The following is a 288,358-nucleotide window of genomic DNA, read 5'->3' on the forward strand; positions in this document are numbered from 1 at the left end:
TCAGCAGAAGGACGTGGTTACCTGGGGAGCTGGCCACACGTGGTACGTGGTCTCCTGGAGGCGTCTGGTCTCCCAGGACAAAGCCACTGCCCACTGCTGTTCCTCCATCACGTCCACACACGTGTGTTAACTTCTGATGAACTCACCGAAGACTGTGACATGAGTATGATGGTCAACAGCCCTTGTTTGACTCGGCTCACCCACTTAGTGGCTGAATAATCTTATACAAGTCACTTAACGGGTCTCAACCTATTTCTTCTCTAAAATGGGGATCATCTTAACTAGTTATTAGTTATTAATGTTCAGTGAGAATTTATAAAGCCCTCACTATATGCCGAGTGTTGAATTTTTTAAAGATTTTGCACATATAAAGAAGCCGATTCCCATGCTGACCAAGGGTGTAACCTCATTTTCACTACTAGGAAGGTGTCTTTTCCTCATTGCATAAGCAACATTTACTTGTCAGCCAACTGAAAACCATCATCAGCAACTTATTTTCCCATAGAGTTGTGAGATTCTGTTTAAAAGGTGTGATTTCTTTTTTCCTCCTCTACTTAAAAGAAGAGCCTCATATACTATTAGAGCTGGGAAGAACCTGGAGAGTCATCAGGCCAGCTTCCTGCCCACCTGGCTGGGTGGCCCATCCCATCTTTGGATAGCTCAGCTAGTAGACACTCCTTTCTTGAACCCAAACCCAAGTCCTTGTGGTCTGTATCCTAGTCCTGCCCTGCAGACCATCTTAGGAAAGAACCTGCCTTCTCTCCCTTATAGCAATCCTTTTTGTATATGTGAACATCTCTCCCCTGCCTTTGTCAGAAATCACCTTTTACCCAGGCTCAGATACAAAGTAGTAATAACTACCTCCATCTAACTTTTTCCCAAAGGAAATAGTGCCTTTATCTTTGCCTGCTTGTGCGCCTGCTCAGTCGTGTCCGACTCTCTGCGACCCCGTGGACTGTAGCCCTCCAGGCTCCTCCGTCCACGGGATTCTCCAGGCAAGAATACTGGAGCGGGTTGCCATTTCCTTCTCCAGGGGATCTTCCCGACCCAGGGATGGAACCTGCATCTCTTGCTTCTCCTGCATTGGCAGGAGGATTCTTTACCACTGAGCCACCTGGGAAGCCTTCACTAAGATAATTGCAATTTATCTGCTCACTTAAATCTTTACATATTTTACTGGCTAATATTAAAGGGTCCAAAGTGATGGAGATAAAGGATGAAAACAGCTGTCATTAGTTCTCCCTCTAAAAACGCATCACTTCAACAACGAGTTCTTGTCTTAGGCAGCGTTTGCCAACTTCACTGCCCATAAGATGGGGGTGGTGGCTGCAGAGGGGTTTGTTCAGGGTGCCGTCCCCAGAGCTGCTGAGTCGCATTGCGGGCCGGGGCCCAGGAATCCGCATTCTAACGAGCACCACCGGTGCTCCCACCGCCGCACTGCCAAACCTTCCCCAGGAGAGTCCGCTGGCTGCACTGCAGTGAGCCAGGCCGCCCCGCCCACCCCCGGGAAGCCCTCCAGCCGTGAGCGGTAGGCCGGCTCGGGCACCACAGCGATGGGCTCGGCCTGGACGGGGGCGCCTTGCTCCCTGCACAACCCCTTCATGTGCTGAGACCCCAGAGGCTGGAGGAGGAGGTGGCGGGGCCGTAACTGACCCCCAGGAGGGCTTCCTCTGCCCCTGGGGCTCCTCTCAGCATTTCCACCATTGACTCCGGCTGCTCGGGGCCCCAGCCCCATCGGAGGAGGCTCCGACGTCAGTGGTTAGAGCGGAGGGGTGCGGATCCACGGAGGCGGTTTCCGGGGTCACCCAGCTAATAAGAGATGGGGTGGGGCGCTGACACAGGCAGCCTGACTCCAGGAGCCCCCACTGCCGGGCCACGGCCCTGGCTCTCTCTCCCTGACCTGGGGGCTTGAGACCAGCCCGCCAGAGCCCCGACGTCCCGCAGGTCAGCCCCCTGCTCTCCGAGCCACCCCCTCCTTCGGGATGTCCTGTCTCAGCGGTGCTGTCCCCTCCGCAGGAAACTCCTTCGGATGGTCCCCGTCCATGTCACCTCCTAAGGGTCCCGAAACCCAGCCATCCTCTGACCCCTGGACCCTTGTCCCAAGCGGGTGGGCTCCCTGAGGTCAGTGAGCAGGGGACAAATGCGGCGCCCACATGGTGGCCAAGCCTGTGATGCCACCACTGGCCCACCCCATGCCCCCGCCACGAGCTGCTGCCAGGATCCCCAGGAGGAGACGGCCTGACCCCCCACGGCCTGCCGGACACAGACCCAAAGCTCTCCTGTCGACTGCCATGACCCTCGAACCTGAGCCTGCACTTGCCCTGCTCCCACCTGGCCCCCCTGCCCCCCAGGCCTTGCCCGCCCGCCCCGCTGGTCCAGCACCCAGCCTGGGAGCAGCCTTCAATTTTGACATCATTGGGAGCTAAGAGTTGAGAAATTCTGCAAAGAAATTCCCTAAACCCCCCATCTTCACCCAGATCACTAATTGCTGATGTCCTGCCAGGCGGACACGCGTGATCCACACACAGCCTCCCCTGACCGCTCAGACCTCACGCCCTGAGAGCGGCAGTGTTCATCTGGGGGAGCACGCGCTCTAGGCGACCGAGTCGTGGTCGCCACCTGGCCAAGCACCTCCCCTGCAGGCTTGTCTTCCTGCTTGAGGGGCAAGTCCAGGTTTGCCGGGTCCATCCACTCCTCGTGGGGCCATAATCGCCTTGGATCTGGACGCTTCCTGGGCCTTTGGGGGACACTGGATCTGGATGCTTCCTGGGCCTTTCGGGGACACTGGATCTGGATGCTTCCTGGGCCTTTCGGGGACATGGATCTGGATGCTTCCTGGGCCTTTCGGGGACATGGATCTGGATGCTTCCTGGGCCTTTGGGGGACACTGGATCTGGATGCTTCCTGGACCTTTGGGGGACACTGGATCTGGATGCTTCCTGGGCCTTTCGGGGACATGGATCTGGATGCTTCCTGGGCCTTGGGGGGACACTGGCACTTCAAGGGAGTGCAGGCTGGAGGCTCTGCCTGTCCCAGCGGGGGCTCATCCTGGGGACTCAGGTCTGGAGCCACACAGGCCCTGGGCCCCGTCCGGCCCAGAGGTCCCGCGGCGTCCTGACGTGGACACGGCCTGCGTGGGAGCGGTGGGGTGGTAGGGAGTGTTGGTCTCCTCCTCAAAGGAAGCTTTCTTGGGACTCCCGCCCCCGGGCACCCAGGGCCAGGTCAGGGGGCAGTCCCCATCAAGTCCTGGGCACAGACGCAATGGGACCCCGGTTGTCTGTCCACCGCAGGCTCCGGGCCGGGCCTCCAGCAGAGCAGGGGCTTGATCAGTATTTGCTGAGTGAGTGAAAGAATGAGTGAGACTGTTCCGGAGCTGATTCCGCCCCAAAGCAAACCCTCCGCATGGCCCAGGCGCGCCCGGGCGGCTTCCGCTTTACGCACGGAGCATGGCCACGCTTGCAGGGTTCTTGTTATGCCCGATTCTCACCGAGAGCTCGGAAGCCTCAGTCCCAGCAAAGGTTCCTTCCGGAATCCACAGAGTAGACTAATTCTAGAAGCCGAACCCGGATTCAGGATTTTTCCACTTGACTCCTTGTGGGGGGCGGGGTGGGAGGGAAGGGGTTTCTCCGGGTCTTTGGTCGTGAGACCTGGACCCCAAAGAGGAGCCCTCGGGGGCGTCCCCCGGCGGGGCGGGCCGCCCGCGCTGACCGTCTGGCTCTGTCGTTGCAGACGCAGGCGGAGGGAGACGCACTGAGGCCCCGAGGCCGCCGCACGGCGCTGCAGGAAGACCCGCTCCCGGAGGCCCGGCCCGGCCACGCCGGTTCGCTCCGAGACGGGACCCTCGCCGGGCTCCGCGGAGCAGCCCCGCGGCGCTGGCAGTCGGCCGGCTCGGAGGTCCCTGGACTGCCGCTGTGAGGAGTCTGGGTGGCCGCTCCTCTCCGCCCCGTAGGACGGGCCTCGGTGAGGACTCGGGAGCGCGGGGACCCCCGCCAGGTGCCCCGTCCGCCTGCGCGTCCCCGTCACGAGGACTGTGCCCGGGAGTGGGGGCCGCAGACCCCCCAGCCGCGCCTGGCGGCCCTTCAGGGGGCTCAGCGCAGGGAGGGCTTGGGGCCGCCCCGGGGTGCCTGTGGGAGCGGGGCTTCCCCCGGCGAGGCTGCCGCGTGTGGGCCTCACCACGCGTTCTGATTATGCCGAGGTGACTGACCTGAACCGCGCTGAATCGAATTGGGTGGAAATAAATTGAATTGAAAGGCTACCAACGTGTCTACCTGTTTCACTGAGGGCCAAGCCTGGGGGTCAGGACCGCCCTTGTCTCCGCCCCAGCCGGGCAGAAACCGCGCTGCTGCGGCAGGAGAGGAGCAGGGTCACCCCGGACGGGAGGGGACAGGGGACACCCTGGACGGGAGGGGACACCACGGACGGGAGGGGCTGGAGGAGACAGGGGGCACCCCGGACGGGAGGGGACACCACGGATGGGAGGGGACACCACGGACGGGAGGGGGCACCACGGACGGGAGGGGACACCATGGACGGGAGGGGGCACCACGGACGGGAGGGGACGGAGCGGGAGCAGCACAGACCGCAATGAAGCAGGTCTGGCCAGCGGAGGACGCAGACACATGCAGACACGTTCGTGTGGACAAGAGCATCTCAGGCGTGGCCTGTGAACCCCACATGCAGAATCACCTGGAAGGTCCCCCAGGCCGACAGCAGTCTCAGGGAGCCGGCCCAGGAATCTGCATTTTCAAACAACGTCTACAAGTGGATTCGAAGTTTGAGACTCACTGCGGGGAAGGGGTGGTGGGACCGTGGGGTGTCAGTAATTCCCCAGCTGACGGGGGCCTCCCCCTGGGGCTGCTACCTGGGCCCCAGGGATGCCGGGCGTTCGCCCTGCTGACCTTGCCCCGGGACCCTGGGTGTTCGCCCTGCTGACAGGCTTCCAGCGCCTGATGGCAGTGGGATGGTTGCGACACTTGGAGCACTCAGGTCTGACCAGGCACGCCTTCCTTCTCTCTACACCCATCCTGGATTCCAGGGCTAGAAGTGGGATGCCTCACACAATCAAGAAATGCCCAGCACGCCGGGGTCTGGAGGCGGGCACCTGAGCCACACTGCCCATGGGTCCCGGCGGAGCGGCTGGAGGCCTGAGGTCGAGGCGTCGGCAAGCTGGTTCCTCCTGAGGCCACCCTCCTCCCCGGAGGCGTCTTTTCCCGGCGTCCTCATGCGGTCTGTGCACACACATTCCCGGTGTCTGGGGCCAGATTTCCTCTTCTTGTAAAAGACCAGTCAGATTGGATCAGGGCCGCCCTGTGCTGTGTGGAATCACTCGGTCATGTCCAACTCTTTTCGACCCCATGGGCTGTAGCCTACCAGGCTCCACTGTCCTTGGAATTCTCCAGGCCAGAATACTGGAGTGGGTTGCCATGCCTTCCTCCAGGCGATCTTCTCTACCCAGGGATTGAACCCAGGTCTCCCTCATTGCAGGCGGTTTCTTTATCATCTGAGCCCCTGGAATACTGAGTGGCTAAATTCCCGACCCAGGAACGGAACCAGGGTCTCCTGAATTGCAGGCAGATTCTTTACCAGCTGAGCTATCAGGGAAGTCCCAGGCTCCTTTTAACTTAATCACCCTGTTAAAGACCCTGCCTCCATACATAGCCACACCTGAGGTGCTGGGGGTACTGATGAGGGCATAATTGAACATATAAATGGGGGGGCTCCCGCAGTTCAGCCCACAACAGGCGGTGTTTCCTTTGCTGTAATCTTGAGCACGCATGTGGAGAAGCACTTTGATCATCTAAGTGCTGTCTCTCAAGTTTAAGCTGCCCTTCTGTCCCTTTCCTCCAGTTCATTTTATCTTTAGATAAACATGTAACACGTGCAGCCTCCAAACTGTGGACATTTTTAGGACTCTCAGCAGCTTCTTGCTGAGCCTCTATCTCTCGTATCAACACAAAATTGAACTGCGGCCCAGAACTTCCCAGCGACAGTGTGTGACCCAGCAGCTTTGCAGTGTGACCCAGCAACCCTGGGACACGTTAGTGACCCAGGCCCGTCATCAGCCAACACTCCTCACACATGCGCCGAGCATCCAAATTTCCCGCCTCCCACGGTCGGTACCTTGTAGACTGTGGAGGAGCCCAGGTCCCTCCCGGCTCCGGTAAGGACCACTGCTGGGGTTGCTGCCAAGAGGGACGGACGTGGAGCTACATCTCCAAATGCGACGCCACCTCCCTGACCCAGGGTCCCCACTGCCTTCCAGAAAACAACAGATTCTGGGGACTCCCCTGGTGGTCCAGTGGCTGAGACGCCGCACTCCCAACGCGGGGGACCCGGGTTCAGTCTCTGGTCGGGGAGATGGATCCCACATGCTGCGTCCAAGACACAGTGCAGCCAAATGAGTACTTTTTTCTTTTTTTTAAAAGAGGCTTCCCTGGCGGCACAGTAGTTAAGAATCTGCCTGCCAATGCAGGGGACCTGAGTTGAGTCCCTGGTCCGGGAAGATCCCACATGCCTCAGGGCAGGTAAGTCCGTGGTCCACAACTACTGTAGCCCGTGGGCTCTAGAGCCGCCGCTCCACCGCAACGCGAAGCCCGCACATCCCCACCCAGAGGGTATTCCCCGAGCACCGCATCTAGAGAAAGTCCACCCGCGGCAGCGCAAACCCAACACAGCCAAAATAAATAAAGAAACCACACTACTACGGAGTTCTAAACCTACTTTAAAAAATATTCTGAAATGAATAGATGGTGATTTTGCACAGTAGGTAAAAGCACTTGGCTCGGTCATGTCAGGGAGACTATAATCAGAAATAAAACAGGCTTTTCTATCTCAGCTCCTTGTGATGACGGCTAACATTGTCCCAGGCCCAGGCGCCTCTGAAAGGGCCTCCCTGTCCCCACACATCCCTGGAACAGAAGCTGAAGGTCTTCCTCGGTCAAGGCCTCAGTTCTCCGGGAGATGCGGGGACTATTGTTTGAAGCAGCTTCTATGTATGTGAAACTCCACACCCACCTGCTGTCCTGGGAGACGGGTATTTTATATGCACTTTGGAGATTAAAGACGCCAAGTCCAGAGGCGCGGAATCTCAGGCGACGGTAAGGATGGGAGTTGAACCCCAGGCTGCCCGGCCCCGCGTCACCCGCAGGGTACCAGTGGCTGGGCGGGCCCAGCCTTCCGCACGGCGGGGAACTCCAGAGAGCGCTCACACCTTCAGCACACGCACAGCCCCACCCCAGAGACCGTAACTGCCTGGGGCCCTCACCGGCTTCCCTGGTGGCTCAGCTGGCAAAGAATCCGCCTGCAATGTGGGAGACCTGGGTTCAATCCCTAGGTTGGGAAGATCCTCTGGAGAAGGGAAAGGCTCCCCACTCCAGTATTCTGGCCTGGAGAATGCCACGGACTGTATAGTCCATGGGGTCACAAAGAGTCGGACACGACTGAGCGACTTCCACTTAGAATAAGTCTGGAAGCACTCTCTCCCTTCCCTTTTGCCACAGCCTGCCCTCACCCCGAGCGCGTTCACCGACGCTGCGCGCGTCCACCTGGCCTGGGCAGAAACCCCAGCACCAGCGCCGACCAGCTGGAGGGACGAGGCCCAGAGCTGTGTCCCGGCCACCGCCCGGACCACACAGCCCGCAGGGTCACCCCCGGGGGCTTGGCCTCCGCCTGTGAAAACACACGCTGAGCGGCTGCAACCTGTGGACACTGGGCTAGGTTCTGGAGGGGACACAGCACTGAGTGGCCGCCCCACCGTGTCCTCCAGCCCAGGAGACAGCTCAGCTAAAAAAAAAAAAAAAAGCGGGGCAGGGGAGGCCAAATATATTCCACTAAATGATCAGAAGGTGGTTCAGCTGATGCTGGGAAAGATGAGGGCAGGAGGAGAAGGGGGCGACAGAGGATGAGATGGTTGGATGGCATCACCAACTCAATGGACAGGAGTCTGAGCAAGCTCCAGGAGATGGTGAAGGACAGGGAAGCCTGGTGTGCCGCAGTCCACGGGGTCGCAGAGAGTCAGACATGACTTAGGGACTGAACAACAACAATGCCAGAGAACCCGCCTGCCAATGCAGGACACTCGAGTTCCATCCCTGGGTCAGGAAGATCCCCTGGAGGAGGACATGGCAACCCCCTCCACGATTCTTGCCTGGAGAATCCCACGGACAGAGGAGCCTGGCGGGCTACAGTCCATGCGGTCACAGAGAGTCAGACACGACTGAGCAGGCGCACACGTGATAAGAGCCGAGCAAGAGCCCAGCTGGGGGTGTTGGGCAGGGAGGGCCTGGGGCAGCCCCTGGGCTGTGTGTGCCCGAGGGACCATGGACATGGGGGAGGAGGAGACAGGTGTTGGCCACTGAGAGCCGGCTGACCGTGAGCCCCGCCTGAAACACACACGGGGTAGAGAGGGTTTCTGGCCGCTACCGGCCGCTGTGCAAACAGAGGGCATGTGGGTTCTCTGCTTGGAACCCTCCTCTCTTTTCTATCTCGGTCCCCACCCCCGGCCTCAACGATCTCATTCACCCCCAGAGCTTCCCTCCCCCAGGACTCAAACGCAGCCACAGGGCTCACGGTCTCCTGAGCTGCAGACACCCCACCGGACACCCGCAAACTTCCCTCCTCCTGGGGACAGCCGCTCTGTCCCGCCCCGTCCCGCCCCGTCCTCCTCTGAGTGACCTTCCCAGTCACTTCTGGGTCCCCGGAGAAGGAGCAGCTGGGGGGTGAGCCGGGGAGCAGAGCCAGAGAAGGTGACTCTGAAGCCGTGCTGGGGCCTGGATGCTGAGCCGCCTGCTGCGGGAGCTGGCCCACGCCGGGTTCTGTCCCTTGCCATCACGGGCTCCTCGAGCAAGAGGACCCACGGCCTCTGGGCCCAGCGGCCAGCTCCTGGCGGCTTCCCCCCGGTGAGAGATCCCCCACCACCCCTCACCCTGCGCCTTTCTGCACCCGGAACCCCTCCCCATCCCCTCACCTGGGCCGGGACAACTTCACTACTTCAGCCCTTTCCTCCTGGGGCCTCCGGCTCCGCTCCACCCTGCACTCTGCCGCGGGATGTTTCCAGAACCAGCTCTGCTCCAACAACCGCCTTCTTTGACCCCACCTGCCGCCAGGGCCGCATTCCGGACCCTCAATGCTAATCCCGGCCAACGTGCTCCTCTTGCGGCCCCTCCGAGGGCCATTGGCCACAGCCTTCTCCCCTCACCTCCCGGGTGCCCGCCGGTGCCTCCTGGGCCCGCCCCCTCCAGGTGATGCTCGCTCAGGCTCCCAGCCTCTTTGAGATAATTGTGGAATCCTTGTGAAACTCGCCTCCAAGAAGCCAGTCTCCACGCTTTTCTTGCTCCCCCAGTTAAACAAAAACTTACACACACACACTGCCACTGGGGTGACTAGGTGGAGCACTGGATATTGGGGGGAGGTGTGCTGCTGGATGCGTGGACGTCTGTCCAGCCCTCAGCCATCAGAGAGGGAGCCCTTGTGTAAACTGCGGTCTGGGTGACAGGCACGCGCAGGGTCCCTCCCGTGGTGGAGGCGTGAGGATGGGGGCGGGTGGAGGATAAAATCACAGCGCCTTCCTCTCACCCCCAGAGCTTTAGCTCCCCCAGGACTCAAATGCAGCTGCAGTGCTCACTGTCCCCTGAGCTGCAGGCATCCCCACCAGGATGCCTGCAAACTCCCCTCCTCCTGGTGATAGCCCCCCGGCCCCGAGTCCTCCTCTGAGCGACTTTTTGAGTCACTTCTGGGTCCCCCGGAGAAGGAGCAGCATGGGGCTAGGGCCTGAGCCCTGGCCTGCTGCAGCTCGGTGTCAATAAAAGTGAGGAGGTGCTTCCCCCTTTCGTGTTCACCCCTCACTCCGCCCACCTGGCCCCCAACCCACTGCCCGCCTCTCCTCTGCGGCTGGCGGGTCCCCTGACCCTTTGCTCAGGGTCACAACGTGAGCACCTTTCAGCCCCACCTTCCTCAGCAGGATCCAAACCCTGGAGAATCAGTGCTTAACTTGGGTTGGGGAGTGGGGGGAGCTGGGGTGGGGGGACTGGGCCTCGGTGTTGATGAGCGGGAAGACAGCTGGGAATGATCTGGAAGGTTCTGGAAGGATGCAGGCCAGGCAGGCCAGTGTTCTGCTGGCTGGTATAGTCCCGAGGCCCATGGGACCCAGGGGACGGTGCACAGGCCATGGGGCACAGGCTGTCCAGGGTAGAGCCAGCTGTCACCGTGACCTGGGCTGGCCAGGGCCATGGAGGACACGGCAGACCCAGCCTCCCTGGTCCTAACCGAAGAAGCCAGCCCCCGGCTGCTGTGACTGTGGAGAACCCGGGAGAAATATGCTGGGGCTTGAGGTTGGAAGAAAAGTTGTGGCCAACCTAGACAGTTTATTAAAAAGCAGAGACATTACTTTGCAACAAAAGTCCATCTAATCAAAGCTATAGTTTTTCCAGTAGTCATGTATGGATGTGAGAGTTGGACTATAAAGAAAGCTGAGCACCGAAGAATTGATGCTTTTGAACTGTGGTGTTGGAGAAGACTCTTGAGAGTCCCTTGAATTGCAAGGAGTTCCAACCAGTCCATCCTGAAGGACATAAGTCCTGGGTGTTCATTGGAAGGACTGATGCTGAAGCTGAAACTCCAATACTTTGGCCACCTGATGCGAAGAGCTGACTCATTGGAAAAGCCCCTGATGCTGGGAGGGATTGGGGGCAGGAGGAGAAGGGGACGACAGAGGATGTGATGGTTGGATGGCATCACCGACTCGATGGACATGAGTCTGAGCAAGCTCTGGGAGTTGGTGATGGACAGGGAAGCCTGGCAGTCCATGGGGTCGCAAAGAGTCGGACATGACTGGGTGACTGAACTGAACTGAATTGAAGTTAGGGGGCAACTGCCCAAGACACTTGGTCAGTCTGGTGACCACAGCATTTAGCGGCATCTAGAATGATGAACACTCTCCAGAAGATTTTCACTTTACCTTGCCCAGATCCATCAGAAAAACCACTATTTGTGGCAGCTTTAGCCTTAAGAAATGCATTTCTTAAACAGTGAGACTTGAAAGTTGAAATGACGGCTTGATCCACGGGCTCCACCATGGTTGTTACGAGGCATGAAAACAACACAAACAAGACAAGGACGGCAAGTCGGGAGGAGGCACCTGCCCCCTGACCTCGGGGCCCAGGTTGGGTTGCAGCTTCTTGGAGCTTCTCTTCCTGAGTGTGGCCTGGCCCCAGGGTCCCGTGGGGTCTCTGTGCTGATACAGGTGGGTGAGTAGCCCCACTGAAGAGGTCAGGCAGGGTGCTTGAAGGAAGGTCCTGGGGCGTTTCCTAGATCTGAGATTTGCTGCAGCCTGGACAATTGGCCTTGAGGTTCCTGAGGCTGGTGGTGCAGGGAAGCTGGTGGGCAGGAGTCTGGGATAGTCTAATCTCTGTGACCCCGTGGACTATACAGTCCATGGGACTCTCCAGGTCAGAATACTGGAGTGGGTAGCCATTCCCTTCTCCAGGGCATCTTCCCAATCCAGGGATCGAACCCGGGTCTCCTGCATTGCAGGTGAATTCTTTATCAGCTGAGCCACAAGAAAAGCCCAAGAATACTGGAGTGGGTAGCCTATCCCTTCTCCAGGGGATCTTTCTGACCCAGGAATCAAACCGGGGTCTCCCGTGTTGTGGGCGGATTCTTTACCAGCCAAGCTATCAGGGAAGCCCAATCTCTGGGACAGTGATTTTCAGACTTTCCTGGGCTTCAGAATCCTCTGGGAATTTTCCCTCCTGAGATCCTTTGTTGCTTTTTGGTGGGCAATTTCATCCTAACAAGGCTTCCCATTAGCTGGCCAACCTGGGCAGTTCATTTCACCCTCATCTCTGCTCCAAGGTGACAAGGATTTTTTTTCCTTCCCAGTTCACTGGTGAAGACAAGAGACAAAATTCATGGGAAAACAAGCTGCAACGTGCAAAGCGTTGTATAAACACGTCTGAGGGTGAGGGAGGAAGGGACATTGGGCTTGACTGAAACAGCAATATTCAATCAATAAAAACAATTCTGAGAAGCAAGATGACTGTTTTAATTCCCCCCACCCCCTTTGTATTTACGGGCTTCCCTGGTGGCTCAGATGGTAAAGCTTCTGCCTGCAATGCAGGAGACCCAGGTTTGACCCCTGGGTCAGGAAGATTCCCCTGGAGAAGGAAATGGCAACCCACTCCAGTACTCTTGCCTGGAAAATTCCATGGATGGAGGATCCTGGTGGGCTATATAGTCCATGGGGTTACAAAGAGTTGGACACGACTGAGCGACTTCACTTCACCCCTCGAATTTTCCTGCAGCTTCCAGAATCTCCAAACTGAGCAGGCATCACTTCTGTCTCACAGAGCTGTGGTCCTGGCATGAAGGGCTGCAGACCCACTGCAGCCTGGTGGGCCTGGCTCCCTGCGCTGACAGCCGGTGGCGGGCATGGCGGAGGCCGAAGTGAAGCGGGGCAGGCGGGCACTCCTCCTGTCCTCGGCCTGTGGCTTCCTGCCAAGCGAACTGGGCAAGGAGCGCCCGCTGGTTTCTTATTTAGGACACTGCCTTGGCAGCCAAGAATCGGAGGGGCCGGTTTTACTGTTGTTAGAGAGTAACCTTCAATTTCAAGTTTAAAATTAACCCAGTCCTCCGGCTGCTCCTGGCCGCTCCAGGACCTGGGGGTGGGAAGGGCCCCGGGAGGCCTGACACCTGGGGCGGGGTGGCAGGTGGCATGCCCCAGGGTCCTGCTCACTCCTCGGTCCCTGCAAGGGGCCTTCGGGATCTGCGAGTTGGCAGCAGGAATCTCGGGTGGCTGCGTTCAGGCTGCAGTGGGCACGGGGTGGGGTGTGGGGAGGAGCCCCCTGAGGGGCCGGGGTCCGCCCAGTGCTCCGTCCCTAGGATGGGGGCTGGGCTCATGTGGCCCAGCCGTTCAGCTGGTCCCTGAGCTCCGGAGGGGCCGCAGGGCCCACCCCCTCTGGGCGCCCACCTGCACCCCAAGTAGAGAGAACCTGGCTCTGCCTTGAAGGAGGTTGTGACAGGAGGCTGGGCCGGGGGCCCCCCTGAGCTGTGTGTGTGTGGGGGTGGTCTGAGGGAAGCCGGGGAGCTCACGGGGCCCCCTCGTGGTCTCACCAAAGCTCCAAGGCCACCGCGGGCCGGCCTTGAGCTGGCGGCTCTGGACCACGGAGCAGGGGAGGCCCGCACTCCGGGACCGCTGTCTGCAGGGAGCGGCTGGCTGGGGTTGAGCGCCTGTGCTTCCCCGTCCCTGGGCGGTAGGACGTGGGGGCCTGGTTTGGAGGAGCTAGGGAAGGCCCGTACTCCCTCTCTGAGGCCGCCGCGGAGGGCAGAGACCCGTGGTTCACGGCCTCTGATGGGGAGACGCGCTGCAGGGAGGGGGCGTCCTCAGAGGTAATAAGACCTGAGCGCCTCCCCAGCCTGCGTGTCTGCCAGCAGGTCCTAGGCTGAGAACCCCGTGCATTACCCCATGGGGTCTGCATGGCTATCCCAGGAGGTGGGCAGCGTGGTCACCCCCTCCTCAGCGGGGAGGGAGCAGGCAGGAGGCAGCCTCCCGGCCAGACCCAGCTCTCAGCCCTTCCTGCATCCCCCTGCACCCCAGCACAGGGGCGGGCTGCTGCTGCGTCTTCAGGCAGGGGGACCCCCAGACCAGGCGTGCTGCCTTCCGCCTGCCCCCGCATGAGTTCCAGACGAACACCCCCGCGTCTGAGCTCCTGCCTCTCAAGGGCTCCGTTGCTCCGTTGTGTCCGGCTCCTTGCGACCCTGTGAACTGAAGCCCGCCAGGCTCCTCTGTCCATGGGATTCTGCAGCAAGAGTACTGGAGTGGGTTGCCATCTCCTCCTCCAGGGGATCTTCCCCGCCCAGGGATCGAACCTTTGTCTCCCCGGTCTCCTGCATCGGCAGGAAGACTCTTCACCACCAACACCCCTGGGCTGCCCTGGTGGCTCAGACGGTAAAGAATCTACCTGCAGTACAGGAGACCCAGGTTTGACCCCTGGGTAGGGAAGATCCCCTGGAGGAGGAAATGGCAACCCACTCTAGTGTTCTTGCCTAGAAAACCCCATGGAGAGAGGAGCCTGGGTGGCCTACAGTCCATGGGGTCGCAAAGAGTCGGACTTGGTGACGAAATCACCCACCATTCTGCCTATGAGACCCTCAGTAACAGGGTGTTGAGTAAATTGTCTTTCAAACACGTGATGTTCTTTCTGCTTACACAGGAACCCAGAGCAGCCAAAGTCCCAGAGACAGAAGGTAGGTGGTGGGGGCTGGGGCTGCGGGAGGGTGCAGGGATTTGTGTCTCATGGGGACCGAGGTTCAGTCTGGAGGAAGACTTCCGCGGAGGATGGTGGTGATGGCTGCACCACCTGAATGCATTTAATGCCACAGACTTAAGCTCTCGGGAAAAGGCCAAGATGGCAAACTTTATGTAGTTATTCTACCACACCCAAAACAACACATGGTGTGTGAGAAACAGCAGCAAGAGGGAAGCAGCCCTTAATGCTGTTTCTGGGGATGGGAAGACAGTGAAACAGGCCACTTCGGACCTGTGCTGCTTGGACCTACATTTAAAGGCACGGAGGGGCTGACGGGTTTCCTGGTAGGTCAGGAACATGGACCTTGGAGTCAGGCGAGGCAAGGTCAAGCCCAGCCCACCATTTACAGGCCTTGGCTCCAGCGATAAGGTCAGGGGCGGGAGGAGTGGGGTGGTGATCGGCAGACAGTGAGGGACGTGTTTGAGTCCCTGACCCCTGTCCGGGGACACGATCAGAAGTCAAGGCCGGGGCCACCAGGGTTAGTGTCCACTTGGCCCATCAAAGCCGGTTCTGTCCAGGAAGAGTGGCCAGGCTGCATCGGGAGCCGGACACCCTGAGGCCTCCCCCGCGCCGGGACAGTCCTGTGTGGATGTGGCGCCCGGGGCTCCGGCTCCCTGTGCTGCCCTGGGTCCTCACTCACGTCTCAGGGGAGGACGGGGCAGGCAGGACGGACACCTAAGGAGGATGAAGGCTGGGGGTCAGGGTGGTGGGGGGTGGGGGTCACAGTGGGGAGGACGCTGCTGGCCCTCGGGACCCACCCCAGACAGACTCACGTGGCCCTGGCACCAGCCACTTCCTGGGAACAGGGCAGGAAGGACCAAGGACTCGTTTCCTTTCTCTTCTCTTGGCAAGGTACCCTCTACCGTGCATAAGAAAAAAAAGAAACAAAAAAAGCTTACTTTAAAAAAACAAGTGAAGCCTCCTCTTGTGTGAGTTCATTAGGGCTGACCTCTGAACTCTGACCTCTTGCCGGTCTGGGTTCTGACTTGCCCTCCCCTCCTGTTGGCTCCGCTTGAGAACACAGCCTAGACGGGCCCCTTGTCAACACCCGCCCCCCGCCAGCTCCAGGCCGCCTCCTGGGGTCTCCATGCAGCTCCCCGCCCGCCCTCGTCCTGGACCCCCTCCCCAGTGCACTCAGGGCCCCCCCAGCTAGGACCCGGCCTCTCCCTGTCCACTCCTGCCACAGCGGCTTCTGCGGGGCCAGGCTGCTCCCAGCACCTTTCCCGCGGGGGCGTCCCCAGGCCCGGCCCTCGGGGTGACTTCCTTGGGGCTGGCAGCCCACCGCCTCAAGGCTACTCTGCCCTTGGACTTGGCCTGCCTCTGCATCTTCCCCGTCTCTTCCATTTCCTGCGTCTCACCGTGAAAACCCACCTTCCGCAGGGAGAGGCCTGTCTTGCCTGGCTCCTCGTTCTGCCCCCTCGAGGCCCAGGGCAGCGCCGGGCACACGGCGGAGCCTGCACCTGGCTAACCAGACCCTGGAGAAAAACAAGCAGAAACCGCCCCCGAAGCTCCATGCGGTTCAAGGCCTCGGCCTTGTCTTGACGGGTGCAGAAGCAAAACTGATCTTTACACCTGAACGTCTCTTGCTTCCCCAGCTCTCAGAGGGAAGGTGGACCGGAGGATGGGCTCTCTAATGTGAGGAGGCCGAAGGGGAAGTGGGGCTCGCTGAAGACGGCCTTTGCTTCTCTGGGGCCCCCTGAGCCTGACCGGGCTTCTCTGCAGGGACAGCGAGAAACCCGAACCCACGTGTTTACACGTCACCCGGAATGCAGAGGCTCACGACAGAGATTGCCCTGAGAGCCCAAGTACACAGTCTGCCGGGAACGCCCGCTGTGCAGGGCCCGAGGGCTCCCGCCTGCAGGACGAGTCTTCCCCTCCTGCCTGGGGTCAGCAGGACGCTCAGCCCGTGGCGGAGGTGGGCGCCTGGAGGAGGGGCCCGCAGCTCGCTTCCTGGAGGGAGGGGGTCAGCTCACAACCCCGAGCAGGGGAGGGGACGGGGCAGATGAACTTCATCTCCCCTTCCTAAGGAATGGGCTTGCTCTTCTGAGAGGTCCCATCTCTCGCCTCTGGTAAGCTTCCTTCAGCACCGCCCGGGTCTGTGCCCGACACACAGACACAGACACGCAGAGACACACACACACACAGACACAGACACAGACACGCAGACACACACACAGACACAGACACACACACACACGGACACACACACACACACAGACACACACACACACAGACACATACACAGACACACAGACACAGACACACACACGCAGACACACACAGATACACACACACAGACACACAGACACACACAGACACACAGACACACACACACACACAGACACATACACACACACAGACACAGACACACACGCAGACACACACACACACACACAGACACACACACACAAGACACGCACAGACACACGCACAGACACACACAGACACACAGATACAGACAGCCACACACACACACACACACAGACACACACAGCCACACACACACACAGACACACACACACACACACACACACACACACACGGGCATTTCCTGGAGTCTGCACCCCGTCTTGGGCATCCCATTCCAGAGGGGATGAGCCTGCGCCCTTCACACGACCACGTACGGTCCTGGTTCCCTGGCAGGAACGACCCCATCCGCCAAGAAGCGGGGTGGCTGTCAGCGTGGCTCAGTGACCCCCACGACTGGACAGGTTGGAGGGCTTGCTTCCTGTGAGCTGCGTGTTGTATTACAACTCAGGACCCCTCACTGGATCTCCCCACAGTCAGTCTCCTGAGGCTGGTGTGTGTAATATGGGAGGTGCAGCAGCGGGGGTGGGGGGGTCCCCGACAGCGGGACCTGGAGGCCTGAAGGACCCGAGCACTCAGCGCTCAGAACTGTGACACGGTCACCTTGCTGGAAACATCGACAGCCAGCTGCCCCGAGCCCCGCTTCCGTCCAAGCTGCTTTGAGACCCACTCTGGGCTTACAGGGTCTGGGCCTTGGCCCTTCAGCAGCTTTGTGACGGCAGATCCTGCAAGCGCGGCTTCTGACCTGCCCGTCCCCTGAGCCCTGGGGCCACCGTGCTGTCCAGGCCCCTGCCCTGTCCACAGCTGCAGGTCTGAGTCCTGGGAGCTCTCCGCCCAGGGGACAGCTCAACCCCACACAGCCCGACTGGAGGGGGAGGACCAGCACATGCGTCCAGGGGGCGCGGCCCAGAGACACAGCCCCTGGCTTCAGCTGTTGTGAGTCCCGAGCTGCCAGTGCCAACCACTCAGGGCCCCGAAGAGACCCCCTGGGTGGGCGAGCAGGGACGCGGGCCCGAGGCTGAGAGCTGCTGCCTGGGTGAGGGCTCTTGTGGGAACTCCAGGTGCCCAGCGGGCAGCAAGCAGGCCTGAGGTTCCCCCACTCCCCGCCCAGACGCCCAAGCCCACCCCCCACAGGCAGCAGCGTGGGTGGGGGACGAGCCGACAGGACCACAGCAAATCAGAGGACGGCCACGGGACCGGCAACCTGCCGTTTTTAAAATATAACATTTATTGCTTTTAGATGGTTTGATACAGAACAGCGTTTCTTCTCATTTTGAATTTGGAAGTACTATACAACTGGATACAAAGAGGAACGAGAAGTACCAAAACCGAACTTGTGATTCTCTGTTCATGTGGCATAAACCAGTTTTGTACGTAACATGTAGCAGCAGTTTTTTAAGTTCCCTTTAGAAAAATATGAATTCTACACATTTATTATTGTTTCCTGTTTAATGCATGGGCTGAAATCACCAGGATCAACTTCCTTCTGGAGGAAAGAGAGGAACAGAGCGTGGAAAGAACGGTGAAACTTTCTGAAACAAACAGGCATCCGACTGCCACACAGCTTCCCCGGGGGGCTGGGGGGTGGGGTGGGAAACAGCCTCGGGTTTTTGTTTTCACAGCCGGGAGTTTCATGTAGTGATTGAATCTCAGCATCGTGTTCATAAATCAAAGAGAAAAAACAAAAGAGAGAAACTTGCACCTCAAAAAACTTTTCAGAAGATCCATATATATATATTTCTTTTTTTTTTTTGTAAAAGCCCTGAGAGAAGGAGAAAAAGAATCAAACAAAATGTATAGGAACAAATTAGCTGGACATGCAAACTAAGCTATGATTCACCCAGAGTTTAAACAAATCACAAATTTCACAGTTTAATATTGGGGGAGGGGACAGAACAACAAACAAATGATACATCTTTCAACCTCACTAATAAAATGTGGCAAGACCTTATCGACTACGAGGGTACAGATGAAGGCTAAATAAAGCTTTAAATCAATAGTGATTATTGCGAGCGGCAGCCTTGGCCGCGGTGCCGGGCTGGTTCCGGCTACATCTCACCCCAGCGCAGAGTTAACTCGTGGCTTCTCCCCACAACGTTCCGAGTTTTAGTGTGGAGAGCTGCAAAGGAAAACAAAACACCCAAATAATAATAATAACAACGAAAATAACAACAATCGTCATAAAAAATTAAGGGATGAATGAACTGGTTTTAGGCAAGCACACCACACTTGGTGTGAAGTTGATATGGGGTCAGGGTGGGGGGTGGGGGTCATTGGTTCTGATTCGTCTTCACCTGAAGTAAATAAAACCTCATTTTGAAACTGGTTCACACATCCCTAATACAGTTAAAAATCTTAATATACCTCAACCTTTCTCCTTTCACATGCAAAGATACCGCTTTTTCATCATGTCAAGAACACGCAGCCTCCTTTGAAGTCTGGGCAGTTGGATTTTGGCCACCAGGAGTGGGTGAGGACGTGGAGGCGGGGGGTGGGGGTTCCCTGTGGTGGGCACAGGTCTGAGGACAGAGGAGCCCTGGGTCCCAGGGGGCCTGAGGCACTGAGGCTGGGGGGCCCCGGGGGGTCCTGGCTAGAGGACAGGCCGCTGAGCACAGCCCAGCTACAGTAGGGTCAGTTTCCAGTCACTGCTGGCAGCTACAGTGAGGGGGTCTATTGCCTGAATACGATGCTCACGGAAAGAAAATCCACCTCTGCGCGCCCAGGGGCTCGGGCACCTCAGAAACTAGAGACGTGTTTATCTTCAAGCACCAACCCCAGATTACAGGAAGGTAAACATACACCGATTCTTCCTCTTCCATCTCGCATGTGCAGTTTTGTTACCAGTAGTAGAATTCCCTCGCTCTGCAAAGGATGGGGGGCGCAGGCGGGCGAGGCCTGGGCTGGGTTTGGCAGGAAGACCTGGCAAGCGACAGGTCCTGCCGCCCGGCTTCCCTGGAGGCCCCGGTGCCCACCGCACCTCCTCTCCTCTCCCCTCCCCGCTGCCCCCCGGCACCCCCTGCGGTGGGTGGAGGACTGTGGGGCCCCTGCTGGGTGCTGCAGTCACAGAAGAGAGGCGTGTCTAAGTACAGTAGAAGAGCTGCCGCCCCAGGGGGCCTGGCAGAGGCTGCGGGCGGATGCTCACACGGGGGGCCCGGGCGGGGGCAGCCCAGGTCTCCCAGGACAAATATTGCCCATTTGTTTCTGCTGACTGCAGAGACCAGCAAACTGATGAACTACAAATAATAATAATAATAATAATATTATTAATACATATACCGAAAAGGGTGGGGAGGGGGGAGGAATCAGATATATGACATCTATGCATGTTTTCCGCTGGTTCAGTTGCCAGGGGGACTCTCCTGTCTGGAAACTGTAGCAGTAATGGCATGTCTAACGCTGAGAGAGCGGGAACGTGTACCAGGTCGAAGCTAGAATCTTTCCTGGTTTTGGCTTGAACCAAATTGGAAACCTTCATCAACCACGTCCTGCAGTACACCGAGGACCAAATTACAGCTCCACCATGTAGCAAACAGAAAAAAAAAGTCTATTTGAGAAATGAGCATCTTATCCACATTTCCTCTGGGAATTTACATGAAATTCACATCACTTTCTTCCAGTTATTGGCCATAGGTATCCAAGGGCATGTTTGTTTGTTTGTTTTTCTTCTGTTTCCAGCTCACAGAACAAATGTGACTATCACAGATTCGCAAAAACAAGCTCACACACACCAAGACAGAAGGTAATGCTAATGCTTAAATGAAAAGGTCCTCTCCAAATAATTCATTAAAATATTTGCTTTGTTTTTCAGAAAGTCATTTTGGAAACACAACACCCAGGATGACACCAGGGGCTGTAAGTAGTTAAGGCACTCGAATCGCTGGTGCGGCCCTTCCCCCGCGGTCTGTAAGGCGATGGCACCCGGGGGGCAGCCACCCCCTCTCTCTCCAGCCCCCCAACAGCCGAGGGGCACTGAGGGCACCTCAGGAAGCGGATTCAGGGCGCTTTGCTCTGCTGGCTCTCGTCTGCGTGCTGGGGGGCGGACTGGGTCGTCATTCCAGGCCCAGGAGCGAGGCGCTGTCGGCAGTGGGCAGGAGGGGGTGGGCGGGCCTGCGGCCTGGCAGCTCTAGCAGGTCCTGCAGGAGGCCTGAGGGGCTCTCCCGGCCGGGGTCGCCCTGGGGCGCCGGCTCCCGGGGGCTGCCGGAGGCTGCGGCCCTGGGCGTGCTCCTGCCGGCCGCGGGCTGGCTGGCCCCCGCCGTCCGCGCTGCTGCCCGCTCCTCCCGGCGGCCAGCGTCCTTGGCGGCCAGGCTCTCCCTCCGGCTCCGTGTGAGCGCCACGTGGGCGCTGGCGTGCAGACCCGCGTCTGCCTCGCCCTCCGACGCAGGGTGGGCGCCGCTGTGGGCGGACTCGCTCTCGCTGTCCTCCTCAGCGCGCTCTTCCCGGTCGCTGTCCTTGCCGTGGTGCTTGGCGTGCCGGGCTTTCTGGTGGACCCGCTGGTGGCGCACCAGGCTGTGCTTCAAGGTGAAGGTCCGCTCGCAGGTCTGGCACTTGTAGGGCCTCTCTCCTGCGGAACCGAGAGGGATTCAGGGCTGTGAGGCTGGCTGCCAGCGCACACTGCCAGCTCCGCCCAAGCGCAGCAAAGACCCAAGGGGTGGCATGGTGGGCCGGTCGAGCCCCCCACCCGCTCACAGGAGCCTCCTCTGTCCCAATCACAGCACAGGATGGGGAGCAGGGCCGCACAGAGCGTCTCCTCAGCCGTGGTCCAGACTGCTTTCTCACCCCCGATCTGGGACACAGGCTCCAGACAGGGCCCCGAGGAAGGGCGGCGCGGTGGGCCCCAGGGCTGGCCCCACGCGGAGTCAGAGCTGCAGACGCCCTGCTCCTGGACGCGGAGCAGTTGAGGGAACCACTTGCCCGGAGCCCACGAACACCTCTGCTGGGAGCCCAGTGCAGGGCCACGGGGAGAGGAGGAAAGTGGAGACCAAGACACTGGGGTGTCTTCCTGCTCAGTGGGGCGAGGTGTCCTGAGCACGTCCAGCCCTCCTTTCTATGCAAGGAGTCGCCCCTGCAGGGGGGTTTGCGGCCTCAAGCCCAAAGGTGGTGGCTTCCAGGAGGAGCGAGACTGTGCCAGGGCAGTAAGCAGGTGCCCATCCCGTTCAGCCCCATCAACCTGGCAGCTGCATGGCCAGCCCAGCACCTGCTGGCTGATGGGCACCCCCCGGTGCCTCCCTGCAGATACTTGGGCAACTAGAGCTGGCTGACCGGCACACCCAGGAGTGCCCCACACAAGCCTGGGCAACGAGCCCCGCCCAACGCCTGCCTCACTGCAGCTTCCTGGGCCACCCTGCAGCGGTTCCTGACACCCGTATTCTTCTGGAAGCTTCTAGAAGACAAGGACAGCCACCACCCCCTTTCTAGAGACAGGGTGACTGAGGTGCAGAAGGCAAGAGCAGAAAGCTCTGGAAAACACCACTGCGGCAGCCCGTGGGTGCTAAGAGGACGAGCCTTCTGCGCGCCCTGTGTGCCCGGGGCCGCAGCCGCCAGCTCTGTCCCTGCTCCCCGCACCCCCTCCCCCCGAGCCTGCCCCGTGCCCTCACCTGTGTGCGACCTCATGTGCCGGGTCAGGTCCTGCAGGGACCAGAACCTCTTGCTACACACGCTGCACACCTTCTTCCTCTTATCCGCCTTGCTGGCTGCACTCCTGGGCACGTCTATCTTTGGCTTCTTGTCATCGTCACTCTTCTCCAGGGGTCTCTTCTCGGCGGGGCCCTCCCCGTCCCCGTCCCCGTCCGAGGGGCCCTCAGCCGCCTCGCTCTGCTTCTCCGCCAGGGCGTCGAGCGTGGCCTCCGCCTCGGCAGGGGGCTCGGGGGCGGGGGGCTCAGGAACAGCTGGGGGCGGCCCCTCTTGCTCCCGTGGGGGCGCGCTCTCGTCGCTGGGCTCCTCGCGGTCGTGGGCCTTGCGGTGGCGGCTGAGGGTCCCGAGGAACTTGAAGCTCTTGCCGCACACGTGGCAGGCGTGCTTGTGGTCCTGAGCGCCTGCCTCACCCTCGGCCAGCTTGAAGCCCATCAGCGTGTTGGCGAGGTTGAGGTCCAGGCTCTTGTTGCTGACCGTGTCCTCCTCGGGGCCGTCGGCGGCCTCGGCCGGCTCCTCCTCCACGCACTCCTCCTCCCCTTCCTCCTCCTCCGCGGGTTGCGTGTCCTCCTCCTCTGGCTGCACGTCCTCCTCTGCCGCCACCTGCTCCGCCTCCTCCTGCGTGCCCCCCGGGGGGTCCTCTCGGGCTGGGGCTGCGGCCAGGCTGGGCTCCGACGCGCCGTCCGGGATTGGCGCGGGCGGCTCCCGGGCGGTGAGGTCCAGCACTTCGCTGCCTGCCACCGAGGCCTCTGCGTCCGACTGGCTGTCTGCGAAGCAAGCAAGGGGCAGGCTGAGACCTGGGTCCACAAACACACCCCTTCCGAGGGCTTGCCCGTGACCCACCCCTCGGGGCCTGTCTCCCAAACCCGAGCAAGGGTTTCTCTCACCCGAATCCTCGTCACCCCTTACATCCCCCAGGTGTATCTGAGGTTATTTTTAAAACGGAGCCTCCACGGGGTGCACACACAGGCTGGGGTACCAGGCTGCCTGTGCCCACGACCCCTGCCCTCCCCTCCACCCACTGGAACACATAGGGATGCTCCGGGTCCCCAGGGGCGGGCGAGCGGCTCAGGGCAGTCAGACAGAAAGGACCGCGAGAGGACAGCGGGCGCATTCCAGAGACTCGCAGCGCGAGCGAGGTTGAGGAAGCCGAGCGGGAGGAGTTATTTTCCAGAGCAGAGAGCCGTATACACATGCAGCATACAAAGGACCACCCCCCACCATGGGATCTGGGGAGGGGCTCACGGGACGTGGCCCAGAGCAAGTGCTCGGTGCCTGTGGCCCGCACGCTCCCGCCTGCCGGCTGGTCTCCAGGAGAGCTCGCGGGCAACAGGAGACACATGCACACCTGTCTGCACACCTGCGGGCCCCCTGGCTGCTGTCGGGACCCGGGTAGGGAGCGGAGACGTTTCCTGTCTCTCGACTGGTTCCTACCTGTCCACTCTCCACAGCAAAACCAGATGTGGACAGTCCGCTGGTTTCTATCGGCCTTCTTAAGGGCTGGCCCCCTGGGAACACTGTCGACACCCAAGAGATGACGGTATTGATCAAAAGCACCATCTCCTCGCCATTCTGGTCGAACAAGGTCTTAGCCCCTTTTCCATCATGAGCTCTGACGGTGAAGCTAAAGCTTGCCGAGCCCAACTTTTAACTGCAGATGCAATGGCTGGGGTGCCGCTGCGGCAGCAGGCTGACGGAACCCACTCTTCTGTGGCACTACACGGCTCGCGCCGCCCTCACAAGGCCCGTTCTCGAGCCCGGGTTCACACACCAAACCTGGCCCCCACCGCCGTGCGCAGACCGGCACCACGCCGGCCCAAGGCACAGGCTCTGTGATCTCCCATCCGGGCAGCCCTAGGCCTGCCGCGAAGCAGAGGCATCAGCCCCACCAAGGCCCGCTACACACGGCTCTCCCGCTTCCTTCTCTCCGTTGGTTTCACTCTGACTACGTTTTTGGCAGCCACTGTGCAAATATCTCAGAAGCTTTCAGAAGGAAGCAAGTAATTGTGGGGTGAGTATAAAATTTCTGAGAATAAATGGCTTTTGGCAATTACCCAAAAGATTAAAGACTCCCGAGATACATATATATATATATATATATATATACACACACACAGATACACACATATATATATATATACACATACCTCCACACCAACATCTAGGCCATTTTCCAAGGAAAAATCAGATGCTCATTTTCTTTAATTGCTCAGAGAGCACCTTTTAAATGGATTTTGGTGTAAACTTCAAAATAAAAAAGTACAGAATGCTTGGTTTCCTATTTATTTATTGGTTCAGTGAGTAGTTACACTAAAACCAAAGGGGGGGGGAAGGCCAAGGGGTGTATGTGTGTGTCTGGTTACTTATATCTGTCCCAGTACATTCTAGGCTGTTCCCCTAATCACTGTTTTTCTTTTTCACCAAAAGAACATGGGTTTTTTAAGATTTGACTGCAGTAGAATATATTTAAGATGATAAACTAAGTGAATTCTGAAACCAAACCCAAGTCAGCATACTCAGATCAGCGTTCGGACCGCGGGGCCTTCCTCAAGGGGGGAGATGGAGCTCTCTGAAGGCAGCGGAGGCCAGCTGGCTTCCTCTGGGGAGCTTGGCCGCCTTCTGCCCGACGTCCACCAGGGGGCGTTTTCAGTAGGGCAGCCGGGCCCTTCCAGTTGCAAGCCACTCCAGGAGTTTTCTTGGCAATCCTCCGGCACAATGGACTTAACCTCTTGGGTCTTGTGGCTGCGCAATGTACAAGGTCAGGCCCTACGCTGACCTTGCCCTCCCCAAATGCAGGCGGCTGAGCTGGTGACTTTTGTAAGCCATGCAGCTTTAAACATTTTCTGTTCCTGTCAGCCAGGCCCTTGTTTGACACAAATCTAAGAAAACTGCTAGAGGAAGCAGACAGACTCTGAAGGCACTCGTAGATAAGAACTCCAAAGCTCCTCCCGTGTGAGAGTGGAGACCTCCGCGTCAGGCCAAGTACACGTCTACTGCTTCTGAGGAATCTCATGCTCTCCAACTGAGTTGACAACCTAAGACCTAAATATCCATCTGCCTGGGCAGGGGCGCGTGTGGCGGGGAGGAAGGGGCCTGGCCCATGCGGGCACAGGGGGGCGCTTCAGGGCAGCAAAGGGGGCGACAGTTTCAAAACGTCCATGCTGGGGAGCTCCCTGGATTTGATTGCAGTGGGCCCTGGTTCAATCCCTGGTCAGGAAAGTTAAGATTCCAAAGGCCACACAGCACGGCCAAAAAACCCAAAAAACTTCACGCTCACATTGATTTCAAAAATCACCCACAGGTGCCCACAAACAGGGAGGCTGCGACAAGCATCACCCGAGGAAGACCCAGGAGCATCCTCCGTGGGGACAAAGTGCCCCTCAGTCTCAGCCTGGCTCTGAATGATCAACACGTCCCTTTCAGCTAACATTGCCCCATCCCAGCACTGTCCGCGTTCCTTTGGGGAAAATCTAGGGCACACTGCTGTGAGAGACCTTCTGTGCTTGAGAAAGTCAGACCTACGTTGCAAAACATGTTCTGGGATTTTCAGAAAATGCAACCTAGGCATATAAACCTAGAAATCCCTCAAGAACGGCCTGGGTCGTTTCCTGCCTTTGTGTTTTCATGGTTTTTCTCCAAAGCCTGACTTTTAACTTCATGGGAAGGAGCCTGAGAGAAACCTGCACCCTCCATCGCCCTCACCTGGTTTGAAAAGCTCTCGAAAGCAGCAAACTCCCGCTCCCCGACCCTCCTCCTCTCCGTCTTATCTCTCAGCCCTCTTTCTCACCGCGGACCGTGACCACAATTACACCAAACCTCTGTTTTCTCTACGCTGGTTTCTCGTTACGACTCTCACTGAATTTTCTTTTTCCAGAAGCTTTGTCCCTTAAAGGGAACCGGCACACTCTCCTGGCAGGGTGGGGGTGAGGAGGCCGCTGTGAGACTCGGAAAAACCAAACCCAGGACTGCAGTTTGTAAAACAAGTACCCCCACCGGGAAGACATGGAGCTGCCCCCAGGCCACACAAGCTTCGCGTCTGCAGGAGCCCTGGTTTGGGTGCTTCCTGGTCAAACAGCTCAAGATGCTGAACCCAAAGTGTGCATCGTGGCTGTTACACTTTAAGATTCATCTGCCAGTGTGGGGGCCAAGGGCACCCCGCAGCCCCCTGGGGACCTTGATGGGCTGTGAGAGTGGGGCCAGGCAGAACCTGACGTGGCAGCTGAAACTCAAGACACTGGGAGGGCCGTCCCAGCGAAGCTGCGCCTTGCCAGCCCAGCGGCCAGCTTCGCGGGGTGAACGGCAGGTCACCCAGCACCATGGGCCCTAGGGCAACAGTCACAGCAAGACTCCATGGGCGCCCGGACCCCTCTCCAACTCGAAGATCCCCGCCACTCACGTGGGCCTGGAAGCTGGAAGGGGTGTACCCTCCACCAGGAGAGGGTCTGACCACGGCCAAGGGCGTGGCCAGGGCTGCTCCGGGCGGTCTCACTGGCTGGGGGGGGGGTGTGTGGCCCTAGAGGAGGTTCCGTATCGACTCCCCCACTTCTCTGCGCCCCTCCCTGTCTCTGACAACAGGGAGGAGGCGGCCAGGGGCAGGGGCTAGAGCCGGCCCTCCAGTCCATGCTCACTCACAGAAGAGGGGGACCCGCGCCCCAGTCAGTCTGCAGAAGCATGGGACACAGTGAAACACTAGGAAACACTAGGAAAACACACTTGGGGCGGGAATCTCCTCGGCTTCAAAAAATGGGGAAAAGTCAAGCTTTCGCGATCTGTCAAACTGAACCCACACCTGCAACCACTTACTCAGCACCAGCCAAGCAGCCCCGCGTCTGAGTCACCCACAGGCAGCCGGTGCTTGGTTTTGTTTTGGGGGCGACGGACACAAACCCCCGGCGGCTGGAGATAATGGAAGGTACTGAACAGAGAACATGAGTAAATACAGAAGCTGGAAGGGAAAAGGTGGCGGGAGACGCACGGGCAGCCGTTAATTGCTCTGGAGGGCTGGAGGAAGGAAGCGCGTATCAGCACACGAGAATAATACCCGGATTCGGAGCAAGCGGAGATGGGATTAAAGAAAGGACATGCACAGTGCTTTCTCAAACAAGACCAAGGTTTTTACTGGGAAGAGAGTTATTGAAAAGAAAACACCACGCCTGGCCGGCCCCTCCCCATGGGGGGCGGGGCATCGCGGATTCCTGCAGGACCTTCCCAGCGGGCCCATCCCCGCCCGGTAGGACGCGGCCCCGCTGGGGTTTCCGAAACCACCACCAGCCCAACGCTTTCACATCCCTCTCAGACGTGTTCTACAAAGAGCGGGACTGTGTACCCTCCCGCACCGCCCAGCTCTAGGGGGCAAAGGGCACGAACCGGCGTCTGGGGGGAGGGCAGGGAAGGTCAGACCTTCCCCAGCAGCTGGGACACGCGGGCTCCTGAAGAGAAAGGGAGGCCGGGCGGCTAAGGGCGCCCCTCTCCACCGCCTGGAGGCACTACCTGTGCTATCACGGGCTCCATCACTCTCTTTTGACTGGGGGATAAGCCCGTTTCTTCTCAGGGAACAGGCAGTAACTCCGTGTTTGCGCAACTGGTGTCGTTCACAGTTAGATTTGGTGGAAAAGAAGGCACCGCATTTTTGACAAGGGAAGGGTTTCTGACCTGAATCAGGGGAAAAAAAATACATATTTACCTGGCTTTCTACTGCAGCGAAAAAGGAAAGTCTGCTTCCGCTTCCTTCTCCGGGGATCACTGGCATTGGTTCCCACCCCCCACCCCTTTCAAGAAAATAAAACACATTAAGAAGTATACAGGGAGAACATCAATAACGCAAATGATCATCTTCCCTCATCCTGAGTGGGTAAGTTATTTGTCTTTAAAATACTGAAAGTTAACAATGAAAGCAAGACACATATCTTTAAGTCTCACAATTAAAAAAAAAAAAATCTTACATGATAACAAGAACAGAGGTGAGAGGAGGGGCGTGTGCAGGACGCCACTTGTGCCCACCACCACGAGGATGTCCGTGTGGCATCCCCAGCCTGGCAGCACCGCAGATGGGGGGAACCCAGCGGGATGGAGGGCCATCTTGAACCCCGGGGGGGTCTCCGGGGGTCTGACCTGCCCACCTGGACAGGAAGAGCTGAGTCCTTGAATTCCCAGGGTGCCTCCCGTCCCACCTCTGCTCAAGGCTCCTGTGGCTCTAGCCAGCGAGACGGGGGAGGTTCTGCCCCCTCGCTTTACACTTGTGCCAGTGGGAGATGAGGGGCCAGCAGGGCCGAGTCTCCCCAGAGACCACGTGCTCCACCCAGCACCCCGAGTGTGAAGAAGCTGGGTCACTGAGCGCCCCCCAACCTGCCTGTCCCAGCTGCTATCTGCTGTGACCAGCACCCCCTCCTTCCATTAGGAGTCCTTCTGCAGGCTCCATAGCACCTAATCCTGCGCCTGCAAGGATGGACGCGCGGCAGAGACAGGGCAGAGCATGAATACAAAGAGAAGGAAAGAGGAGGGGGGCCGGGGAAGGGAGGGGGTGGGCTTCAGGGCGCGGGGCTGTGCTACTGTCTACTGCCTCACTGGCATCCTCTGCTTTCCCCAGCTGCCATGTTCCAAGGTCTCAGCTTCTGAGGTCACTGGGAAAAGGCTTTGTGTAGCAACAAACAGTACTCACTGCTGTCTCATGACTCCAGGGCTGCCCTGGTCGGACACACACACACACACACACACACACACCCCGGTCAGACAGACAGACAGATACACACACACACACGCAAGACACAGCAAGCAGGCAGTCAGTCAGCACTGCTCCTTTGACCCGCTGATGGGGGCTGGCCTTCCATTTAGATTCCGAGGCGCATCACCAGGCCCCAGGGGAATGGACAACATGGGCCTGGCGCCCGGGATTCTCAGGACAGGAAGGATTCACACCACCCGAATCCACACACCCCAAGTTTGAGCATCAGCTGTAACCAAAGAAAGGGACGTCCACTGCCTTCTGAGAGATGGTTCCAGACAGCTGATAGAGATTTTTAAACACAGATGTCTAGAACCATCAGAGACAGTGCAGTTAGAAGGACGGGTAAGTGGAATCAGAAACCAGTCGTGTGCGGGGCATCCCTGGGGGTCTGGCGGTAAAGGATCCGCCTGCCAGTGCAGGAGACCGGGGTTCGATCCCCAGTCCGGGAAGGTCCCACACACTGCTGAGCAATGAGGCCCGAGGGCCACAACCATTGGGCCTGTGCTCTGGATTCCAGGGGCCACGCCTACTAGGCCCACACGCCTCGATCCTGCGCTCTGCAAGGAGAGAAGCCAGCACAGTAAGAAGCCAGTGCATGGCGACCAGAGAGCAGCCCCACTCGCTGCGACTGGAGAAAAGCTCGTGCAGAGCAACGAAGACCCAGCACAGCTGAAAACCAAAAAAAAAAGTTACTCTAGGGAGCTCCACATGGGCCCCAGAGGGTGAACAGGAGAACCCATGCTTCACATACCTCGCAGGTGTTTTCTGCTAAATTTATAAAAATGCCCATGTTTAAAAAAAAAAAAAAAAAGTCATGCTTTTTGTGTGAGGACAAGTTGTAAAGCATTTTAACGTTTTCTGTGTGTGTGTGTATACCCTTCAAATTATTTCTTTTCACTAAATGTCGAACCTAATGTTTAATAATTATTCAGGCTCTGTTGTAAGGAAGAAGAAAATATTTTCCCTTTAACATTTCATTCTCCAGAGGCAACAATCACAGTCTGCCTGAGTCAGGCCAGTGTGAAAACAAGAGAACCAGGCCCGAGAAGAAAACAAGTCAGAAGCTGTGAACTGTGATCTGGTTCTTGATTTCAAACAGAGCGGCTGGCTTCTTGCTTCTCCCTACTATATGAGGTACTCTACAACCTCCACACTGGTAAATGCTTCACTTTTAGAGTCGGTTTCAAGAGCCAGGCGGATGTCTCATGATGAGGAAATTCATGCTAAGGTTAAGTTTAGAAACCAACTCAATGACCTGGAAGTATCATATCCAATTAGGAAGATTCCCAAAGTGACAACCAACAGGAGTCTTTAAAAGTCCCCCTTTCACTGCATAAATCACACATTTTAAATAGCAGAGTGCCCTCCAGACTGCATGGACAGAGGAAAACAAGAACCCTTCTAGTATTCTATTGTCACAGTCTTCAGAAAAGCCTTGCTGCCTGGTGATCCGTATGGAAGGTATCTGATGATTTTACCCATTTGGTAACAGTCACAGGAGACTGCATTAGCAGGGGTGTTTCTAAATGCACCTGTAACTACCTTCACAGGTACCTTTGCACCAAAGACCTATGACATCCTTCAACCCACACCCGTGGTGTCGGAACAGTCAAGAAATGAAGAGAGAAATTTTACAAGAGGCCCATGGCGCTGTCTGGCAGGCAGAGCAGGAGGGAATGAAGGGTGAATGCCCAGAGTAAGTGTGATGACCTGGCTTCGCCCCCTCAGCCAGCTCACCATTGCTATCCTGACCCCCGGGTCTCTTTCTTTTAGGATCGGGCAGAAATGACGCAGGGCTGGCCAGGAAGACGCTCTCAGAGCTGCCGCCTAAGAAAGTGAAAAGCAGTCAAATCCCAGCGAGGTTGGGAGCACTCTTTGCAGAGGTGTGCATCCCACTGGGAGCGCTCTCCACACTGAGGTGTGTCATCCCACTGGGAGCGCTCTCCACACAGAGGTGTGCATCCTACTGGGAGCGCTCTCCACACAGAGGTGTGCATCCCACTGGGAGCACTCTCCACACTGAGGCATGTCATCCTACTGGGAGCACTCTCCACACTGAGGTGTGTCATCCCACTGGGAGCACTTTCCACACAGAGGTATGCATCCTACTGGGAGCGCTCTCCACACTGAGGTGTGTCATCCCACTGGGAGCGCTCTCCACACTGAGGCATGTCATCCTACTGGGAGCGCTCTCCACACAGAGGTGTGCATCCTACTGGGAGCACTCTCCACACTGAGGCGTGTCATCCCACTGGGAGCGCTCTTCACACTGAGGCGTGTCATCCCACTGGGAGCGCTCTCCACACAGAGGCGTGCATCCCACTGGGAGCACTCTCCACACAGAGGTGTGCATCCTACTGGGAGCACTCTCCACACTGAGGCGTGTCATCCCACTGGGAGCGCTCTTCACACTGAGGCGTGTCATCCCACTGGGAGCGCTCTCCACACAGAGGCGTGCATCCCACTGGGAGCACTCTCCACAAAGAGGTGTGCATCCTACTGGGAGCACTCTCCACACTGAGGCGTGTCATCCCACTGGGAGTGCTCTTCACACTGAGGCGTGTCATCCCACTGGGAGCGCTCTCCACACTGAGGCATGTCATCCCACTGGGAGCGCTCTCCACACAGAGGCATGTCATCCCACTGGGAGCACTCTCCACACAGAGGCGTGCATCCCACTGGGAGCGCTCTCCACACTGAGGCGTGTCATCCCACTGGGAGCGCTCTCCACACAGAGGTGTGCATCCTACTGGGAGCACTCTCCACACTGAGGCGTGTCATCCCACTGGGAGCACTCTCCACACAGAGGTGTGCATCCCACCGGGAGCACTCTCCACACAGAGGTGTGCATCCCACCGGGAGTGCTCTCCACACTGAGGCGTGTCATCCCACTGGGAGCGCTCTCCACACTGAGGCGTGTCATCCCACCGGGAGCGTTCTCCACACAGAGGTGTGCATCCCACCGGGAGCGCTCTCCACACTGAGGCGTGTCATCCCACTGGGAGCGCTCTCCACACTGAGGCGTGTCATCCCACCGGGAGCGCTCTCCACACAGAGGTGTGCATCCCACCGGGAGCGCTCTCCACACAGAGGTGTGCATCCCACCGGGAGTGCTCTCCACACAGAGGTGTGCATCCCACCGGGAGCACTTTCCACACAGAGGTGTGCATCCCACCGGGAGTGCTCTCCACACTGAGGTGTGCATCCCACCGGGAGCACTCTCCACACAGAGGCGTGTCATCCCACCGGGAGTGCTCTCCACACTGAGGTGTGCATCCCACTGGGAGCGCTCTCCACACTGAGGCGTGTCATCCCACTGGGAGCGCTCTCCACACAGAGGTGTGCATCCCACCGGGAGCGCTCTCCACACAGAGGTGTGCATCCCACCGGGAGCGCTCTCCACACAGAGGTGTGCATCCCACAGACTCCAGCCCCCACGTGGGTGTTGGTGAACAGAGGGTGGGAGAGGTAGGTTGGATCCAGGCTGGCAAGAAAGATCAGTGAGACCAACCACAAGGAAGTGGGCGAGGCCAGGGACTAGGACTGGCAGAGCTGGAGGCACCTCAGCCTTCACAGGGTCCTGACGCTCCATTTCACAAGAAGGAAGTCAGGTGGGGCTGAAATGAACCACTTTCTGGCACTGTCTCTTCTACCTGTAGCCTGAAAACACATGGGATGCTCACAAGGGGGAAAGGCGGAAACCAGTGAGCCATCTTCTGAAGAGGCAGCACTGATCAGGCTGAGAAGGAAGGAACCAGGGTGGCCCCCTCACCGAGACACCTTGGGCCAGCAGAGGAGCGGAAGGAGGAAGGAGCTGTGAGTGGAGACCGCGCTAGGACATGAAGTGCGCCAGCCACGCCAGCTTCCTCCTGAGACTCGGTTCCTAGAGCCTGAGTCACGCAGAGAAACGGCTGAGTCCACATGTCCCTTGCCTGAGCAACAGCGAGTCCCCCGCTGGACACTCACTCTCTGGGCTGCTTAATGCTGCCTGTTTAGGTGGCGGGATGCCCTGGAAACATGTCTGGGAGACCCCGTAGAGATGCTGGAATTCCCTGTTCCTGCTGCTGAGCACTCTCTAAAATCACTAAGCAGCTTGATGTAGAGACTGCCTCTGGAAGCCGAGGCTATGAAACAGCAGAGGATGGTAAGTGAGCCCACGGGGCGCCAGCCTCCACCCGGGCCGAGGTGTGTGACTAACATCATCCTGTCAGCAGCTCGGGGTCCACAGCCGTGCTGCACCTTATCTCAAGCCACCTCCCCATCCTGCATGTTGGAACGGGTCAGGACACACACGCACCCCACATCCTCAGGCAGGGCAGGGGCGGCGGCAGGGGACCTGGCCAGGCTCCCAACCTAGGACCACCACTGAACACCTGCAGGCAAATCACTCAACCCACCCTGAGCCTCGGTCTCCTCGGGGCAAGATGGGGAAAGCGTGGCCCTCATGGCCCATCACCAAGACCAGCTCTGGAGGGCTGCTCCACCTCCAGAGGCAAGGCCCGCGATGCCCACGGCAAGAACACAGGGGAGACAGATGGGGAAAGACTCCCGGGGAGCGCAGTGACTGAGCAGGGAAAACAAGGTCACGCCTGCCCCCACCCGCCCCGTCTCCCGCTCCCCTCTTCCCTGCTCCGTGCCCACACCTCTAAATCTTAAACCAAGAGGACGCCTGGGCGCTCGAAGGAAACTCCTACCAGATGCCTGTAGAGACTTGGCACAAGTCTGGAGAGGAAGTGCCGGCCACATGGTCCTCTCAGGGAGACCGTGGGCTTGCCGGGAAGAGAACAGAACGTCCAAGAGTTGGGGGGACCCGCCGGGCCCGGGGCACCCGGGGGAGGAATGGGTGGGCAGGCAGTGCCAGCTCATCAGACCCGACCAGCTGGCTGCTGAGAAGTCGGAAGAGGAGTGTTCACTTCTCAGACACCCTGCAGGTGACAGGCGGGCATTACCCTAACAGGGGGGCAGGAGAGACTGCCGTGGGGGGGTGCCCTCTAAGAAACGCTTTCCTCCTGAAGCCCCCGGGGCCCTTGTCACCCACAACGGCTCTGCCACCCCCTCCCTGTGTCCCCCTTCAGTCTACCCCAAACAGTGCATGGGAGACGCATACACTAAAAATTATTTGTTGCTTATTTGAAATCCAAGACTTAACTGGTATCCTGTATTTTATCAGGCAATCCTGTACCATACAACTCTTTTGTTCTGTTTCAGGTCCGATCAATTAATATTTGCATGGTCATCTCCAAAAGGTTAAGAATCTCACCCAAACTGTCCTTAGTTCAAAGATATAAATCCTGTTTGAATCCTCAGTGACTCAGAATTAAGATGGGAGTTGCATGGTCTCCTGACCACTAACCACCTGGTGTCAAATTATTTAAAGTGTATTTCTTATCTTAAACTTCTCTTTAAAAACCAATATATAAAAACATTTTTCTGGGGCTATCTATTTGACAATTTAAATCTGTTACTTAGAAGAATATAATCGCATGTTTCTCTGGAACAATCTACTTTAGTACAAGTAAAAAGTTTTTTAAATTCTAAAACTAGTCTGTCACTGACGATCACAATAACCAGAAGGTGTGATTGCCTCAGTGAACTGAAAAGTGGCTGCACAATCTGCAATATTTTCCTTTAGAATACACAGCAATCAAAAGAACGTCACAGAATGTTTGCAGGTTTTTTTTTTTATGTTTGCAGATTTAAAAGTTGCCTTGAGGATGCAAATTCTTCTGTCAAAGTCCCCATGCCCCTAGCTGCCTCCTCCCAACTGAGGGACAAGATGGCCCAGGACTACCACACCTGAAAACACCCCAACACCTCCCTTTGCCAGCCGCCCTTGGAGGACCAGACGACTGAGCCAGGCCATTCTGGTTACAGAATCTTGGGCCATCAGGCAAGCCCCCCCACTCCTGGGTCTGAAGAGGGGGACAAGCTGGGAATTGGGGTGCGGAGGAGGGCCGCCGGGGCGCCCCCCCCCCGCCGCCAGCTCTCTTACCGGTGTGTGTGAGCATGTGCCTCTGCAGGGAGCTGGCCCAGGGGAAGACCCGCGAGCAGTGCGGGCAGTTGATCTTCTGCAGGCAGTTGGCATAGGAGTTGCGCTTCGCCCTCAGCAGCCTGTCCTCAGGCGGGCTGCCCTGCTCCTCGTCGCTGGGCCCGTTGTGATCTGTGGGGGCTGCAGCCACCTCGTCCTGGGTGTCATCCTCCGCACTCTGCAGAAATGGGCTGAACTTGTTGGTGTCCGTGGTGGCCAGCATCTTCTCGATGCTGGCAAACTCCCCGCTGGAGTCCAGGTCCACCCCGCTGCTGCTGCGTGCCCGGCTCCGCGTCCCCCTCTTCCGGCCCCTCTTCTTCGACAAGCTGGCTGGTCCCTGCTCGGTCGGCGAGGCTGCCTCTGGGCTGTTGGCGGAGGGGGATGAGTCACTGGATCCTTTCGGGCTGGTGACGTCGGTGGTGGCTTTGGGGAGGGCACCCCCGACGCCATCTGAGGCTGCGGCAGTACTGCCGGTTCCCGTTGGCCCTGGGTCGGCCACCTTGGTCTTCAACAAGGTGGGGGCCGAGGACACGGATGAGATGATCTGGGCGATGGAGGCCAGCGGGGGCAGCTCGTCCGTCACGGGGGGCTTTGGCAAGAGCAGGGGGGGCTTGGGGCGCAGCGGCCGCAGCAAGGCCGGGCTGCCAAGGGCAGAGGTGCCCAAGAGCGGAGAGCTGTTGACCAGGGCTGAGGAGTAGAGGGGCACGGCGAGTTGAACGGGGCCCTGCAGGGGCAGCGCCGCGGCCTCCAGAGGGCTGGCTGCCGAGGATGCTGCGGCCGGGACCCCCAGCTTCTCCTGGGGCCCGCTGGCGCCCAAGGTCGCCGGCAGCACGGGGCAGGCCGGTGGGCCGGGGGAGGCCTGCTCGCTGCTCCCGGGTTCCTGCTCAGGCTTCTTGGCCTCCCCGGGAGCAGCCGCGTCCTTGTCTCCTCTCCGGAAGTTCTTGGGGATGGACAGGTCGATAGGCTCCATGGAGCAGTCATAGGGGGCAGAGGGGCTCAGGAAGGCAGCCGTGTTCTCCTGCTTCACCTGGATCAGGGCCAGGCCCTTCTGGGAGAAGTCCAGGGGCTCGTTGAATTCTGCGGCAAAGTTGCTGGCGGGCTCCACTTTGACGGCAACGTGCGGGGGCAGAGGCTGGGCGGGGCCCGCGGGAAGAAAGCCATTCTGGGGCTCCAGGTAGGCGGCCAGGGGCTTGTGCTCTCCCTCATCGCCGCGGCCTGGGGCCTCGGCGGGTGCGTCGGCGGGGCCCAGGCCGTCGGCCGCCAGGACATAGCTCTCGATGTCGCGCTCGGGCACGTGCAGGTGCTGCTTGAGCACGTGGTGGATGCAGTTGCGCTTGGCTGAGAAGGCGGCGCTGCACTCCTTGCACTCGAAGGGCTTGCGGGTCTTGGGGCAGCCGCCCAGGCCGCGGCCGCAGTGCGCGCGCATGTGGATGCGGAGTGCGCGGTAGTGCTTCAGGTCCTCGCCGCACAGCCGACAGACGGTGTCCGGGGAGCAGAAGGCGTCCACCAGCTCGGCCGCGCTGCTCGTCACGTACTCGATGTTCTTCTCAATATCCTTGCGCGTGGCCTTGAGGTGCTTCTTGCGCAGGTGCCGCTCGCAGTTGGCCTTGACCGTGAAGGGGTAGTGGCAGATCTTGCATATGTAGGGCCGCTCACCGCTGTGCGTGCGCAGGTGGCGGATGAGCGCGGCCTTGTCGGCGGCGATGTAGTCGCAGATGTTGCACTGGTAGGGCGAGATGCCCAGGTGGGAGCGCACGTGCGCGCGCAGCACCCCCGAGAAGGCGAACACCTGGTTGCAGAAGCGGCAGGGGTAGAGCACCTTGCGCATGGCCGGCGCCTTCCTGCCGCCGGGGCCCGTCATGATTGCCTTGAGGTCCCCCTCTGTGATCTCCTGCTTGATCTTGGCCTCCATGCTCAGCGGCAGCAGCGCCTCCAGGAGGCTGTCCTGCTCCAGCTGCGTCTTCACCTCGGCCTGGCCAGGCAGCTCGAGGCGTGGTGGCTGCAGGAAGAGCTGGGCCCCCGACTTGGGCGGCAGCAGGTGGCTGCCAGGGGCCGCCTCCACCGTGCCCTTGAGGAGCTTCAGTGGCGGCGGGGGCAAGCTGGGGCTGACGCAGCCAGGGGAGGCCTGCTGGGTGTTGACCAGGGGTGGGGGCGTAGACGTGGCCACCACCGTGCGCGGCGCGGCCAGGGGCTTTGGCTTCAGAGGGGGCATGTGCTTGAAGACGGCCTGCAGCGGCGCGGCGGGCGCCTTGGCCAGCGGTGGGAGGCCGACTTGTGGTGGTGCGGCTGCTGCCATCTTCAGGATCTGCTGGATGTCTGCCAGCTCAATGGCCGGCTCCCCGGAGATGGGCTTCACCACGATGCTGCTGTCAGGCTGGATGATGAAGCCCTTCTGGAAGGGCTGTAGGGCCAGGTGCTTCATGCTGTCCGCGGCAGCCGGGAGGACGGCGAGTGCCCCGCCCAGGGCAGCGGCATCGAAGGGGGCTAGGCTGAGCAGGCCGGCGCAGCCAGGCTCCTGAGGTAGCTGGCACCGCAGTGCCTGGAACTGGATCGCCTGGTTGTCATCCGGCGGCGGCTCCTCAGCCGGCGTGGGCTGCACGTCCTCCGTGTGCTGCAGGCCCAGCACTGCCAGGAAGACCTTCTGGTCCGGGTCATTGCCCGGCAGGGCCCTGGCCTGCAGCCGGTCTGGGCCCTGGTCGGCAGCCACGTGTGTCTGCTTGTGCAGGGCGAGTGAGGAGAGCATGGGGAAGGCCTTGTCACACATGTCGCAGACGAAGCGGTGCTGCTCACTGATACACCTGCGTAGGTTCGTTTCACACCAGGCCTGCGGGGAAGCCAGGCAGAGAGTCAGAAACCACTCCCCGCTGCACAGCAGGCCTGGCCGGGCCCTTATCGCGGCACATGGGAGCCCACCCTCCCCTGCACTAACACCCCCAGCCTGAGAAAGGAGCACCAGCGGGTAAGCACCTTAGGAACCGCAGCTTCCTGATGAGGGAGGCAGTCCCCAGGGCCTCTGGGCAGAGAGGCAGGAAAGTGCTGTGAAGTACCGCCACCACAGAGGCTGGGTTCTCTCTTTAAAAACGTGGTCCCTACAAACCTAACTGATGGTAACTCCCTGCCATCAGTGGAGACTGGCCTTCCTCTGACTGTGGGCCGCTGGCACTGCCTGGGAAGGGCCTCAAGGGAGAATGGGGTCGGGGTGGGGGTGGCTGGGGCTACAGGAGTGCAGAGACGTGGGTACACACGCGAATGTACGCATGTGTGTACATGTGGGTGTGTGCAAACGGACATATGCACACGAGCATATATATACACAGTAAGACACTGAGCCTGGGGCTTCTGAAGAATTTCACTGTTGGTATCTTTTACCTCAATTCTTAAAAACTTGAAAGAAGTGACTGCCAAAGTAGCTTTGGCAGGTGTTTTACAAGCAGAGAACAAATGCAGCTCAGGCTAACAATGACCCAGAACGTTTGAATAGAAACTACAATGCCAGAGATATTTAGCTGTGATGTGGACGTTAAAGAACCACTGTTAACAATACAGATTCAATTCAGCTAGGGTTGCGAGGGGTAGACCGAGCCCAAAGGGCAGTGTTTTGAGGAGAGCCCGCCTCGGTGGGGAAGCTGGGTCCCGCCGCGGCCAATGGCGTACCTGAGAGATGCGGGGAAACTTCCGACAGGAGAAGTCGGTGAAGCCCAGGTCGTGGAAGCCGGCGGGGATGGCGGGGTTGCTCTGGATGAAAGGCCGCCCCGCGGCGTCCCTGGGGAGCTGCCTGTGGACCAGCGCGTTGTGACGCAGCAGGCCACGGTGCGTGCGGAAGGTGACGCAGCAGACGTCGCACCTGCAGGAGAGGGCACAGGCCGTGAGGCGGCGGCGGCGGGGAGCTCCCAGCGCCCGCCGCGTGGGGCCTCCTCCTGCTTCATTTCAAGCAAGCAAGATAAAGAGGCTATGACGTCAAGAAGCCAACCAGCTCCTGGTGAGCGACACTAAACTCCTTAAAAAAAAAAATAAGGGGTCCTACTGGCCCCCCAGCCTGTGCAGACGGCAGAGGTGTGAACAGGGCTGGGAACCTGAGGCCGCCTGCTCCAACCTGTGTTCACATAAGGTGGAGGGAACATGTCCCACCCCCAGCTCCATGGATTCTGATTATCAGAGATATTCGGAAGCCAGAAAACACACATTTCCACAGCAGCTGGAGCAGTCACACCAGCATCCCTGATGTGTGACTGGGGTAAACGGTGATCAAACTCACCAGTGGAACTGGGAGCAGGTGACAGTGACCCTGTAGCCCAGTTCTGAGGCTCCCGAGGGCACCCCACAGGGGCGGCACACCGCCTGACCTCCATCTTCCAGGGGAAAACACGGAGGCTCGAAAACCGCCGGCAACACGGGGGCGGCCACACAGCCAGGAAGCAGCAAAGCCAAGTGCTAGCCCTATTCACGTGCCCACCTTCCCCTGCCACCAAAGTGTCTCCCTGTCCTGGAAGGGCTCTTACAAATGTGGTCCACCAAAAGAGGAAAGACTGTCACGCTCCACCTCAGAGACGACCGCAGACATCTGACCTGGCCTGGGACACATGGATGCATCACAAATACCACTTCATAATATAATGCTGTCTCCATTTCCTCCACATTTCAGATCAGTCTCCTAAGTCTTCACTTGAGCCCAACCACCATGAGGACATCACCCACACCCTCTGGACCTGCACTGCATACAGATGCCATGAGAACCTCATTTAATCGCAACTGAAACATCCCCAGTCACAGGGGGTCCATCTCACAGGCTCAGCCGCGTCAGGCAGTGTAGATCGCAGGAAGTGCCCCCTGGACAGCACGTTTTTCCAACCACGTACACATCCGCATGTGCTCCCGCAGAAATTCCAGGCAGGTCTTTTTCCGGCCTTTCGAGAAGGAACCTGGGGCACAGAGGGGTACAGCAACCTGCCGGAGCTGACACTGCACACACCCGAAGGGAAACTCTTTTGGCTTTGAAATTCTTCTCTGCAAGCCAAAGATGACACCTCACCTGTGAGGTGGCTGAGCTTCACAGGAGGCACCGAGGCCAGCACCAAGTCTGTGCAGCTAGTTCCATTCCTGTGTTGGGCAGGGATGGCCCAGCTATCGTGGTCCCGTGTCCCCACCCCCCCACCCTCTCTCTGTTGAGAGTCAGTGTTATCATTCCGTTAAATTTAGCACACTGGGTTCCCATGAGCCATTCGGAACACAACCCCCGCTTGAGGGGCCACTGCTTAAGCTCGCCAACGGTGATAAAGGCTTGGGGGCAGTGACGGCCGCAGGGAGCCCGACACCTTTAGGTGTGGAAAGATTTCACAGCTGTGGCTGGTACTGTGTAGCTTCCATGTCTCTGGGCCCTGCTTCCTGCCACTGTTCAGATCCTCCTGCTCCCCCCCACCACCCCCGCCCCACCTTGTCAACCTTCCCCTGCCCTGTATGGGCCTGGAGCAGGTGAAGTTCAAGGAACGGTCTGGAAGATGGTCTGTGCCTTCTCTGATAGGTGAGGTGAGAGGTAAGGAAGACAGGGAGCTGTCCGTAGCAGGCCCTTGGGCATCTCACTCCTGAGGTCTACGATGGATCCCTCTTCCTAGTTAACCATTAGCACTGATGACATATATTTTGTGTTGAATATTTGCAGAGTGTTTACAATTAATCTTTACCAGCACCAGGACCTCACAACAAACATCTAAGCTCATGGCACCCTAGCAACCCAGCGAGTATGTGATCACCCCACTACACCGGAGGCCAAGGCCCTGTCCCCACTCACCAAGGGAAGACAGCAGGGCGCGCTCCATGTGCCGGAGGCAGGCTCCTTGATCAAAGTCAGGTAAGGGGGTGGGGTGGGAACTTCATTTAAAAAAAATCATGCACCTTAAATATTTTACTCAACCTAAACCATTCAGTTGACCCTTACTATCTGCAGATTCTGTGTTTGTGAATTTGCCTCCTTGCTAAAATCTGCAAACCCACATCAGCATTTGTGGCATGTTCTGGGACAGGGTGGGAGGAATCAGCCGCTCAACAGACACACACGTTCCCCGCTGGGCTTGGTCAAGGAGATGCTCCGCTCGCTCGTTTCAGCTCCGACTGTGAGCAAGTGTCCTTTTCGCTGTCTCTTTCCTGCCACTTTGCTAGCGTTTCAGCGCTTCTTCCTGATGACTCTGTTTAAAATGGTCACCATGGGCAGTACCACTCAGTGTCCCCAAGAGCTAGAAGCCCGTGACGGGCTTTACGGAGAAAGACACGTGTGAGATGAGCCACAGTGCTGTCAGCTGTCTGAGTTCAATGGTGATGTGCTAATGGCATATATTAACAGAAATACACGTAATGAAACAAGTTTATGTATTGATTACTACATGAAAACGTGAGCAGAGGCTTGCAGGAAACAAACCCCATGTTTCCTCCAGGAACAACGGTTCAGTGTTTGCTAACTTTGCGTTCCTGGAACCTTTACAGAACGTACCTACTGCATGTTCTGTAAAGAGAGAGCCCACGGCTTGTTCCCTCACCTGTCTTTTCTGGGGGCCAAGGTCTAGTTCTACTGAGTGAAGATCCATGTCCTTCTCACTGTGAGGCACTGTGATATGACACCTTTGCTTTCTGGCTTTAGATGATTTAAGGTGGAGCAAGAACTTAGATTTCTGCAAACCAAACTCAACCAGCACCTACTTCTCATGATCGTTCCTCTCTCCTGTTCATAGGGGTCTCGTCCACCCCTACATTTGACAGAAAAACAAATAATAACAAAACCTACCCAATCTGAATTATGTGCAACTCTGCCCAACTTCTTTTTCATAGAAACTATTCTTTAAAAAAAAAAAATTCACTGGTTTATAGAAAATGTACATTACAGCAAATAGTTACAAGCATTACTGACACTAACCGGTTGGGGAGAGAGGACCCTGACCCTCAGCGGCCAGCGTGTCAACTGCAGGCGAGCAGGTGTGCGTGGGCGGAGGGCTGCACTCCTGCTGGACTTTCAGCCTTAGAGCTGAAAGGTTTTTAAGCAAATGTCTCATTATCAGCTTGCTGTCTGAGAGATGTCTGTGTGTGTTATGTATCTTTTTGTATTTATACACACACATGTATTTGCATGCACGTGTACCAGGCATATTCAGTTCAGTTCAGTTGCTCAGTCGTGTCCAACTCTTTGTCTGACCCCATGAACCGCAGCATGCCAGGCCTCCCTGTCCATCATCAACTCCCAGAGTTTACTCAAACTCATGTCCATTGAGTTGGTGATGCCATCCAGCCATCTCATCCTCTGTTGTCCCCTTCTCTTCCTGCCCTCAATTTTTCCTAGCATCAGGGTCGTTTCCAATGAGTCAGTTCTTTGCATCAAGTGGCCAAATTATTGAAGTTTCAGCTTCAGCATCGGTCCTCTCAGTGATTATTTAGGACTGATTTCCTTTAGGATGGACTGGTTGGATCTCCTTGCAGTCCAAGGGACTCTCAAGAGTCTTCTCCAACACCACACTTCAAAAGCATCAGTTCTTCAGTGCTCAGCTTTCTTTATAGTCCAACTCTCACATCCGTACATGACTACTGGAAAAACCACAGCTTTGACTAGAAGGACCGCTGTTGGCAAAGTAATGCCTCTGCTTTTTAATAGGTCTAGATTGGTCATAGCTTTTCTTCCAAGGAATATTATAAAATATAAAAATAGAAAATTTTAGAGGATGAGCCAAAAAAAAAAATCCTATTACTTTGCTCTTGTGCCCCAGAGATCTTTTTGAGCACCCTCCTCTTTCAAGACCACGGCCTCAGTGTGGGGTATACTGGCATTCTGTGTGAGGCATCTTGCATGGGTCACCCAGGGGATGAGGGTGCCTTGGAAGGTGGTGATGCGGATTTGCTGCCCACTCTCGCAGCCGTGGATTTATCTAGGAATATCTATTTCCTCCTCCATTCTCTTGCTGACCTTCAATCCCCTCCCATTTCTGGCACGTAGGACCAAGTTTCACACATGGTAGGTGCTCAGCACACACGTGGCAGAAATACTTAGTGCCAGCCACAGGCCGTGTCCTCGAGGAAGGCGGGTGTGGAGCAGTGGGGGATGGGCATGGGACCCAGACGCTGGGAACGGAGAGTTGGAGTGGGTGGCCTTGGACAACTTGTTTCATCTGTATTCCAGCTGCCTGCTGTGTAAAAACTTCCCAGACGTGGCTGAGATAAGAATCCCTCGGGACCTTGTGAAAACCAGGTTCCCAGGGCCGCGGTGGATGGGCTGGCATCAGAGTGACTAGGGGAGGGACCCAGGAATCTGCAGGTGGGCAAGCACAGCAGGTGCCTCTCATGTCAGACAAGCTGGGAAATAAGTGACAGTGAGAAGTAAGCAAGAGGTCTGGAATCTCTGAACAACTTTGGCTGCAGACTGGGAGAGCTCTCTCCCTTGCCACAGAGCCGGGTTCTTTCCCATCTGTACGTGGGGACCTTCAGAGTTACTGTAACTGTTAACAAAGATAACACAATGCTTGGAGAACTGCAAGGTACTAGACCAAACCTCACCATTACTTTACCATGCTAGGAACAAAAAACCATAACCCATTTCCTGGGAACTACCAGCAAACACAAAAATGCAGAAAACATGGAATTTTAGTTTCAAAGGGATGCCCTGTCCTGTTGCACTCTTGAGAACTTCACAGCACAGCAGAGGGTCTCCCCTGCCACTGGTCCACCTGGGGACGCCCTAGGGGAAGTGGGTGTCCTTTCCAGTCCCTGCCCCGTGCCCTGTGCCTCCTTCCTCACCAGCCCTCTGCCACACTTCACTCTGGAGCCACAGCCCCAACTCAGAGCCTCCTCAGGACGTGCAACGAGCCCTCTGTCCACCACATCACACCTCTGTTTCCACAGGATTTCAACCAAGGTGCTCCTGTTTCACTTCTGATATGACACAAATGGTCATCTCACAAACAAACATCTCAAACAGTGGCAGAGGGGAAAAAAACAAAAATTCCCTGCTTTGAAATCTGAAGCACCTCGAGAGGCTGGCTGAACGGAAGGAAAGAACCCTCCTGGGGGATAAACACTGCCTCCTCTGTCACTTGGATCTCTGTCTGTGAACAGACCTTAAATGAAACCACAGCAGAAGAACGTCACCCAGAGATGGCCAGGCTGCCTTTGTCAGCCAGACACTCGGTTCCTCCGGAGGTCCAGTGGGGGTCACTGCAAATCTGCGGGCGGCGCTGCTGGCTGCAGACACTAACCCGGGGCTGGCTGCTAACCTCACACGGGCCTGGCACAGTGGTGAGGGCCACAGCCACTGGTCGGGTGGTCCCCAGCACTCTCCCCTCACCCCCAGGTTTGGGGTGGGGGGGTATCTTTCAACCCTGCCAGGAACTCGTGAACAGCAAGCTGTAAAATATTTAGGTGGAGTGGAACTGTACTTGGAGACACAGCAGAGGGAGTGCTGGAGGACAATTTCATTTTGCAAGTGATCTGACGACGTGCCAGAGGGAGACAGTGCAGATCCAAGAGGCTGCTGTGGATTTTCTGGCAACGGAGATGGCCCGAAGTTGGAAACTGAGGGTAACTTTTCCAAATGGAAACTAACGTCGCTGTCAGTAAGATAAATGCATTTAATGGGGGAAAGTGTATCTAGCTGTAGGGCTTAAAGAAGGTAATAAAATTCCGTCCACTCTTCAGGGAACAAACCCTTCTTTTAAGCCACACACTGGAACAGAGTGCCACAAAGCAGACAAATGTACATAAAGGTGAGATCACATAAGGAACCTCAGAGATGGGAACCACCATGGACATCCTGCCTGCCCCGCCTGACGGAAGGACGACCACCCACATGCGTGCCAGACCCTTCTGCTCACAGGAGCGGTGTTTCTCTGCCCCAGGCAGCTCACCAGGCCCGCTGTACCCAGAACACCTGAGTTCCAGCACACGCTGGCCAGTGCTTCAAGGAGAAAAGAAGCCCGTTTAGTCCAGAACGCTGGGAGGGCACCCTACTCCTCTAACTGTGGGCTCCTTCCTCCCACGGGGCTGTTCTTTTCCTGCGGCAGGGGCAGCGGTTTACTGGGGTGGGGGTGGGGGGCTGAGGTTTGGGGGCCTGCAGAGCTGGAGCTTCTGGAAGCAGAGGGGAGAGGCCACTGTCTGAGGCTTGACCACCTCGCCTGCCGCGTACCTCGGTACCTGCTGCCACCTAGGTACCTGAGGCGTCACTGAGGGGTGTGGGGAGGGGTGAGGTGGAGACAGGAGGGGCTGGGCTGGGGGGCCCCAGAGCAGAGAAATGCCTTGGGGGCGGCACGCAGGGGAGTGAGCCAAGTTTCCACTGTGGGCCCCGGGATTCAAAGGAACAGACGGCAGGACTGGGGGCTGCCGGCACTGGGCCGGAGGGAGGCAGCGGATCCCAGGCACCCGCACCACGGGCCCGCCCCGTCCCTTCTCCTCCAGAGACCACACACACTCACACGGTCCCTCGGCACTGGGACTCTGCCCCGACACTGCCTGAGCTGCAAACAGCCCGCCGTGGACATGGTCAGAGAAGGTTGACCCCCATGGGAGCGGCAGGCCACACTGACCCAGAGTCCCCCCACCAGTCTCAGCTCCACTCTGGCCCGGCAGCAGGTGGACAGGACAGTGAGGCTGGGGCTGGGCCGCAGCTCCAGGAGGTGGGGAGAGCTCACCTCTGGTGGCTGGGACTGCCCTTTCAGCTGTCACAGACTCTAATGCAAACAAATGACGTTCAGGCCCAGATCCACAACTCATCTCAACAAAGCAAGAGCAGGATCTTAAAGGCGCTGGGTGGAGGGCAGTGCAACCAGTGGGGCAGAACGCCGTGGAGGCCGCTCTTTACAATACATGCCCTTCCTTCCTCCTTAGCTGTTTTTCAGACGAAAACTGCAGAATCCTGGGATGGTGTGGGCTCTGTGCAGGGTGAGGGGGATAGGAAGGAGCGGGCCTCACAGCAGGACTGACTCACAATAAAGGCTTCAGCCATGAGGCGGGGAACCAGCAACCACTATTGGCGAGGGTTTCCTGAGTAACTTTCCTGAAGCATCCACAGTGGGAGGGGAGCTCACACATTCACAGAAGACAGAGTCAAGTCAAGATAAATGTGGAGGCAAGATCGCCAGGAGAGGGATCTAAAGTGTAAAACAAGGCCATAAAAAAGCTTTAAAAAAACATGTTTTAAGCCCCTGGCTAAACAAATCTGGGTCTTACCCATCTCAGGTTCATGTGGTGACCCTTACTCCCACGCTGTTCCATCACGTTTCCCAGTTAAGGGAAAGACAGCTGACCCCCATTGCTCCAAGAAAGGGTTAAAAAATTTTTTTCACTCCACTAAGCATATTTTCGAAGGACTGCTTTAGCAAATTTCAAACATCAGGAAACACATTTCTTTAGAATCTCAGGTTTCCCAAACTATCTAAGGGAGGTGATGCGCGGTAGTTTGAAGGCATCAAGTTCATTCAAGCTTCTGACCGCCGGGGGTTCCGCACAGTTGGATCACATCATTTGGGAGGCAGGACTCAAAACAAAATCTAGATAGCAATTCAGTTACCTAATCTTTACAAAAACGAAAGGAGATACAGGTGGCTCTTTATTAGATAAAGATTAAAGGCCAAACTGCTCTCCTGTTCTTGGTCAAGTAAACATCAACAGTACCTGGAAAAGCCCTGGAATTTGATGCCTTCTCTGTGTCACTGGAATGGGATTCCCAGGGAGCGAAGGGAACCCATAACTGTAAGTGTTGTGAGGTTTAAAATATTAAAAACAACACGTGTTCTAAACAGTAGTATCAGAAGTAAACATTTACTGAGTATTACAGTTTGAGCACTGTGGCTGCCCCTTCATCCTCAAAATGGTCCCCAAGTCCATCTTCCAGACGGGGAGGCTGAGCCCAGGGTCACTGAGATGTGGGCCACAGGTCAGACTGCAGCTGGCTGCCTTGCTGCCCCTCTGCTGCGGGCTGCAGCATTGGGAGCACGGAGACGGCAGGTGCCCCTGGGCTTTCTACACCGAGTCGCATCCTCAGCACCTGGGGCCCTGCACAGTGGCTGCACTGGGAGTCCTCCCCACACCCCGTCATCAGAGCCTGTGAAACGCCTTGCTGCGAAAGCGGCAGGCACCCTGCTCACTTCCTTGAGATACTGAATGTCTTGCTCATTACAGTGTTTTAATCGAGGGACTGACATTCCTCTTTTAAAAGGATTTCATGCTTCGTTTTTCCTGTTCTGTCTTCAGAGGCGAGAAGGGGTGAGTGCAAACAACCTCTCCTTGGGGCCCCACCCGCCTCAGACATTCCTCTCCCCTCCTGCCCACCCTCCCTGCCCTCCCTCAAGTCCCGGCCAGAGAACTGACATCCGACAGCTGCACTAATCTCTCCCAGTTGCTGGGAGCAACGGTGAGGGCCCTGTCACAGGGCCCTGGCCTGCGGCAGCCTGCGCCCCCCACACCCAGGAATCCGCAGGGCTGCATAAGGCGTCCTGACGCCCTGCAGGTCTGTTCGACCCAAGTAACGCTGGGTGAAGCTGGGCAGGTCCAAGGACCGGCTCGACAGGGGCTGGGGTGAGCCCCGGATGGCGGCCACACCGCTCAGCGGGCCTGAGTCACAGAGAGGCCCCTGTGTGGGGTGCGGGGGAAGCCCTGACAAGCGCTCCAGCTTCCGTCCAGTCAGGGGAGGGGTCTTTCCCCCTCTAACCCCGGCGTGTTTCAAACCTGCCTCCCTCTGGTTGGACCTTGGCCCCCTGGGATCTTGAATACCCTGCCTCCCTCTGGTTGGACCTTGGCCCCCTGGGATCTTGAATACGAGCCGCTGAAGAGTATTCTGTGATACCCTTTTCCTATATTTAGGATGACATTTAGCAAGTGTGGGGCCAGCGCCATGTGAATCGGTCTCAGGGTCCCCGTGCAGGCGATGGAGTGTGCGGGGAGAAGAGGCGCAGTGAAGGGAGGCGGCCACTCCGGGGACACCTGAGAGCCCAGCAGCAGCGGGTCCTGGCGCCGCCCGCCCCCGCAGCCCCGCCCCCACCCCCGCAGCCCCGCCTCCCCTGGTGCAGCTGCGCGCCTGCAGAGCCCCCTCGGGGCCCCACCTTCCCAAACCTGAATCCAAGGGCATAGGCGCATCCACACTCACACGCACTGTGGGGGCCCACCCCGGCGGCCGCCCCGCCCGCCCGCACGTGACCCGCTGCACTGTCACGACCCCTTTCACTGTCTCTACCGTAGCTACTCTCCTCTTAAGTCTGGTCGAGGGCCTGGCACACAACAAGCACTCGTTCATTTGCTGGATACATTTTAATGGAATTAAAAAATAGCCCTCCCAGCTGCAGGTGGGCCTGTCCGAGGCCCGCGCCTGCGTGTGGACTGCTGGGGGCTTGGAAAGTGCGTGTTCCAACGAGATGGGCTGCGATCATGCCCCCTGCACTGGTGAAGACTGTATGAAAGCGAGAATGTAATACACATCGCCGACAGCTTTTGTACGGACGCTGGATTTTGGACATACTGATACATCAGCAAAGCGTGACCCACTTCACGACTTCCTCTTCCTTTTTAGGACGTGGCTCCTAGAAAACTGAACGTGGCCCTCGCGGCTCCCCTCGTGCTGGCCGCTGCTGACCCGGACTTCCCTCCCTCTGACTCTCCTCGGGGTGGCGGACAGCCTGCTACTCTGTTCTATTCTTGTAACCAGGCCTGATATCCAACACCAGCACAGCCTCCCACAGGGATGTCCCTGCTGCATCCACCTGCTCCTTCAACACTCTATCACCTCCATCCATGAGGCCAGCTTTCAGGAGCCTCTGCTCCTCGTCTGGGGGGCTGGACACAGGGCCGAGTCACTGCTGGGCACCCCAGGGCAAGAGCGAACCTAGCACTCGGAGACCACAGCAGCTACGTGCCCTCCTCCTGCTCCAGCGCCCACTTCGTTCCTGTGAAACACAGGGGACTGTGGGAGAACGGCCCTGGCGTTTGCACAAGTTTGGATTTTTAGTGCTTTTTATTAACGAACAATGGGCACCTTGCCAGCTTTGGGGGTGGAGGGTAAGGGCAGGAGAGCGCGAGAGAAAAGCCAACAGCTGTTTCGAGTTATAAACTTCTGTCTAAACTGGTAGCATCCCACTGTGGTTCTGCTGCCTTTGGGGTTTGCAAATGGAGTGGGTGCCTATTTTAGCTCTGGGTTAACAAGCAGTCTCTCCCACCAGCTACTGTCACAGTTCACTGCCCGGCTGGGCCCTGCTGGCTCAGGCCTGCCTCCACTGCATCCTGAGAGCAGGCGCTTGCGTGGAGGGCAGAGCAGAGAGGGAAGAAGGGAGATTAACTCTGTTCTGTAATTAACTCCTCTGGTTTCCAGACACAAGCCCCACCCACTAGACCGGGCTGGCTGGCGGGCCGTGGTGGTCGTGGGGCAGCCTCTTCTCACAGCTCTGTAGGGGGGGCCCGCCGGCCACAGGCCTCCTGCAGTTCCTCCCCCCAAACAAATGGGGCCAGCACCAAGTGGGTGAGGGAAACGGGTGGGACTGCAGGTTTAACATCACAGCCGTGGAGTCCCGGTGGGTGAGCTATGTCCCAAATCACGTGGAGCACTGAACCAGTGTCCGGGGCAGTTCCCGTCCCCATCCTTTCTGAGCAGCAGGCCCGGCCTGGCCCCAGATTAGGTGCCCATCCGGGAGGCCCCGCTCCAGGAGCACCCATGCCCTAGGCCAGCCAGCATGGACGGGGGGACACCTCATCTCCCTGTATCATGGCCACCCACTGTGCGGTGAGGCTCCAGCTGCTTAGAAAGCTCTCCTGAGAGCCAGGGTGTTTCCCGTTGGAGAGAATCGCCTAGAAGACAGTAATGGGGTAGCTCCTGAGGTGTATCTCATCACAGAATAAAGCCCGGAGTGAAAGAAAACCCGGGGAGGAGCAGACACACATGGTGAGTGAACCAGGCGCCCTGCGGAGCTGGGTCAGGGGCACCAGCAGGGGCTGGGGTCGCCGAGGCGATGCCTGCCTCTGCCCACGACGCAGCACATGAGGCTAGTCTGGTAACGTGGGCTCCACGCATGTGCGTCCTGGTTCCAGAGGACGCTGTCAGCAGTCACTACCCCTGCCAGCCCACACCCGGGGTGCTGCGGGCGCTTAGGAAACCAGAAAGTCAAGCTCCTGACTCTCCTGGAATGACAGGGCCTATGGGCTCTTCTTGGTACACAGAATGTCACCTGTGAAGCGGCGGGTTTCAGAGTCCAAGGATTTCCAGCCTGAAAGGGAACCCTGGGCAAGCTGGCCCAGCCCTCCTTTGCGGCTCCGACGCCGCTGGTCCAGGCCTGCGAGAGCAGCGGCGGGACGTGACCTCCGGCTTTGCCCACGCGTCACACACCTCGATTCCCTCGGACAGGGCAGTCACTTGGAGACATTTTCTAGCACTTCAACTGCTCAGACTTTAATCTCCCCATAAATTCTTTTTTCTCTCTAATGGAAAAATGTCAAGCTAATGTGATGAAGGATAATGGAATCTGACACGGCTTTAAGTTGCTGGGTAATTAGCCTTATCCCTCAAACACAAATGTCTTTAGCTGCCTCGGACCTTTTCACTCCTCAGACACAACCGAACACGTGCCCCCAGGAAGGAAATCTGGTCCATGGACCGGTGCGTCAGACAAACAGATGTCCACATTTCTGCACTCCCAAGCTGCCTTCTGAAACCAAAAGCTGCAGCCACGTATGCCCTGGCCTCTGCACTGGGAACCTTCAGCTGGGCCTCTCAGGACGTGCTACTTTCAAGTCTCACAAGGCCTGGGGCTCCCCAGGGTAGCCCTTCTGGAGGAAGAGGGGCCTGCCCAGCAGGATCGCTGGGTTCCCTGCCTGATGACGACACAGGGATGAAGGAGGGGAAGGAGAGCTGAGGCCCCCAGCCCAGCCCCAAATTCTGCCAGAGGCTTCATCACTACCCGCTCGTCCTGCCTGGGACCACTGGGGATCAGAAAAACCACCCCCGTCACTGCGGAGCGACAGGCTCCATTCAGGTGCTGTGTCCTGCAGGACGGAACTCAGCCTTGCCCCCAGACGCTTTCCTGGGCTCCTGTGCCACCAGCCCAGTCCACACGCCCATGAGCACCTGCCCTGCCCTCCCGTCCTTACCACCCACGCGGGTGCACCTAACAAGCACGGGGGCTGCAACACCTTCTGTGCAGAAAGCCTGGAGGCTCCCCACGTGCAGGGACCAGCAGGGGTGGCCCAGGGGCCCTGCTCAGAGTGCAGGAAGCACAGGGCCCTGGGGACGCCTCCTGCAGCTGCAACCGCCTGCCTGGCTTTGTCGGTGCCCCCAGCACTGTGACGGGCTCAGCCACAGGCTGGAGGGACAGGAGTGAGGCGCGTCACACCCCACACACAGCACGGCCTGCCTGGCCCACTCCTACCTCAGCCGGTAGTGCGTCTCCACGCCACCCTGCTCCTACCTCAGTGGGTTATCCGAGTGCGTCTCCATGTGAGTCTCCAGCCCGTACTTGCACACGAACTCCTTGAAACACAGTGGGCAGTGAAACACTTCCTCAGTCTTCCTCTCCACATCACCCAACTGCCCGTCCTCCACCATCTGAGGGCAAAGGAGAAACACGGAGTCACGAGGGGGCCTCCTGCGTGCTCTGTTTCAGAGAGGCGGACGGTAAACCCAGAGCCTGAGAGGAGGACGACGTCTCCCTCGCAGGCCTCAGGGATGCAGTCGCCCCCCACCCGCCCCTTCCTGCTCAGCCCCCTCATTTGGCTGATGCCCACAGAGTGCCTAGTATCTGCCAGGCACTGGGAATAAAGCAGAGACGACAGGAGACGCCCCAGTGCTGGGGAAGCCCCCGTTCTAGCTGGAGAGATGAAAACAGCCCAGAACAACAGAACAAGCTCTCCACATCATCAGTGGGCTCGGCCGGGGGCTCCACAAAGCCAGGACGGATGGGCGCACTTTCTCCAGGTACCTTATGGAACAACGGGGGGAAACACAGCTTAACAGCCTGGGAGTCGGGGTCTGCCAAGTCCCCAGACTGAGGAACTGAAGGCTGGGGTGATTTCGGCCCGGAGTCCCGGGGCTGCACACACATTTGTGTGGGGCGGGGTGGGGCGGGGAGGACCTTTTTGGCAGGCGCTGGGTCTTCCTTCTCTGACTCTGCATCGTGACTCAGTTTCCTCTTGGAGGACAGCCGCCTGCGCTTCAGTGGGGACGGGGGCGCTGCGGCTGGAGAGCTGTTGGGGTCCTTCTCGTGGATCTTCATGTGTCTGCAAGGAACATACACATACACACAGACAATGTGATCTAGGAAAGAAAACTGGGTTGGTTTATTTAAAACATCTTCTATTTGGGCACTGGTACTTAAAAGTTTCCCTTAGTTAAGAGATACGGGGGTGTAATTTATATAGTGACTTGGTTTTAAAAACCTTATAATCTCCTTGAACCCCTCTTAAAGCTCTCACAATGAAGTGCTGGCCAAAAAAGTGGCTCAGCGCCTTGCTCTCTGTTGGAAGATGTTCATGAACTTCTCTGGCACCAAAGAGAGGAAAACAAACCATCTGATGATCTGCTCCACTTATCCAGACAAGCTGTACTATTTTGGGACACATAATTCTATAGGCAAAAGGAGTCCCAGGTACTACCACCAGTTCCCTCGGTGGCCCCGGAGCACACCCACTGTCTATCAGGAGACTGCGCCCTCTCTCTTCTGCCTTTGGAAGCATGCTGGGGTCAAATGTGAGAAGTGCTGACCAAGCACGTCTGAAGTGCCTCCGACCTGAAAGTCTGCCCTTGCTCTCCCAGGTCTTACGTGAACTCACAGATCATGAGAGTGGCTGGGACAATGGTTAAGTTACCTGTTCCAACCCTGACATCTACAGGACCAGGAATATACATACAAGGAAGGATTACATTAGTATGCACATGCCTGTTCCAAAGAGAGAGTGTTATGGGTGACCTAAGTGACCTTACGTTATCAAGTTCTAAAACAAACATTCTAGGAACCAGGTCCCAAGAGCTATAGGAAAGAAAGAATGCTGTTACAAAAAGATAGTCAGTCTCAATTTCCTCGATTTGTGACATGAGAGGTTGACTTTTCCTAATGACAGTCGTCATTGGCATCACCATCTCTGAACAGGGTTAAACTATGCCAGATGTGGGAATGTAGCCACGGTGCTTTATAAATAACTCTCTGATGGGATTATCGTACTGGAGACGTTTTCAGAATGGGAAAAAACAGCAAGGTTTTCATAAATTATCCTGTCACACTTCTAAAAAGAAGTTCTGTTCAGCTCATGCTCACTCCCTGCTGCACTTTCTTTACCGGAGACAGGCTTGGGAGGAAAGGGCTGAGAAACTCATGAGCTCATGAACCATGAGGAGCAACAGTTCAGGCTGTCAGGCCAATGATCCAACCGGAAGGCTAGAGTCTTCACCTCTGCCTCCAGGGACGCCCGAGTCCTCCTCCTGTGAGTGTGTGGAGGTGAGAGCTAGGGCTTCCCTGGTTCTGACCCTGCAGACATATTCTTGAGGGTGGACGAGTCCAGGGGCCAGCCCCTGACCACACTAACCCCTGTCCAAAGAGCACCAGCCCCGTCACCCACCAGCAGGTGAGATGTGGCCTCACCTCTGAGGAGTGGGTTCAGGGAAGGCAGCTCAGGCCAACCCTCTGCTTTCTTAGGGGACTCAGTGTGGTGGGTCAGAAAGATCTAGTGGGAGAGAATGGAGAAGGATCACAGACAACCGTCATGCCCACGTCCACACAATTCCTTGCTCAGGTTATCAGGTTACGACGCTTTATTATTCTTCTTGGCCCCTTAAAGCCATCAGAGAGTTAATGGGAGACAAATAGCTTTGTTCTAAGCACCCCCTCTATTTCAAGGTGGCTGAGAGTTACGGAGACCATCACTTAATATCAGTGTTTGGAGGAAAAAAAAATGGCTGGCAAGTTTCTTTCAACATTTATCATATGGCACATTCCAATCTCAGAAGTATAAAAAAAAAAATTTTTTTTTTAAGGCATCTAAGAATTGAGGAAGTGTGATAATACTAAGGGATGTAAATCAGTACCATACCCATCGTTTCAAGAGATCACTCAAAACTTAACTTCAAAAATGAATACCCTTTCTATAGTCGATAGGGTATTTATTCCTGACTGGTGCGATTAACACGAGGCCACGATCACCATGAGAACCCTGGGAATCAGAGCTGACGACTGCAAGCAGTTCACGAGCTCATTTCAAGCTGCACCTTTTCTACCATGTGACACCAACGGTCATGAGATTGATGCTTTATTATCTAGCTCCTGGGATTTAGGACGGAAGTGGTTTTCAGGCAGCAGAGGAAGTGGGGGAGACTGGAACACAGGAGGGTGGGCAAGGAGGAGATGACCCCGTTTCTCTCCTTTAGAAGACCTGGCTCTGTTGTTCCTCCAGGTTTCATTTAAAGGGCTAATTCATCTAATTTCCATGTATCCTGAGAACCAGCAAATCACACAAGCCTCAGGACTGGAAGTGGGGTGAGATGCTGTCCAACCGGCCACCTGGCACAGAACGTCTCTCAGCCCTGCGCCACCACTCAGATCTGACTGAATACTGGCAGCAACAAGGACTCTCCATCTCAACGAGGCCAAGTTTAAAAACCATCGACAGTCTACCTTCTCTGCTACAGGGCAGCCCCTCAGATAGTTCAAGGTGAGGTCTGCGTCTCTCCAGAGTTCCTCTACCTGAAACCGAACAGCTCAGGCTCCTGCAGCCAGCGCCTCCCAGTTCTGCCCTCCAGTCTGCAGGTAGAACCGGTCATGCTCATCTTGGAATCCTCTCCCGTTTGTGAACACCCTTCATGAAGTGACGGATCAGAAGTAAACACGCGTCTGGGTGTGGTCTGAGTGTGGGGCACACAGAGGGCTGGGACGACATGTCCTGAGGTTGTGCAGGCTGAGCTGGGGTTCCAGGCGTGGGTGTAACAGTGACGTGACCCCCTCGGCTCCCACTCAGATCCCCGCGAGTCCTCCCGTCAAACTACCGTCGAGCCCCATGTGCTCCATCCTCTGCCTGGGCAGTGAACAGCTAGCTCTTTGCTCGGCAGAATGAGAGAGGTCGATGGTTTCTGTGGAACAGGAAGCTACAGAGCATGAAGGCTGCTGTGGTGTAGAAAGCTGGCTCTCACGTGCTATGGATGGGGCTGAACACTGGTAGCAAGTTTTCCGCAAAGCAGCTGAGTGACAGGGATCCGAGTTTTAATCCATATGCCCTTTATTCCAATTTAATTCCACTCCTGGAAACTTGTCTTGGAGGCTAATAACTGGAAAAAAGTTCAAAGACCTGTGCGCAAGGACTAACTCAGATGGAAATGCAACAAATGCTACCAGCCACAGGACTCCTGACTGACTGGTCTTGACACTGACCGCCCTGCTGTCCCTCTTGTCCCTCCTCCGCACTGGGCTGGGTGAGCTTCTAAAGCATGGATTCAGGCCCGCGCTCCCCCTCGTCAACGCCTCTGGAGGTCTGCTCTTGGACCTGCCCGCTTCTGGGGCCTCCCCTGCGGGTCCCTGCCCTGGTCCTGGGCACTTTCACCCCAGCACTCCCCACACCTGCTCACGCATGACAGTCACTGGACCCCAGTCACGTTCTTCACCCCTTGGCGTTGCTCTCAGAGTGGGAGGCTGACACTTCTTGGATGTTAAGCGTTAAACCTCTCCCAGGCTCATTCTTCAGTGTACCAGCAACCCTGCACAGGTCCACCCGGGAGACAAACACCCCACAGAACTGGGAAATGAAACCTTCTTATCTCGGGGGTAAGAGTCCTTGAAAAACCTGCAGCAAGTTTAAAGGAGCACCTCGCAGAAGGTGTCCCCACGGCAGGTCTCAAGCCTCCTCCAAGCTTGCCTGCGTCTGGTTTACGAGTGAAGGTCAAAGCTCAGGCAGCATCTAGACACCACCGGGGTTTGCTCGCTTCTCAGCCTGAATTTCTGCACAGGTTTCACTGATCTGGGGGTCTGAAAGACTTGACCCTCTGAGAGAATGGCATCGTGAGGAAGGTCACCCTTTTCAGTCAACAGGACGTGAACCATACACTAAACCAGCACCCAGCACCGCTCGCGGCCCCGCCAGATTGCAGTCAACAGGTTCGCACAGGTTTTTACAGCCTTGTTACAGACGACTCCCCATCCCTACCCCGGGCTGGCTGTGCTTTTACAACAAAGCCTCGTGATAACCAGAGAGGGAACGGGCGAGATTAAGAGGCACTGCAGCCCTACGGCCTACTTTCTGGGCTGAAGAAAAGTTAAATCTCCAGAAGGATTTGTGTGTTTTCCCATCAGAAGTTGGGGGAGGAGTTCCAGGGTTCTGAGCCGAGTGTAAGTCAATCAGGCCCTGGGCAACGCCCGGGCAGGGAGTGAAGACAGGCAGACGCGGGCCCACAGGCACCTTCTGGTGAGCGGGTGTTGCCAGGCTCGGTCACGCTCACCCAGAAGCAGGCCCGCCAGCTGCGGCAGGGTGTGGGGAAGGGAGTGTGGGCCGCCTCGCAGGCTGAAAGGACAGAGTCTTGGGAAGGGTCTAGAAGGCAGCCGAGCATGAGGTGCAGGCCCCAGAGACGTGTCCCCCGCAGTCTGCGGGCCCATGGCGGCATCCTCTGTGGGGAGCTGGCAGCAGGGCGGTTCGGGTGAAATGGTTGGACACTGCATACTCACAGCGGGCCGGGCCTCTGCCATGCGCCATGTGGCCGTGGAGGCTGCGACCACAGGCTTCCTCCTGGTCCCCGACACTCGAGGGAAACACATCCTGACACCAGGGGCCTGCTCGCTCTCCTTGTGCCGACCACAGCCTGGTCCTCTGGCGCTGCTGTGCCAGGACAACTCAGCCATGTGGGAAGTTAGGGGATCTCGGCTCAGGGCAGGCACAGCTGGAGCCCAGGGCCATGGACCTCGTGAACTCGCACCCGCCTCTGCCCTCTCCCCAGCCCCACTTCGTGCGCCACTCCCGTCTCTGGGTTCCTGCTCCGTCTCAGTCTCATGGGAGGCCTCGGGACAGACACTTTTGCACTGATGGGCCGGGGCGGGGTCATGACGCCTGAGGAACATCTCCCCTCCTGCCCCCGTTCCGCAGGCCGTGTTCTTCGCTGACACCGACAGCTGCTGCCTTCAGAACAGGATCTCAGGATAAGCCCCCAGCCGTCTATTCAGACGACAGAGCCCGTACTGCTATTCTCAAGTCTTCCCCTCCTGACTTTCAAATCCAGCGCTGGGAGCTTGGTGGTCGGCCCCGTCAATAAATACCAGCTCGTTAAAACCCCTATTCTAGACCTGCTCCTTACTGCCCTGCCTTTGAATCCGAGTTCCTTGAACCCTCCTGTACGTTCCCCCCGTGCCTGCACTTGTTTTGCTAAAATAATCTTTCACTTACTGTAATACTCTCCGTGGGTTATTTGGCTCCCTTGTTTAGAATACTCATGAAGACACCCGGTACCTATTTCCATGTAAAACTATGGATTCTGAAAAGAACAAAGGGAAGACCCCAGAGGCTTCGAGAGCTGACTGCTCTCCTGGTCCATCCTGTGTTAACACAGAGAATCCGAGTGATCGCCCTCCTCTCCGACAGCCCCTGGCGAGTTCAGGGCAGCCGCCTGGTGCGTGGACTCTTCTCACCCCCAGGCTGAATGCCTTCATGTCTTCAGCCTCCCCGTATGCCCGGGGCCAGCTGTGGCCCAGCAGGGCCTGGATCTGGGGTCTTGGCCGAGAGAGGCCTTCAGCTGGGAGCCATCCCCTCTGAGGGCAGCATCTGCTGCCCGTTCCCCCCAGAGAAGGCCCTTCCGTGGCAAAGAGCTAAGAACCAGCACTTCACGGCGAAATGGAGGCACACGTGGCACCCAGACCTTCCTCACTTCAGCCCCAAGGGGAGCTCGCCCTCCCCTTCTACCTGGATGGCGGAACCCAGCTGTTCACGTCCTTTTTCATCGAGGAGGAGGAAGAGATGCCTCTCTGGGGAGTAAGGGGGTGCCCAGGCGCTCTGGGCTGCTCCGCAGCCCTTTAAAAAGAGGAACAAGAAGTGCCTGGGCTGGGCCACTTGAGATGGCCTGCCGCGCCGCAGGGCGAGGGCTGCCGTGGGTGCGGGTGCAGGGGTCACCACCGCCGGGGGGACACCATTGGGCACAAGCTGGGGGCCGGCGAGAGACAGAGAAAATGACCGGGGTCCGCATATGAGCCTCACCTGGGAACACCAACTAGACCACACAGCCCTGCCTCTAAGTATGGCTTATGGGCCCAAATCTCCGCAGAATGAAGGCTCGCCGGGGGCGACACACAGGACCACGGGATGTGCTGTGGGGAGGAGGGTCCAGGTGTGCCTGTGCCCTTGGCTGAACCCCGAGCCATTGCAGACCTCAGTCTTCCCGCCTGCAAAATGGGCAGGCCTCCCAAGGGCGCTGGGTTATATAAGCCGAGAGTGAGGCTGGAGAGCAGTTGCTGTGTCCCAGTGACCCATTATGCAACCACATGTCTGGTTTAAGGAAACACACTCTCTCCCCGCTGAAGGCCAACTAGCTCACCATCAACCTGGAGCCCTGCAGGAAGCAGGAGAAAGGCCACAGAGGAGGAGGAAGGTACGCATGCACACACACCCCACGAGTGGGATCTTGTGTGGTAAACACATGGGCTAAGATTTTTGTGTTGCTCATTCACTCTTCTTTTTTGGGGGGGGGGGGTGGCAGTGTAAAATTTGCTGCTAATCACCTTCCTTAACAAATCAGAAAAAACGTTGACAGTTTCGATGTTTGCTTGCACCAGCTTGTTCAGCCCAAACAGGTTGGACAAGTTGAATATTTAAACAAAGGTGGAAAAATGCGAGGTATAAAGCAGGACGAGCCGAGTGGCCTATAGCCAGCGCCCTGCAGGTTTAAGTTTGTGATCCAACGCTGGCTCCCTCTCTTCCTCTGTCCTCCTCGCTTTGCTGCTTTCACGTTATCACACTGAACGGGACACAGACTCGGGATCGGCTCAAAGTTCCTGGCAGTCAGGTGAGGGGGGCGTGTGTGAGAGAGGGGAGCAGAGGCCGGCTCCCCACACTGCATTCTGTTCCAGGGCCTGGCCACCCATGACCCGACTTCCACGGGGCACAGCTGCCAGGCCGCTCAAGCGTGGGCAAGCTAGGACGCTCCAGATTTTGGTGCCATTCACCACTTTTACCTGGTGCAACTGAGCTTTCGAAATATTTAGACAATATAGGCCAAAAACACAATACTTCCTGCACCCAACACTTCTTTTGCGTCTGCTTAGTCTCCAACACAAACTAAGAGACAAACACCACCTCTGCCAAAACAGAAGACAAGCTAAGCTGTAAACCTCAGCATCCAGTCGGCCAAATGGTAAGAGACAATTTAATTAGGAAGCAGATCATAAACGTGAGAAACAGTGATGCAAAGGAAAAAACGCCTGGCTGGTGTTTACCATCTGCCCATGCTGGGATGGTCCTATGAACAAACTCTTTCCAGCATTAAGGGGACTTAAACTGGTCCTTCAGAAGAATACGCAGAATCAAACTGAGAGACATTTTTCAAATATCATTTCAAAAAATAAAATAAGCTCTGCTGGAGGGGTTGAAGGGGTAGCTCAGCTATTTCCTTATACTTACTATCTTACATGAGGGATAAAATCCTATGACAACTTCCTGCCACCTGTTCTTTTTCTCAGAGAAGAGTGGCTGCTTTCTACCATGTGCAGACTTCTCAAATGTAAAGTAAGAATTCTGAAAATGACTACAGACTACCATCCAACAACAAGTGCAAATCCACATAAAATGTAAAAACACCACAGAATAAGCAATTCAAAAAAAGAACAACAAACTGAAAGTCTTCAAATAATGATGAGGGTGTGCACAATTCAGAGAAGATAGAGGAACACAAAATCCTGCTCTCACACTGTCACGTTCTTAGGACGCAGCCTGAAATCCTCAAGATCAAAGGGCACAGGGTCTGTTCTCTTGGTTTTGTAAACACTCATGCTCACCGTCACGGAGGAGGGACTCGTGGGTTAAACCTTCCTCAGGGAGAAGAGAAAGAAAGCAAACTACAATCTGTTGAATATTTTATGTGAACCAGAGGCGTGGGTATGTGTTATAGCATTTAATCCTAGAAACAACAACACCTAGCAAAGCTCCACCCGCGTTACAGACGAAGGGATGGAGGCCCTCGGCCCTGTTCTGAGGAGCATCCTCTACCAGCTGCAGCCAGAGAAGAAGGAAGAGCTCTCAGGGGGCCCACAGAGAGGCCGCCTTCATTTCAACAATGACTGAAGTTGAAATAAAAGCGTACAAATTTCAATTCCAGCCAATGAGATGTAAAGAAAGGCTAAAAACGTTTAAATATAATCAAACAATAAACCATTTGGTGAAAGATTTGGTGAAAGCTATTGGGGGAAAGTGGTAACTTAAGACATTCTGCTGTGATAACCGGACTTACAAATGTTCACTCTCAGGGGGAAGTTCTGGGCCTCTTAATAATGCAGACTTCCAAGAGAGGGAAAAGCATATTAAGTGGAATGATCAGGGAATGGGGTATTACACTTCAATGACTTTTTTTTCCTGGTTAAAGAGAAAAAAGTTTCCACCTTCGTAATAGAAAACGCTTCTTAAACTGTTCTCGAAAACAAACAAAAAAATAAACTGTACTCGAAATATGCCTATTCCAGTAGAGAGTACTGAATATACTGAAACCGCCTTGTAACCAAGTACTATCATGAAATGACCAAATATTCACAGTACAGCCGCCAGAGCTGAGGGTCACGCGTCCAACACAGTTCACACAGTTGTGCCGACTATAAACGAGGTTAAAATCTCAATTCACACAAACCCCTCTGTCTGCAGAGGGCTGCCAAGTATATCATCTCCCAAGTGCACCTGAAAGTGGAAAGACCTCTGAGCACCCCCAAAAGGCATTTTCTGCTCATCCGTCTTTCCCTCTAGGGAAGGAGACACTCAATTACAGATAAGAACTGTGTTGGCATTTTCCCCCTGCTTTTTAATAGGAATATCCTCAAGGAAACAAAATGCTCATGTAGTCCTGGGTGGGGTGACCCCCAGACTCTTATCCTAAAGTGATTTCCTCCTGATACCTCCCTCTTCCTCACAGGGACCAGGGAGCAATGCACCTGTGACTAAGACTCGTTTCTCGGTGGGACGGGCCGAGCTCTGCGTGTGCACCTCCACTCCTGAGAAGCGGCAGGGACGAGACCAGTGAGAGGGCACCCGCAGGTACTTGACCATCACTGTGGCTACATTTCACAGGGCACTTCCTCTTGCTGGACCCAGAGGGTACAGAAGCAACCCTCTAGACACGCGGCCCCGTCTCTGCTCCTCCTGCCTTCAGGGCCGGCCACCTGTGCTGACCCCCAGCACAGCGGCAGAGGTCGGGCCTGGCTGCGGCCGAGCGGCTGAGAGTGCCGTGCTAAATTCAGAGCCTCCGCGCTCTCATCTGTCATGGAGCAGGTCACATTTCTGTGCGGCCAATGTTTTCTTCCAGCATAATAGGAACACATAAGCCTCTGTTCCTGAAGACTACCCATGATGTGGGGGCATCCCCGGGGCCCGTCTCCTGTGCTGGGGGATGGATGCAGCTGTGTCCACAGCAGGAGGAGAGCAAGGCAATCAGATGACACTCCAGGGTGTCCCCGCCTCACCTTCACCTTCTGAACACAAGGCTGAGGTGAGGACACACCCCTGCTCTTTCTGTGCCCTCCTCTAAACAAAGGAGAAGTCGGAAAAGCTTGCTCCTGCCAGGGCCTCTCTCCTGTGTGTCCCTAACATGACAAGGACTCCCAGACACTGTTTACAGCTTAAAAGTCTACAGTGTGTAAGGTGAGGCACAAAGGAGAAATTAATTTCCTATATTCCGAGGCCATTATAGTCTGCAAAAAGAAAATCCCCGTTTCAGAGCTCTGATTCTTTCCAGAGGAGATTTGCTGCCATTCTCTCTTTCAAGCATCATCGCTTCTTCATAGCTCTGCCGTCCAGCACTTTCTGGAAAGTTTTTGCAGATTGCAAAGCTCAGTGCCCTTTTTCCTACACTGAGCTCTCCCAGAGGGCATGCTCTGGCTCAGTTTCCCAAGTTTGTTTTGGAAGACAAGCACCGCTCAATCCAAAATTTCAACATGGGAGCAACTGATAAAGAGTTCTGGGAAGTTAAAAGCTGGAGCTGCAGCAATGTTTCCGTGATACCTGTTTTGCATTGCGATGGCAACCTATTAGTCTGCTTAGGAACTAAGCTGTGGTTCGAAAGGTTTGGGATAAAGGATTTTCAAATTCAAACCTCAAAAACATGAGAATCTGCAGACAGGGAAGTGGTAACTTGAAAAACTGTCCCAGATATGGTAATAAATTGAGATGGTCTCCCCCGAAACTTCTTTAAAATAAGCTGGAATCTGTATCACTCCAGTCTCCCTGTTTACCAGATACACAATTACTTTTAAAAATAATTTAAATGTATTTCCTGGAATGAAATGATAGTAAGTTATGGGCTGTACCTGAGCTACAGTGCAACTATCAACACAATGACATACTTTAATCTGCTTTCTGATTCTGCGAAGTTTATTTTTCTTTTTATAAATGTGATAATTCTACTGGGTTGACTACAAGTTGATGGTCCTCTCATAAAACTAAGGTAAAAGAAACTACAGAAAGGTCGATTAACCTAATAAATGAAGATAACAAACACATTCTCATACAATGACTAGTGGCTGAAGGAGACAGAGTGGCTTGCTTTTATACAGAGGGTGGCTGCAAAGGGTACCTCGTTAAAATCAGCTAGAAGTAACCGAACTGAAAAGGACGAAGTTCTGGGGGTCTATGTTGTGAGATGCGTGAGCCCCTCTGGGTGCTGAAGCAGCCAAAGTCAGGGGTGGAGCCCACATCTGCCTCCTACACTGTTGCTCAGCCCTAAATCCGGGGAAGGTGGGTCTTATCCAGGAGAAAGTGCACATGGAGGCTGGTGCAGCACGGGTGTGCGTGTGGACGACCTTAGGAATGGGGTGAGCAGGAGGCTGAGGGAAGGGGCACTAGAGTTCCCAGACTAGCCTTGGGCAGTTGGGTCTTGGCAAACTGGATCTAGAGATCCACACCACAGGTATTCGCGTTCCAGCAGGGTTCTTACTGAACCTGCACCCCCGAGGGGAGGGACTGAAGATCAGAGCACGGAGCTGTGTCACAGGAAACGGCACGGGAAAGGGGGCCCGGGACAGGCTAGAAACAAGGCAGAACAGGGACGGGGGTGGGTGTCCCGGCTGCACAGGCCCGGCCTCTGCCTGGGCTCCGGGGCCCCCGGCTCTCCCGGCCCAGATGCTGCGGCAGACCTTGGGGAGTGGCAGGGCGGCCGTCGAAGGAAAATGAGAAACAAAGCTTTGGTCTTGAGAACCAGACATACAGCCCACTGACTTCCTTCCAGGCTCTGAAAGTCAAGCAAGGATACGGCTCATCAGAACCAGCGTGTGCACTGTCTCTCCAATCCCAGAGCAGCTCTGTCCCCTGACGAATGTAACACAGGTACGTGCCCAGGAGACACCACAGCTCACCATCCGGGTATCAGATCCTGGAACAGATCCACTGGGCAGATGAATCTAACCCTGCTCTCTCTGGCACATTTTTGTAAGTGTTTTCACATTTTTATAATTTTTTCCCCCCAAAAAGTACAGTTTCACTAACAAACGAAGGTGGTGATGATTGTGACTGATTACCAAACACCAAATGTTCTTTTTAACCCATGGTTTGCAATTTTCTGCAGAGAAGACAAAAATAAAAGGAGTGTAATAAGCTCAAATATTCTAAGTAAATTCTTTTAAATTTAAATTATAGGTTTAGGATAGCAAGTCAAAAGAAGAACCTCTTCATTTATTTTCTGGCATTTTACAAATAGTCAGTCAGTCGCTGTGTTTTTCTTCAGTGGCACATACAACATTAGTGAAGTACTAATTAACTAACATTATCCTATGTGCACTGCATGTGTTAATTCCCACATTCAATTCCCACTGAATCCCCACAATGTTCCCATTGGTACAGACATCACTGCCTTCTACAGATGAAGTAAGCAAGACACAGAGAGGTCAATTAACCTGCCAGGGTCACAGAGTGAGGAGTGCAAACCTCTCAGAGATTATCACAGGATGCCGTCAGCTCTGAAAACACAAACTCAGAAACACCCTCCAGCCAGGACATTCCCCAGGTCACTGCAAGCCTTCACAATGCTTTCACAAACACTGCACTTGAGTGCAAGTTCTAAGTGAGGTTTTACCATGCCACTTTGGTGAAGTATAGAAAAATCAAAGAGATTTCTGAAAAGTTCTGCAGAATTAAAACTAGAATTCAGTCCCCAGCAATTAGTCCTCTCCTGTAAATCAAGATGACTCACACTAAAATCAGCACAAAATCAGAAATTAGCACAAACATCCCTAAGGTCTGCTTTAAAAAAAAAAAAAAACTTATATAAACAGTAATTTACATAAATGAGAATCTCAGGGTAATATCAATGATTGGTCTATAAAAAATTTAATATAATTTCTAACAACACATGCATGCTAAGTTGCTTCAGTCATGTCAGACTCTTTGCAACCCCATGGACTGTAGCCTGCCAGGCTCCTGTGTCCATGGGATTCTCCAGGCAAGAATACTGGAGTGGGGTGCCTCGCCCTCCTCCAGGGGATCTTCCTGACCCTGGAATCAAACCCGCGTCTCTTATGTCTCCTGTATTGCCAGATGGGTTCTTTACCACTAGCTCCACCTTATAAAAATCAATAAAAAGTGATTCCAGGCTCACCAAAGAGAGTGGACTATGCTAGCTGGATGGCTCAAATAGTTTAACATTGAAAATAATGTTTTACAACAGGAAATTATTTTGAAAGAGGGTGAAGCTTGAAAGAGTGCTTTTTTCTAATATACAAAGTGACACAAAGCTGTATCCATTCTCTCTCATGGCCTCTAAGCCTGACAAGCCGATGTTCAAACCTTGGCACTGACTCTGATTCTAAGCAAGCTCCCTCATCTGCAAAATGGGACGGTAACTGTGCAAACCCTACAGGTAGAGCAGGTGAAGATAAACAAAGGTCTGTGAGGAGACAGGACAATGCATAAACCAGCTGGGACTGACAGCACCTCTAGAAAACACTCCACCCAACAACAGCAAGAATACACTCTTCTCAACAGCATGAGACGTTCTCCAGGATAGACTATATGCTCGGCCACAAACCCAGCCTCAATAAATTAAAGGAAAAAAAAACCTGAAATCATGGGAAGCTTTCTTCAATTAACAGGCAATGAAATTCAAAATTAGTAACAGACATTTGAGAAGTTGTAAATATGTGAAATCAAACATACTCCTAAATAACCAATGGAAAAATCACAGAAAAATTAGAAAATATTTTGAGATGAATGAAAAGGAAAATACAACATACAAAAATTTATGAAATGTTATGAAAGCTATGTTTAAAGAAATATTTATAGCTGTAAACACCCGTCATAAAAACAGTCTCGAATAAATAGTCTAATCTTCTACCTGAAACACTAGAAAGAAATGAGCAAGCTAAACTTAAAGCAAACAGGAGGGAAACAGTCATGTTTAGAGTGGAAAATTAAAAAAATAGAGAACAGAAAAGCAACAGAGGAGAATAAATCAACAAGCTGAAAAGTTACTTCTTCGAAGGCTAAGCTGCTTCACTAGTGTCCGACTCTTTGCAACCCATGGACTGTAGCCCGCCAGGCTCCTCGGTCCATGGGATTCTCCAGCCAAGAATACTGGACTGGATTGCCATTTCCTTCTCCAGGGGATCTTCCGGACCCAGGGATCGAACTTATGTCTGCTGTGTTGGCAGTTGGGTTCTTTACCACTAGCGCCACCTGGGAAGCCCCTGTTTCTTTGAAGAGACGACCAGTAAAATTGTTAAATGTTCAGCTAGACTGATTAAGGAAAAAAACTGAGAAGACTCAAATTACTAACATCAGGAAGGAAAGAGGCGACATTACTGACCTTACAGAATAAAAAGGATTGCAAGGGGACATTAAGAACAGCTGTATGCCAGCCAATCAGATAACTTCGACGAGATGGCTAAATTCCTACAAAAGACAGAACTACTGAAACTGACTCCAAGAAGAAACAGAAAATGTGAACAGACCTATCACAAGTAAAGAAACTGAGTTAGTCCTTTAAAAACTTCTCAGAAAGAAAAGCCCAGATGGCTTTGCCGATGAGTTCTACCACATATTTAAATGAAAGGAATTAATATCAACTCTTCACGAACTCTGCTAAAACAGAGAGGAGGACGGAATATTTCACAACTCACTCTATGTGGCTTGTAATTACCTCAAAGAAATTCAAGCAACCTGGAATATCCAAAACAATCTAGGGAAAGAACTAAGTTCAAAGATTCACATCTCCCAATTTCAAAACTTACCCAAAGCTACAGTAATCAATACCATGTTAGGCCTTGAGACAGATACACAGATCAGTGGAAGAGAACTGACAGCACAGAGATAAATCCTTACGTTTACGGGTCATTGAATATTGATAAAGGTGCTAAGACAATTCAATGGAGAAAGAAAAGTTTTTAAACAGTACAAAAGACTGAACCTGGATTCCTTCCCTACACTATACACAAATGCCAACTTAAAATGAAGTGTAGACTTAAATGTGACAACATTAAAATTATGGACTCATGGGACTGCACTTCATCCCTGGTGGGGAGGCTGTCATGAAGAAGACTGACAGTAACAAGTGTGGGCAAGGGTGTGTAAGGCTGCAGTCCTCTCACACTGCTGGTGGTAGTGTAAAATGATGCAGCTCCTCTGGGAAACAGCGTGGCTATTTCTCAAAATGTTAAACATGACCCAGCAATTCCCCTCCTCAGCGGCTACCCAGGGGAATGGAAACACACGTTCACATAAAACCTGTACAAGAATGCTCACAGCAGCATTACTTGTAAGGGCCAAAAAGCAAAAGGACTCAAATGTCTGCTGACTGATGGAGAGGTGAATAAAATGTGGTATATCCCTACAATGGACTGTTACATGACAAGAAGAAAGATGCTACAACGTTGATGAATGTTGAAAGCATTAAAGCTAAGTGAAAGAAGTTGGTTAGAAAAGCCCAAAAGCCCGCACATTCCATGAGAAGTCCACAGAAGGCGAATGCACAGGAGAAGAGTAGATGAGAGTCTTCCCAGGGCTCGAGGGTGGGAAGTAAGGAGAAGCAACTGCGAATGGGTGAGGGTTTCCTTCTGGGACAATGAAAATGCCCTAAAATGGGGTAGGAGAAAGTGAGGAAACCACCCAAGAAGGTAATACTTCCAGGATTAGATTTTGAGGGCTCAAATACAGAAGAACAAAGAATTTTTTTTTAAGCAGGAGGAATAAAAGGGAGGAAGCAAAACAACACAAATGGCACACAGAAGGCAAAACGATATTAACAGGCTGATGTGGAAGCAAAAAGCTAAAGCTAAAAATTGTTGTTGTTTAACCTCTAAGTCATGTCTGAGTTCTTTGCGACCCCATGGACTGCAGCCCGCCAGGCTCCTCTGTCCATGGGATTTCCCAGGCAAGAATATTGGAGTGGGTTGCTATTTTCTTCTCTAGGGGATCTTCCTGACCTAGGGATCGACCCTGTGTCTCCTGCCTGGCAGGCAGATTCTTTACCACTGAGCCACTTGGGAAGCCCAGGAGCTAAAAAATTAAAATAAACAAAATGAAATAAAATAAAATAAAATAAACATAACTAGGAGACGAGGAGCAAAAAGAATAGGAAATTATATACATGTGTATGTATAATATATACATATATATAAAGGTAACACCCTTCATCAAAATCCTTTAATATACTGATACATTTCACAGCATCATATTCTACCCTGCTTCGAGGAGTTCAGACTGAGACATCCATAGGATTCAAATTATTGCAGCATTACTCAGAAATGCAAATAACAATAAGTAACACTGGTTGCCTGCCAACCATGTGCTAAACTCATTATCTCCTCATGCCCATCCTAGTCCAGCAAAGTGAATACTATCAAAAATCTCAATTTAAAGAGGAGCAAAGTCAGGTACAAAGGTTATGCAACTTGCTCAAGGATGGAAAACTTCTAAGTAGCAGATGTGAGATTTGAAATCAGGACCTAATTCCAAAAATCCGTAAATTGACCACTATAACAATGAGTCTCAAGTACACCATCAGTGGATCATAATTTTAGGTAGAATAAATGGGACCATCTCATTTGAGTATTTATATATGATAAAATACTAATTTCACAACTACGTAAACTTTTTTTTGAAATAAATATGTAAAAAAAGTTAGTCAACTTTTTAAAAGAAATCAACATAATGCTTAAAATGGAATATGGAAAAATAAAACAGCCTGATTTTTTGAGAAGGTGAAATGTGGGTCCCTTTAAAATGTTTTCCTAGATTTCCAATGTTCCTAAAATATTTGTGTAAAAAAAGAAGACAAGTTTGTTCTAACCCCTAAATTGTAAGTACTCTTTCTATTAAGTATATTTTCCATTGGTTCCTCCCACAACATTTTTAATATGCCCACCACTGAGCTTTCTCCCACTTCTGAGCCAGCCTCCTTCTCCCTCAGGAAGTAAATTCCTGACATTTATCAGATTTTTCCCTTCATTTTATCCTATCTTATCCTGAAGCTCTCCAGCCCACTTAACTATTTATTCGATGCTCCAGAAATGTTTCGCCCTGCAGGAATCTGTAGGCATATGCAAATAGTTTTAAAAAGGCAAGGGTTACTATGCTAATCCTCTAGGGTTTCTCTGCGTCTGATAAGCTGCCCACCTCCGGTATCTCAGCAAAGAAACTCCCAACTGGCCAAGGGTCACCCTGAGGATTCCCCCATCAGCCAAAGACCAAGCCCCAGGTCCTGCTGACTCCCGTGAGCAGACACCTCTGACACACTGGAGACTGCACACGGCTGGCAGACGGAACCAGCTCTGGCTTTTCCAAACAGGAACAGACCTCCTCTAGCCTTTGAGCAAGACAGCTGGGAGGCCACTCTGCTTTCGGTCAACCTCTGGACTCGAGGCAGCAGGTGAAAGCCGCCCGCACCCACCTGTGCATGTTCCCGTTGGTGGTGAAAGACTGCCCGCACACGGTGCACTTGTAGGGCCTCTCCCCGGAGTGTACCAGCATGTGGCGGTCCAGGGAGCTGGCCGAGCTCAGCGACTTCCCGCAGATGCTGCATGAGTGGTCGGCCCCGCCAGTGTCCGTGTTGTGCTGCGGAAAGCAACGATTACAGCATCACTGAGGAGGGCAGGTCAAAACTCCACGACCGGGAGGTGTAAATTCAGGGCTTTATACATACACGCATATATAAACACACATACACATATATATGCATTAAAAAGTCAGCAATGCTTCTCAGCTATTTTTTTTGTTTGTTTCATTTTAAATGTCTTCCTGAATGTCAAAATCTGTCGGGACCACAGACAAATAAATATTTTGTTCGCTCTTCTCTTTCCGTGTCCCAGTATTGATGAGTACTTCTTCCGCAAGGCTCAAAACGAAGGTGGGGTCTCTGCAGGTCTTTCTCAGACACATATAATAGATGAACGGACCACAAAAACTAACATGGGCAGAAAGACTCAACTATGAGGCAAACGTGAAGGACGGACCTCACATGAGTTCTAGTTTGATGACTCAGTCTAGCCATCAGAGAAAGAGAACTGCAACCTGCCTGGTTTAGAGTTCTGGCCTCTGAAATATGTTAAGAAGGAACATTTCTGTCCAAACCCAAGTTACTAAACGATGCTATTATTCAGCAGCATGTTATGATTTGACTATTGTCAGTCCTTCACCGTTCTAGATTCAATACTATCTCATGAACCATCCACAGCAGGCAAGGGAGAAGGATAAATCTCCTAATAAAGAAGAAAAGCCAAAAGAGATCCCAAATCAAGGGAATTCCCTGCTGCATGATGAAAGTTCACAGCAGTGCAAAGAATCGGGGTCTACATCTACAATCTCACCATGCTGTGAGGAGATTTGGTTCATGTATGATGAAAAGTCTATTATTTGTGATTGGTTAACTAGATGTTTGCTAAATTCTGAAAAGGTGTTCTGTGTGACCTGGGACTCTGTGACAGTTAACATGGACACACGAAAACTGTTTCATAACCGCTCCTCAAAATTCTTAGAATATTACATCTAAATTAAACAGCCACAATTCATCTGTTAAGATGAAGTCACCTCCCCTCTTAACGAAGAGCTATTTGAAACAAAAGCAGCGGCAGACCTGGCGAATGTGCATGGTTAACTGGTGCTGGGTAGTGCAGACCTTCTCGCACAGGGGGCAGTTGTAGGAAGACTTCTCCTCTTTTGTCTCCTGAAAAGAGAGGATAAAAGCATCCACTTCAACGCACAGTGAACTGGTGCCTCTCACGTGTAACACACGTGTGTTACACACACCTGTGTCTCACAAGCGGCGGCAACAGAGCGGCTGAGAGCATGGGCCCTGGAGCCTGGCTGGGTGTGAGCCTGTCTGCCTCGGTTTCCTCTTTTATAAAAGGGGAAAGCCACAGCATCACGCTGCGACGGGGAGTACATCAGCACACAGAAGGCGTGAGAACAGTGCTCGGTCCAGGGCTGAGTGCCCGATAAACATCAGTGCTCTCGTTAGGCACCGCTTAGTGAGTCATCGGGGATGGTGAAAAATTAAGCATCAAGTCACAGCCACACCAGAGAAGGGCTGTACTCCTGCCCAGGTCTGACTCAGGCTCCAGCCACTTGTTTCTGCCTGGTCTTGAGCCCCCAAGATACACGAAAGGGGGTAGAGTTCTCACGACAAAAACCCGCCCTCCTGAGGGTGCAAGGCCCCAGTGCCCCCCTGGGCGCCCAGGGGCCATCAGTGGGACCCCTCACTGACTGGAGCACCTGTCCACCACTGCTCATAAACGGTGACTAAGCGTGAGGGAGGGAGGGAGTCAGCTGTGGGGCGGACCCTCAGGCATTTTCAACCACCCTCATTTTAGTTGTACTCATTCAACTGACTCTCTGTTCCCTGTGAATAGTACCAAGTATTAAACAGTTACTATGTGCTAGACTCTGCACACGTGAAATGGTGGTTTTTTTTCACACAACCATTAGAGATGGCCAGTTACAGATCCCATTTTAGGGGTGAGGAAACTGGGGTACAGAGAGGCAAGTAACCCACCCCAAACCAGAGCCAGGATTAACACTCAGGCCAGCTGCTCACAGCCCATGCCCTAACCACTAGGCTACACAAGTCTGACCCAGAAAGGATCGACCCCAAGGCACATAGAGCAAACACCCTTGTGGCTGGCTCATGAGAGACGATGAAAATAAAATAAAAGCCACCCTGAAAACCATAGAGACAAATGGCACTGGGCACCGTGCAGGGTGGAGTGAACGCACAAAGGGATCTAGTCCTTGGCTCCTACGGGAGGCCCCTCTCACTCCTCAGAGGTGAACAAGCCCCACGTTAAGTAACACACACCTTCTCTTCTTGGGTCTGAGGAATAAGTATGCTACACATTTTTTCACTCTCATATTAAAAAAAAAAAAACACCACAGATGTGAATTTTAAGGAAGTATATTAACCCAGAGATAGTTAAAAAACAAACACACAAACAAACCCAACCCTGCAGCCTCACTCAGCCATCATCCGCCTCCACCCCCTCCAGAGGCAGAAGGGGTGTTCTCCAGACAGAAAGGCGAACAACACAGCAAGGGCGCTCGCCCGGCACTGAGGGATGCCTCAGGGCTGGCCCAGACTTGGCCTCTGGGGTGTTTTTATTAAATTATTAGATTAGCGATAATGTGTGTTAAAAAGCAGTTCCGGGGGCTTCCCTGGTGGTCTGACTCCACACTCCCAGCACAGGGGCCTGGGTGCCATCCTTGGTCCGGGAACTAGATCCTATGTACTACAACGAAGATAAAAGGTCTCTCGTGCCACCACTAAGATCCAGCACGGCCAAATAAACAAATATATGTATTTTTAAGTGTGTGTTTTTTTTTTTTTTTTTGGTTGCCCTTCATGGCGTGCAGAACTTCCCTCACCAGGGGTTGGATCCGTGCCCCCTGCAGGCCAAACAAATTTTTTTTAAAGAGATTCATTGGAGGACGGATATAAATGTAAAAAGCCAGGCCTCCAGGAAGCCAGCCTCCTCAGGATGAAAATTCCTTAAGAAAAAAAAAATTCACCCTGTGAGCCCCTTGAGGCAGACACCAGAGGCGCTGAGTGGCCCCTGGGACTAAAGGGAGTGACTCCGGGGTCTACTATGAACTGTAGCCTGACCCCTCTCGGAGGCGGGCAGCGGTACGCTGCAGACCTCAGCAAGGAATCGTGACATCCATGATGGTCTGGGAGAAGGAGTCTCCAAACTCAGACTCAATTTTGAAAACAAAGCAAACAGAAGAGGAAGCACCACGATGCTGGCGGAGCCCTTCTGGAGAGGCCCAAATCCAGTGACCGCGGCTATGCTGGGAGAGGGAGCTTGCTTCCTGAGCTGACAGATAAAATTAGCAGCTAATGTGATAACTAACCATTCCATAATGAAACAATCTGGCACCCTTGCTGGCTTCCGGCGGTGGCTAATCTGCCCTGGAACTCTGCTCCTCAGGGCGCCCTCCAGCCCTCCCGTCCGTCCTGGTAAGGACCACGCTGGGATTTTCTAACGCGCTATCCTCCCCATCCTGCCTCTCGCCCAGACCTCTTTCAAAAGCCTAAGCCGGTGCCCTGAGGAACCCCCGGGGACACAGGAGGCGGGTGACCAATGGCCCAGGCAGCCCTGTGGAGGCCCCTCCACGTCCCACGTGCAGATGGAAGGCCGTGGGTCCCTCCACGGCTCTGCCTACTCTCTGAACCCCGGGATGAGACCCGAGCCTGGACTGGGGCCAGCTCTGCCTCTGCTGGGCTGTGCTGGGCTCTCTCAGAAGGAGCTCGGCACCTGGCACACAGTACCTGGCTGGAAGGAAGAGGTGGGGGAACACTGTGAAATGGGGGGATGGATGGACGGATGGATAGATGGATGGACAGACAGTCAAGTGAGAGTGGAAATAAACCTTTTCTTCCCAGAGCTAGTGCTCCTTCTTGGCTCAGGCCACAGTCAAACAGGCTAAGAATTTTCTCAGGTACCCACAGGAAGAGAAGCACACGGAGAAAAGGAAAAAAAGAGAGAAAAAGTATCAATGCCCCCATCCGACAGCATCATTTAACGCCGAGTCTTCAGCCTTGAGGAAGAGGCGGAGAAACGGACCCTTCTCGGTCGCTGGAGGGATGTGAGGCTGGGACAACTTTTTCTGGAGGGCACCTTGTATCAGGGGCCCTAACTCATGCTGGACTTCTACAAATTCACAGGAATCCATCACGCTGGGCTGGAAGAACTGTGCACAGACAATTCTGCATAAGGTCAGTCACTTTGGGATCATTAATAAAAAAGAAAACTAACTCACAAAAGTCCAACAGGTTTACCTTCCTGCCCATCTCCGGTCTCCAGACAAAGTCAGAAGGCTGACTTCTCCCAAGGGTGTGGTGGGACTCCACCAAGTCAGGGGAGCCAAGCATTGAACGTTCACACCATGTGGACGCAGAGCAGAGAGGGGACCGGCCACCTCGCTCCTCCGGCACTGTCGGGGACACTGCTGCAGGACAGCGACACCTGCTCAAGTGTGCCGTGTGGACATTAAGACTCATCTTATTTCCCAACAGAGGAGACACGGCCTTTCATAACATCCCTGGCATCCTATGCCCCTGCGCACCACCCTGATCTCTGAAAACCCAAGAGAAACACAAGGCGTCCCGAGGGGACCCTCAAGGCACCCAGTTGTGTGCCTTGTCAAGGCTGGGGAGCTGGGGAGCAGTCCAGCAGAGTGAGGACTCATTGGCTACCTGTGCTGCAGACGCTTAAAAAATCAAGGAGGCGGCATCGTAAAACCAATTAACCAGCTGGGTGAGTGAAGAAGGAACCACGTCACAGGAGAGGAGTAAGCTGAGCTCTCTGCCCCGCCTGTACCATGAAGAAAGCGTGTGTGTGTGGCTCAGTCATGTCCAACGATGGACTCACTTGGGCTGCTATTCCCTTCTCCAGGGGATCTTCCCGACCCAGGGATCAAACCCGGGTGTCCTGCATTGCAGGCAGATTCTTTACCGTCTGAGTCAAGAAAGCTTGGGTTCAAATCAAGTCACAAGGCCACAGCATGTGGGGGGGGGGGGGCAGGTAGGGGTGCTCTCACCAACACTGAGACCTCAGCACTGAAAACCTTCTTTGCGAATGGAAACCAACCTAAGCTACAAGCAATTAGCGCCTGAAAAGGGATCACGGCCTCTGGGTGCGCCTGTGCTGTTCAGACCAGGTCCATGGTTCTGGCTCAGAGAGCTGGGGTGCAAGGGGACATCCCGCCCCCAGTGCTCTCATGGAAGCCACCGCAGGTGCATAGACGCTTACCTGGTTCCTTCGGCCGATCCGATTTGGTCCCGGAGGCTTTGTGGGGGACTTGATGCTCTGGGGGCTCCCACCATTCTCGGTGACCTTCCCCACACTCATGACTGCTGACATCATGGTGTTGATGGAAGACAAGTCTGAACCCTCCAGGCCAATGGGCGAGCTTGACGTCATTGGGACAAGGGTTTAAGCTTCTAGAAAGCCTCGGCCACAGAACTGAAAGTGAGAAACTGCTGATGTGATCACTGGGCAGTTGAGGTGTCTGTCAGGCAGGTGGCAGGGGCCATGGCTACCCCCTGCTGCAGCTAGGTTAAAACTCCCCTTCAGTTCTAGCTGACGCGCGTGCCCACATGATCGAAGCTTTCATCTCAACCAAGTGCTGTCTCACTAAACTGCTTGCCTCACTTCCTTTCTGAGCATGGGCCACTGACAGGGTGACCCCAGGCAGGCCCTCTTCCTCTGCTAACCTTTCCCCAGGCAGAGTGGGAGAGGCTCCAACAGCGAGTAAGGCCAGGAGGGCCCATCTGGCCGGCGGCCTCCTAACAGCCTACTCACGACTATGCGCATGTTCTAGACCCTACAACGGAAGATGAGAAACCTTGGTTTTCACCTAACTCCAGGCCGCGATACCTGATTTTAACGGGGGGTCCAAATTGTATAAGACATCTGAGAAGCCACACTACCACCCAACGTTACAACCGAATTTCAATCAGCATAAACGGCTGCTTCTTACAACACATGAGGATGTAACACACCTTCCCCCAGAAAATGGAAGGGAGAAAACCCAGCCCGCACTGGCAGCTACCTCCATCGTCTGCCCCAGCTGATGCACTATGAGCACGTCATCTGCTGCAGGCGTCACGCACGCGGAGGAGGCAGCGAGGCTGGGGGGCTCCTTTTTCTCTTCTCTCCGTGTCCCTCGTTGACACTGGAAGGGAAGCAAAGGCAGAAAGGCTCAGAAGGAAAAACAGAAACCATGTGTGCTGTAATCTCAGACTACTGCACTCACCGGACTTCAGGGGACCGTACGGGAGGAGATGGCTGAGTCTTCTTTTTCTTCCAAAAACCACATTCTGCGGTTGTTTTTCATCCTTAACTGATGTTCCCTACAGTGTCGTTGCCCTCTCTCCCAACAGCCAAAACGATTCTGTGGTATTTTATTTTCTAAGCTCACATGTGTCCACAAACAGCGAACTTTATTTCACACTCTACCCTTGTCCCCCACAAGGAGTCTCAGACTCCCACCTGACCTGTGTCCCGCCTCCTCCTAAAACTGACCAAAGATAAGGCAGTGAAGGAATCTGCTAAAGACTCAGTGTCTAGGATGGACCTTAAAAAAACCTGGTAATATGGCAGGATGACTGCAGGGAACACTACAGCCCCCGGACGCATCCAGCTTCACCTCTCCAGGCCTCTTCTAGCCATGCTTCTTTCACACAAGTATTACTGGCTATAGGAAGTTAAGTCTCCAGGTAACCCGTTTCCCTTCTTTCATCTGGGAGGACTCTCTCTGCCCACGTACCCTGCTATCCTCCAGTGTGCATTAAATTCCGCAAGTCCACAGCTGCCTCAGGGATCAAGCTCATGATCTCAGGAGCAAAGTGAATACTCAGGAGCAGCCCTGGAGAGAACATGATTTCCTGTGGTTCCCCTTCCGCCTCTACGAGAAGTGACCCAGGTAGGATGTGACAAATGGGAGCTCCCGGAGCAGCCGCAAACGTGTCCGGCAGCAGAGCAGGAGAGGCTGGGGACACGACTGGCAACGCCGTCTGATGGCTTCACACGACTGCTGGGCCATCAGCTGAGAAGCCCCCAGCGAAAACCCTACCCAAGAGCCAAAGAGAACCTCAGCAACAGCATGCTCCTTGTCAAGAGACAAAATCTGCCTTCCTTGTTAGTAGACACTTTGAAGAGCATGTGTGTGTACGTGCTAAGTTGCTTCGGTCATGTCCGACTCTTTCCGACCCCGTGGACTGTAGCGCCCTAGGCTCCTCTGTCCATGGGATCCTCCAGGCAAGAATACTGGAATGGGTTGTTGTGCCCTCCTCCAGGGGATCTTCCTGACCCAGGAATGGAACCCACACCTCTTGTGTCTCCTGCATTGGCAGGCAGGTTCTTTACCACTAGCTCCACCTGGGAAGCCCCAGACATCTTGAAGATATGAACCTAATGGTTTTCCAAATGCTAAGTAAAAGGACCAACTGCCAAACACACAACTGTTAAGACCACTGATCCAGCCTCACCCTTATATCTTCCACATTAAAAGAGGGAAAGGAAACCTCAGTCCAAAATTAAGACAAACAAAAAAACAAAACAAGCCCCTCAGCCCCAAAGCTGTTGTCTTTCCATGAAGCTTCTCCCATATGGAAGACCATTTAAACTTATTAAAAACTGTGCTTCAAAACTTGCCATTCTGACTGTCTTTGAAAGTTCATTTGGGAAATTCCTCTCTAGGAAAAAACATTCAACACATGTGCAAGCATGGAAGTATACACACACATACCTCATTTTCTTTCTTACAGGATTTCTAACGGAAGTGTCATCAGTTGCCTAGAATTGTAATCTAGTCAGTGTACGATTATTTCCTTGAATCACGTAAGGTGCACCTTCTATACCAAAACCCTCTCATTCTTTTAAATATATATCGCCCAGAGGTTTGTTTTTTAAAATACTTATTTGGCTGTGCTGAGCTGCAGCACGTGGGATCTAATTCCCGGACCAGGGATCGAATTCAGGTTCCTCGCATTGTAAGTGCGAAGTCTCAGCCACTGGACCACCCGGGAAGTCCCCCCTGCCCCCACCATAGTTCTAATATACATCACATCATAAATGACTAGAAATCTTCTTTACTGTAATTATGTCAGTAAAAATTATCTCAACTTTTCTACCATTTATAGTGGGATAGTTTCAAGACAGATCTTGCTTTTGTCCTATTATGGCACTTAGAGAAGAAAAATGTAGAGTTTTTCAGATCAGGAATAGATTTAAGCAAGCACCTTTTAGATCAACATAAAATTAGAAGTTACAAACAACATGGTCTAAATCTTTCACTGAGTAGGGGAAAAAAAACGGGACAGAAGGGAAACAGTCAACAAGAAAATTAATGAAAATATATTCACCAAGAAGAGTTAAAGTGCTGGTAAGAATTTCTGTCACAACCACTAAGATGTCAAAGAAACCTTCCCTGAAAACTACGTAAATGCCCTAAGTATAGAAAACCCAGCAACAGTCACAACTGCTCACCAACCTACGGACTGAAAGTTGCAAGCGCTTACATCCCAACTGGAAAATGAGAAAAGTGAGGCAAATTTGCTGTTTCCCACTTTGTCTGGACAGGAAGACATTTGCTAAATTTATTTCCTCCTTTGGGATAAAGTGTGAAGTGTGACACTGCCCAGTGACGACGCTGAGATCACCAACATTTACTTCCTTTTCCTAGTTCAAATGTAAGTAAATGGTAATATTTTTTAAAAAAGTAGAGACTCTTCTCATCTCTGACCGGAAAGTGCAATTAACAAAATGAAACTCCAAGTTACACTGTTTGAAAAGAAAATGGTCAGTGGACTCATCCTTGGCACCTCTTTCAGAAGTACCCAAGCCAGCCTGCATAGAAAATCTTTTCTAAGATTTTCCTCCAGGTGTGTGCTTGTGTCTTAAGCGTGACTTCTCCTTTGGGGAGGATGGAACAGGAAGAATGGAAGGGACCTGGTGTAAAACAATGTAGCTCATTGTTCCCAGTTAGAAAAAACAAATCCACCTTAATATTAAGGTGCATTTATCCACTCATTAAACCAGAAGCCAGCAGCCAGAATTAGTCAGTCCTCCCTGCCCACGCCTGACCCTGGACCACACTAGAGCAATGACCCAACTGACCAACCTACACCTTCTGATTCTCAATCTCAGGGGATGAAAGGCAGGATTAACAGTTTAAGGTCCATTTACAAAGCACATTTTTCTTTATAAATATTTACAGTCCTAATATTTTCATTCTCTGCTCCCGACACCAATCTATACATTTGCTCTATTACTGCAAATAAAGATAATAATAATAGCCATAATGAAAAAAATAAAAACCACTGGCCCCATTCCAGTATCATCTCCTTTATCTGGGACCAGAGAGGACTGGAAACCCAGATGAGATTCCCAAGTCACAGACATGAAAGGAAATCTCTATGACATGGCCAAGTGGACTGGACTGACGTTCTAGCTCATGAGTCCAAATCTGGGGGTGGCAAAGGAGAAGCAGGGAACAGGGGTGCCTGCAGCGTGGCTTCCCGTGAACCAGGGCCCCGGCACCCTTCCCAAGACTTCTCATCCCACACCCCAGGCCACTAGCCCGGGGAAAACTCGCAGTCCACAGTGACAGTTTCTCTGTGGTTTTCCATCAAAGCCTCAGGAGGACCCCAAGCAGAGGGTGGACCAATCCAAGGGGACGTGGGGACGTGAAGGAAGACAACACTCCAAGTTACTGTGACTCAAGGAAAAGTCAATCAAGTTAGACTGACCTGTCTTCTTCGTCTTCTCAAGTGGGCCCTCCTTGCTGAGGAGCTGGTGCTGGCGGGGCGGAGGGTGGGCAGGGTCACGCCTCAAAGCCACCACCTCTGGAGCAGAGCGCAGCAACCTACAGAAACAAGAAGCAGGGGCATTAAGAGAGGGTCCACGCCAGAGAGGGCCCTGGCCCTGCATCATGTTCTGCACTTGCACCACTGGGAGCCACCAGCTAAGGAACAAGGCATCCCCCTCCCCTCCCCGTGTTTCTAAACAAGCTTCCAGCAATGAGGTCAACTCCACATGAGCAACAGCGACTGGAATCAAGTGTGACCTGGAGAGAAGGAGCCCCGAAAGCACAGCCTAACAACGCTGCGGGCAACACCACGTGGGAATGGCTCCCGGGGGAGCTCTGGGCACCTTATTGGTGTGCTGGCAGAAGGTGAGGGTGGATGACCAGTTTCAAGGTGGAGAAGAAAAGACAGCAAGCACTCAGTGCTGTCAGAAACAGGAGGAGAGGAGAAGAGAACTGAAAGGAAAACATGTGGAACTAAACAGCCCCTTAACATAAAAGAGTGACAATCACACCTTTTCCTGCGGGATAGAGAAAGTGTCCTAAAGTGTATCTTTCCTTTTCTGTAAGGGAGACACAGAAAACTCAAATTACACACACCCTTTGAGGGTCTGAGAAAATCGGCTCAGGGGGGTGCCACCAGGGGTCTCAGATCCCTGATCCGGGAGAAAGCTGTGTCTGGCCCTCTGCAAAGTTAGAGAAACCTGGAACGTAACCTTCCCAGAGCCACCCAGCCAGCACGTTCTGTCTCTGCAACAGCCTCTGAAGAGGACAAAACCGGGCAGAGCAAAGGAGGGAAGCGGCTGCCACATGGACAAGTGCTGGAGAAATGTCTGCTCGATGCGCTTCTATCAAACCCTGAGCAGCGCCTGCAGAAAAGCTGGCTGGCACGTCACACGCCCAGCTATCACCCTGAATCTCACTCTCATTGTCCACGCGGTTACTAAGCGCCTAAGGCGAGCAGGCTCCCGCTGGACCGGTCCGCTGGCTGGTTGGAAACCCAGCAGTGCTTCCGGTCAGAAGCAGATGCTCAACGATTTCTGACACCACAACAGCTTCTCTCTCCACACCTCACTGCTTCAGGGCTCCATCCTTTTCCTTTGTGCCTTTCTCTTTTGAAAAGGCCTTTGGATTTTGAACAAATTGTCAAAGAAGCAACAAGTAACTCCCAGGGACAGCCCCTGAAAGACCAGACACCTCCCCCCATCCCCGGTAAACTTGGAGGAACCCTTATTACGACCCCAGTAATTCTGTGTTTCTTCTGAGCAAGACCCCCCTTGAGGAGCTGATGAAAATTATGGACCCTTCTACACATAAAAGGACATACCCCACACCTAACATTTTCCTTCAGTATCAAAAGGATCAGGGACCCCAGAAACTCATCCTGAATAAGCAGGGTAAGAATCTTGGTTTTACTTGATATATATGAATTAAGACCATTTTATTAAAATTCCCATAAGGTTTCAGAAACGAACAAAACAGATCATCCCCACCCATCTAAATTTAAAGATGCCTAAAGGTGAAATTACAAACTGTTTAAAAAAAAAAAAGCAAGCAAAGTTTCCCTATATTGTTACTCATTTTTATTAATGGCAAATATTATCAGGAAGAAAATCTGGAGAAGAATAGCTCTGTGGTTTTTTTTCCCCTAGAAACTGCCAAGATTTCCAATTGTAGTTTGAACTATAGTTTCTCACATAATGAATAAAAACGTATGTCAAAGAGACAAGTCTCTGGAGTTGAAACTGTCCAAAATATAACTAAGATTTTCATTAAAATGTGGACCCTCTCCCTCCCCTCACTTAAAAATGATACTTTAAAAGTCCACCAAGTAACCTCTTCCATCCACACGGGGGAACCAAGGAGAGGAGAAGGCCAACCTCACAGACTTGACCCTGGAAGTCCCTGCCTCTGATCTTGGATGTAAATGATTTGAATATCAAGAATGTCGTGCGATTAAGCTGACTAGCAAGAGTCACAAACCCTGTTTGTTTTGGGTTCCACCAGGCCTAAGGGACTCACACAACTCAGAGAGTGGAAAAGTACAGGACAGTCCTTGGAAGGAAATTCAAGGTACCTCTTACTATCACCACCACCTCAAAAAAAGGGGGGAAAAAAAAAAAAGACCCACCAGGAGAGACCGTACCTAGAGACAGGAATCCAGGAAGCTGGAGGGGGGTCCCCGGCTCTGGGGAAGGAGCCTGCATTTCCAGATCGCATCCCCACACAGACTCTGTCCAGATCAGACCCCAGGGAGACAGGGTGGCTTGGAGCCGGCAGAGGTCCACGATGGGGCTGCGGGGAGGGGCAGGCCGGCCCCAGCCCCTGTGGAGATAAGGGACCCTGCTATGCTCAGCCAGAAAGAGGAGATTAAGGACCCTGTCTCCAGGTCCAAAGAGATAGCACAGGAAAGAGATGAAAGGGAAGATGGTCCAGAAGCAAGGCTTCCAGCCTGCGCAAGCCCGCAGGGTTCTCGACGTGAGATCTACAATCTGTCCTGAGGCCCCCAGGAGAGACTGGGGAGGCTCCCATGCCGAGGATGACAGCGGAAGCCTGAGACCAGACAGTGGGGAGCTTTAAGGCAGCGGCCAGGACGCCGCTTGTCCAGATACCAGAGATGGCCGATCCTCCGGTGGGAACAGCCAGTTCGGGCTGACCCGGGATGGGCTAAATGAGTGAGTTTAGGAGTTCAGAGACTAAAGTGCTCTGGGCTATGATGGGGCTTAACTAGCAGCAACCATATCTCTCTCAGGATGAGCTGACACAGGAAGTCTTGGCTAGGCTGGGATGAAACCCAACCAGGCAAGCTGTGCACCAAGGCCGTGCCTGTAGAGCTCGGGGCAAAACCGTCTCCTCTAACCGGGACAGCTTCGCGTGTGCTCTGAAGGCTGACAGCTGCGATGACTGCTCTGAGTTCCAGGAAGTTGATGTGTTTCTTGGCTAAGGGTTCGGTGTGTGCCTTGGGTAGGGCGGCAACCCGTGCACCGCCCCTCCCCCTCGCCGGCCTGGGCTTGGGTCAAATGGAGCGGACGGAGCCGCGGAGCGTCACGTACAGCCTCAGAGAGGACCGGCGCACGCCTGGTGCGGAAGGGCACCGCCAGCCGCGCCAGCCAGTCCTGCATCCTCCCGGGGAGTGGGCGGGGGGGGGCGGGGGGGGCGCAGAAGCAACCCTTGGCACAGGCCACGATCCAGAGAGCAGAGCTGGAGTTGAGGGAACGCGGCCTCCACTCCGCGCTCCCCCCCCCCCCGCACCCCAGCTGTCTCCTGGGCTCTGCCCCCACGACACGTCTTCTAATGGAGAGCTGGAACCTGCCCCGCTTCCCTCCGGGTCTTCCTGCCCATTGGGCCCCACTCTGCGGTTTCCTCCCTCAACCCCATCCTCCAGGGGCCGCTGTCACCACAAGCCTCCCTGATCCCCAGCGATGGAAAATTCTCGGCTCCAAACTCGACCCCCACAACACTAAGAGACTAGAACGGGGACTAATGATAAGTGCGGAGAACACGCTCTGACACGCAAACACTCTCAACACTGCTCGCCACAGGCTGAGTGCATCATCTCATTAACCCTCTTAACAGCAGCCCCGCGAGGCTGAGCCCCACGGACAGCCCCCCAAGACCACGGTGGGAGAGCAGAGCGAACCCAGACTCTGGGCCCTGCTCCGTGTCTGTTGGCCACACTCCCGTCGCCCGGCGCAGGCCTGAGCCCAGATGCGCTCCTGCAGTCACGTCCTCCAGCTTCTAACAACTGTCTCTGAGTCATCCCTGCCCCTCCAGGCGGCTCAGCGCCCACCTCCCACTTCGGCCGTTTCTAGGCAAGAAAAAGGCACTCTGGGCTTCCACCTTCGTCCTTGGCAGGAGCAGGACTGGACCCGCATCCCAGTCTATGTGCACGCACGGCCCCTGCTGTGCAGAGACGGGGGTCCACATTCTGCACCCTGCTTCTCCAAGCAGGCAACTGGAAGGATGCCGCTAGGCTCCTGAAATCCCAACAGCCCAACCCTGTCCGGGAGGCTGGGTCCCATGGACCCAAACACCAAGAGCTCAGGCTGAAGAGGGACCCGAGTCCTCACACATGGAGGCAGTGCTGGAGGGCAGGAGACGGTGAGCGCAGACGGCAGAGTGAGAACCGCACAGATCATACCAGCACCAGGACCCCGGGAAGGAAGCCGCACAGTCCCCTGCAGCCGCGGAGCTCCTGGCCCTCCCTCCAGCACAGCCACCCCGGAGGCCCCCTGTCCAGCAGCATCACAGACCGTGCTTGGAGATGCAAATGCTCAATTCACGGGAGTCGGTCAGGACCCTGTCCACCTTAAATCCACACAGCGCTGTGTGTCAACTGCATCTCAATCAAACTGAGAGAAAGAAGGCAGGCAGGTTCCCAGGCCTGGCCACTGCCCTGGAGCCTGTGTACTGGCTCCCAGGGGGTTCAATCCAGCTTCAAGAACCAGTGCTTCACACAGATTCTAGAAGAAAGGCGAAGGATCTCCCTGAAAAACGTTCTTTCTATGACGACCTGGAGGAAGGCCCTGGTTTATCACACTCCTGGGAGCAAAACTCCAGGCTTTGGAGCAGAGACTCACACCCCAGTCCTAACTTTAGTTTTATGTACCACAAAGAAATAATTTGGGGGCTTCCCTGGTGGCTCAGATGGTAAAGAATCTGCCTGCAATGCAGGAGACCAGGGTTCGATCTCTGGGTTGAGAAGATTCCCTGGAGAAGGGAATGGCAACACACTTCAGTATTCTCTCCTGAAGAATCCCACGGACAGAGAGGCCTGGCAGGCAACAGTCCACAGGGTCGCAGAGTCAGGTATGACTCTGTTAAAAAAAAAAAAAAAAAAAAGGGTGAGAGGACAGGGATCAGAAATTGATGTATGCAGGGACTATTTTAGCTTCCGCAGGAGCAGGGGACGAGTGGGATGTGCGTTTCAGGCAGGGCAGGGCAGCCTGCAGTGCACAGAAAGCAGAACCACTCGGCCTGGCACCCAGGCAGCTCTGGATCCTCAAAGCCCTCTGCAGCCATAGCCTTCACCAACCTGTGTGCCCCCCGGAGAGCCTCCTTCCAGGGAGCTGGGAGCCAGTCTCCATTTCTGGCCTGGACACCTCTGAGGTCCCCCCAGGCCCCTCCCTTCTCTGAGGCTCCTGGCAGGGGTGGGGGCGGGGGGCAACCTCACAGCTCTCCCAGCCTCAGAAGGAGCTCACATCTCCAGCGGGTTCTCTCTTAATGGGACCCCACAGTGGAGGGAGGAAAGTGGAATGGACATTTTCCCCAGAGCCTGGAGTACCTGCCCCTTCCTGCCCAGGTGTCAGGGGCCCCAGTGGAGCCCAGGACTAACAGAGACTGCTGATACCACCTTTCAAAAGGAACATCTCCTGTCTTCATGTCAAGAGACACTGTAATGCCCAAGAAAATGTGGGAGGAAGGAGTGCCTTAAGGGACAGGGACAGTCTCTCTTTTAAAAATAAAAACCACTTGAATGTTTTAATTGCGACATTACACACACTGTCAGCAAGGAGGTGTGTTGGCTGGGGAGACTGGGTCCTGCTCACCAAACTTATCTAAGTTGAGCCTGAGTGAATTCACTACTGAACATATGAACCACGGGGAAGGCAGGGAGATGTCCTGGTCCATGCTGGCAGGAACCGTCCTGTGGGACCCATGCGCCTTCCCGCATCCCTTCGTGGGGCCTTTCCTGTGAGCAGCGGGCTCCTCTCTGGTCCCCTCACCCCGCCCCCCACATGCAGGATGCTCTCACCGCTGCCAGAGCCCAGAGGGGCACCGCCATGGCCTGGCAGCCACTCGCTCCCAGGGGCCTCTCTATGGGGAGGGGCCTGGCGGCCCGCGGGCACAGCTCTGTCCCTCTCCCCAGGTGAGCCAGTCTTTTCCTGGCCTCAAGGATCTAGTATTTCATCACCTTCTTGCCCAACTTGGCAGAAACCTGTATGGAGCTCTGCTCCACAAGGAAGCTGCTGAGATGGGAGGTAGGGGAGCCCTCGGGCTGAGCAGAGGGACAGAGGACCCAGAGCATGCTCACCTACCCCTGGGGCAGGGCAAGGCAGGGTCTTCCCTAAGGCAGGAGACAGCTCACAAGAGGACCTGCAGGGGATACGGTCTAGGAGCCTCCACCCCACCCACCCACTCTCAGATCTGCTCTGATGGCTTATCAGAAAGGGTGGGGAGAGGCCTCCACAAGTTACCTTGGCTGAGGAATTTATAAGACAGAAAAGAAAGCTATTGCTAAAAGAGAAAATAGGGTTTTAGTCAGAGTATGTCACAAGCCTAGTGTTTATCCAGTGACCTGGGTTTCACAGGATCCCTTCTCTAATAATGGGATATTATCTATTGTCTGGCTCTTTTCAACCCCATGGAATGTACCCACAAGGCTCCTCTGTCCATGGGAGTCTCCAGGCAAGAATATTCAAGTGGGTTGCCATTTCCTTCTCCAAGGGATCTTTCCAACCCAGGGATCGAACCCAGGTCTCCTGAATCAGGCAGATTCTTCACGTCTGAGGCAAAAAGGAAGCTTTTTGGTAAGGACCTAATAGAAGTAGAAAAGATTAAGAACAAGCAGCAAGAAAATACAGAAGAACCATACAAAAAAGGTCTTAATGACCCAGATAACCATGATGGTGTGGTCACTCACCTAGAACCAGATATCCTGGAGTGTGAAATTAAGTGGGCCTTACGAAGCATTACTACAAACAAAGCTAGCAGAGGTGATGGAATTCCAGCTGAGCTATTTCAAATCCTAAAAGATGATGCTGTTAAAGTGCCGCACTCAGTATGTCAGCGAATTTGGAAAACTGAGCAGTGGCCACAGGACTGGAAAGGATCAGTTTGCATTCTAATCCCAAAGAAAAACAATGCCAAAGAACGCTCAAACTACCAAACAACTAGGCTCATTTCACAGCTAGTAAGGTTATGGTCAAAAGCCTTCAAGCCAGGCTTCAGTAGTGCAGGAGCTGAGAACTTCAAGATGTTCAAGCTGGATTTAGAAAAGGCAGAGGGTCAGACTATCAACATCTGTTGGATCATAAGAGAAAACAAGGGAGTTCCAGAAAAACATCTTCTGCTTCACTGGACTATGAGAAAAACTTTGACTCCGTGGATCACAACAAACTGTGGAAAATTCTTAAAGAGATGGGAATACCAGACCACCTGACCTGCCTCCTGAGAGATCTGTATGCAGATCAAGAAGCAACAGTTAGAACCTTATACAGAACAACTGACTGGTTCAAAGTTAGGAAAGGAGTAAGACAAGACTGTATATTGTCACCCTATTTATTTAACTTATATGCAGAGTACATCATGAGAAATGCTGGATGGATGAATCACAAGCTGGAATCCAGATTGCCAGGAGAAATATCAACAACCTCAGACACAACTGAGTACACACGCACCTGCTTGAAAGGAAAGCTATGGCAAACCTAGACAGCATATTGAGAAGCAAAGACGTCATTTTCCCGACAAAGGTCCATACAGTCTAAGCTGTGGTTTTTCCAGTAGTCATGTACAGATGTGATAGTTGGACCATAAAGAAGGCTGAGCACCAAAGACTTGATGCTTTTGAATTGTGGTACTGGTAGAGTCCCTTGGACTGCAAGGAGATCAAACCAGTCCATCCGAAAGGAAATCAACCCTGAATATTCATTGGAAGGACTGACGCTGCATCTGAAGCTCCAACACTTTGGCCACCTGATATGAAGAGCTGACTCATTGGGAAAGACTCTGAAGCTGGGAAAGATTGAAGGCAAAAGAAGAGGGCAGCAGAGTATGAGACGGTTAGATAGTTATCAGGGACTCAATGGACATGAATTTGAGCAAACTCTGGGAGACAGTGAAGGACAGGAAAGCCTGGCATGGGGCAATCCATGGAGTCACAAAGAGTCTTAGTGACTTTGCAACATGACTAAACAACAAGAACAACATTTATCTACTGGGGCATAAACTCTGGGCCAGAAACCGTGGTAGGTACTTTGCATACATTTAATCCTTCCCCAAGCTGTATCAGGTAATGAATGCTCTGCAGGGACGGGGCCAGGATTCTAGACCAGTTGTCTGACTCTGAAATTCTCGCACTTTCCAATGCCAGAAAAAGCATCATGGAAAAATCATCTGGAGAAGGTGGTTAGCAAACTAGAGTACTGGGAAACCAAGTGAAGGGGGAAAATGGCTGAAGGAACTGGAGACACCTGAAGGCCTGGCGCATAGGAGAGGCACATACTCTACCCCTGTGTCCACCACAACAGGAACTTGGTCTGGGTGGGAGGCACAGAAGAACTGGTTGGAATTCCATCATTCCTTATACCAGGGCTTTGAACAACCAGAGCTGCCCACAGATGGAAAGAGGCCCCTTAAAGTCATGAGCTTGCAGTCTCTGGAAGTAATCAAGCAGAGGGTGGATAACCACAACCCAGTCCTGCAGGGGGGGCGGGAGACCATGTCAGATGAGCCTTCCGACTTCCAGATACAGTGCTTCAAAGAGGACAGTCCCCTCTTCATCCCACTGTGAGGCACAGAAGGATGCACAACAGCCCAAACAGCACACGCTGGGCAGCCCCCAGCCTTGCACTGGACATGGCCTGCCCCCAGTGGAGCAACTTCAACTCCCAGTTCTCTCATCTGGAAAACGAAGCTAGTAATACGAGCCCTCCGTACTTTACAGAAATCAGTCAGAGGAATATTAACTAAAACACTTTACCAACAGCACGGCACTTCCTATGAGCTGCTGACAGCAGCCCCGACACTCCAGGTCAGCTGAGCCCGGGGCTGAACCCCTCCAGCCCCTCCAGCACCTATGGCGGCCGTGCCCTCTTAGATTGCTAACACTTGGCGGGCAAGGCCCAGTTTGCTGATCTCAAAAAAAAAAGAAATTTCTGCTCCAGCCCCTAAGTTTAACAATGAAATATAAATATAATTTAGCTTATCACAAATGCAACCCCATCCACAATTAGGAGCAGAACAGCTGCTGCCAGCTTGAGGGGCTGTGTGGCCAGCAGGAAAGAAAACGCCTCCGGCTTCAGGTCGCCGCTGAAACAAATCCTGGCTGGCCTCACATATGCTTAATCGGGGAAGTCTGCGCCCGGCTCTGCCCACCCTGTGCTGCCTCTCCCCACGCGGCTGGAGCGCCCGGCCTCGGGGCAGCTGACACCCAGCCTGCCGCCTGCCTGCCTCTCAGCAGCTGGGTGGGAGCGCCTGGGCTGTTTTGGACACTCCTCTGACCGGGGCTCGGAGCCTTCAGTCGCATTTACAGCCCGGGGAGGAAGCTGGGGTAAAGTTCAGAAGCAGTTTGCAGGGAGTTTTAGGCAATATCCTGCAACTCTTTCATAGGCCCCGAGCTGGGCGCTCCTCTCCCACAGGCTCGGTAAAGGGTCAAGCTTCAGAAACAGGATTCTCCGCTTCTCCCTCGAGGGGGAAGGAGCTGGAGGCGAGCTGAGCGCCCCAAGGCAGGTGGTTAACCCTGGGTCTGACTGCACATTCCCAGAATTCGGCGGGGGGGGGGGGGGGGGCCTCAGCACGACACCCCTTAGAAGACCCAAGTGACTTTGTGGAAGAGACAAGTACGGCTGGAAACGCTCAGGGGCAGTGAAGGTCACATCTCCTCCCTCTCCCGCCCGCCGGCAGCCCGGCGGTCAGCTGGGGTCCCTGTCCCACAGTGGGTAAGGGACATTACAAGCTAAGAATGACTCCGACCCACGGAGCCAGGCACCCAGTGGCTCGGAGGACTGCCCGCGGGGCCTCCTCATGGGCGGCCATTCTCCCTTCTACTTTGCCTCTAAGAAAATTATTCACTACTCTGTCTACAAAGAAAAACAAACACTCTTGAGATATATGAAGCTCATATGTGTTTATCACAGGCCAGCCAACCAAAAACACTAGCAAGCAAATGGTGTTTCTTCACGTAAAATGAGCAAACCCCAAAGCGGCTCCGGGCAGGAGAGGGGACCCTGGGGTGCGGTCCCCCTCCTCCAGCCCGCAGCTTTAAAGAGCTGCTGGGCAGAGGCGCCTGGGCAGTCCGGTGGTGCTTCCCCCCGCAGCCAGGAGGGTGACCAGCTCATGACAACTGCACTTCCTGGGGCGTCTGACTGAACCGACACAGAGGGCTGAGGCCCTGGCCCCGCGGCTCTGAGCCAGTCACGACGGGCCAACAGCTCGTCCTCCTCTGCAGCGGCCTGAGCTTGCACTGCCCAGGCCCCGGCTCTTCAAGGCGGCGGTCACATTTCACAAGCCCCACCCTGAGAAAGCCACTACCCCTCTGCAAGCCCCGAGCCCTCCCCAAAGTGACAAGGGACAGGAAGGGACACCTCAAAGGGGAGATCAACGCCCGTCGGACAGGTCTCCTTCCTTCGGCCCTGGGACCTGGCTGAGAACCCCGCCCGCCCAGAGACCAGCAAAGAAGTCAAGGGCACGCTGTGGCCTCGGGCACTCCCTCGGGGTCTGCTGTCTGCTCAGGCCCTCCTGTGGGTCCCACACCTCCACCAGCAGTTGGAAGCCCTGGCTAACGCCCACTTAAGCTACCAACACTACAGACGTAGGACCGCTGTGGCTGAAGAAGCCCGGCTGCTGCCCGTGTTCCCGTGACACACACCTGACCTCAGTGTGTTCGGGAAGCCCTCTCGGGCTTCTCCCGGAGAGCTCTCTAACCCACGTGCGAGTGTACAGCTAAGGGTCTCCCGCGCACCCCTGGCTCGACTTGCGTGCCTGTGATAAAGGCCCCCTCATGCTGCTCAGAAAGAACATCCCTGCTCCCCCCTTTTATCTTCCCTCCACAGTCTGCCAGCCAGGGATAGGCGGGGACTCACCTCAACAGTCCCGGCCTTTTATCTCCCGCTGACCTGCCCGTGCTGTTGCACGAAGCCAGCACTGGGTTTCCTGCAGCTCGCTGAGAGGGGCTGTTTGACTCGTTCAAAGTATGACTGGCCTCCGAAACCCTGGAACCGTGCCGAGCAACACCCACCCAACATCCATTTCAGTTCCAGCTTTAAAAGCCTCCGAGTGCGGGGGCCTAGCCCTCCCCAGGCCTGCGAGTGGGAGAGGTGGCGGCTTCCAAGGAGAACTCACTTCCCAGGCTCACACACACATGTGCTTTCTGTCCACAGCTAAACTAAGGGCCTCTCTTCATCCACGTCCAGAAAGCCCAGAAGTTAGCTACAGTAGCTCCAGTTAACGTCTGCGTTTACACTGCTATTATTAAAATAATTCAGGAGTATTTAATAACATCCTTTAATCACTGGAACGCAGGCAGCACACCACGTGCTTCCCTGCGTTAATAAGCAAGCAGCCTGGGACACCCAGACCTCTCCTCTGCACAGCGAGGACAGGCCGTGACCTCTGACGGCCTTCCCAGGCCTGACGCGCCTGGGAGACTCAAGTCTGCCAGGACGCCTGGGTGTTCCCAGGCCTGGTCTCCTAAGACTTCCACCTGCTTCATGCTCGAGAGTGCCCGTGATTTATCCGGGCCCAAACTCCACCTCTTAAGAGTGAAGGTGGATGTGGGGCTGTGTGCCACTTCCAGGCTGGGACGACCAGAGGGCGTGCACCCTCCAAAGCACAGAGGGCCCTGGCTCCCTGAGTTCAAGGCCAGGACTTCCACTTTCTTGGCATCACACCAGCATGTGTGAAGTTAACAGGTTCTGGGGACGATAAGATCAGATGTTTGAACCGGTCCCCCAGAGTTCCCTTCTGGGATATGAGGAATCCTTCCAGAGCCAATTAAGAACAAAAGGAAAAACTTCCTGGCCTAGTAAGCAAACACCCCCAGCCCCTCCCGGTCTTGGAGGTGAGAGGGCTGGGTGGGAGAGGCCAAGGAGTGGTGACACAGGCAAGGCCGTGGGGAAGACGGTGGCAAATGAGCGACAGAGGCGCAGTCACGCGTTAAACCCTGACACCAGCTCCCGTGCCCACGCTCCACAAGGGAGCCGGCACTTTCAGGATCTCTTTTTTTTGAGGCTAGATACCAAGAGTAAAAATGTCTGCGGAGACCGGAGTGGCCGCGCTGCGCCCAGCGGGCCCCTCTCCTGTCGCCAGAGGACTGGGCCGGGTCGTTGGCCCGACTGAGGATAGGAGCCAGCCCCACCGGCCAAACAGCAAACGCTCCACATCCTCAATTTCCTCCCAGCCGTGAAGTGAGGAACAACCTGTACAGACAAAGAAAACAGAAAACTTGCGAAACAACGGCATCTATCGTGCTCCCTGAATATGCCCGAGGAAACTTTTTCAAAGCTCTGTGGAGATGCTTCATTACAGTTCTGGAAGGAAAACGCAGTCCACTGCACCCAGGCACGCACATGTTCACACAAACCCGATTTCATGCTCTGCCAGCCCCACAAGGAAAACGCAGAAGTCAAAATGTAACTCAAGAGAGTGGCCCCCTGGTTACTGAACAGATCAGAATTGTAACTGACAGTTTTCCAAAACTATATGAGAGGCCAGGGACATCTTGGCAGGTTTCCAATCTGGAAACAGAGTTTTCCTAAGGGTGGGGGGGGGGGGAAGGCCTAATAGACTATACAGTTGGTACCTGGCTGCAGTGAAAACGCCGTCCACAGGAAAGATGGGGAGGGTGGGGGGGTGTGTGGGGGAGACCTCAGTGTCTCATTATTCTTTGCAGTTAACCCCTAATGCTGTGCTGGAGCCAGAGTATAACCCTTTCAAAGGCTTCACCCATAAGCACCTACTAATTGTGGCAATGGCTTTCTTCACTCCATCAGCCAAGAGCCCTGTAATGGGCCCAGAGTTTGGAAGACAGATATGCAAAGTAATTCTAGTCCCGCCAGCCTTACACCAAGATTTTCAAAGGACCATGCAATTGGTGCTAGTCACACATCCCATACAACCCACATGTACAGTCAAATATCATTCTCACTGACAACATCAGGCAAATGTTGTTTTAATTTTTTTAAAGCTTGAAGAGAAAAACAAAAATCCATCAGAGTTGCCAGGCCTTAAAACTCTCGCACTTATCATGTCTACGTCCTCAGTCACCAAACAGGTTTCATTTAAAAAAAAAAAAAAAGAGAGAGGCCTGGCCAAATGCACAGAAAATGTGTGTCCTTGCGGGGGTTAAAATGAGTTAGATGCGCTATACTATTTTTGTGCCCGAGATGTAGGGCAAGACTGGGTCTCGTTGTGAAACCCTGACATGGAAGGATGCGCGCTCTCACACATTAGTCTCACATTATTCTACTCAGGTTCCAGGTGTGAGAAGCCCCAAGAGCTGGGAGACAGGAGGAGACAAGACAGACCGATTTGCATCCCGGGGAAAATGGATGATGAGTCCAAGGCTGTAAAGGCTGCAGGGCTCTCCAGGGGTAGGTGATCAAGTGTGAGGGAAGTGAGCGCGTGGGAACACCCAGCCCCAGAAGACAGGGCGTCCCCGTTGGAAGGACATGCATGAGGGAAGAGCATGGAGACCCCAGAGAACGTGGAGGCACCAGCCCTACAGGCCTGCGTTGTCACGCTTCCCCAGCGAAACAAGGAAAGTCAGGCAATTCACCGAGATTCTCACAATGCTCGAATGTATTTTTTTTTTTTTTTTTAGGTTAAAATGCCCTCGTTTAAGAGGAAATGATAAAGACAGTAGATGGTTCAGACATTTTTTTTAATGCCCTTACTTGGCATAAGAAAAAAATGGCAATCCCCTGTGTAACTGCCAAAGCTCTGCCTTCAGTCTCTGCCCCGGCAAACAAAACCCTTGGGAGTCCTGGGGCTGCACCAGCCCACTGTGCAAAAGAGGAAGCACGGAGGGCGAGCACAACCTTGCTGGGGTCACGGCTCCAGCTCACAGTGGTGAACTTTGCCCTGTGGCTGTGGGAACCCACTAAAGACCCCACCCCTCCTTTTAAAAAAAGAAACCCAAAGAGAAACCTGTGGGATGAAATAATCATAACCATATTTTCAAAAACTTTTGGCAGCAGTTTTAAAAATTGATGATCAGAGCATATAACCCAGTCAGGAAGCTACTGCAATGCAGTCTAGGGACAGACCTGAGGAACGGGGGTGGTTGGTGGGGGGGGGGGGGTGTGTGCCAGGAAAACATCCCCAAGGGACCAACCTGGCTGTGGGGAGTGAGGGTGAAGGTCAGGGAGCCACACGGCAGTTAGCTTCACACAGGAGAAATTCCTAGCACAGGAGAGAACAAAGAGAATACAGCAGGAAGGGACTGGTTACTGGATAGCAGGATTAAGCAAGGGACTCTGTTTAAAAGAAAACCAAAGACTGTCCCTAGCCTGAAAGGAGCAGACGGAAAAAAGGAGAAGGTTCTGGAGGAGGTGAGCAAGGAGGGGAGGCAGGGAGGAAGGGGGCGCTGCCAGGCACAGGAAGATGAAACACTTGTGGGGAGTGGAATACATTAACATATGCAGCTATACACGAGGCATTCATTGTCAAATCGGCCGCTGGTGTGGGAAGGAGCGCCTCAAAAGCCTTGCCTTACACATTACAAGTCTACACAAAACTCTACCAAATATAAAACAAGAGACCAACAAGACCCATCCTTCTTTCTCTTTCCAAGAGCCTAGCCTGTAAGATTAGGTGCTGGGTAGAACGTTTCACTGAATCAATATGGTCTAGAGCAACGCTGTCCGAAGATGAAAAGAACCTTTTTTGCTGTCTAGTCTCATAGCCTTGAGCCATGCAAGGCCCATGAGCACATGACATGAGGCTAATGTGACTAAGGGGTAAACTGTAAATTTTCACTTCAGTTAAATTTAAAGGGCCACGTGTGGTTGGAGGGCTGTTGTACTGGACAGTGTAGATCTATGGTACTCTTTTTCTCCAGTAAGCTTGAGCTACTAGATTGGAGTCCTTAATTCATCTGCTTCCCAGGGTTTTCAAGCCCTAAGTGAAATCACTCAGTCATGTCTGACTCTTTCCAACCCCATGGACTGTAGCCTGCCAGGTTCCTCTGTCCATGGGATTCTCCAGGCAAGAACAGTGGAGTGGGTTGCCATTCCCTTCTCCAGGGGATCTTCCTGGGTCTCTTGCATTGGATCACAGGTGGATTCCTTACCATCTCAGCCACCAGAGAAGCCCTTTCAAGCCCTAAAGTAGGAATAAAGACCATCATGTATGGCTTTAACTGTCAGGCACGGGAGGGCAGTGAGCTGACCCCAGAGGTAACTTCTTTACTATGATTCTTCATTCTCCCCAGGGTTTATCAGAGCTTCAATGTACTAAGGGAAATAACCCATGAAACCAACAAGAGAAGGACATCTCCTAAGCCAGGCAGACTTCTTCTAGGTGAGTCACCAGCTCCCTGCCCCATCTACCCAAAACCTGCTCAGGCCTGGTCCCACCTCACATGTGAAGGTCAACGTGTGAAAACACGGGGAAATGTTTGTAAGTTAGACCAAGGTTAAAAAGCAACCTAGGACATTCAGGCATTCTATGTTATATTCACAGATAAAGCCTGGAAGAGGCAACCTGAAATGAGACGGTGTCATGGGACTAGAGTGATTCTTTAAAAATAAAAGTAAAATAAATAAAAGTATAATTTAATGTCACTGTAAATTTGATTTTTATAAGGTTGTTTTTTTAAGATACAAGAAAGAAAGAAATCCCACTGCATTCTTTTTAAGATGTGAAACTGTTCCCTCTCTTTCTCCCTTCCGACGTATCTTTAGTTGAAGCCCAGGGCCCAGCATACAGTAGGCTTTTGTTTAGTTTATCCTAAAAATCTAGGCCTATTATGGGCCACCTAGTAGGGGTGATGTGCTCAGGTGGATGAGCTGCGCTCTACAGGCAAGTGCATACCCTTGAAACTATGTAAAATTGATATGGTATCATTTGGGGCCAGCACAGGGAAGAGTCCATAAATTTGACCAGATTTTCAAACCTTCCTTTTTCCTCTGAAGATGAGATTAACCATGCAATTCATTTCAAATAGTGTCTGATACATGACAACAACTCAGTAAAAGTTAGTGACATCAATTCCCCCAACACACTCCTAATGCTTGCTATGAACAGTTAAATTTTAGGCGGGGGAGAGGTCTTTGTGAGCCCTGTCTGTATCACTGTGTTTACATGCTTTTGTTCTGTTTCTGCAATTCCAGAAATAACCGATGGAACCAAGTTAGTTTCCTGATGCCATTAGGTTAAAACAGTGCCTATTATCACCAACTCTAGGCCATCGAAGGCACTGAGGAGGTTTGTTCTAAGATCCATGTATAGGTGTAAGTGTGACCCAAGTACTAACAATTCCCGGGAATCTCAAAGGAGTCCCAGAATAGAGGGTAGTCTTCTGGAGGATGTTTGTTTTGCAATTAACAACAGGTAACGGGGGCGTTAGTGAGCCTTTTAAATAGGAACCAAGAATTAAAACTGATTCCCTCTATGTAGTCCTTGCGTCAATTGCAATGCATAAGTAAAATAAATTGGCTATAAAAGGGAGGATTATATCCGCTGTAAACCTCGAGAGTCACGGCCAGGGGAAAGTGACCATGGTGAGTGTGATTAGAAGGTGGGGGGGGGGGGGGGGGCGGTGTTGGCTTGGTCCTTATTTTCTTATGTCTCCGCTGAAGGTGAAAACTAACCCATTTTTTCCTGACCTTCAAGCTGTCAGAGGTTAAAAAAAAAACCTGTCTGTAAAAATAAACAAATGAGACCTGCAATCTCCCTTCAAAAGGTGGCGGGGAAAAAATACTCCACCTAAGGCCCATAAATATTTCCTGATGATTGTTCCCTCAATTAGTAACTATCCATCTGCTATGAGACTGGGGAGGGCAGGTGGGGGGACAGCGGGGGGAGGGGAGAAGAGGCGCTCTGGAGCTTAGCACCTGGATGAGCAGAACAAAGAAGGGGCTCTGAGAAGGTAAGAGAACTCAGAGCTGCCTATGCAACACTCATTCTAAGTCCAGAAATACCACTGGCTCGTCTAAGTGGAGGAGTGTCCAAGGTGGCAGAGGATGGGGGAGCTGATACCCAGAAAGGACCACGAGGAGGCGGGGAGCCAGCTCCTGCCTGCACAGGGAGCTGGGGGCGCCAGGCCGGGCCAGCAGCGGGTGTGGGCTCGGGGCTCGGGGCGTGCACGAGATGATGAGGTCAGAGTTTTAAAGAAACCTGTTTGAACACGGTATGGGACCGCAGGGGAGGGAGACCAGACTGGAAATGGGAACAAAGGGAACAGAGGGGGAAAGATAAACCTGAATGCCTTTCAAAGAACTGCAGAGACCTGGAGGCCGCCTGGATCACACTGCCGAGCAGAGGGAGCTGAGCAGGAAGTCACTCTGGCCACAGGCTCAAACTTCCTGGAAGAAGTTTTCAACTGTTAAGGGGGTTGGGCTCAACTATTTTTTAGACACTTGGCAAGTGAAGAAATGGAGTGGGTGAGAAGGGAGGGTCTTGGTACCAGGGTGAGAAATCAGGGCTCCGGAGTGCAGGTGTGATCCCCCCTCCACAGAGGAGGGAGGCCTGAGCCGGCTGAGCTGAGATTCAGAGGCGAGAAGGTACAGGATGGGGCATGATGAACAGCCATTCTGAGCCACAGACTCGGAACAGAACCAGGGTTGGGAGGAATGAGGTCCCCAGGAGGGGGAATGAGTGTGGAAGCGTCGGCAATGACAGGGCGTGGAATGGAATCCACCCCCCCTGCCCCCCGGGGAGAGAGATCAGGGCAGCTGAAGGAGGCACAGAGGTGAAGGGTCCTAACCTCGAGCACGAAGCGGCACTCGGACATTCTGCGGATTAGTAATCTCAAGAAAACAGGCAGCAGGCCATATGCTACAAGGAGGAGGAAGAGAAAAGGGGAACTGGTAGCTTTAGGAGCAAGGACCCCAGAGAGGTGGCAAGAGGGAGTACAATGGCTGAACGGGGCTGGGGGGCTGGGGGTGCTCTTAGCTTAGGTCTTTACAACCACGTGACCACAAGAATGGGCCCAGGAGAGGGGCTGGGGGCCCTCTGGAGCCCGCTCCTCCTACTCAGGGTGAGTCCAGCATTCTGTTTCCGACTCTGGATAGCTGGCTAAGGGGAAGGGAGAAAATTTCAAGTGGCTGTATCTTTTATTCCTGCTATTTGCGGCAAGCCTGTTACGTTTCTTCCAGCAGGTGCCCAATTCGCACAAGTAGCTGCTCCCCTCACCAGTAAACAAGTGTATGCTATCTACAAACAGCAAGGGCACCAGGTCTGTGAGGGGAGAGAAAAACCCCCAAACGCCCAACCCACTCCAAATGGCTTTCATGATGTTTTTTCTTTTCACCAGGGCTGAACTCTGCAACTCTCACCCAGAGGCGCCTCAGTGTGAAATGCAGCCGGGAACCACTGGGGACCCAGGAGTCAGCCATTCCTGAGAGGAATGCGGCCCACCCTGAGCATGGGTACCGCATCCCGAGGTCAGCCGGTCCCAGCAGATCTGCATGCAGGGCCCGGTGACTCAATTAGTGTGACTTCAGTTGCTCCTTTTCAGGTCAGTTCTCTCTCCTTTTGTTTAGACCTGACTCAAGATTAACTTCAATTATCTACACCTCTGCTAGAGGGCCTCAACAAATTAAAACTGCTGAAAGTGAAGAAGGAGAGGAAGGACCTGGGTCTCTGGAGAACACACAAATGGTCTCCTCCCTTCCCCGCCATCATCTCTGTTCTCTTAAATTACTCAACTAAACAAGCAACTGTTTCTCACAGGAAAACTCGAGACTCTGAGTCTGAATGTGAAAACCCCGTGGTTAAGCCCTGGCTTGCAGAAAACTAAAAACTTCAGTGACTCTGGAATGAGATGTTAAGTTCAGAGCTATACGAAGCGCTGCAGCTGTTCTCAGCCAACATGGAAACCGAAAGGGGTGATACTATCTTTATCCTCTACCTACGGCCAAAGCTGATCCCATCCTGGGCAGGAGTCAGCTCAGTTTTAGGCTGCTGAGCCCCAGAGACAAGGGAAAGGAAAGCAGGGGCTGGCAGGGCACACCTCAGCAACAACACACAGCAGACCCACCGGGAAGAAAGAAAATGCAGTTAATCATTAAAAATTTGAAAAGGATGCAAGGAAACGGAACCGCCTGAAAAGCTGTTTCTAAATGCCATTTGGAAAATCTGTTTCGATTGGGTCAAAATTCAAAAGACTGGATTGCATCTAACTTGACCTGAATTTCCCAAGTGGAAAGAGAACCCTTTTATCCATTTTCTTGGAAGAAAAAAAACACACTTCCCTATGCAAACTCAGACAGCGTCTTCAAACCACCTCATGGAGTCAGGCCCTAGGTGAGAATCTCAGAGAGGGCAAGATGATGACGGAAAATGAGCCCAATCAGGACGGAAGGTGCTGGTGACAGGGCTTTATCCGAGCCCGGAGCTGACACACAGGCGGACTGAAGAGCACGTTCCCTGGTGTGATGGCACCGCCTCAGTTTGGGCAAATGTCTCCCCCCAGCCACTTGGCTCTGCCCCTAAGAGCCCCAGGCTGCAGGCCATCCAGACTTAAGTGTCCAGGGGTCGCTGCTCCTGGCTGTGCACCCCCAGCCCCGGCCAGCCTGTCGGCAACACAAACCACCAACAAATGAAGCTGTGGCGAGGGGCTTGGCGCAGTGTGAACTGTCACCGACACACCACACTTCCTGCTCGTGCCACCAGCCTGTCTCCATTCAAGAGACAGTGACAAAACGACCGCAGGGTGGCCAGCAAGCAGAATGGCACGGGTGCTGGCTAGGAGTGGACTCGGGAACCACACTGCCCTGTTTCAAATCTGGCCTCTTCCACTTGCCTGCTGTGGCGGAACCACCCTCAGCTGCAGAACCTCTATCAGCCTCAGTTTTCTCAAGACAATGGTAACACCTATTTCGTGTGGCGGCTACGAGACAGAGGAGTTACCTCAGGAAAGTGCTTAAACAGAGTCTGAAGACTCCCCTAGTGGTTCAGTGGTTAAAAGACTCTGTGCTCCCAATGCATGGGGCATGGGTTCAATCCCTGGTCAGGGAACTAAGATCCTGCATGCTGCACGGTATGGCCAAAAAAAAAAATACACACAGTCTGGGGAGGAGAGCACCAATTCCCACATGAGCACCAGGACTTCAGTGCTGATTTGCTAGGTAGCAGTCCAACAGGCCCCAAAGACATTCTGTTCACCCAGGGCCGTGCTTCACAAACTTTAACACGCTTCCAGAGAGCACACTGGAACAGATTTGGGCCCCACCTACAGTTTCTCACTGGAAGGTCTGGGGTGGGGCCTAACAATCTGTGTGTGTATCCAACAAGCTCCCAGGTGATGCTGCCACTCTGAGCTTCACACTGTGAGGACCACGGCTCTGTGGACCACTTGACTCCCTGTGTTCTATGCTTCAGGCCTAAGCCTTAACCTGGTTTATTTATCTGTGCAGTGAGCCTGGATGAGATAACGTTAAGGACAATGGCAAAGCGGTTTACTGTGTGGAGAAGGCCCAAGGGTTCTTCCACACTGCCCAGCACCTCTGCACCTTCACACGCAGCAGATGACAAGTTCTGGCCAATGGGCTGCGAGCAAAGATGACACACATCACTTCCAGGCTGAAGCTTTCAAAAGCACCTGCGTGGCCTGCTGGCTCTCTCCTTAGTGGCGGCCCGGGAGCACACACAGAGGCGGGGGGTGGGGGTTGCAGGACCCTGGGTCACTGCCTGGAAGGGAGCTACTCGAGAGAGCTGCTGGCCTGCAACAGTCTTCACATGAAAAGCAATGACGTCTTATGCGCTGAGCCACTGAGATTTTAAAGTTTGTTTGATAGCTTCAGCTTAAGCCCACTGAAACAATTCCTATCACCGTTATAAAAAGGACCTTTACACCAGCCTTAAGTCCATTCTATCAAACACAGATGTGATGTATCTTATAACAAAACTGGTTAGCTAGGATTTCTACTGTCATGCACTTCATCAAATGAGTTTTTTTTTTTTTTTTCCCCCAACGTCCCATTTTGGGGTCTGTTTTTTCACCAGATATAAAACTTCTTCACTGCAGCATGATTATGTAACAGTTACCAACAATTTAGAACAATCTAAATACACTAAGAAGCACTGTGAAAAACAAATACACTGAAGGACTCAGGTCATGAAACGGTGTGTGTAAGTGTGCACATGTGCGCGCATACACACACACACCAACCAGAATCCCTGGACTCTATAAGGCAGGCCAGAAGGAAAGGGTTTCAATATATTAAACCATGAGCAAACTGATATCATATTTTGCCCAAACAGGAAAAAGTAATCTCTTTAAGGTAAAAGCATCATCACTGAACCACAAAACTGCTCTTTAAAATAATAATAATAATAATTTCTAGTTAGCCTAGAAAAATTTACAACTTGACATCCAGGTTGAGCTGTCCACAGTATACTACCTTCCATTTTATGTGGAACAAAACAATAAATCCCCCACCTCCAAGAACCGCATGGCCAAAACAAAATGAAATCTACAACAACCCATCAACTTAAACTAGAAAATTTATGAAATACACAAAACTGAATAAATTGGGGAGAGAGAACTTTAAAATATGAGCTAGAACCACACACAGGTCCTTCTGGTCTGTGAAGCAAACAGCACTTCTCTGGAGGCCTCTCTGAGGAGGACTTCAGCCGAGTGGGATCTATGACGTACCTCAGAGGTGGGGGGCTTTCTTGCTGGAATTCTCCCTAGCAGGAGAACAAGCCCCTTGAACACACACACACATACACACACACACATTTTAAAACTCAGCTCCTCGGGGGCTGAGGGGTGCTCTGCTCCCCCACAAGCACCGGCAGAGCTGAGCGGAGATGAAGAGACCCACTGCTCTGGCCTTCTCAAGTTCCTAGGCCCTTGAGCGCCTCATGCTCTGGGTGTGTCACATTCCACCTCTTGAGGTACTTCCACGTGGCCAAAAAGGAAAAAAAAAAAGTAAACACTTGTACAATGCATTTGCTCACCTATTATAACTCAGCTGTAAAATCAGAGCTAAAAATAATAAGAAGGCCCAACACTAATTTCTCTAATATGTCTTATAGCTATTCAGCAACTGCTGGATTTTACTGGTGAGTAGATTTTTTTTTTCACTTCTTACAAGAGACATGAAAAAGTCACCTTTTAAAAAAAAAGGAAAAGAAAAGAAAAAATTAAAAAAAAAAAAAGAAAATCTGAAAATTGAAACATTTCTATTTTCTTTAAAAATCTCACATCTACCTTGAAGACACCAGGCAGAACAATAAAGTCTCCACGTAACCCTGAAAAGAGGGTTTACTTCTCTGCTTTTCATTAAGGAGCTAATAACCCTGGGGAACCTTCTCTTAGGATACAGGATAATAGGAATAATGTGCAATCAGACAATCGGGGGATCTATTAGTAATCATGGAACTAAAGAAACTCAGCAGCGCATCCATCCTGCCAGGACCCTCCCGCAAGGCCCCCGAAAACTCCTCTTATTCAGCAAGTGAGCTGACAGTGCGCATCGTGTCTGGTTCATGATACATCTGCATGTCAGAATCACTGTGTGTACAACTGCAAGAGATGCATACTAGGAACATTCACGTTCAGAAAATGAAAGCCAGAGAAAAGCAATTTCATGTGATTTTGCAGTCTAATTTGTTCAGTTTATTTCTTCCATAATCCTGTTCCTATTGAGAATCAGTCTATAAGTCAAGGGCCAGGGGTTTATAAACATGATGCTTTATACAGCCAAAAGCCCCTTTCCACTTCTTCTACCCAAAGAGATCTGCGTGGCCGAGTCCTTCCTCCCCACTGTCCACATGTCCTGGTCCTTCACAGGACGGCTCTCCTCCGGCAGCCCCGCGCTGCACTGCGGCGTGCTCCCCGGTGGGGCTGCTACCCTCGAGGTCACTGCAGCTGCCTCCTCCAACTTGCGCCCGAGTAGTAAATCTCAGGCCATACAGATACCACGTCCCCGTGAGGTGCAACTTTTACGCAGACCTGAGGCTACGACCAAAACCAGTTCTGGGCTCTGCGACTCCCAAGCCAGCCCATCCCACGCGCTCCACAGCTTGCTGTCTCCGTGGACGCCCCAGCTGCCCACAAGGCGACTTGGGGGCTGGTCTGCAGATCATATGACAGCCCGAATCCCTCGGACACAAGCAGGCATTGTCCACTTTTCCTTGAAATCTCAAAATCCTGGATAAGACCAGCCATCAGTAACGCTTCAATCCTCCAACAACCTTAACTCCACTGACCCAACTCTTCTCTTTGGGTCTCACGTCCCCCTTTATAAACAACGTGATGTCCAGGAAAAGCCATTTCAGGCGGTTTTTAAGGCAGACCCACAGCACTTACTTTCAATAAAACATTAGGATTACATGGAGGGGAAGCGTAGAAACACTGAACATGATGGACTGAGCTGCTGATAACGGACCCACAATTTCTGTCATGTCTCTAGAGTGCTCTGGGGACATCAGAGTATAAATGGATGGCGCCCTTCCACTCCACAGCAGCCTTCAGGCCCATAGGTGAGGCCGCTGTGACGCACACAGGCTGAGCTCCGGGCAGCCAGCAGCTGCTCGAACCCACGTCTGGATGCTGCCTCTCTGCTCCTCCAGCCCAACCATCCCAATCTCTCAACAGGTATCCCGGAGCTGGCCAGCCCGCGCTGGATGCCGTGCAGACACCATCTCAACCAAGCCAGCGCGAGGAGCTGCAGGCCTGCACAGGCCACTGCAGAGAAGGAGACCAAGCCCTCCCACGCCTGCCACGCCCCTCCCTCCCCCAGCCCTCTCGGCGCAGTCTACACCCCAAAGGCCAGCCTGAGATCCGCTCCTTGCTTCCGGGCAAGTACTGGGTTTTACTGCTTTTCCATCTGCTGCGAGTGTCTAACATCCAGAGACCTAATTCTTATTTCTTACATGCAATTTATATACATTTTCCTTCCCTGACAGAGTCACAAACATCCAACTCGAAGAGAATGCTTTCCACCTTTGGCATGGCAACCAGAAGGTACAGTTCCCATGGATACCCAGAAGACCAAATTTCAAAACTAATCACATTTCTAAAAGGAACAATTTCTCTTGGTTAAAAAAAAAGAAAAAAGAAAGAAAAACCAAGTGCACAAAAGATATAAATTTAATACTGTTAGAAGCTAATATGTATTTAAAATACATCTATGAGTATGATTATTAAAGTTCAGGCTCAGCAATACTCTATACTTAAGCAGATAAAATCAAAATGCTAGGGAACTACTAAGGAGGTATGAGTTACCCTGGGGAGTTTTCTACTCTGGGATTTCCATGAAAATATCTGCAAATACTTAATGATGCCAAGAGATTTTCGGTGTATCACCACAGAGTGCCACAGGGGTCTCCATCTGTAAAATGGAGCTGCTGAGAATAAAATTAACAAAAAAGCTAAAAAATATACAGTCATTTCCGCCCAGTGAGCACATCTAATTTTTCAAGTTAGGATTAGTCCTCCCGCTGAAGAAACCACGCAGACACTACCCCAATGACATGGGCACAGACGTGAATTGTGGAAGAATACTGCGTGAAATAAAGGCAAACTTCTAAAAACAGGCCAAGTGACCTCTAAAGTGACCTTCCAACTCTTAAGTCCTATGGTTCTTGGAAAGAGCCTAGAGTTGGGATGAGGGGGGAAAAACACTCCTTCCTTCCATTTGTCCTTTGATGACTTACACTTAATTTTTTTTTTTTTTTTTACACTATTTAAGTTTTCTGAGGCTTCCTTTACATTCGGAACTCCTTCTCCACAAAGACTCCACCTCCCAGGGTAACTATGACATCTATGGTGGCCACCAGATGGAGGGCCTTCTCTAGCCCCTGCTTTAAAAACTCCATGACATTCTGTGTATTAATATTTCAATTAAAAATCGGAAAGAACAATTCACATTAGGAATACAGAAAAGCAACCCTCATAAAAGTATCTGAACATCATTTGAATCTGTTAAAGCATCACTTTTTTTCTCCCTGCAAATTTGGTCAAAACAAGTAATATTTTAGTATATATGTGAACCCACTGGGTTCGAACACTGCACATTAGCTCATAAAGCAGCTGCGTATCACTGAGGAGAATTGTGGAGGTAAGTGGGGAAAAGTATCGAGAAGTTCTTTTTCCACATAAAAGTCCTGGGTGTAAATCTCTCTAAAGTATCTTTCAAACTTCCTCATCCCCTTAAGCACAGCGCGGTGAATCAACGTATGATTAATCCAGCCTTTTTGGGTGATGACTCAGGATCACTACAATGAACAACCATTACACAAGGCGCCTGTGGAAACCACACCACGGCCTTCCTCCTTCAGGCCTGCTCCTACACCACCCGTGGCCTCGGTCGGCCACGCGTTCTGTCTTTTTCACTGAAACTTGCTGAGAGCGTGTGGGTACACAGGCAGCTTTAAAAAACAACACAGAAGGTGCCTCTGTTCACTTCGCCCAAGCTCCCCCGGTGGGGACCAGCTGTGCCGCGTTAAGTGCGCCCGTCTTATCTCCTGAGAGCCTTTCTCGCGTGGCTCTCGGAACTTCTCCTTCTGATGGGTATTTTCCACCCCCAACCACCAATTTGGCCTCTGATTTCTTGTTGACTGGAAAAACGGGAGACAAGGTGGTCAGGGTTGTATCTACAGTGAGAATAAACAGTGCTAAATAAAGTGTGGGTCTAAAAGGACCATCAGGAATCAAGGGGAGGAGTCTTAGTACTAAAACTTCCTAAACCTGCCTGGCTTCTCGCAAGCTTTATTTTGCATATCCCGCCCCCCGACGCCCCCCCCCCCCCAGCCCGGGCTAAAGATTCTGGACCTCAGAATGCCAAATAAGTGACCTGCACATAAGTGATATATTACTTTTGAGTCAACCGAATACTAGCTAAGCAACTGCTGCTTCCATAACTGGTAATTGGTACTCTGGCAGTACCCAGTGTCTTACTCTGAACATTATCTACCAAACACTGTTAAGAGCTTGACATGAAAAGACACAGCCTAAAAAATATTCCTTTTTTTTTTTCTTTCTATCCTGGACACACTGATATTTTTTAGAGAAGCTTTAACCTTGTACTACTTGGAACACTTCAATTATATAAGTTAAAGGAATGAGGTTGTAAAAAAAGATACAATAAAGAGCATAATAAATGTGCCTTAGAGACTTCAGTAAATAAGAAAACTGTCACTTTGTTCTTCTACTGTGTTAGGAAGTTCTCAAACAAAGAGGCTTGATGTAGGCAGACAGAAAGGGGCTTATCAGCTTAAGAAACGGGAAGGATGGTACAATTAACTGTCACACAGTCACATACAGTTCACTCTGATGAGGCCCATGGAAGAAAACAAGGCACAGAGGGCGCCCATCTTGTCTCTGCGGAACACCCAAACGTCCCCGTGTAGCAGACCGCCTGTTCTTCCAGGGTTATCCATACACGCAGCCTGGGAAGACACGAAGCAGCCTTTGGAGGGAGGGGGGAAGGGAGGAAGAGAAAAGAAGAGAAGGAAGAGGAAGAAGTCTCTGATCTGCCACAAAAGCCTCCCGCCGTCTGCTCCCTCCCTCCCTCCAACAGGCTGAAGTGCTGTGGCCTAGGTATTCCAGGGGGATCACACACACACACACACACACACACACACACACACACACACACACACACACACACACACACACACACACACACACACACACACACACACACACACACACACAGCATTTCTTTCTTATTACAGTCTCCTCTGCTCCACAGACCCAGCCCTACCAGGAGGAGAAAGGCTGCCCTCAGCTTGGCAGAGAGCTGACGCTCGGGCCTCACCGAGTGAAGGTGAGGTGTTGTAAACGCGTGGGGACAGCCCAGCAAGGATGCAGAGGAAACACAAGAGCAACTTCTCCTCCGGCCACGCCAGTAACGCGTTGGGGGTAGGGGTGGGGGGTGGTGTAGACACCCTCACAGCGTTAAAGGATGCTCCAGAAACAAGCACTGGAGGACCAGGAACCATGAAACATAAACCGTGTGTCGTGTGAGGGATACCAAGAAAAACAAGGGTTTTCTTCTAAAACAGATGTACAAAGAGAATCCGGTCTCTCCTCATGTGACGATACAGTTTCTTGAGTTTTCACCGTGCCAGACACACTAGCATCAAAAACATGCTTCAAACAGGGTGAGGATCAGAAAGAAGAGAGACGCCTCCTGCCTCCTCCCTCCAAAGGAGAAAAAGGAAAACGGCAACAAGCCAGAAATAGCCCAAGCGTGCTTCTGGGCGCCGGGCGGTGCGTCGGGTGAGGCTCCCCTGCAGCGTGTGTTACAGTGGCTCCGCGTGACTATATATGGTATGTTTACGGAGGGGTTCGACACAAACACCACTCAGAACCCATGTCAGACCAGAGCTGCCTTCTCAAGAGCTCGGCTCCCCTGAGCTGATGGCCACAGGGCATCCCTGAGGCTGATGAGCTGCGGGTGCTTCAGGAAGCAACACCTCCTGACCCACGGGCACTGATGGGGGCGCGGGGACGCCCCTCGCCGCCGCCTCTCCCTGCCGCCCAGCCCCCCCATCGCAGGCTGCGCACCCCGCGGTCCCACAGAGGCATAAATGCACACTCAAGAATGTCTCTGGTGAATGGGGCCTATGTTACATGACGACCAGCACAGACGGCGATTTCTCCAGAAACAGCTGGCAAGGCCGAGGCCTCTCGCACAGGCTCCTCGTTGCCACAGAGGATTTTCATCACATCAAATGTCCTGCCCGGGAGAGGGAAAGCCAGACAGTGCAGTGGGGAGGGGGCGGGGGGGGCAGGGCATGGGGGTGAAGACTCCTCCAAGTCCTGGGAGAGGAGCGGGGAACAGAGGAGGAAGGAGAGGGAGAGAGGGGGAGGCTCCATCACCGGTTCAGAGTCTCGCCCAACCTGTTCTGCGGTGTGTTCTTGTTAACTCCTTTCTGGCAGAGGGACGGACAGAGCAGCCCTTTCTCCTTCTCTCCCCACAGCCGTGCTGCAATGGAAGGCAGACTCGCAGAGAAAAGTCCCAGAGAGAAAGGCTAAACCCATTCCCGACTGGACTCAAGCCCGTAATTTGCATCCTGCAGCAGGAGACCTTCCCTGCCAGCTCCCTGCGTCTTCTCCACCAGCTTCCCAGCCCTCTCCATCGCCTAACTCCACTCCTCCCCTTGGAAACGAGGAATTCAAGGTTGGGTCCTCGAATACAGCTAAGTACAGGTGAGGCTGAGCGAGGCCCGGCTTTCACCAGCTGGAACACCGCACTGTGTCAAGAGGAAGCAAAAGTTGGTTTTTTCTTCTTGTTTTCTGCCTGACAGTAGGCACTTACGGGGTTAACAGACAGCCTGCAGACCAGAAATTTACCTGCTTAGCAACAGAAGCATCAACTAAGCCACATTGGTTGTTTTGACACAGGAAAAGCAGTTTCTACCTGGTGAAAATACCTGGTGATGTTTCAGTTGCCATTTTGAGCAACACACATATTAATCACATGAGAAGGGCAGTCAAGAAAGCACGGATGGTGTAGGGAGAAAAGCCCACAGAGAAGTTACCCAGCTTAAACGGGCAGATCAAAACCAAGCATGAACCAAGCATGAAAACGCTGGGCTAGGCAAGGAAAGGTGTTCTGGAAGCTAAGAGCAGACTCCCAGGTGAGAACTGCTCCTGGAAGCCCTGAAACCTGGGCTCACTGTCCTCCTAACTTGTTGCTTAGTCTTTTGGCAGCCTTAAGGATTCTTCAGGCAGTGGGACAATCTTTACAAAATGACAGATTTTCCCCCAACTGAATGGTGAGAAAGCATGAATCTTACAAGCGATCACCCTTTCTTCCTTATACATAACTTTATGTCTCAATTTTAACAAAAAGGTAAGGGCAACCCGGGGCATCCATACCCCCTTTGAAAGACAACGAGTGAACACAGTCCTTGAAACTTAAATATCTACTGTAAAATTCAACCACAGAAAGCTGCTGCGTTTTCGGCAAATGGCTGTTTCATTTTTGGAAGCTCCAGGATGCCAAGGTTTGTAAAGTTGGTTGCTGTAGGATGTTTACTGCTATTTTAACAGAAACATGTCTCCTTAGCCAGAGCAAGGCCTAAAAGCAATGAGAACTAACAATCTGGTTCAGTTGTTGAATATGTAAAATACAGCAGAAAAATACACTAACACCTTCTTTCACCCAAAATACAATTAAATAAAATGCAAAGGAGGAATAATGCCAATGTATGCATATATAACACATACATAATTACAGAGTCAAAGAATGTATGCAAAAAGAGAGAAACAAAACAGAAGTGAAAATTTTAACATTACTGGTATCATTTGGGGATGGAACCTGGTTTCAACAAGAGAAAGCAATGATAAACAGTCATTTATAATGATATATTCAATTACTCTGGAAAACCACATTGCACTTTTATCAGCTTTCCTTAAAGTCTAAACTGAAGACAGTACTTGATGACAAAGAGATTTTGTGTAAAGCGTAGGAGAGACTATGATCTAGGGAAAAAACCAAACTTTCTGACTTCAACACAGTTTAAAATAAAATTTCAAAGTCACATGCTTCTTTGATATTACAAGAAAAAAGAGAGAGAGAAAGCACATATGCAAAAACCAAGCCACCAAAGTAATCTCCTCCTTTAATAAAGTAAAATACTTGCACTGATTCAGAACCCCTATACTAACAGTTAGAGCAATTTAAGCCTTATTTCTGAAATTTACATTAAAAAAATGTAAGCTGGGTCAAAGAAACTAGTGTGGACAAAATGGTGGTATTTAAAGCAAAAATCTGGTATGCAGAGGCAAAAAAAAAAAAAAAAAGGAAAGAAAAGGAAAAAAAAGACCACAGTGATTTACTCTGGTCGCAGGCAGAGTGGGCTGCAAGGCCAGTTGTATCTAACAGTTGTGCGCCAAACAACAAATGGTGCATTCATAAGCCGCGAGAGCAGAGGCTGTGAATCTGCACACGAACTGATGAGCGGCTGACTTTCCTGTTGTTTCACAGTCAAGGAGTGAAAAAAAGACTGGACTCAGTCAGAGGCACAGGCTGTCTCTTCAGCTGTGGCAAAATGGTGAGCAAGAGGGTCCAGATAAAGAGGCCCAAGTACCATTTATCCTCTTCTAACAAGAGCTGGGCCTGATGATAATTGAGTAAACACCTCACCAGAAGATAATGCCGCAAGAGCTGTGGGGGATGGCAGGGAAGGCCTAGTGGAAACCAGGACAGCCTCCCTACCCATTTTTTTTTAAAGAAAACATTCAGCACCCCTAAATCCACAACCTCAGACCAAAGGATTAAACGTTCGCAGCTGTATGACCTGTATGTGATGTTACCTCTCTATGGCCTTAACAAAACAAACATCCAGTACCAGGTACTCAGCATCCCTGATAATTCTGTCAGACCGCCAACTTCTTAAAAAATTAATTAGTGGCATTTACACCTGCCAGTGCAGACGGCCTATCAGGGGTCTAGCCCAGGCACCACAATACCTCGCTTAACAGGAAACTCAGGGTTGCAACAAGCAAGCATCAGACAGGAGAATTACAAGGTCTATGTATCATGTCCTAACTCTGGAAAAAAAAAGAAAAAGAAAAAAAAAAAGACCCAGTGGCTGAAATGTATTCATTGGTCTCTCAGACATAAATGTACAAGCAGTAGCCTGTTTATAAACACATTCTTTGAAAGCTGACCCCCAGAAGCTTTTTCAAGTGGAGAAGCCGCAGCCTCACAAACAGACCTACTGAATCTGAATCCCCTGCTCTTAAGAATCACTGGATGCTGCAGCTAAGAATCACTGGATGCTGCAGCCCAGCGAGGCGTGACCACCCAAGAAAGCACACCAAACACCAGACAAGTCAGTCACAGATCTGAGGGGGGCTCACCGGAAGTGCTCTGGGTACCAAGCTGCTCACGGAAGGGGGGCCGGGGCTCCTGGGTGCAGGAGGCAGCAGGGCCCTCGGTGGGCGAACCCGCCTCATGCTCGCACAGATGTGCACGCCCGCCGTGCCCGCTGAGGGCAGGGCCTGCGGGGACACAGGGTACACTGGCGGGACGCCTGGGGGCAGGACGGCCTTGAGCCCCGGGGGGGGGCGGGGGGGGGGGCGCGAGCCCCAGCGCTCCCACAGGCCGTGCTGTCCCCTCTGGACGGTGGGGCCTGAAGCACAGAACAAGGGGCCGGCGCCCGGCTCAATGGGCTGGTCACTCCGAGGGCCACGTGGACCCCGGAGGGGGCCTGGGGAACAGGTGCCTGGCAGGGCGGGGCGGGGGGGGGGGTCTGCCTCCCTGTGAGAGGGGATTTAAAACCTGAGGCCACGGGGGCTTGTTCGGTTCTGTGCTGAAGGCGGGTCACATCGGAAACGAGACAAACAGCCGCCCAACACTCAGGGTAGAGACGACCCGACGCCGCCGGCTTCCCGTCTGTCAGCAGAGACGCTGCCCCTGTCCTTCCTCGTCCCCTTCCTTCCCTGTCCTCAGGCTCCTGGTCTTCAGCCTCCAAAGGGCTCGGCGACATCTTTTATCAGCCCAGCGCTGTTCTCACGAGAACAGCCATCAGGTAAACCCAAGCCCTTTAAGGCGTACTCATTCTGGGCAGTAACTCAAAGTGCGAGTGGGCGCGCTCACGCCTATGAAAAACTTCTGAAAATTCACCTGGTCACAGGTTAAAAATGGCCTCACACACACCCCAGAAAAAAAAAAAAAAAAAACAGTGGGAAGACTTCTCTCAGGGCGCACAATTTTCTAAACTCTCCCTGTGAGGAACCCCTTTCTAAACAACCAACTCAATTACTAGACGGGCTCTTTGAAGGCCTCCGGCTGTCCACTGGATTGCCGCCCCGGCCACCGCGGGCTGAGGAGAAAGCGCCTCAAGGTCTTCGTGGAGGCGACGCCGGCGCGGCCCACGGGAAGGCGGCCGAGCCCCGCCCCCCGCCGCCCGCTCGGCCAATTGGCGCCCGCCGCCCTGACTGACGGCCCGGCTGCCCGCTCACTGGGACGCCCCGCGCGGGGCGCCGAAGTGGGCGGGCGGCGCCGAGGCCCGGGCTGGACCAGCGGCGCCCCGCGACCCCGCCGCCCGTGCTGTCGTCCGCCCCGCTTCCCGCCGGCTGCCGCGGCGGGGTGGGCACGGGCGAGTCCCGGGACGACGGCCGCCGCGCGCTGTCCTGTGCCAACGCGCTTCTCTCAGACGGTCCCGCGTGTGCTCGAAGGCTCCGCGGCCCCAGGAGGGCCGGCTGCCCGGCTGCCTTCCGCCGCGTCCTCCCAGGCCCGGCCGCCGGGAGCCCCAGGACCGAAATCCATCCCGACGGCCTCGATGCGGGGCCACCGGGGAGGGGACACGACCCTCGGGGCGCAGCTTGCAGCCTCACCCTCCGTGTCGGCCACCGGTGCGCAGGGGCAGCCTGCAGTGAAGGACGGGAAGAGGGCAGTTCCTACTGTCCCTGCAGTTTTTAAAATGTGCAGATACTCTTCACTAAAAAAGAAGCACAAATCACATTCCTATTTTCGGAAAAGAGGCATGGGCGAAAGTTTTAAATATTACACGATTTCCGAGGCCAGCACATTGACTCTCTATCTGGCCATATATCATCTAGCAGGCTTGACTGTGCTAACTCCGGAAATGAAATTATAGCGCTCAGAGGGCCATCCCAATTAATCTTTCAGAAAGGAAAAAAAAAAAAGGAAATCCCTGTAAAATCTGATATCGTCAGAATTGTCACAATATATGTTATAGTACTTTGCTGGGACCTTGAGAACTTTTCATCCTAGAAGGTGGGTCTTCAGTTTTTTTTAATGAAGGAAAAGAAAAACTAATGTTTTTAAAATCACTTTTCTTGCCATTCAGAAGGAGCATCTGAAGAAATGGTTTTAACCCCAGGACATAGAAAGGGCAAACCAAGCGGCCCTGTCTTAGGCCCACATAACTGAAGAGAGTATATTGAAAGCGTGAAACTTGATGTCTTTCCCCCTAAATTCTCCATAATTTTTTAAAATTCAACATCCATGTGACCTTGGACTCTACATTTTCATCTGTCTCTTGCAGTACACTCTCTTTGCTAGCCATTCAGCACACTCCAAGCCCTGATAAAAGTAGTTAATGTTTACTGAAACCTGGGCATGAACTGTACTAAACCTGATAGGAGTGAAAAGGCAAAGTTCTGTTAACAGCATCCATGCACAATAAAAATTTAAAAAAAAGAGGGGGTGCAATTCCAGGAAGGGAAACTTTTCTCTTTCTAATTTGAACTTAAAATCTGTCACTGATGAATATGTCAGTTATTCATCACCAAAAGATGCTTTTCATCTTTTTTGTTATCTCTCTGGAATATTTTCAACCCAAGTACACTTCAACCGTTTCATATTTTTCCAAATTTTTCTTTATAGATTTTATGACTGAAACCAATCTCTTTGTATCTCTTGTTCTGACTTTTTTTGGAAGGTCCGGCGACCGGATGGATAACCAATTTTAATGATACTATTCTCAAAGATTTATTCATTTGAATAGCTGCTTACAAGTCACAGATAAACAACTATATTTCATGCAAAAATAAATTTAACATTTCAGTGGATTTCATCTAAAATATTTTTCTTCCCTTGAGTTTTTTAGTTTATCAAATGTGAAAACAGTTAACTGCAGGATAATCAGATCTTTAATTCTAACATTTCTCACACCATTACCTTCTAAGTATATTTGTATCAGAACTTAGTGATATTTTAAACCTACTGATATCTATTTCTTCCTCCCATTTCCACACTATCCCTCTTCCTCCCATTACCTCAGTTAAAATAATAATTCAACTTACACACATACACACACAGAGACTGTATCCTCAACAGGATGCTCTCAGGTGTTTAAAGCCAACTTTCTCTCTCCCCATCCCCCCCTTGCTTAAATGGCAGCAATAGAACCAGTCACCTTGGAAACAAACATCACCCAGTGTTTGCAGAACAAACAATGGTACCTTTTCAGCCAGTACCAAGCAGGCAGGCCAAGGGACAGCCAAGCAATTCTGGGCCGTACAGGAGTTTTAACATATTGCATTCATTCAATGCACCAAAAAGTAGTTCAGTGCTGAAAATGAAGCGCTCGCAAACGTGTGAACCTTTGGCTAGAAACCACAGACAAAGCCAGGAAGGCTGGAAGGCCGACAAGGCTACCCTTAGTTAGAAGAAAATCCTTTCATTATTTTTGGAATTGTTTTTACACACGTCACGAATGAGGTAAACAACACTCTTGTCACTGAGAATTACCTTCTCTGGCAACTGGTAAGAAATTGCTTAAATTTTTTTTTTTAAAGCATGTTTTATCTAATTACTTCTATAAAACCATCATGGCATTTAAAAAAAATATGCCACTAAATATTGGTTTCTAAAATGTGTCTATTGCTTGGCACCTAAGCCCTGTTAGACAGTGCCAAACATATATGAATCTGTAAGGACTCTAGATAGTAACATGCCACTTTTTGACCTTGGATAACAACAAGTATTAAACTTTCATTTCTTAAAGACTTACAAGGGCTAATCATTTGGGGTAGCTCAAGTGTGAGAGGAGATTCTGTTGTTACTCTTTTAAAAAAGCTCAACTGGACAGTTAATTAAAAAACACACACAGGAGTGTACTTCAGATCCTTCAGAATGAAATTTTTAAATGTTAAATGCAACAGTTTCCTCCTTATTCTGGGTGTGTGCCTAGCTTTCCTTCCCACCAATTAAAAGAGAAGGCTGGGCCCAACTGAATTATTTGGACAGGAGTTTGATGTCAGTTAAATACCACAGTAACTGGCATTTTCTATCACCTCCAGACTTGAGGGACAAATGCCTAATTAACATGGACCAACATGCAGCTTAAACTGGAAAAGTGCCTGTCCTTTTTCTTTCTTTTCTTTTTTCCTCAACGATTTAGGTCTTTAACATCCTTGAGTTAAAGTGCACAAAGAAGGTCTAATGCCATCTGACTGAGGTGTAAAAGTCTAATTAACTAATGCTTTTTTTGCAGCGACAGTAAATCAGTTAACATTATTAATCTTGCTGACTGGGCCCGAGGAAGGGAGGGAGGGAGGCTTTTGAAAGGGAGCTAAACGGTTAGACTGGATGCCCTTGAAAATGAAAAGGAACCCTGCAAGCGATGACCGATAATCCTAAAAAAACGACTGAGAAATACTTTAAAATACCACCGCTGGGCGTAGCAGCAGGCCGATCCTCTAGAAACTGAAGCTGTGGTTCCAGGGCCGTGAGAGGAAGAGGAGGCGTCTCCCCAATCCTTCCTTCCAGCATCACAGAAGGCAGAGCGGCTCTCCCTTCTCTGACCCTGCACTTTTCCCAGGAATGGTTTTTTAAATTTTTTTTTTTTTTTAGTAGATGGAACAAAAATGACTCCCTAGAGCAGCTGGGGCAAATGAGTCCTACAGTTTCGGCCAGCTTCAATTTATGGGGAAAACCACCATCTGAATATATTTAGATGGTTCTGTTCAAACTCCAACAATGCACATGCGTGTCACACTCAGGTTAGCAAACCATAAACGGATCGCACGAATGCCACCTTCCAAGACAACAACTTCCATACCACAGCCTGGTTTGTACCCAAACAATGGCAGTGACTGCCATCTGCCTATCCACCCCACCCTCTGCTCAGGCCTCCCCCTCCCTGTACCCCATTCCAGAAGGTGGCTCCTTCCCTGGGGGCCCAGGAGGTACCACCTCAGCTTCCCCACGGGCCCTGCCGCCTCCCAGGCCTTCTCTGGAAAGCTGGGGACAGGAAGAACCAGCGCTGGACTTTAGGGAAGGACTCCCAGTGCTGAGCCAGAGACACAGGGACACCCAGGGCCATGACCCCAGCTTGCTCATCTTCTCAAAGAACATCTCAAAAAGGCAGAGCTGGGAAAGAAAGAAAAAGGAGGCCCAGGTACCAGGGCAGCTTTATCCTCTCCTGTCCCCTCAGTATTTCTGTTACAGTAAGTTTAAGTTTCTGTTTCACTGTCCCCTCTCCTAAGGACTATGTAAAGTGATGCGCACCTTTTAGTGAAATTCTGTGAGAAACCAACAGGTCTGATTAACAGCATGCTCTTACAAGCCACCGGATCATAAAGCAGTCTGGAAAGCATCAGAACTCAATCTATTTTTGAATAAAGATATATATGCTTTAATAGATTTAAATGTCTTTAGAGGGTGCTACCCATTACTTCGTGCACCCTTATACCTAAAACTCATCTTTTCTCCTGTTCAGAAAGGAAGGTAAGTTCAGAGAAAACTTTACTTATGTATCCCTAAGTTTATAATCTATTAACCCCCCTCTTCAAATAACATCGCTTACAAAAAGCTTGGTTATTTACTATTACTCCATATTGCCTAAGCATTGGGACCTGAACCCAGCTACTGAAGTGGGGAAAAAACTCCAACTGATTAAAAATTCTTCAAAATAAACTAGGCTAAATTCTTCAGATTGGAGAAGGAAATGGCAACCCACTCCAGTATTCCTGCCTGGAGAATCCCGTGGACAGAGGAGCCTGGCGTGCTACAGTCCATAGGGTCGCAAAGAGTCGGACACGACTGAACAACTAAACAACAACAAATTCTTCAGATAGAATTTATAGCTTCTGTTTTTTTCAAAAAGACAATTACTAACATCTACAACACAAAGGCATGAGAGGGCACAGATGGAGTCCCCTGTCAGAAATCAAACCTTTCTTAGAATCAGAACTGTGAATCTGCTTTGGAATTCTGGAGATGATGTCTGGAGAGGTTTTGCCCTTGGAAACCTTTGTGAGGTCATCATCCATCCAAAAGTGACCACTGCCCCATCATGGTGAGTGCTGGCCCCACTGTACAGATGGTCACAGCTCTGTAACTGAGGTCAGCTCACCAGGCCCCCTTCATGAAAGTAATTCTTCCACATTGGGCCTAGCTGATATGGGCTTACTGTGTACCTTGTTTTGCTAAGAAACTCTTGAGGATTTTCCAGAGCAACTTGGAAAGGCTATAGAAGCTTCAAACAAAGATGATGGTCAACATTTTTTGAAAATACACAGACATCACATAAAATTTAAGCATAATACAGGCTCCCAGCCCTGACTCCTAAAAACGGGAACGCTGGGATGATTTTTCTTCATCTGATGATACAGAGACACCACAAATGAGGCAGCTTCTTCGACCAGAAAGAAGCTGGCTGGGCTAAACAGTGCAAGAACTTTGTTCTCAGAGCTCAAGACTAGTGCCATAAGAGGCATCACTCTAACAAATCACTAAGAGAAAAACAGAACTCTAGGAGAATGGAGATACGATTTTTGAGGAGGGTCTCAGGCCTTGCTCTGTTGCCCTGCCCTAAATAAGTTTTGGAGATGCTTAGAATTTCTCTAATGTTATGGTACTTTTCCTGGGACAATAGTATCTAGCCTCACAAAGGATTTTGTTTGTTTTCACTGATTAAATAGAAAAATGCTGCTTGGGGGCATCCGTGTGTCACCTCCTAAGAACACGATAAAAGAAAGATTCTGCGCATTTTACAGATGGAAAAACTGAGGCCCAAGGTGTAACTGACTCGTTGGAAAAGATCCTGATGCTGGGGAAGACTGAAGGCAGGAGAAGGGGACAGAGGATCAGATGGTTGGATGGCATCATTGACTCAATGGACATGAGTTTGAGAAACTCTGGGAGTTGGTGATGGACAGAGAAGCCTGGCATGCTGCAGTCCATGGGGTCGCAAAGAGTTGGACACGACTCAGCGACTGAACTGAACTGAAGGTGTAACATCTTTCCATTAACTGTAATTAGGGTTGGGCTTGGGTCCCTGGTGGCTTAGAGGGTAAAGTGTCTGCCTGCAATGCAGGAGACCCGGGTCCAATCTCTGGGTCGGGAAGATCCCCTGGAGAAGGAAATGGCAACCCACTCCAGTACTCTTGCCTGGAAAATCCCATGGACGGAGGAGCCTCACAGGCTACAGTCCATGGAGTTGCAAAGAGTTGGACACGACTGAGCGACACATTTGTTTGGGTTTAGGACCCTAGTCTCGGAGCTGACAAATCCAGCCCTCTCTCTAGCAGATCATGCAAAATGTGTGAAAAGGGCCAAGGGAGATAGTTCATCAGGTTTGTTCAAGTTTTCCTGATTCTCTTCCCTTTTCCAACATCATTCCTTCCTCTGAAATGATGAGGAGAGCCAGGTGGGGTGGGCCCCTCTGGAAACTTCAGCAGTGAGCAGGTGGGAACAAAATGCATCTTCCTGACTTGTCATTTAGTGGCCCCCAGGTAGTTCTTGGAGTTAGAGAATTCCACTTGCCCTTCAGAACGGATCTGATTGTTATCTACCTAACATCAGGCCTTAGAGTGATTCACATTCAGGCTCTATCTTCCTCGAGGGCAAGGGCCTCCTAGGAGCTATTTCAGAGGGTAAATCAAGGCCCATCAAGCATCTACGGACCTTGCAAACTGCACACACGTATGTGCTATCGTTGGGCAAGATGTATGAAGACGTATGTATGAAGATGTTGTTGTAATTTAATAAAGAGAAGTTCCACTAAAAGTATTATTTTTCAAAAAACATTTTGTCAGAGCTTCTCAACAGAGTCTAAAAATACAACTAAAATTATGCTTATCCTGGAAACATTTTTTATTAATACATTAAAAGAGGTCCTTATATTAGACAAGACTGGGAATAGCTGCACTAAAATGTCAAATGACAATGATTAAAGCAAAACATCCAATTAAAAATACAACCAAAGGAGCATGACATACCATCAGCCCTAACACTCACCCCTGTGACCTAATAAGATGGAAAACACCTCCTTATCAAGAGAACTTGACCCTTTGGAGGGACTTTTTGAACTGCTCGATTTGCTTTTCACTGGTATTTGTTTGGAGCAATAGGATGACACATCCCAGGCTAATCAAAAAATAAATAAATGCATTTTGTCAGTTCAGCATTTTCCTCTTTAGAATAAATCAATTTCCACTTACCTATTCATAACCTATTCAAAATTTTAACCCTAAATTGGCTTTATTTAACCTAGGACCAGTGGTTAAGACTCTGCACTTTCACTGCAGGGGACACAAATTCAATCCCTGTTCAGGGAACTAAGATCCCACATGCCACACAATGCAAGGAAAAAAAAAAACTGAATAAAGAAAACCCCAAAACTAACCTACGACCAGTGAGTGCCAGAAGTGCAAAATAATCAAAATATTAACCTACGACTCTCCCCTCCTCAAATTGTGCCACATCAAAATAAAGTGATTTTCCTGGCAAAGAACATTTGGATACATCAGAAAATACTTATCACATTAAGTTTTTAGTAGATACGGTATAATTTAAAGGCATATGCAAAAATGGGCTTTTTATTGTTCACAAATGTAATAAATCCCATTTTTGTAGTAAAGTGTATGTATTAAGAGGAAGGAGATATACAACAAGGAGACTTGTGACTCATGAAAGTAATGTTACTTTCTTACATGCTTTATTCAATTTTTTTTGTTATTGTTTATTTAGAACTTTTCTATGGTGACTAGCAGGTAAGTGTGCAAAAAATAAAAAACCTAATGGGAAAAACCCTTCTTAATACTTAGGTTTATGGATATAATCTGCTCACTAACATCCCTGATGAGAATAATGGTGATTCCACCACACAAATGTTCAGACAGCCCCCTGCCACGAATATAAAACTCCAAGCATCTGGACTTGGCAGTGTTGCTGCCATTGAAGAGAATGGACCATCTTACATGGTACCCTAGCCCTGCCCCTGCAACTCTCCAGGCCTGATGTTCCTCACCTGTAAACTAGCTAGCGGGGGTGGAAGGAGACAATCTGGACAAGGATCCTGGAGGCCCCTCCCAGAACAATATTCTGACTGGAAACAAAAAAGATGAAAATCAGCTTAATCAACACCTTGCGAGTGGTGACCACTGGCCCAGGGTAGCTTTAAACGGATTCCATCAATGTTACCGCTTCCATCACTTGCTAGATAGTACAGCCAAGACAGCAACCTTAGATGAATAAAAAGTACTTTTTCAGATGAATGAAAAGCACTTTTTAGAAGCTCAGTGGCAGGCACATTTGAGCCTGGCTAATCGGTACGGCAACCCTGCCCCAAAGGAAGACAAACACAGACAAGGGAGCGGAGACAAACCCTCCCAACGCCACTCTTCGATGGCTGGCGAGGTGCCAGGCACTCTAAGTATTTATAGTGTTTTATATCATGCCCTCCAATCCCATGACATAGATCCGATTACTCCCGAAATTTTACATGTGTTAAAAAGGTCTGCTGAGAAAACAAGAGATCTGAGGTGTGACCAGCAAGGGTTATTTGTGCCTGTAGGCAAGGCACCAAACTGCTCTGTCTGAATGCCTCTGCCTCGGACAGGGGTTTAAAATGACCCCATTCATTCATTCAGTGCTGCCTGAGCACCCAGGCTGTGCCAGGCACTAGGGTGGGTGCCTGCGGTCATGGGTGAACAAACAGGGAAAATGCAGCAAGAAGCTCTCAGGGAGCTTACACTCTGGTACAAGGAAAACAGATCACCAAGCCTAGAACGGAGTGGGGCGCGCTCCGGGACTGGGTGACGGACAGGGAGGCCTGGCGTGCTGCAGTCCATGGGGTCGCCAAGAGTCGGACACGACTGAGTGACCGAACTAAACTGAACACGGGAGTGGGCGCTTGACAAACAGCTCCTCCCTCCTCCTTCGGGAAAGGGAAAAGCCTTGGAAAACACACCCAAGAGAAGCCATCAGCTCTAAGCCAGCCCCAAGCTAGCAAGTTTTATTTCATAAACAAATACAGAAGAGCAAAGATTAAGGAGTACAGCAGCTCGGGCTCAATGTCATTTACCCTGGAGTGGCCTCGGGCAAGTTCTTTAAACTCCCTAAGCCTCAGCTTCCTCACCTGTAAGATGGAGATAACAGTGACCTCAGAAGTGGAAGCAGAGGTTAAATGAAACAAAACAGAGAAAGGGAGTGGGGGGAGGGTCCAGTGCCCCCGGACCTTCAGGGTAACGGCACAACTGGGTGCCAGCAGAACGTGGCTAACAACACCAGCCTGGTGGGCTTGTTGTAAGCAGTATGGAAATAAAGCATGAAAACCATTTACAGGACTGCATGCGACGTCCGTGTTTGCTTCTTTAAAATGCCAGTGACACTGATGAATGGGGAGGTGCCCACCATCGCACCCCCAGGCCAGAGCTCAAGACAGAAAGCTGGGGAGGCCACACCAGGGGCTTTAAGAGCCTTGTAAGAGGACTTTGCTTCGAGCACAGGTGGGGAGGGCACCTTTGGGGCAGTGGCAGATACCAGAGGAGAAAGAGGCGCCAGAGGACAAGATGGTCGGATGGCATCACAGACTCAATGGACAGGAGCCTGAGCAAACGGGAGCCAGTGGAGGACAGAGGAGCCTGGTATGCTGCAGTCCACGGGGGTCGCCAGCAGCTGGGCACCACTAGGACACAACTTAGCAACTGAACAACAGATAACGCAGGAAGTGTGAGTCACTCAGTTGCGTCTGACTCTGCGACTCCATGGACTGTAGCCGGCCAGGCTCCTCTGTTCATGGGATTCTCCATCCAGGCAAGAGTACTGGAGTGGGTTGCCATGCCCTTCTCCAGGGGAATCTTCCAGACCCAGGGATCAAAGCCGGGTCTCCTGCATTGCAGGCAGATTCCTTACCATCTGAGCCACCAGGGAAGTCAAAGACTTGGAAACTGGATGCGGGGGAAGCATCAGGAGCCCGGGATCAGGCCCCACCCCGGCTGCGACACCTGGGCTGGGGCAGGTCCTCCTAGAAGTCTCAGGACCCATCAGGAAAGGCTCTCTGCCCTGGTTTCAGTAAACCAGGGTTAACCTCTACACCAACATGCCAACACTATAAACGTGATCCGGCATTTCAGCAGACAAGTCCTGCAAAGAGGCAAACCAGAACACAGAGATCTGAACCCGAACCGTCTCCATCGGGGCCTAAACTGGGACCAGGTCTCCTGCTGCCCTGGGTCCTTCATCCTCTCACGGTGGCTCCTCTGAAGCTGGTTAACCAAGAAGTCAAATATTAAGCCAGAGTGTGTGAGTCAGCTTTGAAACAAGCCTGCGGCTGTAAAGAAAGCAAGCCCCCCGTTCATGGACATCAGTCTGGCGGAGCAATGCAGCGATCTGCCTGCTGCTGGGCTTGTTCTGAACCAGTTGACCCGGCTGGGCTCTCTGCCTCAGGCCAGCAATCAGCAATGACGGGGCCCCCAGCAGCCACCCCAGGGACAGCCGTGGCCATACTCCCACTTTGAGGATGTCTCCCAAGCCTTATCAGGTGACCAGTCACTCCTCTGTTCAAAACCTTAGGACTGCGTCCCACGGACAGAAGGGAAGCTCCAATTCTGCCGCACCCCCCACCCCAAGGAGCCCTCCAACTCCACCACCTTCCAGGTCATGGTCCTCCACCCCAAATGACACTCAGCCTGCCCCTGCCCATGGGAGCAAGGCTCGGGGGCGACCCTGCCTTGCACCTTTTCATGATGGGAACTCCCCCAAGTCAAGAACCACAGGGCTTCATCACGCCTCAACACGTAGAGGCACTCAAATGTGTTGAGCTCCAATTCCAGCGAACTATTAAAGAGTCCAGATCAAGGTTCGCAGTTGCTGGGCTGGGAACTCTCTCCAGGCACCCAGCTGTCCCTCGGTCCCTTGGGACCGGAGAACATCTTTCAGTCTGCGGCTGTGGCCTAATGCTTCCCGGAGGCCTGACACCGCCTGTGTGATCTCAGAAAAAGGTAACTCCCCTAAGCCTCAGTTTCCCATCTTTAAGAAGAGGAGGACGACACCTCTGCCCTGCCCATGGGGTCACACCGGCAAGCACCCCTGGGTCCTGGCCCCGAGTGGGGCTCTCCTTCCTCAGTGATCTGCCCTGGCTGGTCACGGGCAAGGGGAATCCACTCAGCACTCAGAGCCCCCCATCTCTGCCGCAGCTCCCCGCCTGGCCCCCCAGAGCCCACCCCAGCTCACAGCATCCCACCTCCTCCCGCACAATCCCAGCGCCAGCGAGAGAGCACGGTTAAGGAACAAAACAGAATGAGAGAGGCTGCCAGCAGTTCATAAAACCTTACCATATAAAAATCAGTTTTAGGTGATGAAATTATTAACCTTAAGGTATGCATCCCGTCCAACCTGCAGGGGCCTCCCCACATTTTCCACAGCCCTCTCGGCCAGGTCCCTCGGTCCCTGAGTTCAGGCCTTGAAACGTATGAAGTCACGCGTAGTAAAAAAAGAGACCTGTTTTCCCCAGAGGGAAAGGCAGCGAGTGCCTCCACCGTAATTAATCAACCACTAGCGTCTCTGGGGCCCGCTAGCTGCCTTCATGCCCTGCATCCCTGTGGGTCTTTCCTGGCCGACCTCACCGGTGGGAGGATGTGAAATCTCTGCAGAAGACTGGTAACACCATGGGGGGAGGGGGCACAGGGCAAGGGCAGAGGCTACCCAGGTGAGACACCCCTGCTCAAGGCAGCTTCGTCTTTGTGGGCAGATCCTACATCCATGGCAACTTCCAGAAATCTCCATCCACAGGCTCATCAGCTCGCCCTCCAAGCCCGCCTTCACTCCCAGCTGACAAACCAGTGACCCTAGCGAGTAAGTAGCTTCCCCAGGACTCCCAGCATCCAGCCTGAGTATTCTCGAGGGAACAGAAATGAGTCTAATTGCCTGGATGAGTCTATTGCTCTCCCTGATGAGCTTAAGTACCAAGCAGTAAACACAATCTGGCAAGTTTAAACCTTGGTGAACTGAATTCTATTTGCTGAAAATCAAGCTCCCACCTTTGAATGATCATTTAATACCACCTCAGACAGCAGCCCCCACATCCTGGACTGAAAAAAATCTCTTCAAAAAAAGGAAAAGGAATAATTCTGTTCAGTACAGCACCAATGTCAAGTTCGTTCTGCCAGACATGCCTCCTCTGCAACCTGGTTTTTCTAAAGGGTTAGCAGAGTTTCTCTCCAGGACAGAACTTCTCACATCACAACCTGGCTTCAAAGTACTCCCTGGCGCACGACTGCTTCCACAACCGGCCGTCTATTCTGCCAAAGACACCTCTCAATACCCCTTCTACCCCGACTCGACACAGCACCCCGACCCTGCTCTCTGGTCTCATCCCAGCGCCTGTCCATCCCACCCCCCAGGAAGCCCTGTGCTGTCGTTCCCCAGGGCCTCCACTCACACTCCTCAGCCTAGACGTTCATCTTCCTTTCCCTACGTGCTTCCCTACGTGCTTCCCCACGTGGCCGGCCGTTCACCTCTGAGGATCTCATCACTTCCTCTTTTCCCGACCGCTTCCCACTGCCTGTCCTGGTGTCTCTGCCGGCTGTGACGCACTGCTTCGTTTCAGGGCTGGACCACGTCTTACATACCCTGGCCTCCCAGGAGCCTAGTGCCCGGGGGACGTGTTGAGCAGCATTCTGATGCAGGACGCTGATTCCAACCCCAAGGAAGAGACAGCATGGGATGCTTGCTGGTCTTCAACCCAGACTTCTTGCCCCGCTCTTTCACGGGAACTGTCAAACTGCCACTAGCAAAATAGCAACGGTAAGAATCATGGTGGGAGTAAGGGGAAGCGAGGTCGGTTACAGTCAGGCTGGCAGCACAGGAGGCTGAAATCCTCTATTTGTTACTAAATTTCAAAACAACCCTTCTCCAACAGGCCCACCGGAAACAGGAAACAGGCCATGAAGCCCTCATCGCAATTTAAGACTTGCTGGTTCCACAACTTGCTTGAGTGGGCCCCCATAAAAGGGTAGGACATCCCCCACCCCAGTAACATCCAAAGGGAGACAAGCTGTCCTGCAGTCCCTGCAGCTCCTACTGCTTAAGAAGCAGGGAGGGGAAAAGCCCTCCTTGAGGCTATCTCCCTTAAATAAGGACAAACTCAAAACATCAGGTTAGCAATTGTTCAGTCGCTCAGTCTTATCTGGCTCTTTGTGTCCCCATGGACTGCAGCACGCCAGGCCCCTCGGTCCATGGGATTCTCCAGGCAAGAATACTGGAGTGGGTTGCCATTTCCTTCTCCAGGGGATCTTCCTCACCCGGGGATGGAACCCTTGTTTCCTGTACTGTAGGTGGCTTCCCTACCTCTGGGCTACCAGGTTAGCCCCAGGTCAGTGATCAGATCAACTGAGCCGACCTCCCTGGAACCACAGACCAGTGGCCCCTTAGATCACTGATTCTGACCCCCAATACTGACTCTGAGGCAAAATGTTGATTTTATAAATTAAATGAAACGGCAATGCCCTGTTATGACAGCAAACAACAAGGGACCTGTTTGGAGGAACCGGGCTCTCCAGGAACCCTCGTCCCCAGACACTCACAGAGCCGACAGTGTCCCGGCTCTCCCAAAGTGGCCGACACACCATGCTTACTTGGAATCGGTGATCAAGCACTTTCAGTGAGGTTAAACGTGGGTGTCCACAAGAAAGAAGCTGAGGGGAAGGCATGTACCCTGCTCCCCACCTCACACAGGTCCAGCAGAAGCCTTGAGTGTAGGCCCACCCTCCCCACCCCCTGGAGCGTCTGACGGGTTGGGGACAGTGAGGCCCCCAGCAGGATGATCAGGGTCTCTCCCCACTCTCTGCAGGGTCTCCCAGGCCCCAAGTGCTCTGGGACAGCCACTCCCCGCCAGCTGATTTGTCAACCAGCAGCATCTCTGCAACCCACACCCTGGTGCTCAGTGGTAAAGAATCCGCCTGCAAGGCAGGAAGACCCAGGTTCGATCCCTGGATCGGGAAGATCCCCTGGAGACGGAAACGGCAACCCACTCCAGGGTTCTTGCCTAGAGAATTCCATGGACAGAGGAGCCTGGCAGGCTGCAGTCCATGGGGCCGCAAAAGAGCCGGACTTAGCAATTCAACAACAACGAAGCACCTTTGCAGGCCTCTCTCTCTAGCAACCCTCCCCTCCCCCTTGATCGTCTACAGAAGTGATGGCCTAACTCACTTTGTCTAAAAACCAGATAGAAGGACTCGTTTCACGGGTTGGGTTTTAAGCTGCTATTTCCAAGAGCCAGCAGGCTTTCGGGGCATATTCACTTGGGGACCACGTCACGGCACTATGGGAGACGTGGAGCGCTGGCTGCCAGCACGGGCCGGGCTCAGGCTGTTCGACGACATTGAGCTGGCCATCTCGCTGGGTCTGTTTCGCCCTCTAAATAAAGGGGATAATGATCATACCTACATCATGGGGGCCACGAGGTGGGTGTGAAGGCGGAATAGGATGACCCACGTCAAGAGTTCAGGACAACTACATAACTCGTGTGTGCCTGAAACCTTAGTTCACATGACCGCTTCCTCCACCACTCAAGTGTTTTTCCAGATGAAAAACTCAACCACCATAGCATGGTGAAAAAGTGTGGGAACTTGAGATTTTTTGACTTAAGATTGGAGTCATATATGGATTAAGTCTAGCACAGGCAGGAGACAGCCTAAACTACAACATCTGGTTTATCTGATTTAAAGCAAATACAGGTGGGCTTTGACTACTGATGCTTTTCACCAAGGGCGGCCTGCTGACTGTATTTAAATGCACTCTCAGTGATTTGTTTATAATATGAATAACCAGGTCACAGTTTCTGAGGGATTTCTATGACTTCTGCTGTCTGTAGATACAGAACACAGCAGAAGGAATCACTAGACTCCCCAGCCAGCCAAAGGAACCTCCCCAGATTCCATCCACCATAAAGGCGGCAGTGATATAAACCCGCTGAGCCATTTTGGTTACAATCTCTAAGTGCAAAATAATTTGACCATCCCAAGCCCTTCAAGAACCAACACCAGGGATTAAACAAACACACAGCCATGTAAAGAAAGAAACCACCCAGCAGATAGAAAGAGTTGTCACCATTATCCAGCAGTTACGGGTGGGTTATCTGCAAGTGAGCTTATACCTTCGTCACCATGAACTGGCTACTGGACGTACCACCCACCCCAATTCTGGACACATTACAAGGCCATCCCTGTTAGCTATTTTTGTGACAGACATATTAGACCTCCAAACCCACGCTTCGGCTTGGGTCATGATGAGGTGGGGGGCTGAGCTGCGTGCAACTGGACCTTAAGATTTAAATTTTCCAAAAGATGCCATAAACTCTGTTTCTCAAGTTCCCTTCCCAGCACGCCCTCACCAAGCTGTTTCCGCTGGAAAGGGTGGGAGGGGCAAGGTCCCTGTAGAGCGTTTCCCGTCATCAGCTCATCTTATCAAATGTACGGCGGGAATAAAGTGCCATCCGTACAGAGAAGAGTGAGGCTGCTGATGCAGGAACATCTCTGCTCTTTAAGCAAAAGATGAAAAATCATGTTCTCCCCGAGCGGTGCAGCGCTCTCTGGGGACCAGCAGTGGGGTGACCTGGGTCAGGATGGATCCCATAGAAAAGAGAAGTAGCGGGGGGCGGCAGCAGACTGGGGCCCATGGGTGGTTTGGATGAGTCATTTCTATGACTTCGGAGAGAAGCTCTACTCAAATCCAGCAGCAGCACTGTTCATGCTTTCTTGGGGTCTGGTTGAAGGAAGGTGTCCTAGCTCACACCCAAGAGGGTGGCCGTGCAGGCCAAGTGAGGCAGGACCCCCTCCCACCCGCCATGAAGCAGGAATTCCAGTGCAGGAGGAAGTAAGAGGGTGGCAGTCAGTCCCCAGGGACTCTCTGGGGGTCAGATTGCACAAGCCCGCGGCCTGTCCTCCAGCTCCTAGCTTTCACCAGCTCAGCAGAAAACACACCACGTTCTAGCTCCATTCCAAAAAGATTCTGTTTGCCTTGAGAAGAATGAAAAAAAAGCTAACTAACGCAGTAAAACCCCACGATCTGCCTTGAAGCAGACAGCAAATCTGCCATCACCAGAGATGTTCGGACACAGGCTGGACCGCGGCTCGGTGGGGCCCAGCCCTGGGCAAGGATGGACTGTCTTCCTTTGGCACCCTTGGGAGACACGCAGCTGGTTTGGTTCCCTGATGGGACTTTGTTTCCACACACATTACTGGTCAAGCAAAATACTGATGTCATTCTAAGACACTCAGAGCATCAGCAGGGACTCAAAAACTTAAGAAAGTGGGAGAGTCAGGTCAGCAGAAGAGTTCTGACCCTCTTCAGTGGAAAACTGGGGCAACTGTGAGAGTGCTGCCTCAGTTCTTGACTTGAGCCTCTGCCCCCGAGCCCCAGGCTCCCAAGTCAAAGAGACAAAGCATCACTAAAGCAAAGAGAAACTTAAATGTGCTCAAGATTCTAGTCCTTTGTCTCATCTGAAAACCATTCGGAAGCTTGGGCTACCGGCAAGAACTCTTCCAGCTTCCTTTTGGCCTCAGGAAATTAAAAAGGAGAAAAAGGAAAGAGGAGGAGGGAGGGGAGGGGAGGAGGAAGCCATAGGTAAGAACCTCACTTCTGTCTCTCATTTTTATGGACGTCCTTTCCGGGCGTCATCCACGCCAGGTACATTAACGTTTTAACCCATGAAAACAGTCCAAGTAGAGAAAATGGTGATAAAGTTCAAACACATCACTTCTTTAAGGGCAGGGAACGTACCTGGCTTTATCCGGCAACCTGATCCCAGAGAGAGGCAGCACCAGCCGCCCGCCAGGAAAGCCAGAGGCCTGGAAATCATCTCGCCCAGCCTCCGGCCCTGCCTCCGGCCTCCAGCTCCATCGAAGCTACCCAGGCTCCACTTCGCCAGCCAGTCGGCCCCGCCACTGCTTCTCAAAGCCACGAACCACTAACCTTCTCGACGGTCTCGCAAACAGACGGCGAAAAGAGCTGCTGTCTTCTGCTCTAGATTATCTTCCACTCTGGCCAGGAGTGGTCTTTAAAAATGCAAATCTCATCATGCCAGTCCTTGGCCTGACATCCTGCAAGGATTCCCAGAGTTCTTCAGGATAAACTCCAAATACCTGCGAGGGACTCGCCGCGGCTCCGGCCCCGCCCACCGCACCACGCGGTCCTCAGGCCTGGTGGGCTCCTCTCGGCACTCTGGCCTCCTCGCCAACCTCGGGGCGGCAGCACCACCGTCCGTGCCCTGCACGCCCCTTCCTCCTGGCATCCTCCGCCCCGCCAGCACATCGCACGCTCCTGCCGCACCGAACACGCCGCCCGGACGCAGATCACTCAGTGGTCCAGCGTCTTTTCATGTCTACGAAGCTAGCCACTGCCTCTTTCTCACACTAGTAACACCTTTGGTCCTTATCACAGTTGTAGCATCGCTGAAGTTCAAAGTTGTTGCATAAATAAAGATCTATGAGTTTAAAAAAAAAAGAAGCCCTAGGAGGTTTGCAAATTCGGGGGTACAAAGTGCCTGTTTTCCAAAAGGAGGCTGAATGGGATACTGAATCCAACTCGATGCAGTCTTTTAGGAAAGGGGGGTTGTAAAGCTTCACTAGGGGCTACCCCGGTGGCTCCAATGGTGAAAGACTTCACCTGCCTGAGAGCTCAGTTGATAAAGAATCTGCCTGCAATGCAGGAGACCCCGGTTCGATTCCTGGATCGGGAAGATCCCCTGGAGAAGGGATAGGCTACCCACTCCAGTCTTCTTGGGCTTCCCTGATGGCTCAGTCGGTAAAAGAATCCACCTGCAATGCAGGGGACCTGGATTCCATCCCTGAGTTGAGAAGATTCCCCTGGAGAAGGGAACGGCTACCCACTCCAGTATTCTTGCCTGGAGAATTCCATGGACTGTATAGTCCATGGGGTCGGGAAGAGTCAGACATAACTGAGAGACTTTCACTAAGCAATGCAGGAGAACCTGGGTTGGGAAGATCCCCTAGAGAAGGGAATGGCTACTCACTGCAGTACTCTTGCCTGGGGAATTCCATGGACAGAGGTAAGCTCTCAAACCACAAATGATTTTCAGAAAATTTATTTTCATGATTTTAAAAACAAGTTTAACTTAGACTAAGGTGTGGGAGTTGAGCCTCCTTTAAATCATACTTGGTTCAAAATTTTAAGTAGAACACTTTGATCCACTGTAGTTTTAACTGACCAAGTTGTGAAAACCTGTTTGAGATGCTCACTAGCCAGTTTTATGTAATTACCCCTCCAAACAATTAAAAGCCCTAAAGTGGAAGAGAAAATGGCTTTAAAAAAAACACACAAAAAAACCTTTTTTCACATCAGAGAGGAAAATATATAAGTCTTCTTAGAAATAAGATGAAGTTGGACTAATATACCTGAATGTATGTGCCATATCTGAGCCTAAATAACTCTAGTTATCAGGTGAGGACATTAAGGAATATTTAAGGGTAGCAATAATGTACTTTTAATCGACTAGGATTTTATCTTGTATAAAGGATACTAAGATCTTCTAATGTAAAAAAAAACAAAATTTAATTCCTTATTTGAAAAGGAAACCTATCCACATAGTTACAAACATAAAGGTATAAAAGGATCCATAAAATGCCTCTCTCACCCCATCTTTACGGTGTCTTCCATATTCCCCTATTTCTGAAGACATATGTACATCTTTTAGAAGAAAGCTAAGAAAAGATTTTGAGATGATTTTGTGTATTTGCAGTATTTGTTTTTTTTTTTTAAACAATAAAGTCTCAGCATAAAGGAATATCCCATAGAACAGTGAAAATGATTCTTTCTATAAATATGATCTATAATCAACTTCTATCACATAAGTATGCATGTATATTGTGCGCACACAGACACAAATAAAGCAAGATCTGTACCCTGTTGGTTTCTGGTTTGGCATTTCGTTTTAAATCCAAGCAGTAATGGCAAAAAAAAAAAGTTAAATTATACACAGACCAACACTCCTATTAACTCATACCACTAATGAAACAAAAATCTAACTAAGCAGAGAAAATGGGCCCACACATTGGAGCTCTGAAATGATTCTGGTCTTTGATCTGTGTGCCCATCTCTCCTATTTAATATAAACTTCAAACCAAGAGCCATGAAAAGTGGTTATAATTAGTAAGGGCCCCAGTGTGACAGCTTTTAGAGCAATCAGGCATTAACAACGTTTTTTTTTCCTCTTTAATTCTGAGTAAATTAAGCTGAGCAAACTTTTATTTTAAAATTTCTGTAATTCAAAACACTTTCCCACCAGTGTGCACTTAGCACTCAATTTCTGGGAGACGGGTTTTGCTGAAAAACGTTAGTTTACTTCTGTTTCCTTCTCTTAATTTGTACCGATATTTAGGACTTAGCTTCTCAAATTATAGTGCTCTTTTCCAAAAATAACCTGCACCTCTTCAGAAAACTCTGTGTTTTTTTGTATTTGAAAATGGATTCAACAATAATTACTGAATAAGCATCAACTATGCAACACTTGAGGCTTCCCAGGTGGCTCAGTGGTAAAGAATCCGCCTGCCAATGCAGGAGATGCGGGTTCAATCCCTGGGTCAGCAAGGTCCCCTGGAAAAGGAAATGGCAACCTACTCCAGTCTTCTTGCCTGGGAAATCCTATGGTCAGAGGAGCCCTGGTGGGCTACAGTTCATGGGGTTGAAAAAGAGTCGGAGACGACTGAGTGACTAACCGACAACAAATGCAACCCCTGAGCAAGGTACAGAAGATGGAAAAATACGGTTTGAAGTCACTGCCTATTCTCCAGATGGGGAAAACATGCCAACAGGTAAATTACAACACATTGTGGCCGACCACATTGGGTAAGGGTTATTCTGATGGAGGACCTGATTCTCCGTGCAAAAGGTGGTGTTTAAGATGGGTCTTGAAAGAAGAGTGAAGAAATGTTGTTTGCAAGGAGACTGGGGGTGGGGACAGAGCCCAGTGAGCGATCCACGCAGAAGCAGAAGCTCTTGCACTGTGGCCGCCGCGCGGAGTGGGAGTGGGAAGGGCTGGAGCTAGGAAGACCGTCTGGAAACCGCCGACGAGGTCCTCGTGTGCCAAGTCGACGAGTTTGGATTTCTTCCTGCAGACAGCAGGGAGCCAAGACATATTTTTCGGCCGGCAAACCCCACGCGTGGCTAGTGTCCATCGAGCGGAGGGTGGACAAAGGTGCCAGGAAATTGACTTGGGAGGTGTCTGTGACCCGAGGAGAGCTTTGGTCAGGACAGCGGGGCAGCTGACCCCGGAGTCGGACGGCACAGGCGTGTCCAGGGAGGTCTGGCTCGGGTGGGAGACCCGAGTCAGGGACTGGCCTGGAAGGCTGGGCAGATGGTGAGTTTCAGTTCACCTTCCAGAAGTGGGGGGAGGGACTCCTCTCTGCAAGTTCCCTCTGATGCACCTGCAGGCGACCCTCAGTCTGGCAAAAGCTGTCAGTGGAGACAGGCAGCAGTGATAGCCAGTTTATAGGGTGCGGGAGGGGGCGGCGGGGCACCAGAAGCAAGGCTCTTGCCACCCCAGGAGCCGCGTGGAAAAGGTGGCTTCCGGGCAGGTCACGGCCACCATCAGCCCAGAGGGACGTGAACCGAGGGATCCGACAGTCTGTCGGCAGGATGAGGACATAAAGAAAGCTGCCTGCAGAATGTGCAACGCGTATCTTAGGTAAGTGCACGCCCAGATGGTTCTGGGGGCAACTGTCACTTCCCACCACAGGCCGCCCCACCCTTTTGGGAGTCGTCCCCCCTTCTCTTCCTGCCTTCTTCTTGTTCCAAAGCTTCCCCCTCACTCCCGTCCCCCTGCCTGTGAGCTGGGAGGTGGGGGGTGGACCAGGACACGGGGCAGGCAAGTGGCACCTGTGGCTAAAGATGGCTCCCGCCACGCTCCTTGGTCATGTCTGGTCTGGGAAAATGCAGTTTAATGTTTGTATACCACATTTCCTCTTCCTTCATATCAACCTCCTCTTGGGGTCTCTGAGGTCCAGGAGTCCCCAAAACATAAAACTCACCACCGTCTCTTCCCCCTCAATCCGTCCCCTGCCCTCCCTGGGGTCAGCCAGGTGTCCGCTCAAGGGGAGACGTGTGGACAGAAGCCCAGGTCCCCCCCAACACTGCACTTTAACAAGGGTGGAAAGTTATGTAAGAATTTTGCAAAAACTTAAGAAAACTTAAATAAGCAAGCCTACAAGGGCGAAAACATGAACTGTCAAGGAAGTAGGGGCTTGTTCAAACACTGAGGGAAAAAACAGTGGTGGAAGGGGGGCATAGTGTGGTACCCTCCACATAACTTGGAACACGAGGGAGAAGGGGCGGATGATAACCCCGGAGTCAGTTTCCTAAATAAGCAAAGAAGTACCACCTACCAGAGCAGCTTCCCAGCACCCATGAATCTGGTTTGTTTTAGAAGCAGAAAAGTTCTGGAACTTTTATTGACTACAGGGGTTTTTAAATACACGTAACGCCACTGAAATGTTTTGCCCAACCCCCAGTCTCCTGTGACATCTTGGACCTGCCAACAGAAGGAGACCTTACTCATGCCACGAAATTCCAGATCCCCAAATATGCCACGTGCAGCACAGCGAGACCACCAGGGGGTTTGCACACGTGACGTGGGCCTGGACCTCTGAAGCGGGCTTTCTCACCCTCCACCTACTGACGTTTGGGGCCAGATGAGCCTTTGCTGTGGGGCTTCCCAGTGCATTGTGGGAAGAGCAGCAGCATCCTTGGCCTGGACCACTGAAGGCCGCTGCATCCCCTCCCCCAGCAAGGCAAGCAGAGTCTGCAGATGCTGCCAGGCACCCCCTGGAGGGGAGGGGACCACCAAGCTGAGAGCCACTGCTCTCAAGAGCGCACCCAAAGCTTACCAGCTGCCTGTCCCTTAAAATTCATCCCTAGGTGATGGCTCAGCAGGTAAAGAAGCCACCTGCACTGGAGACATGGGTTCGATTCCCAGGTCAGGAAGCTCCCCGAAAGAAGCAAACGGCAACCACTCCAATATTCTTGCCTGGAAGAGCCCATGGACAGAGGAACCTGGCGGGCTACAGTCCATGGGGTCACAAAGAGTCAGACACGACTGAGCGACTAAGCACACAAGTAAACTTCGCGAAGAATAATGTGCTGGCCTGTTTGTCTCTGGGCACTCGAAGCAAACATAAACTCTGCCTGAGTCCTGGAGTTGTGCACAATTCTGGAAAGGAAATCCAGAGTGGATACCCACAAAGCTTCCTGCACTCAAAATACACCACTTTCTTCCATATATAGATTCTGACTTTCTGAAACATTTATTTTATCCTTACAATGATCTCAGGAGGTAGAAAACCTACTGAAAAAAAAAAGTCTATAATCATGTTCATCAAGAAAAACGCTGCCAAGGGCTAAAAAAGTTTCTTTTTTAATTGCCTTACATCTTCGCCTTCAACCACAGAATTGTTGTCAAAGGATCTGATCTCATTTTAAAAGCACACACACACAGATAAACAGGCCCTGTATATTTGATGCTCTGTCTTCTGAGGCCAAGCTGACTTGAAAAAGCAGGTGTTGTTTGGAGTGAGGCTGGAGCTGGGAGTTCTGGGTCCTGGGCTTGATTTATTACCAGCCACCGGGTGGAGGCTGGCACAGCTGGAAAATGGGTTAATACACCCACCCAGCCCTCACTGTGCCGCTCCCGCTCTGAGGATAAAATTCAAATCTTTGTTCAAGGCCTCCACAAAAGCAGGGTGAAGTTCACTTTGTCCAGGGTCCGCCCTAACGAAAAATGAAATGTCCCAAGTAATGAAACCACTAAGAGCCTCCAACATTCTTAGAACCGTCTTACCCGAAGCTTCTGAAAGAGGCGGGGAGAAGAGATACCAAGCCAGCCAGGGGGAAAAACAAATAGAGCCATTTAAAAGCTTTATCTAATTACCCCCACTGAGCCTTTTTCTCCGCCCGTCTGGCCGGCTGACAAAGAATGTGGGGCTTTTGCCTGGGCTTTCTCACCCCCATCGGGACCACCCGCCCTTGGCGAGTCTGAAAGGCCTCAGGTGAATCCCGCTGGACCTCCCGTACCCAGACTTGGGGACTTCACAGAGGCTTTCAAATTCTATTAGCACTGCTTGCTTGAATCACACTGAACAAACAGTCTCCACCCTCTCCCACTTCTTTTGTCTAAGCACCTATTCACTGGCAGCCACCATTATTGATGGGCAGACTGGCTCACCTGTACCCAGAGTACCATCCGAAACAAGATGCACCAGTTGCTGCAGGGACCGCTCCCCGCGCCCTCCTCTGGGGTGTCCCTCCCCTCCCCACCCTTGCCCCCAGTCTCCACCAACCGTTGCCAGCTACTCTCAGCTGCCCTTCCTACAACACCCAGGGAAGGTGACGAGGGAAACGGAGACCAGCACAGCAGGTGACCCCATCCCAGAGGACAGCTAACAGAAAAGGAAAAAGCCCATCACCCTCCCTCCCCATCTTCCTCGCTCTTCCACTTCGGTCATCAAGACAACCCCGCAGATGGTTTTCCTCTCTGTATTCTGCCTTCCTCTGGGTGTGGGGGAAATTAAAAATAAGTGATGCATTTCAGAAGGCACAGTGTATGCCTCCCTCTTGTTTCAGATCGTACACCTTTTCCCTCTGGTTTATAGGTAGGCCCCCCAGGGTGTAGAGATCACAGGCTGACCCCTGCTTTTTGAAGAGAGCCATGGCTATTTCTACTCAGCATCCACTTTCCAAGGCTAAAAGAGAGAAAGAAAACTCACTAACTTTGCCCCTCCCAAGAAAACCCATCTAATTTCTTCACTGTATTTGGATATAAAAAACATTACTCAACTTTGCCCGTTTGGCAGGTCAGATGCATACAAGTAACCTTGAGACTGGGAAATTTCTGAGCTGCAGTGAGCGTGCTTTTCAGCCAAGAGATGGCTACCAACCATGGCTTCAGTTAGACTGCAACCCCTTTTTTTTCCCCTCACTGAAAAACTCCAAAATCCTTCAAGTGTTGCTTTTGAACACTTGGTCGCAAAGATACTCTACATCTAATGGAATTAAAAAAGGGGCTGAAATAAACTGAGAGGGGGATATGGAGTGAAAAGGAGGTGCTCTATCAAAACTTAATCTAATAGCAGAAAAGGGGACAAAGACCACTGTCCTGGGATCAGGAGAGGCTCGACTGCCTTCATCCTGCTGATTGTCTACTGCATTTCTAGCTTCCAAACACAAACCTGTTTAGTAAAGAGCAAAATAAGACATCACTTCACGGATTAGGTAGGTTTTCCAAACTAAGCCATCTGTTATTAACAAATGAAATAAGGTGATGTTACACACACCTTTCCTAGGGAAGCGAGGATTTAATCTGAACACACAGGTTAACAGACAAGACGCTCACCCAGAGAAGCTGCCATCTGACACCAGGTCTGGTCAGAGCATGAACTTCAATAAAAAGACATTTACACAAGAGAGATTATTTAAATATGATAACAAAAACAAAACAAACTCAACATCCTACTTTCCTAGGCCAAAGGACATGAAGGATTCAGAAATTAATTAAATCTAGTTAAATAATGTAAAACAGGGGAGGACTCCCTTTCAAAAATGCTTCGGTTAATTTTAGCATCCTTCTGTTTAGCTGCTTAGCAACCCTTATCCTATGACCTTTTAAGCACCACCTACTTTTCAGAAGGATAATGAATAGAAACATCAAAAGGATTCACTTCTGACTACTTCGAGTGAGCACTTTTAATCAATTTTCTGCAGGAGTTAAATTTATATTAATTATGCCATACAAACCCCCCCGAAGGGTAGACTTTTTTCTTAATTTCATTAACTGGGAAATGTCCTTCACTGAAGGTAATAAATGATGGCAACAACTGAGCATAACACAACCAGCAAAAATTTCCAAACTGATTTTAGGAAGTGGACTAGCACAGCAGTTCAAAATTGGGTAAAAATGCAAACCACACAATGGCAACTGCATAGGGCCGGGCACACAGCAAAGAATCCATCAACAACTGCTGACAGGGTGATGCAGACTGGCTCAGTAGGCTTACTTCCCTCCTTCAACATTCTGCACCTATGCTGGATACAGAATGTGTCCTACAAGTGAGACCTCAGGAGCCTGCCTGAAGAAGTCTAAAATAAAAGACCCTTCCATCAAAAGGTCATTTGTGAGATGATGCAAACAGTTAGGAATGGATGCCCCACCTGTGCCAGCTGAGTCAGACCCATCTTCCCATCACACAACAAACGCTTGTCTGCCATAAAGGCCCCGGCTCTGAATTTCTGATGAGAAACAAAGTGATATCCAGAAAAACCCAGAGAATGATATGCCATATAACAGAAAAGGTCAGCAGCATTTTCTTAAGAGTATCGTGTAACCAGCAAATCCTCTTTAAAAACAAAACATCCTAAAATGCAACCTGTTGGGCAGTATTTTTAAGAATAATAAAACAGTGCAAGTTCATTAACAACCTAAAATGAAGCGCAAGGTAAACAAACAACAATCAAAGGGCTCTCCCTTTCTTTTGTAAAGGGGGCTGGGGTGGGAAGGAAGGTGTTTTTTCACACATTTAAAACTTGATAAAAGCCATTCAAATGTTTAATTCATCAGTGTAACCAAAGCCCAAAACACATCAAAGCAAGATCCATGAGAGGATACCCAGAAGTTTCCTCCAAAGGGCAAAGGTAAAAGATACAGGGGGAAAAAAATAACAACTAAAATTAGTGACTCACCTTTACATAAATTACTTGAAGAATAATTTGTGTGATTGTGTGACTCTTGAAGGAAGAGAAGAACTACACGTTTAAAAAAAGAAAGCGAGAGAAAAAAAAGAAGTTTCAGCCAAGGCTTCAGCCTCTAACAAGACTTCCGGGTTACATTAGGACTTAGAGCCATACCTGCCTGCTTGAGAAGGCACCAGCCCTAGAGGATGCTTTTAAGGGCCCTGGGGAAAAACAAAAGAAAAACCATCCTTTTCTTTGCAGTTCCCTTTTATCCGCTTTCCACATCAATTAAATTCGAATACACTCGCGCGCACGCACACAGCACTGCATATCTAGAAGAAAACTATCTGGGAAACATTAACGACTCGGCAGCCTTTGCAGAAATGACCTCCAGTCTCTTCTTCAAGACAGAAACACCTCGCTATTTCCAGCATCTCTATCCACCAGGCAAACTTCATTTCCACTGGCTTTTAAATCTAAACTCTAAAACAAGCATGGGGTGAATGTTTCTGCTGCTGAAAACCCTCAGACAGGTTTTTCAGCATACCCCAGCGTTGTGTTTTTTTTTTTTTATTCGCCTTTCCATCTCTCTCCACCACCACCATCCCCAAAAAAGAAGCCGAAAAAACTCCAAAGTGGCCCGAATGTGTGCTGCTGCTGGCTCTGAAGCCGTGTAGAATTTCGTAATGGAATGTGAACTGCTCGTCCGGATCTGGGCTCACGTTCTATCTTCTAACCAGTAAGGAGCCAGGCAGGGCAAATGTGCTGAGCAAGGAGAAATACTTTTCTCCTCTTTTATAACCCATCACGGATGCACCGCGGACGCGGGACGCGAGTTACACACGGCGCCTGTCAACCGGCTCGCCCGCCGGCCAGTCCCCGTGCCCGGGGAGGGGGTCCTCTGCTGCCCCCCACCCACACACCCCCCCCCCCGACCCCCGGCCCGCCCGAAAAGCAAAGTGGCCCCGCCGAGGAGTGGGCTGGAGCGGCGCGCCCGGCACTCACGCGCCTCCCCGGGCCCGGCGGGCGGCGGGGAGCGAGCCCTCCCATCCTCGACGCGACCCTCGGCCCGGTCCAGAGAACGCGCCGCTCCCAGGGAGGGGGCCGGCGACGGGAAGGACCTCCCCTGCTCCTTAGCAACCATTAAGGTCGCAGTTTCCTAAGAGACCGCGAGCGGGGAGGTGGGGGGCTGGTGGGCGCGGGGGGCCGGGCCGAGGAGGAGGGGGGCGCGCGGAGGGCGCACTGGGTCCCCCAGCCCCTGGACGCCAGCCCCCCCCCCCCCCCATCCCGGCCTTGCTGGACGCTGCGGGGCTGGGATGGGAGGAGGCAGGGAAGCCCCACAACTCGGCAAAAAAAAAAAAAAAAAATTGGTCCAGCGGGCGGCGGACAAAAGTTTCCGAGCGCGCTCCACAGCTGGGCGGCGAAGCGGGCCCGGCGGCCGGCCCCGCCTCGGATGCTCCCGGCCTCCTTCCTGTGCTCGTGACGGCGCCGGGCGCCGAGGTCTTCCCCCCCCCCAACCACCCCCCCCCCCCGCGATGCAGGCTCCGCTCCACACCGATGGCTCCCACGAAAACACGTACACCGCCAGCGGAAAGGCCAGAGAACAATACGCGCGGACGCGCCCCCCCGCCCCTCGTGCGGTCACCCGGGGCGCGGTGGGGGGGGGGGGGGGCGCGATGGTCGGCGTGACCAGCAGCCACGAGCCGGGAGCGGTGAAGGCGCAGGGCCCCCTTCGGGGCCGGCGCCGTCCGCCGGAGACGATCAAAGTCCGCAGTGCAGGGCGCGGCGGATGCTTCCCACCGCGCGGTACCCCCCCACCCCCGGCAAGCACCCCCCCCTACCCCCAATCGTGGCACCCCCCGAGCGTGGCACCCCCGGATACCTGACGGCGGCGGCTGGCGGGCGGGCGCCGTCATCTCCGCGCTCCTCTCGGCCCGAGAGGGACTCGAAAGTATGTAGGAGAAGAGTTTCCCCTCCCACATGGGGGGGGGGGGGGGGGAGGAGGGATGTCGGGGGAGAGAGAGAGAGAGAGAGGGCGGAAGATGGAGAACTGTGCGCTGGGAAGATGTCTCTGGCCGGCTGGGCGCGCACCCTCCGAGTCCCCCCGGCGGGGCTCGGTTAAAAATAAATGCGGCGGCGGGAGCGGCGGCGCGGGTCGGGCCGGATTCCTGCGCTCGGACGGCTAATATGGATGCGCATCAGGTCCCCCGGCGGCGGGGCGCTGCGGCCGGCGGCTCGCGCTGGGAGCTGGTTGGCAGAGCCGGCGGCTCGGGAAGGGGAAAGGGAGCGGAGGAAGGGGAGGAGGAGGGAGGAGGAGGAGGGAGGAGGGGGGAGGACGCGGGGAGGAGGAGCGGCCCGGCGCGCAGCAGCCCGAGGGGCGAGGGCTGCCCGGCTCATCCCACGCCGGCCCCCCGAGCGCACGCAGCGCCGCGGCCGTGGGGTGCGGTGGGGGGGTGGCTCCCGGGTCCTCGCGGCCCCCGGGGGAGACGCGGAGTTCGAAAAGTACGGCGCGCCCTGCGCAGACCTCACCCTCCCCACATCCCCAAAAGTTCTTCGGAAAGGTCGCCGCTCCCGGCTCAGTCCCGGACATCTCGCGGCCGCCCGAGGAACCGCGAGCCGGAACGCCCAGGGGCGCGTACTCACGGCCGGGCCAGGGCGCTGGGGGCTCCCGGGCGAGGACGCCGAGGGGACCGGTGGGCTGCAGGGAGGGATCGAGCAGAGATGCAAACTTGTTCCGGAAAAGGAATCAAAATGGCGTTTCTGGATGTGCAAAGTTCATCAACTCCGCAGTCGCTTCCCCCCCAGCCTCCGCTTCGCCCCGCGGGGAGGGAGGTGGGCGAGGAGCTGGCGACCCCGGCGCCCCGGCCGCCGTCCCGGCCCCCGCCCTGGCCCCCCGCCCCGCTTGCCCGCCCGCACGCTCGGAGCCCCGCTCTCCCCCTCTCACCCTGATAAGTAGACACATCACGTGTTGCTCCTGCGCGTCTCCTGGGGACGTGTTACTGAGCGGCGGCGGCGGCGGCGGCGGCGGCGGCGGCGCTCGGGCCGGGGGGCGGGGGGGTGGACCGCGGGCCCAGCCGCAGCCCCCCGCCCCGATCTTAGAGGGGTGACTGCAGCCTCCATCCCAGGGATGGAGGGACGCTTCAGTCCCCCACCCCACCCCCACCGCAGCCCCAGGTTGGCCCCCATGCCCTCCGCGGGCGCCACCGGGGGCCCAGGGGGAGGAGGGCTTGGGTCGCCCCCCTACCCTAGGAAAGGGTCTCGGCGGCGGGGCCGCGCTCGGGCCGGGAGCGGGGGGGACCGCGGGCCCCGCCGCAGCCCCTCGCCCCGATTTTTGCGGGCTGACTGCAGTCTCCATCCCAGGGTGGCGGGACACTGCAATCCCCCACCCCAGCCGCAGGTTGGCCCCCACGCCCTCTGCAGGCGCCCCCGAGGGCTCAGCGGGAGGAGGTCTTAGGCCGCCCCCCCCCCCCCCCCCACCCCGCCAATCCCCGGGGGAAGGGTCTCGGCGGCGGCGGCCGAGCGCGATGCGACCTGCGCGGCGCTCTTTGCCGGCCGGCCACCTTCATGGACCACCGCGCGCCCCCCCCCCCCCTCCCGCCACTCCAGCCCCTCACTGCAAGCGACTCCCCGCCCCCGGCTCTCCATCACTTCACTCGGTGGTTTGTTTCACTATTTTAACGGAGGAGGGGACGAGGCAAAGACGCCTGGGAGGCGCGAGAGGGGCACTTCGGAGGCCGGGAGGGGGGGTCCCCTGACCCGACGCCGCCCCTCTTGGTCTCAGAGGCAGATGGGGGGGGGGCGAGCCCCACCCGCGCGGTTCCCTCCCCACGCTGTCCTCGCTGTGCATCCAGGTGGGACAGGCAGACTACGGGGCGGGAGATGAAGGAACTGGCGCTTCACCCCGCCCCCAACTCCGGACCGTTTCTCTCCCAGGGCCCAGTACTTCTTGCTCTGGGACTGCCGCCCCGGCAGCGCGTTCTCCATCCAACTCATTCAGCGCTGACTCGACGTCTGTCACCTTCCCTTCCCCGCGCTCCACAACTGATGCTTCGGCGGCGGGGGCTGCCTTGCCCCCAAGCGGCCGCCCCCTGGGTCCCCACCCCGCGATGGCACGGCTGATGCTGTGTCATCCTTGTCGCCCTCCTAGGCATCAGGGAAGCCACATGCAATATCTCTTTCTCTCAGAGGGCTCCTGTTTCAGCTCTGAAAAGCTGGGGCCCTCCTCTGAGGCGCTCGCCATCTCCAGGGCTCCAGCCACCAGCTTCGCCCTGGCTGCGGCGGCCCAAGTTATCACCCAAGCCCAGAGGAACCAGGCCTGGGCTGCGCTTCCTCCATAAAGCGGCTGACATGTTTCCAACTGTTAATACTTTTCCTACCGAGCTTCTGAAAGGGGCCTGTTGTCAGCCTTTGGAAACATCTTCAGACAGATAAGAGTGATTGTGGTTGTAGAAAACAAACACTGCACACCCCCTAAATTCTAAAGATGATGAGGGGCCTCTCAACTAGGTGCAGAGAACGCTACTGCAGAGTCTCCTGTGTGAGGCTTGTTAAGCAAGATGATGTTATACAGACAGAAAGCTGGCTACTATCTACTTACTATGACCTTCGACCCTGTTCCACGCCAGTTCCTCTGAATACACTTGCACACCATCCAGAGTTGTAAGCCCAGTCCCAGGCCGTTAATTGGTGGCCTTCAGTGGATCTCTGGTTTTCAGGACAGCAGACAGAAGTGTCGACCCAGGGATGGATTAAATGGATGGGTTCTGGCCAAGACAGAACTCTCGAACCAAGCAAAAGCAGTTGGACCATTATCTCTGACTTGAGATAATCAGCTGCCCAAGAGGGAACTGATTCAGCTGGCTGTTTCTCTGATGTCCAGAGTCATCAAAATTAAGTTTTCAGAACCTGTTACGTTTCCCAGGGTCTGCTGTTGACAGAGGAAAACTCAAACCAGAGAAGCTTAGCAGTGGCATTTCTCTAAGCCTCCTCTCCAGCCCCACCACATGCCCCCAGTTAGGAGTCACCTTTCCTGGTCTTCCCACTCAGTGGTACATTTTTGAGTAGGAATCATATCAAAATTGGAATTTTGCTTATTCTGTAAAATACATTCATACCTGCAAAGCTACATGAATTTTTAGGACAAATCACCTTGATAGCATCACTGAGGTAATACTGGCAACCTATTTAAGTTGAGAAAACAGCCTAAAAGTAACTTTTGAAATGATACTGAGCTCTGCATTCATCTTTTCTAGCTAATTGATAATCTTGGAAGTCAAATGAGCTGTCCAAAGGTCTGTTTGTTCATATTACATATAAATATTCTTGATCCAACAAATATTTTTTGAACATCTAATAGGGAGAAAGAGTCATGCTATCAAAACCACGATGACCCTGAGGAAACCAAAACTGAAAAAGACACATGTACCCCAATGTTTTTGCAGCACTATTTACAATAGCTAGCGTATGGAAGCAACCTAGATGTCCACTGACAGATGAATGGATAAAGAAGTTGTGGTAGATATACACAATGGAATATTACTCAGCCATAAAAAGGAACGAATTTGAGTCAGTTCTAATGAGATGGATGAAACTAGAGCCTATTAAACAGAGTGAAAAAAAGTCAGAAAGAGAAAGATAAATATTGCATATGTATGGAATCTAGAAAGATGGCACTGATGAATTTATTTGAAATGCAGAAGTGGAGAAACAGACATAGAGAGCAGACTTATGGACACGGGAGAGGAGAGTGTGAGATGTATGGAGGGAATAACAATGGAAACTTACATTATCATATGTAAAATAGATAGCCAATGAGAATTTGCGGTATGTCTCAGGGAACTCAAACAGGGACTCTTATCAACCCAGAGGGGTGGGATGGGGAGGCAGATGGGAGGGAGGTTCAAGAGGGAGGGGACATAATGTACACCTATGGCTGATTCATGTTGATGTTTGACAGAAAACAACAAAATTCTGTAAAGCCATCATCCTTCCAATAAAAAATAAATAAAAAATTTTTTAAAACCCATGATGAGATGCCACTTCATAACCACTAGGATGGCTGTAATAAATAAGGCAGATAATAATAAGTGCTGTCAGTGGGAAGATGGAACTCTCCTTACACATTGCTGGTGGAAATGTAAAACGCTACAGTCACTTTGAAAAGCAGCTTTTTAATGGGGAGCCCCCTGGTGGTCCCGTGGTTAGGAACCCACCTGTGATGCCCGGAACACAGGTTTGATCCCGGGTTGGATGCCAAGGAGCAACGAGGCCTGAGAGGCCCCAACTACCAGATCCACATGCTCTGCAGCCTGGGTGCACCCCAACAAAAGATCCCACGAGATGCAGCAAAGGTCCTGTGTGCTGCAACTAAGATCTAACGCAGCCAAATAAAAATACATTTTTTAAAAATAAATAAAATGAACAAACGACTTGATGGTTCCTCAAAACGTTAAGCATAGAGTTACATCTGACCCACCCACTCCACTCTTAGGTACATAACATAAGATATGAACATATACATCCACACAAGAACTTGTTCATGGCAGCATTATCCATAGCAGCTAAAAAATAGAAACAACCCAAATACCCACCAACTGATGAGTGGATAAACAAAATGTGTAGCATGGAATATTATTCAGCCATAAAAGGGAATGAAGTACACACTACAACATGGATCAATTTTGAAAACACACTAAATGAAATAAGAAAGGGAAAGTCGCTCAGTCGTGTCCGACTCTTTGCGATCCCATTGACTATACAGTCCATGGAATTCTCCAGGCCAGAATACTAAAGTGGGTAGTCATTCCCTTCTCCAGGGTATCTGCCCAACCCAGGGATTGAACCCAGATCTCCTGCATTGCAGGTGGATTCTTTACCAGCTGAGCAACCAGGAACGCCCAACAATGAAATAAGGCAGACCCAAAAGGACAAACACTGTTCTAATTCTGTTTATACTGTATGTCCAGAATAAGCAAATCTAGGGAGACAGAAAGTAGATTAACAGTTCCTAGGGCTGAGGGTTTAGAGGGAATAGGAACTGATGGTAATGTGTACAGCATTTATTTTTGGGGTGATAAAAATGTTCTAAAATTGACTGCAGTGATGGTTGACCAACTCTGAATACAGTAAAAGCACTGAACTATACACTTTAAATGGGTGAATTGCATACTATGTATGTTATACTTCAACAAAGCTGATATATATCTATTTGTAGTTATATAGATAAACACACACATACATGAAATTGCACTATGTTCTGTAGTGAAGTGATACAAAAATGGATAATTTATAAGCCATGGCTTAGAAGAGTTTACAAGCTAATCTCTGCATCCATAAGAAATAATGATGAAATGCAAGCCAACATATAATAAGAACCATTAAATAGGTACAAAATTCAGAGGTTCTGAGAAAAGAGATCACTTCAAATAAGTCATCGGCGAAGGCGTCACAGAAAAGAAAGTAATGGAGGTTGGGCCATGGAGAATGGTTAGAAATTTCATAGATGGAGAGGGGGATTAGAAACAGCAGATGAAAGGTGTGGTGGCAGCAATTTATGGGCCCTCTTCAGAGACCAGGAAGGATTCCAGTGTGGCTGGATCATAACACTTAAGAAGCAGCAGGTGATGAGAGCAAAAGTCAATGGGCTGAGGCTAGGGGACTTCCCTGGTAGTCGAGTGGCTAACTCCAGTCCACACTCCCAGTGCAGCAGGTCCAGGTTTGATCCTTGGTCGGGGAACTAGATCCCATCCGCTGCAACTAAGAGTCCAAGTGCCACAACTAAGACCTGGGGCAGTCAAATAAATAAATATATATATATTTAAAAAGTCAACAGGCCAAGGCTAGCCCACAAAGAGCTCTGAACACTATCCACAGCAAACCTCAGGGATGTGGGCCTGAACTAGGGCAGGAAGTGGGGGAAGGAATGGAGAACAGATGGTTAGGAGTCACTTCAGAGGAAGGACTGACAGAGAAGCAGCTGGTGTGGGAATCGGGGGTGAAGAAGTGAGGACTGAGAGGATGCCTGGGTCCCAGCCGGGCGATGGAGAGAATGAATGTCTGATGAGAAGGTCAGACGTGGAAGCTCACTGGAGATGGACGGTGACAGAGCAACTGACAGTGAGCTGGAAGTGGAAATAATGGAACCCACAGAGCTATGCCATGGAAGAAAACCAAGGAGGAAAAGGATGTGGACATTGGAGAAGGCCCCTGGAATGAGGTGATGCAATCCGCTGAATCTCAGGAGACATGGAGGTGTCCCTCCTGCCAAGAGAAAGGAGCATGCAGGGTGCTCCAGGCAGAGGGAGCGGTGAGCAGTAGGCACAACGGCGTGTGTGTGTCCTAAGTTGCTGAGTCGTGTCCAACTCTTTGCAACCCCATGGACTGTAGTCTGCCAGGCTCCTCTGTCCATGGGACTCTCCAGGCAAGAATACCGGAGTGGGTTGCCATGCCCTCCTCCAAGGGATCTTCCCCACCCAGGGGTCAAACCTGCGTCTCTTAGGTCTCCTGAATGAGCAAGTGGGTTCTTTACCACTAGTGCCACCTGGGAAGCCCATGCACAAGGGCACAAAGGCCTAAAATGAAGTCAATTTCCTGAACTGCAAACCCCTGGCCCTGGCTGGAGCAGAGTGGACGGGGGCGAGGCAGCCAGAGATGGAGCTGGAGAAATCGCTCATGCGCTGGATAACCGAGAGCTCCGTGTACCCCTTGTGGCTGACCTGCACTCTGTCCCGAGTTGAGGCCCCGAAAGAGCTTGAGGAGGTAGACAGAGCCTCCCTTGTGGGACCGTGGAGAAAGGTCTGGAACACTTGGGATGGGAAGACTAGCTGGGAATTAATAGAAGAGCCCACCTAAGAAATAATAGGGACTCTATCAGTTGCTGGCTGTAGAGGTAGAGAAGAATGGATTGGTTTTAGACATAATTAGGACACAGATGCAATAGAATTTGTCCAGTTTGATATGGGAGAGAAGGAAAAAATTCCCTCTGCAGCACTGACCATGGGGCGGGACATCAGATGAAGGGAAACCCCTCAAGCATCTGTGGAGTAACACATGACAGCATGGGGGTTAAGGTAAAAAGAGGGGGACAGGGACTTCCTGGTGGTCCAGTGGCTACGACTCCATGCTCCCAATGCAGGGGACCTGGGTTCAATCCCTGGTCGGGGAACTAGATTGCACTTCTCAAAACTAAAGATCCTGCATGCCACAATGAAGTTCGAAGATCCCATGGGCTGCAACCTGGTGCAGCCCAATAAATAAATAATAAAAAAAAAAGCAGGAGGGGTATTTTGCTGGTGGCCCAGTGATAAAGAATCAGCCTGCCAATGCAGGGACACAGGTTCAATCCCTGGTCTAGAAAGATTCCACATGTTATGGGTCAACTAAGCCCACGCATCACAACTGCTGAAGCCTGAGCACCCGAGAGCCTGAGATCCGCAAGAGAAGCCACTGCAATGAGAAGCCCGCGCACAGCTCAGGAGTAGCTTCCTGCCCACCACAACTAGAGAAAGCCTGTGCAGCAACAGAAACCCAGCCAGAAACGTTTGGCCAGAAACGGTCAAAAACAAAAGTAAACAAAAGTAAATAAATAAACATAATTTGTTTTCCTTTGTTTAAAAAAAATAAAACATAAAGAAATAGTCTCTTCTCCCAAATACACCATGCTCTATTTCAGCCCCTTGTGGGCTTTCTTAATAACACATCGGCACTTGTCAGTGTGATTTTTTAAAAAAAAGGGCCGGGGTAGGGGGAGGAGCAGGGGAGACTAGAGGTGGGAAATGGTAAAGAAAATTGAATCCACTGGGCTTGGTCTCAAGTGGTTGAGGAGAGTGAATAGTCTTGAGGAAGTTGCTTCCCTGGTCTCAGTTTGGGACCCTGGATGGGTGGTGGGTCCACACATCTGCGGGGATGGTGTGTGGAAGACGAGAGGAGACTGGGCCCAGGAAAAAGGCCTGGAGAGACATCTGAGGGGCAGAGGGGATGGGCAGGAAAAGGCTAGAGGCTGACCAATCCCAGGGAAACTGAAGGAGCAGAAGGCTAGTGGTGGTGGTTGGGGTGCTAGGGGTTGGGGGGCGGGGGGAGGAGGCATGCTGCCAATAAAAGGTGGTCAATGGTGTTAAGTCACAGACACATCAAGGCAAGTACCTGAAAAGGGGGTGAGATCTGAGACAGTAAATTGACTTGAGAGGGGAAGGCAGAGGCCAGAAAGCATGGGGTTAAGGAGTCACTGGAAAAAAAAGGAAGTGAAGGCCTGAAGCTCTGAGTAGTTGCCATGTAACCGTGGCAACAGAATAGCAGCTAATAGGGACTGACCCCCTACTATGCGCCAGGCGCTGCTCTAGGGGCCCCATGTGGATCATCTTGCTGAGTCCGCTCCGGCCTCCAACCTGGCAGGTGCGGTCGCCACCCACGTCCTACAGCTGACGGAACCCAGGTGGAATCCTGAGGTTCCTGGGCTGGCCTGGCCGGGACCTGGCAGAGCCAAGCTGGACCCCTAGGACCCACTCTCCTCTTGCTGTCATCACCCCTGTTGTTGTTAGTCAATCGAGAATTAAATCGTTTGCTAATAAGAAATGCCTACCTGAGTGTCTTGACTAACCTGGCTAGAATGCCCTTGGCCGGAGCCTGGCAGAAGGGCCGCTATTGTCTGTGCTGTCGCTTAACAAGGATTTAATTGGGAAAATAAGGGAATGGCCAGCTTTCAGTGTTGCTCATTTGGTTTACAACCACCCCTCCTTCGCAAAAACCTCAGGTACAAACCCCTTTCTGTTCTCCATAGACATTTATGTCAACAGGAAAGGAATGTAGATCCAGAGAGAGACAGAATAGAGATCTTACAGAACACAGCTTGGGAAGGTGTCTGTCTGTCTGTCTATGGCAGAGAAGAAATGGCAGACAGATCAGCCTTGGGGGAAAAAGAGGGGTAATTCACACTCCACGGCAGGTGGGAAGGGGGAAAGATGCTAGAGGCCTAAGTCCCGGGTTAGGTCGTGGGCGCTGGCGCCCCACGGCTTTGACTATAGAAGGCGGTCGGACGGCAGAACCAGGGAGGCGGCGAGGGCCGAGGCCCAGGGTGAGAAGAGGTCCGGAATCGCCTTCAGCTTCGACGCCTCGGAGCCACGGAGGGGACGAGACAAACGGGAGGGATTACTGACAGCCGGAAGCTGACGGGAGTCAGAGTCATCAGAGGCGAGCGGACACCGGAAGCAGCTCCGGCGACCCGCGCGGTGAGCGTGAGGCGCCGGGTGAGGGGCAGACCGCGGCCTGAGGGCGGCGGCGCGGGGGGCGGCCCTCGGGGGAGACAGACGGGAAGCGGATGACTCCTGTGAGAGGAATCCGGACGGTGGGCTTCAGGAGACGGAGGGGACGGTGGCGGCGGGACGAGGCCTTGTCGCTGAGGAGGAGGAGGAGGACGGGGAGGAGGCTGAGAGGAGAGAAACGTGAGGCTGGTCTCTCAGGCCCTCGGGCCGGAGCGTCTGCGGATGGCGGCGTGCGGACGGGTGACCCCCACGAGGCAGGAGAACGCAGAGGCTAACCCGGGCGCCCCAGAGTCATCGGCTGAAGTCCCGGCCGCCACGGCCCCGCGTGTGGCGGTGTCGGGGTGCGGCCTTCCCAGCCGTCCTTCGGTGAAACGAGGTCATCGGGGCGGCCCCTAATCCAGTAGGACTGGTGTCCTCACCAGAGGAGGGGATCAGGGAGTTGTGGTCCAAGTGTTCAGACTCTGCGCTTCCAGCTCAGAGGGCACGGGTTCCATCACTGGTTGGGGAACTAAGAGCCCAAGTGCCGTGTGTGTGTGTGTGTCTGTGTCTGTGTCTGTCTCTGTGTGTGTGTGTGTGTGTCTCTGTGTCTGTGTGTGTGTGTGTGTGTGTCTCTGTGTCTGTGTGTGTGTGTGTGTCCTTCTGTATGTGTGTCTGTGTGTGTGTGTGACTTCAGTCGTGTCCGACTCTCTGTGACCCCACGGACGGTAGCCCACCAAGCTTCTCTGTCCATGGAATTCTCCAGGCAAGAATACTGGAGTGGGTGGCCATGCCCTTCTCCAGCACATGCCATGAGATGAGGCCAAAATAAATAATAATTTTAAAAAGAGAAGAGATCAGACACACAGGAGGACAGCCGTGTGAGGCCACAGGAGAAGGTGGCGTCTGCCAGCCGAGGAGAGAGGCCTCCGAAGGAACCAGCCAGCACTGGATCTGGACTCCCAGGCTCCTGAACGGGGAGAAAGCACGTTTCTGCTGTGTCGGCCCCCAGCCTGATGGGCTTAATTGCGGCAGCCCAAGTGACAGATGCAGGGAGGAGGGACCCAAGGACGACAGGGGCCTGGCAAGGAAGGAGACTAGGAAACACGCCATCAGCTCCACAGCCTCCCCGTGAACTGGGAGAACCTGTCTTATTGAGGAAAGGCTTTTGCAGGAAGTAATAGCTCTAAGGACAAATGAAGTTTCCATCAGGATGTAGAAGTAGGGCAAGTGTGTGGAGAAGCCCAGGAATTCTTAGGACGGGGTACATAGCCTCAGTGGGGCCGGGGAGGCTTGAAGTCGGGGTCTATCATGGCTAATGCCCCCTTTACACTCAGCGGAGGGCTGGCACAGTGCAGCTTCCTTTTTTTTTTTTCAGGCCGTGCCATGCGGCTTGAGGGATCCTAGTTCCCCCATCAGGGATTGAACCCAGGCCCCCTGCTTTGGGAGCATGGAGTCTTAACCACTGGACCACCAGGGCAGTCTCACCATGCAGGTTCTTAAGGAACATGATTTGCAAAATATGAAGAGGTGGGACAGACATGAAGGAATGGTGGGGGTGGGCTGGAAACGGTGGGGAACACGGGAAATTGCGGGAGGAAGGTCTTCTTGGGATTGGCAAATAGAACAGAAAGCCAAGAGGCAGTGGTGAGATGTCATTTCAAACGTCCAAATCCCCTTAAGTACAGCAGCCAATGAAATCCTCCCTCTAAGATAAGCTGAGTAGCGTCCTGGGAATGGGCCACCTTTACAACTTCTGTCATACTCAATGCGTTATTACTTCAGCTACCCAGATACCTTGAGGGATGCATTATTTCTGGTTTGACAGTTTTCCCTTTAAAGGTTAACCATTTGGAGCCAAAAGTTTTCCTACAATGTATTATGCACTGCCTCTCTTTTTCTCCCTTTTCTGAAAACTCGGAAAGTTAATATCTGCATAAAATGATACTATCATAAACTTCAAATATTTTATTGGATTGTCAAATAAAGATAACTGTTTATAAACAAGACATACTAGGCCACAAGACTTGCATCTTCAAGAAGATACTCATCTAAATAGGTAGGTCCTAGCTATTTGCTAGCATCCCCAAGGCCTTCACAGTAAATCCCAGTTTGAGGGTGTTTTTGTCTGCTTATAGTTATTTGTCCTGCCTCACTATCCGGCTGTGTCCTGTCACTTCTTTCTGAACTGAGTGTGCCTGCCAATAGCAACCTCCTCTTCCCTTTCTAATTGATCGTTTCTTATCTACGTGATTAGGCTTCCCTGGTAGTTCAGCTGGTAAAGAATCTGCCTGCAATGCAGGATACCCTGGTTCAATCCCTGGGTCAAGAAGATCTGCTGGAGAAGGGATAGGTTACCCACTCCAGTATTCTTGAGCTTCCCTGTGGCTCAGATGGTAAAGAATCCACCTGCAATGTGGGACCTGGGTTGGATCCTGGGTTGGGAAGATCCCCTGGAGAAAGGGAACAGCTAGCCACTCCAGTATTCATTCTTACCTGGAGAATCTCCATGGACAGAGGAGCCTGGTGGGCAACAGCCCATGGGGTCACAAAGAGTTGGACATGACTGAGCAACTTTCACTCACTCACTCACTCACTCTCTACATGGTTAGGAAACTGGATAACCAAGATTGCTTGAAATGTGTGAAAAGTAAGCATAAGGACAAGCATCTCCTTTTGCTGCCCAGAAGCCAAAAGCTGCTGACGTCCTGATTCTCAGTTGGGTTTTAGGCTGATGCATTGCTAGCATACTTCTAAACCATTAAAGTTTTTTCCGAGATATCAGAATAGCAGGGAAGGTCAAATAACTCTTCTAAGTCATAAGTTAGACTTAGCTTCCTCCAAGATGTAAGTTTATTGCTTACGGAACTTTTAAATGATTGAATTTCACCCCTCCACAGCAAGGGCCAGTCATCTCTCCTTCTGCTTTCAGACAACCTAACAGATATTAGAAGGAAAAAAAAACAAAACAAAAAACCTGCTCTATTTTCACTAGATGCAGATTCTTCCCCTAAAAGATGTATTCCAAGTTCAACATTTATTTAGCTGTCAGATAGCACTCTTTCATCATGAACCAGAGTACAAATAAGTGAAATAAATACTCCTTCAATAAGTAGTAAGTATGTATACCTTTGTGGGTTCAGTTGAGGGTGGGCAGAAGCAAAGTAAAATTTCTGCAATTTCAGTTAAGTCGCCCCCCCCACAGGGTACTTGTCAGCAGGGCCCACGGACAGTGCAACAGTACCTCTAATAACTCTAGCCACTGGTCCTCCTGCTCACAGGTCAGGTCCCCGTGGCCCCAGGTCAAAGGAGCTTTTAACTGTAAAGAGAGTTTTTAACTGTAAAAAGCGCTCAGGAATGGACTTCTCTGGTGGTCCAGTGGTTAAGAATCTGCCTTCCAAAGCCTGAAACTTGGGCTCCATCCTTGGCTGGGGAACTAAGAGCCCACATGTTACTGGGCAACTAAGCCCACAGATGGCAAACTACAGAGCCCACGTTCTCCAACGTAGATCCCGCGTGCCGCAGCTAAGACCCGATGCAGCCAAAAATAAATGTCAAAACCAAAACCAAAAAAAAATTTTTTAAGTGCTCCAGAAGCTGCAGTAAATTGCACAGCTAAATAGCATGAGAGATGCTGATGATCAGAAACACTGAAAACAACATGTCTATCCTAATGGACGGAAAACTCTTTCCCTCAGGAAGAAATAAAGTCATGTCTAGTACACGGGTATCATTCCACAGTGAACAGGGCGTGGGAATGATCCTACACAGTGCCTCTGATTCTTAGGAGGCAATGCACTCAGCCATTTCAGGTATACGTTTTCATATGCACACCTCAGCTAAGTAGTGGAATCCACACTCAAAAAATAAGGTATTTTAGAGTCTACGGACTGACTTGATGTTACTTCTTCGTGTTACTAAAGCTTGACTTTCATTACTCATTCATTCAACCAGCAGTTGGGTGCACTGACGGTGTTCCAGGCTCTGAATACAATACATAAAGCACAAGGATCCTTGCCCCACTGGGTCTTACAAGCTGAAGAGTTATGTTTTCTTTCTTTTTTTTTTTTTTTAGGATTTATTTATTTTTGGCTGTGCTGGCTCTTCATTGCTTTGTGTGGGCTTTTCTCTAGTTGTGGCGAGCAGGGGCTGCTCTTCACTGGGGGACACGGACGTCTCCTGGCGGTGCTTCTCTGGTTGCAGAGCACGGGCTCGAGGTGTATGGGCTGCAGTCGTTGCAGCACATGAGCGCGGTATTTGTGGCGCATCGGCTTAGTTGCCCGGCAGCACGTGGGATCTTCCCGGATCAGGGATCAAACCCGTGTCCCCTGCTTTGGTGGGTGGGTTCTTACTCACTGGGCCACCAGGGAAGTCCTTAAGTTTATAATTAAAACAGCATGGGGACTGTGCGAGAAAAAACTTAATAGCAGAACAGAATAGATAAACTAGGAATAGATCTGTCTGTTACACTTACTAGAAGTCAGTTTATGATCTAGGATGCACCAGCAACCATCAGAGAAGGACAGAATTATTCAGTAACTAATCATTGTTAGAATATTTGGTTAGCAATATGAGGGAAAGTGTCAAGCTAAGTTCTTACCTCAAACCATACAACCAAATAAATTCCTTGTGGATTAACTAGTTAAATAGGGATGTATTTTTAAAACTGAAAAATAAGATTAAAAACAAAATTTGTCATACTTCCAGAGACCAAAAAAATGTATCATATCTCTGGATGGGGAAGTTTTAAAACTTGGAAATAAAGAACAGACAAATAAAGAATAAAGAATAGAACAAATATAAAATTAGAAATAAAAGGGACATTTAAAAAAGACCATAGAAAACTTGACCATATAGAAATATGAACCTTCTCTATGTCAAAATTAAAAAGCAAAGGGATTTCTCTGGTGGTCCAAGAGCTAAGGCTGTCTGCTATCAATGCAGGGGGCCCTGGGTTCAATCTCTAGTCAGGGAACTAGATCCCACACGCCACAATATGTGCAGCCAAATAAATAAATCATAGAAATAAAAACCCACTAAAAATAAAAATTAAATCAAAAGGGAAAACATATTTTTTTTTACAGAAGAAATATAAATTAAGCCAAGTAGTTAAAAAAATTTTTATCTATTAAATTAGGAAAAGAAACTCTCAGTGTCCACTAGGATGAAATGAAGTAAGTGGAAGCTTTCACATGTTGAACTGCTACTGGCATTGTAAATGGATAAAACCTTTTGGAAAGCTTTATTGACACACTTTATGTACATATTATTATAAACATCTTTTTTAAGTAAGCAAAACAAAACAGAAATGTACCAAAATGATACAGAAATAGTGTCAGAGTGATGGGAATGTGTTATATTTTTTCTATTTCCCAAATTTTATGCAATTGCATTTACTTTATTAGTTTACTAATTTAATTAGACTTATTCTTACCCATCTGAACTTTATGTATTATCTCCTTATATTACAGAATCTCAAAGAATTTTATAACACCAGAAATCTGGTGTTGAAGCCACAATTTTCAAAATAATCAAAAACCAATCATTCCATTTAAAATATAAACTTGGCCATAGACAGGTCTTGCATTTTCCCCATTTACCCTGGAAAACTAGTGCTTCTGTGGTAGGTGAGCATCTTTTTCAAAAGCAAGGACTTCCCTGGTGGTCCATCGGCAAAGATTCCACTCTCCCCAAGCAGGGGGGCCTGGGTTTGATTCCTGGTCCGGGAACTAGATCCCACATGCCGCAACTAAAATCCCGCATCCCACAACTAAGACCTGGCAAAGCCAAATAAAAAGCAACAACAATAGTAAAAATAATAAAAAGCAGCGGGAGGAGTGGGATATCTTTGTAAAACTCAAAACTGTGTCAGCAGTGAGCTAGCCTTCTGATGAAAGCACACCCCCTAGCAAACTGATCAAAGAAAGTGCCTCTGCTCCTGCCCACAGGCTTGGAAGGAAGATCTTCAAGGAATCCCAGCCCACTCCAAGCTGCTTCCTCCAGGACGGAGCTAACAGCAGCCCTCTTCACAGGCCTCTTACGTGCAGTTGCCCAAAGAGACACAGGGCTTAGCTAGAGTGGAGGGGGGCGGGGGCTCAGAGCTTTACCCCAGGCAATGGAAGGGTAAGGAGTCTTCTCCTCCTGCCTGTTCCATCACACAGAAACACAGAAGCGGGGTGCGGCCGGGCACACCATCAAACACCCACATTACCTCCCATTCTCCCAAACTACCATGAGACACCAGTCCACTCCCATTAGGAGGCCTGGGACCCAAACACCAGAAGACAACAACAGTCAGTAAGCATGTGGAGAAAATGAAACCCTTGTGCACTGCTGGTGGGCATGTAAAATAGAACAACCTCTATGGAAAACAGTATGGCAGTTCCTCAAAACATTAAAAATAGAATTACCCTATGATCCAGCAATTCCACTTCTGCATCTATACCCCAAAGAATTGAAAGCAGAATCTCAAACATATATGGACACCCATTATTCACAACAGCTAAAAAGTGTTCGCAGATGATGAATGGAGAAACCGAGTGGGGTCTACACAGCGGAATGTCACTCAGTCTTAAAAAGGAATGAAGAACTGACACAGGCTACAGCTTGGATGAATCTTGAGAATATTTATGCTGAGTGAAATAAATCAGACGCAAAAGGACAAATCCTGGATGATTCGATTCGCAGTACATCCCTGGAGTGTCAAATCTACAGAGATGGAAAGAAGAATGGGGGCTACCAGGGGGTAATGGAGACAGACGAGGAGTGAGTGTTTGATGGAGACAGACTTTAAGGTGGGGGAGACGGGAAAGTTCTGGAAATGGACGGTGATGATGGTTGCACAACAGTGTGAAAATACTTAATTCCAGTAAACCGCACACTTAAAAAATGCTAAAGCAGTAAATTGTATGTAACGTCTGTTTTATCTATAACAGGCCACTGCCGCATGAATGCTAAAGGCGCCAGTCCCTACAGCGGATCTTTCACGCGAAGATGCAGATGGCTCCTAGGGACAGCCCCGTGAAACAGCACACACCTGTGGACACGAGACAGACGCAGGCAGGCCAGGTGACCGAGGGCAGGCTCACACTCGCGTCTGAGGCCCCGCAAGGGGACAGCACAGGAAGCAGAGCACTCGCACCATAAAACTGCAGAGCAGTTTCCTTATCACCATCTCCGCAACTCAGAATTTTTTTTTTTTCACAAAAGTCGTTTACCAAGGGGCAAAGTTCTCAGCCCACGGAACTCCCAGGGCTAGGCTCCCCTGCTGCTGGCAGAGTCCTTCCATGTCCCGCAGAGCTTTCTGGGGGCTGGGAGGAGGGCCCCTGGGTGGGGCAGCAGACGACGCCACCGCACCATACGTGAGGGGCTGAAATGAGGCCAGTCAAGAGGTCTGGTCTGGTGACTTGCTTCAACTGCCCAGGTTCAGGGACTATTTTGAGAATTTCATTTAGCCAGAGTCAAACACGGCAATTTGTAACTTGCCTAATTTAAGTCACCTGTCTCCAAGCCGGGGTCCCATTCAGCTCCTCCTGCATTGTTGGCTGGACAAAGATCTAAGCACATTTTTCTTTCTAAAACCCGGTCCAGTGGCTCTCTGAGGCTGTCTTCAGTCTTCTAAAGACTCTCTGGCCACCTACTGGATTTTTTCAGTACGAGGGCTGGGCAGAAAAAGAGCAGTTCGTTGCCCTTGTTCAAAGGAAAGCAAGAAGAGATGCAGACTAGAGGCTGGTGAGACTTCACCATCAAGTACCCAGGGGGATTTGCAAGAGAATAGCTCAGACACAGCCCTATGCCCTCCTCTCAAGGAAAAAGCCAATTATTCCTCCTACCTCAAGAGTTGAGCAGGAGTGTGGCACCTAAGAGCTCTTGTGACATCTTTATCCTGGGCACCAGGAGGCGAAAAGAAAAGTGACAAAAATTCAAGTCCCTTGGCTGCTTTTGTTTCCCCTAAGTTACCAGGAGGAAGGAGGTTTAAATGGCTTGTCAGTTTTTACACATATAAAACACGATTATCAGCTACTTTCACTTTCTCACAAACAGCTCTAGTCTTCTAAATGAGTCCTGCATAAGGCGTTTAGCGTAAACCAAAGTCTTGATTAATAAAGAGACGTTGAAAAAAAACACCCTCCCTGACCCCCCTTCGTTTTTTAAACAGGAGGATTCTGTCAGATGTGGTCCTTGAGATCAGAGAGCAGAGTTAGGAGAAAAAAAAAAAAATCGAAGTGACGACTCATTCAGGAAGAACACACCGAAAGTGAAAGATTCATTCATGAGTTTCTAGCTCTCAGACCGTGTCTCAGAAAAGAAGGAGGTTCACGGTGGAGGCTGAGAAAGGCTGGGCCGTGTGGGAAGCAGTGGGGTCGCCAGGCTGTGCTGGGAACTGCTGAGCTGTTTCAGCCAGCGTGGTCACAGTTGTGCAGAACAGAGTCCCCAAATGACAACTTCTCAAAGCCACATCGGAGCTGGGGAGGTGCTGGTCGTTGGAGACCGTTTCCCCATCCGCCCGGCGCTCATCCTGGCAGGTGGTACCGCTTGGGGGGGGGGGGGTGCAGGAGGAGGAGGCGGCCTGGAGAGCTGGTTTCAGACACATTCAGCCCCGTGGGGAGGACCAGGGGCCTGGCAGCTCTGGTTCACACATGTACGCCCAGCACTCACAGCCCCCATGCACACAGGAGGAGACGGGTCAGAGAGAGACTGGCTGGAGGTCCAAAGCTACAGGAAGCTGGGGCTTGCCTTCAGGCCGCCCACCCGGCTCCCAGGGCTGAGTATTCTCACTTCTTGAAATCTGAAAGCTCTCCCTGGGACTCAGAGCCGCCGGAAGGCACTAGACAGGCCCACAGGGCCATGCAGCGCCCCCAGCAGCCGTGCGTCACCAGGAGGTGGGGCCCGGATGCAGCTTCCCCGGGGGTCTGAGGGCACAGGCAGAGGAAGGTCAGGCAGAGAGGAGAAAGCAGCTCAGCGGCCTGCAGGCTGGGGTGCAGACACCCACAGACGCTCCTCCTGGTGCCCCTCTGCCTCGAGCCTCCCTGAGCGTTGCCCCTGCTCTCTTCCATTTGCCCAGCTGCTGAGGATAAGCCCCCAGACAGGCTCGCCTTAGCTTGGCGGCTGCAAGGCTGACTGTAGTGAGCTGTCCCGAGCCACAGCAGCTTGCCCTAGAAACAGGTCTGGATTGTGAAGCTGGATACGAAAGGAAATTACCGTGTCCTGTGTGCTGACTCCATCTTGAGCCGTGTGTTCTGCCTACAGGATCGCACTTAACCTTCGCCACACTCCCCAAGGCAGATATCTGCCCCCATCTTGCAGAAGGGAGGGTTAGTGGGATTGGATCTCCCAGGATCAGAGTGAGCCTGTCCAAAGTCCTGCTTTATCACCTGTTCCTGAAGGTGGCTCAGACGGTAAAGAATCTGCCTGAAAAGCTAGAGACCCAGGTTCAACCCCTGGGTCAGGAAGATCCCCTGGAGAAGGGAATGGCAACCCACCCCAGTATTCTTTCCTGGAGAATTCCATGAACAGAAGAGCCTAGCATGGGGGTCACAAAGAGTCGGACATAACACTTTCCCGAAATCATCCCAGCGGGGTCCCTCTGACAGGTTTGGCCTCTACTTGAAATACGGATTCAGACTCTCTTCAAAGAGGCTGAAGTTAAAGCCAACCGACAAACTGAATTTCGTCTGCTTTCTTCAGACAACTCTGAGCTGCCCTGGTCTGCTGAAGGCCTGCCCTGCCCGCATGCCTTGCCTTAAGGATGGGAAGTGAGAGGACCAGGAAATGCCAGGTGTTGCCAGGGAGAAGCCGGCTGAAAACACCCAGCTGTAAAGACCCAACTGGAATGGCTCTTCCTGCTTTCCCCAAAGGCAAACCAAGACATCAGGAAAGCTGGGGAAGGGCCCTCCCTGATGTAGACCACGGTGGAGGGCCTTCCCTGGGGTGTCCGGTGGCCTCTCTGCTCCCAGTGCAGAGGAAGCTCCCACATGGTGCATGGTGTGGCCAAAAGGGAAAAAAAAAAAACAGGGTGGAAAGAGTTACCAGCAGGCTGGAGGACCGCTCCTCTGAACACACAGGTCCTCTTTTCCTGCTGCACCACGAGTGCGTGGAGCTCCGCCAAGATAACAGGACAAAGGTTAAGGACGGCTGATAAGCTGAGCCAGAGGTGGAGGCTGAGAGGCTGCGAACTTGCAAAGCTAGGAGGAGCAGCCCCAGGAAAGGAGAGGAACGTGAGCGGTCCAGACATCACTTGCACAGCGAGGGGGCTCCGCCGGCCAGCTGAGTGAAGCAAGTCATTTTCCAAGAGAGGAAACCACCCAGGAAACGGGTTGAGATGCACGTTTTGACTTCAGACAGGTGATCAGCGTGTTCCTCACGCACGGCCTACCGTGGCTGGCCACCCCTGCAGGCTTCGTGGGCTGCATAGATAGTGGCTGTTTCAAATAACAGGGCGATGTGAACGTGGTGAAAATGCAACTCAAAAATCTGGCCAGCCAGGGCCCCGATTCCATTCGGAATTGAAGACTCTTTGTGGGTGGGACGCCAAGGTGCTCCCCTTTTAGAAGAGACGTATTTCCAGCTCCCAAGCCTCTGAGAGAGTCCAGAATCAGGCACAGGTTTTTAGACTGCAGAAATGGCAACCTGCTCCAGTGTTCTGGGAAATCCCACGGACTGAGAAGCCTGGCGGGCTACAGTCCATGCGGCTGCAAAGAGTCGGACATGACTGAGCGACTAAGCGTGCTGGAGGGGCTGATACATGAAGCAGTCACAACACTGGGCTCTGATCACAGGTCACAAGGCTTCCTGGCTGTTGGTGGAGAGAGTTCTCTGGGGGAGGTGAGGGGATACATCACATAACTCAGGGTCTCCGGGACCTACATGGCACCTGCCACGAAAACCGAAATGGCTGTGAATCCGAAAGTGTGCCGGGCCCCTAGATGAGGCTCAGCACACCTCTCAGGGTCCCAGTCAAGCCATTTACAGGCCCCAGGAGGTCCCCTCCAGCTAAAATCTGTGCCCGCAAAGAGAGAAGTGATTTGAAATTGTAACTGGCTGTGCAGAAAGACGGTACAAGGAAAGCGGCCTTGCCGCGGTTATTTCAGTGGTGTCTAGTACCCTCTGAGTGGGCTCGGCTGGTTGACCAGGTTCCACACTGTCCAAACTCCCACTGTAGATTATGTCAGTCCCTTGCTCCTGGCTGCCTCTGCAGTAGAAGATTCCCAGCTTGGATGTGAAGCCTTCCTCACCACTGCCGTCTGCATCAGTACGAGAACATGGTCCACAGACGCCCTTCAAGAGAGCAGCAAGGCCAGGCCCTACCTCCAGTGTGGATGGGGGGAGAGAGAAAGGGAAGAGACACTCTTTCCTTAAAAGAGAAAGACTACCTAAAGCGAAGGTGCTACAAAAAGGCACAAACTCTGCTTCTAGCTCTTATCAACTGACAGTGTAGGCAAAGGATCTAAACCCTCTGAGTTTCACTGTCCGAACTTATAAAGACATACGATGACATGTAACATATAAGACTGCAAGGCCTGGGCTTCCCTGGTGATTCAGGGCGAAAGAATCCTCCTGCCAATGCAGGAGACACGGGTTTGATCCCTGGTTCAGGAAGATCCCACATGCTGCAGAGCAACTAAGCCCGTGTACCACAGCTGCTGAGCCTGTGCTCAAGAGCCCGGGACTCACAAGTACTGAGCCCATGCGCTGCAACTACTGAAGCCCGCGTGCTCTAGAGTCTGCTCCGCAACGAGAGACGCCACTGGCATGAGAAACCTGCGCACGGCAACTGGAGAGGAGCCCCTGCTCGCCGCAACTGGAGAAAAGCCCAGCAGCAATGAAGGCTCACCACAGCCTAAATAAGTAAAATTATTATAAGGAAAAGACTGTGAGACCCACCGCTTTACTAGTGATGACGAGAAAACACCGTATTTGCTGCTACTACTAAGGCTGGTTTTATTCGAAAAAATCTGAATCTCAAATTTCGAAACTAGAACCCACTTCTCATCATTTGCCTCTGTGTATACGCCCTCACTTGGCTGACAGAATCTGTCAGATACTCTGTGTAATATAATGACAAGGGTTCGTATTTACAGTGTGTGTATGTGTATGTGTGTGGAAAATGTAACTTCCCAATGGGGGGAAATGCAAACTCAACCTATCCCAAACTGATCTCTTGGACTGACCCCCAAGCCTGCTCCTCGGTGGTGAGGAACTACAACTTTTCCAGTGAAGCACATTTCGCCTCCCCCCAAAGTCGAGTCCCGCAGGCCCAGCCTGACGGTCTCTCAGATTACAGCTCACACCAAGAAAGCCCATTTCACTTCGGTTTCTCCTAACCCTCTCTTCCCAGGCACGTCCTAAAGATTCTTCAGAGTCTTCTTTAGAAGAGAGATAGAAAATTCTTCTTGCCCCGTCCAGCCCAAACATTGAATTCCCATGTACCAGGCTGCCACTTGGCAGCTTTGGAAACTTCACAAGTGAACTGAGCTGTTATGCGTAACCAGCCTGTATGATTTTCATCGCATCATTGCAATAAACTGGAGAATAGAATTTCATTAGTTTACGGTCATTTATAAAAATGCTTTTACTAAATTAGATGCTGGCTTTGGGCCACGTGTGTACGGAGAGGCAGAGGCTAAGGCAGTGTTATAGAGCAGATCTTCTGATCAGTTACAGGGCATCGCACCATGTTACATCACATTCTCCTTGTGAAGACCCACAGAAGGAAGGTCTTGGTACCAAGGGAAAAATTGAGTTTCTCCTGCACAACTGGGTTGCTTTCTATCACAAGTACCCTCTGGGTCTTACTGTCAATCATGTCCCCCATCCGCTTTGAGCACTCAGAAGCCCAAAGCCAGCTCTGGGGCCCACATCTAGCAAATGGCCTGGATTTCACATCATCATCTTGGAAATCAACCTCATCCCAAGCTTCAGTTCACATCTCTCCTTTAACTCCAGTTCACCTCCGTATTTATTTTTCTTATATTCTTTTCTTTAAAATATGTTTTAATTTTTTTCCTTCCTTCTTTATTTTTACTACCTTCCTGATTTTTAAATACTGTTGTACTACGCATATTTTTATGACTCTCTTTTCAGAATGAAGGGCTTCCTTGGTGGCTCAGATGTTAAAGAATCTACCTGCAATTCTGGAGACCCAGGTTTGATCCCTGGGTTGGGAAGATCCCCTGGAGAAGAGAACGGCTACCCACTCCAGTATCCTTGCCTGGAGCGTCCCATGGACAGAGGAGCCTGGAGGGCTACAGTCCATGGGGTTGCAAAGAGTGAGACACAGCTCAGTGACTGAGCTTTTTTGGAGTGAAGCAAGGTATATATGAGTTTGCTCTTGTTCAGTTACTCAGTTGTGTCCGACTCTTTGCGACCCCATGGACGGCAGCACTCCAGGCTTCCCTGTCCTTCACCATCTCCCAGAGCTTGCTCAGACTCATGTCCATTGAGTCAGTGATGCCATCCAACCATCTCGTCCTCTGTCATCCCCTTCTCCTGCCTTCAATCTTTCCTGGCATTAGGGTCTTTTCTAATAAGTCAGCTCTTTGCATCAGGTGGCCAAAGTATTGGAGCTTCAGTTTCAGCATCAACCCTTCCAATGAATATTCAGGATTTCTTTCTTTTAGGACTGACTGGCTTGATCTACTTGCAGTCCAAGGGACTTTCAAGAGTCTTCTCCAACATATATGAATAAGTACCGATAAACTGGGTGGAACTTTAACCTACTTCAAACCAAGTTTCTCCTTGAAGACACTGAGCCAAAATCAGCCGCAGTCATTTGCTGTCACTGGTCTATGTTGTCTACTACATTTTCAAACACACGCGAGTAGTTACATAACATTACATGCTTCCAGCTACCCACTTTGAGGGTGTTGGTTTGCAGAGGCTCTCCTGGGATTAGAATAAAGGAAGAACTCTGGGTGAACAACATATTTTTTTGGGGGGGGGGGGTTTTCTGTAAGATTTTTTTTTTCTTTTTTTTTTCCAATTATTTTTATTAGTTGGAGGCTAATTACTTCGCAACATTGCAGTGGATTTTGTCATACATTGACATGAATCAGCCATGGAGTTACATGTATTCCCCATCCCGATCCCCCCTCCCACCTCCCCCCACCCCAACCACCTGATTCCCCTGGGTCCTCCCAGTGCACCTGGCCCGAGCACCTGTCTCATGCATCCCACCTGGGCCAGTGGTCTGTTTCACCATAGATAATATACATGCTGTTCTCTCGAAACATCCCACCCTCACCTTCTCCCACAGAGTCCAAAAGTCTGTTCTGTACATCTGTGTCTCTTTTTCTGTTTTGCATATAGGGTTATCATTACCATCTTTCTAAATTCCATATATATGTGTTAGTATTCTGTAATGATCTTTATCTTTCTGGCTTACTTCACTCTGTATAATGGGCTCCAGTTTCATCCATCTCATTAGAACTGATTCAAATGATTTCTTTTTAACGGCTGAGTAATATTCCATGGTGTATATGTACCACAGCTTCCTTATCCATTCATCTGCTGATGGGCATCTAGGTTGCTTCCATGTCCTGGCTATTATAAATAGTGCTGCGATGAACATTGGGGTGCACATGTCTCTTTCAGATCTGGTTTCCTCAGTGTGTATGCCCAAGAGTGGTATTGCTGGGTCATATGGCAGTTCTATTTCCAGTTTTTTAAGAAATCTCCACACTGTTCTCCATAGTGGCTGTACTAGTTTGCATTCCCACCAACAGTGTAAGAGGGTTCCCTTTTCTCCACACCCTCTCCAGCATTTATTGCTTGTAGACTTTTGGATAGCAGCCATCCTGACTGGCGTGTAATGGTACCTCATTGTGGTTTTGATTTGCATTTCTCTGATAATGAGTGATGTGGAGCATCTTTTCATGTGTTTGTTAACCATCTGTATGTCTTCTTTGGAGAAATGTCTGTTTAGTTCTTTGGCCCATTTTTTGATTGGGTCATTTATTTTTCTGGAATTGAGCTGCAGGAGTTGCTTGTATATTTTTGAGATTAATCCTTTGTCTGTTGCTTCATTTGCTATTATTTTCTCCCAATCTGAGGGCTGTCTTTTCACCTTGCTTATAGTTTCCTTTGTTGTGCAAAAGCTTTTAAGTTTCATTAGGTCCCATTTGTTTAGTTTTGCTTTTATTTCCAATATTCTGGGAGGTGGGTCATAGAGGATCCTGCTGTGATTCATGTCGGAGAGTGTTTTGCCTATGTTCTCCTCTAGGAGTTTTATAGTTTCTGGTCTTACATTTAGATCTTTAATCCATTTTGAGTTTATTTTTGTGTATGGTGTTAGAAAGTGTTCTAGTTTCATTCTTTTACAAGTGGTTGACCAGTTTTCCTAGCACCACTTGTTGAAGAGGTTGTCTTTTTTCCATTGTGTATCCTTGCCTCCTTTGTCAAAGATAAGATGTCCATACGTTCGTGGATTTATCTCTGGGCTTTCTATTCTGTTCCATTGGTCTATATTTCTGTCTTTGTGCCAGTACCACACTGTCTTGATGAGTGTGGCTTTGTAGTAAGAGTCTGAAGTCAGGCAGGTTGATTCCTCCAGTTCCATTCTTCTTTCTCAAGATTACTTTGGCTATTCGAGGTTTTTTTGTATTTCCATACAAATTGTGAAATTCTTTGGTCTAGTTCTGTGAAAAATACTATTGGTAGCTTGATAGGGATTGCATTGAATCTATAGATTGTTTTGGGTAGAATAGCCATTTTGACAATATTGATTCTTCCAATCCATGAACACGGTATGTTTCTCCATCTGTTTGTGTCCTCTTTGATTGCCTTCATCAGTGTTTTATAGTTTTCTATGTATAGGTCTTTTGTTTCTTTAGGTAGATGTACTCCTAAGTATTTTATTCTTTTTGTTGCAATGGTGAATGGTATTGTTTCCTTAATTTCTCTTTCTGTTTTTTCATTGTTAGTGTATAGGAATGCAAGGGATTTCTGTGTGTTAATTTTATATCCTGCAACTTTACTATATTCATTGATTAGCTCTAGTAATTTTCTGGTAGAGTCTTTAGGGTTTTCTATGTAGAGGATCATGTCATTTGCAAACAGCGAGAGTTTCACTTCTTCTTTTCCTATCTGGATTCCTTTTACTTCTTTTTCTGCTCTGATTGCTGTGGCCAAAACTTCCAACACTATGTTGAATAGTAGTGGTGAGAGTGGGCACCCTTGTCTTGTTCCTGATTTCAGGGGAAATGCTTTCAATTTTTGGGTGAGCAACATATGTTATCTTTACTCCCCACAAACACCTATGAAAAGCTACTGCCAGGTGAGAAAACTAAGGTGCAAAAAGGTCCCATAATTTGCCCAAGATGACACAGAGGGTAAAGATGACACCAGATTCAGAAGCCAGGCCTGTGGTACCCAAAGGCTCTTGGGGGTAGGTTCATCTGGTGAAAATCCAGGGAGCTGTCCCTTGATGCTGCGTTTACTCGTCTTTTTTAAAGAAAATTTTATTTTTAGAAATGTTTTTTATTTTAAAAAGTTCCTTGACGTATAGTTGATTTACAATGTGTTAATTTCTGCTGTATAGTCAAGTGAGTCAGTTACACATATATCTGTTCTTTTTCATGTTCTTTTCCTTTATGGTTTATCAACAGATATTGAATATAGTTGCCTGGGCTATGCAGCAGGACCTTGCTTATCTGTGTGCACCATTCTGTGGGCATGTTACACTTCAACAAGATGCCAAAGGAGTAAAGAAAAAGAAATGCTGAAGAGTAAAGACAAAGGCCCCGGGCTCTTCTGTATGTCAGTGTGAAGTCAGGGTGACGACGACAATGTGGCAGGATTTGCATGGAGTAGAAGCAGAGCACAAAGCCTGGAGTCACAGGCCTGGGCCCTGATGTTACAGCCTTCACTGGTCCCCACTGGTGGGGTCATTTTTAATGAATGAAACAGCGAACTTAATGAACGGGTTCTTTCTTAGGTCTCCCCCACTCACAGGCCCGTTCTCCAAGGACACCGGGTCAGAGGGAGGCCCACACTTGTATGTCTGAGGCCTCGATCATAAGGTCAGGGGCCTAGAAGATTAAAAAGTAATAAAGACGTTCACAATGCTATAGTATCTTTTTGTTAGCTTTTCTTCTTTTCCATTGAAAACTGTATAAGCAAATGGAATATCCATAAGGAGATTTTCCACTTTGCTGGGTGTGGACCTCTTCAGCAGGCCTGGTGATATTTCAGAAGAGTCTCTCCCATCATCCACCCACCAGGCTCCTCTGTCCATGGGATTCTCCAGGCAAGAAGACTGGAGTGGGTTGCCATTTCCTTCTCCAGGGGATGTTCCCGACCCAGGGATTGAACCCGAATCTCCGGCATTGCAGGCAGACTATCGCTGAGCCACCCAGGAAAGCCATCATATGATTAGAAACAAAATAATTTTATCGGTAGCCTAGATAATACATAATAAGGAAGGTAAACCTGCCTTTCAAAAGAAAGCCCTGCCATATGAATCATTTTGAAGCTGAAATTCTTAGGGCTTATTCATAACATGATTCAGCTTGATGAGAGCAGTGCTGGCATAAAATGGGATCAAAGAGCCAGAAGGAAGGTACTGTGCCGGGTGCAGGGAACTAGGTTCCAGACTTGCCACTAGCGAGTTACCTGGAGCGAGTCTCTCAATGCATAAGGTTTTTCCTTCCCTTTTCAGCAAGAGGGAGAAATCGAGCTGGATGTTTTCATGACCAAATGCTCTACGATCCTAAAGAGGTTCAAAAATAATCATACTGAACTCCCACGTGCATGTGGCACAGTACCAGACACTGAACATCCCTCAGGAAAATTAAGGAGCCCTCTCAGGACACAGACAGCCGCCCCATCTCTGCACAGTGGTGAACACATGGTGTACTTGTGGGCAAAGCTAGGCTGATCATTCAAAGACCAGTTCTGGGGGACTTCCCTGGTGGTCCAGTGGCTAAGAATCTGCCTTGTAATGCAGGGAACGTGAGTTCAGTCCCTGGTCTGGGAACTAAGATCCCACCTACTTCGGAGCTACTGAGCCTGCACACCACAGCTCGAGAATCCATGCACTGCAACAAACCATCCCGCAAGTCACAATTAAGACCCGATGCAGCCGATACATGAATAAAAAATATTCAACAAAATAAAACCAGTTCCGGGCCTCCTCCAGCCCCTAGACATCCCTCAGTCTTGTTACAAACCTGGCCATCATCATATGAGCTCTGAAGGATTCTTACCTGGCCCAAGGGCCAGGCAGGGACAACAGAACCAGGGGACAAAGTGGGGAGGCCAGGGGAATGATGAATGACATTATAAGCCACTGAGAAGATTTCTCTCAAACTCAGAGTGATCTTAGTGACTGGGCTGAGTGGGTCACTATCAGATGGATAATAATTGTCCTCTAGAAAACAGAAAATCCTGTTTGAGGGTAGAGTCAAAAGCAGAACACACAGTCACTCAAGGCTGGGTTCTGGAGAGATACAGGCACTGTCTTCCTATCACAACCTGGGAGCCATGTGACCACGGGTGAGTTTCTTTACGTCTCTAAGTCTGCTCAATCAGTGGTCAACTGAAGCCGATGAAGAGGATTCTTCTTAGGGATGCGTGAAAAGTTATCTGTAAACACTCAGCACAGGTAACAGCTTAATGGACAGAAGCACCTCTATTCCACCGCACCACCCTCTCCTCTGTCCTCAGGCATCTGCTAAGAAGTCACTGGTCCATCTTACACACTATACTTCCCGGTATGTGCCTTCCTTTTCCCAATCCCTTCCTCAAGCTGTGGGGACTCTAAATGCTCTGCAAGGACTTGCTAAACAAATGAATAATTCATAAGGCACAGGACACAATACAAAGGCACAATTCTGATCCAACTGGACCCTTTGGGTCCATTTCTGTTAGAGTCCAGCTTATTTTATAATAAAGAAAGGGCAGGATTTTACTTTGAGGATCCACAATGACAATTCCCCATCAGACGTTTGCTGTGTGCTATGCTTAGTCGTGTCTGACTCTTTGCGACCCCATGGACTGTAGCCTGCCAGGCTCCTCTGTCCATGGAATTTCCCAGGCAAGAATACTGGAGTGGGTTGCCATTTCCTTCTCCAGGGGATCTTCCTGACCCAGAGATTGAACTCATGTCTCTTGCATCTACCTGCATTGGCAGGTAGATTCCTTAACCACTGTGCCACCGGGGAAACCCTTCAGATGTTTGAGCTATTTATTTAACCTCTCCACGCCTCCATTTCCTCTTCTGTAAAATGGGGCTAATAATAGTAATTTACTCATAGGCTTAAACATCAAGTGCCTGACACATGGAACCTAAGAGGTTTTACTACCCTGTATTAAGTCTTTCTGAAATTGTCCATTAAACAGTAGGTGATCAATGAAAATCTGCACCCACCACGCCATCCGCGCTATTACCAGGTCCCATACCATCTGCCTGTTAGAACCACCAGAGAGTCATTTAAAATATGCAAATCCCTGCCTCCTCCTCCTCCCCCTTGTCTTGTTCCTTTGGTCTAGGTCAGGCACAGGAATCTGCATCTTCAGTAAGCACCCCGAGTGAGTGAGTCCCAGAAGACAATCACTGAACCAACAGACACCGCCTGGAACACGCTAGAGAAACCGGATCAGATGTTGGGTGATTCCCCTCTCCCTCCAAGAGACGGATTTATGGTTTGGGTAAAAACCATTAAGAACACATTGGTTTTCTCATTGGTTTCACTTTGAGTTTCTGCCTCCTGTGACGCAAAGTGAAATCATACAGAGTTTGGGGCTTCACCTCCCACGTGGGGCAGATCTACCCATGTGACCAGCAGGCTGAGAACTGAAACCAGAGGCAGGCACATTGAAGGGAACCTGTGTGAATATATATAAATATATTTACATACACACATATGTATACACATGCATACATGCATATACATATATACATATGTTTTGCTGTTGTTTAGTCACTAAGCAGCATCTGACTCTTTTGTGACCCCATGGACTATAGCCCGCCAGGCTCCTCCATCCATGGGATTTCCCCAGGCAAGAATACTGGAGTAGGTTGCCATTTCCTTCTCCAGGGGATCTTCCCAACCCAAGGATGGAACCCACGTCTTCTGTATTGGCAGGCGGATCCTTTACCATTGAGTGTATATATATATATATATATATGTATGTATATATATTTTCTCTTTTCTTTCTTTTTTAAAAAAATTACAACTCCTCAGAGACGTGTGTGACACGTGACCAACGGCAAAAGAACGACGTGAGTTTTCATCCCGAGAACTGGTCCTTTACAGGATGTGAGTCAAGTTGTGAAGCTGTGACTCCAATCCCAAAGGGTGTGGCATCTTTAGGACAGAATTTAGGGGAAAGGAAGAGCACTGGAAATAAAACCCACAAGGGTCTCAGGCACATGATCAAGATGGAACTACAATGATTTCAAAAACTGAAAAGAAGTAACAAAACTGAAAGCAGCCTGACGCGTAAGACAGAATGAACCAGCTTCCCAGAATTTTCACAGAGGTTTCAAAAACAGATGTCAGTGGGATACAACACTTTAAAATTATGCAAAATGGGAAAATGTTCAATCCTATGAAAACAAGGGTGATGGGCAGTCACCCAGACAGAAGAGTCCACATTTCTTGTCCGCTCCAAGCAGTATCTTATGCAGCATGAGCACTTCATAATTCTTCATCAGAGATAACCATCATCAGCTCACAAAACACACTAAAAAACACAACAATATTGTACACCCCAGAAAAACCTTTTAAAATGCCATTTACAATAGCATCAAGATGCTTAAGTTTCCTAGGAATATTATTACACATATTTCTATACATCATGTGTGTAAGTAGCAACATATTTTATGTATTTTTATACTTTTTTTTTTTTTGTCATACCACTTGACATGTGAATTCTTAGTTTCTTAACCAGGGATGTAACCTGTGCCTCCTGCACTGGAAGAGCAGAGTTTTAACCACTGGACCACCAGGGAAGTCCTATATATGGTTTTATATAGAATATTCTAAAACTTTCTTGGGACATTGAAAATGATATAAATAAGCATGTTTGGAGATCAGTGCTCACATACTTATGTAACATGTACTTACTACATGCCAGACAGTATTCTAAGCACCTTCCACATATTATATGCAACACGTTTAATCATTCAGTCCTCTCGATCACCCTGTAGGCAGGTACTATTAGGGTCCCTAATTTACAAATAAGGAAACTAAGTTCTTCAGGGCCTTGGGGCCAGTGAAAAGTGGGGTCAGGGTCTGAACCCAGGAAGCTGAATGCCATTCTTGATTTATTTTTATTTTCTGTTATTTTGGGCACCCTTCTTTAAAGACTACACGCCGCCTTTTGATGTGGTGGACTCGCTATTGTAAACATGTCAGGCCCACAGATTCAGTGCAGTCCTAATAATAACTCCACCAGGTTCTGCGAGGGAACCTGTTCTGTTTCTAAAATTTATATGGAAGGGCAAAAAGCCACGAACACCAAGACATGCTTCATGGGAGCCCATGGCTTTCCAGGCATCAGGATTCAGTGGGAGGCTGTGATTCCTAAGCGGGGGCGACAAGAGACCTGTGGATGGAGCAGAGGACACGAGGCTGAGGGCAGTGGCGGGCGCTGTTCCTGGTCATGTGCACACAGAGACACACAAACCGCAATGGCACAGGCAGAGATCCCTTAAGACAAAAAATGGCACATTCACAAAACTCACTTGCAGACTCGCAGATGATTAAATTACAACAGAATCACATGTAAAAGGCATAACTCTAAAGAATACAGGAGAATAGCTTCATAAACCTGGGATAGGGAAGAATTTTTTAAACAAGATACAAAAGTATCGATCATAAGGGAAAAGAGGGAGAAATCAAATAATACTGAAATTAAGAGTTTGTGGGCTTCCTTGGTGGCTCAGTGGTAAAGAACCTGCCTGCCAATGCAGGAGACACAGGTTTGATCCCTGGTCTGGGAATGGCCCACATGCCGCGGAGTGACTAAGCTCATGTGCCAAAAGAGAAGCCACCACAATGAAAAGCCTGCGCGTCCCAACTGGAGAGTAGTCCCTGCAACAAGGAAGACCCAGAACAACCCAAAACAAATATATATTTTTTTTAATTAAGAGTTTGTGAGCAGCCAAATGAGGAAGTAAAAAGACAAGTCAAAGTAGGAGAAGTTATTTGCAAACCTATAATCGAATACAGACTCATTCTATATGAGTAGAATATATAAAGAAAGTCTATATACTAAACAGAAAATATAAAGGAAGTCTACAGATTAGGAAGAAAAAGACAACCCATAGAAAAATGGGAAAATAATTAAGGAAAAGGGTATCAAAATGGCCAATATAAGCCTTATTATGAATCAGGGGAAAACAAAACCAGAATAATGCACTGTTTCATATTTGCCAGACTGGCAGACATGACAAAGTCTGACAACTTGGTATCAAAACTTGGTTTCTGGTGAGTGTGTGGAGCAGTAAGAGCCCCATTCACTGTGAGAAGGAGAACAAACTGAACCAAACACTTTGGAACACAGGTTAGAATTACAGTGAAGTTAAAAAATATCAAATACATTTAAATACAATTAAAAACACAAATACCCTGAAACCCAACAAATCCACCGCCCACACCACATGCATCCCAGAAAAACTTTTGCACAACTGTACTAGGAAATGGCAACCCACTCCAATATCTCAAGGACAGAGGAGCCTGGCAGGCCACAGTCCATGGGGCCACAAAGAGTTGGACACGAGTCAGGGACTAAACAACAATAAATAGGGTGTATATATACATGAATGTCCTTGACAGCCTTTGTGGTAAGAGACAAAGGCTGGAAACAGTTCAGATGTCCATCAGCAGAACCCTGAACGATGACAATGAATGAACCACAGGTACAGGCGGCAACGTGGTTAAATCCTGAGATTATATCATTGATGAAAACAAACAAGTAGAGTGTAACACACACCTGACACTTGCAAAATGAAATGATGTCATTTAAGGGTAACTACACAGCTGTAAACTTTCTATGGCCAGAAGAGGGACGTGGTTTTAAAACAGAGGACATTCCAAGGCCTGATTTCTTAAATCAGGATGGCGGTTGGTACACGTCCACTTGCTAATTAAAACATATACAGCTATAATTTTTTATACCCTTCTGCGTATATGCTCTATTTTGTAACTTCTATCTTCTTAAGAAGGTACCTATGTTCTGAATAGGAAAAGAGGCTTGCTTTTTTAAAAGAATAGCACATCACAAGCAAACTTTCAAATATCAAAAATATATTTCAAAAGATAATCCATTAAAGATGTAAGACTGCTCAATAATAAGGAACCCTAAATAAAAGTAACATTAGCTCACTAAAGTCCGATTATACTACCATTTTTATAAAAGTCACAAGATGAAGGCTGATAATTAATGTGGATGCTGGATGATACGACGCACTGGAGGAATTACTATTGAAATAATCAGAAAAGAGGGAACAAATGCAGAGCAAATACCTGATGATGGTTTAGGCACATTTTAAAGGCAAGCTGTAACACTTCAATATGCAAAACTAATCTTTTTAATGATTCTTTTATATTTCTTCATCTTTTGCCTTTAAAAAAGAGAAAATTCAGAGCCTTTACCCAAACTGCAGATCTTCCACTCTGACTGAAACTAAGCACAGAACTCAGTAGATGGTACCAGTTACTTCCCCAAATGTCTAAGCTCACAGTCTAATGGCAACTAGATTTCTGCTCAGCTGAAGTTTTCTGAGAATGGTTCTGCCTTTGTTTTTACTAGCAGGCCACTTAAATCCTACCCACTTGTTTAGCTGCAAGGATTGAAACAAAATGTTTGCTGGCAAAACAAACACTGGTTTTAAAATTCTCCACTTGGGCTGCTGGGTAAAACACTTGTTTACTGACACAAATGTTTTATTTGGAAAACGCCTGCCACTGTGGACACTTTCCAAGAAAAGCACAAGGATGTGCTAGGATGGTGATGTCACGCCCTTGACAGAGGTTGGCATTTTAGGGTAACTGCACAGAGTTTACTTTCAGAGAAGAGAACAACAATAGGACAACCAACCTTTCCTTTTTTTTTTTCTTAAATCAACCCCCGAGGCCTAAAACACTCTTACTAGGTCATGAAATAGGCCAGTTCAATCCCCACGCCTCAAACCTAATCTTTTCATACAATCAAATTAGTTTTATAAGTGACGTAGTAAAAATAATTGTTATCATCATCATTATTATTATTTTAGAGCTAAGCCTCTCCCTTTCGATTCATTCATTCTAGACCTTCTGGCTCCCCTATGTGACACGGCATGAAAAACTATCTCTATCTCTTAATAAGATACACTAGAGCCCTAAAATGCCATTATGAACCACAAAATAGGATTGAGCAGAGGCAAGTCTAACTTGAAAACCATCCAAAGAGATCTACTTTCTTACGTACCAAAAGAAAACAACCCCAAAGACAGTCTTGGGACCCTGTGGTTAGTTTCATATGGAGGCTCTGGTAAACACATTATATTTGACCAAATAAGATTCACACCCCCCGCCCCCACCCAAGAAAGCTTAGGAATTATCATTGATATTTTCCTGCCAAGGTTAGGCACTAAGAAATAAAATAGATCATTGCTATAGTTCCTAATAGTGGTCTCCGAACTTTTAAAAAATACATCTTCCATCTTTTAAAGACATTTTGCATATATCCAAGCGTATGTATATTTTAATTTATAAACTATATACTACTATTAGGCTTTATAAAATGTATATAAAAATGGACGATGCAGAGTCTTGATAGGTATTTCTCTACAGGAAACATACACTCGACCAATAGGCACATGAAAAGATGCTTAGTCATCAGGGAACTGGAAATCAAAGCCACAATACACCACTTCAGATCCACTAGGGTGGTTATAATAAAAAAAACGGAATATAATGGGACTTCCCTGGTAGTCCAGTATCTAAGACTCCGAGCTCCCAACGCAAGGGGCCTGGGTTTGACCCCTGGTCAGGGAACCAGACCCCTCATGCTGCAACTAATGGTCCGGCATGCTGCAACTAAGATCGAAGATCCCGAGTGATGCTACCAAGATCTGGAGCAGCCAAATAAATAAATTAATTAAAATACTTTAAAAAAAAAAAGGGAAATAACAAGAGCTGGCCAAAATGTGGAGAAACTGGAACCCTCATATGTTGTTATTGGGGGATATACAATGGTGCTGCCATGGCGGAAAACAGTTTGGTAGTTTTCCAAAATGTTAAACATGGAGCTACCATATGGCCCAGCAATTCCATTCTTACACATACGCATACATATACATACACACACATATGTATACCCAAAAGAACTGAACATGGGGACTCCGACGGACACTTTGATAACCATGTTCATAGCAGCATTATTTAGACTAGCCAACGTGGAAGCAACCCGAATGTCCATCCACTGATGAACGGATGAACACAATGTAGTATACGCAGACAATGGGGTATTATTCAGCCAGGAAGAGGAATGAAGGCGTGGTGCACGATAGAGCACGGATGAACTCGGAAAAGTTTATGCCAAATGAAAATAAGCCAGACCCCCAAAGGACATTTATTGTATGATCCCACTCGTATGAAGTATCTAGAACAGGCAGATATGAGACAGAAAGTGGATTAGGGGCTAAAGGTGGACGATTGCATAACGAGAGCAGGGTGTCTGTTTGGGGTGATGAAAATTGTTGGAAACGGCCCATGGTGTCGGTTGCACAACGCTGTGTCTGTAAGTAACCACTGAGTCGTACACTTAAGAAGGAGCATGACAGCAAATTTTATATCTTTTTTTTACCACAATGTTAACAAATGGGGGAAAAAGGACAAGCTAAAAATATATTAAGAACTGAGGTTCTATTATTTTCTTCTCAAATTCCAGTGGGTGGGTCAGGCGTGGGGGCAGAGCCAGAGCAAGAATTAGGATCGAGGGGATACCAGGGAGAGAATAAATGGGAAAGCCTGCAACTCAGAAAGAATCATATCTTTAATCCCGAAGGAAAGAGGACCCCGTTCTATAGCCTTTCCATAGAACTAAACTGCAGACCACCTGTGAGCTCTCATCACCCTCACCCCACACACCTGGGCACCGAGTCACTGCAAAAACACCAGGAAAACCCTCTTCACTTCTCCTGCAAAGCATCTACTGGAACCTAGCTCACTGGGTGCTGAGGTTCTGCATTGCAAAACAGACTCTGCTTTTTCCATCGCTTTATAGTCTCAGGTGAGACCCAAGTCCAATGCAAAATACTCCTTTTCAAAGCGGGTTTTCAAAGTCATTTTCATAATTCCACCCCCCCTCCCCGCCCCACCTCGGGCTCAAGAGGATCAATCATGGGGGAAAGTGACAGGAAATAATAAAAAGATTAACAGCTCGACATCAAGAAGCAACTCCACTGCCTATGCTGGACATGTCAAATATGAGGCTGGCCGGCAACCAAGGTAATCAAAAGGAAAACACACACAAGTTTGAGGGCTAGGCTGACATTTCAGGAGGCTGAAGGCCCTGCTCAACTCAGAAGTGACAAAGCAAAGGGCACAGCGGTGGAACAATACAGTTCTGTCCTAACACACAGCGTGGAGCTGTCCCGCGTTCACCGTTGCAGGCTTTCAGCACGAGGCAGGCACCTGCCAATGGCTGGATTATTTACTTAAAAGCTGGAGTATTTTTCTAGTAAAATGCAAGAACTCAGCTTTCAAAGAAAACTCAGAATTGAGATATGCTAGACTCCCAGGACCATCTGAACTTTTATTTTCTGTAGATTAATGATGGAGCGACATGAATTAACAGCCGCTTTCCTTTGGCAAATCACTCGAAACCCATGGCTTCAGAGACAAACATCTTCTTCAACTGCAATACAAAATCACTAACTCATACCTTCAAGTCGCTTGAGTGACATTATTATTATTATCAACTGTTACTACCTGAATAATAACTCTATGACTCCCAACGTAATCCTTAGAGACAGCTCTCATCTGAAAACTGTGTTTCTATACCATTAGCACACAAAGTAGTTAAGCATCTATATAAAGATTGCTTCTAAACCAAATTGAGTAAATCACAGGGGAGGTGGGCAGGCACGGGCACAGGATTGTAAATGTGTAGGTATCCACACAAAAGAAGCCATCTTCCGAGTGCTTGGGGAAACCTGGCCTTTGCTTGTTGCTGCTACCACAGGAAAACCTATCACTGCTAATTCAGTCCTACCATGAAAACTTGACTTTTAACAGATGAGTCCTCCAAACCCAGAGAAATATAGGAGGATTCTTGGTTAAAAGCATTCCGTTTTGGTTCCAATACTGAGTTTTGGTTCAAAACTCTCTTTTCAAGGCTCTCCAGCTTGCTATATTTAAAAAAAAAAAAAAAAAGTTGCCAAGCTGGTTTTAACACATCTTCTCAGGACTGATAAGCAAAAGTTTACTAAAGCAGTTTTGAATAAGAAACTCGGAGCCATTCTCTAAGTTTTCTCAAATTCAGTAGCACTTTCTAAATGGAGGGCTGTTAAACAAGTCCTACATTTCCAAGGCTGGAAATGAAAGCATCTCTCCTTTGGTAAAACATGAACCCATAGCTTCTTTGGAACTGCAGCTGACATCCTGTTGGACTGAGCAGCTTCAAACCTGTTTTGTGGGTATTATGAATGAGTGCAAACAGTAAGGGGTTGTGAAAATAAATTTTCTAATGGAAAAAAAAAAGCATTGAACTGTTACTAGATTGGGGTTGACTAAGACCTTCAATGAACAGCAGCAATATTTCCAATCTTCCTTGCAAATCTCTCTTATTTAACATTACAAATTTCATTTAACCATGTGATCACTGACATGCTCAAACATTTAGAGGTTCTTACTCATTAAGAAGTTTTTTGGCGGTTGATACCCATATTTTCATAAATAATAATAAGATACAGGTCACTCGGAAAACTAGGATAACAGAAGTAAATATTACCCACCCCTCGTGTGAATCAAGAGAGTGTGAAACATATACGAAACTCTATACATGCCAGAGGATAGGGCAAAGTTTGGAGACTCTAGGACATTGTGTAAATTATCATTAGATTCTGTATAGATCGGAGCTCTTTCTCTCATTCTACGCTCAGAGCTTTAAGGAAAATTTAAAATCGGTGTATCAAGATGCTAGCCCTATTTCTGGCTTCTTAAGGAAATCTCAAGTAGAAAACTGCCACTTCCCCCCTGCACTCTAACTTCACAGTCAGCTGCTGAATAGGATGCTTTCAGGCAAGCCCATCCTGCAGAAGGGCTGTCACCTCTCTCCTCTTACCTGGATGCTCTAAGGGTCTGCATTGTACACCATCCTCTCTCACAGTTTCCTGGGTACCCTGGGCTTCATTTTTCTGACATTTTTAGAACACTCCCTTATATTCTAAATGACAATAGAGACCTAGGTTATCTTGCATAACAATGTGAATATACTTAACAGTAACTAAACTGCACACTTAAAAATGCTGAGGAAGGACTTCTCTGGTGGTCTAGGGGTTGGGAGTCTGTTTGCTCCAGACTCCCAATTGTTGGGAGTCAATTCAGGGGACACGGGTTCAATCCCTGGTCCCAGAGGACCCCACATGCCACAGGGCAACTAAGCCTGTGCTCCACAGCTACTGAAGCCCACAAGCCCTAGAGCCGTGCTCTGCAAGAGAAATCCCCGCGACGAGAAGCTTGCCCATTGCAACCAGAGAGGAGTCCCCGCTTGCTGCAACTACAGAAACTCTGAGAGCAGCAATGAAGACTTAGCGTTGCCCAAAATAAATAAATTAGAAATATGGCTAGTTTAAGCTCTGTACATGGAGGGAAGTGTGGAGGGGACACTGCCCACCCCCGCCCCCCAGTCTCCACCATCAGTTTTCATTATTAGTGTCTGCCTGCTAGTCCACTAGACACATAACAATATGGATGTGAGAATTTCTCTTTATAGCTTTTAAACAAGAAAAAGAAAATAACCAGCAAATGACAACCTGCACCCAGATAATCAGCACCTGACTACTTGAAAGTAACAAAGGGCTGCTGCTCAGAAGGGCAGACACTGGTTTTTGTGACAATAAAACAACGAGATGGGCTTCTCTGGTGGCTCAGCGGTAAAGAATCCACCTGCCAATGCAGGAGACTTGGGTTCGATTCCTGGGTCGGGAAGATCCTCCGGAGAAGGAAATGGCAACCCATTCCAGTATTCTTGCCTGGAGAATCCCATGGACAGAGGGGCCTGGTGGGCTACAGTCTATGGGGTCGCAGAAGAGCCGGATATGACTGAGCACACATGCACGCAAAGATATGTAGACAGACAGGTACTCCTTGAAAAAAGTGTTAACGGTCATCACCTGTTAGAAGTCCAACCCTGAATTTCAGACTATCCATTTTGTGCTAGATTGCTTCTCTCTAAACTCTGGCCTGGTATTGAGAGCCCACAGCTTGCCTCGCCTTACCTCTGACTACCCAGCTCCCCTGAAGAGGCCCAGCCAAACGGTTGCTCTTGAGAATATTGCCAAACACCACACCCCAGGTCTGTGTATCCAGAGGCACAGGAAGTGATCTGCCCGGGGCCCAGTTTATTGCTTCATCTCAACACACTTTGATGGACGGAGTGTGAGTCAGCCCCATACACAGCGCGTCACCCCCAACCTCCTTCCTACCTAGCAGGACAGAGTTCTTCTGACACACCCATCCAGGCTTCCAGACCCCTGCTAAATTTGGAAAGCAGCAGGTCCTGTAGATATCAGCAACCTCCAGTACTGTCTATCAATGGTCGTCTATCAGATACCAAAGTACAAGAACAGGTTGAAACCAAACCATGAAAAGGAAGAACTCCTGCTCTCCCGGAGAGAGATGGGAGGCTCTGCGGAGGTCTCAGACTGAAGAACACACCGGCCCTGCTACTGGTTCCCCAAGACGAGTCCATATCAGAGTGGTCTATGACCCCTGCAGAAAATGCAGCCCACCCAGGAGATTCTGATTGGGTGCCTGTGAGGAAAGACCCTGATGCTGGGCAAGATTGAAGGCAGGAGGAGAAGGGGACGACAGAGGATGAGATGGTTGGATGGCATCACCACCTTGATGGACATGAGTTTGAGGAAGCTCGGGGAGTTGGTGACGAACAGGGAAGCCTGGTGTACTGCCATCCATGGGGCCACAAAGAGTCAGACAGGATTTAGCTACTGAACTGAACTGGGCTGGGACCCCTGAATCTGTTGAGCCGGGTTTGGGAGCTGCTGGGTAAGGCACCTGGGTTACAACAATGCTAATTCAGTAGACTGGCTCTAACTAAAGCCTTAGGAATGACTACATTTTTGTGCTTCCCAAGGAAGGAGAATTTTTGGGGGGCTGCATGGCTTGTAGGATTTTAGTTCCCCCAGGGACTGAACTTGTTTGTGCCCCTAACAGAGTCCTAACCACTGGACCACCCAGGAATTCCCAGGAGAATTTTGAAATGTATACATACGTATATGCGTATATATTGGGTTCCAAAAAGTTAATTTGGGTTTTTCCATAAAGAGGGCATGTGCAAACCTGAATGAACTTTTTGGCCAATTCAATATATATAGTAAGTTCTAATGGTGAATGTTCCCTAAAACATGTCCTTTGCCACCAAGTTCAAATTCAGGACCAATAATCACCTACTTTTATGTAGATGACTCACACCTCTACTTTCAGCTGAGACCCATCCACCCTGCCTAAGTCACCTAAACCCAGCTGCCAATCACGGCCTCGAATTCCACTTCTGAAATCAGCCCTTCAATTACCTGAAACACTGGCTTCCTGTTCCAATTTCTGTTGATAGTACCACCTGCCAAGGCATCTAGATTTAAATCCTTGGTCATCTTCGATGCTTCAAATTCACATCCAAACACTACAAAATACTGTCACTGTTCCTTTTACCACGACTCACAAAGCACCGCCCTTACCGCCTGGCCCACAGGAAACAATCGTTCTCTAGGCCCTCCCACCCCCGTGGCACTAGACCCTCATGGTCCCTAAACTCCCACTGCAGCCGAACTCACAAGATTAACCTTCCCCCAGGGATAACTTTGACCATGTATTTCCCTTGCTCAAAATCCTGTTATAATTCCCCACTACCTGCAGATACAGTCCTAACACCAAACCTGGCCCAGGCATTCAAAGGCCTTAACCTAACCTATCATATTGGGGTTTTTCTGCTGGCTCAGACAGTAAAGAATCTTCCCACAATGTGAGAGATCCACGTTTGATCCCTGGGTCAGGAACATCCCCTGGAGAAGGGAATGGCAACCCACTCCAGTATTCTTGCTTGGAGAATCCCATGGACAGAGGAACCTGGCAAGCTACAATCCATGGGGTCACAAAGAGTCTAACATGACTGAGGAACTAACAATACTAACCTATCATTCAAGTGACAATTTCATATTCCATCAACCTCTAGCAACAAAGCTAATCTAGTCAAATTCCCCCAATGTACCCTGCAACCTCCTGCCCCGGGCTTTATTCCCTTCTCCCACTAGGAATGCCTTTCTCTCTCTAGCTATAAAAATCGTACACATCCTGTAAGGCCCAAGTTCAAGTTCTACCCACTCCCTTGGGAGCACTTCCTGATGGCTGCCACCTCACAGCGACCCTCCCAGGGCACACCCAGCACCCTGCCACATCTGAGCCTCTGCTAAGTCAGGGTGTGCCTGCTCCTTTTCACCTTCCCTCTCACCCGCTGCTCTCTGCCCCTCCCTGGCACTTAACCACTGACTTCTCATCGACAGTCAGTTGTACACTAGCTGCCTGGTGCATCTCCCTGAAAATGAGCAAACCCTCATTCTTATGAAGAAGTGAGACCCATTCACTGCTAACATGTAGAGAATAAACAGAAGGAAAAAAATTTAAAGTCTCTCATTATTGCACTTCTCAACTCACTTTAACTTTCATCTGTGAATCTGTCATCTCTTCTTACCCCTATAGGCACATAATTTTTTACTGGTGTTTTAATTTAATCCCTAAATAGTTAAACTTCTTATGTTTGTCATCTAGCTGTCACCCCTAATAGGACATATTAGACTTGAGTCTTTTTAGGAACATGGATATGCCTCTCTACAATCTCCACAGGCCTTAAATTAACATGGTTCTAGACAAAGTAGGTAGCTAAAATGTTTAAAGCATATGTTCATTGAAAAAAAAACATTTTGCGGGTACATTCGTTACAAATACATTGTCCAAAATAATCTATGTGAAAATCTGCTTACACATAGGCAATTTCTTGACAAATTACTTGACAAATATCTTAAATATCCAAGACCCAATATTGAGGGCTGTATTGTTACTCCTTTCTTAACTGATATTTATTCATTAATTCAACTTGCTTTATAAACCTGAGTTATAGCTAAAATGAAGATCACCCCATACAGAAACGTTTAATGAATGCAGAAGATATTGAAGGGTGGGGAAAAGGGATGGGAGAAAAGAGGAAGTTGGCTACTTCAATTTCTACTTAAAATTTCAATTCAGTTTCATAGCAACAATGCCAGTTTGCACCAAGATTTGAAAGTCTCATTATCTCACACAGAAGGAAATCATGCTAACAGGGTGACAAAATCAAAGATCATGTTTTTTCAAGTTTCCAGAACGCAAGACTACTTAGCATATGGAAATGGTTCCTTTCCAGCTGTTCCACAGTTGAGGAAAACATCATAAGTGAAAATAAAGACTTTAGTCTTTGGAACTGAAGATCCTCCACCTAGAAAGCAATGGAAAAAATCCAGTCTATCACCCCAGAGCAAACCACCTATTATTATCTTAATCCCATTTTACTGATGAGAAGACTCAGCGAAGTTAAAAAAAAAAATAAAAGAAAAATAGAGTAGGGATGGTTAGATCTCCATACGTTTTCACCACAAAATAACCTCTTTTATACATAAATGTACGATTCAATTTTACAGAAATTCAACTGATCAGTTTTTGCTTCCTATGAATAAGGACTCTTTAATGCAAACTGCATCTCAAATTTTAGGTTTCTTTATCACGAGTTACCTGGGAAACAGAAATTTACATTGGTTGCTAAGTCAACTTTTCAGATAGCCTTTAAGATCTCTTTAAAGGGTAACACACCCCTTTGGGCTTCTGGATAAACCTCCAGCAGGCTGCTGGGCGTCTGAGGCGTCATGGCTCTTTGGGCTCTGCTTCAGCCCTACCCTGCTCTCTGTAATTGAGGTGCCTGGGACAAAAGCAGCAGAAGGGAAAAAACGCAACAACTCCCTGGAAGGGTGCTCAAGAAGACCTTGGGCTGCAAACTCCACAACGCTAAGCCTCACCTCTGCAATCTCATCGTTTACTATTATTTCTTCTTGACTCTGCTTGTGTTACCAGCATGCAAAGACCATCACTTTAAAAATCTGGGTCCTGAGTCTCCTGATCACATGCTTGGGGTGTGAGGAGCCCCTGAGCTCCGGAGAAAACTTAACTGGACTGCTCTCACTTCTTCTGCTTTGAGGAGTTTTAATAAAGGCCTTTTCATGTTTGTTTCTCAGGCCTTCCCCAAATACAAAACTGTCAGTGTCCCCTGCCCCTTCCAAGTCTAAGATATCAACTTCAAACCTTTGTAGCAACTAAGTGAGCGTTTGTTAAGAACTTGGGTGAATTTATGGCAGCCCGGGCCTGTGTCTGGGAGACAGCAAACTCGAACGCAAAAACGCTCAATTTATGTTCTCTTGAGACGGTAAAACCACAAACATGAAGCAGGGCAAAGAACCCACCATCCTCTCCAGCTTTCCTTCCACGTCTTGGTTCAGTAGTAAGAAAAGTGAGTCCACTCCCTCGGGCAAGTGCAGCCTCCTCACGGTCAGACTCACCTAAAACATCCACTGCATCATCGCATCCAAGCCAAACTGGGTTACTGAGGCAACCGGGTTTTTCTCCCCCCAGGGTCACAGGGAAGCACACCCCTCGGGATGCCCTGGTAACCGTCCACCGGTAATGACGGGGAACCACAACAGCGAAAGACTCGCTTTCCAAGGCTGGCGCGGCCCGCATTGGGGGGGGGGGGGGGGTGGTGCGTGGGGGTGCGCAGCGTCCAGTTACATTCCTGACCCACTTTCTCATCCCTCCCTCCCCCTCCCCTCCCTCCTCCTCCCGGGCAGGCCGCGAGGGCACCGGCGCGGCGGAGAGCCACCCGCGAGCAGCAATCCCTAGGCCGCCGGCGGCGGGGGTCACCCACAGTCGAGCTCTGCAAGGGACCGGGAGGAAGAGGGGAGGGGGGAGGGGGAGGGGGGAGGGTGCCCGCCTCCCCCCGCACCCCACCCCCACCCCGGCTTCCCCTGCGCGGCCCCTCCCCCGTCACATGGGCTCCAGAGCACCTGTTGGCGACCTCAGCCCCGAGCGGAGCCCCTCCCGCCGGCCCGGGCAACCCCCTACCTCCCCGCATCCCCACCCCCAGCGGGAAGGGATGGGAACGCTGCCCGGTACTCGCTCCGCCAACCCCGCTTCGCCCCGGGAGGGCGCGAGGGGCCGGTGGGAGACCCCTGCCCAGCGGCTCAGCTTTGCAGAGTGCAAAAGAGCGCTGGCCCGGCGCAGCAATCTGCAGGAGGGCCCCCTGCCCGCCCCCGCCCCCCCCCCACACGTGCCCCCCTCTCCCGGGCGGAGCGGCGAGGTGGGGTGCCCCCGCCCCCAGCCCGACTCCGGTGGAAACCTGGGCTCCGCGCGGGCGCGGGGAGGGGGTGCTGTGAGTCCGGGCCGGGGCGGCGGGGGCGAGGGCAGGTGGCGGGTGGTGACGGGTGGGGTGTGCGTTCCGGGCCGCCGAGTCCAGGAAGGGGGCGGGAAGCTGCCGTCTCAGCTGCAACTTCTGAGCCCGCGAAGCGACTCAGCAACTCTGCGTGCGCCGCGCCCCTCCCCCGCGCCGCCGGCCGGGCTGGGGGCTGCGCGGCGCCCTGGGTCCCCGCGCCCGGCCCCGCGGGGCGCAGGTCGGGGTGCGGACGAGCGGCCCGGGGCCGGCCTGGGCTGCCAGAGGGGCCCGGCCGCCCCGGGGGTAAGACAGAGGGGCACCGCCGGGTGCCTGCGCACGCCCCCCGCCACCGCCCCCACTGGACCCCGCGCGGGGAAAGGGGCGGAGGATGACGGCGGAGCCATGGAGACTGCCCGGTGGATACAGAGAGGGCCGGGCCGTCCAGGGCTGCCCGCATCTCGGCGGCGGATACGGCGCCCGGGGGAAAGTGTGGCCAAGTGTCCGTCCCGCCCGGAGCGAGGCCGGCGGTGGAGACCCCCCCGCCCCCACCCGGGAGGGGAGCGCGCTGCGAGGTGCGCCGCAAGGCGAGGGCGAAGGCCACCCGACCTCCGGGGTCAGCGGCTGTTTGTTCCGCTCCCAAAGGACGGCGCGAGGCCCTGGCTGGTCCTACCAGCCCGGAGACCCGGCCAGAGCCCCAGCTTCGTGTTCGGAAAGATGGGCCGGTCTAGTTCAGACATTCGGAGGGGCTCAACTTGGGCACCCGGGGAAGACGGAACGCCTGGGCCAGTCTGGGTTGGGACACGCCGCCCCGAAGCCCGGCCTGCAGCCCCTCTGGGGGCGGATTGGCGAGATGGGGAAGGATGTAGACGGCTGACGGGGGCCAGGCCCTTCCACTCCTGCAGTGGGGCCTGGAGAGCCCAGGCCGCCGCACCCTTCCGCTAGGAGCAGGTTTATGAATCCTCCAGCGTCCCCGCAAGACTCACAAAGTTCATCTGACTCACTGTACACTTACTGCGCTTTACGCCCTAGCCTGTTGCTTGGAAAGCGCTAAGGCTTTTAATGGTGGTGTTAGGGAATTGAGTCATTTCAGGGTGTGGGGCTCTCTGAGAGGCAAAGGGTGGCTTCAAGTGAAAGTCAACTACCTGTCGACCAGCTGAATGATTTAATTACACGCCATCTGAATTTAAAGAGCTTCACACGCTTACTGAGGACAGTTGGACAGTTAGATTCTGAGGCAGACCCAGAACTTACCTTTTAGGTGAACAAAGTCTGTTTTGCACCAAAAATACACGAGTGACCGGTACAGTGGTCCCTTGGTGTCAGGGAGGTTGCTTCCAGGAACCCCTGCAGACACCAAAATCCAGGGATGCCCAAGACTCATGGAAGATGGTGTCGAGTTTGCATATAATATATGTGCTTCAGATCACCTCTAGATTACTTAATAACCCTAATGTAATATAAATGGTTATAAATACAATAAACGTTCTGTAGATAATTGTTGGCCTTCAGCAAACCTAAGTTTTGCTTTTTGGAACTTTCTGGAATTTTTTTTCTCAAACGTTTTCTGTTCCAGGTTGGTTGAGTCCACAGATTACAGCAGGGCCAGTTCTCTTTCCTTCTTTTAGATTCAAAATATTTAGTTCTTTTACTTCTTTTTAATTTATTTTGTATTTCTTGGCTGTGTGGAGAGGCATATGGGATCTTAGTTCCCTGACCAGGAGTTGAACCTGTTCCTCCTGCAGTGAAATTGAAGAGTCTTAACCACTGGATCATGAGGGAAGTCCTTTCATCTACGGCAAGATGCACATATTTTCAAATTTTGACATCTTTAATGTCCTATTTGATAGCATCCTCCAGTCCTAGTTTAACTGGCACTGTTTTTCTTTTTTTTTAGTGGGACATGAAATTAGGAAGTTTGAGAAATGCTGAGTTAAACAAGTTTATTTGTAACCAATAAGTGCAGCAAGCAGCTTCACAGCAAGGCCTTTTGGAGTTCTTGTACGCGCTTAGGTGTCTGTGAATCACCACAGGAGGTCATGCATCACAGTTTCCTAAATGTGTGTGTATAGTCACTAGTTTTGTGAGCATCACTGCTGAGGACTTACATTCCTTTCAGGAAATGGTGCGCTAGGGGTTCTCCCAGATTGGAACACGGTGAAGGGAAATGTTCGCATTTCAAAACTGTGCTTGAGGATAATCAGGAATCTGTAAATGATAAACTAAACTTAGTGACCTAACAAGAAAGAGCCCATTTAAGGAAATTGGGCAAAAGTCTTCCCACTCAGCTACAAGAGGAACTGAATCGGGATCATCTTTAGGGAATTAATTCAGTGAACATTTAGTTCATCAGAAAATTTATGTATTTTGGGACCTTCCCTGGTGGCCCAGTGGGTTAGACTCTTGAGTTCCCAATGTAGGGGACCCAAGTTCGATCCCCACTCAGGGAACTAGATCCCACAAGGCACAAATAAGAGTTCTCACCCCACGACTAAGACCCAGCACAGCCAAATAAAAAAAGTTTTAAAAAAGGCAAATTTGTGTATCTGGTATATACAGTTACTGTTACATTGTCTTCTGCATTATTTTGACTTGTACTTATTTAAACTAGACTGGCCTAAGCTACTAGTCAATTACTTCAAAAAATTTCCCCAAAAGATCATTATGAAAAAAATAAAAAATGGTGATGAATACCTAGAAGTGTAATTTTAATTAAAAAAAAAATGAAAGAGGCATAAAAAATTTCCGAAGAGATGAAATTTAGCATAGGAAAGAAAAAAAATGCTTGTCATTCATCCTTTAATAAAGGTTAGAGACAAGGTCAGATCGTCATAAGTGAACAAGATATTCTACTTGGAATGTTTCTAATATAAATAATAGTGTTTAACATTTTTTAGTATGTAACATAAAATGTGCATTTTCATATATTAGGTTATTCACCGTACAATAATCCTGCAAGGTAAATGGAGCAGTCATTCACCCTCAGATTGCAAACTCAACCATTCATTCATGTAACAAGCGTGTACCAAGTTCTAGACACTAGGCTTTGATGACAGAAAGATGAATATGAGAAATTCCCTCTCTGTGGAAGTTTACATCTGGTGGGAGAGATGGATAAGTATTAATAAAATAAATAACTAATACAGTATAGCATTGAGGCTTAGAAAGGTTAAGGACTTAAGGAAACTAAAGTAAGGATTTGAGTGGTCTTATTATTTCACACTCTCTCCTGTAATAGACATGCTCTCATCCTTGCAAAACACCCTCATGAAGATAGAGTATTTGAAATAAATAAAATCAAGTATGTTGAACCTTAGGAGCCAGAAAGAAATATACAGATTATATAGGCTAACCCACTCATTCCACAGGCTTTGAAATGGAGACAGAGAAGAAAAATGGATTTGCCCAAGGTTGTACAGTTATGTAATGACCGAATTAAGATTAGAATCAAGGTTTCCTGACTTCCAGCTCTTTGCACTATAAAGTGCTGCCCTACAGTAAGAAGTGGTAAGAAAAGTCTTAGTGGAGCCTGTCTCTACTGTCAACGATGTGTAGGCCCATCTCAATAAAGGCCCAGGGTGATTGTGGAATCTGTGATAAAATACCCCATGACTAAGCACTTATTTAAAGAAATATTTCTAAGCGGAACTGCAAGGGGATTTCAGCTATGTGAGTTCCTTAAAAACAGCCACCATCCTTAAAAGTTGATGTATCTGATAAAAAGTTAATATGGGACATTTGGGGAAATTTGAACACTGGCTGACTACATATTAAAGACTATTAAAGGATTATTGTTACTTGTTTAACCATGAGTGGATTTGTGATTGTGTTATTTCAAAAAAGGAGTTCTCATGTCTTAGATGTATATAGTGAAATGTTTGCACTGAAATTATACAATGTCTAGGATTAAAATAATCCAGTTTTGGGCAGGAGTAGGAGAGGAGAGAAAATGAAAACTCTAAATCATGTGCTGAAACTGGGAAATAGATATGTGAGCATTTATGCCACATATGATATGTGATAAATGGATATGGGAAAAATGCCACTTCTGTGTGTCTTCCAAATTTTCCAAAATAAAAAGACTTTTCTGAGTCTCCATAAAAGAAAAATTTATTAGTCCACCCCACACCCCCACCAACCTGCACTCTCAAGAAAAAAATATCTCTTCCTAAAGTTGAAATGCCTTCTTTTAAATTTCATGAAGTTATTTTCCTAACAATGGAATCAAGGTTAGGGAGAAGTATGATGCTAATTTTAATTGCTGGCATTTGCATAGGCTAGCACCTTATAATTTACAAAAGATTTATTTTTCTGATTAGTTTAGGCCTGAAGTTGAAAGGCAAAGGATCTCAGTTGTGTTCTTCATAGAACAAGGCCTGAAGCCCTGTCGGAAAATTAAATTTTCTTAGCATTTTTAAATGGTAGTAAAAATCTGAAGGATTTTCAGAAATGTTGAAACTGGGCACACGCTGAGCTGTTTCTGCCTTGCAAGAAGACATTTTTCTTTTTCATTTTAGGTACTCAGAGGGCAATGTGCTCTGATATATCTCAGCTGGTTGATGTTCTTCCCAGGGAGTATGAAGTCAGTCCCAAAGCCATATCATCATGGAATCTATAGTATTATTAAGAGCTTCTTTGTGGCTAAGAAGCATTGGTGTGTTACTGTTTTATTATAAGATTTATAGAGCTGGTTTACAATACTGTATTCCTAATTGTGTGCATAATATATTTAAAACACATGTGGTAGTGCAGTTTGTGTTCTATATTGAGTGACTTTGGGCTTTTTTCCCATTCTATTCAATAAGGTATACCTATTATCTGAAAATTACCAGAATATCACAAAGACAACACAACGAATGTGGTGAATTTAAAGGGGTGGATGCCACAGAGGCAAGATCACTATCATTCAATGAATATTTTATTGGAATACTTCTTATTTTGTAGAGAGCTAAAAAACTCTAACGTGGGTAGAATTTCCAAGCACATAGAAATGAAACTAATTTCAGAACGAGACTGTCTTCCTGGGCTCAGAGGTTTAGGGGAAAGTAGTTTTATCTCATCTTGCTTAAGTTATTATTTAAAAACATTTTTTTAAATTGGAGTATTTGTCTTGTTTGAATGACAGAAAACACTCTAAGGACGTGTTGAGCATCCCATCCTGCTTTCTGCTCTAAATCAGTGGTCCCCAGCTGATGGCTGAACACTGAGTTATTGCAAGGGCTGCTTTATGTGCATCAGGTGTTCTCCATGGACTAAGAAAATGATCGACATTGAAAAGTTGTTCAGTCACTAAGTTGTGTCCAATGCTTTGCAACACTATGGACTGCAGAACACCAGCCTCCCTTGTCCATCATCTCCAAGAGTTTGCTCAAATTCATGTCCATTGAGTCAGTGATGCTATCCAACCATCTCATCCTCTGCCACCCCCTTCTCCTTTTGCCTTCCATCTTTCCAAACATCAAGGTCTTTTCCAATGAGTCAGGTTTTGGCATCAGGTGGCCCAAGTACATGTTTGTCATTAACTAATAAACTGCAAATTTAAAGTTTTCCTGAATATAAAGTATGACTTTGTTCTTATGTATCTTTAAACTACTGAGTACTAAAAATAAAACTACTATCTTGTATTTGGAAGGAGACTAGAAAGAAGAACCCGGAGAAGGCAATGGCAACCCACCCCAGTACTCTTGCCTGGAAAATCCCATGGACGGAGGAGCCTGGTAGGCTGCAGTCCATGGGGTTGCTAGGAGTCGGACACAACTGAGCGACTTCACTTTTACTTTCCACTTTCATGCATTGGAGAAGGAAATGGCAACCCACTCCAGTGTTCTTGCCTGGAGAATCCCAGGGGCGGCGGAGCCTGGTAGGCTGCCGCCTATGGGGTCGCACAGAGTCGGACACGACTGAAGCGATTTAGCAGCAGCAGCAGCAGAAAGAAGAACCAGCTCTCTGGGTGAGAGGCTGTTTGTCAGTTTTGTAAAGCAAATTCCCTCTAGTCTTTTTCTACGCAACACATAGTACGCTTTCGTTGTCGTTGAATTGTATAGTATATGACACAAGAGAGGAAATGGTGTCGAGGATAAGTCAGTGCACTGATCTGAGTGGTTTCATCCATTGGTATCAGAAGTGGAAGTTCTAGGCATACCGTCCTTGCCACTTTTTTATACCTACCTAAGAGACTCACTTTAGTGTCCAAAGCCAAAAAACGGTTTCACAGTCTGTGCGCACTCCTGGATCTGAATTCTCCAGGGTATAGCTCTCAACAGGAACTCTTTATAGGCATGGAAACAGTCAGAAACACAAATATTGTCCAGAGTTTGGAAGGTTCTTAATACAGAGTAAAATTTTATTATCTACACCTCTTTACTTGGACTTCCCTGGTGGCTCAGATGGTAAAGAATTCGCTTGCAATGCAGGAGACTCAGTTTCAGTTCCTGGGTCAGGAAGATCCCCTGGAGAAGGGAATGGCAACCCACTCCAGTATTCTTGCCTGGAGAATCCCATGGACAGAGGATCCTGGTGGGCTACGGTCCATGGGGTCTCAAAGAGTCGGACACGACTGAACAGCTAACACTACACTTTTTTCTTTACTTGCTGTTTATCACTTTCCCGTCCTCCCTCCCTCTTTCTCTCCCTCCCTTCCTCTTTCTTTCCTTTTAATTCTTGGATTATTACAACAAGCAAGCAGATGGCATCATTGCTGAGTGGGGTTCCAGGATGAAGGATGATACCCCGAGCTCCCCAATCATAATTGGAGGTGAGATTAGTTGGAAGAGTCTTATTTATTAGCAAATCCTCTTCATTTCAGTTATTCTCCCATGATTATTTGCCACTTCCTAAGCCCTTATGCTGCATCTGGCCTGTCATGGTAATCTTCACAACAATCCTACCAGGCAAATATTCTTATTTTTCCATTTTGCAGATGAGGAATTTGACACTGAAAGAGGCAAGTAATTTATCTAAGTGACAGAATTAAGATTTGAACCTTGCTCTGTGACTCCAAACCCTCAAACAGCTCAGATGACTCACTTTCCTTCTCAGGGAGGAGTTGAAACTCACGTGGGGCCTCCTTACCAGCTCTCCAGTCTAAAGCCTTGAGCACCCGCCTCTTCTTATCTTCAGAAGGGCAAGAATTGCTGTAAACTGAACCAGAATAACGACAGCTGTTTCCTTGGACCATCCATCATTAGTCACTTCTTCCTTCATCCCTTCCCAGCGAATAGTGGGTTCGTAAGGGGCTTAACTGTTACCCAGATCATCCCCACATTCTATGCACAGATGGCTCTGGGTTAGTTGTGACTTAACCTGATTATTCTGGCTTTTCTAACTTTTTACTTGTGGAAATAGTCACTTAAAAGGGGGGGAGATTTTGAAAGACTTATTTAGGTCTTACTATCTTAAGGGAGAGGGAAATTATTTTTGAGGCAAATGAGCCCTCAGTTTCCTGAAGAAGGGGAGATTATTATTTGTCTAAGTAGAAGTTAATTGGGAGAATTGACACAGCTATTAACAGTAATGGTCCATGGAAGCACATATGTTGCCTAAAAATGGGCCATCTTCCTGGCTGTACTTCGTCCCAAGGCTCTCTTGGGTGTCTGGATATGGAACTCACTCTCTCACCTTCTAAACTCTTCTCAGGACCCCATGCTGTTTTACCATCAGCAGAGGACCTGGGTCTTTTTCAGTGTACCTCTAATTTTGAGACGGATGGGGATGAAACCTTTCTAACCATCCCTACTTTAAATCCAATAGGATTGTCTGCCAGAAAAAAACTCTTCCCCTTCTTGTACTGTTGTTGTTATTCAGCTGCTAAGTTGTGTCCGACTCTGCAACCCCATGGACTGCAGCATGCCAGGCTTCCCTGTCCTCCACTATCTCCCAGAGTTTGCACAAATTCATGTCCATTGAGTTGGTGGTGCTACTAACCATCTCAACCTCTGTCCTCCGCTTCTCCTCCTGCCCTCAATCTTTCCCAGCATCAGGGTCTTTTCCAATGAATCAGCTCTTTGCATCAGGTGGCCAAAGTATTGGAGTTTCAGCTTCAGCATCAGTCCGTCCAATGAGTAGTCAGGGTTGATTTCCTTTAGGATGAACTGGTTTGATCTCCTTACAGTCTAAAATCCTCTCAATAGTCTTCTCCAGCACTACAGTTTTTGTTCTAGAAAGACAAAAACCCTTTGTAGGCAGGAGGATGAGCTGGCATCTATAATGTCTCCCATGCACTGTATTAGAGAAGGAAATGACAACCCATTCCAGTATTCTTGCCCAGGAAATCCAGTGGACAGAAGAGCCTGTGGGCTACAGTCCATGGGGTTATAAAGAGTCAAACATGACCTAGGGACCAAACAACAACAATGCACTGTATACATTGTCACCACTCCTTTGGAACAGAAATAAGAGGAAGCCACTCACATCTGGGAGTTGGGAGGAAGGGGCGTGTCTTAGTAAGACCAGAAACAGTGGTTTCTAGGTCCGAGGAAGCAGTGAGGCGGCCTTGCAGAGAGCAAGTGCTAAGTGTCAGGTAGCAGGCCCTGCACGGGCCCTGGACGTTGGGTGGGGTGGGGTGTAGGCACTGGACAATGAAAAGACCAGAACCCTGACTTTCAAAGCTGCTAGCATCCCTCAACCAGCTGAATGGCTGCATCCTTTATGGAAATAGCTGAGAAGATGGCATCAGGTCAGGCCCTGAGAACTGGCTGCCTGCCAGTAGCCAAGGGACAGGCCAGGGTCTCCCATGCAGGAGACTACGACCGTGAGCTGGGCTCTTGCACCCTCCGCCCCGGGGCCTGACACACCTGCCTGCCTGGGATTCCAGCTCCCAGCCCTGCCCCGTGGAAGGAGCTCAGCGTTCTTAATACTGTTTGTCCTCTTGCCCGAATAGCAAAGAGATTGAAGTCAGAAGATGTGTCTGTGTGTTTTTTCCCCCAGGACTTGGTTTACAGTTGCATTTCACACTGTGCTGGTGTATTTCATGTTGAAGCAGAAGCAGCATTTCAATCCACTAGTTCAGGTGCTGAGAGTCTGATCTGACTATTGCTCTTGCCGGGAGGAGGCAGGTTCAACCCTTGTTAACCGTGTGTTGACTTGTTAACACGACCCATGTCCGAAGTAGCAGGCTCCAATGGGTCTCAAAATAGAGCCGACGCATATGGCCGATAAGATCCCAGTGGGCAGAGGTAACGTTACACCATCTATGACATGACTTCTAGAATAATCACTGCTGCCCTTTGCTCTAGAATCCAGCTCCAGCGCCTGAAAAAAAAAGTGGAAAGTCCTCAAACAGTTTGGGGCTCAGAACTGTGTGTACTTTCCTTGAAGTTGGTTAAACTTCCACTCAGCTTTGGAAGCTGATAATAAGCAGTTTGCAGCCACCCCTTGCTTATTCTTTCTTCTCCTTTTTTGCTTTAGAGGGACAGATCCCCAAACAAGCCTTCTGGTGGCCGTTAAAGACAGTTCTTTTCTGAAGCGCATGCCAGCGCTTTACAAAGCACAGCGCACAGAAGCTGTTGGCACAGAGGGGCAGGGTCGGGTTCCTGGGCTCTGGGGACACAGAGTGTGGCTGATTTGTGCAGACCCTGCTTTAGCATAGTGATGGGGGTGGCGCGCTCATTTAAGGAGCAGGGAGTCGGGGCATCTCAGTACATTGGTTTTCCACGCTGTGCTGAAGGAAGGGGGACGCCCTATCTCAAAAGAAACTTTAGACCTGGGGGCCTGAGGTCAGGTGTCTTGCCCCTCCCCCCAGAAAGACCTGAATCTCCTTGCCGGTGCTCCTGGAACCTGCCTGTGGGTGAGAATGTGCTCTCATATTTATAGAGGAAACCAGGAAGCAGGGAGTCACAGCCCCGGCTTCCTGGTCCTGCTGCTGACTCACTCTGGTATCTCTGAGGCCACTTCCTTCATTTCTCTGTACCTCAGTTTCTCAGTTAAATGAAGGATGGAAGTGGAATTCCCCCAGGGGCATTGGGAGCACCTAATTCATGTTTATGCTTCTTGGTGATAATTGGGATCAAGAGGTCCTAGGGCCGCAGAGCATCACTAACTGGAAGATTACATCTTTATGGTCTATTCTAGGCATTCACTGGATAAATGGCATTCAGTCTGGGGTCATCTTCCTGACGGTCCACCTCTCTACTCCGTGACGTCCCCTCCCCCTCCTCTTCCCCCCTGACCTCCAGTCATGTCCTCTGCAGGAAGCACTGTTTCTAAAGGGAAGGAGACTTCAATGTCTCTTTGCTCTTTCCAGAATCCTGCTGGCCCATAAGTGTAGGCGAGAGAGGTTTTGGAGGAAACGGCTGGGAGGCTGCTAAGCGCGCCTCGTTCAGGCACAACCCTCCAGGTTCTTTTAAGAAATCTTGGCTGGCCCTTTGCACTTGATTTTCTTTTCCCCTTTCAGAGTGTTGACTTCACTCTTTGGCTGCAGTGCATACATCACTTCCTCTTCAGGGGGGTCTGTGTTTTGTCTCCTGCTGGGTCTGAACGGTGGCGGAATTTGGTGTGTTTTGCTGGATTAGGTTGGGGGCTTGTTTTTTGGGTGATTTGTTGCAGTGCGCTCAGTCGTGTCTGACTCTGTGTGGCCGCATGGACTGTAGCCACCATGCTGCTCTGTCCATGGAATTTTCCGGGTAAGAATGCTGGAATGGGTTGCCATTTCCTTCTCCAGGGGATCTTCCCGGCCCAGGAATCGAACCCACGACTCTTGTGTCTCCTGCATTGCAGGTGAATTCGTTACCACTCGTGCCACCCGGGAAGCCCCTCTTTGTCGGGTGGTAGTCACAAATTGTGGGCTTCCCTGAGAGCTCAGTTGGTAAAGAATCCGCCTGCAATGCAGGAGACCCCCATTGGATTCCTGGATTGGGAAGATCCGCTGGAGAAGGGATAGGCTACCCACTACAGTATTCTTCGGCTTCCCTTGTGGCTCAGCAGGTAAAGAATCTGCCTGCAATGCAGGAGACCTGGGTTCGATCCCTGGGTTGGGAAGATCCCCTGGAGAAGGGAAAAGCTACCCACTCCAGTATTCGGGCCTAGAGAATTCCGTTGACTGTATAGTCCATGGGGTCGCAAAGAGTCGGACACGACTGAGCGATTTTCATCCCCAAATTGTCACTGGTCCCCAGCACCTCGCCCTGTCTCCCTCCCGATGACAGAGGTGATGGCAGTTGGCAGCCTGCAGCACTGGCCGGGAGACGCGCCTTCGTCTGTTACTGGTTCTGGTGCCTCTGCAGGGAGTTCCCCTGCAAGGGGAAAGACCGACAAAGCCCACAGGGCTCTTATCTCTTCTTCCTGCTGTGCGGACGGCGGCTCTGAGGCTGCGCTGTTTTCTGAACTTCACTGAAGGGTGGCTGTCCAAGCCTGCCATCCAGTACAAGGCGCAAAGCTCGGGTCTTTTCAGCCTTCCCGTGGTCTGTCACAGATGGCTCTTCCCATTCCTGGAGGCAGTGTTTCCTGCTCTCATAAGTATGCCTTGGTAGATACACTTGGACTTTATTAACTCATTCCACAAGCTTTATTTACTTACCACCATGTGCCGGGCACCCCAGACGCTGGGCCTGTGAGGGGAATTAAGACTGAACTGGGCTCTCTGAGAGCTGGGCTGCGGGCGGGACAGTGGGCCCGAGGCTGCAGGTAGTGATGGGCTGGGTTGAGAAGGACACACAGACTCCCAAGTGACAGCGCGAGGAAAAAGATGATTCGTGCTAGATCCTAATGCCATTAATAGTGTTCTAATATTCTACTGATATTCATCGTAGTCATAATATTCATCATATCGATAACATGATATCATTATTTATTATAACAGAAATATTTCAGGACTTCCCCGGCAGTCCAATGGCTAAGACTCCACACTCCCAAAGCAGAGGGCCTGCATCTGAACCCTGGTCAGGGAACTAGAGCCCACATAGGGCAACTCAAGACCCAGCGTGCCACAGTGAGGACCTGGTGCAGCCAAATTAATAACTCAATATATTTTTTAAAAAATTATAAACAAAAGAACTTTCCTTATACAGAGTGAAGTAAGCCAGAAAGATAAAGAACATTACAGCATACTGACACATGTATATGGAATTTAGAAAGGTGATAACGATAACCCTATATGCAAAACAGAAAAAGAGACACAGAAATACAGAACAGACTTTTGAACTCTGTGGGAGAATGTGAGGGTGGGATATTTCAAAAGAACAGCATGTATACTATCTATGGTGAAACAGATCACCAGCCCAGGTGGGATGCATGAGACAAGTGCTCCAGCCTGGTGCACTGGGAGGACCCGGGGGAATCGGGTGGAGAGGGAGGTGGGAGCGGGGATCGGGATGGGGAATACGTGTAAATCCATGGCTGATTCATATCAATGTATGACCAAACCCACTGAAACGTTGTGAAGTGATTGGCCTCCAACCAATAAAAAAAAAAAAAAAAAAAAAAAAACAACAACAACAACAACAAAAAAACTTTCCCTGGGCTCTTACTGTGTGCGAAGCACTGTGCTATGTAATCTCATCTAATCCCGACTCTGCCCTTCGTGCGGAGTTGCAACCTCATCCTAATTTTTCAGAAGAAAGGAGCAGAGACCCGGGAGGCTCAGTTCTGAGCGCAGGGTCACTAGCTGATTTCAGCCTCAGGTGCGAGGATGAGGACGTGTGGTGCAGAGAAAGGGAAGCTCGCAGGGGGTCCTTCGGGACGGGAGCCTGCCTGCGCCCGGGGCAGCACGCGGATGAAGCTCGCCCCCGCCTCCCCGTGTTCTGGGCGGGTGTTGTGCACATGGGTGTCTTCAGAACTGGCCCCTCGGGGACCGTCCCAGCTCAGCAGTGTCTCAGGGCGCTCTTGTTGGTCTTAGGGAAACTTCAGACCTTTCAGCCAATCCAGTAAGGGGGAACCTGCTTAGAAAGGGACTTCTGGGGTGATACCAGTGGCTGAGTGCTCCCCCTTTATCTATTTATAAAGAAAAAAATCTTGGGTTGGCCACAAAGTTCTTTCTGGTATGCCATACCATCTTACCAAAAAACCTGAACGTACTTGTTGTCCAATGCAGTACCTAAGATGATGAAGATGACTGGGTACGCAGACCCCAGACGAGCGTGCCTGACTCGGATGTGCTTGCCAAGGTCATCAGCCCTGTCCTGCTGTGTCCAAGGACACGTCCCAATTCTTATTTGACCTGCAGCGTAATTGGCTGCTGATGCTGTCTTCAGAATGAATCTCTTCTCTCGATTTTCCCCATCCTCTTCCCCTCTCTCCGGGCAGTTTGCTTGCCTGTTTAATGCAGGTGCTGTCCGAAGACACACTCTCTGCTTCAGGCGCTGTGGGTTTCAGAGCTCGTTCATTTCCCAGGGCCTCAGTGACCAGCTTGGCGGAAACGGCTGCAGGTCTCTATCTGCGGACTGGATCTTTTTTTTCCTAAGGCGTGGAACAGCTACCCATCCAGTCTGTGTGGTTCCCAGTGACTTCTGGCTCAGAAGGCCCAACACCACGCTTGTCCTTGGTATCCCGAGCCCTCTTCTTGCGTCCTCCTCTGGGAAGGCCGCCGCTAGCCATGCTTCAGTCTGAGCCAGGGGAGGCGGCAGCATCTTTGACTCTTCCCTCTTCCTCTCCCATGACATCTCTCCCTTCAACAGATCTGTTGCTGCTTCCCCTTCCTCCAGTCTTCTCCTTTTCACCGTCCCATCACCGTCCCATTAGCTCACGTGCCATCGGCATCTGCTGGCTCAGGGGCTAGTGGTTTTCCTTTGTGAACCCCTATTCCTGCCAACCAATGCTCAGTCCGGCAGCCGGAGTCAACTTTCCAAAATGTAAATCTCATGGTGTGACTCCCCTTCTCAAGGCCCTCCAGTGGCTGGTAGCGCTCTCGGGACCGAAGGTGAATGCCTGGACAGGGCTGGAAAGACCCTATATGACCTGGCCCTAGCTTTTGCTGTTTTCCCTCACTTCACAATTATAATGGTCCAGTTTAACGGGCTCCATTTTGCCTGCAGAGTCTTTTGTATGTGCCGATCCATGTGCCTGGACTATTCTTCCTCTCCTCATATGGCTCCACCTGGTGTTAGGGGTCCAATTGTGTCCTCCATCCCCCCGCACCCCCTACCCCATCCGTATGTTAAAGTGCTACCCCCCAGTACCTCAGAGTCTGACCTGATTGGAGATCGGATCTTTAGAGAGGTAATCACACTAAAGTGAGGTCATTTGGGTGGGCCCTAATGCACTCTGGGACTTCCCGGGTGACTCAGTTTTAAAGAATCCACCTACCAGTGCAGGAGATGTGGGTTCGCTCCCTGGGTCGGGAAGATCCCCTGGAGGAGGAAATGGCAACCCACTCCAGCATTCTTGCCTGGGAAATCCCATGGACAGAGGAACTTGGCAAGCTACCATCCATGGGGTCACAAAAGAGTCGGACAGGACTGAGTGACTCAACCACAACAAATCCTGTATGACTTGTGTCCTTACAAGAGGGGGAGATTTGCACACAGAGATGCTCACAGAGAGGAGACAGGAGAGGAACCCAGGGAGGAGATGTCGTCCATAAGCTAAGGAGAGGAGCCTGGAGCGGGTCCTTCCATCACTGCCTCAGAAGGACACCTTGGTCTTAGGCTTCCAGCCTCCAGACCTGATGAATAGTAAATTTCTGTTGTTTAAGACCTCCCTCCCCATCTGTGTCCTTTGTAACAGCAGCCCCTGCCCGCTAACACACCTGGATACCTCCTGCTTATCTTTTATAGACATGCAGCCTGGTTCCCACTTGGCTTTGACCCCCTAGAACGGGCTAGGTGGGCCTCCTCTGCTCCCCTGCTTCTCCGCCTCACTGGTGCCTCTTTCTATCAGAGCACGATTCCCTCTCTACTAGTTGTTTTTTCTTCTGTGCTGCTTATGAGACTGCGCCCTATGAGGGCAGGCAGAGAACTGTCTTCCAAACTGTCGCATCTCCAGACCTTTGCCAATGCTAGGGGAGAGGCCTGATTCGGGTGTTTATTGCTGTGTGACAAATGACCCCACAACTTACCAGCTTAAGACAATGAACATGTATCATGTTACAGGTTTTGCGGGTCAGGAATTGGGGAGCAGCCCTGCCGGGTGGGTCCCCTGGGAGGCTGAAGTCAAGGTGTCCCCAGTCATCTGAAGACTTGACGAGGCTGGAGCTCTTTCTCCAGGGTGGATCCGTCTTGCGGCTGTCGGCAGGAGGCCTCTGGTGCGCCCTGACCCGTTCCAGAAGCTCCTCCGTATGCCTGTCTGAGAGCCCATGACGGGGCGGGATTTCTCCAGGGGAAGCGACTCAGGAGAAAGAGCTGTGTGTGTCCTAATCTCAGCGGGACCATGATTTCAGCCACACTGGCCACACTGCTGACATCAGAAGTGACTCAATAGAGTCGCCTGTGATGGGAGGGAAATTAGCCTCACCTCTTGGAAGTGAAGAATATCAAAGAATTTGGGGGCTTATTATTATTTTTTTTTCTGACTGTAAAAACAGGTATAAAGTTTATTATCAGAGACATAGCACGACCTTTGGGAGAGCACGACGAGAAGCAGAAAAGCTAGGCGGAAATATATATACCCAGAGGGGAAGGGTACGGGCATCCTCTTTAATGAGGAGGCGTGCAGTAAAGAGATGACTTAAATCACTATATAGGGCAGTCCTTTGGGTCTTTATTATTATTATTTTTTTACATATTCTTTTCTAATTCTAAGATTTTATCTATTTTTTCCTTAATATATAATTTGACTGAAGTGTAGTTGACTTACAATGTTTCAGGTCCACAGCAAGGTGATTCAGTTATATCTCTACACATGTATTATTTTTCAGATTATTTTCATTATAGGTTATTACAAGATATCGACTATAGTCCCCCGTGCTATACAGTAAACCTTTGTTGCTTGTTGCATATCTATTTTTTAAAATTATAAATCTAACATTCTAGTCATACTAAGTTAAACAAGTGGAAGCCAAAATGTCAAATTTTTTAGTTAGGTAAAAGTTCATAAGTTTTCTAAAATATATGTATTATACATACTATATATACATATGGATACAAAATCTTTTCTACTACACTTGATAAAAGTTTGAGAAAGAACATAAAAAAAAAGAAGAGATGGAAAAATTGGAAAACATAAACTAAATGAAATGAGAGCACTGAATATGACATAGAAAACGTGAAACTAACAAGATACAAGGAATAACAAGATACATCATATAATGTGTATACAAGGAATAACAAGATACATCATATAATGTGGACCAATTTTTGAATACATGAAAGGGTTTGGAATCAACGCACTGAGACAAGACTCTCCCATCCATGGATTCAGCCAGATTCTCCCCAAGCACCCCATACCACGTTACTGCCTCCGGCTGGAGGAAGGCTGAGACCCCCCTGGGAGAGCAGAAAATGTACAGCAGAGGTGGAACCGGGCCTTCATCTCTCAGAGGTATGTGTGACGGAGTCCAAGGGCCGCCCTGCCCTGGGACCCCTGTCCCTGCTGCCCCCGGACCGTTGGATTCCTGGGCTAACTCCACCCGCCTCCGTCGTTGCTTTCTCTCCTCTCCACCCCCAGCTTTTAATAACAGCTGGTTCTTGTCTTTATTTTCTGATGTATATTTTGGAATTCCTGGCAGCTCAGACAGTAAAGAATCTGCCTGCAAAGCCTGAGACCCAGGTTTGATCCCCAGGTTGGGAAGATCCCCTGGAGAAAGAAATGGAAACCCACTCCAGTGTTCTTGCCTGGAGAATCCCATGCACAGAGGAGCCTGGTGGGCTACATTCCATGGAGTTCCAAAGAATCAGACAGACTAACACTAACACTTTCATGATTATTTGCCCCACATGTCCTCAGATCACCAGCTCCTGGGAGACAGAGCTGTGAGTGATGTTTAGGGCTGAGCCTCATACGCATAGGGTGCTGAAGAAATGTTAACAGACTGTATAGGTCAATCTGTCATGCACGAGCTTGTGCACTTAATAGCCACCTCCGTTTACATAGCACAGGGCCGGCTGCTGTCACGGCTGGGGGAGCTGGAAAATCACCTTGGCCCTCTTGTACCCCCAGTCCTACTGCTCAGCTTCTCTGAAAAGCTTCACAACCTTGATTTCACTTTTCTTTTTTTTTTTTTTTGCTAAACCTCAGGGATCCTAATTCCCCAACCAGGGATCAAACCTGGGCCCTTGGTAGTGAACGTGCAGAATTCCTAACCACTGGACCACTGGAGAATTCCCTTGACTTCACTTTCTGATGGGTGGCCAGCCTCTGACACAGCCCTTTCTACTTTGTAATGTTCCTTTGTGTAGACTGCCTGTTTTCCTTCCCCAGCAATTCATAAGAGTCCGGGAAGTCAGAGGTTTCTGGAAAATCAGAATGGAAGAGGAGAAAACGGTGGTAGAACATTGTTTGGCCAAACATCTTCAGATCTTCTGCCATTTCACTCAGTGTCTTAGAACAAGGTGGGAGCAGGCGCAGAGGCAGCACTCTGGTGGGAGAAGGGACGGAGGTTCCAGAGGGAGGGCACACGTGTTTGCCTCTGGCCGACTCATGCTGATGTACGGCGCTTCAGTTCAGTCGCTCAGTCGCGTCCGACTCTTTGCAACCCCACGGACTGCAGCACACCAGGCCTCCCTGGCCATCACCAACTCCCGGAGCTTGCTCAAACTGATGTCCATGAATCAGTGATGCCATCCGATTATCTCATCCTCTGTCGTCCCTTCTCCTTTTGCCCTCAATCTTTCCCAGCATCAGGGTCTTTTACAAGGAGTCAGTTCTTCGCATCAGGTGGCCAGAGTTTTGGAGCTTCAGCTTCAGCATCAGTCCCTCCAATGAATATTCAGGACTGATTTCCTTTAGGATTGACTGGTTTGATCTCCTTGCTGTCCAAGGGACTCTCAAGAGTCTTCTCCAGCACCACAGTTCAAAAGCATCAGTTCTTTGGGGCTCAGCTTTCTTTATGGTCCAACTCTCACATCCATGAATGACTACTGGAAAAACCATAGCTTTGACTAGACAGACCTTTGTCTGCAAAGTCATGTCTCTGCTTTTTAATATGCTGTCAGGCAGAGACCAACACAATACTGTAAAGCAATTATCCTCCAATTAAAAATAAATAAATTAAAAAAAGAAAAATGAAGCAGAATTTGAGGCCAGGGCAGGCTCCTGACTTCTATCCTGGACTCTGTCCCTCTGCTCAGCAGGGAGGTGGGCAAGTCAGGAGTGGAGAACGTGGTCTCCCAAGAGGACCACCACTGCCTCGATGCTCTTAGTCTCAGTTGGTCATCTGTAAAATGGGAATAATAATGGCACCTACCTCCTGGGATTACTGTGAGGCCTGAACGAGGTCATCCATTGGGAATTTGGCATATGACAAGTGCTCAGTAAATACGAGCAATTATTATACCATCCCTGACTCTGCTTTATTGGGATAGGGAAGTAGGCAAATCAAAAGATTCCTTATTACCCATGTTGGCTGAGAATCCATATTTCCTCATTTACATATTCTAAATCAGCCATCCCAAATAATTAAACATGTATATGGGCTTCCAAGGTGGCTCAGACAGTAAAGAATCTGCCTGCAACGCAGGAGATCTAGGTTTGATTCCTGGGTTGGGAAGATCCCCTGAAGAAGGGAATGGAGAAGGGAATACATATATAATATATATTTAATAACAATATATTATAATTATAACAATGTGATCTATAAATATAATAATTATCATTGTACCTAGACAAATATACAAATATATATATGTGTTTCTCTGAAGTAGAAAACTTGCTAGGAACAGTCTGATAGTTTAAGGTGATGTGTGTGTGTGTGTGTGTGTGTGTAGCTGCACGCTATTTTCTTGATATTTTGCAGAAAGATTCTTACTGTCAGCCTTACATTGTGACACTGTGTTGGTGGAACCACTTCCATGAGATCAGCTGGAGACTCCTCGCCTATACACATATAACCTAGTGAGGCGGGGAAAGAGGTGGATTCTTTTAGATTCTACCTGACGCTCATGAAAACTTAGGCTTGGGCACAGAGTGGACTGGTGTGTGAGTCATGGAGAGCACCCGTGAAAGGATGGGACCTGTTCTCCTGAACTGTTTAGATCAGGAGAGACAGGAGAAGGGGATTTTATTTGGTGGATATCGGCTTCTGAGGAAGAAGTCACAAATTAGGATAATTCCCCATTTTGGTGAAATGTCTTTGTCTCGTTGCTTTCTGGTTTATTAATGAGCCCACCTCCACCAATATTTTTCCTTAACTGAAGCCAATTAAGGATAATTTTTATCTGAGAGTAGAACAACATTACAAATCCCTAAGCTGATGGCGGAAATTGTGAGATTTATTGAAGTGAGGCCCAGGAATCCCTGGGCACCTCTCTTCCCCCAGACGCCGCATCTGGTGCGAGAGAGCCCGGTTCCCACACCCACTCACCTGCTACCTTCCCCCCTCTTGATGCTCTTTCTCATGCCTCCTTATTTTCCAAAGCATTGGGGTTTCTTTCTTCTAATTTTTCCAAAGGGAATTTTTTCATTAGACAACAATGTAGCCAAAAAAAAAAACAAAAAAAATTAGAGAAAATAGCGTAGGTACTTTATTTTGTAGGAATGAAGTCCAGCTTCCTACCTAACTCCAGTTACTTTAACACAGGCTTTAAATTCCCTTTGATTCTCTTATCGCCATGCAGATAAGATAGAAACTACAGATATGGTCCCAGGCAGCAAATGAACTGAACAAGAGGAAGAACTCGAGTGGTTTTCTTCAACCCTGATTCCAACATCATTTCACTAAGGGAATTTAGAGATGGTGGCAGGGGGGTGGGAGCAGAGGTTTGTTTTCCTGCTTTTAAAGTGCTGGACTGCTCTTTGCCCTCTCTGTCGCCTTTATCACTCAGCATGACTTCTCTTTTGCAATCGGTGTAGTCTGGCTTTTCGGGATGTCGCCCGTGGGTGCTGCACACGCCCTTCTGAGCCAGAAAAGCAGTAAAAGTGAGGGCTGATGTCCTGGAAATGTCAATGCACTTGTTTGGGAGAAGTCTTTATGTTGAGAGTCCCACTGAGTAATTTGCATTGTGTTTTCCTAGTTTTTGCCTTCCTTTCATTGTGTAAGTTCTGGGTCTAGATTCTAGATGTCAGATGAACCTGAGTTCACCGCATCACACCACATCACAGAGGAGAGGAACACGTGAGCCAGGGCCCACCATGTGGGCGGGGAGGCCCTGCCAAGCACGTGCTTGGCACCAAGAGATGGTGTGGCTCTAGCGACGACCTTGAACTCCTGCCCTTGTGCCTTTGACCACCTCTGCTTACCGGAGGGGGGCCGGCCTCTCCGGTTCTCAGGCACCTTCTCAGTCCTTGCTTTTCCTCCCTGAACCTGATCATTTCCTTTAGGTCCTGCCCCCGCCTGTGGCTCTTCATTTCTCAGATTCCAGAAGCCAAGGAGGAAGAGATACAGAGCCAGGAGGGGGTGGGGGAAAGGGCTCAGACAACCTTGGCTGAGAGGGCTTCGAATTCAGGGTTTCTCCTCCTTCACAGACGGCTGATTTCGGGGCACAGGAGAGCTGCCTGCTGCGAGGGGATACTTTTTCAACCTTCAGTTCAGTTCAGTCCAGTCCAGTCGCTCAGTCGTGTCCGACCCCATGAATCGCAGCACGCCAGGCCTCCCTGTCTATCACCAACTCCCAGAATCCACTCAAACTCATGTCCATCGAGTTGGAGATGCCATCCAGCCATCTCATCCTCTGTCGTCCCCTTCTCCTCCTGCCCCCAATCCCTCCCAGCATCAGGGTCTTTTCCAATGAGTCAGCTCTTCGCATGAGGTGGCCAAAGTATTGGAGTTTCAACTTCAGCCTCAGTCCTTCCAATGAACACCCAGGACTGATCTCCTTTAGGATGGACTGGTTGCATCTCCTTGCAGTCCAAGTGACTCTCAACAGTCTTCTCCAACACCACAGTTCAAAAGCATCAATTCTTCAGTGCTCAGCTTTCTTCACAGTCCAACTCTCACATCCATACATGACCACTAAGCATATACCAAAATGTGGACTGCCTCAGAGGCAAGGCCATGGTGTGTAAACTCATCAATATTGCTCAAAGCACCTCTGTGTGCATTTTGGGTTAGACTGTGTCTCCCTGAAAGGAAACTTCTTTGCAGAAACACAATCTGAGCTTGTGATTCCCAAGTACCAGAGAATGAGGAGGAAAACCACATGAAATGGAATTGGAACACACAGGAAGATAAGCAGCAATGATGCCCAGATACGGGTCACAGGGATCACACATAGTTTACATGGGAAGGGGTCATTTTTACAAAAGCAAAAAAACCCAAAAAACCAAAAACATACCATACTATCAGAATCTTTAAGGAGGCATTTTGTTACTTTTCCATGATTTCTTCTTTGTAAACTTTGTGTATTTGTTTTCCCCTGGACAAGCTCCTCTTTTGCAGGGTGTGTTCATTTACTCCGTATGAATGAAATGCATTCATTTCCTTACTGGAGGGATTGAAAAATCACCGACCTTAGAACTGTATAGACGTGAATTAGAATTGTCATGTTAGCTACCTGTGTGTTGCTCAATATATTTCTTAACATCTGGGAATGAACCTGATGGCAGGTGTGCGTCCCCCCTACATTCCCCCAACACAATGAGTTTTATTTCGGGGCTTTAGAATTAGTTTCTAAGAAATGACTTACTGAATTGCTTGGCAAAGTAAAATTAAATTCATAAAAAAAAAACCCAACAACTGCTTTGGTTTGTATATATTTAATCTACTACCTGGTGAGACTTGCAGTTGTTGTTTAGTCACTCAGTCGTGTCTGGTTCTTTCTGACCCCCTGGACTGCAGCACGCCAGGCTTCCCTGTCCTTGCCTATCTCCCTGAGTTTGCTTAAACTCATGTCCATTGAGTTGGGGATGCCCTCCAACCATCTCATCCTCTGCCACCCCCTTCTCTTCCTGCCTTCAATCTTTCCCAACATCAGGGTCTTTTCCAATGAGTCAACTCTTTTCATCAGGTGGCCAAAGTATTGGAGCTTCAGCTTCAGCATCAGTCCTTCCAATGAATATTCAGGATTGATGTCCTTTAGGATGGACTGGTTGAGACTTGCAGAGAGACATGAAAATAACAGATGGCTCTGCTGTCAAAAGCTCTTGGTCTACTTGACTGAACCACATGAAATCTTGTAGGACAAACACAGCAGAACATCAGTGGTTTCATAAGGTTCGACCTGGGGTTGGAAGAGAAGAGAGAGGCTTCCGGCTGAGGATCAGGGAAGGCTTGAGTCAGACACAGCACCAGGCCCTCCCGGGGCCACCCCGCTGAGCATCAGGCACCACATAATAGGAAAGCTCCAGCATGACCTCTAAGTCCACACGTATCCTTCCGAGCTGTCTGCTTCCACTGATTTGTTGCTCTCAGCATTCCAGCCTGGCCCTTGGGGTAGCCACTCAGATGTGGGCACTGACCTTGGTCCTCTCTCCAGCTGGCTCAGGTTCCATCTCCCTCTGGACCGTCTTGGGAAAACAAGGCTCCTTGATTGGACTTGGCCTCAGAAGGCCTTCCTCAAGGTCACCCATTTGAGTATGAGGAATGCCACTTCAATCCGCCTGCAATGCAGGAGACAGAGGAGACAAGAGTTTGATTCCTGGGTCAGGAAGACCCCCTGGAGAAGGCACGGCAACCCGCTCCAGGATTCTTGTCTAGACAATCCCATGGTCAGAGGAGCCTCGTAGGCTACAGTGCATGGGGTCAAAAACAGTCGGACACAATGGAAGTGATCGAGCATAGCAATGCCTTTTCAGCTGCTGAGACGACGTTTACAAAGGTGGGGAGGGGAGTGGCATCTGGCCAGTGATCCAGGTGGGCAGCAGCGCAGTCCTGGCTTGGGATGGGCCCCATGGAGCCTTTCCCTGACCTCTTCCTCAGGACAGAGTCTCCCCTCCGTGAGATGCCCTGTCCTTGGCGTGGACTCCTGCATGCAGGGCTTCCTGTTGCCATGCTTGCTGCTGACCGTCTTCTTCCTCCTGAGAGGGACTCCCTCCCTCCCTGCCACTCAGGGCTCTGGCTCTTGCAGAGCCGCATGGGACGAGCGCCTACCTGCTGCTGTGGGCCTTTGGGCCCAGGTCAACCCCCAGGACACCCGAGGTGGGCGCGTGAAGAGACGGGAGGGGCAGATTCTTAACGCGTGAGTTCACCCATCAGGGCCTTCCCAGGCAGCTCAGTGATAAAGAATCTGCCTGCAGATGCAGGAGAGAGACCTGGGCTCCATCTCTGATGAGGAAGTTCCCCCAGAGAAGGAAATGACAACCCACTCCAGTATTCTTTCTTGGAGAAACCCATGGACAGAGGAGCCTAGTGGGCTACAGTCTTTGGGGTCGCCAAGAGTTGGACATGACTGAGCGCACACAGCAATGGCAATAAGGCTTTGTTTGGGCTTTTTCCTAAGAATGATGGGAATTCAAGGTCAGCTATTCAGCTGGGGGGCAGAGTGGCTGCAGGCCTGGGGACAGCATCAGATTTGAACTTTGAAAAGGCCTCCGGCAGCAGAATAGAGAGTTACAGAGAACAAGAGTGGAGGTAGGAATTCAGTATTTATTTATTTATTTATACACGAAGTGAAGTGAAAGTCACTCAGTTGTTTCCAACTCTTTACGACCCCATGGACTACACAGTCTGTGGAATTTTCAGGCCAGAATACTGTAGTGGGTAGCCTTTCCCTTCTCCAGGGGATCTTCCCAACCCAGGGATCAAACCCAGGTCTCCCACACTGTAGGCAGATTCTTTACCAGCTGAGCCACAAGGGAAGCCCAAGAATACTGGAGTGGGTAACCTATCCCTCCTCCAGCGGATCTTCTCACCCAGGAATGGAACGAGGATCTCCTGCTTTGCAGGCGTGTTCTTTACCTGCTGAGCTATCAGGAAAACCCTTTATTTATACATAATGGGATCCTATTGTATGTATTGTTCTGTAACCTGCCTTTTTTTTTTTTAAGTTATTATGTCATATTGATTTATCTCATTGAATGGAACAATGGCGTCCAATTTCCATAGTGTGTGAATGTATAGTCTTTGTAACCACCCATGGTTTACTTACCTATTTCTGTTGTTGTTGTTGTTCTCTCTCGTTGTGTTCTATGCCTTGTGACTCTTTCTGAGTTGCTGCTAATTTTTTATTTTTACAAACTCTACTGGCAGGAACACCCTTGACCACAGATGTGTGTCTGTGCGTGAGCAGTCATGTCCAAGTCTTTGTGGCCCTGTGGACTGTAGCCCACCAGGATCCTCTGTTCATGGAATTTTCCAGGCAAGAATACTGGAGTGGGTTGCCAGTACCTACTCTTCCCAACGCAGGGATTGAACCTACGTCTCTGGCATTTTCTGCATTGGCAGGCGTGTTCTTTACCACCCCCAAGATTTCCGAGATTGCCCCAAGGTGCCCACCCCTGCTTGCCCATGCATGAAACGGGGTGGATGCATAAAATGGATGCAGAAAGTAGATGCAGAAACCCATGCATAAAATGGGGCGGAACCCCTGCGATTTGCTTAATGGACTTGGATTATGCTGGGCGAGCCTGGTGTAAATGGGGACCCCTTACAGGGGAGATTGGAAGCGTGAGGGACTGAAGGGCTGAGAGCGACAGCCGACAGGAGAACAGGGTCTCCGCTCATGCAACTGCAAGGAAATGAATTCTGCCAACACCCGCTCCTCTTGACTCCAGTCTTGGGAGATCCTGGGCAGAGGACCCAACTAAAACGTGCTTGCCTCTTGACCCTCAGAAATTGTGAGATAACAATTTTGTGTTTTGTTTTGTTTTAAGCGGCTATGTTTGTGGTGATTTGTTATGTACCTGTAGAAGACTAGTACCGTGACTGTTGAATACATTCTCTCTAGGAGGCAGAGTTCCTGGGGCTCAGAGGTATGCGCGTTGACATTTTTAACAACTGTTTCCCCAAAGGTCACACCAGTTTAACATTCCCTCTGGAGGAGAATAAAAATATTTCCCTGGACTCTTACTCACTATTACTGATTTTTAAGTTTTGTTCATCTGACAGGTAAACACCCTGTTTTTGTTTCAGTTTTTAACTGCCCCATCAGCTTCCCCTGTGGCTCAGTGGCAAAGAGTCCGCCTGCTAATGCAGGAGATGTGGGCTCGATCCCTGGGTCGGGAAGATCCCCTGGAGAAGGAAATGGCCACCCACTCCAGTATTCTTGCCTGGGAAATCCCACCGGCTGAGGAACCTACTGGACTACAGTCCATGGGGTCTTTGAAGAGTTGGACATGACTTAGCAACTTAACACATTGTTATGGAAGGTGACTCTCTTTGGATAGCTATCCTTGCCTACTGATATCCTTTGCCTTTTATCGTATTGTCTTTTTTCTTCTGTGGAGAAAAAAGTGTAGAAAGATCCTAGTAAGTGCTAAGTGCTTGATAAATGTTAGTTATAATCATTACCATCATTACTGATTTATAAGAATTAAGCATATAACTACCCTATTAATCCTTTCTCACAGTTGTTACATGTATCTTATTTCAGTCTGATTTTTATGAAAAAGTATTCCAGTTTTTAGTTTTGTTTTTTGGCCAGACCACGTGGCTTCTGAGATCTTAGTTCCCTGACCAGGGATTGACCTAGCGCCCTCAACTGTGAAAGCACTGAATTCTAACCACTGGATTTCCAGGGGATTCCTTAAAAATATCGCAGTTTTTAGATTTCGGCAACAAATTCAGCCAATAAAAACTCAGAGATGGAGCCAGTCGTGCGGGTCAGATAAACCCTCTCTTTCTGCTCTCCCTCCCTCCTTTCCTCTTCCTTCCTTTTGCGCCTCAGCCGTTTCTTAGGACAGTGATGTTTATCCTCATGAGATGAGTGAGAAAGCCTTGTCTGTCTTCCTATGCCTAGAAACATCAATGAATAAGAATTATCTGTCTTTGGAGGATTGGAAAAACTCATTTATAATCCTATCTGCCTTTGATGCTCTTTGTTGGAGGTGGAGGGCTTTGAGGTTTATTTTTTGCTAACTTTTAAATTTCTTATCTAGCATGGTCTGGTTTTCTACCTTTTTTACAAGTCAGTTTTTTGACATGTGTATTTTCTTAAACATTACCCTTTTCCTTTAGATTTGTTTATGTATTGGTAGAGATATTTCAGTGGTGTTCTTGAATACATTTTGATTTTTTGTAGTTATGACCCTTTTGTTATTCCTAATGTAATTTCTTTGAAAATATTATTTCACCTTTTATGTTTGTGAAAAGGTTATTATAGGTGTGGTACAAAACCCAATATGCACACAGGACTTATTGTAATGTATATATATATATCTGTGTGTGTGTGTGTGTCTGTGTGTGTGTGTCTGTGTGTCTGTGTGTATGTACACATACACACAGACACACACAGGGACACCCTTGTCCCCCAGCTGTCAAGTTCCCCTTCCCAGAAGATATGACTGTAATCTAAAATTGTTCTAGAATCCACCACAATCAACTCTGAAACATTTTCATCATCCCTCAAAGAAATTCTGGACCCATTAGCTGTCAGCCCTATTTCCCCCAAACTCCTCCAGCCCTAGGCAAACACAGATCTACTTTTTGTTTCTAGATTTGCCCTTTCTGGACATTTCACATAAAAAGTATCATAAATCTGTGGTCTTTTGTGGAGTTTCTTTCACTGAACATAACGTTTTCAAGGTTCATCCATGTTATAGTACGTATTCAGTCAGTTCAGTTCAGTTCAGTTCAGTCACTCAGTCGTGTCCGACTCTTTGCGACCCCATGAACCGCAGCACGCCAGGCCTCCCTGTCCATCACCAACTCCCGGAGTTTACCCAAACCCATGTCCATTGAGTCGGTGATGCCATCCAGCCATCTCATCCTCTGTCGTCCCCTTCTTCTCCTGCTCCCAATCCCTCCCAGCATCAGGGTCTTTTCCAGTGAGTCAACTCTTCGCATGAGGTGGCCAAAGTATTGGAGTTTCAGCTTCAGCATCAGTCCTTGCAATGAACACCCAGGACTTATCTCCTTCAGGATGGACTGGTTGCATCTCCTTGCAGTCCAAGGGACTCTCAAGAGTCTTCTCCAACACCACAGGTCAAAAGCATCAATTCTTCAGTGCTTCATTTTTATTTATAACCATGTAATATTCTATTGTTTGGATATGTCATGATTTGTTTATCTATTCAACAGTTGAAGGGTATTTGGTTGTTTCCACTAACTGGCTATAATGAATGACACTGCTGTGAATATCCTTGTTCAGCTTAAAAAAAATTTTTTTTTGCCTGTGCCACACTACTTGTGGGATCTTAATTCCCTGACCAGGGATTGAACCTGCACCTCCTGCAGCAAAGCGTGGAATCCTAGCCACTGGACCTCCAGAGAATCTATCTTACGCAACCTTTTCTGTGAATATGTTTTCATCTCTCTAGGAGTAGAATTGCTGGGTCACATGATAACTCCCTGTGTAGCATTTCAAGGAACTGCTAAACTGTTTCCCACAGTGCCTGCACCATTGTATGTTTTCACCAATAGCGCACAGTGTTCCTATTTCTTCACATCCTCTCCAACACTTACAATTTTCCCATAAAAAAAATTATGGCCATCCTGGTGGGTATGAAGTGGTGTTTTATCGATTTTGATTTGCATTTCCCTGGTAAGTAACGATATTAAATGTTGGCTATTGTGCATCTTGTTTGGAGAAATGTCTGTCCAGATCTTTTGCTGTTTTTTTTCCCATTGGGCTTTTTGTCTTTTCTTGCTGCCTTCCATTGCTCTCTTAGGAATAATTCTTAACAATAACATTAAGTTTTTATTGCCACAGGTCTCCAGTTATTTTAGGCCAGCACAGTTTAATTGAAATATAATGGTAGTCAAAATACAAGCTGAATATGTAAATTTGTCTTGTTGCCACATTAAAAACAGGCAAGATGAAACAAATAAAATTAATTTTAGGAGTAAGTATTAACCCAAGTATCCAGAGTATTAGCATTTCAATGTACTCTCTATGCAAAATTTATTTACATCCCTTTTTCTTGTATAAAATCTTTTAAGGGTACATTTTATGCTTCTGTTGCTCAGTCATAACCGACTCTTTTTGACCCCGTGGACTGCAGCACACCAGGTTCCCTGTCCTTCACTCTCTCCCAGAGTTGCTCAAACTCACGTCCAACAATGTCATTCTCTGCTGCCCCTGCTCCTCCTGCCCTCAGTCTTTCCCAGCATCAGGGTCTTTTCCAATGTGTTGACTCTTCGCATAAGGTTGGCCGAAGTGTTGGAGCTTCAGCTTCAGCATCAGTCCTCAGCATGCCTCAGTTTAGAACACTCGCATTTCAAGTGCTCGGTAGGTCAAGTGGGAATCGTCTACCCTGTGGAGGATTCTTGTTTAGATTTTACCCTAAGGTTTATAATAGGAAAGACTCCTGCTTTGCCTGTTGCTCTTTCTTCAATTCCACATTTTCATTGCCTTCATATTTTGGGAAGTTGAGAAAATTCTAATCTAGTGGCTCTTTTTACTTTGAGCAGCATGGGTTCAGTTTAAAGACAGAGGCTGGGACCTGAAATGAGCCCAAAGAGAGAATAAAGAAATAGAGCGGAGGAGCAGACTGGTGTCAGTCAGCTGCCACAGCGGAGATGAGTGAGAGCTGTAATTCGGACAGTGGTCGTGGAGACGCTGAGGAGGGCAGAGATGCCAAGGACACCAAGGAAATAACACACAAGGGCCTTAATTAACCAGGGAAGGGTTGAGAGTGATGGGTGATGCAGGCTGGGTGAATGCGGGTCCTGCTATCACGGAGAACTTTAGAAGGAGATGGCTTGGGGAAGACCGTGAGCAGTCCGGCTTCACGGGGCCAAGACGCCCATGTGGCAGTGAGTGATCAGTGTGAAATGCAAGTAAAATAACGACAACAGGGACTTCGCTGGTGGCCTAGTGGCTAAGACTCTGCACTCCCAATGCAGGGGACAGAGGTTCAATTCCTGTTCAGGGAACTAGATCCCACATGCCAGAACTCAAAGATCCTAGGTGTCACAACTAAGACCCAGTGCAGCCAAACAAGTAAGTAAATATTGAACAACAACAACAATAAAATAATGACAACAACAATAAATTAATTACATCGTGGGTCATTACTCCCCTTCTTTACCCAGTGAACTCTAGAGAATGAGGAAACTCTTGTTTCATGTGTAAGAAAGTGAGAACTATTCATGAATTTTGGTAACTCTGAAAGATTGTATATTTTCAGTCTTTGAAGACAGAATTTATTCCACATGCAGGGTCCTTGCTGTTTGGGAATCCATGACTTAATCCCACCCACCAATCAAAAAATCATCACGTGAGTTGAGTCAGTCTGGGGGCATGAGCCCTCCCTGCAGGCCTCTAGTGGCCCGTGGGAACCTTGGTGGTCTGGCCCCAGCCCGAGCTCTGCCCCTGGCTGCACAGGAGGCCTCACTACCCCCCGAAGGAGCCGCCTCTGCCAGGGTCTTTGCATGTACTGCTTGTTTCAAGTGCTCCTTCTCTCTGTGCCGTTGCCTCACCAGGCAGCTGAGATGGTCACTTTAAGACACAGATCTGATCACGTCACCTTCACTTTCCATGATGACTGCGGTAAAATCCAAACTTGTGACCACCGTCTGTGGAGGTTTGTGTGATCTGGTTCTTGTCTTTGGCCTCGGTCCCTTCATGCTGCACCTTGTCGCATTCTGGGCTTTCCTTCGCATCCCCAGAAGCACCCGATGCTTGCTGCTACAGGCCATTTCCTCTGCCCGAGAAGCCCTTCCCTCCATCTTGTCATCAGGTCTCAGCTTCCTCAGGCCTCTCTGGCCACAAGGTAACTCTCTGGCACAATCCGCTGCCCTCTAGAGGGATGTGAGTTTGTAGAGAGGAGGATCTCAAGTCTTGGGTCCTCTGCTCTATCTCAGCTCTCAGAGCAGTGTACTCAATTTCAGTTGAATGGATGGAGGTGCCAAAGTTCACCTCCTCCAGGCAGTCTTCCCTGATTCCTGCTCTACCCTAGCCTGGTGTAGGCTCTGCTCTGATGTGCTCACGTAGAGTCTGGGCTTCTTTTGGGTTCAGTAGCTTCTACATTGGGTTGTAACTGCCTTCCTGCCGGACACCTCCCTGCCCAGGGAGCCTGGAGGCCCAGGATGGCTCATCATGGTGTTCCCAGTTGTGGCAGAGTTCCTTGCTCAGCACAGTCTGCCCTGCACACAGTATTTGTTGGATGTTGAAAGAAGGAAAAGTCCTTTCTCCTCGTGACTCCAGGACACATGCTGTCCCCCAAGGCTCCACAGCTATTCTCCCAAAGCAAAGGCCCCTCCTGTACCCTGGGCATGTCATTTCCCCGGGTGTCTGTCCCAGTGAATCTTCCTGGGGGAGGCAGGTAGGTGGAGGGCTTCTGGGTGGGATGGGTCAAAAGGTACAGACTGCCCTGGAGTCCTGTCCCATGGCAGAGAGGACAGTGTCCAGAAACTGGTCAGGCTGATTTTTATCAATCTGCCTTTCAGTGAAATTGAATGGCACAAAATATAACAATGCAATTGCTTAACAATCACTGTCTGCAAAACCATTTTAGACAACAGGGAGCTCAATCCGGTGCTCCGTGACAACCTAGAGGGGCTGTGGGATGAAGGGGTGGGAGGGAAGTTCAGGATGGAGGGAATATATGTGTACTTGGGGCTGATTCACGTTGCGTGGCAGAAACCAACACAACATTGCAAACCAATTATCCTCCAATTAAAAAGGAATTTAAAGAAGAAAAACCAAAAACCGTTTTACGCAAAAGCAGTGTTTATGCCACCCGATTTTGGTGAAGTAATCATGAAAACTTGAAAAATCAAATGCTTGGCTTTTAAGTGCCAAACACTATTTCAGAGTTAGTATCACTAACATTTAGCTTTTCTTTTTTTTAAAATGCTACCCTTAGGCATTACCTTATTACCATTTTATAAGTGTGGGGCTAAGATTGAGGTGGTGAAGTTAGTTAAATAACATGAGCTGGGAGATATTTGGTTCTTACTGCTAAGAGGAAATATGATGAAGCAGAGTGTGTGGAAACAGGAAATAAAGAAAAGGAAATCCAGCTAAATGAATGTCCCTTTGTGCTTCTCCTTCCACTGTCCTTCTTATTTCTGAACTTTCGGAGCCCTTCTCTTCACCCCTCCTCCACCAATTCTTAGCTCCAACTCCTCAAAAAAAAGTCTGATGCCAAGTCACACTTCCTTGTTCAAGATGAGAGTCACAGGCCTCGCCTCAGAAAGCTGGAAGGAATTCAGATTGTGAATCTGGCCGTGACAACAGCAGGGGGGAAAAAAATGGGTGGCAGACTGGAGCCTTGAGAGAGAAAAAGGATAGAATAAGAGAGATTTACTATGTATCTAGTGTTGTCTACAGGCCACAGTAGCCCGGAGACAGATTGACCCTGAGACCTGCAAGGCCCTCCCAGGGGGCTTCTGCTGAAGTGCCTGGGGGGACAGGGTGTCCCCCAAACTCGGCCCCCTGGTCTCCGTGTGCTGCCACCCCACAAAGGACCTTCGCTTGGAGGACCCCTCAAGGCACCTCCAAAAGTGTTGTCAGCACAGGTGACTTTATGGTCGTCATTTTACATTGAAAACACATCCAATAATGAACCTCCCATCCATCATTCTGTGTATTTGTCTGTGGTTTTTTTTTTTTTTTGGACCTCACCCCATGGCATGCAGGATCTTAGTTCCCCAACCAGGGATCGAAACCATGCCCCCTGCAGTGGAAGCCTCGAGTCCTACCTACTGGATCACAAGGGACGTCCCTGTTTGTCCGCTTTTTGAGAGACTTGTATTCCTGTTGCTTTGGGGGCAGATTGGGCAGAGGCGCCAGCCCCCATCCCCAGCAGAATCTGCTTTTCCTGGACAAAAGCCTTCGGTCCACCTTTGTCCTTGACTTCTGTTGTCTCTGACCTTGATTGAAATGGATGCACTCACTACTCTCAGCCCACAAATCAGCCAGATGATCAGAAGGGACACCTGGTCGACCTCGAGCCCAGCTCCTTCCAGGGATACTCGTCGAAGCTTCTTCCAGAGTAGAGCCTGCATCATGCCGTGTGAGACCCTAATTTAATCCACTGGTTTTCATATTTGCTCCCATACTGAAAAGGAGTCATGGTATCTCCAGATGTTTTTATGTGGCTTTTAATACTGCTAAGTTACAGGGATTTTGTTCCTCTGTTCCTTCCTCCCTGAGGCGTAAGTTCTATTTACCTTTGTATAGGGCTTCCCAGGTGGCCCTAGTGATAAAGAACCCGCCTGCCCGATGCAGGAGATGTAAGAAATGTGGGTTCGATCCCTGGGTTGGGAAGATCCCTTGGAGAAGAGCATGGCAACCCATTCCAGTACTCTTGCCTGGAGAATCCCCACGGACAGAGGAGCCTGACGGGCCACAGTTCACAGGATCGCAAAGAGTCGGGAGTCGGACACTACTGAAACAACCTAGCATGCATGCATGCATATCTTTATAAACGCTCTCCATGAAGATGGCCCAGAGTTTCCTGTCTTGGGCTCAGATACAGAGCTTTGCTCCATCTTTCCTCATTTGTTCCTTCCTCCTTCCTGTGCCTCAGTTGTTCCCAGGGCATCTTGGACAGAGCCCACCTCTCTGACCATTCTAGATGCTTCTCTCAGCAGCCTCGCCTTCCCTGAGCAGGTAGCCTTCAGGGAGCCTGGACTGACCTCAGCGCCTCTGCTGATCTGGTCCCTGCTGTAGCTGGAATTCTGGGTTGGCTACGAAAGCTGGAGCTGGCTGTTTTCCCAAACCTGATAGCTTTTGAATACCCTGGAAAGTGCTATAGGGTGACGAAGACCAATGGGCTTCCCTTAGGGGGCGCAGAGCCTAGTGGAGAGTTAAACAAGTGTGACGACCCAAAGGAAGGTGGGTGGGGCCTACTTAGGGGGGTTTCAGTAGCTGACTTTCTCACCTAGACACCTTTCTCCTTCATGGACCCACCATGGTCACCAGGAGGAAAAGTTGACCATTGTCTTTTCCATGAAGTGTGTTTGTCCCATCTGAACCCACCAAGCCTATTTCTGTAGTTGAACTACCTTCTACCCATTGTGGGTCACCAGGGTCCCCTTGCCGCTCTCATGCCCCCAGAATAAGCCCAGAAGTTTCTCTCTCAAGGCTGCCCTCTTCCGCCCTCACTTTTCTGCTTTCTCACCACTCACTGTGCCCTCACCTCCCATGGCCTCCTTCCAGTGCACCCCGTTCTGGACCGTATCTCTTGAGGCCAGCCCGCACATCACATCCCGGCCCCATCGGTCTATTGGTCCTGAGCCCTCGGCTCTTCAGGGTGGTCAGGACCTTCCCCCTCCGGCTTCCTGGACACAATTTCTCTGCCACCTTCACCGGACCTCTGCTCTCCAGCCTGGCTTCTGGTCTGGCCAGAGCCCACCCCTCGTGGAACAAGGTTTTGTAGAGACAGACAGTTCCTTTACTTTGATATGACTTTTAGCACAAACGAGAGGGGCTAGACTGAGAGACCAGGATGAAGAGATGCTGTGGGGGCCAAACCCCATCTCACATTTTTGCTCCAAAGCTTACAGGGAATTTACGGCAGACCTAGGATCTGAGTCATTCCTGTTAAACAGAACACATCTGTGGTAGAACAGTATAGGAGAGGTGTAGAAATGCTTAGAAAAGATGCTAGAAGAACCTATGCCACGCTGATAAGAGAAGTGCTCAGTGCTTCTTTTATTTAGTGTTTTATAACAAGAAAGCACACGGGAGTCTGTTTTATATATAAAATTTTTTAATGGAAAAGTAAAGCCCAGCCTTCTAGTGCTTTTACTAACATCTCTGGCAATCAATCGTATCTCGGTCCTCAGTGGCCATCAACACTGCTATAGGACCCGAAGGAAGGATTGTTCTCTGGCTCTGTCAGTGCGGGGTTGGCTGAAAACTCTCCAGCGTGCCTCTTAGGCTGTATGACGCGGCGGATGAGGAGGCCTCTGGGAACCTCTTTAAGACACATCGTGAGCTTGGCCTCCTGGGAAATGGGAGAGAATAAAGCAGATGGGGACTCAATTAACTTGCCAGTGAAGCAAATCAAACATTGCCACCACGGGAATTGGATTCATGTTACTGTTTTATTTTTATTGCTGAGGCTAATTTGATGTGAATCAATTTTGTGAGTGTGGACTTTACTTATCAGGTACTATACACATCACCATGGCAGGAATGTGGAAATACTATTTTCTGGATTTTCATCGGAGCGTGGTAGATTCCTAGTTTCAGAACCTATATACCTAATGAGTATAAATGTCCCTAATTACTAGTATCTGACTCTCTTTTACTAAAAAGATTTTTTTTGGCTGCCCCACGTGTCATACGGAACTTCCCCGACCAGGGGCTGAAGCCACACCCCTTATTGTGGAAGCCTGGATTCTTTTTTTTTTCCTTCATTTATTTTTATTAGTTGGAGGCTAATTACCTCACAACATTGCAGTGGGTTTTGTCATACATTGACATGATTCAGCCATGGAGTTACATGTGTTCCCCATCCCGATCCCCCCTCCCACCTTCCTCTCCACCTGATTCCTCTGGGTCTTCCCAGTGCACCAGGCCCGAGCACTTGTCTCATGCATCCAGCCTGGGCTGGTGATCTGTTTCCTTATAGATAATATACATGCTGTTCTCTCGAAACATCCCACCCTCACCTTCTCCCACAGAGTCCAAAAGTCTGTTCTGTATTTCTGTGTCTCTTTTTCTGTTTTGCGTATAGGGTTATCATTACCATCTTTCTAAATTCCATATATATGTGTTAGTATGCTGTAATGATCTTTATCTTTCTGGCTTACTTCACTCTGTATAATGGGCTCCAGTTTCATCCATCTCATTAGAACTGATTCAAATGAATTCTTTTTAACGGCTGAGTAATATTCCATGGTGTATATGTACCACAGCTTCCTTATCCATTCATCTGCTGATGGGCATCTAGGTTGGGAAGCCTGGATTCTTAACCACCCGACCACAGGGTTGTCCTGGCTCTGTTTTAATGACTCATTTTCCATATCCTCTCGAGTTTTCTGCATATAAAACAGTACATTCACTTGTCCTATTGCCCAGTTAGCTGTTTCTGTCATTTTAACAAATAAAAGGGTTTCTGGTGTTCTCTGAAAGAGGACCTCAAACATCTCTGTACCTTGCTTGTGTTTCTTGTCAAGTTCATTGGTAGGTGTCGGTTTTCCTTGGGCTCCCATAGTCCTCTTTTCTAACCCCTTGCTCTTCCAGAGATCCCTTAGAACCACCTCACGACTTTGGCATTGGGTGCAGAAATAAAACTCCCCGTTAAGAACCCAACCTTGTTATTATGGAACCAATATGGTTACTATGTTTATGGAAAGCCCCTTCTGACCTGAGGAGTGTTCAGCTGCTTGTGCCCCTGGGCTCTGTTATGCTGGGGTTCTCCTGGTCTGCAAACACCTCCTTTGACTGACAGAATTACCTCAACTCCACCGTGAAACGTGTCTGACCACTGGACAGGATGAAACCTGCTGAAGAGAAATGAGTCCCTCAGTCGGTGATCCTTGTGAGTATTCTCCGTTCTTCTTGAAAGAAAAAAAAAAAAATCTTACTTTATATAGCTGAGGAAACCTAACAAAATATTTTGTTATCATCCAGAACTTACTCATGGCCCCCAAGTCATCTAAAGAAGACCTGTACTTTGGCGTGAAGTATAATATTTAGGAACAAGCTCGTCAGAGAGAAAATTGTCCTGTTGCCCGAGTTGGGCTTTAGTTGGTCTCGTCTCACTTCCCACTTCCGGGTCTTCGCTCTCAGCGCTGATGCTGACTGGTGCTGGGTGCCTGGAGCTCCTCGGGAGATGACTGTCTCCTTGTGGAATATCTGTGCTTAAAATCCCTCGTGACCCTGCCTCCCTCCTTCTGCATTGACTCTCCCGCAGGGAGGACTTTCTTCCCTGAGAACCTGACTCTAAGTCTACTGTTCGGTGGAAAACCAGTCTTTCAAGACAAGGCAGATGGGTCAATAATGACTTTCCCTCAGAGCTATTTTTATTTTATTAGGAGATTCTTGGTAAAAGGACCAGTACCTTCATCTAAGTAAATGAATATCCAGTGTCAGGAATTTGAGGTATGTGGTATGACAAGTTGGGTGGATATTTTTGCCTGGGAGAGGGGTTTTCCCCCTCCCTACATGTAGGAACTGATCATTTCCCAAACCATTCTAGTTAAGTCACTTCATGTCCCTTTCCTCATCTATGGATAGATATAAATGATGGTTTTATAACAGCTTCCTGCTTTACCATTTTCTGATTCCACGAAATGAGTGATTTCTTGGCACCAATGAGACAGAAGTCACCTACTTAATTTTCCTGAACACAAACAGCTCAGCAGTTACTAAAATTTGCATCCAGGGGTTGTATACCTGAGTTCATCGCAGCATTATTCCCAACAGCCAAAAGGTGGAAGCAATCCAAGTGTCCATCAATGGATAAATGGATAAACAGTGCTACACAAATGCAGTAGAAGATGATTTGGCCTTAAAAAGAAAGGAAATTCTGACACCTGCTACCACATGGATGACCCTTGAGGACATTATGCTAAGTAAATAAGCCAATCACAAAAGGACAAATACTCTGCAATTCTACTTACATGAGGTTTCTAAATCAGTGAGATTCGTAGAGACAAGCCTGGGAGTGGGAAGAAGGGAGAGTTTAATGGTGAAGATGAAAAGGCCTGTAGGTGGATGGCAGTGAGGACTGCCCAATAGTATGAATATACTTAATGCTACTGGACTGTGCCCTTAAAAATGGTTAAGGAGGTAAATTTCATGTTGTCCATATTTTGACGCAATAAAACATTTGCACTGACTGTATAGTGGGCTTCCCCGGTGGGTCAGGTGATGAGAATCTGCCAGCAATGTGGGAGACCGGGGTTTGAGCCCTGGGTCGGGAAGATCCCCTGGAGAAGCGAATGCCTGCCCACTCCAGTATTGCTGCTTGGAGAACTCCATAGACAGAGGAACCTGGCGGGCTACGGTCCACAGGGTCACAAAAGAGTCAGACATGACTAAGGGACTAACATTAGAGTGAGTACTCAATACCTGACACTTGGTCAATGCGTGAACATGAGTGGAATCATGCTTCAATTTCCTCTTGGTTTATACCTGCTGAGCATGGCTGAACATGTCGCCACAACACTTCAGCTGTTTTTTGTTTATTATTGGTTTTTGTTTTTGACTGTGCCGGGCCCTCGTTGCGGCCCAAAGGCTTCCCTGTTGGGGCGCTTGGGTTTAGTTGCCCCGAGGCATGTGGAATCTTAGTTCCCTATCCAGGGACTGAACCCACGTCCCCTGAATCGCACCCACCGGCCCCCCAGGGAAGCCCTTCAGGTGGCCTTCAAACAGCAGCTTCTCGGCCGAGGTTGACTCAGGAAGGCCTGGACACAAACGCAGTGGTGACTCGGCCGCATCCTCCGTGTGGTGACGGTGGAGCTGGAAAGGAGGGTGCCGTCTCGCCAGTTCTCATCACTTACCCACAGGGAGCAAGTACGGCCATCCAGAAAACTCCCAGGTGACGTGACACGATCCTCACTTTCTCTTTCTTGTCATTATGCAAAACAGAATTTTTTTAAAAAGGCAAGTGTGTCTTATTCTTGTAACTTTAACCCTGAGTTTAAATACGGAATTTCTTTTGTGTCTTTGCTGTCTCTCTTTGGTTCATACCTAGTACAAAATGTAAAGCGACTCATCAAAAGGAAATAATTTGACTTCATTCTTTCCGCCTAAATAAGAGCCTCTCCCTTCTTCACATTCTTGTGCAATCATCCCCACCATCATCCCCAGAACTTTCTCCTCTTCCCAAACTGAAACTCTGTCCCCATGAAACACTGACTCCCCATCCGCTCCCCAAACCTCTGGCACCCACCTCCCTCCCTTCAGTCTCTTTGAATTTAATTATTCAAGGGCCCTCATATAAGTGGAATCACACCGCATTTATGTTTCTGTGACTGATTTAGTTCCCTTTGCCTAGTAGCTTTAAGATTCATCCATATTGTAGCCTGTATCAGAATTTCCTTCCTTTCTAAGGATGAACCATATTCTACTGTATGTATTACCCCATTTTGTCTGTCCATTCACCTGTCAGTGGATATTTTGGTTGTTTCTCATTACAGAGAATTTTGGAAAATACTGAGACAAAGAAAAAAGTAAAGTTCTATGGTAAACCCATTGCCAAGAAGCCATCATTGTTCACACTTTCTTTTAATGATGAACACGGACATTTATGGCTAAGTCTTCCCACTTGTAAGGGGCGGTATCTCCGTGTGTGTCTCTTTGTCTGAATTTCTGCTCAATGTTTCTTAGAAAGGGAATTACTTGGCCAAAGGGTGCAAACATTTTTAAAGCACTTGATGGATAATGCCAAAATGCCTTCCAGAAATAACTCTAATTTTAACACGAGGAAACAGGGGAGCTGAAAGGCTTCTTTTGTGTCTTTATGGCTGTCTTTCCAGTGAAAAAATATTCGGATTAAAAACTGAGTTTATACATTCAACTGAGCAATTTCACATGTGCCTACTCTTGGTATCAAACAAATAAAATATCTGGCTACGTGACTGATTTCTTTCCCCCCATCATTGCATCTGCTCGGGATGTGGGATCAGAATCTGGAAAGGGCTCAGGGTTTTTTGCGGATTTACATGAGGTGGTGACAGCCAGGGGGAGGATGTGAGCTCTGGGATATCACGGGATCTGGGTCTAACCTGCCTTCCTGCAGCCCTGAGAATAAAGCGAAGATGGAGTGTCTCCCACTCGAATGACTGGTCTGAGGTCCATGCTGTGTCGGGGCGAGCCTGGGCACTCAGCCCCACCCTCGGGAACTCTCCATGTGATGTTGCAAGCAAGCCCAGCAACAGTCCTTGTCCTGATAAATCTTTGTCCACGGTGGACAACCACCGACCGATACTGGTCTGCCCAGACGTGCTGGCTTCTTTTCAGAGTCACCGTGGTTTTGTCGACAGAGCAACGAAGCACTGAAAGTGCAACCATAGTGTCTGTTACCTCGGTGACCCTGGGGAAGCTGCTGGCTTCCTTGAGTTTGGGTTTCTCTGCTGGTTTCCTTACTGAGCATCAGTTCAGACCACTGTATTAAAAGGACTTGGAAACCAGACAAGCTCTAAGAATAAACATATATGTTTGGTGTTATATCAGTCCGGGGGTAACTGTTCAGTCCTGCAAAGACGGCAATGCTTATTAACTTTGAGAGTAGCTATTCCTCATATATTTTATTAGCATCATAACAGTATCATTTTAAAAGGAATACGGAGATCCTGATGCTGGGAGAGATTGAAGGCAGGAGGAAAAGAGGGCAACAGAGGGTGAGATGGCTGGATGGCATCACTGATCCAAGGGACACGAACTTGAGCAAACTCAGGGAGGTCGAGAAGGACAGGGAGGCCTGGTATGCTGCAGTCCACGGAGTCACAAAGAGTTGGGTCCGACTTGGTGACTGAACAGCAACAACAAATAGCAAAAAAATAAAATAAAAGGAACACAGGTTTTCTTACTCATAGTATTGCATCATGCGTTTCATGGAATCTCATTTTACATTGACACAGGTCTGTTACTTATCCCCTTTCATCCCTGTGGTGAGACCCTGAAGGGCTGCTACCACGTCTAAGACAGAAGAACGGGCTGTCCCACGAGCTCTGGTGTCATCCCAGGTCACAGAGAAGGGGAACTGACGTGATGGACTCTTGCATTCAAGGGCTGTGTGTCCACCCCAACCCCGGAGGCTGAGCGTCCTTGGATGGGACGGTTCTTCGGGCACTTCCTTCTTTACCTCGTGTGAACCTGGACCAGTGACGGCCAGTGGAGGACCAGGCATGCTGCGGCTCAAGGAGGAGGAAGGTGCTCTCCAGGGCGAGCCTCTGAGCTTCTCCGACGTCACCTCTTTGGGCAGCTTTGCTCTTGTCACCATGTCGCGTGGCCCGTTGCGTGGGAAGGAACATGAGGACAGGGACGGGGTCTGGGCCCATCCTGCCGCGGCCCCGGCCCCCTGGTGAAAGCCACTTCTCACTGCAGTGCTCTAAATAATACGCTTCTTCCCCGTTGTTAATTTTGAAGGCAAGATGCTTATTATGCTTATTATTTATTAGTCATTCCAAGACAGTCTATTTAGAGCCATTATTGCCTATTTTGCAAACACACTTTAGTGATATGTACATATTGTGGTGTTTGACCCTGTCAATAAGAGTTTATTCTTATTCCCGAATGCTCACCCTGCCATATAAAAAAAGCAGCATTAATATCTGACATTTTCCCTCACTGTGGTTAGCACTAACTAGCAATCTGAGTTAACCGTCTTCAGACTGTCCCCGTGGAAAGAAAAGGGCTTCTTATGCTATTTGGGAGCGGAAAAGAGGAGCCAGTTGTGGGGAGGGACGGGGTGGGGGGTGAAGAAGGTGAATGGTTAAAGCTTTGGTGCCTTTTCCATTTTCAGATGTGTGGCGCCCTCCCTGGATATCCTTGCTGGGTTTTGGGGTGGGGCCACCAAACTTCGGTTCTGACTCTCTGCAAACCTGGACCTCTGCCCAAACTTGGTTTCAGCGTGAGAGGTCCAGACGGCGCTCTGTGGACTGTGACCGTAGAAAACCATGTGCTGAGACGAGCAGGTCCAGAGTCTGCTAAATACCAGCAATTGTGCTGCCGAGAACAGCCCAGTGCTCTGTGGGGCTGGCGATGCAAGGCGAGGAAATTATAGGCTGCCCAGCCACCAGGCCTTTGGCAAAGATTACGGGGTGACTTACTGATCTCTAGGCGGGTCAGGGGTTTTGAGGGAAGGTTAGATTTCAAAGCATGTAGTTAGAGGGAAAAGACTAGGTTGGAAATCTAGAGTTCAAGAGACGGGGCCTAGAAGCTCAGAGAGATACAGGCAGAGTGGAGACGTCCAGGCGAAGAGAGATGCGGGCTATAGCCCGGGGTGTGGTACCACCAGTGGGGCGGCCCTCGGTCCAGCCTGGGCAGCCCCTCCAGCTCACGGAGCACAAAACTGCAGCTCGGCGGGCGACCGCCCACATTTCCCCAGCTGACTGCTCTGCAGCCCACGTGTTTTGGCGTCCGGGCCAGGACACCTTGTATTACCTGAAATCATTTAATTTCAGTGACGAGCACCAGATTTTCTCTATTCTCTTGGTAGTGTTCCCGTTGTTCCAGACATTGCAGTTTTACTACATTTTGTATTTTTAATTTATTTTATTACTTTTTAAGCCTCTCTCTGGGCTTCCCTGGAGGCTCAGAGCCCCCGGGGTCCTTGATTCTGTGCAGCAGTTGCCACAAGGCTCCTTTCTCGTGCTGGGTCCCTCTGAGGCCCGCTCTCCTGGCTGCGTCTTTGACTTGAGCTGACCACTCGGGAGCCCTGTCTCAGAGGGAGTGGTGTGGCCCCTCTGCAGTCAGGGCCTCACAGGGCTGGCCTGGCAGGTGACCGTCAGGCTCAGGGGCCACCCTTGGCTTTGTAACTCCACCTGTCACTCAGAACTGTACTGATGGCTTCGTGAGATGGAAATTGAGAGGCGAACTGGGTGGAAAGCTGCATGTCGAGAGGTGTGTACCTTTCCCGGCATCAGGGTGCAGTTGTTGCCTGATTGAGGTGGGTCGGAATAAAGTGGACTGGTACCCCCAGGACGCCCCAGGACCACCCCTGCCCCACGGAGCCACTGAATCCTTATCCCTGTGCAGACCACCCTACTTCTGTTACCGAAATTCCTCACACAGGTTCACACGCACTTGATTAGCTTAAGCCTTTTCTTTAATTATATATTTCGCTATACGAGATTGCCATTTGTGTAGGTCAAAGACAGTCTGGGATAGACATATTCGTAGAATTCAACCTAAAAAATTTTAAAGTTTTTAATTATAGTTTATAGATGAGCCAGAAGTTACAAAAATAGAGGTTCCCCTGGACCCATCACCCAGATTCCCCCAGGGGCAGCATCTTACACAATATGGTTCACTGTCAAAATCAGGAAATTGATCCTGGCACCGTGCCATCAGCTAGCTTCAGCCCAAACTTGAACCTTACCAACCTAATGGATTTTGAGGGCTATTGTAGTCACTTCCATGGTGACATACTGAAGAATCTTCTAGGATCTGTTTATTTTAGAGATTATAGGACTTTCATTTTTATTTTTATAGTTTTGCACATATTACATTCTCAAGACAAAAATTCAAACAATATAATGTGTGTAATTATGTAGGGTGTGAAAGCATCCTCTTTTCTCTCTCATTCAGTAGAAGTAACCATGGTTACAAGTTTGATGTGACTCTCTCTTTATGTTTCTTGTATGTATATGTAGCTGTATATGTATCTGGCATCACTGACTCGATGGACATGAGTTTGAGTAAGCTCTGGGAGTTGGTGATGGACAGGGAAGCCTGGCATGCTGCAGTCCGTGGGGTCATAAAGCGTCGGACATGACTGAACTACTGAACTGAGCTGATATCCGTATTTTTAATTTATCTCTATCACCTATCTATCTATTCATGTATGTTGTTCAGTTGCTCAGTTGTGTCTGACTGTTTGTGACTCCATGAATAACAGCATGCCAGGCTTCCCTGTCCTTCACTATCTTCTGGAGCTTGCTCAAACTCACGTCCATTGAGTCAATGATGCCATCCAACCGTCTCATCCTCTGTCACCCTCTTTTCCTCCTGCCCTCAATCTTTCCCAGCATCTATCCGTACAAGATTTATATACATGCATATACATATGTAGCTTCTTTTGAAAAATCATATTTTATAAACTTTTTTCGCTAGTATGTTGTAAACATTCTTCATTTGTACCACGTCTATATGTATTTAGAGCTCAACTTTATCTTCCAAACTTTTAGCCAATTGAATTAATGCAATGTACTGAATTACCCATCTTTCTCCCATTGATTCCAAATTCCACATTTATCACATACCTGATTCTTATATCTATTGACTCTGTTTTCCAGTTTCCTATTCTGTTGTATTGATCTGCTATTCCCAGGCCAATACTACAAAATGACTTTATTTATTGCTAAAAAAGCAATAAAAGTTTACTGCAGAAAGATCAGAAAATACCCAGATACAAAGAAACAAAAAACACCTGTGATTGCATTCAGTCATAACTACCATTTTACCTTGGCGTATTGGTATATATCAGTTCAAATCATTTAATTTATGTAAACAGGTATAAATGTCTATTCAGAAAGTAGAGACCAGGCCATATAAATAGTTTTGTAAACCCTTTTCACTTTGTGATACTTCAGGAAGGTTTCCTGGCCAGCGAGCACTCTTTTTTTAAGTGTTTTTCTTATATTTAATGTTTGTCTCACTGGGTGAAAGATAAGGTTCTGCTTGTGACTTCTTCCGGCCTCCTTGGTGGCCCCCTCCACCTTGACCCTGTCCTTGAACCCGGCGTCCGGGCTGTGGATGAGACGGTCTTCTCTGAGTACCCTGCCTCCTTGTCATTTCCTCCAGATGGGACTCCGTTTCCAGTGTAAACTCCAGGGCCCGCATGCCTGCTGGCTTCCCCGCTCCCCTACCCCACCAGCTCACCTTCTCCATCACAGCCAGACGCGTGGACCGACCAACGCCGACCTTTCTTCCCAACCTGCCTTGGGGGCCACCTAGTGCTTCTCCCTTGCTAGACCGGTGTCTCTCCCAATATTATTAATTTGGGGCAAATCTATTCAATCTTTACGGACTCGTGTTTCCTCATCTATAGAAGTAGAGGCCTCGGTCACCTTCAAGGCTACATGGTCTAGAGCAGAGGTGGGAAAGTGTTTTTCTGAAAAGGACCAGGTAATAAGTATTGTACACTCTGGCGGCTATACGATTTCCCGCCCAGTCACTCAATCTGCCAACAACAGCATAGCAGAAAATCAGCCATAGACAATATGTAAATAAACAGCTGTGGCTGGGTTCCAGTACAAATTTATTCATGGACACTGAAATGTGAATTTCACACCATTTTCGCATGTCACAAAATATACTCTTTATTTATTTATTTTTGACTGTTTAAAACTGTAAAAGTTATTCTTGACTCACAGGTGGGATAAAAATAAAGGTGGTCAGCTAGAGTTGGCCATGGACAGCCGTTTGTCCGCTGCTGGCCCAGTGGAAAGAGACTGAACCTTGGGGTCAGACAGATAAAGATTTGAGTTGCTTCTGTTGCTTACTGGCCGTGTGACCTATCCAGGTTATATAGTCTTCTGAAACTTCAGACCTTGCAGAGTTGCTATGAGAATTGGGGATAACTGATGTAGTTTCTGACATACCGAGGACACACAGTAAGCATCAGTTCCTTTCTTTCCCTTGAGGATCTTTCCAAAACTGGAATTCAGCAACCCAGAGCACAAAACTGAGTTCTGTCCCAATCCTTCTGGGCTGCCTTCGGCACACTCTCTGTCCTCATTGCAAATGTACATGTGGGTGTACAGAGCTCTTATATTTACATATGGGTTCCATGCATCTTCATGACAGCAGGGAGAAAATGAGCTTGCACCATGTCCATCTATAAAAGGTTCTGAATTTTATTTTACTTTTAAAATTAACTTTCAAATACATTCATTTGTTTATTTATTGGGCTGTGCCGGGTCTTCGTTGCAGCACGTGGGATCTTCCATCTTCACTGTGGCATGAGAGAGCTTTAGTTGTAGGATGTGAGATCTAGTTCCCTGACCAGGGATCGAATCAAGGCCCCTTGCACTGGGAGCTCAAAGTCTTACCCACTGGACCACCAAGGAAGTCCCTGAATTTTAGATTGCTTGTGAAAAGTCTCCATTTAGCAATTCCTTAATCTTTTAATATTTTATTGTTGTTGTTGTTAATTCAGTATGTCATGTCCTACTTTTTCTGACCCTATGAACTGCAGCACGCCAGGCTTCCCTGTCCTTCACCATCTCCCAGAGTTTGCTCAAACTCACATCCACTGAGTTGGTGATGTTATCCAACCATCTCATCCTCTATCGTCCCCTTCTCCTCCTGCCCTCAATCTTTCCCAGCATCAGGGTCTTTTCCAACGAGTCAACTCTTCGCATCAGGTGGTCGAGGTATTAGAGCTTCAGCTTCAGCATCAGTCTTTCCAATGAATATTCAGGGTTGATCTTTTTGTTTTTTAAAAATCAGGAAGTTTCAATAAATTTTAAAAAGTCTATGTGTTTTATATATTGTGTAAAAGAGAATTTCAGTAACTCAAAAATCCCATTTTCCTTGAGTGCCCCGCCACAAAATTCTGGAGGTCACTGTCCCAGCCTCTCCGGCACTGACTCACTTCTGTGCGGCTAGGCCCTGTGCTTGGACGTTTCAGCTCAGAGAATCTAAAGCGATTTACGTGGATTATTTCAGTTGACACTGAAGGACCAATTTTACTAGTAACTTTTTACCTGATGAAATAGGCTCAGAGAGGTTAAGGGGATGGCCAGTGTCACCCAGCGGGGGAAGAGAGTGCTTCTGTGAGCACGGGGTTGGTAGCAGAAATGTTGTGTCTGTCAGGACTTTCTCAATTTGGCGAACTTAGTTTTAAGAGCAGGAGCCTCTGGCATTAAACCAGTTTGGTCCAATTTCTCTGAAGAAGAAATACAGATGGCCAAGAGATACATGAAAAAAAGGCTCAACTTTGCTAACTATTAGAGAAGTGCAAATCAAAATTACACTGAGGTAGTACCTCCCACCAGCCAGAATGGCCATCATCAAAAAGTCTACAAACAAATGCTGGAGAAGGGGTGGAGAAAAGGGAGCGCTCCTGAACTGTTGGTGGGAATGCAAATTGGTGCAGCCACTACAGAGGGCCCTTAAAAAGTCTAAAAATATAGCTACCATATGATCCTGCAAGCACACTCCTGGATGTGTATCTAGAGCAAACTGTAATTCAAAAAGATATATGCACCCCAAGGTACATAGCAGCCCTATTTACAACAGCTAAGACATGGAAGCAATTCAAATGTCCATTGACAGATAAATGGATAAAGAATAAATAAAGAAGATATGGTGTGTATATATATATATAAAATGGAATATTACTCAGCCATAAAAAGGAACAAAATGGCATCACTGGCAGCAACATGGATGCATTTCAAGATTATCATGCTAAGTGAAGTAAGCCAGGCCAAGAAAAGCAAATATCATATGATATCACTTACATGTGGAATCTAAATATGATACAAATGAATTTATCCATGAAACAGAAACAGACTCACAGTCACGGAGAATAGACTGGTGATTGCCAAAGGGGAAAGTGTGGGGGAGATTAATTAGGATTTGGGGATTAACATATACATAATTCTGTATATAAAATAATAACCAACACGGACCTACTGTATAGCACAGGGAGCTAACTATATTCACTATCTTGTAATAGCCTATAAAGGGAAAGAATCGTATACATCTATATATATGTATAAATGAATCACTGAATCACTTTGTTGTACACTTGAAACTAACACAAGACTGGAAGTCAACTAGACTTCAAAAAACAAAACAAAACAGCTGGCCAGGTCCAGTTCTCAGCGCTGGCTTGGGCAGGCGTCAGTCCCTTGCTCTCCATGGGTTGGTCTCTGTACCTGTCAGGTGAAGAGGTGAGTACCTAGTTCATGGTGATGGAAGGATGCGACTGCTTGGCTTGCGAACAGTGTTTAGAGAACAGTTGTTCTTATTTAATCCCTCAGTCGTGTCCAGCTCTTTGTGACCCCGTGGACTGTAGCCTGCCAGGCTCCTCTGTCTCTGGGATTCTCCAGGCAAGAATACTGGAGTGGGTTGTCATTATCTCCTGCAGGGGTTCTTCCTGACCCAGGGATCAAGCCTGCGTCTCCTGTATTACAGGCGGATTCTTTCCCACGAAGTCACCAGGGACACCCCTAGAAAACAGTAGCTATGATCGATAACATGGAATTAATAGTCAAGTGAAGCTACATTTTGGTCAAAAGGGCTCCAGATCCCAGTCGCTTAGCACTTTTCTTCTTACTTATTCCTGTCTGTCGTGGGTCAGCTATGGCTGTGATCCCAATTCTCTTTCCTTGGGACTCAAGCTGATGGAGAAACCTCCATGGTTCCACCAGGACAGAGGGGAGATAACCTGGAAGAGCCCTAATTGGCTCTTATTGTTCAATTGCTAGGTCGTGTCTGACTCTTTGTGACCGCATGGACTGCAGCACACCAGGTTTCCCTGTCCTTCACTATCTTCTGGAATCTGCTGGCTCTTAACGTTGGCCATGACTTTACCTCTCACCTTCAGTTGGCCAAATTGGGTCCCATGACCAAGCCTGATGAGATTTGGCAAAGGAAATAGAAATCTCCCCTAGGCAGAGACAGTGAATATTTTTGAACACTGTTACAGTTTAGCACAATATATCTGCAAAATAACCTTAGGAAGCATGAGAGAGTGTGCTTCAGAAAGGACACGTGAGTGCTGAATAAACGTGAATGTGGAGTGTGCTTTCAGGCTTAATTGCTTCTTTAAGAATTTTCTGAGAAAGGCTTGTCATTGTCGCTCTCTTGGCAGGTTTATATAAAACCAAAGAAGACTGTACATACACTCCCAACAGTTCTCAAATACACAGAGTTCTATGCAAGCCAGGCTCCTGTTTATCTTGAAGACTTTCAGGGGCAAACCCTGATCAAAGCAAATAGTTCCTTTTGTCAGCCAATCTAAGCTTTTAAAATAAATTTGGAGAAATTAATGGCATTTTGGAGACTCATTAGCTTAAGCCTGTGCACATATACACACTCAGATACACACGCACACGATTGTCAACCCTTTGGACACTGTATCCATCAGGGTCTTTCAGTCACAAACAACAGAATGCATTCTTGGGGGGAAATCGAGTAATGGCAATTAGGTTGCTCAGAAAATGTCCAGGAGAGTTTTGTCCTTGGAAACAATGGCTGAATTATGTTGATTGCAGTGCCTGACTGTTCCAAGGGAGAATGAACTGCTCCAACGCTGAGGACAGGGTGTTGTGGCTAGAACTTCCACCAAGTTGCCCCTGAAACCTGGACGCCTCCTTGTCTGCACTCTGCCTCTTTCTACATGGGGTTCTGGGTGACTTTCTCCTCTTTCTTCAATTTTAACTTAAAAAAAAAAAAAAAAAAAAAAGACTTGTTTATTTGACTGTGCCGGGTCTTAGTTAAGGCACACGGGATCTTTAGTTGGGGCATGTGGGATCTCGTTCCCTGACCGGTGATGGAACCCAGGGCCCTGCATCGGGAGTCTTAGCCACTGGACCATCACAGAAGTCCTCCAGTTTTAGCTTTTCCAAATCAAAATCTCATGCATTCACCACCTTATCCAAGTGATCAGACTTTGCATTCTAATCATGAGAAAATCGGAGACAGCAGGCCTCCTCTGAGATGCGTTATGACACATACAACATCACCTATGAGATGCTCTTTTTTCGGGATGTTCGGCTTGTCTATTTGTGTGATGATTGCAGCCATTGGCAATTGTTATCTAAATGCATTAATTTATTGGGGATTGCAAAACGATGATCTTCTAATTTTACTATTTAAAAAAAATTTTTTAGTTGCAAAAATTTAATAAAGATACTCTTCACCTCACCTACTTTTGGGTTGCCCAGTTGTTCAGCTCATAATAGAAAGGCAGGATAAGTGTTCGATTTTGCTTTCTTCCTTTTATTCATTAGTTTTCAAAATCATGAGTTGGTTCCTTTTGACCCTGTCATTCTCTGAAGATGACCAACTAGCTTTAAAATGTGTCTGTCTCATCATGATCCCATGAATTAAAATGTATTTGGTGAGTTTCAATCAATTGCAGTTATTTTTGAAGCTCCAATTCCTTTGCCTTTTGCTGGTGGGAGCCTCTTCAGTTTGGTTCCTGAGTCCTTTGGACAGGATCTTTGTGGTCTGTTTCCTCACTCTCTGGTGTGACCAAAGTTTCCAGCTCATTTTCTACATTTTGTGTCTCAGGCCAGAATCGGTCATTCCTCCAAGAAGCCCTGGTTTCTTTTAGTGAGAACTGGCATTTCAAGACCATGATCTAGCCACCAATAATGTTGATTGCTACTGATGTGCCATTGTTTTTAGGTCTCTTCAGTGAATAGAGCTAGGAGATATATATATATATATATATATATATATATAATATTATAATATAATATATATTACACATATTATATATAAAATTTATATAATATAGTGCAATGATATATAGTGTAATATTATGTATTATATATATTACATAATATAAGGCCATATATACATTTTTAAGATAAAAATAAGATAAAAGTATCATGAGTTTATAACTGGAACTTCTAATTCAAATTTATGACTAGTATGATGAATATTTTTCAGCTCACATTTTCTATATTAAATTGATCTATCCTTTCATACTGAAAATCCTGATCTGAAAAAATACAAGTGATAATATAATAAGAATATCCTACAATTATTCATTTATTTTATCTCATTGTGGGCATGCACATCAAACCCAAGATTCGAATGATACTCAAATTAAAAAAAAAATAGAATTCCTGAATGTAGAGAGAGAGGACTGTATTTTTAATAAATGGTGCTGAGTCTGCAGGATATCTTTATGGAAAAGAAAAAGCAGTTTAGACCCTTGGTTTATCATGTGCAAAAATTAGTTCTAGTTATCCAAAGTGTTCAAAATAAAGTGTAAAGGTTATTTAAATGTAAATAAACTTTTTTTAAAAAAAAGAGAGAGAAGGGGAAAAAAAGAACACAGTTTTCTTTAATTCTTTCATCACAATGGCCCCAGTTGCACAGGGATTGAATAAACATGCAAAAGACCAAGTTGACAAATTTGCGACACACAGCATCTGCCTGATCTTTTCAGGCTCTTCGTTTCTGTGCCCACGAGGGTCCTGGTAGAATATGTTGTTTATAGCACGACACAGCAGTGTTAGCGGTAGACTGTGGGCCAACATGACACATGGAAGCTGGCTCCTCGGGAAGGAAAGCTTCCTTTAACTTTGCTTTCTTTCCTGTTTTTGCAGCTATATTTGCTGAGAGTGTCTGAAGCATATCATTTAATGAGGGCCTAGTCTCAAACCGATTTTACCAGACAAGCCGGGACTACCCCTGACTTTTCCGAAGGACTTGTTGGTTGCCTGCAGTAGAGCCTGTGGAGTGGGAATCACTATGAATTCTGAGAGCAAAAGGAGGTGAGCAGCCAGGAAAAAAATCTCGCAGGCCCAGAGCTCTTAGTGTGTGTCAGGCTTATCACACACGTGTGTATCATTTCATCCTCCTGAGAACATCAGGAAGTAAGAACTATCATCTTCACTTTACATAGGAGAGTTTTACAATTCAGGGAGATGAGATGAACCAGGCTCACGAGCGTGCAATCTGTGTCATTGCACTGGTCCCCGGCTTAGAAGGGCCCTGCCTTGGGTCTGATGCTCTATTATGACCATCTTGAAATAAGTGGTAAAGAATCCACCTGCTATTGCTGGAGATGCAGGAAACGTGGGTTCAGTCCCTGGGTTGGGAAGATCCCCTGGAGGAGGGCGTCGCAACCCACTCCAGTGTTCTTGCCTGGAGAATCTCATGGACAGAGGAACCTGGTGGGCTATAGTCCACGGGGTCACATAGAGCTAGACACAACTGAGTGAGTGAACACACATGCAAGACTCTTATATTAATATTTAGTTAACCTGATGAACCCAAGATATTGTAAATCTCAATATGTGTTTACCAGCCCAAAAGAGAATAACTTCCAGAATCCAGATTTTACAGAGCATGCCCATCTCTGGTATTAGCTAGTTGTGTGTCTGTTTTTCCAATGCTTTAGGGCTGGTGTTGGCTAGACCGAGAGCAAGCACACAGGGCTTACCTCCCTGCCTAGGGTTTGCTTGAAACTTAACACATGGTCAGATCACTAAAGGTTTCCCTGGTGTGGCTCAGAGGGTGAGGAATCCTCTTGCAATGCAGGGCACCCAGTTTTGATCCCTGGGTTGGGCAGATCCCCTGGAGAAGGGAATGGCTACTCACTCCAGAATTCTTTCCTGTAGAATCCTATGGACAGAGGAGCCTGGCAGGCTACAGTCCACGTGATTGCAAAGAGGTGGACATGGCTGAGTGACTGACACACACTTTGGATCACTAAGCCTTCGGTCCTCTGTTTCTAGGTATCTGTAACCACACAACGCTACTCTTTGGGGAGGGACATTTTCTCCCTCTCCCCATGCCCATGAAGTGCCAGCTAGCAAGAGCTCTTTATTCTGGAAAATCTGCTAGAAGAAAGCAAAAACCAAGGCAAGGAATGTTCAGAGTACTTTTCCTGCAGGCACGCAAGCCCTGGATGATCGAGAATGGGGTGTTTGATTCGAGGACCAGGAGATTCACAGTGTTCTGTTTCATGCTTTTTCAGCCTTGGGAGAAGGACATTGTAATGTCACTGAGATTTAGGTTGTTATCAGTGAAATAATTCTTTCTTGGCAGATAGCTGAGATTCAGGGAAAACTTAAAAGAAAAAATCTGGAACTGCTGCAAGGCACAGTTGGACTTGTATAGAGGTGGGAATGGCTTCAGCTGGGGAAACAGGGCATAAATACATGAAAGCTGAAATCACTTTCCAGGCAGAAAGGTATTTGTTTTCAAAAGAGTGAATGGAGACCAGAATTCCAGAGAGAAAGTTCTTCGTGGGCTACAAGGCTTCAGGGGACAAGGGGTTACCTAAACCAGGTCCAGAAAGGATGAAGGGGAGTGTCAGGGGACTGGACACACATCCTGGACACAGGTGCACATATGTGCAGGTATCTGGGTCCTAAGACCACATGCTTTTTACCTGTGTTGCTAGGCCATGTCCAACTCGTGGTGACCCCATGGACTGCAGGCTTCCCTGTCCTTCACTGTCTTCTGGACTTTGCTCAAATTCATGTCCATTGAGTCGGTGATGCCGTTCAACTTGTGTGGGGCCTCTCATTTTTTGGACTTGCCCCATGAAGTGTCATGAAAGTGAAAGTGAAGTCACTCAGTTGTGTCCGACTCTTTGCGACCCCGTGGCCTGTAGCCTACCAGGCTCCTCTGTCCATGGGATTCTCCAGGCAAGCGTACTGGAGTGGGTTACCATTTCCTTCTCCAGAGGATCTTCCTGACCCAGGGATCGAACCCGGGTCTCCTGCACTGGAGGCAGACGCTTTAACCTCTGAGCCACCAGGGAAGCCCATGAAGTGGCATAGCAAGCACTAAATATATATTCTTTTAATTGAACCAGTCAATAATTTATTTTTGCTAAAGACCCTGAAGTCTCTCAGCCCTGGATCTGAACCCTAACTTGGCCACTTGTCAGTTTCCTGTCCCTGGGCGAGTCGTGGACTGCCCGACCCTCAGGCCCCTCCTCTGTTCGATGGGGGTAACACCTATCTGGTCCATCTCCAAACTTATCCGGAGGATTAAAGATGAGGATGTACATGAGAGTGCTTGGAAAACTGTAGATTTCTATGCAAACAGGCTAGCAAATTATTATGGTCTGAATTGTGTCCCTCCCCCCCTTCCCTGTTCATATGTTGAAGCCCGGACCCCCAATTTGGCTGCATTTGGAAATTTGGCCTTTGAGGAAGTAACTAAGGTTGACGGAGGTCACAGGCAGCCATAATGTGATAGCACTGGTGTCCTCGTAAGAAGAGGAAGAGATCGCAGGACTCTCTCTCGCCTCAGCGTGAATGCAGAGGCAGGGCTGGGTGAGGACTGAGCAAAAAGGCGGCTGTCTGCAAGCCCGGAAGAGAGGCCTCCCTGGGACCCAACCCTGCTGGGACCGTGATCTTGGCCTTCCAGACCTGTCAGAACATAAGCATCTGTTGTTTAAGCCCCCAGTCTTGGTTTTTTTGTTATGGCATTCCAAGCTGACCAGTACAGAAGAAAACCAGTGTTTACCCAGCCATTTAAATCTCACAGAACGTTTTTTCTGTGTATCTTTTTGATTTCAAACTTTTTGTTGAAGGAGATAAGAAAGCTTTATCAAGTAGTGTGTAGAAACTTGTTTTTTCAAGGGCTCATATTTTTTTGCATCACGAAGCATTGAGAGTGGGTTTCTGTCTTGTCTGCCTGCTGCCTTGCCATCTATGAAGCAGGTGGAAAGTCTGACCATAAACACACAGCTAAAAGCACAGAACAACTGCTATCTTCAGAAGAAGCGCCTTAAGATTTGACCCTAAATCCCTTCCCCTCCCCCTCTGGCATGTTGTTAGAGCTTCTGGGGTTGATGTAATCTTTTTTTTTTTTTTTTTGCAGCTGTGATAAATGCTGTACACTGCTGGTTTAAGTTGGTGCTGGTGGTTTAGTTGCTAAGTCGTGTCCGACCCTTGGCGACCCCATGGACTGTAGCCCTCTAGGCTCCTCTGTCCCTGGGATTCTCTAGGCAAGAATACTGGAGTGGGTTGCCATTTCCTTCTCCAGGGGATCTTCCCATCCCAGGAATCAAACCTGGGTCTCCTGCATTGCAGGCAGATTCTTTACCAACTGAGCTACAAGGGAAGCCGCCCCTAAGATAAGAAAGAGGCTACAATTTGGTGGCAAGAATTTTTAGAAACACAAATTCCCTCCCTCCTGCCTGCAACCCTGACTCCTTGGACTAGTAAGTCACGGACACAGTGGTTACAGTCCAATTTGCTGCTCCAGGTGGTTTATGGGACTTTTTGTGCCTTTCCTCCACCCCTTTCTGCTCTGTATGAGTTCCTATCCTCACCCACTGACACCAACACCCAGGTCTCCCTCTTAACTATAGTAAGAACTGTAGAATACACAGTTCAGAGGGACCATCTCCTACCTTCACCCAGGAGAGCCTTGGAGCGCTGAAAGAGTCAGCTTTGTCCCGTCAGTAACTGTGCCAGGTACTCCAGCACTTTGGCTTATACTGACACTCTTCGGATTACCAACTCAGGGAGGGAAGATCAGGGCTCTTCTGGTCTTTTCTCCTTCACTTAGGAGATATATTCAAACAGAGGTTTTTGTGCATCAGCATTCATAACAGCAGTCTGCACAGCAGCCTAAAGGTGGACACAACCCGAGTCCATCCACAGATGAACGAATAAACAAAATTAGGTGTACACATTCCATGGAAAATTATTTGGCTTAAAAAAGGAAAGAAATTCTGACTTAGGCTGCACCATGGATGAACCTCAAAGACATTATGCTCCGTGAATAAGCCAGATACAAAGGGACGGATGCTGCCTTTGACCGCTTCTGTGAAGTGCCCAGCACAGTCAGATTCACAGAGACAGAGCAGAATGGTGGTTCCAGGGGGTAAAGGGAAAGGGGTGGAAAGTTAATGTTTGAAGAGTCAGCTGGGGGAGATGTAAAACTCTGGAGACAAGTGGTGGTGATGGTGGCAAAACAAGGAGAATGTACCTAAAGCCACTGAAATGGATGCTTAAAGAGTTAAAATGGTAAATTTCACATACACGTATTTTGCCAAGATAAAGAAAAAGAAAGGACAAGTGGTATCTGCTTGAAGCTACTCCTCCCACTGAGACCAACGCACCAAACCCTTAGTGACTCTGATCCTCCCCACCCAGACCATCAAAACCATCGCCCTCATTGACAGGTGACTGCTTTGGGCAACCGCCTAAAAGTGGATGGCTGGATCGTATGGGAATTCTGTGTGTAACTTTCTGAGGAATTGCTGATGTGTACTCCACAGTGACTGTACCATCTTATACTCTTGCCAGGGATGGCAGCGTCTTTGTTATGGGTGTGGTGATTTACTGGATACCTTCCGATGCTCTGTTAAAGCTATAAATAAACATAGATACACATTCTACAAAGCACAATGGCACATGGGTCATTATTCACCATGTAAAGATGTTTTTTCTTCATCTTTTCCCATCCAACCGGGTGGGAAGGGCAACAGCTTTGGGTTGAGGGGTTCAATACATAAAAATATTTGGTCAAGATAAACCAAACTCCTCATCATCTACTGAAAGTGACCTTCCCTTCTAGCGAATAAACTCAAGGGATGTATGTGTGATCTTAGCACCTGGGCAGATTCCTGAGATGGAGCTGCACCCTCAAGAGTTGGGGGGGGGGGGGCAGCAGGTAGCCCCAAACCTGGCCTTTCCTTGTGGCTCCTCAGGGGCTGCCGGGGGTCAGCAGTGACCCTGAGGTTCTCCGCCCACACCCCTTTGGCATGGGCCTCGTGATCCCTTTGCAAATAGAACAGAAATCCACACGTAACAAAGCGGGAGGTCCATGATCTGTACTAGTTTCTTTGGTGTTGAATCTATTTTTGTTTTTTCTTATGTCCACTTCACATTTGGCTTTAACGTCTCTGCTGCCTCATTGTGGGTCTTATTTCTCTGGCTGGGTGATTGTCAGGTTCCCGGATAAAGAGCTTTCTGGCAGGATGGGTCCGTGGTGAGAATGTCCAGGTATCTGCATCCTGAGCCTCCTTTCGGGAGGTACAAAGGAGCCACTCGGTTGAGCTGGGTGAGACCAAAGCAGATTTTTAAAATGTTTTTCTCAGTTTTTCACATATTTGCTTTCCTACTGCTGACGTCCATTAGCCTCCTGGAATCTGGACGAGTAAGTCAGCTGAGCGGAGGAAGTTTAGGGAGGATTCACCTTTTTCTTTCCACGTGATCTATGGTAAGTTTTCACTGCTTTGTGGCCAAGAGTTGGTGCTGTTGTGTTCAGCCGCTCAGCGGTGTTCGACTCTTTGTGACCCCACGGACTGCAGCACACCAGGTTTCCCTGTCCTTCACCATCTCCTGGAGTTTGCTCAAACTCACGTCCATTAGGTCGGTGATCATCCAATCATCTCATCCTCGCCAAGAGAGAGGGCAATAGTTCCTGGGATTCTCTCTCTCTCTTTTTTTTTTTTTAAACAATTTCTCCAATAATTTTTCTTCTGGCTGATGCTTTATTTCCTCACTTTTCACAAGGCAGAACATGTACTGAGAGTGGGTAGATTTTCTTGTGCATGTGTGATTGGTTAAGAGCTGTTGTTGGTATTTGAAATACTCTTTTGACCTTGATGTGCTGGCTTGGCAGCAATCTTTCTTGTGTAAGCTGAAGCAGAAAAACAATCCATGTAAAACTCCATGTCCTCTGTGATGCTGGGCACGTTGTGCTCTTTATATATGAAACGCCACTAATTGTAGTGCAGATAGGAGATGCTGTGATTGGTGATGAGGGTGGTGGCGGCGGCAGCGGTATTATTCTCAATACAATAATGTTTTCTGGCCAGAGTCAGGCTCACCCTTTTCTCTTTGCACATCAGTCCCTGAGACCTTGCTATGCACCATGTTCCAGCCATATAAGGAGAAGACAGATTGCTTGGCCTCCAGAAGAGGGGAGACACTGACAGTAAGCCATGATAGAGGCTACTGCAGACTCTTGACCCTCATGGAGAGAGACTGCTTCTCTGTCTTCCGTGGAGAAAAGAGGAGCTTCTGGGGAGCAGAGAGAGGGAGGGTTGATGGAGTTGCATCTCAACAGGGTTTCCGGAATTGTTGGCATTTTGCACCAGATCATTCTTCGTCGGGGGGTCCATGCTGTGCTTGGGAATGGATTCCGACAGCCTGGGCTGAAGACAGAGATTTATGGGTGTCGGTTGTGGAAGCTGTGGGTGAGATGGCCCGGGGGCCGGGGCGTGTGGAAAGAGGAAGCGTGAGCCGGGTGGGATGGGTCTGGAGAACAGCAGATGGTTCCCATTACTATGCAGTCCTGTCTCTCACGAGCCCGTCCCAAACCCACAGGCCATTGGAATTTTCTCCTGTTCCTGTCTTTTAAAATCCAAAGCACCCATGTTGCACCTAAAGGCTGACCATCCTGGAGACCTTTTGAGTCTGACTGCTCTGTATCCCTGTTAACTTCTCTGGGGAATTCCGCTGTGAGCTCATAAGTCTGGGGCGCCATTTCTGTACCCTCTTGCTCTTTTTTTCTCAACCAGTTAAACCCAGTTACAACTCCTCCTCTGAGGGCTGTGGGAGGCTTAGCTGATGATTCTGGGTTCAGCTGAACATTTTGACTAGAGGACAAAGTTCAGGTCCCCTCAGAAAAGCCTGACACCCATGTCCTTCCTGCCAGCTCCTGGAGCTTGGGGTGACTCACTGATCCAACAGGATTTGTTTGGTGACCCCGAGCCCTGACCCATGAGCAGCCTGAAAGGAGAACCTCTGTGACCTTATCTCTGAAAACACCCCTTGGCAGACTGGTGGTTTATTTTACTAAAAATAAGAAATGGGTGAACACTTTTTTGGAGGGGGCTACTATTTAAATAAATTGAATAAAAACAAACTAATAAAAATCAGCTGGAAATGGATAAACAGCAAGGTCCTACTGCACAGCACAGAAAACTATATTCAATATCCTGTGATAAACCCTAATGGAAAAGAATATTAAAAATGTATATACATATAACAATCCCTTTGCTGTACAACAGAAATTAACATATCATTTTAAATCAAGTATACTTCAATAATAAAAGTTAGCTGGATGTTGAAGCAATGTGTTAAAATATAAAGCACGGGCTCACTGTTTATTTTGGAAAAAACATTAAAATTCCGTGAATCCTGTTGTAACTGGGGCTCAGCACCAGGAAGTCTGGTTCGAGGGTTTCCTAAGCGAAGCCGCTGGGAGGACAGGGGTGCTGTGAACTGTTTTCTCTCTTGCTGGGCTTATCTGCCAGGAGAGGGGCAGCGTGTGACCGATGTTTTCACCTGGCTGCTTCTGAACTTTGACCCACTGTTGCAACAGGGGTCACGGCAGAAAGGGCAGGCCCCAGGCCCCCGTGCAGCTCACCGGCCTGCAGGCCAGGTGTCAGCAGCATGCTCCAAGCTGGTGAGAGGTGTCAGTGCCCCCACTGGCTGGCTTTGGCGCATGGAAACTGTGTGATGCAGGGGGAAGTGGCGTCTCCCTGGAGAGGCGAATGTGGTCCAGAGGGAGCCCCGGGCTCTGGAGGGACTTGCAGCATCGTCTGGGCCACTCACCCCTTCTACTTATCCATCCAGTCTGTCCACATGTTCTGGGGCTGCACTCTTTAATTTTTTTTAAATTTTTTTAAAAAAGCATTTTTGATTTTATATTTGAGTATGGCTGATTAATGGGTTTCCCAGGTGGCTTAGTAGTAAAGAATCCACCTGGCCATGTAAGGCACTCAGGAGACATGGGTTCGATCCCTGGGTCAGGAAGATCCCCTGGAGGAGGGAATGATAACCCATCCAGTATTCTTGCCTGGAGAAGAGCATGGCCTGAGGAGCCTGGCGGGCTAAAGCCCATGTGGTTGCAAAGAGTCAGACCTTTGCAAGCACACACACACATAGCTGGTTATAACAGTGTTGTGATGGTTTCAGGGGCGCAGCAAAGGGGTTCAGCCATACCCCTACATGGATCCATTCTCCCCCAAGCTCCCCCCCATCCAGTCCGCCACGCACTCTTTAGCTTTTGCCCGAGTGCTGGGTCCTGGCTGATTTTGCTTCTTGTCCAACTTGCTGATTTAATAATGGCATGAATCAGAAGGCGAGCTCAGCTTGCACCCACAAGCCGCGGCACTCGGGTGTTTTAGCTCAGCAGGAACAGTGGGGTCTCAGCCTCTGTTTCAGAGCCAAGGCCCAGGCTGGATTCACTCTGGCTGTGTGCTGACCGCACCCCCCCTTCCGCACCCCCCACCTCACCCTTACCCTGGCCACGTGTCCATCCCCCTCGACTGACAGGTCAGGGTGGAGAGTGGCCTTCTTAGAACTGAGGTTTCAAAGCTCCTTTGGGGCGGGAGTGTCAGAGCGGAGGGGACGGGTGTGTTCATGCCATTGTCCCCAGAGCTGTCAGCCTGGCCATGATTTGGGGGGCTTTAAAGTCATCTGGAGAAGCAGGAGGGCAGACCCGCCCGCCTTGGGCGTGAGTGCTTCCATTCAGAATAATGTGATTCTACATCGCTAGGTCCCCCACGCTCTCCTGTTATATCCACGTGTGCCAAGTTTATAAAGTTGTCGGTTTCCGTAAACTCAAGTGCCCACAGCCTTTTCATTTTAATTCAGCTTTCAGCGGGAGATGCACGTGAGCAGTAAGATGGGTGGCTGGTGCCCAGCTTCTCCACCCTTGTCGGAGATCTGCTGACGCGCCTGGCGTAAAGCCAGCCTCAGGTCCTTTCCCCGGGGCAGGGTGGGCTAGGGCTGAGGGTAGGGGCCGAGCAGACTGGACTTCGCTTCTGGAACCCGCAGGAGCTAGCTGGAGGGACTCAGCCTTCTGCAGACACATTACAACCCAGGAGACGTTAATCTAGTTTGTGCCAGGCGCTGCACCCACAACACCCACCTCCCTTGTGTGGGAACTGACATGATTGGGGAAAACTGGATAAACCTTTGAAGATGCAGAAGGCAGAGTGGGCCACAGGGGGCCAATCAAGGGATTCTTCGGGAACTTCCTTCTCACTCCCTCTGATGGAGATGCAAAACCAGGGGGCCCGCTTTGCTCAGCATGGAGCCAGCCTGCCAGCCTGCCGGGAGCTGTGGAGACACGTGGCTGCCGCAGTGGCAATGAGTCAGCATCCCACCTGCCTCGGAGGCCCCGCGAACCCGCAAGGGTGCTCATCCCCCGGGTTAATATTAACCATCCAGGAGGGCCCCAGGCAAACCCAGGAAGCGGGGCGTGGCGACCCAGGGCGGGAGGCTGGGGAAGCCCGGAGCCCAGAGTCCTCTTAACCTGGTCCTTCAGCTCGCTCAGCTTTCCTCTCCTGAAATTCATTTTCTCCTTCCCTGCTGCCCAGGTGTTTGAGTGAAACGCTGCCACTGGCCTGACCCATGCTGGGGAGGGGCCTGAGAGCCACAGTGCATTTGTGAATTTCCAGAAAGGCTTTGGCACAGGGGACTCTGCTCTGTTCTGTGGCAGCCCGGATGGGAGGGGGTTCTAGGGGAGAATGGATACGTGTACATGTATGACTTCCTGGCGGCCCAGAGGTAAAGAATCCGCCTGCAAAGCAGGAGACTCAGGTTGGATCCGTGGGTCGGGAAGATCCCCTGGAGAAGGAAATGGCAACCCACGCTAGTCTTCTTGCCTGGAGAATCACAGAAGTGCCTGGTGGGCCACAGTCCATGGGGTTGCAGAAGTGTCGGATACAACGGAGTGACCGAGCATAGCACAGCGCTTAAGTGTGGCTGACTCCCTTCGCAGTTCACCTGAAACTATCACAACATTGTTAGCGGGCTATACCCCAGGACAAAGTAACAAGTTTAAGAAAAAGACAGGGCTTTGGGTCAGAGCCGGGTGAGAGGTCAAGGTCCGTGGCTGATGCTGCAGAGGGTCAATTCCCCTGTAGAAGGGCTTTCCTGGGCCAGCCCGCACCCTGTCGCTGGGCCCGTGATGTCTCGACTCTGGGAAACACGTCAGGCCTCTGCTGTGTGGAAAAGTGAATTCTGACAGCTGTGAGCGAGTTCTGGAGATTTGGGGGAAAGGGTGCTGAAGGGGGCCAGGTGGCGTCGCAGCTCCTGTCCTTGGAGGCTTATCACCCACCGACAGATAAACAGACTTGGCCCACATGATTCACGAGGGGGGCTTAACTCCTTCTGGGATTGCCAGTTCCCGGGAAATTGGGGGAAAAACAAGCAGAAAGAGGAAGGTTTGTTTGTTTGCTCGACAAATGTTTACCGAGCACCGTGACGTGGCGGCCTGTCCTCGGCCTCGGAAGATGCACAGCTCCAAGCAAGGCCGGCGAGTTCCCGGTCGTCCCGCAGTGTCCACTCCAGGGAGAGAGGACAAGAGGTATATTAGGCATTCAAATAAACAAATAAGAGAATCCACAAGCAGCCAGCGCCCTGGACACAGAAAACCAGGCGGTGGTTCTCAAATGTGAGACCCCGTCACACTCATATGGGGCCGGGGGTGGGGTCAGTTAAAACACAGATGGCCTGGCCCCGGCCCAGCGTTTCTGGTTCGGTGTGTCCAGGGAGGGGCCAGGTAATCTGTCTTTCTCACAAGGTCTCAGGTGATGCCGTTGGTCCTGGTCCCTGGACCATACTTTGAGAGCGACTGAGGAGGGTCTCAGGGCAAGGTGGTGGGTGAGGGCAAATTTGGGAAGCCACGGGGGGTGGGGGCAAATTTGGGAAGCCACTCAGGAAGGCTCAAGGAGGTCAGGGCTGTTCACGTTCCAGCGGCTGAAGAGGCAGGCGTGGAGGCTGTCTGTTATTTGCAGTTCTTTTTGGAATGGACAGCTGCAAAGAAAGGAAAACAGTGTACCTCTCATCTCTCTCTCTCTCCACTTTTGTCCCTATTCAGATGAGCATTTGGAATCTCATTGTTCTGGGGAGCTGGCCATCTAGCTGGCCTCAAGGCATGATGCTACTTTGTGGCCTAGAATATTCCCATCTATTTGTTAGTTCTCACGAAGCAGCAGTTTAAAGCTGATCTGAGTTTAAACATTTCAGGAACATCCCTGATACCAGAGGGAAGGAGGTCCTTGTTCTGGTTGTAACCAGCTCTGAGGCTCCCTGGGTCCCGTCTCCTCAGTTACCCACTGTGTAGTGGTATGTGTTTGTGTGCGCTTTCTTTTTTAAAGTTTTATTGAAATATAGTCGATTTATATGCGTTAATTTCTGCTATACAGCCAAGGGATTCAGATACATACATACATATATTCTTTTCTCTTATGGCTTATCACAGAGTAGTGAATATAGTTCCCTGTGTTATATAATTTTTGCTGTTGTTGTTTAATTAAGTCATGTCCGACTGTTTGCAACCCCATGGATTGTAGCCTGCTTGACTCCTCTGTCCATGGGGTTCTCTTGGCAAGAATACTGGAGTGGGTTGCCATTTCCTTCTTCTGTGTTTTTTTTTTTTTAAATATTTATTTTATTTATTTATTTGGCTGCACCATATCAGGTTGCAGCATGTGGGATCTAGTTTTCTGACCGGGGATGGAACCCGGGTCCCCTGCTTTTGGGAGGACAGAGTCTTAGCCACTGGACCACCAGGGAAGTCTGGTAGTTGTGTTTTCGTAAAATAAAGATAAAAAGCATCACAGATTAAAAGATCATAATTGACCTGAAGACAGAAGATATAACTCCTTCATCTTTCCATCCTCGGGGTCTAGCAGCAAGCCTGCCCTAACAGTAAGCCATGCATGCTTGTTGATTGCAAATATTCAATCAATTATTTAGTCACAACCAGGCACTATGCTAGGTGCTGGGAGTATAAAAACAAAGGCAGACCTGGCCCCTGCTCTCATGGAGTTCACAGTCTAGGTCAGGTATACAGACAAATTAACAGTCTTCCTTGATGGCTCAGACTGTAAAGACTCCGCCTGCAATGGGGGAGACCCAGGTTTAATCCTGGGAGTTGAGAAGATCCCCTGGAGAAGGGAATGGCTACCCTCCCATTATTCTTGACTGGAGACTTCCATGGATGGGGGAGCCTGGCGGGGTCCAAAGAGTCAGATATGACTAAGCGACTAACACTTTCACCCCACACTACCATATAGGGTGCTGTCTTGAAGTCTATACTAGGAGTGAGATGGGGCACTATGGAAACATATGGTCTAGGGAGGTCAGGAAGGCTTCCTGGAAGCAGTGGCAGATAACATGGAGGATGAGTGGGCTGGATAAGCAGGAGTGTGCATCTGCTCAGGCCTGGAGGTGGGAGGCACACTCCCTGACTGGCTTCAGTTCAGGATAGCTGGGGCCGAGAACTGGGACGTGCTCCTGAAGGGCACTGTAGGGAGGGGTTGGTGTTAGGGCACATGGAGGACGCGTCTTAGGGGTCTCACTGGCTCGTTGCCATTTACACCAAGCACAAAGGTTCTGCCTTACGTGCCCAGTGGGAATCAGTCAAATACCCGGGGTGGGGAAACTTGCTGCGGTGCTCACTGGACTCTGTTTTGAGTTGGCTGTGTTTGAAAGTCCTGGTTCCCAGCCTTCACTTCCTCCCAGCTGTTGAACGGGGAGGGCTGGGCAAACCTGTTTGGGTGAAGGAAGAGCTTGTTGAACTCTGTACCTTCAAAGAGCCTTCTTGGAACAGAAGTGACAACTCTATTATAATGTGGTTTGGGGGTGAAATATCATGTCCAAAATGGTTGCTGAAACACTAAAATATGATTTTTGTGCCCAGCGAGGTGTAGCTGGCTTCCTGTGAGCGATGTCTACTCGCCTGGCGAGTAGGTCCTGGCTAATGACCCTGTGACCTGGGGCAAATCAGTTAGTCTTTTGGCACCCAACTTATTTACAGTTACAAAATGGAAGGTCAGGGGATGTTGTGCGTAGGAATGAGATGGTGATTGTGAAAACACTGGGCTCTTTCTGGACAACATCAAGCGTCCAGGACATGGGCTGTTAGAGGCGTTTAGTTTAGTTGAGCTGATATGGCAATGGTCACCGCTTCTGCTGTGTGTCTGGGCGTCCTTAATGGTTAAGTATGCAGCCCAGAACCTGTGTCTAGTTTACTTCCGTAAAAATACTTTCTCCTTGCTTTTATATAGACTTTCTCCTATTTTATTTATTCAAAGACTAGTACGTTCAGAAACTTTAGGTTAATAAAACATCCCCAGTAGAAAGAGAAGGGGCCAGGTACAACTTTTCCAATTAATCTTGCATTAACTTGGGAAAAGCTGTGGATTTGCAGCGAGAAGTTTGTGTTTTGTGTGAGAAAAGTGCATCGTCTCAGAAACTCTTTGGATCCCTTGCTGTCCTTTCAGAAAAGGTGATTGAGATTCCCCAGGGCACCCCACTGCTGTCTCCAGCAGGTTGCACCCCCTTTTGAAGAGCTCGGGTCTTGTTCAGACTTGCAGATTGAATCACTCCCTCTGTCCTGATGGACTTGTTTTCCGGCCAGGCTTCCTCCTGTGGCAGCTGACCTGGATTTTCTCTCTTCCACTTGGGTTTTTTTTTTTTGACCCCAAGAGATACTGAGGTTCAGACGGGCGTTACTTGGAGGGGAGAGGCATGCAGCATTTTCTAATTGGTCAGGATGTTCTATTTCTTGGGCTGGCTCCCACGTTCGTTTTGCAGGCATGAAAGGAACTCTCCACTCTGGACACGGAGTGTCTTTTCATGGGGGTTTTTCTATTTTCCATGCCTGATTTCCTTCCCATTTCTCTCCACCATTTTGAAGAATGGCATGGACGGTGGAGAAAAGCACTTTCATGTTAAAATGTGAGCCACGTGCTTGGTGCAAGAAAGCAGGGAGTTACTCATCCTAACAGGCTAATGCCAAATGCAAATGAAAATTCGAGGCTGAGCAAAATAAACTCGCTTTTTAAACCCTGAGGTCTAACCAGCAGATTCCTAAAGGGAAGCTAAGTGCCTTTAATGAGCTTTTGCATGAAGCACATTCTCCCCAATTCCTGTTCTTCTGTAGATATCTTAAGGCAGCATAATTGGAATCGGAGCTAGATTTCTATATTCTCTCTCTCTCTTTTTCCCTCTGATGGATGAAAATTAGGGTTTATTCAATATCAGTTATCTATTGCATTTTTAAAATTTTAATGACATTTTATTTAACCAAATATACATAAAACATTATCATTTTAACATGTAATAAGTTTAAAATTATTGAGATAATTTACATCTTTTTTCTTGCAAAATGTTGGAGACTCAGTGTGCCTTTCATAGTTACAGCACATTGCAGTTTTGACCATCTGTATTTCAAATACTCAATGGCCGATAGCCATTTGTGGCCGCCTGTTCAACAGTAGAGCAATTATAGGTATCAGTTCAGTTCAGTCGCTCAGTCGTGTCCAACTCTTTGCGACCCCATGAACTGCAGCACGCCCGGCCTCCCTGTCCATCACCAACTCCCAGAGTTTACCCAAACTCATGTCCATTGAGTCAGTGATGCCATCCAGCCATCTAATCCTCTGTTGTCCCCTTCTCCTCCTGCCCTCAATCTTTCCCAACATCAGGGTCTTTTCAAATGAGTCAGCTCTTTGTATCAGGTGGCCAAAATATTGGAGTTTCAGCTTCAACATCCGTCCTTCCAATGAACACCCGGGACTGATCTCCTTTAGGATGGACTGGTTGGATCTCCTTGCAGTCCAAGGGACTCTCAAGAGTCTTCTCCAACACCACAGTTCAAAAGCTTCAATTCTTCAGCGCTCAGCTTTCTTTGTAGTCCAACTTTCACATCCATACACGACTATTGGAAAAATTACAGCCTTGACTCTACAGACCTTTGTTGACAAAGTAATGTCTCTGCTTTTTAATATGCTGTCTAGGTTGGTCTTAACTTTCCTTCCAAGGAGTAAGCGTCTTTTAATTTCATTGCTGCAGTCACCATCTGCAGTGATTTTGGAGCCCCCCAAAATAAAGTCAGTCACTGTTTCCCCATCTCTTTGCCATGAAGTGATGGGACCGGATGCCATGATCTTAGTTTTCTGAATGTTGAGCTTTAAGCCAACTTTTTAATTTAGGTTAAATATAAATATAGCTCCAGATTAATCACCTTAAGGATTTAAAGAGAGCAGAGTGATATTCCAGCATCTTCTGAGGCTGCAAGATTTCACTGACGGTAAACTCCAGGAATAACAATAATCGTTCACGTTATTAGATATACTTCCCTATCAGCTTGAATTTAGGTTTAAATAACAGAAAGTGAAATGAAATTAAAAAGGAAAAAGCATATGTTACAAAATTCAAAAAAAGGTAACATTTGGTACATTTTTGTATTCTCTTAAAATCCAAACTTGGCTTCAAATGGAAGAGCATTCCAAGTTCAATGTGTGTGTGTGTGTGTGTGCGCACACGTACGCACGCTCAGTTCCTCAGTCGTGTCTGACTCTTTGTGACCCCATGGACTGTAGCCCTCCAGGCTCCTCTGTCCATGGAATTTTCCAGGCAAGAATACTGGAGTGGGTTGCCATTTCCTTCTCCAGGATCTTCCTGACCCAGGGATTGAACCCACATCTCCTGCATCCCCTGCATCTCCTGCATTGCACGTGGATTCTCTACCACTTGAGCCACCGGGGATGCTGGGTAGAAACCATATAATTCAGAGACTGCCTTCCTACCTACAGCATTTAAGAAAATCCTGCCTGGGACTTAGGGGCATGCCTTCCAACACACAGAGCATTCGGCATGCAGGGGAGACAGAGTGTGAACCTTCTTTCAAGGAAAGGAAAAGAAAGCATAAAGGGGTCAGGAGCAGAGTCAGTCTTCAGGTCTAGTTAGAGGCTGAGCTAAGACATCCTCATCCCAGACCCGAGCAGACGACAAAGTGTTTCCTCAGAGCCGCGAGAGGATGGCAGGGAGTGATGACCACATCTTATGCCCTGCACACGGCCGGAGGCTGAGCGGATGAGTTCTTGGTTCTCATGCAACATTACAAGGAAGGCAGGTGAGATGGGCCAGATCAGGAATGTTCCCGGGCCTGCTGGCTGTACTGACCAGAGTAGCCTGCGGCTGCACCTCTTTGCTCACCTCAGACAGGAATTTGGGAAAGTGAAGCAGAGTTATTATCTGAATACTTGTCTGCAGCTGTGGGAATGGAAGCCGCCCTGAACTCACAGCAGATTCCAGATGCATCATCCCCCTTTCCTAGATCATGTGGCCACTTGAATCATTCCAGGGTTCAGTTCAGTTCAGTTCAGTCACTCAGTGGTGTCCAACTCTTTGCGACCCCACAAACCACAGCATGCCAGGCCTCCCTGTCCATCACCAACTCGGGGAGTTTACTCAAACTCATGTCCATTGAGTCAGTGATGCCATCCAACCATCTCATCTTCTGTCATCCCCTTCTCCTCCTGCCCTCAATCTTTCCCAGCATCAGGGTCTTTTCCAATGAGTCAGCTCTTCACCTCAGGTGGCTAAAGTACTGGAGCTTCAGCTTTAGCATCAGTCCTTCCAATGAACCCAGGACTGATTTCCTTTAGAGTGGACTGGTTGGATTCCAGGGTAATTCCTTATTATCAGTACTTTTCTGCTCAGCACTGAGCAGTTATAAATGGGGCGTTTGATGATGCTGATGATAAGACAGTTTGCTTGCTTGAATTGGGATCCAAATAAGGTTTACATTGCGGGGTTGTTATATGCCTGTCTTCTTTAATCTGTTTGTTGTTGTTCAGTCATTAAGTCGTGTCTGACTCTCTGAAACCCCATGGACTGCAGCATGCCCACTTCCCCGTCCTTCACCATCTCCCAGAGTTTACTCAAACTCATGTCCACTGAGTCAGTGATGCCATCCAACCATCTCATCTTCTGTCATCCCCTTCTCCTCCTGCCCTCAATCTTTCCCAGCATCAGGGTCTTTTCCAAAGAGTTGGCTCTTCTCATCAGGTGGCCAAAGTGTTCAAATTTAATCAGTAGCTCTCCGCTTTGCCTTTTCTTCCTTGCCATTTTCCAGTTTTTGCTTGTTTTTGAAGAAACCAGGTCGTTTTTCCCATGGAGTTTCCCACAGCCTTCATTTTGCTGATTGAAGCTCAGGGTGTTGTTTATCACTGGGCTGTGTCACCTGCATTTCTGAGCCTCTGAGTTGGCAGTGAGATCTGACTTCACCTGAGTGAGATTTCCTTTGGCACAAAGCCCCACCTGGAAGTGGTCTCATCATCTCTGACCTCAGCTCTGTCTCCCTCTTGCTCAGGCCGTTTCTGCCCCCTGGTCTTGAACACTAGGCACGCGCTCTCCAAAGGGCCCGCCCAGCTTCCCCACCTGCCTCTCGCCGCCTTTGAGTCTTGGCTCAAAGTTTCTCTTCTTGATGAGGGTGGCCCTGGCCACCTGTTAACCACACGGAACCTTGACCAGCACTTCCGGTCACAGAGCAGTGCCTGACACGTGATGCGGTCCCTCCGTCTGCGCAGGATGAGTTAAAGACAGGGAACCACGTTCCTCCCATCTTACTCTGCCTGGGATGCCACTGGCAATCACAGCGCATGTTTCCTCGGGTGCCAGGCACCACTCAGCCCCAGGCGTGCTGTGCACTGAATGCGGGGCTTATTTCAATGTCACTCAGCATAGGGCAGGTCCTACCGTTGTCCTCCTACAGACAAGACTGGCGGGCTTGGAGGTGCCCTGCCCAGGGCCTCCAAGGAAAGGCTTGTGGCTCCAGCCTTGAGGAATGCAGTCAGCAGAGAGCCTGCAGCCATCAGCCTCTTGTTCAGAGTCAAACGTACCCTGGGCTGTGTACACGGGTGGATCCCAGCAGGAGGACAAAAACCTGGCCACCAAGCCCCAGCCTTGACGGACCAACACATGCTCCCCAAATCCCCATGGGACCAGCTCAGCCTTTGTCCAAGTTCAGCTTCTCTTTCTGCCCGAACTTGACAGCTCCACCCCCGTCTCTGAAGGTGTCCGTGTTCAGCACGTGTGCTCAGTTGTGTCCGACTCTTTATGACCCCACTGACTGTAGCCCACCAGGCTCCCCTGTCCGTGGGGTCTCCCAGGCAAGGGTACTGGAGTGGGTTGCCATTTCCTTCTCCAGGGGATCTTCCCCACCCAGGGATCGAACCCGAGTCTGGTGCATTAGCAGGTAGATTCTTTACCACTGCACCCCTGGGGGAGCCTAATAAATGCTCTGCAAGCCAAACTCCATCTCAACATCCACATCCTGGAAACCCCAGCGTATGATGCCAAGGAAGCAAAATCTCAGAAAGTGAGCTGAGCTTCCCAGGGTCCCAGTGCAGCGCTGGCAGAGGAGGAATTTGACCGGGCTCTGGTCTCTCCAGTGGGATGTGCTGTTTCCAGAAGCACCACATACCTCCCAGAGCCCTGAATCTGGGGAAGTCCCATCCACACCGGGCCTCTGCTCTGGGTTTCAGCTGCTTGGGTGAGGCAGCCTAGCCACACTCAACATGTCTCTGCAGGAAACTGGATTCTCGGTCACAGCTGGTGACCTACACTGCAGTGTAAGAAGGTGAGCTGTCCATTTCCTAAGCGGCAACTAGGAAAAGGTTCACGGAGGGGGAGGAGGAGGAGGGGCTGTGGAAGAGGATGTTCTTACCGCTGCAGGTGGGAACAGTAAGCCATTTCAGAGTTTTGACAAAAACCCTTAAAAACAGTAGTCTTTGATTTCCTCATTTCAGTAAATTAACGTACGGGGAGTGGAAAGAAAAAAACAAAAGATGAAAGGGATCAGCAGTCCCTGTGAGTCCCTGCTTTTGTCCTTGGGGCTTTGGTGCCCTCAGGATCAAAAACCTCACTTTATCTCCTGGCCGCTGGGTAGGTCCCTCCCCTGTGTCCCAGAGGTTGGTTACTTAACTTACCTTTTTACGTTCAACCCCTGGCCGCACTTTGTAGGTTAGATCGCATGGTGGTTAGATGGCATCACCGACTCAATGGACATGAATCTGAGCCAGCTTCAGGAGACAGTGGGGAACAGAGGGACCTGGCAGGCTGCAGTCCATGAGGTCGCAGAGTTGGACATGACCTAGCAACCGAACAACAACAATCACTGTGTAATCTGTTTATGGTCTGTTCTTCCCCTCTAGACTTTGGGGGTCCTCGGGTCAGGGGCTCTGTCACGACCTTATGTTTCTCTGGTGACCTTTTGCGTTCCTCTCTCCTTGCAGGGGGGAGGCACTGATGACATCCTTGGTGAACAAAGTGACTGAAGGTTAAGTGGTGAGCAGTGGCTTATCTTCCAGAACGGCAGTTCCTGCAGGCGATGGGTGTACGTGGCAGGGAGGAGACTATCACAGAGCCGCAGCGTCCCTACTGACTCCTAGACCAATGAGCTTATGATTCCTTTGTTCAGCTACGGGATGGAGCCCTGGGCTTTTATCCACGTTTCCTTAAGAAGTAAAGGCTGACTTTATTGCGCTTTGCAGATACTGCGATTGTTTTTTTGTTTTTTTTTTAATTGAAGGTTTGGGGCAACCCTGTGATGTCAGATGATGGTTAACTTTTTTTTTTTTTTAGCATTAAAGTTTTTTTTTAAAGTCTTTATTGAATTTGTAACAATATTGCTTCTGCTTTATGTTTTGATTGTTTGGCTGTGAGAGATCTGAGCCGCCTAACCAGGGATCGAACCCGTGCCTCTTGCACTGGAAGGTGAGGACTTAATCACTGGACCACCAGGGAAGACCCCTGGCAATAAAGTATTTTAAATTAAAGTATGCACACTGTTTTTCTAGACATCATGCTCTTGTGCACTTTATAGACTACAAGTGAAGTGCAGACATAACTCATATGCCTGGGAAACCAAAGCCCGCGTGTGACTTGCTCTGTCGGGACGCCCGCTTTATTGTGTGGTCTGGAACCCAGCCCGCGGAGTCTCCGAGGTCTGCCCATGTGTGTTCTCCTGGTCCCGTCTGGCTCCTGCTTTGGGTCCAGGTGGAACTCCCTCCCAGCTCACTTGCCACGGGAGGAAAAAGCCCAGGCAGGCGTTCCCCAGGTGGGACCCAAACCACCCTGCCTTCTTTCTCTGGGTGACTCTTTGATCTCTTGTTCCCTGGAAACTGGAGGCTCCTTGAAGAATTCTCCCTTGTTTACCCAAAAGCAGTGAACTCTTAACAACGAACCACATTTTGCAGAGTCCTCCGGCCCGGGGCCGAGGGTCTGCAGGCTGGGGTGTGTCCGCAGAGGCGGTGGCAGGGGCGAGCTGGCTCATCCTCGTCCCCTAACGAGGATGTGGAGGCTGGCTCATCACTGGCTCCAGAGGAAAGCAGGGCAATAGCTGGGAAAAGGGCGCGATCAAGGGGAGGTTCGCCTCCAGAAGAGGGCTCTGTCCACGTGCAAGGTTAAAAATGCGCTCCCCAGGCAGCTCAGTGGTAAAGAATCTGCCTGCCAATGCAAGAGAGAAAACACGAGATAAAGGTCTGATCCCTGGGTCAGGACGATCTCCTGGAGAAGGAAATGGCAACCCGCTCCAGTATTCTTGCCTGAAAAATCCCACGGACGGAGGAACTTGGCGGCTACAGTCCATGGGGCCGCGAAGAGTTGGACGTCACTGAGCAACTTAGCGCAGGAGTACAAGGTGAAAACCCCATGTCGGTGAGTATTCCCTGGGCTCTGGTCAAGGCAGAGCCATGGGGCACAGTGATGGGCGCCCAAGGGAAAAGCAAGCTGCGGGTGGAGACGTGAGGGGGCTCAGGGGAGAAGGCGGAGGCAGGGAGTGAGCAGAGGGGCAGCGAGGGTCCACTCTGGAGAGACGGGGCATGTGGTAAGGGAGCAAACTCCCCAGGGGACGACAGAATCCAGGTTACGGAGCCACTAGTGTGGTTGGAGGGTAGTCTGCATTAGAGGCGCCTGGGGAATGAAAAATATACTGATGCTGGGCCTTTTCCCAAGGCAGTCTAACCTAATTGGCCTGGAGTTTGGCCCAAGGGATTCGGATGAGCCAGCTGGTTAGGAGCACCAGCTCTAGACTTCAGAAAGGGGGCAGTACCTCTCCTGGGGGCGGGGAGGAGGAGGGGAGGGCTGGTGGGGACCTGAGAACAGTCAGGTGCGCTTTCCTAGTTCTTTCAGTCACATGTCTCAGTTTCTGACTGCAGACGAGTCCCCTGCAGGTCTTGCTGAAATGCAGATTCTGGTTAGCAGGGCTGGGCGGGGCCTAAGACTCTGCATTTGTAACTCACTCCAGGGGTGCCACTGCTGCAGGACCCTGTTTTGATTGCGTGCTCAGTCGTGTCCGACTCTTTGTGACCCCATGGACTCTAACCTGCCAGGCTCTTCTGTCCAGGGGATTTTCCAAGCAAGAGTACTGGAGTGGGTTGCCATTTCCCCCTCCAGGGGATCGTCACGAACCAGGGATTGCAACCAGGTCTCCTGCGACTCCTGCATTGGAAGGTGGGCTCTTTACCACTGAGCCACCTGGTAAGCCCACTGCTTTGGTTGGTAAGGCTTAAAGTTCACAGAAGGTTTCATGTCGACCCCCTTGTTTTGCATCAGATACGATCTGGCCTACATGACGTGGCTCTTACGGTCCTGAATGTACAGGAGAGGGAAGGAGGTCAGAGAGGGGCAGGCAGAGGAGCAGAGGGTGGCCCCGGGCAGTGATGTCTGGTGGGCCTTTGAGCACTGCGCCACTTTCATCAGCTCACGGATGAGAAACGGCTGCAGGTCCCATCACTCGCCTCAGAGGATGGCACAGAGCTCAGGTCTCCCTGCTCCAGGGCCTGAGCCAGTCCTGGGAACCAGTGAGGGCCTCAGGCCGCCTGCTCTGAGGACAGGCCTGGGTGTGTGACTCCGTGGGGTGCGAGGGCTCACAGATGGATCGCAGTCCCAGGAGGCCACTAGCTGAGCCAGCTGGGCTATTTCGGAAGGTGAAGAGCAGAGACTAAGGTCTGTTGCTGCAGGCGATGGGTTTTGGTGGGGGGACACCCAGAGAAAGACGGGAGGTGGGAGATGCTGCTACAGGCCTCTCGGGGACGGGAAGGATGGTCAAGGTTGAGCGTTACCCTGGCAACCAGCTCTTCTCTGCCTAGAAACGGTGGTACCCATCACTGTGGAACGTCCTCTCTCTCCCCTCTCGTCCTGCTCCTTCTTCGCCCTTCTCCCTGTGGCCTGGGGACTCCTTTTCTGCCATTACTTGTCCGGCTCCCTGCTTCCTGTGACCATTGACTCCTGTGACCAGCTGTGTGCGTTATATTCAGAAATCCTTAGCAGTAAATGTCTAGTTTGAGGATGGGCCTGGAGTTGGGGTCATAGTGCCCCTCTCAGGCCGGTCTCCAGGTGGCCACTTTGGGGTCCAGTCGGCCGAGATCAAGGCAGCAGGGGGAGATGGATGACTCAGAGCGGGTGCCCGAGCTGCCCGGGGGCATGGCGGCCCTCAGAGGGCAAGCAAAGCTGAGCCCCCGTTCTGGGGGACTTGAGAAGAACTGGGATACTAAGCATGTTTCCCAGAAGTTCCAGGATTTCCAGGTGAGGGGAATGAGAATTTGCATTTTCTGGGCCTGAAGTGCTGGGCAGGGCTGTGGTGTCTGGAGCAACCCACGAGACCACAGGTGGGTGAAAGAGTGGGCAGCGTTGGATGAGGTCAAGGAAGATGATAAGCACCTGTGGGTTGAGTTGATGGTCCGTACACCCCGCTTCCTGGGGTCGGTCCTGATCCTGGGCACGGAAGTCAGGCTGGGCCTGGAGGACTGGTGGCAGAGACGGACTGACCCAGGCCATGGTGGACGAGCACAGAGGGGCCCATGTGCAGAGAACCAGGGAAACAGCGTGTCTACACGGAAAGCGGACTCTGCACATCACGCACATGGTCGGGACCTGTTCTCAAACGAAGAGATTTCCGTACGCATTTGTAAACTCCTAAGCGCTGGCAAAGCACCTAATCTGTGCACACTTTTCTTTTTTTGGCTGTGACGTGCGGCTTGCAGGATCTTAGTTCCCCAGGAATGAACCTAGGCCCCCGGCAGGGAAAGCACTGCGTCCTAACCACTGGACCGCCAGGAAATTCCCAACATAGTCTTTATTATTTCAATTTGGTTTTTGCTTTTTAAAAGAATTTTATTAAAGGATAGTTGATTTGCAATGTTGTGTTAATTTCTTCTATACAGCAAAGTGACTCAGTTACACATATATATTAATATATTCTTTTTCATATTCTTTTCCATTAAGGTTTATCACAGGATGTTGAATACAGTTCCCTGTGCTGTATAGTAGGACCTTGCTGTTTCTCCTTCCTGTATATAACAGTTCACCTCTGATCATCCCAGATTCTCAATCCTTTGCTCCCCACCCCCCACTCCTTTGGCAACTTTAAGTCTATTCTCTATGTCTGTGAGTCTGTTTTTGGTTTGTAGATATATTGGTTTGTATTGTATTTTAGATTCCACATATAAGTGATATCATATAATATTTGCTTTCTGACTAGTTCACTGAGCATGATCATCTCTGGGTCCATCCATGTCACTGCAAATGGCACTATTTCATTCTTCGTGATGGCTGAGTAATACTGCAAACATATTTCTAAGCTAATTAGTTCTGTGTGTTGTGTCTGCCTTTCCTGCTAGACTGTGGTTGTCTGAGCAGGATCCGTGCCTTTTCAGAAGGCTTCTCTTTGCATCGTCTGTCTCTTCACACAGACTGTGCCACGGTGACATGGACCCTCTTGGACCCCTACTCGTAGGGAGGTGAGTGGGCCTTACCCTGACGCACTCACTGGGTGAGTGGGATTATCACCATGCCTTACGTGAGATGCAGTAGTGGTTTCTGGTACTACCGCTGGGCTTCGAATCCTGGCTCTGTGGTCTTATGCAGGGCGTTTCATTTTTCCAAGCCTTGATTTTTTCCATCTATGAAAAGATATGATTTACCTCATAAAATTAGAATGAAATTTGAGACACTTGTTCTATATGTAAGACTTAAAAAAAAAAAAGTTTATTAATTTAGCTGGGCCCTGTAGTGCGTGGAATCTTCCATCCTCATTGTGGCATGCGGGATCTTTAGTTGCAGCATGTAAACTCTTAGTTTCGGCATGCGGGATCTAGTTTCCTGACTAGGGATCAAACCTGGGCCCCCTGCATTGGGAGTGTGGTGTCTTAGCCACTGGATCACCGGGGAAGTCCCCATATATATGCAAGACTTCTAGCACAGTACCTGTCACATAGCAAAAGCTAACGAATTTGGGTATTATTACTGTGAGCAGAAAGCCTGGGTCTTGCTCCAGGCTGTGAGCTTGGAGCTCATTATTATTTATTGAGCAGTTACTATGTGCTAACCCTTGTGTTCAGAGGATGAGATGGTTGGATGACATCACTGATTCAATGGATATGAACTTGAGCAAACTCCTGGAGATGGTGAGGGACAGGGCAGCCTGATGTGCTGCAGTCCACGGGGTCGTGAAGTCAGATGCCACTTAACGGCAACCAGCCTTGTTATGTACTCTGCCCTAGTTAATCTTCACAAAACGGTAAATTTTTTTTTTCCTTCCTATTTTATAGATGAGGAAATGGTGGCCCAGAGAGGTTAAGTTCTTAACTGAGGTCACCCCACTGTTAGATGATTCAGCCAATACTTAAATCCACTAACGTTTATGCTTATGTTTGTCACCATTGTGCTAAGTCGCCTGTCTGCAAGGCCTGAGCTCAGTCCTCGGTTTAAAATGAGGCAAGAACAACATTTAGGCTCTGCCCTCGTGACTTAGGCTAGCCCCGCCAGTCTGGTTTGCTTGCGAGCCACTTAGGAGTACAGAGGGAGTGTGCATTGCAACTCTGAGGGTCAGCAGACAAGCTCCCAAGCTGCCTGCCCCGAGACCTGCAGTCATCTTAGCCCTCGGCGAGTGAGCCCGCCTCCACTGCCTGGGCTGTCTGCACACCTGGGGCTGCCCACCTCCTTGAAGCAAGTCCTCTGTTCCTGGTCTGGTTTCTGCTGCCTCTGCCAGACCCAGGTCTCCTGCGCACAGAAGATGCTCAAGAAATGCCACCTGCGTGATGAGTGAAAACCTGTGTGATGAAGGCTAAGCCCCATGTTTCATGTACACTGTATGCCAATCTGACACTGTCAAATCGTGGGGCTGGAGGAGACTCTTGAGAGTCCCTCGGACTGCAAGGAAATCAAGTCAGTCCATCCCAAAGGAAATCAACCCTGAATATTCATTGGAAGGACTGATGCTGAAGCTGAAGCTCCAATAGTTTGGCCACCTGATGTGAAGAGCCAACTCATTGGAAAAGACTCTGATGCTGGGAAAGATTGAGGGCAAGAGGAGATGGGGGTGACAGAGGATGAGATGGTTGATGACATCACCGACTCAATGGACGTGAGTCTGAGCAAACTCCAGGAGATAGTGGAGGACAGAGGAGCCTGTTGAGCTGCAGTCCATGGGGTCACAAAGAGTAGGAGGTAACAGAGCGCCTGAACGAAAAATAACAATGTCGTTTTGAAGGGAAGATTTGAAGGGATGCAAGAAGAATTACAGACTCAGGCCAGAAGGAACTTTGCAAAACCCTTTTGCTTAGAGAGCTGAAGGGAGCTGATATTATTAATACTGACTACTTATTAGCTATTCTGCCAGATGCCCTCAGCACCTGTCCTTATCAAATGCTCTCAGAACTGTGATTATAATGACCATCTTTAGTGTGGAGTATGTTATAGCTGCTAGGCATTGTACCACCTATGATCTGTCCTGCCACCCTCAGCAGGACTCTCTCTCCCTCCCCCCAGCCCCTCCTGTTGAGAACTCTGCCCTCTGAAATTACAACGATTTCCCCCACTGGCAGTCAGAGGACAAGGTTCAGAAACTTGCTGTTGCCCAAGATCACAGAATGAGTTTCGGGGCAGAGTCAGGATTGAAATGCACGCTGATCTAGCATTTCCCACCAGCATTGACTGCCGTGTGCTGTTTCATGAACTGAAACTTAAAGAGAACTGGATTTATTTTTAACTTACTGTTGCCTAGTGCGCCCCTGTCTCCCACCCTAAGGAAGCCTGTCTTCACCAGGCCAGCCCTTCCGTCCAAAGGGAGACTGGCTTCAGGTCTTTGGAAGGAGCTTGGGGTCAAGGTTACATCTGATACAGAGTGAGCTCGCTGCCCTGCAAACATGTGAATCGATGGTTGGCAAACATACTTCTGGTCACAAGCAAACAGTTGAGAATTGGGAAATGAAATGAGCAGAGAAGCAATTCAGATTTGGGGGAATACGTACTGTTTAGGAGTTCTAAACTTTGGGTGAAAATATTGCAAGAGTTGAGTGGACTTACTTTCATTTTCAGTGAGATGTTTGGCAGCCTGTGAGCCAAACCTGAACTGGATTATTAATCCTGTTTTTTCAATGTGTGGCTTTGCTTGCACACGTGACCTTAGTGTGGAAGATATTCAAACAGAGCTTGTTAAATTCAGGTAGATTTGTTTGCTTTTCTCTGCTGCTAAAATATGCATAACATAAAATTTACCATTTTAACCATTTTTTTGGTGTACAGTTCAGAGGGATTAAGTACATTCAGTTGTTGCACAACCATCACCCCCATTCATCTCCAGAGCTTTTTCATCTTCTCAAACTGAACCTCTGTCCCCATTAAACAGTCACTCCCCAGCCTCCCTCCTCCCACGCCCTGGCAATCACTCTTCTCCTTTCTGTCTCTATGGATCTGATTACCTGTAGGGACTTCATGTCGGTGGAGTAATACAGTGTTTGCCCTTTAGTGATGACTGAGGTACTGACCATATAATGTGCTCAGGGTTCATCCACGGTGTGGTGTGTGTCAGAACCCCCTTCCTTTTTTGGGCTGACTTGTTTTCTGTTGTATGAATCCATCTCATTTTATCTGTTGACTCACCAGTGGGTGGACACTCAGGTTGATCCCACCCTCTGGCTGCTGGGAATAGTTCTGCTATCACCACTTCCAGCTTAGGGATCAGGCCCCTGCTGTTCCTTTTTTGTTTGTTTGTTTTTGTTTTTTGGCTGTGCCACATGGCTTGTGGGATCCTGGCTCCCTAACCAGGGTTTGAACCCAGGCCCTTGGCAGTGAGAATGCGGAGTCCTAACCACTAGACTGCCAGGGAATTTCCAGGCTTCTGTTGTTTCTGTTTGAGGCCCTGGTTTCAGTTTTGTGTGCTTTTTCTCCTATTCTTTGTCATCTTTGGGCTTTCCTGGGGGCTCAGCTGGTAAAGAATCCACCTGCGATGTGGCAGACGTGGGTTCAATCCCTGGGCTGGGAAAATCCCCTGGAGAAGGGAACGGCTTCCCACTCCAGTATTCTGGCAGGTCACAAAGAGTCAGACACGACTGAGTGACTTTCACTTCACTTCGTTTGTCATCTTCAGCATGTAGGGTTAATAGGCTTTCTAGTTTCTCCCAGAAGAACACTTTGGGGTCCCCTTTCAATACGGTATTGTGAAGCCAAAAAACCCCCCAAAGACTGGAAAGATGTTTCTGACAATAAACTTGTGGCAAAGCTACTTGGCTTCCTGCTTTGACTGTTGCTGTGAAATCGGCCACTTTTAATCCCTTGTCAGGTCCCGTTGAGCCGTTGATCTTCTGTTACTCGCCAGTGTGTGGTTTCAGGGGGATGACCCAGGCGGGCGCGATGCTCGCTCCTGGCACTGCTGTGCCTTCGGACATCCTGCACATGTTTGCTCGAGATGGGCAGCTGCCCCCCCCCAGCGCCCTGTCACTTCCTTCCCTGTATTTCAGATCGAGCAGCCACATGGTGGAGAAGCCATTAGAAAAAAAAAGATCAGCACTTAAAGAATAGCTCAGTTCTATTTCACTCACTCCACATAGAAAGGACGGCTTTATTCAGGTCTTGGCCGTAATGCCTCCTGAATCCTTCCATCTGGGTATCTTTCTGCATTCAGTTTCCCCAAGCCCCACATGTTCAGGGTTGGGGGGGTGGTGGGGGCTGGCCCGGAGCTGGGCGGGGTGGCCTTGCCTGGTGCTTCATCACAGTAAAGTTATTCTGGGTCTCAGAAAACCTCATAAATCTGTTCCCCAGATGGAAGTCTCCATAAAAGGCTCCTCTCTTTGTGTGAGTCTCAGATTTCCCTTCTCCTTAAATCCAACAAATGAATAATCACAGGGATGAAGTAAATTGCAACACGGAGGGAAAAGAAATTAGTTTTTAAAAAAAATGAGTGTGGTTGTGAGTTCTGACCTCTTGCCTTCGTTTACGAGGAGCCACGTTTGTGGCAGGTTGACCTGCGATTCCTCAGAAACGGAAGTCAAGGGTACGCCGAAGGCCATTCACCAACACGCAGCTTTGAGTAAGCAAATGTCACTGAGTCTCAACATTTCAATTATTTATTTCTTAAGAGGAATTTCATAACATGAGTTTGAGTTTGTTGGAGTCATTTATAAGAGCTGACTTTTTCTTTAAAGAGGAACATTAAGGAGAAGGGAGGCCCAAGGCCCTGCATCCACGGGGTGACCTTGGGAGTGAAGATGGTGACCTTGGATGAAAAACAGGCTCTTGGGCGCTGCCCTGGTGAGTCAGGGCTGGTGGCCTGGTGCTGGGGGACCCCACAGGACACTGACTACTGACCCCAGGCAGTATGGCAAGTCTGGACGCCCCCTAAATCCGAAGCCTGGCAGCGGCCCACGGCGTTCACGGCCCCCTCCCCGCCGGGCAGCTGGTGCTGCTACCTTCATCAGGCGCATAAAAAACAGGCAGTCCTCTTTCTACCTGGCACACAATTCTCTAGGTCTGTTATGATTTTTTTTTAATTATAAAAGTACCACATGTTGATAGAAACAATCTTAAACAATATAGTTCAGCATTAAAAAAAAACCATTTAATCTTCTCCCTTCCTTTCTTCTCCATCTTTGCTGAACTGGATGTGAACTTTTTGATTTCCTACTGCATAGAAATGCACATCATATGTCATATTGTTTTATATTAAAGAAGAAGTTTCATATTATACCTATTATTTTGCCATTCGTTTTTCCCTTTCTCTTAACAATATAGCATGGCTGTCTTCCCAGATCAGTATAGCAAGACCTAAATCATTTGAGTTGCAGATGGTGCTAGTGGTAAAGAACCGCTTGCCAACATAGGAGACATAAGAGACACATGTTTGATCCCTGGGTGGGAAAGATCCCCTGGAGGAGGGCATGGCAACACACTCCAGTATTCTTGCCTGGAGAATCCCATGGATAGAGGAGCCTGGTGGGTTACAGTCCATAGGGTCACAAAGAGTCAGACAGGGCTAAAGTAACAACTTAGAACCCACACAAATATTGTACACAAAACTTTGCTATACTTTATTCAGTTCTCTGGATAGTCTTTCCAATGATGTTTAGTTTTTTACTATTATAAGTAATACTGCAACTGAAACCCCATGTATATGAGCACTGAAGCTTTTACTTCTGTAGAAAAGATGAAGTGGGATTGCTAAGTATGCCCAATTTTAATTTTAGTTTTTACTGAAACACTCTAATTTGCAAAAAATACAACAAATCATGCCATCACCAGAGAGTGACCATTTCTCCACATTCTCACAGAGGTTGTATTCTGTCAACTTTGTCAAAAGATATTTTGTTTTAATTTCAGATCACTAGGAAGTCTGCACATTTTTTTCCATAAATTTACTGGCCATTTACATTTCCTCTTGTGTGAATTGCCTATCTATATGTTATTGTTTGTATACTTTTGGGGTTGTTTCTCCTTTCATTGCTAACTTATAGGATTAAAATTGTTAGGGATAGTCACCCTGAGGCTGTCATAATGATACAACTGTTTTCTTCCAGCCTGTGGTTTATTTTTTGACTTCGTGGTGTCTTTTGTCAGGATGACAGAAACCATGACACCATAGCAAAATTTTCATGTAGTTAAATCTCTCAGTCTTTCTTTTTCAGCTTCTGAGATCTTTTTTACATACAATTTTGTTCATTCATTTTTGGCTGCTCTTGGTCTTCATTGTTGCATGTGGGCTTTTCTGTAGTCACTATGAGCGGGGGCTGCTTTTCGTTGCAGTGCGTGGGCTTCTTGGGTTGCGGATCACGGGCTCTAGTGCACGGTAGGGCACGGCCTTCGGGAGTTCCATGTGTAGGCTCACTAGTTGCTGTTCTCGGGCCCAAGAGGCAGGCCCAGTAGCTGTTGTGTATGGTCTGAGTAGCTCTACAGCAAGTGGGATCTTCCTGGACCAGGCATAGAACCTGTGTCTCCCGCTTTGGCAGGTGGATTCTTTCCCACTGAGTCACTAGGAATGCCCTGCTTCTGAGACTTTTGTTTGGCTTAAGAATTTCTCTATTTTAAGCAAATATTTTCCCCAGTGTTTTCTTCTAAATTTTTCAATGTTTATTTTTGACGCTAAAACTCAATTACTCTTGAAACTCAATTTCTCTTGAAATTTATTTAATGTGGTATGGTAACAGGGTGTTTGAACTTTTTCCAGATGCTTCTTAGTCGTCCTAACGTTATTTATGAAATCATTCATCTCCCCCACCCTTGAATTGATGTGCTTCCTTTATCACACTCTAGGTTCCTGTACACGTTTTGTTCTGCTTCTGGGCTCTCTGCGCTCTTTCTTTGCCCCATATGTCTGTTCCTGTGCCAATTCTGTAGAGTGTATTATGCTTTGAAAAATTAGTTTTAATACATGGAAAGGCAGCTCTCTCACCAGTTTTGTTTTAAAATGTTTTTGGCAATTTTTTGCACATTTATTCTTCCATAGGAATATTAAGATCACTTATCCAGTATGTAAACATTTTCTTGGCGTTTGGATTAGAATTCTTAATAAATCACTAAATTACCTTTGAGGTTGTGTATTATTTTATTGTTTTCCCAACCAGGATCATTTTGTTTTAGGTCCTTTGATAAAATTCTATAGCTTCAAGTTTTATATTTCTTGTTATATTCATTCAAAGGTATTTTGTTTTCTCCTCTGTTATGAATGAGATTATTTGTCTTTTTTTTTTTTTTTTTTTTAAATTAAGACAGTATTTTTAAGGCTGTTCTGGGTTCGCAACAAAATTCAGTGGAAGGTAGAGATTTACGGTGGTTCCCCTGCCCCAACCTGTGCATAACTTCCGCCATTGTCAACACTGCCTAACTGAGTGGTACATTTGTTACAATCGATGGATATACACTGACACATCATAATCACCCAAAGTCCATGGTTTACGTTAGGGTTCACTGAGCTTGGTATTGTGCGTTCTATGTGTGTGTGTGTATGTGCACACGTGTGCTCAGTCGTGACCAACTCCTTGCAACTCCAAAGGCCTGTAGTCCACCAGACTCCTCTGTCCGTGGGGTTTTTCCAGGCAAAAATACTGGTGTGCCTGCCGTTTCCTCCTCCAGGGGATCTTCCGGACCCAGGGGTCATACCCCACCTCCCCACCCCCGTCTCTTGTGTCTCCTGCATTGGCAGGCGGATTCTTTCCCGCTGGTGAGTACATTCTATGGGTTTAGACAAAACTACAAACTCGCATCCTCCCTTTCGAGTTGGGCTCCAACAAGGGCCTTCCTGCCCCGTGTCACTCACACCAACAGGACAAGACCCAGTCTGGTTCAGGACAAAGGAAAGGGTCCTCCTCTGATCAGAGGATGGGGAGGTTCAAGCCGGGGCTCTAGAGCAGTCGCTTTCCCACCAGGCTGCCGGCAGGGCGGCTTCACAGGGACTTGTCAGCGGGGCGGGGCTGGGGCTCCTGAGGGGCAGGCGCGGGCGCACTTCCGCTGCGCGGGCTCCAGACTGCCCTCGGCAGCCATCTTAAATCACGGTGTTGTGTGCCGCTGAGGTGTTGGCGCCGCCATTTCACTGCATGCCGCCCGCTGTGAGAAGTGAAGCTACACCAACATGGAGGAAAAGAAAAAGGTTAGACTTTATTACCAGAGTCTGTTTTGTATTTACTGGGGATTGTTAGTGGGCTTTGCTGGTGATGTAACGACATGTATCTGTCATTAGGGTATCATACCGAGTATTTTCACTGCCCTTAAATGCCACACTCCACTGGTTCATCCCTCCCTTACTTGGGCAGCCACTAATCTTTTTTACGTTTCCATTGTTGTTGTTCAGTCACCATGTCGTGTCTGACTGTTTGTGGCCTCGTGGACTGCAGCACACCAGGCTTCCCTGTCTTTTACCATCTCCTGGAATTTGCTGAAATTCATGTCCATTGAGGCAGTGATGCCATCCAACCATCTCATCCTCTGTTGCCCTCTTCTCCTCATGCGCTCAATCTATCCCAGCATCAGGATCTTTTCCAGTGAGTTGGCTCTTGACATCAGGTGGCCAAAGTGTTGTCCTCATATTTCTGTGTTTTCTAGAATGCTGTATGGTTGGAGTCAGACAGTGTGTAGCCTCTTCAGGTCAGCTTCTTTCACTTAGCAATATGTATTTAAGTTCTTCCAATATCTTTTCCAGGCGGGATAGCTCATTTCCTTTTGACAAGTGATGACAAGTGAAGTTGCTCAGTTGTGTCCATCTCTGTGCAACCCCATGGGCTGTAGCCTACCAGGCTCCTCCATCCATGGGACTTTTCAGGCAAGAGTACTGGAGTGGGTTACCATTTCCTCCTCCAGGAGATCTTCCTGACCCAGGAATCGAACCCAGGTCTCCCTCATTGCAGGCAGATGCTTTATTGTCTGAGCCACCAGGGAAGCTGTCATTTCTTTTTAGTGCTGAATAATATTCCGTCTTCTGAATGTATCACAGTTTATCCATTCACATACCAAAGGACATCTTGGTTCCTTCCATGTTTTGGCAGTCATGGATAAAGGTGATAGAAACAACCTCATATAGCCTCTTGTGTGGACGTAGGTTTTTATCTCCTTTGGGAAACACCAAGGAGTGTGACTTTGGGATTGAATGGAAAGAATATGTTTACTTTTGTAGGAAACTGCCAAACTGTTTTCCAAAGTAGCCATACCATTTTGCATTCCCATCAGTAATGAATGAGAGTTCCTCTTGCTCCCTGTGCTCATCAGCAGTTGGTGGTGTCAGTGTTCTGGGTTTTGACTGCTCTAGTAGGGGTGTAGTGGTGTCTCTCTGTTTTAATTTGTGCTTCCCTGAGGATGTGATGCAGAGCACACATTCCTGTGCTTGTTTGCCATCTGTATATTTCCCTTGGTGAGGTGTCCCCCTCTTGAATCAGGTTGTTTATTTTCTTACTATTGAGTTATGAGTTCTTTGTTTATTTTGGAAACAGTCCTTTATCAGATATGTCTTTTGCAAATATTTTCTCCCAGACTGTGGCTTATTTTATCATTCTCTTGACGTTGCTTTTGTGGAGCAGTTTTTAACTTTGATGAAGTTCAGCTTATCAGTTCTTCCTTTCATGGATATGTCTTTGGTGTTGTATCTAAACAATCATTGCCACACCCAAGATCATGTAGGTTTTCCCCCATTGTTGGTTGTCTTTTAGGAGTTTCATAGTTGTGTATCTTATATTTAAGTCTGGGATCCATTTTGAGTTAATTTTTGTGAAGGGAATAAGGTCTGTGTCTACATTCTTTTTTTCTTTTTACATGTGGATGTCCAGTTGTTCCAGCACCATGTGTTGAAAAGACTATCTTTGCACCATTGTATCGCCCTTGCTTCTTTGTCAAAGATCACTTGGCTATGTTTATGTGGATCTGTTTCTGGGCTCTCTATACTGTTCCTTTTTTGCATTAGTTCCTATACTTTGGTCAGTGCCACACTCTCTTAATTACTGTAGCTTTGTAGTAAGTCTTGGCAACAGGTAGTGTCAGCCTTCCAACTTTGTTCTTCTTATTGTGCTGGCTGTTCTGGGTATTTTACTTCTCTATGAAAACTTTAGAATTGGTTTGTTGATATCCACAGCATAACTCACTGGGATTTTGTTTGGGATTGCACTGAATCTATAGATCCAGTTGGGACAAGCCGACATCTTAGCAATATTGATTCTTCTTATCCATGAACATAAAATATCTTTCCATTTATTTAGTCCTAGTTTGATATTTTCATCTGAGTTTTAGAGCTTTCCCTATAGATCTTGTACATATTTTGTCTGATTTACCTAAGTATATCATTTTGAGAGGGGGTGCTAATGTAAATTGCACCATGTTTTTAATGTCAAATTTCATTTGTTCATTGCCAGTATATTGGAAGACTATTGGGAATTCCCTAGTGGTGATTCACACATAAGACTCTGTGCTTCCATTGCATGGGGTGAGGGTTCCATCCCTGGTCAGGGAGCTAAGATCCTGCAAACTGAGCAGCAAATTAAAAAGAAAAGGAAAACCAGCGACTTTTGTGTATTAACATCCTGCAACTTCATTTCCTTTCCTTTTATTTATTTACTTACTTATTGCTGTACCATGAGGCTTATGGGACGTCTTAGTTCCCTGACTAGGGATCAAACCCGCATCCGCTGCATTGGAAGGTGGATTCTTAACCCCAGGACCACCAGGAACTTCCCTCCATTTCCTTTTAGAACTAGTTATTGCTAGCATGGATAAGAACTTTTGAGTTTTGTACATTTGTTTTATGTTGCTACCTCAATATTTAGAATAGGTTTTAAAAATAGAATCTCTAATTTTCTAGGTGTACGGTCATATATACCTATATCCATATCTTTTTCTAGTATTTATACTCTTTAGCTAATTTTCTTGTCTTACTGCTTTAGTGAGAACTTTTAAAAGTATTGAATAATTTTGGAAAGGGAGGCATCTGTGTCACAGTCTAGATTTTAATGGAATAACTTTAGTATTTCATTATTTAATATCATGTTTGTTGTTGATTTTTGATATATAGGTTTTTACTGTATTTAAAAAAATTAAAATTGACTCCTGAATTTTATCAAGTGATGGTTTTTCTTCAGTATTAATATTGCCTTTCCCTTTACAAATAAACTTCTCCCCCTAAAAACTTTTAAAATGGTTGCTTTCAGCTGATAGTGAAAATTTACAGTTGGCCATGGGCGTCAAACCCAGTGTACCCTCTGGGTGCCCTGGAGGGTGCCAGCTTGGAGATGTGGGGTGGGGCGCAGCCAGACCTCCAGGTGGAGGAGAGCGTGTCCCTCCTGAGGTAGCTGGGGGAGCAGTCCTAGAGACCAGGAAGCGTGGGCAGGGTGAGGAGCTGATTCCCAGCTGTCATCTGTCAGAACGTCAAGGTGAGCCTGGGAGGCAAGGGTGAGGTTGAGGGTAGGAGTCAGGAAGATTCCCTCCCCACGTGTCTGGTAAGAAAACTCAAGGAACCTGTGGGGCAGACAGACAGTCTGGCTGTGACCTTGGCTGAAGTCTCAGGCTCGCTGGGGAATGGAGCGAGCAGGTGTGTGGGTGGCCCAGTGCCATCCCCGCGGCTTAGGGCTCCAGGTTAAGGACCTGAGAGGTCCTCCTCTTAGGTTGGTTAAGGGCCTCCTCTTAGGTGAAGACAGAGTTTGATAGGCATCTGTGAGTAAAATACTGGGTGAAACTGAGCAAGATATGCAGCAGTCTTCCCCAGTTATTATTGGATGCTGTCATCTTTAACAAAGGGGCGATTATCTTAAGCCAAAAAATTTTAAATAATCCTTTAAAAAAAATGCTTCCCCATCCATCACCACCCCCAAGCCCCCACCCCATGCCTGGCTCACAGGTCCTTGCCTTCTGGGTTGCAGATCAACAGACCCTTCTGGCCAGACTGTCACACACTGCTCCCATTGGTTAGAATCCCCTGTCCCGGTCCTCTGCCCCCAGCCCTTGGGGACACCCCTCAGTCTCCTGGCAGCAAACAGAAGGCACATCCTAAATAGGTCATTGAGGAGAGCATAACGACAGACTGTTGACAGAGGTGCAGGCAGGGTTACGGAAAATCAGCAGCGGAAGGTGAAGCAGCCTGGGTAAGAATGGGGAAACCATGGCCAGCTCTGAGCCTGGAGGGGTGAGACGGACACGGAGCTCCCGGAGCCGGGAGAAGACTCCAGACAGAAGCTTTGGTGGGGAGCCCGTGAGCTGACAGGCTGTGGCCGCCAGGCACCGACTCCTCCTCCCTGCCCTCCCTTCGCCCACCTCCTCCTGGAGTCACCGACCAGTCAGCCCTCTGGGAAGTCAGGAGGCAAGGGCCCCCGAGAGGCAGTTCATGGAGGCCAGCCCCCAAGCGGCGAGCAGGGCGGACAGGCAAGGGCAGTGCTCGGGAGGGAGAGCCCAGCACGTCGGGCACCTCTGCCCAGCACCGGCCAAGCTCTGTGACCCTGGGGGTTGCCATCTTTGCATCCCACAACTCCTGAAAGATCCACAAGGTCAGGAACTGGGTCTTAATGGCAACCCATTCCAGTGTTCTTGCTGGAAAATCCCGTAGACGGAGGAGCCTGTCAGGCTATAGTCCACGGGGTCAGAAAAGAGTCAGATGACTAAACAACAGCAAGAAACCCCCAAGAAACAACTCAGAAGGGGGACAGCAGTGATGTGCACAGAAAGATCCACAACACCTCTGTTGACAACAGTGAAGATTAGAAATGCCCCAAACAGGGAAATCTAGCCCAGCAGCTGGGATGTGTTGTTATCCAGCTCTGAAAAGGAGTGTCAGTGGCCGTGTTAACACACGCCAGTGAGGAACGGATAACAAATGGCAAAAGTGAAGTCTGCCAAGTACACGGTTCTCAAAAAGTGTGGATGTGTCTGTCCTGTATAGAACGAACTTAGAGGCATGTATGTTCAGTATATGTTCATAAATGTTAGTTGCTCACTTGTGTCTGACTATTTGCAACCCCGTGGACTGTGGTCCACCAGGCTCCTCTGTACATGGGATTTTCCAGGCAAGAATACTGGAGTGGGTTGCCATGGCCCTCTCCAGGGGATCTTCCCGACCCAGGGATCCAACCTGGGATCCAATCGCCTGCATTGCAGGCAGATTCTTTACCGTCTGAGCCACCAGGGAAGCAAGAAACGTTGGCCAAATATCACATTGCATAATTAGGAGAAAATAGCAAACTTCTGGAAGAATTTATCACAAAAGTTAGTGCAAAGTAGCTAGAAGTGTTAGGATGATATGCCATATAAGAAACGGGACTAACAGCTTATTTTAGGAGGCTAACTGGAAAAGTCACTTGGCTTTTGTCAACTGTTCATCCAACCTCTAGTATCCTTGTTGGCGCTGAGGGTTTTTTCCGACACCCCATGATGGGTTTGGGGTGAGTTTTTTTTTTTTCCAACATTTATTTTGGCGGCACCAGGTCTTAATTGTGGCACACGGGGTCATCATTGCGGCATGTGGGATCCTAGTTCCCCGACCAGAGATCAAACCCAGACCTCCTGCTTTGGGAGCATGGAGTCTTAGCCATGCTAAGACTCAGGGAAGTCCCCTGGGGTGAATTTTTGGCCAATACACTGCAAAAAATCTTCAAACTTTCATGTGCGTATGAATCCTCTGGGGATCTTGAAAAAAATGCAGATTCTGATTCTTTACGTCTGGGTGGGATCCGAGATTCCTTATTTTGAACAGAGTCCCAAGAGATGCTGCTATTGCTGGTGCTCACCACCGACTGTGTAGTCAGGCTTTAAATCAGTGTTGGCTTTAACCTGCTGAAGCAGGGGTCGCTAGCCTCCAAGATCTAATGCCTGGTGATCTGAGGTGGAGCTGATGTAATAATAACAGAAATAAAGCACATAATACATTTAATCCACTTGAATCATCTTGAAACCATCCACCTTCCCCTGCCCCAGCCAGGTCCATGGAAAAATTTTCTTCCATGAAACTTGTCCCTGGTGTCCAAATAGTTGGGGACTGCTGTTCTAAAACTTGTATTTTCTGTTGATGAATGTACAAATTACACGTCTAGATTCAGATATGCCTGCAGCTGAGAAGCCCAGTATCCTCTGGGCCTCTCCATCAGCCAAAAAGAACTGGCTGAATTTTACCTCTTAGAGTAAATATGCCCAAAATGATACCTTTAATGTTTCTGATACATCACATTTAGAAGGATTTTTCAAACTGCATACGATGGCCATCCTTTCTTTTCTTAGCCGCAGTTATTTTTGTGATCATCATCTTGTATTTCTCATGCTAGCTTCCAGGTGAATAGGGTTAAAATTCTCCATGAGTCTTTTCAACATCATGGATTCTTCATGACGACCCTAGGGAGGTGATACAAGGCTTTGCTCATGTAGTTTTCAAATAACATGGTGATCTACTGTGATTCCACTAAACTGTAGCAAAAAGGTTAGCATTTGCTGTTTGTTTCTGTGAGTCCCACAGCACGAGTTGGGTGCCACTTTAGCCAAGTCTTGCTGTAGAGGGAACCTCCTGTGGAGGGAAGTGTCGTCCATGCTCGTTGATGTCATTGTACACCCTTCCTTCAGGCCTCACTTCATCTCCACTGAGATGCCCTCACCACCACATGCAGTTGGTCCCCTTGATCCGTTTCGTCCTTTCCCTTTCTCCTCCTCTGGTGACCACTGCTTTGGTTTCTGTCACTGTTGATACCAGTACACATCCTCCTTTCAGGCATGATACATGCTGCTGGGTTTTTTTATTTAGTTTTTCATTTGTTTTGAGCTTTTTGTTTGTTTATTAGTTTTTTGGATTCCACATATAGTAGAATTATCTTTCTCCATCTGACTTATTTCACTTGGCATAATATGCTGACCGTCCATCCATGTGGCTGCCTATGGTAAGAGTTCATCTTTTTTATGGCTGAGTAGTATTCCATTGTAAGATACATACCACATCTTCTTTATCCATTCAGCCTTTGATGGGTATTTAGGTTGTTTCCATATCTTGGCTATTGTAAATGCTGCAGTACAGTGAACCTAGGGGTGTATATATCTTTTTGAATTAGTGTTGTTATTTCAAAAGCAGTTCTTAAAGATTTATGGTGTCTTTGTCCTTGCAGATACTTTGTGAGAATTTAGGAAGAAACACGTCAACAGAATTGTTCTCTGGCCCCAGTTACTGACATGGTTTATACACACACACACACACACACACCCACACACACACACCACAGACCATTCGCACAAGAGAGGATCCATGCTTATAGCTCCTGAATTTGTGTGTGCATATGTATGTACACACACTTACAAAGAGGCAAGAAGTGAAATGCAGTCAGCAGTAAACAGACATTTTCCTGGGACTACTTCTTAGTCATTGCTCTTTTCTTTGCAAAAATGCAGCCTTACTCAGCCCCTCTATTTTCTGTACCTTTTATAGTGAATGAGCTCTACATTAGCCTCACGGTCCTTACCAGAAATGTGAGTAGCTCATTAACAAATATCCCACATCTATTCATTTTTTTTTTAATCCTCAAGCACCTACCAATTCTTTTGCCATCCCAAACAAACAGATATATAAATATATCAACATTTGCCTTTCTTGCTCTCTTTTTCCCCACTCCCCTTTTCTTTAAATCCTGAAAACCTCAGTCTTGGCGAAACAGCCAGATCAGGAAACAGTCAGATTCATAGACTGCGGAGGGACAGGAACAAAGTTGTCTGCCAAACCATCCACTTTTTCTCATCTTTAGAAAAAGAGGATTTACAGGTTTGGGAACAGATTATATTTAGGGGCTTTCAGGCTACTAATATCCTATCTCCGTTTGCAAAATTCCTCTCTGGGGTTGAGACTCCCACGAGTCACTGTGACCTCCACAGAAGATAAATGCCCCCGAAGCGCACTCCCATTTGGAAATATCCTAAAAATATGGAGTTTGAAGCTGTAGGATCTGCTCCAAACTGCACGCAGTGCCATCTTTGTTTTGTGCATTTCTAGCCTAGGGAAGCACCTGTCTGTCTAGGATGAAAGGCAGTTTACTTTAGAGAGGGTCTAAGAGGAAAGGGAGTAAAACAAAAGTGAATCAATTTGCATCCAGATGTTTGCATTAAATATGAATGACCTTGGGGGTGGGGGAGTCCCAGCTCTGCCGCCTGGGGTGCGCGGGGTGGGCTCTGGGAGGAGGGGAGGGGGTGGAGGAAAAGAGCCCCCATTCCCGGCGGGCAGCTCAGGGTCACCCTCCTGTGTCCTGGTGCTGTGCTGCAGTCCAGGGAAGAGCAAGTCCAAGGACGGATGTGGGAGCTTCCAGCAGCAACAAGGGAAAACCCGATGGGCAATCGCTAACCGATGAAACATCCTCCTGCTTTAACAAGAAATAATAGTGGTAAAGAGCCTGCCTGCCAAAGCATGGGACTTAAGAGACGTGGGTTTGATCCCTGGGTCATGAAGATCCCCTGGAGGAGAACATGGCAAGCTACTCCAGGATTACTGCCTGGAGAATCCCACGGACAGAGGAGCCTGGCGGGCTCCAGTCCGTGGGGTCGCAGAGTCGGTCCCAGTGGAAGCAACTTGGCATGCACACATGCAGCCTGAGTTTAGGGGCCACAGACAATGCCAGGGGAGGGAAAGAGGGGTGCAGTGGGAGAGCCCATTGCACATGGATGTGTGGTGGATGGAAGTGTTAGGGACCCTCGGAGGGGGGGTTAGAGAAAGTGTCCAGGCTTTCCTCTGCCTGTGGAGCTGGCAGCCCTGAGGGGTTCACAAATCAGTGAAGAGGAGGATAAGATCTCCATCCATCCTTGGCTTTGAGGGGGGTCAGGAAGTTGGTAGCTGCGCAGGGAGCGGCTCCTTTGAGGAGACCGTGGCTCTGGGTCCTGGGCCTCGTCACCCGCAGGAGTCCTTCCCGGAGGAAGCCCTTGAGGCCGCGAGTGCCATCAGGAGTGGGCGTGCGTTTTGCTGCTCTTGTCTTTTCGTTGTCCTTGTTGAGAATGAGGGCCTTGCAGTGCCTCTAAACTCACCCCAGCTGAGTGTTCACTTAGCCTCCCTGCAAGGCTGGCTCTCATCACCCACGTCTGGGCCTGTCCTTGAGTTATCCTCCACTGGGGAAGCTTGGAAATTTCCACTGCTCCCCTCTCTCTAGTCCAGCCCTGCCAGCACCAGCCAGGCTGCCCCGGGGGTGCTGCGCTCTCAGGGCAGAGTCGGCATCCACCTCGTCTGTGCGTTGCTGTCACCCGGACACCTTTGGAACGTTGGGGTGTCCAGTAAAATCAGCTTATGGGGTGGATCCCGGTCTCAGTAGTTTTTAGAACTTCCCAGGGTGATTCCAGCAGCTGCCAAGTTTGAGAACGGCTGGCACGGGGGTGTGGGTACATCCAGTTGCCTGGACTTGACTCTTGGCTCTGCTGCTGAGGGTAGCACTGGGCAGGGTGTGCAGTGGGGATGAGAACGGTACTGACGCCGCACACAGCACTGCAGAGGTGTCTCAGCAGGTGCACGTGCGGCCGGCGCTGGGGAGCTGGCTGCCCGCGGTCACACCCCTCGCAGTGTTGCCGTTGGTCACGCGGGGGCACACAGGCAGCAGAAGAGGTGTCCGGAATCGCAGCTCTTTCTCCTGGAAGGAGGCGGCTCCGTTGAGATGTGCTCATTGTCTTCAGATTGCTATCAGATGGGAAAGGAATGTGGCTTGTTCTGTGAAGGAACAGCACTTCCCAGGTGGTCCAGTAGCTAAGACCCCACACTCCCAATGCAGGGGGCCTGGGGTTCGATCTCTGGTCAGGGAACTATATCTCACATGCCACAACTAAGAGTTCACACGCTGCAACTAAACGGCAACTAAGACCTGCTGCAGCCAAATAAATAAATACAAAATAAATAAATATTAAAAAAAAAAAAAAATCCAGGGACCTGGCTATGAAGGAAAGAATGATTCGGGAATGGAAACTTTTCAATAGAGCCACCCAGTGGCGAGACGGACTGTGTCACGCGGAGTGGGTTTCCTTGCTCTGTGTACTCAAGCGGCAGCGGGACGTTGTTGGGTGGAAATGTTATCAGAGGAGTCACACAGGAACTGAATGACTTCCACAGGCTTCTTCAGCCTGTGCCCTGCAGGCACTAAGCGCCACCAAACGTTTATGAAATGTTCTCCTGAAGCGGGCGAGGACAGTGGGACTGAAGGTTCTTGCCAAAGTGAGTCTGAAGCTGTGCTCAGGAGAGGGCCAGGGTCACATCAGGTGAGGAAACCCTATTTCCAGGTCAAAAGCAGAGACTTCACTTTGCCCACAAAGGTCCATCTAGTCAAAGCTGTAGTTTTTCCAGTAGTCATGTACGGATGTGAGAGTTGGACTGTAAAGAAGGCTGAGCACCAAACAGTTGATGCTTTTGAACTGTGGTCTTGGGGAAGACTCTTGAGAGTCCCTTGGACTGCAAGGAGATTCAGCCAGTCCATCCTAAAGGAAATCAACCCTGAATATTTATCGGAAGGACTGATGTTGAAGCTAAAGCCTCAATATTTTGGCCACCTGATGCGAAGAGCCGACCTCATTAGAAAAGACCCTGATGCTGGGAAAGACTGAAGGCAGGAGAAGGGGGCAACAGAGGATGATGGTTGGATGGCATCACTGACTCAGTGGACACGAGCTTGAGCAAACTCCAGGAGATAGAGAAGGACAGGGAAGCCTGGCCTGCTGCAGTCCATGCGGTTGCAAAGGGTCGGACATGACCTTATGACTGAACAACAAGTCAAAAGGGTGAACTCGGGCTGGGTGGGAGGTGGTCCCCACAGGCCTGGAGCAGCTGACGAAGAAGCCAGCCGAGGAGTGGCTCTGGAGCTCATGCTGTGGTTAGCGGGTGGGATGATCGGAGGCCCTTTTATCTTGAGCTCTGGACACAGGAGAGAGGATTGGGTCGGCTTTGTTTAAGGCAGAAGGTCAGAGAAGTAGATGCTCCCTACATCTGAGGCTCTCCCACCCCTGACGCCCATGGACGGTTCCTCCATTATACCGTTCACCCAGCCTCACTTCACTTCTCTCCTCCCTGGTCCCAGCCTCTCGGGGAGAACTCTAGGAAGCCTGTTTTACTTGCTTTTTGGTCCTAGGCATGGGCTGGGTGGGGAACAGCACTGCTTGTGACACTGTCTCACTAGAAACGGAACTGTGCGTCCCTCATAATGTCAGCTCCTCTCCGCTCTCTGGTTTAGCCAGACCTCCTCCCTTGCCGTGCGATCGGCAGGTGGTGTCTGCCCAAGCTCCGGGTCCCCCCCCCCGGCCCCCCGCCCACCCCCTCTCCTCCGATTCTCCATCAAGGCTCTCCCCTCTCCTGCGTCTCTCTCCTCACGCAGGGCCACACCCGGGCCTTATCTTGCCTCCTGTGAGATCCTCATCTCTGCAATGCCCTCTAGAGCTGTCCTTCCATCACCCTGTTCTCGCCTTCCCACCAAACCTGTTCTGTGCCCCTGCGGTGGCCCCTGGAGCCCTCCCAGCTTTGGGCATCTTGGACCATTCTGGTCGCATGTTACCTCCCTCCCCATGCTGTTTTGGATTCCTTGTTAGCTGTTTTGGCAAAGTCCTCAAAACCTTCAGATTCCCTTTCCCTCTCGACCTCCTGCCGCATCTTTCTGCCCTCTCGTCCCCTCCCCACCCCCCTCTGCTCAGTTCTGTTGAAGGGACTGGGGCGCCCGCAGTAATCGGACCCCCTGCGGTCCTGCCGTCGGACTCTGCCGCGCCCGTGGCCGTCTTCCTTAGCTCCATTTTTAGCTCCCTATCAGATTCCCATGACAGCTGCTCCGCATCGTTCCCTCTCTGCTCAGGCCCGCGCTGACCCTGCTCGCCTCCTGGCCGGGAGCGGACGTGCCCTCGGGGCTGGCAGAGAAGGGCAGCCCCTGGCGCCGCTGGGACCCTGTCTTTCTCCCTTCCGCCCCTTTCTCCTTCCCTCTCATCCTTTCTTGGGGAAGGGATGGCCCTTACTCTTTCCAAGGCCGGACCTCCCGCTCCGCCCCTCAGTCCCTGTCCCGTGATCTCACTAGGTTGCCGCTGCTCCTGGCCATCACCCCGATGCTCTGACCCTGACGCTTCTGTCATCTCCACCTTAGAACGCAAGCGGGGACGAAGTCCCCGTGCTCCCTCCTCCTTCTCTCCTCTCTCCTCTTCCTCTTTCTCCAGTGGCCCTGTTTCCTCCCTGGTCCCAGGACCAGCCCCGCTGCCCCTGAGACGTGGTTTGTGGTCTGCCTCCGCCCTGAGAGGCGGCCTCGTGGGCCGGCTCGGGCGGGACCCTGGAGCCAGCCCCTCGGGGCTTCCTGTCCAGCTTGCCCCCTGTGTGTTGTCATCTTGACCCTCACTCGGCCCCTTATCAATCTTTCCAAGGTTCCGCTTCCTTCTCTGGAAAATGGAAGTGCCTGACTCACTGCATGCTGTGAGTCTTGAACGATTCTATTTTTTAAAAGTGTCTGACACACCCTTGGTACATAAAATAAACAACATTCCCGTGCATCCCTGGTGTAGCCCATGCTGAGTCCTTCCTGTGGTCGGCGCTTGCTCAGTCCGTCCCCTCTTCACGGCCTGATGGCATCCTGCCCTCCACCCAAAGCCCCAGGGCCCCCAGGCTGTGTTCTCTCTGAACCTCATTCCCCCGCTGTAGTGGGTGCTTCAGTCTCCCCACGTCGGGCTGTATCGAGACCATCTGTACGTGTGTGTCTGGTCACTCACACAATCAGGAGCCTCTGCGGACAGGGATACTGAGTTAATTTTTGGCTCCCGCTAGGGGCTTCTCAGGTGGCATTAGTGGTAAAGAACCCACCAGCCAATGCAGGAGATCTAAGAGATGCGGGTTCCATCCCTGGGTCGAGAAGATCCTCTGGAGTATATCCCCTGAACCCACTCCAGTATTCTTGCCTGGAGAATCGGTGCAGAGGAGCCTGGCGGGCTACAGTCTGCGGGGTCGCAAAGAGTCGGACACGACTGAAGCGATGTAGCACACACGCAGGGTGCATATTGGAGCACCTTACAGGTAAGTTATTCAGTAAATGTTAAATTTAGAAGAATGTTTAAAAATTTTCTTTTTGACTGTGCCGTGGGGGCATGGGGGATCTTAGTTCCTCTCCCGGGGGTTGAACCCTCACCCTCTGCATTGGAAGCATGGAGTCTTAACTACTGGACCCTCAGGGAAGGCCTTAGAAGAATTTTTAAAGACCTGCTTGCTGCTAGGTATATCCTTGGGCTTCCCTTGTGGTTCAGTTGGTAAAGAATCCGCCTACAATGCGGGAGACCTGGGTTCGATCCCTGGGTTGGGAAGATCCCCTGGAGAAGGGAAAGGCTACTTACTCCAGCATTCTGGCCTGGAGAATTCCATGGACTGTGTCATCCAGAGGGTTGCAAAGAGTTGGACACGACTGAGCGACTTTCACTACCACTACTAGGTATATCCTTGTAACCTTAAAAAAAAAAAATCTAAGCTGATTTCTTTCTCACCCAGAATATACTCCCTGACCTTGTAGAATTTACAATGTAAACACACAGAGAAACCCTCCTAATGAAGACCATCAACAGGTCTAGCCAGATGTTTGTGGTCCTTATGCTGGCCTGGGGGAAATGATCTGCCTTCAGGTTACTAAGGTTTTGTTTTCGCTAGTAATTATCCCCCACTTGATACCATCAATCAGATTTCTCCTGTGGAAGAGGAAATGGTCAGACTAGCCGATATCTAAAATTCCTTTCAGCTTGAACAGCACTGTAACTCAGTGATCACGTGCTGGGCGTGTGACACAGTTAAGATGCTTCTAGAAGTGACTGAGGATGCCTCTCATGTCTGTCCTGGAATGAAAGTTCCTCGGGGAGGGCTGTTTGCTGCAGGTGTGTTAATGAATTGATCCGTTCTTGCAGTCCATATTGTGAGACTCCATGTGCCTGGTTTGGGGTTAGGTGCCAGGAAGAGTGCTGACCCAAGCCCCCGGCTCATCAGAGGGCTGGCAGCTCTTCTTGAGAAAGGGAGGTGCCCGGAGGTGGGCCAGGCCAGGCCGGACAGCCGGGTGGCTCTCAGAGGGGCCGGCGGAAGTGGGGGTTCTGCAGCAGCACGAGCAGCAGCTGCCCCTCGTGGGACCTCCTCCGTGGTCCCTCCTGAGGCTTGTTGCGTTACCCACAGGCAGCCTGAAATGTCTCCTGCCTCACCCGCTCACTTCCCTCGATTCATCTTTCAATCTGGAGGATTTACAAAGATTTATGCCATTAAGAGCAAGATCTCAGCAACATGCTGCATGGGGAAAACATGTTTTTCTCCTGCCCGTGGACATGTTACCGTGTAAGCTCTTCTGGGCAGGGACCCATTTTATGTGTCATCTTCTCTGGGTGAAGCTTCCTTCCCTTTGAGGGCCAAGGCTTCAGAGATTTGGGTCCATCATTTCTCCGGGGGTCAGCGTTAACTCACACCAGCTCTTGGCTCGTGTTGAGCCACCTGCATTTTACAGCGGGGCACGGGGACCTGAATCCTATCTTATCAGTCAGTCAGTCATGTCCGACTCTGTACGACCCCATGGACTATAGCCCTCCAGGCTCCTCAGCCATGGGATTCCCCAGACAAGAATACCAGAGTGGGTAGCCATTCCCTTCCCCAGGGGATCTTCCTGACCCAGAGATCGAATCCAGGTCTCCTGCACTGCAGGCAGATTCTTTACCATCTGAGCCACCAGCGAAGCCTGATAGTGGTTTAGTCGCTAAGTTGTGTCCAACTCTTGGACTCTTGCGACCCCACTGACCGACCCTCAAGGAAACAAAAGAACGTCTATTACCGAGGGCCAAGCACTCTTGGCCGAGGAATGGCAGGGTTGAAATGAGCTTATTGTCCTCACAGCCCAGAGCCCGAGGCTTCAGATTCTTTTGAGTGCTGGAGGTTTAACACAGGACAGGTGGGCGAGGAGGCTGTCCAGACCATGTGCCCCCCCCCCCCCGCACCCGCCCACCTATCTGCTGGGCTTGATGCGTGGGTGGACGGCTCATGAGGAATCCAGACTGCTCTACGGGCAGGGACGTGCCCATAAGGCCATCTGGGGCCTGTGGCTGGAAGGAGACATGGGGAATCTTCCCCAGCTCGGCTTTGGTGATTTGGGGGAGCTTATGAGCCCTTTCTTCTTTCCTGCTGGCCGTCCCCCCTCAATTGTGGACCACCTGTCAGAGTCTGTTGAGGAGACCCAGGTTTTCCGCTTAGCTCTCCGTGTTGAAAGAGCTTATAGATAAAGCAGAGGATGGGGAGGGGCTGTGGTCCTGACGGCTTCTGTGCAAGTGTTGGGAGGGGGGCAGCGAGCAGGGGTGGGGGGTGGGTGGGGGAAAAGAATGGGAGGGGGGCAGAGCAGTCGGGGGGTGGGGTGGGCGGGGGCCCCAGCCTCACAGTCTAGTGAGCTGGTTTTCTTTTTTCTTTTTTCGTGGTCACTTTGTGCTTCATGTGAGATCTTAGTTCCCTGACCTGGGATGGAACCCATGCCCCCCTGCAGGGGCAGTGTAGTCTTAACCACTGGACTGCCAGGGAGGCCCCCCCGTGAGCTTTCACAGATGGAGTTTCTGGCTCTTGGTCAGGATGATCCCAAGAGGAGGGACCCTGAGGCCCCCATCCTGTCGTCCTGTTACTTTGCCTCATCAAAGCATCGACACCACCCTCCCAAATAGATCTTTTCTGTGTCTGTAGTGAATTTGGCTTAACAGTCATCTGAAGCTCACTGCACATCCCAGGCCTCCTGGACAACATCTGGGCGAGATGGGACCGTTCCCCGAACCTGTGCGCATTTCCTCTCTTTCTCCTTGGGTTGGATCCTCATGCCTCCTGCACACGGTGGGCAGGATGGGCATTACTCACCCCGGTTTAGAGATGATGGATTAAAGGCTCAGGTCTCTTGTCATGATAGAACCCTACAGATGTCACTGGTCCCCCAAAGAGTTCACTCTTTTTCATTGCGTGGTGTCTGTGTAGTGAGCGGATCGTCAGTGGGCAGGCACTTCAGTGTACATGCCCACACACAGATGGAACATCTAGTTTTTACAGAGAACGGTGACAAGCCCAGGTTGTCAAGGAGGCAGCCTGGGGACAGAGGCGCGAGAGGAGCCTAGGGCCCGCTGAGAGGTCGTGAGCCTCTCCCTTGCTCCAGGGGGCCATCGCGCAGCACAGGGAGCCCGGGCATTTCTCTCATCCCTTCGGGGAGCAGCTGGCCGGTGCCTCCTCCCACCCCTGCAGACCCGCAGGTTTAATCTGCGGTGTAGACAGGAGCGCTCTTAGCTGAGCGCAACTGCTCTCTATCTTTTGAATCTCGCTTAGATCGATGCAGCTGACCAACAAGCTTGCAAAGGGACCAGGACTCCATTTCACACCTGCTAAATTTCTGACCAGCCAAAGAAAACGTTACCAACAACCAAACAGATAGCACCAGCAGCCATTATCAACAATTCAGGGCGAGGAGACTGGCTGCATTTGGTTGACTGGGAATAGTTACGGATTGAAATAAAACAGTGAATTAGGTAGGATAAGTAAATCATCTTACGTTACTTTTCTCTCTGTGGCCATTTTATTAGGTGTAATTTGGATGTTGCCAACGTATGCTCACTAACTATTTCCATGTGCTCACATGAAATTTGAACTCATAAATGTTATGGCCATAGAAATTTCCAATTTGTTTCAATTACTATGTTACATTTCCTTTTTAATGTTATGTGAATTTTTGGATGGAAATAAAAACATAGTCATAATTCCACTACTTGAGGGCAGAAAAGAGATGTTTTCTTCTATCTCTCTCATAAACTAAACATTCACGTAACACATGTTCTGCTTCTCAGCAAAAACATGAGAGACTGAGGTTAGCCATGGACCACTTGCAGAGAAAATCTGGGATGTCTGGTAAGCTGGCAGGAGGAAGGTGCTGGCCTGTTGTCCGTGGCTCCAAGCGGATCCCTGTGGGTCTTGACTGAGACAGCTGCTCCTTCTAGATTCAGATGTGCGTTTCCAGGAACTGAAGCAAGCATCTCCAAGACTGTAAGAGACCCAGAGCAGAAAGTATTTTCATTGGAATCTGCTTCTCATGTATCATCTCAAGAGTCAAGGAATCCATCTTCCTATAGGTGGATATTATATCCTTAACCACCCACAAGGCACGGAGCGGGTTGAAACTGCAATGGGCAATTGAAACACGTTGCTTAAAAAATTGTAGGGGAGGGGGTGATCAGGGCCTGAAGGATCAGCTTGTGTGAAAGAATGAATGGGTGTTAACATGCACACAAGGACTAATTGAAAAGGAATGAAGATATTAGCTGCAGGTATAACACGATACAACATCTTTTAACACTTGGACAACTTAGAGTAGGAAGTCAGCACGTTGCTGACTGACCTTCAGATTCAGCACTGTTTCCAAAGTGAAATATTTCAGCGCATAAACAAACAGTTCTTAAAGGTGAAACCCGCCCACGATTTCAAGCCTTCGTTGATGAAAGCAGACTTGCTCTCCCAACATTTCAGTCGAATCATTTCCTTTGGGAGAGCACAGCCAGAATCATCTAGTAAAAGAACATGAGAGAAGTTGTCTTTAATGCTAATGTACATTTTAAATGAAATGTTGAGTAGTCAGTACCCTTTTAATCAGAAATGTCGGTTAGTGGGGATGCTTGTCTGTGCCCTTTTACAGGAAACAAGGCAGGGGCTTCCCTGGCGGTCCAGTGGTTAAGGCTCTGCGCTTCTGCTGCGGGGGGCAGGGAACTAAGATCCCACATGCCATAGCGTGTGACCTAGGGGAAAAAAAGACAAAGCAAGTAATCACATTTTTTTTTTTTAACTGAACAAAGTGAAATAAACAGCAACTAACATTTGCCGACTGCCTATTATGTTTTTGGGTACTTTATTTTACAAGAGCCTTGTGGTAGATTTTGTATCCACTTCACATATGAGGACCCTGAGGCTGAGTGGCTGAGAACTTAACCTTGGCAAGTCTCAGAGAGAGTAACAGGCAAGACTATCTGGTTTCAAAGCCACATTTCTTGTGCTCAGCTCTGCTTCTGTGAAGTATTTACTCAGAAAATTCTCCTGCAGGGTCCCCCCAGGCTCCATAAACATTTAACTCCAGCGTCTGTATTTTCTAGAAGCACACCTATGTGTGTGTATTCATATATATATACACTTTCTATCTATCTATTAGAGTAGATCTGTCTGAGTCTTTCTAGGGACATTTTCTTAATGGAGACGTCAAATTCTTCGGTTCTGAAACTGGACTTTGTCAGTTAAATGTTATCTAGGGCAATGACTCCTGCTAACCAAACCGACTAAGGAAACAAGTATTGCTTTGCCAATTACATGTGAGCAGAAGTGATAAAACTCATGTTTCCTCCTGGCCATGGTGGTGACTGTGGAAGCATGTGTTGCATGAAGCCTCTGTCAGTCTGTGATCCGGAGACCATACTGAGCCCGTCTGCGCCGGGCAGAAGAGGGAGAGGGAAATAAACTTGCTGTTTGTCAACAGAGATGGCGGCGATGCTTGTTATGGATGTAGCCCAGCCTCTCCTGACCGATAAAATGGACTGGCCAGTTTCTCTTATACAACAATGGCTAAAATCCAGTCCCAGTGAATGAGAACTGCACTTGAGCCCAAATAAGGTTTTTAAGGTAACCTCCATGAACATCTCGGTGACCTGCAATCCAGCGAATCAAAACGCAACTAATTTTTGCACTTACGCCTCTCTTCCATGTGCTGGTCCAGACACCTCATTTCGGAACCACTGCCGCCGCCTCCTTGTGCTTCTCCTGCGTCTGCCTTTGTCGCCCAGCCCCCTTCCCTAACCCAGTCCTGGGGTGTACCCTTCACAAAATGGGATTCTCACTCGTTTCCAAATTGATCCTTTAGTTAACAATATATGAAGACCACCTTTCTATGTTGGTGAATCGTTAGTGATTTCACACTGAAGGAACACGGCCTGAGCATCCGAACCCAGGGCCTTTCCTCCTGGCGGGCTGCTCCTGGTGCTACACCAGAGAGAAGGCAGGGGGTGACCTGATGCCCAGAGAGTTAGAACAGAGGGACCAGAGTCTCTGCGAGGAACGCTGCCCTCAGGCAGTGGGGCCCTGAAGGATGGCCGGTACCCTCCCCATGGCTGAGTTCTGTGCTTCTGCTGTCTCTAACGCTTGCTTCACCAGATAGGGTGTTCCGATTAACTGAGATTTCACAGTACACTCTATTTTCTATTAAGACCATAGTTTCATTTCTAAGAAACTTTGGCTTATGAAAAAACTGAATTAAAAAATAATTGCTTTAATAGTTGAAAAAAAATAGCTAGAAACTTTTACAAGCACCATGATTGTTTTTTATTGCAGGATTTTCAATAATAAAGGTATTTCACAGATATATTTTCTTATTGAAAACATAAAACCATGGGCTATTTAATCAAAGCTGACAAAAGCAATTCTACATATCCCCGAGGAATGCCTATGTGGCATCCAGGGTGGAACATAACATCCATGCATTTATGCATCAGCCAAATAAATCATAGCCCAGGCCCAGGCCACCAGCGGTAAGGACGGGGGCACGGTGGCACTGGTCTAGGGCCCCTTCAGCCGAGGGTGTCTGTACCCCCACTCAGCTTTTTCTCTTCCTCTCGTGCTGCCAGTCTCTGTAGTCATTATGTCAAAAACAAGCATGATGGGTGTAATTCTAATCGTGTGCCTGTAAGCATTGTATTTCTTTCTTTTAAAAAGCATTTATGTATCTGGCTGTGTTGGTTCTCAGCTGTGGTGCTCAGGCCTCTCTGGTTCAGAGCGTAGGCTGTTTCCTGGCGGCGGGTGGGATCTCAGTTCTTGGACCAGGATCGAACCTGCCTCCCCTGTCCTGGAAGGTGGGTTCTTAACCACTGGACCACCAGGGGAGTCCTTCGCTTTATTTCTTATTCACGTGAATGGAAACGTGTGCTTGTAGGAGTTAGGTCTGTATAATACAGTCACTACCACTTCAGCAAATCAACCGAGAAACCAAGCAAAAGAAGCAAATGAACAAAAAGAACACGTCTGTACCCTTTCTCACGTGGAGGACCCGTCTTTATTTCCGAGGGGTTACCTCGAAGAGCAGGCTGCAGGGAAAGACGTGCCCTGGACTCACCGAGTCTCGTGACCCGCGGTTCTCACAGCTGTGAGCTGCCCACACGGGAGGAGGACCTGCCGCTTGTCAGAGTGCAGTGCTTGCCGGAGGGCATCCCTTTTGTTTGGAGGTGCTCCTAAAAGGATGCGTTGGAATCTGCGAACCCCATGACGCCTAGTGTCTCATCTGGGAGTGAGTGAGGGCTGGAGGAGAGCTAGGGGCCCCAGGGGAGGAAGACTGAGTGGACAGAAGTAAGTGAAACCAATCCACGCCCCCCAGACTACAGCACTAGAGAGAAAAATGCCCCCAGAGTGGGGGGAACTTCGTATTTGAGGGAATAGCAGAGTAGTGTAGCATCAGATAAACACCTAGAGAAAAAAGTGGATTTTCCTCAGGAGAGAAGATTTTTACAAAAAGTCCCATAAAATATGCAAAAGAAAGTTTATTTTTGGCCAAAGCGTAAGAGACAACTTTGGCCCTTGGCAGGTCTTGGCATGTTAGAGAGGGTCCCCTCGTCCCGAGGGCGCTTTCCAGGTGGCGCTAGTGTTAAAGCACCTGCCTGCCAGTGCAGGAGACACAGAAGACACGGGTTCGATCCCTGGGTCGGGAAGATGGCTTGGAGATGGAAATGGCAACCCGCTCCAGAACCCTTGCCTGGCAAATCCCCATGGACAGGGGAACCTGACCGGCTCAGTCCATGGGGTCACAGAGAGTCAGGCACGACCCAGCGACTAACACACTCATTCTGAGGAGCTGTGAGAAGCCTCCTGGGCTCATCAGTTGCCATGGCAACCATTAATCTCATGGCTGAAGTTCTGAGTGATTTGGGATGAAGAATGTTCCCTTGAACACAGCCTACCCCCGACCCGTCTCCCCCGACACAGCTCCACCCTGGCCGCCCAGCGCCTCCCAAGGCTCTTGGGCCATGGCTGCTGCAAACGTCCAGATGAATCGCAGCCCAGGCAGCCTGGCTTGTTGTCAGGAGGCTCTCACAGGCAGCCCAGCAGGTCTGAGGCAAGTTGGCGTGAGTGCTGACTCGGCCCGGCTCACCTGTTGGGCTAAGTCACGGGGTTGCCACTTGTCCTCTTTGGGACCAAGCCAGGCCAGCATTTGTTCAAGTGAAGATTCAGGTCCTGTGTGTGCAGCGTGGCTGTCTCAATAGAAACGGGAAAACAGGCTCTGGGAGAAGAAAAGAGCGAGGGAGTGGGCGGTGGGGGCCGAGCCAGCAGCTGTGTTGTAAGGTGTCTTAGTCAAGGATGGTTCGGTGGCAGGAAACAAGAAGCGACTCAGCCCGAGTGAAGAAGGGCTTGTTGGACCGTGTCAGGGCCCGGAAGCCGGCGGGAACTGCAGGCTGACCTCATGGGAGCCAGGAAGGCCTCCTCGCCTCCTCACACCCTGGCCTCCGCCCTCTCACCTCCGGGGCATGCCTGCTTCATTCCTCTCCCCGTAGACCGAGTCTCTGCAAGGCCTCGCTCCCATCACGGGGCCTGGTGGGGCCTGGGGGCTGCCTTGGGGCCCGGGTGGGGTGGGGGGCGCTGACTCAGTGTGGCCCCTCTGGCAGAGCCCCAGCACTCTGCAAGAGGTCTGACATGAGAGGAACTCTGAAGGCATCATCTGCCACTGGGCTCATCACCTGTGGCCAGAGGGAGAGTTCAGACTGGGGTTTCTCCTCTCTGGCCGTGTGGGTGGGGGAAGGTTCTCGGAGAAAGAGGTAGACCTGGGGGGAGAAATAGGAGATGGAGGAAGTGACAGACACTTGCAGAATGAAGGCAAACCCGGATGGGTTGGAATGGACGCTGCGCAGAAGCAGCAGCGTCGCTGGGCCCGGCCTTCCTGCCTGGGTGCTGACGCTGCGATGGGGGCACAGGCCGTCCTGTGGGTTCTAGAGTGGACGGGGAGGCGGTGAATCAGGAGGGGCTGGAGCGCTGCCAAGCAGGTAGAGGAGCTGAGTCACTGACGGTCCTGGTGAGAACCGAGACCAGGAGTCAGAGGGAGACGGCCCTGAGAGAGGCTGCAGTTGGGGCTGAGGCGTGGGCGCTGGGTTGGTGTGGGTGACGTCTGGGTGGTGGCCTTACTGGGTGTGCCATGGAGATGCCTTCATAAGTGTTAACATTCATGGGTGATATGATGGGCTGAAACTCATACAGGGAAGCCCTAGTCCCCAGGACCTCAGGATGTGTCTGTACTTAGAGGAGGTGGAGTCTTTAAAGAGGTTGTAAGGTAAAAGGAGGTCATGAAGCTGGGCCCTGGTCCAGCGGGACCGGTGTCCTTATACGAAGTGGGACTCAGGACCCAGACACACAGAAGCACGGCTGTGTGAGGGCTCGGGGAGGAGGCGGCGTCTGTAAGCGGAGGAGAGAGGCCTCCGAAGGAACCAGCTGTGCTGGCACCTTGATCTTGGCCTTCCAGCCTCCAGAACTGGGCGGATACACTTCTGTTGTTTCAGGCCCTCGGTCTGGGCTCCTTCGTTATGGCAGCCTGAGCAGACGAGCCCGGATGGCATATGGGGGAGAGGGTCGTTTATTGGCCTGGAAGCAGCACTGGGATTTAAAGAGAAGGCCGGTCATACCCATCTTTGCAGTGAATCATGGGTGTGTGTGTGGGGGGGGGTGGGCGTGCGCTAAGTCGTGTCCAACTCTTTGAGACACCGTGGACTGTAGCCCGCCAGACTCCTCTGTCCATGGGATTCTCCAGGCAGGAATTCTGGAGTGGGTTGCTGTTTCTTCCTCCAGGGGGTCGTCTCAACCTAGGAGTCAAACCCACGTCTCCTGCATTGGCAGGCAGACTCTTGACCACTGAGCCACCAGAGAATCCCCTGTGATTAGGTATAACTCCTACTAAAAGCCATTTGTCAATGTGTATAGCAAATTGTACAAGTATTCATATTTGTTGACTCAGTAAGATTCTGATTGTAACTGTATGGCTCAGTCTTGGGCCAAGTCCATCCAATCCATGATACTGAATTTCCCCACTAGAGGTGGGTATTTGAGACGAAGCCACAGTGTATGTATTGAGGAGAAGCGATTGGTTGTAGCAATAGCGAGGTGTTAAGGCAAGTAGAAATGAATAATCTAGAAAATGTTCTTTACCATATGGCAAGAATTGTGGACTTTTCTTTTCTTTGATGTAGAATGAAACAACCAAAAAAAATCCCAGAAGACCAATTGTCAGTTAAGTATTAGTGTACCCAGAGCTAAGACCAAATTATTCCCTATCATATTTTATAATATTTTACCAACTTGCTTTTGCGTGTCTCAAGATTGTTTTTCTTTTAAAATACTCTAGTAAGCATTTAGCTAGCACTTAAAATTAAATTACATTAATAATTTATATTCAGTATAATATATTACAGGGCTTCAGTTACACTGTAATCTTTCGACCAAAGTACTTTACCGTGCTTGACTTCTGGATGAACGCCTGGTGACCTGGCATTTGCATTATTGCTTTTATTAGTTTAACACTCATAACCTGTGTTTTATGGTGTAGCAGTTTCGAAAAACAGTAGAGCCTATAGTGAGTACAATAATGATCTGGAAACCTTTCCCAATTTAGAAATAGAACTGAATGTAAAATATAAATCCTGACTTTCTAAATCACCACGATCGGTTTGCGTCTGTGTGTGGCTCTGATGAGGCTTGTGGAATTCGTTTGTTTTTAGATTTTATTTGATGGGCAAGTGGGAATGCTTTGAGACTAAGTGGTTGTGAATAAACCTCTGAGTTGCAGATGTCACACACCTGTCAGCCTTGAATGGCCCTTTCTTTCTCGAGCGGCTGTGATGTTGCTTTGCCTTTTTCTAGCGTGACTCGTCTTTCCGGCACTCTCTCGAGCCATGAGTCATTTCAGCAGGGCGTCCCTCTCAGTATCTCCTCCAGAAGCCAGCTGTGTGTTCGAGAAAGGGGCACGGTGCTTTGAAAGTTGCAAAGGTTTGCTATGTCGGGGAGATCTCGGCCACCCCGCGGAGAGGACCTGAGCTGAGGCTGACCCCCCACTCATGCCCACTGCACGTGCTCCTTCTCAAGCCCCTGCTGGCTCACCTTCTGAAAGCTCCGGTGTGAGCCTTCCCACGAGCCTGCCTCCCTCCTCTGTGAGATGCTGGTGACACGTGGGTCAACGAGACATGTTCCCCTCAGTGAGAAGACGCTGTCTGGGACCTGCATCAGTTACCACCTCTCTGTGTCCTGCGTCCACTGTTCCTGCATCACGAAAACTGGCTTCTCCATCCTCAGCAGATCCCGCCACCCTGCAGTGGCGGCCTCGGGGGCATGGTCCTGCTGGACGTGTGGACAGACGTGCACTTGCATGGGAGTCAAAACACCGTCCTGGGGCTGCCGGCTCGGGTGTTTCCT

At 50.0% G+C, this 288,358-nt stretch overlaps 1 protein-coding gene and 1 non-coding gene across 7 annotated transcripts; both read right to left on the reverse strand.

Annotated features, from left to right (window-relative positions):
- Positions 1-17,815: 17,815 nt before the first annotated feature.
- Positions 17,816-182,195, reverse strand: RREB1 (ras responsive element binding protein 1). 6 transcript variants are annotated; one of them, XM_061147680.1, is made up of 13 exons: positions 182,094-182,195; positions 78,870-78,985; positions 75,170-75,292; positions 74,368-74,580; positions 70,197-70,286; positions 69,015-69,178; positions 52,060-52,204; positions 51,397-51,533; positions 38,645-38,834; positions 34,955-37,814; positions 27,729-27,890; positions 22,205-23,005; positions 17,816-21,171 (listed from the first exon to the last, which is right to left on the reverse strand). In XM_061147680.1, the coding sequence occupies exons 4-13, from the start codon at positions 74,536-74,538 to the stop codon at positions 20,660-20,662; spliced, it is 5,232 nt and encodes a 1,743-aa protein (XP_061003663.1). In that variant the 5' UTR covers positions 74,539-74,580; positions 75,170-75,292; positions 78,870-78,985; positions 182,094-182,195; the 3' UTR covers positions 17,816-20,659. The 6 variants fall into 6 exon arrangements, with proteins under 6 accessions (XP_061003663.1, XP_061003662.1, XP_061003660.1 ...); XM_061147679.1 differs by lacking the exon at positions 182,094-182,195 and adding an exon at positions 139,163-139,182; XM_061147677.1 differs by lacking the exon at positions 182,094-182,195 and adding an exon at positions 138,862-139,106.
- A 51,950-nt stretch (positions 182,196-234,145) lies between these two features.
- Positions 234,146-234,218, reverse strand: TRNAW-CCA (transfer RNA tryptophan (anticodon CCA)). Its single transcript has one exon. It is a non-coding gene; the product is annotated as a tRNA-Trp (tRNA).
- Positions 234,219-288,358: the final 54,140 nt, after the last annotated feature.

This window comes from Dama dama, chromosome 7 (genome assembly GCF_033118175.1).
Source record: "Dama dama isolate Ldn47 chromosome 7, ASM3311817v1, whole genome shotgun sequence".
NCBI lineage: Eukaryota > Metazoa > Chordata > Mammalia > Artiodactyla > Cervidae > Dama > Dama dama.

What these genes read in the sequence shown, in the direction of transcription:
- RREB1 (XM_061147680.1), bottom strand. Translation starts at nt 74,538, where the DNA reads ATGACGTCAAGCTCGCCCATTGGCCTGGAGGGTTCAGACTTGTCTTCC. An exon ending in TAACCATGCACATTCGCCAG is followed by an intron (nt 69,179 to 70,196) that starts GTCTGCCGCTGC and finishes TGCTTTCCGCAG; the next exon opens with CACAACACGGACACTGGCGG. An exon ending in CACTCGGATAACCCACTGAG is followed by an intron (nt 38,835 to 51,396) that starts GTAGGAGCAGGG and finishes CCTCTCCTGCAG; the next exon opens with GTGCGACGTCTGCTGCGTCA.